A 236,121-nucleotide genomic window follows, 5' to 3' on the forward strand; every position below is an offset into this window, starting at 1 on the left:
ATTACCTTTCCCCCTATCTATTCGCTGGTATGTTAAGGGCCTATTGCAGTTACGCGTGTACTGGTAGGTGAGCTCACGGGCTCAACCTGAGAGAATTTGCTAACACAAGCCATAGCAAGAGCAGTGCTTTGCAGAGTCTACCAGCGGATCGGAATCACGACCCACTAAAAAGATCCGGCGAGAAACTCAGTGGGCTGTGTCTATAGCAAATTATATATTTATGCTCATTAAATATTAACACAAAAACAGTGCTCCTTCTAGTAACATTAAATCTCTGCCAGATCGTGCAAGTGATATGAAAATGCTTTCTTTGCCGCGAACATTAACTGAACGATTTCCCTATAGGGTAGGTACATGTGTGAAGGTATTTCTCTTTAAGCAACACTTTTAAATCTATCCGTTTATTTCTAACAACAATCAACAATATATTGATAAAACTAGTTTTGTCCGCGTGGAATAGTTACTTTGGCATAACGCTAAATTTTACCCCCCCTTCATTTACATAGAAAGTGAAAATATTTATGAATTATAGAATGCTAAGAAGGCATTTAAACCCCTATTTTGAAACATTCTTTATTGGTGCTCCACTTATATTGGTCTTACTGTGATATTATATAGCCTATAGCCTTCCTCGATAAATGGGCTATCTAACACTGAAACAATTTTTCAAATCGGACAAGTAGTTCCTGAGATTAGCGCGTTCAAACAAACAAACTCTTCAGCTTAATAATATTAGTATAGATTAATAAATAGAGATCATTATAATTCTGCTTAATTCAACATTATATTTAATTTTGTTATAATTCGTCGTGGCCTAACGGATAAGACGTCCGGTGCATTCGTATGTAGCGATGCACCGGTGTTCGAATCCCGTAGGCGGGTACCAATTTTTCTATTGAAATACGTACCTAACAATTGTTCACGATTGACTTCCACGGTGAAGGAATAACATCGCGTAATAAAAATCAAACCCGCAAAATTATAATTTGCATAATTACTGGTGGTAGGACCTCTTGTGAGTCCGCACGCGTAGGTACCACCACATTGCCTATTTCTGCCGTGAAGCAGTAATGCGTTTCGGTTTGAAGGGTGGGGAAGCCGTTGAAACTATATTGATACTTTAGAATTCAAATCTCAAGGTGGGTAGCGGCCTTTACGTTGCAGATGTCTATGGGTTCGAGTAACCACTTAACACCAGGTGAATTATGAGCTCGTCCAACGACCTAGCAATAAAAAATAAAAAAAAATGTCAAAAATGCAATTTTTGTGTTTTGATTGGTACAATTGAAGCATCGATGTAATGTAGGTATAATGTTAATTTTAATGTTAAGCTCCGTTTGTTTGTTGGTTTACCTATCACGTAAAAGCTCCTGCGCCGGCTCTGTAGAAGCATTGTAAGTTTAACAGATTTAGGTTGAAATAAAAAAAAAGAAATCGAGGGTTGAAGGACTTTTTGGTTTAAGCGATATTTCTACAACTTTACAGCAATTTAAAGTTTAAAATTTGGAATAAGCAATAAACAAGTAATAAACAGACAAACAAACTTCTTCAGCTATTTGTATGAAGTAAGTTTCATTGAAGTTCACTTAACTACTCGTACCTATACTTGAGACCTTAGAACTTATATCTCAAGGCGGGTGGCACATTTACGTTGTTGTACGGCTCCAGTGACCACTTGTGACCACAGTGACCACCAGGTGAGCTGTGAGCTCGTCCATCCACCTAAGCAATAAATAAAAAAAAGCTTAAAAACATCGAACTTTTTTTATGATTGAAAGTTTACTGGTGGCCCGAAGGCCTTTCCAGTTTCACCAGGACAGGTGGGCGAGCAAAGGCTCAGCCAAGAGGGGTGGGATTTGCTAACAACTGCCCGAGCGCCTCCGAAGGAGACCTAACAACTCAAGAGCAATTGTTTCGCGAATGAATCTACTACCGGATCGGAATCGCGACCCGCTGAGAAGATCCGGCGAGAAACTCAGCGGGCTGATGCATGGGTTAGGTTGCACGTCGACCTCTTTGTCGAGTTCGACGAGTACGGTTACCGGGGTCCCTAAGCCTGCCCCTAGTATTAGAGCTGAAGGCATCTAATGCAAAGGTTATTGGATCTGATGGATCCGTAAGGACGTGTCTAGGGCGTCGACGGTGACTGGCTCCTGCATGATCAGGATTCGGGGAGTAGTCAGCGGCGGCAACGATAAGGCGATTATCATGACGCATAGCCTTATCGAAGTACCGTTCCGACGCTGACTTCATGTATTTCTGGATAGATTCGAGGCCCAGGTCGTCGTGTAGGTCAACGTTCCTCACGAACCACGGAGCTCCGACGGCTAACCTGCAAAAGCGGGATTGTAGAGATTGGAGGGTGTCTATGTGTGTGCGGGCCGCGTGAGCGAACACCACACTCGCGTAAGTCATGACGGGCCTTATGCAAGTTTTGTAAAGTGTCACCTTGTTCCGAAGGGACATTTTACTCCGCTTACAGATCATGGGGTAGAGTCTACCGAGAATAAACGCGGCACGGTCGTGGACTGATTTTATATGCGGGCGGAATGTCATCGATGCATCCAGGGTAACGCCCAGGTACTTGACCTTCCTGGCCCAGGGTATGGGTTGTCTAAAGAGAGTAATCGGGGGTGAACATCGAACTGTTGCTTATACCAAATAAAACGTATCTTTAATTACAAAGATAAATATTTCTTATTAGGCGAAATGTTAATGATTGAAAAGATTTTGTCAATGGTTCATGAAAAGGCACTCTACTGACGTAAACATGTATCTGAAAAAAAAAATGTCGATTCGTTCAAATCAAATCAGAAAATTTTTTTTTTTATTCAACATAAATGAAAGTACATACTTGTTGAACGTCAAAAGAACTACCGCCAATTCACAAGAACTAGCCTCCGTCCTGAGAAGAATTGGCAAGAAACTCAGCGGGCATGTTTTTTTTTTTTTTTTTTTTTAATAAGAAATTATTATTTATTAATTTTTTAATATTACATTATTTTTTTTAATATGAGTTTTTTACAATGAGTATTATAACGTAACAATTACTACAATATTGAAATGCCCGGAGCGAGCAACTCATTCCCACTTTGTGCAATCTTCTAGATAATCATTGACTTTATAGTAAGCTTTATTGCACAGATGTTCTTTAACAGTTTTCTTAAACCTATGTATATGTAGGTTCTGAACATCTTGTGGGATTTTGTTGTACAGGCGCACAGACAAACACCCGAATGAATTTCGTATCTTATGTAACCTACTCATGGGCACAACAAGCTTGTGTTTGTTCCTAGTATTTCTATTATGTATGTCCGACTTTTTAGGAAACTCCTCAACATGTTTACGAACATACATCAAATTTTCAAAAATGTACTGGGATAGCATAGTGAGAACTTTAATTTCTTTAAATTTCTCCCTCAGGGATTCCCTTGAGTGCATGTTATAAATAGCGCGTATAGCTCTTTTCTGCAGAATAAATATCGTTTCTACCGTATCGTTGTATCGTTTCGTCTTGAAAGAAGGACAAACAAGTACATTTTACTTTTATAATATTAAGATACCTATAGAATAAAGCAATACCACACGACCTGTGTTTTTGTTTGTCAAATGATAAAATATAATCAGTTTTCTAACTTTAGGTTTTGTTACGATAATGGCCTTATCGTTGCCGCCGCTGACTACTCCCCAAATCCTGATCATGCAGGAGGACCGTCGACGCCCTAGAGACGACCTTACGGATCCATCAGGTCCACTAACTCTTGCATTAGATGCCTTCCGCTCTAACAGCAGGTTTAGGGACTCCGGTAACCGTACTCGTCGAACTCGACAAAGAGGTCGACGTGCAACCTAACCCATGCACCAGCCCACTGAGTTTCTCGCTGGATCTTCTCAGCGGGCCGCGATTCCGATCTGGTAGTAGATTCATTCGCGAAGCAGCTACTCTTGAGTTGTTAGGTTTCCCTTGGAGGCGCTCTAGCTGAGCCTTTGCTCGCCGCCCACCTGTCCTTGTGAAACTGGAAAGGCCTCCGGGCCACCAGTAAACCAGCAATCATTAAAAAAAAGTATCTCGCGGGAACTTCTCCGTGGATCGCGATTTCGATCCTGTGGTGTAGACCTATTAGCCATAGCGGAGCCGGAATAGCCCCTAAAGCTACCAGCGAGTAGCTAGAGAAAAGGAAACTATCGCAGCACTATACCTACTACTTGTATTTAAAAATATATATATCTATAGTAGACAGCCAATCGAAAACCGTCTTGTTTTCGCAAACAATTAAGGTGGGTATTCCATTTTCATACTGCTGTACATATGACCTTCTAATCTCTTTTGTAACCTAATCCATCATTGTCATAGTTATAGTACGTTGCTCGAGCGTTACGTTATAAAACTTAGCGTAGATAGCGTTATATTAAAAAGCGTTGCGTAAACTTTTTTTAAATATCGTGACGTCACAACCGAGTAGTGGTATCTATCTATCTATCTATGTATTTATATAAAAATGAATTGCTGTTCGTTAGTCTCGCTAAAACTCGAGAACGGCTGGACCGATTTGGCTAATTTCGGTCTTGAATTATTTGTGGAAGTCCAGAGAAGGTTTAAAATATGAAAATGTTCGGAATTAAATAATAATAACAATTTTGTTTTCCATTTGATGTGTCCCCCATCGGACGGATTCTTTTTGTTTGTTTTAAGTTTATTTTATACAAAAGTGTTGGTCTTTTATTTATCGATTGATGAACTACGAAGTCTGCCGGGTCAGCTAGTATGCAATAAAATCAAACTTGTTCTCAAAAGATGATTTCGTGATAAGATAATGGAGCTTGCACATAGAGAGATGTTTTATGACCCTTATAGGCAGACGTGCATATAGCCTACCTGATGGTGAGTGGCTACCCTCGCTCACATAGCTCCGAAAACGAAGGGATAGCTCAATTTGTACAATCAAACCGGCTTGATTGAGTGCTCGATAATTTTAATTTTGCTATATTAATAGAAGATACATATATGTACTTGCGAGATTTGAACTGAGTGACAAAGTCGCGTTGCTTTTTTTTCTACTTTGACACCTGTGATCAGTCGCCAAGACTATAATCAGGTGAGTTGCGAGAGGTTATGGTTTAGAGGGGCAGAGCCAATGCTCGATCTCTCCTTAGTTTTTTTTTTTTGTTGCTTATATGAGTGGACGAGCTCACAGCCCACCTGGTGCTAAGTGCTTACTGGAGCCCATAGACATTTACAACGTAAATGCGCCACCCACCTTAAGATATTATAAGTTGTAAGGTCTCAGAATAGTTACAACGGCTGCCCCACCCTTCAAGCCGAAACGCATTACTGCTTCACGGCAGAAATAGGCAGGGTGGTGGTGCCTACCCGTGCGGACTCACATGAGGTCCTACCACCAGTAAGTACGGTAGCACGTCGGTTCTCTTGAGTCTTCTAATCGGATTTGGCTGCAAGAGTAAACTGGGTTTGGGTGAGCTGTCAATTGGCTCTTATAGTTGGCTGAGTATCGCTTAACTTCATCCAATACGGTTGGGATTTCCAGGTACTAGTGGATTTCCGAATTTCGAGTATACCAAGGCGCCGACGAGAGCATCCTCAGGATACTGTTTTGAGCTCTCTGGAGGCACTCCATGTGAGGACTTTTTCCCTACCTAATCGTTGGTAGCCTAAGGGACTATTCCAACTTCGCGTGGACCAGTAGGTGAGCTCACGCGCTTAAGATGAGAGAATTGCTAATACTGGCTCTAGCAAGAGCAGTGCTTCCCTGAATCTACTAGCGGATCAGAATCGCGACCCACTGAGAAGATCCTGCGAGAAACTCAGTGGGGCGAGGATACTGGACGTCTTATTTTTTAGGTCACGGCGACATTAAAAAATTACACTGTTTCCATATCTATGTAACACGATGCGTGTACCACGAATATAATATGTAAATTCGTCTTCCTGATATCGTTTATTTTCATCCATCGAAATCAATATATCGCATGTCTTACTTTTTTTTTTTTTTTCGAAATACTTTTGCCAATTTTTTTTGGCCGCGGCATAGTCGCACAAAAATTTTAGAGCCTCTAACCCATAGACCAATACTGCATCGCCAGACTATAATTGTGACATTACAACCGAAAAGTATCCAATACGAAGCAAGAATTCCACAGAACGATCCATTAGTCAATCAACTGTCACGATGCGCTTATAACTCGTGTCCGTGCCATTTCTAATGCCATAATATGTAAATATTTTCATTGCGTGCGTATAAACTATTACGTAATTTTGTTTATTCGAGTATGCGGGAGCTCAGGACCGGCCATCAGCTATCGGCCTAATGTGCGCGGGCGCAGACCGACCCAGCCAGTTCCGACGGTCCCACGGCTGGCTCCCAGCATTGCCAAGTCGTCAGTAACGCGTCAACCTTTGCGGGGCGCGGACGTGACGTGTTCGGAGTTTGATTTAATAATAATAATAAGAAAAAAACAATCGCCGTGCGTTTGGAAACAGTGTTTTTGTTTGACCATTAGTGCCATACGATCTGGCGTCCGAAGCGAGTTCGCCTAAAACCATCGCTGTGTTGTTTTACACATGGATTAACGCGAAAGCGGAATGCTTTAAAGGTAAGGTTAAGCGGCCGAATCGAAAAGGGCTGTGTTTCTATGAGCTGGTTACAGAGTTGTCGTTCCTCGAGGGAGGGTCAGGGGAGCTTTTACAAGCGCTTGGCATTCTCCGGCGATCGTTTGTCAACAATTGTGCAAGTTCCGTAAAGTAATGTTGTCTATGGTTTCGCAATTTGTTTTGCCGATCTCATCGGCCTTGTCGGGCGACGTGTGCGCTGACTCGACGGAAATTTGTCATTCGAAGTGCATTAAATTATTTACTTGACTAGAACTATTCGCGGCTGCGTTGTACCAGCTACCAATTACGCACCTTCGAAAGGCTGCAACTAATCACATTGAGAAAGGTTGTTCTTGAACTTAAATAACTAGGCTGCAACCAGCTGAGTGCAAAAGTAGAGCAACGTAGAGCAAATAAGTTATTTTTAATTTATTACTCTCTACGTACGCATAAAGTTAAAAAAAATCGTAAAAAAAAATTGAATGGATATTTTATGAGAAACGCTTAACTTTCCCTAATCTCTAAGTTACTATTTCAAGGTTTCCTTGTTTTTATTGATTCGAATTTAAATTTTAATAAATTTTACTACCCTTTCTAAATACAATATTTAGATACATAATGAGACAATAGAATCTCGGTATAGACACTTAATAGAGTTCTGCTAATTGATTATTCGTGTAAGGGTTTTTACGATCGAAATTTTTATGTTAAACATGTTTTTAACTTAATGACTTTTTAATTTTGATTGATGTTATTGATTTCTCGTTAGTTTTTATTCACGGTTACCTAAAAGAGATTTTACTCGCAGTTTTAAACTACGACTAATTTTATTATGAGAAGCGCGTATGCAGGGGTTTGCCTATGCCCCTTTATCCACAGACACAGCCCACTGAGTTTCTCGCCGGATCTTCTCAGTGGGTCGCGTTTCCGATCCGGTGGTAGATTCTGCGAGGCATTGCTCTTGCTAGGGCCAGTGCTAGCAACAGTCCCATTTTGAGCCCCGTGAGCTCACCTACACGTCAAGGGGAAGCTGAAATAGCTTCTCAAGGCCATTAGCATAGGTAGGAAAAAAAAAGAAAACTATGCCCCTGGCTTTGTCGAAGCTTACACGCGACGATGACCACTTTGTAACTGTGGGGCCGTATAACCGTCAGCCTATACTGCAAATCTTTATATGTTTAAATTAGTCCGCGAAAGGAAATTCAATTTATTAAGCTCACTTCTGTTCATCATCATCATTCATTCTCCTGCCCTTCTACCATACACCTGGGTTCGGCGCAAAATGTTTTCTTCTTCCATACTCCTCTATCATATACCATTTCTTCGCTCACTTCCTTCTTACACATATCGTCTTTCACGCAATCCATCCATTTTTTTTTGTTTTTTTCTCTTCTGTCCATATTGCCTGTACTTCTGCCGCGAACAATAATGCGTTCTGGTTTGAAGCATGTCTCAAAGCGGGTAGTGGAATTCGAGCGGTGATATCTATCAACTCTAGGGACAGATCAGTCCTGGGCTCGTTCTCTTAAAGCTCGTGTAAAAAAAAAAACTTTGCACCAAAAAGCTTCGAAAGCACGGTCTTGAGAAGTTAAGACGCCGTTATTCGGAGCCAACGAAACGCTAATCCAGTTGCTATTGAACCAGCTTAATGACACAACCTCTGTTTTCGTTTCGTATGACAAAATCGTTTATATAATCGGTCCGCGGTCCGGGCTATCTGCGATCTCCGTCGTGCCAACTCTCCGTCTCTGAGGTTCGTTCGAGGCGGATGCGCGTTAGGAAAATTCAAGAGTCAGCGCGATTTGGACTGCGAATACTGGGCGTTTCGTATTTCTAGGAACCGATTTAGGCGCGTTTCTGATTGAGATTTTTTGGCGATGTCGTTTTTTCTAACTGAAATGAATCGTTTTGGGATTCAAAGTAAACTTTTGATGATGTTATTTTGTGCTTTAATAATCGTGTCGTAGCATTGTGTTTGAGTGAAGTCTGGTATGGTAATAAACTCTTCTGCACGGTGCTTCCTAGGTGCTTTTATAAGTTTCTTTGGTAAAACTTTGGTAAAAATCTTTGGTATGGTATGGTAAAAACTCTCGAAAAAAAAGGATTACTAACATTAACTAGTAATCAATTTAATACAACTAACCAGTACAGAATCGTTTGATCACTCTGTACCTATAAATCTACGGAGAAAATCATAGTCTGTACTTACTCGTATAGAATGTGAATGTCTTGATGACTATAACGAAGCCAATATGAATATTGCATTAACCACTGTGGTGTAGTATTGAAGTGTAGTTCTCGGGAAGTAGTTCGCGGATAAAAGTCGTCACGTAACAAAAAAACGTTATGTCCCTGGTTCTTGACTTTAAACAAATCTCTTCTTCTTCTGTTTCTCCACCTTATGCCACTAGGTGGGGCCGGCAAAGCTATTTTTTCTCTTCCATTCTCTTCTATTAGCGGTCATCTCAATACTCACTCCTCTCTCTCTCTCTCATATCGTCATTCACACACTCCATCCATGTCTTCTTCGGTCGACCTCTTCCTCTTTTACCTTGCACTACCATTTCCATACATCTCCTAGTCAAATGCATCTTCTCTCTACGCATCACATGTCCATACCACGCTATTAAACAAATCTGATATTTTAAATAAAACAATGTAACTTCGATGCCTTGTAAGTATTATAACATAGAAGAAATTTTGAACGTCCAATACAATTATTAATTTTTAAAACTCACAATGGAATTTTTCATAATAATTTCTTGTAGAAGTAGTCTAGTGTAAGAAGATAAGCAGAGTTAAAAGCAAATACCTTATAGGTACATTTATGAGCGAGCGATTTTTGCTCGACGCGATGTATTCGCCATGTAATACAAATAGCAAACATTGGCAGTCTTTTCTTTCATTGCTTAGATGTGCGGACGATCTCACAGCCCACCTGGTTTTAAGTGGTTAGTGGAGCCCATAGACATCTACAACGTAAATGCGCCACCCACCTTGAGATATAAGTTCGAAGGTCTCAGTATAGTTACGACTGCTCTACCCTTCAAACCGAAACGCATTAGTGCTTCACGGAAGAAATAGGCAGAGTGGTGGTACCTACCCGTGCGGACTCACAAGACGTCCTACCACCTTCCCCTGACCGCATTTTTTTGTTCACAGTCAGGTTTTGTCGAATCTATTTTTATTATTTACCGCATGTAACAACACGCGGTGAAGTGTAAAAATCGAATATTGATTTCAAAACAACATCCTTTCACATTTGACCCCAGGGCAAAACTAGTTCACCAGAAGATTCATTCCGATTAATAGCCAGTCAGGTTACAATCGTGTACCAGTATGATTATAATCAAGTTAAAAACGGAAGTTAAAGGCCACGAGAGGAAAAGGATGGCAGAATTTGGGATTAAATCTAGATTATGATAATTTTAATACAAGAACAGAAGGGCCAGGAATAAAAATTATATCAAGACTTGATGATGATGAAGATGATGACCTGAAGTTTTAAGGCCGATGGTCAAGGTCAATGTGATTGGGTGCGTTTGGTATTTGAAACCAGGCGGGCTGTGAAAGAGCTAAGAATAAATGAATTACTTCCAAGTAATTAAATCATCATCATCACCGCACGGACACGAATCTGTTTGTACGTCTATCGCGCAGCAATGGAACGAAATGTTATTTAGGATAAAGTTTATCGGTCACAGAGTAATAATCTCACTTTCAACTGAATGTGGTTACATTGAAATAATAGCGCCTGTTGAGCTGATTAAAGTTCCATTTCATCCTCATATCTCACAATTTTTACGTTCATTTTAGTTTGAAACGGAAGTGGAACTGGGCAAGACACTTATCCAGATATAAGGATGAGGGTTGGACTTACCGAACTACTAAATGGCTTGGCTTAAAAGGCAGAGTTGCGCCGGTAAGAGTAACGCCATTTATTGCCGAATATCAATGAATCGAATGAATATCAAAGGATCTGGTAGCACCTAGAACGCTTGAGAAGTACAACGCCATCTATTGTCAGATATCGGAAACACAATACTCGAAATGTGTGGAATATTCTCGATAATTATAGGGATGTGGTATCGGCTATAAAAGCGTTGCAGAGATGGCACGCAGTCAGTTAGTAATCGGAACTACTCGAAGCGAAACAGCGAATGGATCACTTGAAGCGCAGCGGAAGAAGCGGATTGAGAATTTTAAAGTGTTTGTGAAGTGAAGTGCTAATAAGGTTTTAATTTGTAATTTGGTAGATTTTTTATTTATCCCGAACCCCAGCGCGTAACAATATAATAAGGAACGCTGGAACAAGCTCGATGCATTTGGCCAAGGACAGGGAAAGGTGGAAAAGAATGGAGGAGGCTTTTACCCAAGAAGGGGGTCACATAACAAAGAAAAGCAAGAAATTCCTAATTTATAATCTGATTTATATTTCAATTGCTAAGCGGAAATAAAGTTATAATAATAATAATATACGCTGTGATATTTAGTAGCCTCTTTAACCACATAACCGTGTTCCGTGAGTTGGATTCAATAAAGCGCACAATATCTTTATGAAGGAGTTCCACTGCATTTTTCACGTTTACCGGACGTTTTATAATTACTTAATAAAACAAATCTGAGGCGAGGTTATCAATTAGCATTTTATAACGTTTCCGTTCGACTTAACTAATAAAATAACGATATTTATTCTTGTTTTTAAGTCACATCCTATGGATTTCTTGTAACTAGAGGTCCCGCAGTAGTCGAAATTCGACTATAATTAATTGGAATTGTAAGTTTCTATTTGATTGTATTGTATTGACACTATTATGATTGTATTTTATACTTCTATAATCACAAACACCAAGACCACAGTATAAAAAATATTAACAAACAATATTTAATCTATTCTCAATTTGACAACAGACGTCAAGAACAAAAGTTTGACAATAAATAGTATGCATGCATGTGTGCGTCAAATACATGGTATGTAGTGTAATGTTTTCTTTATTGATTTACTGTATCTTTTATACATTATTTAAAAAAAATATTAGCATTGTGCACTTCTTCTCTATTCTCTATAAGCGTGGAAAATTTCAAACTCCTCCGTCCGCGCAATTTTCGTAAAAAGGGATACAAAGTTTTTGCTTCACGTATTAATATATAGATTCTTGTAATAAGCGCCTTAAAGTGTTACGGTTAGGTTTTAATCTTGTGCGTAATTACGTTATATTGTTTAACAGTGATTGCTGTTTAAGTTGCACATAGAAGCCTGTAATTTCGAGGTGTTTGTTTGATTATAAATAAACTCGGGCATGGCCTAATTTTCCTACCTTTACTGATAGCCTTGAGAGGGTATTTCAGCTTCGCCCTAACGTGTAAGTGAGCTCAAGGGGCTCAAACAGGAGTGTTACTAACACTGGTCCTAGCAAGAGTAGTGCTTCGCAGAATCTACCACCGGATCGGAAACGCAACCCACTGAGAAGATCCGGCGAGAAACTCAGTGTATATGGGTTAATTCGCTCGTCGAGCCCTTCGTCACAAGCGACGGGTTCGACGAGGACGGTGACCGGTGCTTGTGGTACCTAAAAGCACCGTTAATGGATCGGGAGGATCCGTAGTGACGTGTTTTGGGCGACGTCGACTATTTACCATTCGGTCTACAGGATCGCATATGTAATTCCCAGCGGCCACGACAAGCTGGTTCTTATATTGCGACTATGCATGAAATAGGCTTATCTGAAACTTTAAGCGCACATTTTGTTGTTCGTTAATGATGTCTAGGTCAGAAATCGTCCTGAAGGATCAACAGTATCTGTATCACAAACAGTTCCCGAGGTTTCCGGAATCGTATTATTGTTGTTCTTGTCCTTGTCTCTTGTAAGTGGTTACTGTCGCCCATGGACGTCAGCAATGCTAAAAGCAGATTGAAGCCGCTGCCGCTGTCAAACTGCTGTTTAAAAAGTGGTTGCGTGACAGGTATTTGCAAGATGGTAACGTTGGGCGGACTTACAATCCTACTTTTGCAAAGCTAGTTAAACATAATCCGGTTAAGCGGTAGGCAGCGGCTTGGCTTTGCCCCTGGCATTGCTGACGTGCATGAGCAACGGTGCTCGTTCTGCCTGCTCGGGCAAAAATAAATAAAAAATGCAAGTCATTCTCGTCTCTCGGTCCTCAGCTAAAACATCCCCTTAACTAACCGTGTTTCTGCTCACAAAATACAAAATTATGATTCTGTTGATATTACATTTATTCCAGTTTCCGTCTCCGCACATCCGAGTCGCGATGACGTCATCGCTAATCGATTTATTCATCACGACTTATAAAACAAAAAACACGTTGCTGGAAACCGCTCGCGTGTTAAGGACGACGTTCCTAACCTAAATGTGTGCGAAGCGAGACTATATCCGATTAGTCGTGAAATCTAAACAGTTTTATCGTTTTTAATAACCGACGTATTCAGAATTTCGCGAAACGTACATTTTATTACTTAACTCTTCGACAAAACCGACACTATAAAGCGATTGGTGATTGAGAGAGAAAAAGAAAAAAATTTGGCGGAGTTTGTTTCGAAGGTTCTTTTTGGAATAATTTTGTTTTTTTTTTTTTTTTTATTGCTTAGGTAGTGGACGAGCTTTCGGCCCACCTGGTCTTAAGTGGTTACTGGAGCCCATAGACATCTACAATGTAAACGCGGCCACCCACCTTGAGATATAAGTTCTAAGGTCTCAAGTATAGTTACAACGGCTGCCCCACCCTTCAAATTGAAACGTATTAATGCTTCACGGCAGAAATAGGCGAGGTGGTGTTACCTACCCGTTGCTAAGTAAATCTTCGAAATCGGTTCATCCACATCCGAATCATACATTAGACAAAACGAGTGAGACAATGTATAATTTGACCCAGAATTGAACTTCTAATCGCTAATGATTGAGGTGTTTCTGTGTTTATCGCATCAGCCTCTTCGAGGTCGCCAACAAACTTTCATCATATGCATTTACGATCCGAATTGTATTGCGTATTTTCCTGTAAGTTGCAAATCATTATAACTGTATTACGTATTCATGTTAATGGCAATGGCGTACATCCTGAGTGTTACTAGGTCAAAAATTTTTTTATACATTCTTTAAATATAATTTTATATAGAGTTTCTGTAAATAAAAAGGGTTGTCTGGAAGAGATCGCTTTTAACGATAAGAAAGCGAATGGATAAATATATCTGCTTGCTGATTGTTTTTTTTTAATTCTGTTTTTGTGTGTTGTTAAGTATATTATCTTTCTCTGTCTCTCTCTCTCTCTCTTACTTTCTCTTATTTTTTTTAATGTTTAAATCAGTACGACTCTTGCAACTAATTGTATTTTAGCTGCTATTTAAATCTATTGACAGCTTAGAAATTAAAGTAGTTTAAAAAGAACTCTAAAGCAACTAGCGAAACTGACATTTTATTTATTTAATCCTGTTGCTTCTCATCAGAATATTAGGAAAAACTAATATGATGATTGTACGGTCATTGGTCCTGGATAAATGTGGAAATGTGGACATTTTCAAGTTAATCAGGCGTCTTGAAGATGGTGAAAATTACGATGCAAATTTCTGTTACATAAACATACATGTATTAACATTCTGATCTAAATATAGGCATATACATACATATAGGGATAATATGATATACATATTTACGGAGAAAATAGAAGTTTTTTTGTCCCCATTTTTTATTGAGAGTTTGAAATGCATTCTTTTTAATTGCACTATGCGAAGATAACCAAGATGAAACCTTAGCATTTCTTCTGATGACCCATCAAATATTTGTTACGATTGCTCCGCTAAAACTGATATTTTTTTTATCATTTTAATGTTTCTATGTTTTATTTTTGTTCTTATTTGGGAGGCAAAACGACGAAAGGAAGATCTTCCACCCAGCGGGTGATGTTGCTCGGTAGACCGACGGTCCGAATGTTGTTGTTCGGAACTTGTATATATGCGCTTTATCTTGAAAATGTCGTAAGCTAGATTCAGGCATCTGTCAATCATCTTGCGTTGTATGATGGCTACCCGCCACACTTATGGCTATATATATTCCTATCCTGGTGAAACTGGTAAGGCCTCCGGGCCACCAGTAATCCTTCAATCATAAAAAAAAAACTTATGGCAATTAAATTAGATTGTAAAATAATAAAAATTCACTATAAAGAATATGACACAAAATTAAACAAAGCCGAAGTAAGTATTAATGTTAACAGAATTACAGATTCTTTTATTTATTAGCCGAAATCATTATCGAACGAGTTATCCAACAGAGAATTTCGATTTTAGACAGAGACAATAAATATTAAACAATCTGTGAATTTATGATGCAATGAAAAATCGCGTTTATTTCGCTTACCATCCAATAACAGATTCAAAAAATCAGGGTTGACATATTTATCAAATATTTACAAGAAGGTCGCATATATCTGTGCATGGCGTGTTTTTATTTATTTATTTCTGTAGCTATATCATCTGTTTGAAGCGAAGGAACATAATCTGTTATGTTAGATTTTGTGTGGCTCTCGTACCAAGAGACTCAGATTGGATTCCCAACCGGGGTGAATGTTTAAAGGAAATCTGAGCTTAATATATATTTTTTTACGTTTTCTGTACCTCTTACTTTAATACTATTATATTAAAAATACGATTTTTTTTTCTGTGTAAGCGTTCATATCTTAACTACTCCATCCATTCAAATATGTTGAATTTTTGTACAAAATATTTCCTCCAATACAACTACTATTTACTATTTCGGAATATTAATTTTATTCTACATAAAAACGAGTGAAACCGTGGGTAAAAGCTAATAGTATCTAAATAGTACTTAAAAGCCCTAGAGTTCGGAAGCGTTGCGTAAAACATTCTAATTACAATTTAACTATGCTATTGTCACTTTGACGTCATACCTCATAGTTTTAAAACGAATTAGATTAATATATTATTATGGTAACACATAAACTAGTAGAATATCTACGACAGATGTATGGCAACCTTAAACAGATTCGAATAAATATTTATGTCATTACCGTAAAAAGACGTAAAAGTCCGGTTTTTTTTGTCACCGCTGACGCGGGGGCAACCACCTCTTCGACATATTTGTCGATGATTAAATAAACTAAGTGAGATATGAGTTTCTTCAACTGCTTTTGTTTCTAATGTTTATGAGAATATGTATAAATGATTCTATGGATCGGCAGGGGGCGAGGTTCTTTATGAACGTAAATGAAGTTTGTGGGAGGACATTACTGACATAGTCTTTAAGTATTAAGTTAAATAACATTGCGAATGAAGGTTTGTATGAAGTCAAGCACCGAAACGTGTGCATTAACGGCCGTCTGGTGTAGTGGTAAGTGACATGGTCACTACACAAGGGGGTCGCGGGTTCGAATCCCGCCAAGGGAAGATATTTGTATGATAAATATAAATGTCCTTTCCAGGGTTATGGATGTATATTAAATATATGTATGTGTATAATAAAAATCTTACATTTATTTCCGTAATCTGGTACCTGTAACACAAGTTCTTTACGAACTTAGCACGGGACCAGTTAACGTGGCGTGATTGTTATTAAAATATTTATTTATTTATTAGTATTGTTTGTTTTTGGGGCTTCGAAAGATGCGCGAAATAATCCATTGAGTTCCTCACTGGATATTCGCAATGGGTCGCGATTCCGATCCGGTGATAGATTAAGTGAAGCATTGCTCTTGCTAGGGCTATTGTTAGCAAATTCTCTCAGGTTGAGGCCGTATGCTCACCTACCCGTCCACGTGTTACTGGAATACCAGTAAATAGGTAGGAGAAAAAACACGAAACATGTAGATTTTTTTTAAGAAACTGTAGAAACTATTTTCGAGTATTAAAATAATTTCTAATTTTAAATCTAATGTCGAGACGTTGAAAAAAAATGGTGATATATTCACCTAAATTTGCATTAACACAGAACTATGTGAGGTTAAAATTATCTTTTATCTCGTAAATCGTTTATATTCGATTTTAAATTTATTTCCTTTTAGCCTTCCTAACAATAAAGCAGATGTAGTATTTAATGTAAATTGCAAATTTTTCGGAGCATGTGATTTGATTAGATTTAAAAAAACTCTTCAAGAAAGTAATGTTTTGAACGATTTAATTACGATTTTGGTCTAATTAACAGAAGTTACTCTTGCAATATTCTAATTTAAAATATCGTAAATAATGGTTCGGCTCGACGGTTTATTTAAGTGGATACCACAACAACGTGGATACCGCTGCTTACCGCTTGTTTACCTTTATAGACAGAAGAGTATATGGCCCATTTGGTGGTGGTCGTTACCATTCATCGGGAACGATAGCAATGCCAGGGGCATAGTCAAGTGTCTGCCTATCACTGAGTGCTCTTCGCAAACCTAATTTGAAGTAAGACATGGTATAGCTCACAGGAATCTCAATAGAAGGAAGTTCGTACCGCACCCACAGCCCACTGAGTTTCTCTCCAGACCTTTTCAGTGGATCGCGATTCCGATTCGTTGGAAGATTCTGCGAAGCACTGCTCTTGCTAGGGCTAGTGTGAGCAAACTCTTTTAGGACCGTGAGCTCACCAACTAGTCAAGGTGACGCCAGACTAACCTTGAGATTACTGGCAGATAGGTACTCGCAAAAAACCCAGAATTATTGCTTCGCGGTAGAAATAGGCAAGACGGTGGTGGTATCATCCACGCGAGATCATAAAATTTACACTCAGTCAATATAATCAAATAACATCACAGTGTTGTAGTCTTTACGAGTCAGACATTAAGAACCAATTTTAATATCAATTGGATAGTGTAAATAAAATTTTTTCGAGCAGTTGAAATAACTAATAAATTGTATGTGAGAAAATTAAAAATTCTGCACGCGATCATGCTACGGTTTTTATTCAAATCGCGGTATCGAAATATTTAAAGCGTCTGGTACATTTGCTCGATACATTATTTGAATAACGTATAGTTTTAAACATGTCTACTAGCATGGCGATAGGGGTGTTATAGTCAAAACATTTTCTTCCTACCTGTACTTTGTCAGATACAATTAAAAATTCGACTTCATGTTGTCGCAAAGTTGTATACGGGATTCGTGTTGTGATGTCTATATAGACTCCGGAATTATTTTACGTAATTGGTGAATTCGAATGGGTTTTCTTTTAATAATTTTTTTATTATAAAAAAGTGTTATTTCCGATTCAAATACTTCATATTCTTTGTGGTCACGGACTGAAAGAGTTATTTCGCGGGTGTTCCGGAACTAAGTACATATATTTCGTTCCTAAGAATCCTGTGCCAAAAAATATATTTTTTTGTTAAGAAACCGCTTTTGTTTTTAATTGTACTTTTCAAAGGTGTAGCTGGAGCTGGAGTGAGCACCACAGTACCGGTTAAATTAGCTCACACTCATTCTCATTACAATAGTACATTATCTCTATAAGATTATACTAAGGGCTATGAGACGGGGGTCGGGACCGGGGTCGTATCCGTGACCTGGCCCCCTAAGAGCTAGGGGTCCCACCCGTTTTGTGCGGGGAGAGACCCAGACGTGGGGTGGCGTGCTTTGCACGCTCACCCGCAGTAGGAAGCCGGGTGATGGTAGACCGCGTTCCCCCGACCGCTCTGGGGGAAGGTGTAACGCGGCGCCATCAAAGCGGGCTCTCGGCCCGCTGAACGAGGGAACCGGTGGTCGTGTCGCTGCCGGCCGCCGGTCCGGCGTCCTTGGGACGGTGGAATGGATGTAATGTGCTCTGCGTCAACCCTGTCCCGCCGTCTCAATAGCCCCGACTGGGCTCCGGCCCGGTCCGAGGTAGGGCGCCGGTTGTGAGCGGCAGGAGTTTTTAGTGAGGTTCAACTCCCACATACCCCACCTGCCGCGCGGGTGGGGATCTGGCGATTTTCTCCTGTGGAAAAAAAAGGGCTATGAGACAATGAATCAAATGAAATTCGTCGCCAGCTAATGACATGTCAATGCTACAGGCAGAACCACTACACTGCCACGTAATGTATTGACCTTGAAATGTTCTCGACGAAAGAAACATCCAGGCATTGGAAACGAGAAATTAACAAATTAGTCATTAAATACGAAATCAAGCTGCATAATGTGCTTTAGTCGGATTCATGATACATAAATGGAAACCAACATGAATATAGACTAAAGTAAATAAATAAAACAAGTTAAACACATCAAAACAATCCTCCATAGTGCAATAATTGATTTTAAATATATGGCAACCCTGCAAAACTATCAGTGTTGCCGCTACGAAAAATAAATAAATAAATAAAAGCTGTTTCTATTTGCGTGTGCAGAAATACTATGAGCCTGTCTTGTTAGTGCCTTCGTTTTTTTATTTCAGTTCAAACGAGCGAGCTTAAAGCTCTCATTTAATTGAATGCATTTTAATGGTATTTATGTGGGTATTTATTTGAATTCAAATACAATTTAGATACAGCGTGTTTATTTTAAACTGATTTTTTATGATTGAAGACTTAGTTTTTATACCTTATACAGATGAACTAGCTCACACGTTCACTTGATATGAAGTGATTACCGAAGTTATAGAGATAACAACGTGAGTGCTGCCACCTATCTTGAGTTTTAAAGTTAATTAATTTCATAATAATAACGAAAATTCTATTTTTTTACGGGTTTCATTTTTATTACACGATGTCTTACATTCTGGTTATCATTCGTAAACAAGATCTACATAAGTGTTTATTATTAGAATTCTTATAATTAATTAGTAGTTACTTAAGGGATTCAAACATCGGCATAGTCACATAGCTCGATGCAAGTGCCCCAGTCGTCTTTTAAGCCATGACTACCTTAAAATTGCTGGATTTTTCCAATATCTCTTTGACGTATTAGGAAGTGTAAAAGTAGCCCCGGTAATCAACAAATTAAAGAGCGGAGAGAAGATGCATGTGACTAGGAGATGTATGGAAATGGTAGTGCAAGGAAGAGGGAGGGAGGTAGTGCAAGGAGAGGGAAGAGGTCGACCAAAGAAGACATGGAGTGTGTGAATGACGATGTGAGAGAGGGACGAGTGAGTGTTGAGATGACGGCTGATAGAAGAGAATGGAAGAGAAAAATTAGCTGTGCCGATCCCACCTAGTGGGAAAAGGTGGAAAAAAAGAAGATCTATTTGACGTACTTACTCGTATTTGTCAGCAGAGAATCTGGTTAGCTCTTTAGACGAGAAAAATGTTTGGAGACAGCGCCAAAGGTTTTTTTTTTTGCTATAGCCTATATCGTTGCTACTGGAACTCCTAGATATTGTAACGTTATCACCGTCTACCCTAAGGCACGAGGTTGTAGCTTCAATTAGTTTTGAAGGCTCACCGTTCATTGTAACTGTTCTGATGACTGGCATGTTTGAACACTTGCAACGGTATCCACAAGGCATTCGATACGAAGCTCTTAAACATTGTAGTGTCACTTTGACGTACTGTCATTTTGACACATTATTTGTTTAATCTGCATTTTTAGTTTTTTTATGATTGGTAGGTAATAAAGAGGCCACGAATTTCGTTCCGTTTTTCGAATTCAGATTAAAGAATTGTTTATAATAATCATCACTTGTCATTTGCTTTTTGAACTCTCAGACACAGCCCACTGAGTTTCTCGCCGGATCTTCTCAGTGGGTCGCGTTTCCGATCCGGTGGTAGATTCTGCGAAGCACGGCTCTTGCTAGGGTTCGTGTTAGCAACGTCATCAGGTTTGAGCCCCGTGAGCTCACCTACAAAGTTAGGGTTACGCTGAAATAGCCTCTCAAGGCTCTCAGCTTAGATAGGAAAAAAAAAAATGCTTTTTGATACTTTTAATAAAAAATTGTATGTACCTACCTATAAATAGTAACCTTCAATGTGTTGTATGCTGTTTTAACACCACATAACTGAAGCACAGATTTCTTTAGTGAGTCACGCATTGTCAATCCAACAACGCCATAGTCAGAGACGAACTTAAAACTGCCATAAGCGCTTTTAAAATGTTCGTAAGTACAATGTAATAACGCACACTGTAATAGCGTAGGCCGGCCTCACACGAAATAAGTTATGTACAACGATGAAGCCACATTACGCACTTTCTCTGAGCGCGATGACACTCCAAATACAATCCAAAGTAAGGGCCTGTATATACGCACTAGCAAGTCAACTTGACCCCATTGATTATCGTGCGAGTGATTCTCTTTGATCACATTTTTTTTATTGTTTTCCATGATCTCACGACTCACCTGTAACTGGTTACTACTATGTGCATTACAACGTGAAGACACTTTGAGACTTTGAGACATGAGGTCTCATGACATGAGGTCAGGATTGAAGTCTCTTGTGTGTATTTATAACACGACCCATCGTTGGGGGTTACGCTAATCACGTTGTTTCGGGATTTCAATTCTTGTGACCTCATGTCATGCCTTCCTTCATCCTGTTATTTGTTCGCAAACACATTAATAAGACTGTTTGGATTTAATTTTTTTGCGTCATCATTATTGTTCAAATTCGAAAGCGTTTCCTTAGCAACGAGACGACGCCGAACAATATCCATCTTGAGTCTAGCCTTTTTTCTCTACCTATTTGATGGGTTGGTGACCTCGCGGGCTCAACCTAAGAGAATTTGCTAACACTGGCCCTAGCAGGAGCAGTGCTACGCAGAATCTACCACCGGATCGGAATCGCGACTCACTGAGAAGAGCCGGAAATTCAATGGACTGAGTCTAGCCAATTTGATTCGCAGTATTGAACATTTTAAATAAAGAAGAAGAGGGAGAACCGTAGAAAAAAGATAAAAGATAAAAAATAGTCAGGTCCAACGAAACATTAAGCGTAATTCAAACTGCTTTTACGATTTAATGTCTCATATTTATTGTAAAAAAAAATTTTATCTGATAGAGGATGCCGATTCTACATCCACTATACCACTACCCTCGCCCACGAAATCTATATATTTATACGTGAAACGAATACTTTGTACCCCTTTTTACGAAAATTGCGCGTACGGACGAGTATGATATTTCCCACACTTATGGAGAATGTAGAGAAGGAGGTCAGAATGTTATTTTTTTTTTTATTTATGCAAAAAAAAATACATTTAATCAATAAAAAAAACATTACACACCCTACCATGTATTTGACACAACATATATCGAGTAGGTATATGTATAATATACTCTTTGTTTATCGTCAAACTTTTGTTAGTCTGTTCCAATATTAAGTGTTCTATGTTATCTATGGTCAAATTGAGAATAAATTATGATTGTTTATCTTTAATATTATTTGTCTATAATCTTGTCTTGGCGAAATCTGTGATTACTCGTATAGAAATGTGATAATCTTTGACAATAGAACCATAATAATGTTCAAACATATAATTTCAATTAATTATAATCGAATTTCGACTACTGCGGGACCATTAGTAGAACTAAATCAGCACAAAGTGAAGCAAGTCCAATTTCTACACACCGTCTCATATGATGATGCGGAATTTCAGTATTCGCCTTTCAAAAAAACATTGCAGTATCACGAATACGCACACAAAAAAATAGGTTTCAATAACTTTATAAGTCTTTTTTTTTATTGCTTAGATGGGTGGACGAGCTCACAGTCCACCTGGTTGTTTTTTTTTTTTATTGCTTAGATGGATGGACGAGCTCACAGCCCACCTGGTGTTAAGTGGTTATTGGAGCCCATAGACATCTACAACGTAAATGCGCCACCCACCTCGAGATATAAGTTCTAAGGTCTCAGTATAGTTACAACGGCTACCCCACCCTTCGAACCGAAACGCATTACTGCTTCACGGCGGAAATAGGCAGGGTGGTGGGGTACCTACCCGCGCGGACTCACAAGAGGTCCTGCCACCAATAAAGTGGACTAAGGCTAACTAAGACTTAAAAAAGGCATTACTAACAGCAAATGTTGTTTTTCATGCGTCTCGAATCTTCTATCTGTAAGGTGAACACAACACAACGTCGCGCTTAAATAAAAAAAAAAACCCTTCGAAGCATCATGTCGTGTTATACCACGGATCGTTAGTGTGGTCCCTTGATGGGATCGCGTGTTGGACATTGTAAGCTTAAGCGAGCTTTTGCAATATAATATAAGGCTACCTTTCCACTTCCAACTGATAGAGTTTAAGCTTAACTGATTTGTTTAACAAAAATTTTTTTTTGCTCCGTTGGTTGAACGAGCTCACGACCCACCTGGTGTTAAGTGGTTACCGGAGCCTATAGACATATACATATAACGTAAATGCCACCACCCACCTTGAGACATGAATCGTAAGGTCTCACTTTTAACAGTACAACGGCTGCCCCGCCCTTCCAACCGAAACGCATTACTGCTTCACGGCAGAAATAGGCAGGGCGGACTCACAAGAGGTCCTACCACCAGTAATTACGCAAAGTATAATTTTGCGGGTTTAATTTTTATTACACGATGTTATTCCTTCATCGTGGAAGTCAATCGTGAACGTTTCATAAGTACGTATTTCATTGGAAAAATTGGTACCCGCCGGCGGGATTCGAACACCGGTGCATCGCTATGTGCGAATGCACCGGACGTCTTAAACCTTTAGGCCATGATATAACATGAGCAGCCTGAGAAAGTTTCCTAACACTAAGCCTAAAAAGAGCTAAACCTACCGCCGGATCGGAATCGCGATCCACTAAGAAGATGGGTGAGAAACTCAGTGCACTAATAGCGTAAAAGAGTAATATCAGAGAATTAGCCCTTAAACTCTCGATCTGCCCGAAATTTGAATAATTGAGTCGACTATTATCAAAGCCGGCAATCTGACTTTTGGACAATGATTGGTAAATCAGAAAAACGAATTTTTGACTTTGTATTCCATTGGCAGTCACAAAACTCTTCGGAACGACATCTTAGATAAATAACAGGTTAACTATTAACCTTTATTTAATGCAGGTTTTGAACCGTATTCTTTGAAGGAGACGATTATATTCAAATCAATCTGTATTGACATATCAATAAAAAAATTTTGTTCAAATGCACAGATTGCCATCTTTGATAATAGACGACTCAATTATTCATCCTCTTCTAACGCACTGGGCTAATATGCGCTAGGGCTTATAATAAAAATTAAGTTCAAATTTGTATAGCTTCTAGCTGATGTTATGTTACCAACTTTTTCACACCTAACATCTAATATTTATTTGCCTAACATTCGTTCATTGAACTCAGAGATTGGAGATATTTCCACGACCGAAAATAGACTTTATTTCGCAGTGTTTAAGATACAATGACAGCAAAGTAAAATTCGATAGTTGTGAAACTACAAAGTTCGCGTTGCATTGACTTTGAAGTGCTGCTATCGGAATATAAAGCGTAAATTGTATTCTATAGGACATATTATAAGTTGAATAGAAACCGTGTTAATATTTCTAAGTAATTTGACACATTTTACGAACGCACGTGACGATTTATTGAATGGTTTCTATCGATTGAAATTTCATTCACAAAAAATAAAACAATGTCTTGATCTGAAATTCATAAAAATGACGTTTTTTTTTATTACTTTGACACCGTTCGACATTCAATACTTACAGTCACTTACCGGCATTCTTAATTTATTATGAGAACAATTAGCTAGGGTACATCATTTTAATATTAAAATATTCTGTTAAATATTTATGTTAAAATTTATTGTGCACTTTCCGTCTGTGTGTTTTCACTTTATATCGCTTGAGCGGTCTTTAGAGGTGGGATAAAAAGTAACTTATATAATTTCTCGATATAATTTCTCTATATTACCGAATACCGAATTTCAAATCAAAATCAGTCGTGTGGTTTGGACGTGAAAACACGACAGAGCTACTTTCGTATTCATTATAGTAGTTACGATAAAGGTTTCCTTTAACCCCTGATGTTACCGGAACCCGGGAGAACCAGAAATTATTTGTCGATCTCTGTCGCGAGACATTTAAGCTTTACGGCTTATCTGGATCCCACTTTTCAAATTGAATTGAAGCCGAAACAAAGAGGAAATCTACCACTGCGGGTTTACGCACCCCATCATAAATAATTACGCTTTCTAAATGTTGGCTGCTATTATATTTCTTTCGTTGTACAGGGCAGGATTGATGGTACAAGACCACGCGGGAGGTCTTTAATGTGGTGGGTCGACCAAATTAAAACTGCAGTGGGAGGTCTTTTAAATGAGTGCAGTAGAATGGCTTCGGTCAGGGAGAGCCTACTGAGTTTCTCGTCGGATCTTCTCAGTGGGTCGTATTTCCGATCCGGTGGTAGATTCTGCGAAGCACTGCTCTTGCTAGGGCCACTGTTAGCAACACCTCCGGTTTGAGCCCCGTGAGCTCACTTACACGTTAAGGCGAAGCTGAAATAGCCTCTTAAGGCAAAAAAAAGCATGGAGAGAGGGCGGGACATCGTGAGAGGCATCAAGTCTGCCCTTCCAACACTACATGACGATCACGACGATTCTGTTAAGAGTGACAAGATTGAGAAGAGGAATTATATTTCTACACCGTGTTACGTTATCCCTAGGTTGTAACAATTTGTGGATATTTGTTTTGATTATTTTTCTATAAATATTGATACCTGCTTGCGGGATTTGAACATAGACACAGTCGCATCGCTCAATACAAATGCACCGGACGTCTTATCCTTTAGGCCATTATAAGATAGTTCTTCAATTAAGTAATTAAGCTATGAGACTGTTTATAATACTCTAAATATATTTTTAATATTACTCTTTCGTTACTCTTTCGGTCACCTCATTCCAGAGTAAAGTAAATTGAGACATTAATGGTTCCGACACTGATTCCAGTAGCTTTAAAATAACGGTTCCATAAATCAATATTGTGTGGTTACATCGTGCAAAAAACGAATATAGCTTAATGGCGAATGCGGAGTTGTATTTGAGGAAATTCGTGAAAAAAGAAGCATTGCATTTGGCTTTTGAACTTAAAATTTCCACCGTAGACACAACCCACTGAATTCCTCGCCGGATCTTCTCAGTGGGTCGCGATTCCGATCCAGTAGTAGATTCAGCGAAGCACTGCTCTTGTTAGGGTTAGTGTTAGCAATTCTCTCAAGTTGAGCCCGTGAGCTCACTTACCCGTCCGCGTGAAGTTCGAATATCCCCTTAGGCTACCAACGATTAGGTAGGGACGGGTGTTCATTATCTCTTATCATTTACTTTGAAACACATGGTCGTGGTCTCAACTGTATAAAAGCTGTTCAAACGGAATATGTTACGAATTCCATCAATCAGATTTCACGGTGAGAACCAGCTGTTTGGGACACATGCTCGTATCGGGCACGTGCTATTTGTGAATGTGCATTGTCTGTATCTGCGCGTGTTGTAACAGATGCTTACGCTTTTGTGTGGGGTCCACCCACGGTAGAGGGGTGTCGACCAGGTGTGTGACGCCATTAGATGCTTCTTCTAATGACTTTTAAGATTTGCGCAGATTACAAACCTTTCTAAGCTTATTTTTTAAATTGTTACATTAAGTTCGTTACAATCCTATAATGGCAGCTTTTTTTCAATGAGCTTCTGCGGACCTCTAAAAATTTCTAAATAAACTATATGCTTTTTTTTCGGAAATATTCGTGATGGGTACAACGAAGCAATCTTTCATGTCATTGAACTATTCAAGCACTGTTAGTTTAAATTCGTAGATAATAGTTAGTAATAGTTATGGATCAATGTTTTCAACGAAATTATCCAGACTTCAGTTAGTTTGATGTATAAAATCTAATCTATTCTTCTTCTTCTTCTTGCGTCGTTAATCCTCAGTGCTGAGAGTCGTGGCCTCCTCTAATAACTTTCTCCTGCATCATTTTGCGCCATTCCGGCTGTGTGTATACCAACGTGGGCTGAGGTATTGAGAGTGGAGCGTATTTAAAATAAAAAATTAAGCGTAAAATCTAATCTTTACTATATATAATCTATGAGACAAATGCATTAACCAACGGCATGTCCGCAGTGCTTGGTTAGACAAATAGTCATACCTTCTGCCTTCTAAAGTAGGATTTCGATCGGCGATTTGCGTTAGAGTAAGCAATTTTGACTTGTCCTGATAAAATACAGACGAATGGAGAAGGGTTAATTTATATAAAAAAAGAGGAAATAATGATCGTAGTTATCTTGAATTCTAAACAAGAAATTACTTTAGAATCGCAACATGATCCTTTGGAACGGGTCTTATCTACTGAAGAATGTGGAGTGCAATGCTTAATGCATCCTTGTAATTAATTATCGAAGGAAAATGTAAATTATTTATTCATGACATGGCTCAATAATTTTTTATATTTTATTATAATTTATTAAGATCATAATATGTGTCTGGTTATCATTAAAATTTGTATCTTGTGTTTTTAATTTATTCGTTTACATGTATTATAATACTTATTATGAATGCAGTCAATGTTTAATTTCACATGACTTGTAACTAGGAGATCTATAGACATTTATTTCAGTAGAATAGTGAAAAGAGCCTGAGTAGTAAAAATTTAGAAGAAATAACTACGGGAAATGCTCTTTCAATTTGACTTTAATATGTTATACAAATGCTTGCTAATAAATGATTGAGGAATATACGACAAAGGGAAGATTTTCCACCGAACGGGTGATATTGCTCGGTAGACCGACGGTCCGAATGTTGTTGTTCGGAACTTGTATATGAGTCGTCTATTATCAAAGGTGGCAATCTGTGCATTTGGACAAAAAAAAAATTATTGATATGTCAATACAGATTTATTTGAATATAATCGTCTCCTTCAAAGAATACGGTTCAAAACCTGCATTAAATAAAGGTTAATACTTACCCTGTTATTTATCTAAAATGTCGTTCCGAAGAGTTTTGTGACTGCCAATGGAATACAAAGTCAATAATTCGTTTTTCTGATTTACCAATAATTGTCCAAAAGTCACATTGCCGGCTTTGATAATAGTCGACTCATATATGCGAGCTTATCTTGAAAATGTCGTAAGCGTGATTCAGGCATCTGTCAAATATCTTGTGTTCTGTGATGGCTGCCCGCCACAATGATGAAAACTCTTGACACTGAAATATCTCCTGGAAGTTACAAACCATTTTCCAAACATCGTTATGCTTTGCCAACGCTTACAAAAACACAGCCATCATTAGGAATTCAAGTGTACATCTTGTATGACTTACGTAATTATTGAATGAAGCATTGTGATGCATTCTCGTTGCATAATAGCGTGGTAACTGTGACATCCATATGCGACATAGGAATTATATTTTTCGAACGTAAATTGGCAACACCAGAAGCGCTCTCGGCTGTATAGAATTTGGCGGGAAAATGAAGTAAATTTGTGTTTTTTTTTTAATTTTAATCTCAACAGATTTGTTTCAGGTTTTTGTATAATAATAAAATTGAAAGAATACTAATCGTTTTAATTTGAAAAAGTACACAAATCGAAAATTGGAGTAACTGATATATTTTTCAAAAATGTCTGTTAAAGTACTAGTTAAAATTTCAGTATTGTTGTTAAAGTTTCCTTCAGACTGGACGTGTATTAAGCGACAATTCAATTTGATGTTTGTAGTGTAGCTAATAAGAGCACTGTTTTTACAAATTTTGTCGTATTGGAACATTGGCCAGTTTAAAGAGATCTAAGCGTCCATATGATCATCAATAACTAAAATTATGTAGACGGTGGTCTCTAGGTGCGAAACAAAGAAACTTTATCGTCCCTTAGTATTTTACACAATCGCTCTAAATTTTCAATCTCCGAGCTTCGCATCCGAGTAAGATTCTCAACAATCTGCTGCCAGAGGATCCTCGGCTACTTAAAGTCGTCTTGGCCTAAAAGATAAGACGTCCGGTGCATTCGTATCCAGCGATGCAACGATGTTCGAATCCCATCTACCGCTTAGCTCGTACTCTCAAATCGGATACGGTAGTAACTATGCCCCCCCTCGTAGGCCCCTCAGGCCGACTCGCGGCGTTCAATGATGACGAAAAAGCAGAGCTACTGGCCGATACATTGCAAACCCAGTGCACGCCCAGCACTCAATCCGTGGACCCTGTTCATGTAGAATTAGTAGACAGTGAGGTAGAACGCAGAGCCTCCTTGCCACCCTCGGATGCGTTACCACCCGTCACCCCGATGGAAGTTAAAGACTTGATCAAAGACCTACGTCCTCGCAAGGCTCCCGGTTCCGACGGTATATCTAACCGCGTTATTAAACTTCTACCCGTCCAACTCATCGTGATGTTGGCATCTATTTTCAATGCCGCTATGGCGAACTGTATCTTTCCCGCGGTGTGGAAAGAAGCGGACGTTATCGGCATACATAAGCCCGGTAAACCAAAAAATCATCCGACGAGCTACCGCCCGATTAGCCTCCTCATGTCTCTAGGCAAACTGTATGAGCGTCTGATCTACAAACGCCTCAGAGACTTCGTCTCATCCAAGGGCATTCTCATCGATGAACAATTCGGCTTCCGTACAAATCACTCATGCGTTCAACAGGTGCACCGCCTCACGGAGCACATTCTTGTGGGGCTTAATCGACCAAAACCGTTATACACGGGAGCTCTCTTCTTCGACGTCGCAAAAGCGTTCGACAAAGTCTGGCACAATGGTTTGATTTTCAAACTATTCGACATGGGCGTGCCGGATAGTCTCGTGCTCATCATACGGGACTTCTTGTCGAACCGCTCTTTTCGATATCGAGTCGAGGGAACCCGCTCCTCCCCACGACCTCTTACAGCTGGAGTCCCACAAGGCTCTGTCCTCTCACCCCTCCTATTTAGCTTATTCGTCAACGATATTCCTCGGTCGCCGCCGACCCATTTAGCTTTATTCGCCGACGACACGACTGTTTACTATTCTAGTAGAAATAAGTCCCTAATCGCGAAGAAGCTTCAGAGCGCAGCCCTAGCCCTAGGACAGTGGTTCCGAAAATGGCGCATAGACATCAACCCAGCGAAAAGTACTGCGGTGCTATTTCAGAGGGGAAGCTCCTCACGGATTTCCTCCCGGATTAGGAGGAGGAATCTCACACCCCCGATTACTCTCTTTAGACAACCCATACCCTGGGCCAGGAAGGTCAAGTACCTGGGCGTTACCCTGGATGCATCGATGACATTCCGCCCGCATATAAAATCAGTCCGTGACCGTGCCGCGTTTATTCTCGGTAGACTCTACCCCATGATCTGTAAGCGGAGTAAAATGTCCCTTCGGAACAAGGTGACACTTTACAAAACTTGCATAAGGCCCGTCATGACTTACGCGAGTGTGGTGTTCGCTCACGCGGCCCGCACACACATAGACACCCTCCAATCCCTACAATCCCGCTTTTGCAGGTTAGCTGTCGGGGCTCCGTGGTTCGTGAGGAACGTTGACCTACACGACGACCTGGGCCTCGAATCAATTCGGAAATACATGAAGTCAGCGTCGGAACGATACTTCGATAAGGCTATGCGTCATGATAATCGCCTTATCGTTGCCGCCGCTGACTACTCCCCGAATCCTGATCATGCAGGAGCCAGTCACCGTCGACGCCCTAGACACGTCCTTACGGATCCATCAGATCCAATAACCTTTGCATTAGATGCCTTGAGCTCTAATACTAGGAGCAGGCTTAGGGACCCCGGTAACCGTACTCGTCGAACTCGACAAAGAGGTCGACGTGCAACCTAACCCATGCATCAGCCCGCTGAGTTTCTCGCCGGATCTTCTCAGTGGGTCGCGATTCCGATCCGGTAGTAGATTCATTCGCGAAGCAGCTACTCTTGAGTTGTTAGGTCTCCTTCGGAGGCGCTCGGGTAGCTGTTAGCAAATCCCACCCCTCCTGGCTGAGCCTTTGCTCGCCCACCTGTCCTGGTGAAACTGGAAAGGCCTCCGGGCCACCAGTAATCCTTCAATCATAAAAAAAAAAAAAAAAAAACAAAAAATGTTCGAATCCCGCAGGCGGGTATCAATTTTTCTAATGAAATACGTACTCAACAAATGTTCACGATTGACTTCAACGGCGAAGGAATAACTTCATGTAATAAAAATAAAACCCGCAAAATTATAATTTACGTAATTACTGGTGGTAGGACCTCTTGTGAGTCCGCCCGCGTAGGTACCACCTCCCTGCCTATTTCAGCCGTGAAGCAGTAATGCGTTTCGGTTTGAAGGGTGGGGCAGCCGTTGTAACTATACTGAGACCTTAGAACTTATATCTCAAGCTGGGTGGCGCATTTACGTTGTAGATGTCTATGGGCTCCAGTAACCACTTAACACCACGTGGGCTGTGAGCTCGTCCTCTCATCAAAGCAATAAAAAACTTTTTTTATAAAAATGACGTATTATAGTTATGTTTATTTTGTTCATGTCGTTCCTCGATTATCAGTAATAATTTCAACCCTAATGGGACGCGGGCTATAGATTAGGAATCACTACTCTAAGCACTCTAACCTACGCGGTGGTAGATTCTGCGAAGCACTGCTCTTGCTAGGGCTAGTGTTAGCAAATTCCTCAGGTTGAGCCCGTGAGCTCATCTACACGTCTTAGTGTAGCTGGTAGAGAAAAAAAAATTAAAGATACTCACACAAAATTAAACCGTAAATAAAAGAAGTTTTAATTTTGTCTTATATTTCTTTAAGTACTGATCGAGGATTCTCTCAATTAAATGATGTTACACATAGTTCATAGCGCCCATAATATTTCGTTTGAATCTCGCTGATCTAAATTGCATTTCAGGCCCCATGAACCACGTAGTTAGCTGCACCACGAGACACCATAAGTACAACACCAAGGTCTTTGAAGTGAGGTCGTTTCAAAGCGAAAACGCGTACGCAAGCATTGACTTAAAAAAGAACCTGTGAAAAGCAAAGAAATTTGATTCTTAAAACCTTTAAAATAAGAACAATAGAATAGCACCACTAGTTTTGTATTTTTGTATGACTAAAGGCGTAATAGATCGATATCTTTGCGGAGGATTTTAAGTCGTATTCTCTTAGCATTTTGGTCGTTTTGCGAACTGTGATTGCGCGCATTCTAATTCATTGGTTTTACGCTATTAAAATCGGTCTTGTAAACATTTCGTGCTGCTCTGCGTAATGGAAGTACTAGGCTCTCGTGAAACTCGTAATGTACTGTCCATGTTAAAACGCAGACATAGACATACAATATGTAATTTAAAATGAACCTTATAACTAACAACTTTGTAATGGAAATCGAGAAACCGATTGATTGGACTTGAGAGAAACGAGACATAGTTTTCGGAGTATATATTATGTAGTTTTCCGGGGACTGGAGTTTAGGTAGGATTAAAAAAAAAAAAAAAAAGGACTGGAGTCATAAATGAAAAGTCTTATTAAGGGGCACGGGACGCAAAAAAAGGTTTGGGAATCACTGGTCTAGAGCAATAAGAAGACGTTGCAATAGTTCCTTAATGGCAAAAGATTTCATTTGAGAATGACCCATACAAAACCTTAGAACTAATTATGTGTACAAGTTTAGATTAATATCGAAAATTGCTTGGTAAAAACCAAGGTTCTTTTTACAATACCACGCCCGTGAGAACACGTATGACGTTTTTGTTAATTGTTACAAAACAATCGAATTATGAAACAAGAAATACTCCGGGTCAGTTTTGTTTTGGGAAATCTATTATTATTGCTGTTTTTTTTTTGCGCAATTACTTAATTCGACAAGTGAGCTCTCAATGTGGTCAGTCAATAAAATGAGACTGGCTGGAAGTTACTTAACAGGAGGTATGTACTTTGTGGCTGTAGGGTCAATACTCCGTAGTTTCAACTCTAATTTAGTTCGATCTATGGAGGGTAGAGGTAAGGAGAACCGTATCATATGAGAGAAGCTTAAAAAATGTCCCACTTTCAACCCTAAATAACAGTTCAAAAATTCTCCAGAATGGCGCTAGCGTAGGCACAGGGTATGATATGAATTGAGCAGTTGATTGAAGTATGATGAGTTAGGAAATCTAATATATTTAAGACTAGAGTAATTAGTGACAGTGTAATATACAAGACCTCACATGTTTACGTAGTCCAACAAATTTCGTCAATATAACCTAAAATTATTGCTGTGGTAAAATGTGGGGACATCGATTGCATTTTCTTATCAGCTTTAAATAAAATATTTTTGTGACTTAGTAGTGCTTACAGTTCTTTTGTCCTTTTTTATTTCTCTATCTTATGCTAAGATATTCAGCGCCTTTTTTTAAATTTACCCTGTTGTTACTGTAGCGCCACCCTTATTTAGCAGATTTTAATGGACATTTTTTCACACATAGAGACGGTACTCCTTACCTCTACCCTCCATAGTTCGATGGGTATGTTGACGTTAATTTTTTTTCCTGTCTGATCGTTGGTAGTCTAAGGGGCTATTCCAATTACGGGCGGACCGCTAGGTGAGTTTACGGACTAAGCCTGACAGTATTTACCAGCACTGGCCCTAGCAAGAGCAGTGCTCCGCAGAATCTACTACCGGATCGGAGTCGCGATCCACTGAGAAGATCCGGCGAGAAACTCACTGGGTTAAATCTAATCTCACATTGTGGTTTCAATACAGCCCGACCTCATTTCGACGTGACTATATAGTTACATTTTGTTACGACATACGCGCCCGGTCCGTATTTTTATGGTACCTTGTCAAAAATCCAAGTCGTAAAAAACTAAATACCTATCACGGCTATTTTGGTTGGAAAAGGGAATTCCTTCAGGAAGGCTTTCATTAATGTTTGACCACCACGCCCTTTCTAATTTAGAAAATTTACTGCAACCATTGGATGACCCGTCTGATGATTCATAAAAAAAAATATCGCTTTTGTGGGGTTACTGGAGCCCATGGACATCTACAACGTAAATGCCGCCACCCACCTTGAGATATAAGTTCTAAGGTCTCAGTGTAGTTACAGCGGCTGCCCCACCCTTCAAACCGAAATGCATTACTGCTTCACGGCAGAAATAATAAGGGTGGTGGTATCTACCCGCGCGGTCTCTCCTACCACCAGTAAAAAAACCATACAAAAGTCTCTAAATCTTAAAATAAATTAATAATCGAGAAAATAAAACAAAAAAAAAACGTGATTCGTGAAATTCAAATAACAATTTACAATGATAATATTCATTATTAAATTTTAATGAAACAATTATGATTGAGTTTCTTATTAATTAGCATGAGAGAGATAAGGATTGCATTGTTGTAAAGGTTTCAAGGTTACATTTTATGATTATCAATTTATTTATTTTTAACCAAAAAAGGTTACTGTTTTTAACGTAAAATTCGATACGACTTCTGAGTTGATATTCTGATATCTCTTTGTAATTTCAAACTGGAACCTGTACTATGGCCGTAGAAACCGTTTCTAAATCTTCAATGTAAGTTCATTGTTTTGCTGAGATGAACATAACTAAAAAAATATGTTTTATTTATTTTTTATTTATTACTTAGATGGGTGGACGAGCTCACAACCCATCTGGTGTTAAGTGGTTACTGGAGCTCATAGACATCCACAACGTAAATTCGCCACCCACCCTGAGATATAAGTTCTAAGGTCTCAAGTATAGTTACAACGTCTGCCCCACCCTTCAAACCGAAACGCATTACTGCTTCACGGCAGAAACAGGCAGGGTGGTGGTACCTACCCGCGCGGACTCACATTAGGTCCTACCACCAGTAGACGTCTTGAGTTTTGTAGTAGAGGTAATCCTTACGGTAGATAAGTTCCTACAAAGTCCTGTGTTGTGTGAAACCGTGTTATATGGGACTAGAAGCCAATAAAAAAAACAGTAATGCGTTTCGGTTTGAAGGGTGGGGCAGCCTGATAACTTATATCTCAAGGTAGTTGGCGGCATTTACCTTGTAGATGTCTATGGGCTCCGGTAACCCCTCAACAGCAAGCGGGCCGTGAGCTCGTCCACCTAAGCATAAAAAAAAAGATAAAACCGATTAATAAATAATGATAATAAAAAACCATATCATCTCACAATATCACAAAAACTTATGATTTCAATATTATCCAGTATATCCAGTTTGTGAGTCATGTCGATCTTATTTAAAACGATTCGATCAGATTGTAGGATGACTGAAAAAATACATTACTTGACGTACTTATATGTAACTTAATATCTACAGTAGTACCTACTTAGTATTAACATATTAATAAACCCATAATGTGACGGTAAATTTATTTACTTATTCAACTTTAAGCGCGTATATATTATTATTAGAGTACAGTGCCTGACTTAGGGTCTAATGCGTTCTCTAACAGACAACCAAGGGTGGTGTAGAGAGTCTATTGATAGGTGCATTGCTTAAATGAAAAAAAAAAACATAAAAAAACACACATAACAGACAGAATATACTTACTAATATAAATGATTAATATCAATCATAAAATAATAATAACCACTTTATCATCATCATCAGTCTGCTGCCTGCCCTATGTCCACTGTTGGACATAGGGCTCCCCCAAAGCTCGCCACTGAACCCGATCTTCGGTTCCACGCATCCAGCTACTGCTAGCTGCCTTGCGCAGGTCGTCGCTCCATCTAGCAGGAAGGCGTCCTACACTACGTTTGCCGGTTCGCGGTCTCCACTCCAGAACACGTCTACCCCAACGGTTATCGGTTCCGCGACATATGTGACCAGCACACTGCCACGTCAGCTTACTAACTCTGCGAGCTATATCGATCACTTTGGTTTTTGCCCGAATGACCTCATTGCGTATTCGGTCTCGCAATGACAAACCGAGCATAGCTCGCTCCATAGCTCGCCGAGTAACTTTTAGTTGGTGGACTAGTCGCACAGTCAGTGTCCACGTTTCGGCTCCGTAGGTAAGCACGGGTAGGACGCACTGATTATAGACCTTTGTCTTCAGACATTGTGGTATGGGCGACGACAAGACCCGACGAAGCTACCCGAACGCTGTCCAGCCCAACTGAAACCTTCTGGAAACTTCCTACTAAAAAATAATTCTACCTAGTTGTAGGGTCTGTCCCAGGAAGACATACTCTTGAACAACTTCGAGAGGTGTACCATCAACATCGATTGGTCTCAGAATGACGTTTCCGCTAAACAATATCTTGGTTTTATCCAAGTACATTCCGAGGCCAACTCGTTGGGATGCAGTATTAAGGCTGTGCACCATTTCTTGTAACCACGGCCGTCTGGTGTAGTGGAAAGTGACATGGTCACTACACAAGGGGGTCGCGGGTTCGAATCCCGCCAAGGGAAGATATTTGTATGATAAATATAAATGTCTTTTCCAGGGTTATGTATGTACATATATTAAATATATGTATGTGTATAATAAAAGTCTTACATTTATTTCCGTTATCTGGTACCTGTAACACAAGTTCTTTACGAACTTATCACGGGACCAGTTAACGTGGCGTGATTGTTAGTAAATATTTATAATTTTTTATAAAAAAAAAACGTTGTAATAACTACTTAAACATACCTATACCTATACTCATACATTTATATTCATATATTCATCGAACATATTAAATAACAAATATCCGCCATGTTATCCATACTGATATTAAAAATGCGGAAATGTGTTTGTTTGTCTTGCTTTCACGTCGAAACAAATCAACGGATTGGCATGATGTTTTTAAAGTGATATTTTAAGGTCAGGTGAGTGACAAAAGACTACCTTTATCCCGAATAACTTAACTTTCCTGCACTGACACCTTTCCTAAAACACGCGGGCGAAGCCACGGCAAACAGCTAGTTGACAAGGTATTGATATGCAACATCGGGAATGCATTGAATAACTTTGATACGGAAAATGAAAAAATTTGTTGTACGCCCAATCTCGAACATAAATGCTATTGTTGCAGGAGGAAAACCCACAAAACTGCTGAGTGAATAGTTCAACGTAATAAACTTGTTTTTTACGATGTAATAATTAAAAATAAACCGCTTACGATTATCAAAAATAATCCATTTTATCATCGCAATTGACAGTGTGCTTCAAAATTCTTGAGACCTTAGAACTTGTATCTCAAGGTGGGTGGCGCATTTACGTTGTGGATGTCTATGGACTCCAGTAACCACTTAACACCAGGTGGGCTGTGAGCTCGTCCACCCATCTAAGCAATAAAAAAAAATCCTTCGTTTCGGGCGGCATCCTACTTATCAAGTTTTTTACCTTGTCAATTTGACGCAAATGGACCAACATTGTTTGGATGCTAACGTTGAAAGCTGTTGCTAACTCAGCGGTAGATTTAGCATCGTCAGCTTCCACTATCGCCTTTAATTCGTCCTTAAATTCCTTGTCCGAAACATTCATAACGTGTCGTGCCTTCGTTTGCAGTGCTCATTTGGTAAACGTCATTAATTTAATGTATTTTAAGCTGTTTCTGTGGCATCGTTAACGCGAACACTCCTATTTCTTAATTACTCGTATTTTTCTCGTGTCCATAGGTATTGATAAAAAAAAAACACTAATCAATGAACAAATGACTGAATTGGAAAATGGATTTCCATATTTTTGAAATAAAATTCATTTGTATTTAAATTCTAAATTGCCAGCCATGATACATAAATTAGGTTTCAAATGGCCATTTTTGGAAAAAGACAACTACATAGGTAAATAAATACCTATTATTAAGGTTATAAAATATAAAGTATGGAAGAAAAAGATCTGGGTAATGAAGTTAGAAATAAAATGAACCGCAGTATAAACATTTCTTTATTTACTTTAGGTGATAATTATCTATACGGTTGATGCTATAGGGAATGGCTATTCAATTAATTTTAACTATCCCTATAAGGCCCTTTTAAAACTAAGGCCTGGTAGTAAACTGCATTAATAAACTTAATTATATATGCAGCAATATTTGTATTTCAATGTCGTTATAACTGGCAACACTATAAAGAGTTTAATAACATTTTCGTAACGGGCAACATCGTGGAGGCGGTCCGTCTGCTTAAACATCGAAAATGAGGTCGGTACCATTAATTGTACTCAAAGGATAACCATTACGTATATTCATTTAATACAGTGGCAACGTTTTAATGGAATTTACCTTTTAATTTTTCTTGTTAATAAAAATAATTTACAAAAACAACATTAACATAAATTATAATTTTTTTTGGTTTACAACTGCCGGTTTTCTTTTTTTTTGTATTGTTTAGATGGATGGACGAGCTCACACCTCACCTGGTGTTAAGTGGTTACTGGAGCCCAAAGACATCTAATGATCTACAACGTAAATGCGCTACCCACCTTGATATATAAGTTCTAAGCTCTCAGTATAGTCTTAACGGCTGCCCCACCATTCAAACGCATTACTGTTTCACGGCAGAAATAGGCAGAGCCGTGGTACCTACCGTGCGGACTCACAACAGGTCCTACTACCCGTAATTACGCAAATTATAATTTTGCGGGTTTGGTTTTTTATTACACGATGTTATTCCTTCACCGTGGAAGGCAATCGTGAAAATTTGTTGAGTACGTATTTCATTAGATAAATTGGTACCCGCCTGCGGGATTCGAACACCGGTGCATCGCTAGATACGAATGCACAGGACGTCTTATCCTTTAGGCCAAGACGACTTCAACTTATTGATTGCGTACTGGCTCTTGCTAGGGCTATTGTTAGCAAATTCTCTCAGGTCGAGCCCGTGAGCTCACCTACCCGTCTGTGTGTGAACGGAATAAATAGCTCCATAGGCTGCCAACGAATAGGTAGGGAAACAAAAATATTTATTGCGTTCAAGTGTCTGTCTAAATGTTTCTTGGTACAATTTCTAGTCAACTCTGTGAGATTTTAGATCTACATTCTCGTCCTCTGTAATCTAGTTTCGCCAGTAAAATTGTCGATACTGAAAATCATTTTACATATTTATTTATTGCATCGACTAACCATTATGAAACAATCTTTATATTGTGTGTATAACATTTCGATCTATTACGCCATGTTTGGATCCGTACCTGTGATAATATTAATTCTTTTCTAAATTTAATAACTTATTGCTCTAGATCAGTAATTCCAAAACTGCGGCACGCGTACCCACGGTCTATATTGGTAATGGCGGATATGCATAGATAAACATTATCTAATATATAAAATTCTCGTGTCACAATGTTCGTTCCCATTCTCCTCCGAAACCGCTTGACCGATTCTCATGAAATTTTTTATGCATATTCAGTAAGCCTGAGAATCGGCTACTATCTATTTTTCATACCCTTAAGTGATAAGGGTTGTCCACCCCTAAGATTTATTTTTTATTTTTTGGACTTTTTTTTTGTTGTTATAATGAGACATTATGTGGTTCATTGAGGTATTGTTATTTTTATATTCCTTCATCGTTCACAGCGCTACATGCCTCTTTCACTCATCTACCACATCCTTACACACTTACAATAAGTTAGTTTCTTTTTTCTACACTAGAAATTCCCTAGAAATCTTATATATGGCAAAAAAACGTTTGCCGGGTCAGCTAGTTATTATATAATATGTCCAAAAAAGGAAGCTTAACATGAACGTTCCAAGTAATAATTTGTTTATTAGAAACCGACAACCTTACAGACCTTAAGGGCAACGAGACTCGTTTTTAGGAGTATGTATGTAGTTATTAGGGAAGTATGTACTCCACTCATAAATGAAAAGATTTATTAACGGGTGATGGAACGAAAAAAGTTTGAGAAGCGCTGCGCTTCATGACGAGAGAAACGATAGATGTGAATTGTTCTCAAACTCCCAGTTCACCTGATCCTTAAAAATCATATCAAGTCTCACGTAGTTAAAATCCATTCTTAGATTAATTTCTTTGTGCGTCGTTTCACCGGTTTCCTATTAACGAACACGTGCAAGATTCCAATGAATAGAATTTCTTGTTTTATTGTACGGAATCTTTTGATTGTTGTATAGTTTTATCTTGGACTCGAATTTAGGGGGCATTATGTACTCATCTTTATGTAATAAATACGTAGAAAGAACTCCACGGTGTTAAAGTACTAACTGATAGATGAGTCGACTATTATCAAAGCCGGCAATGTGACTTTTGGGCAATTATTGGTAAATCAGAAAAACGAATTATTGACTTTGTATTCCATTGGCAGTCACAAAACTCTTCTGAACGACATCTTAGATAAATAACAGGTTAAGTATTAACCTTTATTTAATGCAGGTTTTGAACCGTATTCTTTGAAGGAGACGATTATATTCAAATCAATCTGTATTGACATATCAATAATATTTTTTTGTTCAAATGCCACCTTTGATAATAGACGACTCAGATATAGCTCATTGAGTTTCTGAGTCTGAGTCGCGATTCCGATCCGGTGGTAGATTCTGAAGTACTGCTCTTTTTAGGCCTAGTGTTAGCTAATTCTCTCAGGTTGCTCATGTACCCGTCTGCGCCTAGTGGACATATTCCCTTAGGCTGCCGGCAAATTGGCAGGGAAACAAGAAAAGAGGCTAAAGTTACACGAGTGATTTGTTATAGTTAGCTCGAAGTTTAGTTATAGTTAGAAATAGTCGAATTTCTTAACCGTATGATACCACCCCTAGTGATTTTTTGATTTAGCGACTTTGAAAATAATATTATATATCACAATATGATTGAGAGCTGTATGTACTAAAATTGTATATTAGTTAGTGTATTTGTAAAGAGATCTTGATTTGATTAAAGTTGTTATTACGCTTTGCAATTATATTTTTGTTTATAGATAATAATAAATATATGTAATCAATATATTTTTTACTTTAAAAACTAAACAACATGCTTTTCCAGAAAGTCGAACTGAAATTTAAATAATTGGTTGTTTTTGCTCGGGGCACGAGTCAAAGTTGTGGGTTTAAATAATAAAATCATTGTATTGTCATCACACCTTGTAGTGTGTCCAGTTCTCCGACGTCTTGAGGCTCGCAGAGATGAGGTTTTTTTTTTATGATTAAGAGTTTACTGGTGATTTGAGGCCTATCCAGTTCCACAAGGACAGGTGGGGGAAATGACGTTGAAAGATTCCGTTGTCATACATAGGTCAAGCTAATAACAGCGTGTTAAAAAATAACATGTCCGCAGTTCACACGCATTAGAAGCGAAGTCTTTAGAAGTATTCTGTCTCATTCTCTCGCAAGTGAACTCCTGTTGATGTATACATTTGTCTCTTTTTAAAGCTTTTTTTTTTTAATTTATTGATGCACAAAACATATTACAAACATTACAGTACATATTAGCTAAATCGTACAAGTAGTACCTAGATCTAATCTTAAAATTATAATTTGCGTAATCACTGGTGGTAGGACCTCTTGTGAGTCCGCACGGGTAGGTACCACCACCCCGCCTATTTCTGCCGTGAAGCAGTAATGCGTTTCGGATTGAAGGGTGGGGTAGCTGTTGTAACTATACTGAGACCTTAAAACTTATATCTCAAGGTGGGTGGCGCATTTACATTGTAGATGTCCATGGGCTCCAGTAACCACTTAACACCAGGTGGGCTGTGAGCTCGTCCACCCATCTAAGCAATAAAAAAAAGTCTGGATTGCAATCTAAATAGTCTGTGCACTCAGCAAAACCATATTAATGTGAATAACTTTGGCTGTTGAAAACACAATTGAAATTACAAATATTGATAAATAGCCACTAATTTCGTTTCGTTTAATCGTGTTTCTAAATCGCAGTGGCGCTAAAGAAGTAGACTTCAAAAACAAGTTTTCCACGTTCATGAGACCAGAGAACTATACGAGACAAGAATACCAAAGATCAATAGTAACGAATACTTTGACAAGGACTCGAATCCGGATCATGTGAGACAGTAATCCGAGCTACAACCACAACGCCAATTCGACCATCAATTCATTGATTTAATGTTGACGAATTACTTATTGTTATTTAGCCGATGTTCACTCGCTAATCTTTCATTTTACGCATTATATTTTATGTTTGATGCTTTATTGGAATTAGTGAATAACAACTCATTGCAAAACAAATTTATTGGTAACACTAAAGCTTAAAAAAAACCTTCAACAAACATACGTGAAAATGGAACATCACTGCTTTGTCTTTGACAATTTATAGAAATTAAATCTACAACTCTTAGAAAACACTAGATAACTCTCCGTAACTCTAGAACATCCTTTGCATTAGAAGTATTTAAAATCATAACTAAATGAATTGGCTATTTATCTATAGACAAATTTCTAATCTAAATAACATCTACTGATCCTAGTTTTTATTCGAAGTGTCGTTGCCCTAATAAATCTTAAAGCGAGCCACAACCAATGACCACCTGTTTGTAAGCAAAAAAAATCGATCACGCTTCAAGAAAAAAATTACTCTACACCAATAGCTCTAAGTTTGAAATTACCGCTGCAACGTCACGGTTACTAAGCACCTTACGAAACCAGGTTATTAATGCGACCGTCAAAATCATATCTAAAGAGATAATAGAAGTTAATCGGATGAAATAATGAGGTGTACACTTGATATACGGCTTTAGTAGATGCAAAAACCTGACCGGACCAGTCCCTTAAGACGATCAGCCAGTTGCGGGAGATGTGTCGCTATTTTTAGTATATAACTTGAGTCGATTAAATAATGAGAGGCGCGTTATGTGGCCACAATGTTGCGTCAGGAGGCCCTTGATGGTATTGTATTGAGAAAAGAAAAATATGCAAAAATTACCACGGATTACCAGCGTTGGGTCATAGATATTGTTTGAAATCGAGATTTTTGGAGCTGATTATAGTCAGACATGGGAATTTTGGCCTTCAAATCTGAACACACAATAACTTTGCCTTCGTTTACCAGTGCGGGCTTAGAATACGTCTTATCACTAGTGAGACAATATCTAAATGCTTTTATTCGAATAGTCATAAATAGGTAGACTTATAGGACATGATAAATACCTCGAGATAGATAAATATACAGCATAGGTATACATATATGAAGGCACTTTCAAATCGTTATAGCTTTACCATTGATTCGGATGCAATTTCAAAAGAATTAACAAGTAACTCAGGGTCAACCCCAGTGACTGTCTGCCAGTGTCTCTTCTAGCGATATGCCTTATTCTCTGTCACTTCAATGGTCGCAATTCTTTGAGCTAAGTTGGTTACTATGGTTTTTCTGAGAATCTCCTCATTCCGGATTTGGTCTCGCAGGGAAACTCCGAGCATAGCCCTCTATATTGATCTTTGGGTGACCTTGAGCCTTCTGATAAGGCCCGTAGTGTAAGGTAGACGGTATGCCTAATATAATTATAATATCGAGGGTTGAAAACCTATTTGGTTCGAGCGACATTTTTGCAACTTTACAGGCGAGCCATTGAAAGTTTAAAATTTGAAAATAATATACAAAAAAACTTCCTCAGCTATTTGAATGGAATAAACTTAATTGAAGTTTAATTTAAAAAAAAACGTGTGGCATTTGGGAACTGCCGCGGTAAAGCTATTGCATAGCATTTTTATCAACTTATGCAATTATAATTAGACAATGATAGTTTAATATTAAAACAATAATAAAACAAGACCACGCTATATTAAACATTAAAAAGTTGTAAATGTATCTGGGCTCCAGTAACCACTTAACAGCAGGTGGGCCATGAGCTCGTTCACCCATCTATGCAAATAAAAAAGTATAAATTAGTTCAAGAAGTCGGCTTATGCAAAGAATCCAATCACTGGTACAAAATTTAAAAAAATCAAATATCTAAAACAAAAAAAAGAACTCAATAATTTCATGATGCGCATGCAGTGTGACGTCACGCCACGCGCTTATTCACAAACACTACACAAGCGCAACGTGTGAATGTGTTGAACGCGAGCTACATGGTAGGCGGAGTGAGGGGTGTAAGGTTTTTTTCGTTACGGAATTTCATGATTCGGTCGCCGCGGCCAAGGCCCGCGATCAAATCTATGCAATAGCTTAAAAACATCGAACTATTGAAGTTAATGCCAAACAAAATTCACCTTTATTTACAAAGATAAATGTCGCGTATTAGGGGAAACGTCTCTTAAACTAAACAGCCTTTTTACCCCTCGATATACGTATATGTATTATCCGGCTATTTTCTCCGTATCTATACTAATATTATAAAGAGGAAAGATTTGTTTGTTTGTATTGAATAGGCTTCGAAACTACTGAACCGATTTAAAAAATTCTTTCACTGTTGGAATGCTACGCTATCCCCGGGTGACATAGGCTATATTTATTATATTTAAAAAAAAATTAGGGATCCTTACTGAAACTCCAATAATGCAACCCAATGTGTAAAAATATTACCTAAAATTCTATACATCGCGTGCGCTACTTCCCAAGTGAAGCCGGGGCGGGCCGCTAGTATTCGATAAATACGTTTAGAATAGGGTTCGCATAAAATAAAACTTGCACTGTTTCAAAATCTTCTGTTGTAATAATAATAATTAAAAATTAATTAACACTTTTATTACGCCTTGCTAATTTTTTACCGTCTTCGCCAGCTTCCATGGACCTATTACTTCAGTGCCATCTTCCTTTTCTCTGTCATTCTAACTGTCATTCTCTTCTCCCTTTCTTTCCGTTTTCTCTCGCACTCACATCTTAACGATCCGTTTCACTCTTTTCATACGTTCTGTTCATACCAATCCTACATATCTACATATATCGCACATAATCAAAACTAAGACCTATGTTCCATCTACGCAGACTAAATCAAACCGCATCACGTTTTTTACCTTCAAATTATTAGTAGCGTACGTTTTTTTATCGAATACAAAAACTAATTAGTAATTTACAAATCACGATCGAGATTGTCTAAAAAGCGGTGATCGCATAAAGTAATTTTAGTTATTAGTATGGTTATGTAATTTTAATGAACTCATTATAACTATTGTACGAATTGTGTTGATTTAGATCGAGTAGAAAGTTATGGTACTGTATTAATGGAAATCTCTTAATATTATGTGCGTGTTAATAGATTTAGAGAAAATAATGAGTTGTTTTGTTACGGATTGGAGAGAACTGGTACCGGTTATCAGAGTAGGTTTGTACGACGGCTTTTACTGGCAATACAGTGTAGTGATATCTAGAAATGGTGGTAGGACCTCTTGTGAGTCCGCACGGGTAGGTACGACCGCTCCGCCTGTTTCTGCCGTGAAGCAGTAATGCGTTTCGGTTTGAAGGTTGGGGCAGCCGTTGTAACTATACTTGAGACTTTAGAACTTATATCTCAAGGTGGGTGGCGCATTTACGTCGTAGATGTTTATGGGCTTCAGTAACCACTTAACACCAGGTGGGCTGTGAGCTCGTCCACCCATCAAAAGCAATAAAAAAAAAGAGTTTTTAAGGCATCGTCCTCCTTCCGTTATAAACCCTCAAAGCTGAGGGTCGTGACCTCTGTAGGGTTTGAGAAGCTTCCGCTGGACTATATCACGCCACTTCAACATGTCCTCTGTAGAATGATAAAGATGTATTATAGAAGATGTATTATAGATAGATTCTATTATAGATAGATTCTATCTATAATACTGTTGGGACTTCCTTTTCCTTATTCCTTCCTCAAATCCCTATCCACGCCATCTGTTGACAATACAAGAAAAACTACGCGCGTATGAAAATGGCGCGAAGAAGTGTGTAAGAAAAACTAAAACATGGTGCCGGTGCAAAAACAATAAAATTGTGATTTGTTGATCAATCAGCACATATAACTCTCGCCAGTGAGAAAATTGAATAGTGCATCAACGAACTACTGAGTGAGTCCTAAAACTTATCCTTTTTCCAGTCCCAAACATCTAAATTCAAAACACATACAATATAGCATTTTAAGGTATAATGGAAGTAAAAAATAAATAAAAATACAATAGGTATATTACGTGAACGTGTAAAAACAAAAGTTAGTCAAAGGTACACCTTTTGTCTACATAAATACAGTGTGAACCTTGGGTAGGAATTAGATTTGTAGTAAGCGTTAAGAGAAATTCAGTATGCTCAAACGAAATACTGGTTGGGCAGGACAAATAGAAAAACAAAAAGATGTGTGGTGTCGTGGGACACCGGATAGGAACGAAGTTCCTTGTTATAGAAATATTAATTTTAAGTTCTATTCGTGGTATAAAGAAAATAATTATTCGGGTATACATTTTTTATTATGATTTTTTTATTGATAAAAATTAATAAAAAACTACTTTACAAAGTTATCAACTTTATTTTATTCACAATGATTTTTATAAAAAATATATAATAATAATATTTAAAAAAAAACAGCTATTTATATGAATAATAATAATAACCGTCATCACATAGACTATACATTAGACACTGTATAGCCATCATACTAAGACTATACATAAATAATAAAAATCTTATGCTACGGACGTTTTTTCCCGGTTAGGGTACCCCTCCGCATCGTCCCATAAGGAACTTCGTTCTAAAGAGCGCTTAAAAGTTATACTCGCTTGTAATATAGACATTTTTCTTATTTTTAAGCAACACGACCTTAATGCTGTGGCAACACTGATTTACATCACAGCAAATGTATTCATACAGTATTAGAACACATGGCCACGTTAGCCACAGGAATTTGCTATTGTGTGCTGGTATATGAAATCTGATATTTCTTATGCTAAAATTTGACCCATAAACTTCACAAAATACGCTTCACATCGTGTAAAATGGTTACTGGAGAGAACGCAATTACTGGTAGTAGGACCTCTTATGAGTCCGCACGGGTAGGCACCACCACCCCGCCTATTTTTGCCTTGAAGCAGTAATGCCGTGAAGCAGTAATTGTAACTATACTGAGACCTTAGAGCTTATATCTCAAGGTGGGTGGCGCATTTACGTTGTGGATGTCTATGGGCTCCGGTAACCACTTAACACCAGATGGGCTGTGAGCTCGTCTACCTATGTAAGCAATAAAAAAATTTACAATCATCATATTTCATCTATTTTACAACGACGAGCCACAAACCACGTGCTCAGCTTGGTATTAACTATTGATAAAAATGCTAACATTACTTTCTATTAGTTATTTTGAAATATAAATGAATTAAATAATTCACTGGTGGTAGGACCTCTTGGGAGTCCGCACGGGTAGGTACCACCACCTCGCCTATTTCCGCCGTGAAGCAGTAATGCGTTTCGGTTCGAAGGGTGGGTTAGCCGTTGTCCACTATACTGAGACCTTAGAACTTATATCTCAAGGTGGGTGGCGCATTTACGTTGTGGATGTCTATGGGCTCCAGTAACCACTTAACACCAGGTGGGCTGTGAGCTCGCCCACTCATCTAAGCAATAAAAAAAAAAAAAAAAAAAACACAAAAATAGTTAATAAATGCTCGTTCGTATAGTTTTTCGGAATTTTGCATTATCTTTAACTGTCCCCGGACTTTGCACAGTCCCTAACGCTAGCATTACAGAATAACGTGGCTGACAAGATTTTTGTAAAGACAGCGTATTTGTGACTGATATAAAGTTCGATTACAATTTAACTAGAACAGATCCTCGCGAATTAAATCTTATACCTTTAAACGAGCAATTCTTGTATATTAATATATAGGTATGTATATAATCTGAATCTCGGAAACGGCTCCAACGATTTTCATAAAATTTAGTATACAGGGGATTTCGGGGGCGATAAATCGATCTAGCTACGATTTATTTTCAGAAAATGTTATTTTATTCGTCTTTTCAATAATCAACTCTTCCCGACATCTATTGGCGAATAATAATACTATTTTTCTTAATTGAGAGCAACTAACCGCTGTAAAGGCACAACAAGATGGCGTTATAAAAAAAAACCGGTCATCATCTATATAGTTATAGTTAGTAATAAGGAACAAGAATCGCGTGCGTCTCTTCGTTTGCCGCTAGTGGCGTGGTTCCAACTCCATACACATTTGAGTTAACTTTAACGCGATCGAAAAGTTAAAAACTCGCACTAAGCACATCGATCCATAAACTATGTGTCAACCGCAGGACTTATGAGATAGAGAGAGAGAGTATTCTTTATTGTACACCAAAAAATAAATAAACAGTGCGATACATTAAATACAAAAAAAAGTACAATTGGCGGTCTTATCGCTAACAGCGATCTCTTCCAGACAACCATCAGGTGGACAAGAATCATTTGGAAACGAATTGTGCGCGGTGTACCAATCCAGTGAAATATATATATATATATATATACATACACACAAACATAGGTACATACATATATTCGTAAATATACATACAATTAATATACAATGTAATATAATAATAATTACCAAAAATTATTGCTTCTTTACACATAAATAAGAATAAGTAGGTAATTTACAAATAAAAGATACTTAAAATACATTTTGAAACATATATAATTGAAATAGATACCAATTTCAGAAATCTACCTTATCACATATTAAACTGGTGGACTAAAATATTTAAAAAATGCTCCATAATGAGGCGTTTGAACGAATTTAATGTTTCAGGACTTATGGACTTATGGCCGGACAAGTAATATTTAATGCTGTGATGTTTCGTAAGAGACACGAGAAATGTTGTGTTATTGCTTTTTATGCGGTTACCGGAACAGTTGAAAGCAACGACGATGACATTAATCAGGGCCTACTAACCGGAAAGCTAGACTGATTCCCGTTAGAAATATATAGCTTAGTTTTGGCTTTAACAGCCGAAAGAAATATAGTCAGGTTTTGGGGCGTGTTAGCATTGCTGAATCCACGGTATTTGTATTCTAATAAAATATAGGCTTATTGGAATATTGTTTTTGAACAAAGCTTTACTGGTGGTAGGACCTCTTTACTGGTGGTAGGACCTCTTGTGAGTCCGCACGGGTGGATACCACCACCCTGCCTATTTCTGCCGTGAAGCAGTAATGCGTTTCGGTTTGAAGGGTGGGGCAGCCGTTGTAACTATACTTGAGACCTTAGAGCTTATATCTCAAGGTGGGTGGCGCATTTACGTTGTGGATGTCTATGGGCTCCAGTAACCACTTAGCACCAGGTGGGCTGTGAGCTCGAATGAAATGTTGTAAGAATAAACGAATATAAAAATGACTCCTGCGATTAAGAAAAACCACAAAATTTATAGAATATCAATTTGATTATACATATAAAAAAGAAAGTATATTTCAATACCGTGTGTTCAATGCCGTATGTGTATTAAGACTATGCTGGTCTCTTTGGCTAGATTGGCTAGCAAAATTCTAGATGTTCTCTTTTTTTCCTACTTATTTGCCAGTACTTCTCGAGGAGGTAAGGTACAAAGAGTTTGCTAATACTAGCTCTAGCAAGAGCAGGGCTCTGTGAATCTACCACCGGACCGCAATCGTGATCCACTAAGACGAAGATACTCGTAATAAAATTTGCTCCAAACACATAATTTCCGGCTCTCTTTATCCTAGATCAGTGATTCTCAACCTTTTTTTGTTGCGGCACATATTTAACGATTTCAAAATTTATAAAAAAATAAGATAAAAATTATTTACTTACTACAACACTCTGCATAAATAGTTTATCAAAAAATTTTAATATACGAAATGAACTAAAATATACTATACATTTTTTTTTGTGGATTTCAATATATATTCATGTTTAAAATATTTTTCTTTTAAAATGATATAATTTAATAATATTAACATTATTATATATTCGCAAAATTTGGCGGCACACTTTTGAAATTTGGCGGCACACAAAAGTGCCGCGGTACAGTGGTTGAGAATCACTGTCCTAGATTCAGTGTCTCAATACAAATGTATATTATTTCTCACCAAACAACATGTACTGGTAAAGGACAAATGTCTATTTAGAGATTTTCTCACGACGATATACATATATATCTATTGTTTTGTAACGAAATTACGTATTGGGGATGAAACTTAGGCTTAATTTCTGTGATTATAAAGATCAGATTGTGATCTGTTTTGAATAATAAACTAACGGGTGCGTCGATATATTATATTTTATAGGTTATATCATTGTAATGGTTTCCGCTGGAATATTGTAACATCTTCAATGTTGTCTTAACCATTCCCAGATATATATTTTTTTTATTTTAATTTTTTTATTGCTTAGATGTGTGGACGAGCCCACCTGGTGTTAAGTGGTTACTGGAGCCCATATACATCTACAGCGTAAATGCGCCACACACCTTGAGATATGAGTTCTAAGATCTCAGTATAGTTACAACGGCTGCCCCACCCTTCAAACCGAAACGCATTATTGCTTCACGGCAGAAATAGGCGGGGCGGTGGTACCTACCCGTGCGGACTCACAAGAGGACCTACCACCAGTGAAATACTTAGTATGACTTCATTAATTGCTCAACACTAGACATACTGTAACGTTAATCCCCAAAATTTCTATATCAGGACAAAAAGCTTAACTCAATAAAAAAATAATACAATATCAAGATAGTCATCTTGATCTAAACGTTAGGATTATGGATGCCCACTCATATTGTACCCTTGTTGAAATCCCGCAGGTATATATACACATACATACATATTATATCGGCGATACGCTAGGGCAGTGATTCTCAACCTTTTTTTTGTTGCGGCACATATTTAACGATTTCAAAATTTGGCGGCACACAAAAAAAAAAAAGATAAAAATTATTTACTTACTACAACACACCACATAAATAGTTTATCAAAAAATTTTAATATACGAAATAAACTACAATATACTATAAAAAAATTTTTGTGGATTTAAATATATTATATTCATGTTTAAAATATTTTTCTTTTAAAATGATATAATTTAATAATATTAACATTATTATATATTCGCAAAATTTGGCGGCACACTGTTGAAATTTGACGGCACACAAAAGTGCCGCGGAACAGTGGTTGAGAATCACTGCGCTAGGGTTTTAAACACGTGAGATCGATTACAACGAAAATACAATTCGATTCTATATAACGTTGGAATTGCGTGAATAGCACTGTCTTCATATTTGCACAATTAGCCATTTTGTGTTGGTTATAGCAACTACAACTTCTTTTATACAAACCAATGGAGTAATTGCAAAACATTTCATGAAATGTAGAATTCAGAAAAAATACTTTAATGTTTTTTACATGGCTCTGACTGGACACTATTACATAATATTGCTTATGACTAATATAAACCAACATAATTAATGTTAATTATAACATAATTTATTATTAATATTTATGCTTATTAATATTGGAGTATTTTAATAGTGATTTGTGTTTTAAAAAAATAAATTTAACATAAAATATCTCCTGAGCATTTTCACATCAAAGCAGTGTCTAATAAATATTAAATATGATAGAATAACAGCTTCATACATAACTAATAACAAATAAATAATAACATAGAACAAACTTAACTATAAATCATGTTAATTATTGGCAATAATGGCGGTTTGCGCCCATATTTAAATACGTATTTATTTTTCTAAGTTAATACAATACTTAAACGATGAAGGAATAAATAGTAACTATGTAGAAAAAATCAAACCCGCGAAATTTTGGGTAATTGCGTAATCATGGTTTATATAATTCTGTATTGTAAGAAATAATGTATCTGTTATGCATTATTTTAAAAAAATATTAGCATTCTGCGCTCTCTATATTCTCTATAAGTGTGGGAAATTTCATACTTCTCCGTCCGCGCAATTTTCGTAAAAAGGATACAAAGTTTTTGCTTCACGTATTAATATATAGATTACAATTTGACAATAGAACCATAATAATGTTTAAAACATAAAATTTCAATTAATTATAATCGAATTTCGACTACTGCGCCGCTAAAAGTATCAATAAATGTCTTGTAATTCAATAAAGTTAAAGGAAAAGTGTTCTTTTTTTTTTTCAAATGAACGAACTAATAGTTTCCTGTATATGATTTACAGCATTAGCGTACGTGCATAAAACTAATCAGTCATTAAGGGCCAGTAAAACTGCGTTGTAAACAGATAACGAGTGGAGCTTATTTTATCGTAAAGTACTCGTTAGAGAGGTCGGGAGTTCGTATAGGGGAACGGGGCCATAAAACCGGCGAACGTTCAGAATATGATAAAATATTATTATGATAGTTCATTTCGTGCTTAACATGCTTTTGTACTCCAAGACAATGTAGGAAACGTTTCGCGCTGGTTAATTGTTCGAGATGTTACAAGTTTTTAGTTACATGTTTGGAACTCGCGTGTAAATTATAGAACTTTGTCTGATTAATTGTTTTGGCATTGAGTTTTTATAGGTATACATATAAAATGTTTCGCACGTTTTCACACAACACGGGACTTTGTAGGAACTTATCTACCGTGCTATAGAAGGATTACCTCTACTACAAAACTCAAGACGTCTACTGGTGGTAGGACCTATTGTGAGTCCGCGCGGGTAGGTACCACCACCCTGCCTATTTCTGCCGTGAAGCAGTAATGCATTTCGGTTTGAAGGGGGAGCAGCCGTTGTAATTATACTGAGACCTTAGAATTGATATCTCAAGGTGGGTGGCGCATTTACGTTGCAGATATCTATGGGCTCCAGTAACCACTTAACACCAGGTGGGCTGTGAGATCTTCCACGCATTTAAGCAAAAAAAATATTTAAAAAAATCGTGATACCGCAGTATGGTTCCATCTTAGAGAACTGAAGTATAGTTTAAGTTCGAACACTGGTACAACCGCATTCCAATGTAATTTAAAACTCTGATCTATGTTTGGATTTCGACTGTGACATTCACGTTTTAATAGCCATAGGTTCACATTACCCATTGAGCGGGTTCTTCTTGAGTTAATCTATCTATACCTAGTCAGGTCATAAATTCTGTCACATGTTTAATGTAAAATAATTGAAACAAGCTTATTCATTATGTAACCATTCATATACCAAAATGAACTTAACAAAACATAGATTCTTATGACACTAAAGTTTATTCAAGATGACCTCCTTGATTTTGAATACAGGCCTTCAATCTGTGCGGCCAGTCGTCTATCGCAGCACGAACGAGGTCCATGTCAATATCGGCGGCTGCCTTAATCAAGGATGTCTTGAATGACTCCAAATTGGGATGAGGCTTTGAGCACGCCTTTTCCTCCAAGTGTTGCCATATCTTGTAATCTAACGGATTCAAATCTGGACTGGAGGAGGGCCAGTCTTCGTGCCGGATGAAGTCGATTTCACGCGCCGCCAGCCAGACTTGTGTGCTCTTCGCTCTATGAGCTGGCGCCGAATCTTGTTGGAATACCCAGTGCCTGTTATTGAACATGGTATGAGAAACAGGTTCCACAAGGTTCGTCAGGACTGTATTTTGATACACAACTGCATTCGTTTTTACACCTTTCTCACAAAAATGTACCTCTGTTAAGCCCCAATAAGAAACTCCCAACCATACCATGAGCGAGGATGGAAAATGACCTCGTTGGACACGCGGAATACGGTTGCTCGCTTCTTCACTACTGTGTGCGTACACCTTATAATTTTGTTTGTTGTAGCTCTCTTCTACGGTAAACATTTTTTCATCCGAAAAAAGAATTTCCCGATATTTTTTTCCCGCGTACCGCTTCAACAAAGCGCGGCATCTCTTCAGTCTCAGGTCCATTAGACGAGCATTCAAACGATGTCCTGTTTTTCTTCGATATGCCCGAAGTCGTAAGTCTTCATTTAACACCCTTTTCACTGTGGTTCTGCTTAACCCTATCTGAAGGGCCAACAGTTTCTGCTTACGTTTGGGATTTCTTTGAATTCGCGCCTTCACAGCTTTTATCACTGCTGGAGTCCTAACAGACCGAGGGCGACCACTTCTTGACCTGTCATCTACACTAGAGTCTTCATTGTATCGTTTGATGGTACGATAAACGAATCTTTTGGTTATATTCAAAATTTTCAGTATGTAAAAAATTTGAATTGGCGCGTAACCGCAACGATGCAACGCAATAACTGCAACACGGTCTTCTTTAAGCGTCCACTCTGTAGTGAAACACACGCCAGTTGGTTTCATACTGATTTATTTTTGAAAGACACCCTCACTACGTCATTAAATATACTACATCTTCCTTTAACGAGAAAAAAAAAAATTAAAAGTTACAGTACAAAAAAAAAAAATTTTTAAGCTTATTTACTTTACTTATTTATATTATTATCTATTGTTTATACTAATCATATAATACAGCACATAATATAACTAATCACACTCGAAAAAGAATTCTTTTAGCATTCGTGCAGTTCTTTCCTTAGACCTTGTAATAGGAACAGCGGGTGGCGACGCTGGCGACCGCGCACACAACTGATCACTAAAGCTAGCTGGACTATCGTAATCGTCACTGACATCAAGTTGAGTAGACTGAATATCGGTGGTTGTGCTCTGTGTCGGACTGACCTGTCCACTTGCTTGTGGGTCACTCTCATTGTCAATACTGGTTCCCAGTTGCCTACTACTTATTGACTTTTGTCGACGCCTACGAACAGTTGTCGTAATCACAGTTGGTGTCCTGCTATTTTCAATTTTTACAATCGGTTGTTTCAGTGACTTTCCTTCACGTTTTTTATGGTCTGTTGTACGCACAACCAACTGACTTCGAGTACGCCGAAAACGACTGCCGCAGTCATCTTCGATAATATAGGAGCGAGGTTGCGATGTACTTTCCACTATTGTCACCGGTTTCCTAACGCCGTTACCAATTAGAGTCGCCTTATCACCCGATAACAAGGGTTTTAACAATTTAGCCGATCTATCATAATGTTTTTTGATTTTCTCTCTGTTCATCATTATAGCTTTGTAATTCCTTTCATTATCTACTTTTTCCCTTAATAGCTCTGCAGTAGTTGGTAATTTTGTATTTAAACGTTTGCCCATGAGAATTTGTGCAGGCGAATCCAATCCATTACGTGGTGTTGTTCTAAAATTCAACAAAGACAAATAAAAATCCTGACCTGAATCTATACATTTTTTAAGCAGATTTTTCACACTCTGTACTGTCCTTTCACTTTTACCATTCGACTGTGGGTAATGAGGCGATGACGTCTCATGATGTACTTCCCAATCATGCATAAACATTCTAAATTCTCGTGAGCTGTACGCTGGACCATTATCAGTCACTAATTGTGCTGGAATACCGTGACGCGCGAACTGTTCCCTCAAAAAATTAATAACATGCTTAGAGCTAATATTCGCCAACTGTCCGACTTCTACGTAGTTAGAAAAGTAATCGACTAGGATAATATAGCTTTTCTTTCTATATTCAAAAATGTCGGAGGCTAGTTTATGCCAGGGTAGCGCGGGCACAGGGTGCTGTAGAAGCGGTTGCCGGCGCGGTCGAGGCGCGTGTAACGCACACGCTGCGCACCGCCGCACCTCTCGCTCCACATCCTCAGACAGTCCGGGCCAAAACATTACTTCACGCGCGCGTGAAGAACTTATACCGTCTTACTATGATATTCGGTTTTGCTCCAAAGTACTTGTCGAACTTATTCAGAACACAGTCGATATCGTCCTCACTTTCACCTTCGTTAAAAGTGAAGGTCGTATAAACCTCGTAACCGGCCGATCCTATGAGATTCACCAACAAACTAGCCTGAACTTCTTTAGGCTCTTTGCTCACTCCAGACGCTTTAAGAAATACTTCGAACAGCTTCCGCCATTGCCGCCACGCTTCGGAGCGTGCAGCCGGACCGCCATCGAGTGATAATTCTGCTGGAGGACGCGCGTGTTCCATATTTATGTTGGTTACTTCGATTTAACGTGTATTAAGGTTAAAAACGACGCACCGCTGCCACCATGTAGTGAAACACACGCCAGTTGGTTTCATACTGATTTATTTTTGAAAGACACCCTCACTACGTCATTATAAATATACTACACACTCCATATTTAAAAATGAGTAAAATTCTAAAAGTACACATTTTTATTTTCATGAACAATTCGAAATTCGAATTCAATAAACTTTTTTGTGGCCAGCATTCTAAAAGAAAAGTTTTTACTGTGTGACAATACTTATGACCTGACTAGTTATATTAATACGTGAAACAAAAACTTTGTACCCCTTTTTACGAAAATTGCGCGGACGGAGGAGTATGAAATTTCCCACACTTATAAAGGATATAGAGAAAGAGTGCAGAATGTTAATATTTTCTTAAAATTATACATTTTTAAAACATTAAATCAATAAAAGAAACATTACACACATTACAATGTATTTGACACAACACACTTATATTACTACACTCCTTTATTTATTGTTTAAAGCCTGTGGTCAAATTGAGAATAGTTTAATATTGTCTGTCTTTAATATTATTTGTCTATAGTGCAGTCTTGACGAAATCTGTGATTATAGAAGTCTTTGAAATTAGACCCATAATAATGTTCAAATTAAAAAATTCAATTAATTATTGTCGAATTTTGACCACTGGGGGAGCACTAGTTCGCCTAAAAACATGATTTGCTTTTCCGTTGAATTATTATTTCAAATTTACAATATTTTGGGCTGTTACGAACAAGCATACTTTTGTTTAGAATACAAGATACGTCGCTCATAGTACTGTGTTATTCACAAGTAAAATCTCTGCTGGTTCAACTGCAAAATCTATAAATTTATTCACAGTTGCATTCAAACATTACATAATTAGCTTTTCGAGGTCATCGACTGTGCGTCTAAGGAAAATCGCTGTTTTAATGTCCACACATACGTATGTATACACTCCGTACGGTCCCGTAAATCCTGATCGACTATTGTATGGAGGTTAATTGAAAAGATAATTTATCCCTTTTGTGGGCGAATGAGGTCTTTGACGAGGGATCCATTGACGCATTCCTCGTTAAAGACTCTGAAACGTGATGCGGTAGTACAAGTAGTAAGTAGCCTGTCACGAAGTTATAATCATCTATACATATAAATAAAATTGGAGTGTCTGTTTGTAATATTGAAATAACAGCTTTTTACTACATGCATATGAATATAATAGGTTGGGGAAAAAGTCTTTTCGCATTATAGTATGTGGCATATACGACTATTATATACGGTACATAAACCAAAATAACATTTTTGACAATTTTTGTCTGGTTGTCTACCTGTCTGTTTGTTCCGGCTAATCTCTGGAACGGCTGGGCCGATTTTGACAAGACTTTCACTGATAGGTAGCTGATGATATAAGGAGTAACTTAGGCTACTTTTTTTAGAGTAACTTCGCCCCGCGGCGTCACCCGCGGTAGGACAATAACCGCGGGTAACATCGCGGGACTCAGCTATTAATAATAAAATTTAATGTTTCCGAAGCGAAGCGAGGGCGGGTCGCTAGTCATAAATAAACGTTAGCAAATATAGTGTCATTTTGAGTTAAGCTATTTGGTATTTTATATTAGGTCTTTAACAGGGTATTTGCTTATCATAATGAATGTTTTATAATGGTGAATCGGTAATCGATATGTAAAAAGTGAAATCGTCGTAGCTTAAGGGATAAAACGTCCGGTGCATTCGTGTTGAGCGATGCACCGGTGTTCGAATCCCGCAGGCTGGTACCAATTTTTCTAATGAAATACGTACTCAACAAATGTTCACGATTGACTTCCACGATGAAGCAATAACATCGTGTAATAAAAACCAAACCCGCAAAATTATAATTTGCGTAATCACTGGTGGTAGGACCTGTTGTGAGTCCGCACGGGTAGGTACCACCACCCTGCCTATTTCTGCCGTGAAGCAGTAATGCGTTTCGGGTTGAAGGGTGGGGCAGCAAGGTGGATGGCGGCATTTACGTTGTAGATGTCTATGGGCTCCGGTAACCACTTAACACCAGGTGGGCCGTGAGCTCGTCCATCCATATCGGCAATATACAAATAGAAAAATAATCGATTTCTTGAAACTACTCATGGACTAGCCGTTGCGTTATGGTACAGCGAGAGAAACATTCTCTGGAGTACCAACAGTAATGGTACCAAGTTTCATGAGAATCGGCTAAATTTAATAAAATTATATAAAAATCGATTTTTAACTATCGATAAAATAAATGAGTGCGGAGAATGAAAGTATCAAATTTTTATTTAGTTTTTTTTTTGTTTCAGAAGGCGGGAGTGCCATCAATGGCTTGACATGATGTTCAGAACGGCGTCAGTCGAGGGCTCCGGGCCGAGGACGCCGCCCGCCTACGTCCCGCACCCCCCGTACGTGCCCCCCCGTTTCTTCCCGCCCAGGATCAGACCCCCGCCCCCGCAGTACTGCTTCGACGCAGCCCGATTCGCCTGCGACGCTTCCAAGCCGCGATACTTGGACGTTGAAAGAGAACGGCTGGTCACGAGATGGTTGGCTGAAGCTAACGAGGCTCTGGTTCGCCGCGATCGACCTCCAAGGTATAAACCGAGGAGCAGCGAGCGGAGACCCGACTTCCTCGACAGGCGACCGGTCCCGGAGTGGTCTGATAACTTTCTGCTCGGCAGACGCAATGGTTCCGTGGAGCCGGAGGACGATACTAGTGAAGTGATGACGTTAAAAGACTTTGTGGATAAGTTCTCTCTGCCTCGTGTTGTAAAGTTCGAGGGCGAGGATAGGCCAGTGCTGTTGTATAGAGTGTTGGAGGCGCACAGGAGAGTGGAGGCGGTACCGTTGTCCGGGAAGAAAGGGAAGCTGGTCGGGAAACCGTTGTATATACCGGATTCTTATGATGGTGAGTTCGATTTTATTATTTCACTTCACAATTCGCCCCTCCCTAGCTTTAGGTTAACTGCTTCCAATGTTCCAATATCTAATATTAGTATTCTTTAAAAAATATAATCTAATTTGTCCACGGCCATCGGCTACTCATCCTTTTAGTCTATCTTCTGTGTTCTTAAAATGGTTAGTGATAGCCTTTAGTAAAATGCCGGTAAGTTACTAAGACTTTAATGGAACTTGGACTTATTGGAGGAACGTAGCCAATGATCTGCTATTTTGAACAATTTCCCCACACTTGCGCTATTCTCTGATCATATATTTTTAATGGATAAGTAATTTGAATGATGAAGCAAAAGCGATTGACTAAATAGTACAAGACTAACGCATCATCACTATTCTGGTTCGCGCTAAAAAATCTAGTATATAAGATTAGTTATACCGTGCAAACAAAATTCGGACAAACTATATTCTCTAACACGTATTAGCTCACATTTTTTTACCTACCTAAGCGGATACCCTTGAGAGGTTATGTCAGCGTAACCCAAACAAGTAGGCGAGCTCACGGGGATCAAACCTGACGACGTTGCTAACACTAACCCTAGCAAGAGCAGTGCTTCGGTGACTCTACCACCGGATCTAAAACGTGACCCACTGAGAAGATCCGGGGAGAAACTCAGTGCTCGAATCTTTATTTATATCACAAACTCAAACCATTCCTAAAATTAGGTCACGAGCACTGACTATAACAAACAGCTAACTTCAATGCGCCATTAATGTTTAAAACGGCAATTATAGTGTCTGTAGCTACCCATGTATCATTGGCCAAACAATAAATAATAGACAATGAGAATATGGTACTGAATTGTTTGTTTCAATTATCGGAATTTTTTTTTTTTTTTTTTTATTGCCTTTGTAGGCAGACGAGCATACGGTCCACCTGATGGTGAGTGGTTACCGTCGCCCATGGACTTCAGCAATGCCAGGGGCAGAGCCAAGCCGCTGCCTACCACGCAAGCCGCTGCCTACCACTGCCTACCTAAATGATTAACGTCCTTTGATTATGATGTAATATGTCTCTTGGCTTTCTATGTTTGGCTGTGTTTGGGGGATTTTATCAACACAGTTCACTAGTTGAGCATACGTTAAAAAGTTGTGCCTGTGTCTTCATTTAAATTTACCATCGCATTGCCGGCTACCGGAGCTGATTTCAACCGTTCCACCGAGAACCATTGCGTCCATAGTTTCCAGATATCTTTTCTGTCGCGCACCAACTGGCTTTGGAATGAACTTCACTCCTCGGTGTTCTGGACTGGTGACGATGATGTCTAAAGCCGAAAATTGTTTTCTTAAATGTATAAGACACGATAAACACTTACTGTTCTATCTCGATCTTATTTGATCTGTGGTTATACTTATGGACGACCTGGCGAACTTTTTACAAACAATTGAATGTATTAGGAAAACTATAATAATATGCAATTTCGAAAAGGGCACATGTTGCATATTTTGTCAAATACGTTTTTTCTTAAGCATGTAGTTTTGAGGCTCACCAATACCCATTTTATAATAATTCGAGTAATTTTCAATTGCTAATTAACACTAAATATTTTAAATTTTACACTGCTTTAGAAAATAATCAGTTTTTTTTTTCATTTTCTGAATATTTTACATTTTCAGAGATGTGCCCTTTTCGAAATTGCATATTCAATTAAATACATTACAATTCTCTCCTGGTCGCTTCGCATTCTACACTTCTTTTAATCGAAGCGAACTGATTCGATATGATCTGTGAGACGTAGCTTCGTTTGATCATCGTTCCAAGCGGGTGAATTTTACACACGATTTCCCAAAACGATTTCATTAGGTAATATTAATTGATTTATTATTGATTTGATTTTTGATATGATTTGATTTGATTTTTATTGATTTTTATTTTCTCTTTGAACTCTTCGTCGTAATGGACGCGTTCAACGAGGACGTTGTCTGCTGTTTGAGGATAATTACTTATGGTAATGTGTAGGTTCTATGGTAAAATAAAATAGGTATCTTGTCGATAGGTATATCTATATGTGGTATAGGTATATGAATTTGAATCAATATAATAATGGTATAATTAATTAAAATTACTTTTACGGATTAATCTGCGGTTTTTTTTTATTGTCTATATTATTAGTGTTTGAGGGTACAAGATCGCGCGGCAGATTACTGTTACAACGGACCTAATAAAGGCGAGCTAGTCTGAGCTAGGAGACAATATTCCTTGAGTATTGTCTCGTATCTCGAGATGAGCTTTGAGAAAAGCTTCGGCCATAGACAGTGATTGGGGTACACTGCCTTTAATATCCTTAAGTCCACTCATGAGGTGAGCGCATCCAATGCACGTCTTGTGACCAAAACGAGAGCTAAACAAAATCTGGAAGCTTCGATAGGAACAGACGGACGTTAACAAAGATCCGAATCTCCGTCCCGTCGTACACAAAACGAATTCTAAATCGCCGAGCGGTACTTCAGATCGTCACATACGTTGGGGCCTCATGTGATATTCATTCGTACGAGTGCAACGTCCTATTACACTCACGACTGAGGTCGCGACCTTATCGCTACCGGGGATACCTTGTTGGTCAGTAGGGCTGTGAGCCACCACTGAATAATAGTTTAAAAAAAAAAAAAAAACCGGGTACTATTCAGACTTGGTGATCTGATCCAGAATTAGGATTCGCTGTACTATGGAAACCAGAACAACCAGGTAAAGAGCAAGCCAACCTGTACATCACGCGAACGTTTGTCCGATGTGGGAATTAACCCCACGACTCTCGCCCAGCAATCAGGGGCCCTAGCTATTGCACCACCGAGTTACATGGGTACGGAACTCCTGAGGGATTAAGCGTATTGTGGGCCGCAAGCGTGTATTTGGTAGTTTGCCATCACCTGGTATAAAGTGGCTATCGGAATTTATGCACCTCACATCGTGAATATCGCCATCCACTTTGAGGCAAGTGGTTGAGGTCACAATTGTATTGCACAACGGCTGCCTTCTCGAAATAGGCCAGATGATGATGCCTAGCCATGCAGTAATCACCCAGCCTATTTCCGGATTGAAAGGAGAGACTTCATGTAACAAGATGAGCAGTGGCATGCATGTTAGTATAGGATCCCTGGTACACTTTTCATCATTTATTACTAACAAGCTGATTTTTCGTGAATAGCTTCCTTTTGACTAGACGCCCAACTTTTTTCCTTACAGTAACGTTATTAAATGGTAGCTTACTGGGGGTAGCAAGAATAAAATATGTTAATTTCACGAATTTTAAAAATTTATTACTAACCGAATTTTTCTTTGTTAACCTATCGAGATAATTATCTAAATAACGTGAAAAAATATTTGTAATAAATGATGAAAAATGTACCAGGGATCCTGTACTGTGTTGTATACTTAACGCATTAAACTCATTTTTATAGGTCTATAACTTGTGAGATCAGTCATTTTTAAATTACCTAACTCGTGTCCGTAAATAATGATTGCACTTTATCCATAAATACCTGGTTTATCACTTTAGGGCTTTAGCACACTTTTATAAGCCTCACCTGTAAACTTATAATTTATATTTACAATGGTTCATAAAATAAGCAAAGAACGCGAATAAGCTGATGGCCTATTTCAAACAGAAATATACTTTTTTTTCCTACCTACGCTGATAGCCTTGAGAGGCTATTTCAGCTTCTCCTTGACGTGTAGGTGAGCTCACGGGGCTCAAACCGAGAGTGTTGCTAACACTGCCCCTAGCAAGAGCAGCGTTTCGCAGAATCTACCACCAGATCGGAAACACGATCCACTGAGAAGATCCGGCGAGAAACTCAGTGGGCTGTGTCTATGGGTTAATCTACCCGTCGGGCCCTTCGTCGCAAGCGACGGGTTCGGCGGGGATGGTGACCGGAGGAATATACTGTTTACTAAGCATAAGTACTGGACGATTTCTTAATCGGCTCTCATAAATCGGCAATGTAACACAAAGGTAGCCGTTGCACCCCGTGCTCCCATAACCTGACATGACAGAGGGCGCGTCACTTGATTTTTACTTGTAATGCACGTGCCATGCAAGAGCATCAATAAAAAAATTCGATGTTTTTAGTGCTACCCACTTAACATCGAAAATTTCTACCTGGCTTTGCTTTTGGGAATGACCTGACCATTGAGCTGGTTTGATCATGAGTTTGGGAGAGGCGTAACAGAGCCTCCGAACGGCTTGTAGTAAACTAATCAATTTTTTAGCTAATTTGTCCAACGACAAATTGTGTTTTTGTCTTCTGTATTGCCTATGGATTGCGTGAAAGACGATATGTGTAAGAAGGGAGTGAGTGAATGGTGTATGGAAGGAGAAAACATGTTGCACCGACCCCAGGTGACTGGGAGAAGGGCAGGATAATGATGATATTTTAATGATATTTTATCGCATGATGCCTCCTGATGGGGATGAGTTATTGTCATTCATGGACGCCGTCAACGCCAGGGGCAAAACCAAGCCGCTGCCCACCGCTAAATTTGATATGAGTAAAATTTGATTATGAAAACATTTTTGTTATAAAAATCTTACTAGAGTCGTCCATCTTTCGATGTGTATGTAGTCTGATACCTGTTTTATTTAAGCCTTACTTAGCCGTTCGTATATTCGGGTTAAGGTGTTTTTTACCAAAGGCATGCTATTTCTACTTATCGAGGAGCACGCTGGTTACAAAAACCTACATTGTACTTCAGACATAGCCATTGACAATGGCCACTTCTTGCCTGCCGACAATAAATTGATTAGTTAATCAGGCGACAACGTGAGAAAACATGTTTAATAGGTCTGTATTATCGGTCTTACAAAGCGTACAATAAATTATTTAATTACAATAATTGAATATACGAATTTAGTTTTTATTGGGTGTAATTAAGATAAAACGTCTTGAGGGACCGTTCAAAAAATTAATAGAATGAATCTTGATAGACACGTAGACGACGAAAATGGGTTTCGTTGGGATACAACGTCCTTGGGGACCGTTCAAAAAATTAAAAAAAAACGAAACTTGATAAAGACGTAGATGAGGAAACTGTCTTGATCACTTGTCATCTTTAAGACAGCAGCTCCACGTAATAGCCTCTCTAAAAATAAAGTGATATCTTCTATACATTAATACGTGAAGCAAAAACTTTGTGTCCCTTTTTACGAAAATTGCGCGGACGGAGGAGTATGAAAATTTCCACACTTATAGAGAATATAGAGAAGAAGTGAACAATGGCTAATATTTTTTTAAAATAATGCATAAAAGATACATTAAATCAATAAAGAAAACATTACACACACTACATACCATGTATTTGACGCACACACGCATGCATACTATTTATTGTCAAACTTTTGTTCTTGACGTCTGTTGTCAAATTGAGAATAGATTAAATATTTTTTGTCTTTGTTAATATTTTTTATAGTGTAGTTTTGGCGAAATTTCTGATTATAGAATTATAAAATACAATCATAATAGTGTACAAACTTACAATTCCAATTAATTATAGTCGAACTTCGACTACTGCGGGACCTCTAGTTAGTTAAGACCCAAATAGCCGTGGGCGCTTATGAGCTCTACGGCTAAGGTCTCGTTTTCCGGTACTATGTGGCTTTAGTTGAATAGGCCGGGTCTCCCACGCGGGGAGGTCGCGTCAAGGCATTGTTAGAAGGAAGCCAATTCAATTACGTTACGTTTACCCTTAGTTGTTTTGCATGTGTCTTTTGTTACAAGAATAATGATGTTACTAGTTTTATACGAGGTCGCCGTGGAGAGGCCTTTTAGGGATCCGTAGTTTTCTTTTTTTTATTGTCTTTGTAGGCATACGGGCATACGGCCCACCTGATGGTGAGTGGTTACCGTCACCCATGGACTTCAGCAATGCCAGGGGCAGAGCCAAGCCGCTGCCTACCGCTTAATACTCTCCACAAGCCTCGTTTGAAAAAGGACATGTCATAGCGCTCGGGAAACACCGTGGAGGGGAGCTCATTCCATAGCCGGAATAGCCGGAATAGCAGTTATTGTCTAAAATTAAAATTTTCTCTTTTCATCGCTTAGATCGGTGGACGAGCTCACACTCTACTTGGTGTTAAGTGGTTACTAGAGCCATAGACATCTACAGCGTAAATGCGCCCCCCACTTTGAGATATAAGTTGTAAGGTCTCAGTATAGTTACAACGGCTGCCCCGCCCTTCATACCGAAACGCATTACTGCTTCACGGCAGAAATAAGCGGGGTGGTGGTACCTACAAGTGCGGACTCACAAGAGGTCCTACCACCAGTACCATCGTAATGTTGGTTCGTATTTTGTTAAACTAGTAATTTTATAATGTTACTTTTACGGTTTCATCTTGCGTTTATTATTATTATTTTTAGTTGAGATGGGAGGACGAGTTTCCGGCCCACCTGATGCTAAGTGGTTACCGGAGTTCTAGTCTGAGATTGAGCACTTTATACAAAGGCTGCCTTGCTTTTGAAATTGAAACGCATTACTGCTTCACCGCAGATATGTTAGAAACCTACCCATGCGGGCTCACAGAAAACTTACCACCAGTAAACGTCATTATATTATTTCCGACGTTTCCGAGACTTTGAAATATTTATGTTTACCAAAATTCACAGTCAAGGACTACTAATTTACATTTAAGCGCTATGGACATACGTGGCTTACAGCCTAGAAGTCTAGCGAAAAACTTAATTCTGCTGTACATAAAATACATGTACATACAAGGAATCTTGATTTACACAAGTCCCAAGCAATATTAGAGCCGACAGTGCAGAAGAAATAAAACTCGTTCATTGAATATTTTTCCTTTTTGGTCGTCCAGATATTCAAACGAGCTCACGGCTTCCATTGTATTAAGTCAAGTACAGCGCCTGGTGGATACTCTCGGGACATATAGCTACAGATATCATAGATATTGTTACGCCGGTAAGAGTAACGCCATCTATCGCCGAATAGTCGAACGAATATTGAAGGATCTAGTAGCACCTAGAACGCTCGAGAAGTACAATGCCATCTATTGTCAGATAGCGGAAACATAATACTAGAAATGTGTTTAATATTCTCGATAATTCTAGGGATGTGGTATTAGCTATAAAAGCGTTGCAGAGATGACACGCAGTCATTTAGTAATCGGAACTACTCGAAGCGAAACAGCGAACGGATCACCTGAAGCGAAGCGGAAGAAGCGAAGTGCTTGTGAAGTGTTTTAAGTGTTCTAAGTGTTGAAATACATTGTTAACTTGTAATTCGGTAGAATTTTATTTATCCCGAACCCCAGCGCGTAACAATATCAAAGATATCATGCTGTATAAGAAGTTACGTTTGGAAGGTCGTCGGAAGGTCGTCGGAAGGTCTCATGTTAGTACTCTTTTATTTCCAAGTCGGCCAACGAATAGTAAACACAGAATTACGAATAAATTAAGTTATAATATCGTTTGTACACACGCAATAATCGTTAAAATAATTATTCACGTACACGATTAAACAAAGGATACAAAAATGTTTACTGGTTTTTTAGGCGGTCTTGACCTAGCCGAGTTTGAATTAGCGAACAGTCGATAGAGTTCGAATCCGGAAAACGTTTTGGATTTTAAAAGATAACATTTTTAACATTTTTTTTTATTTATTGCTTAGATGGACTGACGAGCTCACAGCCCACCTGGTGTTAAGTGGTTACTGGAGCCCATAGACATCTAGAACGTAAATGTGCCACCCACCTCGAGATATAAGTTCTAAGATCTCAGTATAGTTACAACGGCTACCCCACCCTTCGGACCGAAACGCATTACTGCTTCACGGCGGAAACAGGCGGGGTGGTGGTACCTACCCGTGCGGACTCCCAAGAGGTCCTACCACCAGTGATAACCTACTACTAACCTACTAACTACCTATTTGCTGCCTAAGGAGCTATTTCAGCTTCGCGCGGACGCTTAGATAAGCTCACAAGTTCGACCTGAGAGAATTTGCTAACATTAGCCGTAGCAAGGGCAGTGCTTCGCAGAATCTACCATTGGATCAAAATCGCGACCCCCTGAGAAGATCCGGCGAGAAACTTATTGGGCTTTTTAGAAGTATAGTTAACTCATCTCAAACTTGTGTGATGCTATGTTTGATGTTTATTTGTTTTTATTGCTTAGGTGGGTGGACGAGCTCACGGCACACCTGGTGTTAAGTGGTTACTTAAGCCCATAGACATCTACAACGTAAATGCACCATCCACCTTGAGATATGACTTCTAAGGTCTCAGTATAGTTACAACGGCTGTCCCACCCTTCAAACCGAAACGCATGACTGCTTCACGGCTGAAATGGGCACCTATCCGTGCGGACTCACAAGAGGTCCTGCCACCAGCAATTCAGCGGGTTATGTCTACGGGCAGTGAAACCAAATCTCATACTTTATTTTATTTGTTGTCGCTCTTTGAGACCGAAGTATCGAGTATTTCCTTAGCGGTAGGTAAGGTATGATGTATGATATATAATTTCGAAAAGGGCACATGTCGCATATTTTGTCAACTAAGTTTTTTCTTAAACATGTAGTTTTGAGGCTTACCAACACCCATTTTATAATAATTCCAGTAATTTTCAATTGCTAATTAACACTGAAATATATCTCAGAAGTTAATATTTTAAATTTTGCACTGCTTTAGAAAATAATCAGTTTTTTTTTTCATTTCCCGAACATTTTACATTTTCAGAGATGTGCCCTTTTCGGAATTGCGTATTCAATTATAAACGACTTTATATTCCTGACCTGATCCGAGTTGGCTTCGCTCGCATTTATAATCATTTCGTGCATACATTCGTTGAGTTAAAACGCAATATTTCACGCAAACACAACGAATATAATATTATTTGTTGTATGCAAATGCATTTGTTGTGTTGTTTGCGATTTTGAACAGGACATTTCGATTGTCAGACACTGAATAGAACTGAACTTCTGAGGACGTTTTTTATATGTGTTCGAAGGTGATTGGGAATGTTGTCGCTGTCCATGGGCTGTGGCAACCACTCAATACTAGTTGGGCAGGTTTAACCGTCATTATTTTAGATTTAAAAAAAAAATTAAAAACAAACCTTTCTTAAATCATTTTTTTCTTTTTATCCAGAAACTCAACTTAAATTTTTATATAAGACCACGTTTCTCAAACTCTATGGAGGGAAATTCTCTTTAGAACCAACAATATGATATTTCTTACTGATGGTAGGACCTGTTGTGAGTGCGCCCGGGTAAGTACCACCATCCTGCCTATTTCTGCCGTGAAGCAGTAATGCGTTTCGGTTTGAAGGGTGGGGCAGCCGTTCTAACTATACTGAGACCTTAGAACTTATATCTCAAGGTGGTTGGCGCATTTACGTTGTAGATGTCTATGGGCTCCAGTAACCACTGAACACCAGGTGGGATGTGAGCTCGTCCACACACCTAAGCAATAAAATAAAATAAAAAATTAACTCATTGTCGGAAATGATTCGCTTGCTAACTATTGTAGCTATATGGCTTTGAAGAAACCTTCCATATTACACGCATAAACGCTATAGTGTTGTAACTTAATGTAGAGAAAAGGCTGTTAAAAATAGCATACCGCTTAATGTTAAGGTTTCTTGTAATGCACAGGTAAGCACAACCATCATGCCCATCTTTGCCACGAAGCAGTGAAGGATTCCCGTTTGATCGGTGGGGTACCTAGCCGTTAAACTAACCCTAAATAAGCTTCTGAATTCTCTACCGCTAGTATTTTTATTAGCATTCGCGAAGCAATTGCTCTTGAGTTGTGAGGTCTCCTTCGGAGGCGCTCGAGCTGTTGTTAGCAATCCCACCCCTCCTGGCTGAGCCTTTGCTCGTCCACCTGTCCTGGTGAAACTGGAAAGGACTCCGTATCACCAGTAATCTTTCAATCATAAAAAAAAATAGATTCACTAATAATTGGTGGGTGGCGCATTTACGTTGTGGATGTCTATGGGCTCCAGTAACCACTTAACACCAGGTAGGCTGTGAGCTCGTCCACCCATCTAAGCAATAAAAATAATAATAATAATAATAACACAAATCGTGTTTGTGAAATAGAAAAAATCGATAATACGTAATCGATACATCAATACCGCGATGATTACGCCTATCGATTCAATATTGTTACTGGCACAACGTTGAAAGTACCTAAATCTGTGCGTATGTATTACTAAATAATTCACATACCTTATGCACAGGCACGCGACGTGTAGATGAATCATTCGTATAATCAAAGAATACGTATGACCGACAGCGAACGTCATTTTCGAATTATAAAATCGATATTTTTTTTGTATTTCACAGCTTGGTCATAATTGTCATCTATATATTATTAATACGTGAAACAAAAACTTTGTACCCCTTTTCACGAAAATACGCGGACAGAGGAGTATGAAATTCCCACACTTATATAAAATATAGAGAAGGAGTGCAGAAAGTTCATGTGTTTTTTTAATTATGCTTTATTAATACATTAAATCAATAAAAATAAAAACATTACACACACTACCGTGTATTTGACACGCACACATATAGATACTCTTTGTTTATTGTCAAACTTTTGTTATTGCTTAAAGTCTATGGTCAAATTGAGAATAGGTTCATATTGTTTATCTGTATTATTATTTGTCTGTAGTGTAGTCTTGGCGAAATCTGTGACTATAGAAGTTTAATAGACTTTGACAATAGAACTATAATAATGTTTAAACTTATAATTTCAATTAATTATAGTCGAATTTCGACTACTGCGGGACCACTAGTTTAAAAAAAATCGGTGCTTACTTATTTACTTTTTGTGCATTCGTAGGCAAAGGGGTATATGGACAAACTGACGTTGTTAACCGCGCAACATACAGCCAAGCCACAGGATTTCGTATTCCTAGCAACATAAATAAAAGATAGCAGTAACGTTTCCCATTAAGTAATTAATATTCACTGTACGTTTGTGACTCGGAATCGACACTGATGATACAATTAGTGCGAAGTACAGGGTAACGTCAAGGGAATATATCATTCCGTTTCACTGAAATTAATTTGCGTAATGTTTTGAATAATGAAGATGTAGCGTGGATAGGTAGCGGTAGGCAGCGGCTTGGCTCGGTAGGCAGCAGCTTGGCTCGGTAGGCAGCGGCTTGGCTCGGTAGGCAGCGGCTTGACTCGGTAGGCAGCGGCTTGGCTCTGCCCCTGGCATTGCTGAAGTCCATGGGCGACGGTAACCACTCACCATCAGGTGGGCCGTTTGCTCGTCTGCCTACAAGGGCAATAAAGACCCTTCGGACCGAATGGAAAGCAGTCGACGTCGCCCAAAACTTGTAATTTCGGATCCTCCCGATCCAGTAACGGTGCTTTTAGGTACCTCAAGCACCGGTCATCGTTCTCGTCGAACCGGTCGCTTGCGACGAAGGCCTCGGTGGTAGATTCTGCGGAGCAAGGCTCTTGCTAGGGTTCGCGTTAGCAACGTCGTCAAGTTTTAGTCCCGTGAGCTCACCTACATGTTAGAGCGAAGCTAAAATAGCCTATCAAGGCTATCAACATAGGTAGAAAAAAAAATCGGTTGTCTGTAAAGTCGGTTTACTGACGATTGTTGAACGTGACAACGTCATAAGAAAATACTGATGGCATGGTTTCATTTTTCAAAAGAAAATTTTAATTTTATTTGTTTGATAGATATTTTGTATGGATATAGAGAAGGAGGTAAATGGAAATAATTAATAAATAAATATTGGACCTATAAATATTGGACGAAAACATGTAAATGTATTATTGTATAGCAGCTGTCCATGCGGATGCATCGCTCACTCAAGTAGGAGAGAGACAGATGTCAAACGCTGCCGAACGTGGAGGCCGATTGTGCCTCTTTATCGCTGGTTGCGCGGTCTCGCTTGCACTTCAAGCCTTAAATGGAACGCTTCAGAGCGAGGTAACGCCGCATGAGTCATGTTTTTTCGTGCGTTCAGCCGGCTCCATCGAATTATAAAACGTTGTCTCGTCAAAAGGTAGGTCTCCAAAAACCACTTCAATTCTAAAGATGCGATATATGTATATTCGTGTTTGTATGACTATACCTAGTTACAAGCATCTGTTAGTTCTGAACGAACCGTCCTTACATTAACACGGGCCGTGAGAGAAATGCTAAACGGCCATCACTCGGTTCCCGCCATTCCCTTTCGTAGGCAGAACAATGGCGTTCCTTCGCTTGTATCTTTGGAGGATCGCAATCACGCATGCGCACGCCGCCCTATCGTACAAACTTAGAATATCGCGTGTAACACAACATATTCAACTCAATTTGCATTGAATTAAGAGTTATGTTGTAATTATCGAATGTAACGATTGTTTTGTCGAGCCTAGACGTTCGGACTATAAGCACGTTCGTGTACACTGTCTGGTGGAGCTGTAAAAATTAAAAAAAAACAAAAACCTCGTATAATAAAATTCAAATTTAGAAATATTCCAAAAATACACTTTTGGAGGAAGCGGAAGCGCGGTTGTTACTGCAAGGCTGCTTACGTAAGACGGAATCAAAGCCATGTCTCCTACGGAACTGTGGCCTTCTTTGCGAAAGTCAGTCAAGGATTAGGGCTGTTTTTTTTTTTTTGGAACGAAGTTCCTTATCGCGCGTTGTGAAAGGGGGCTAGACGGAAAAAATTCTTACGAAAAGTTGTCAGGACACTTTTTAGATCCGTCATTCTGACCAATCAACGTGTAGGCGCTTATCGCGTGACATTGCTCGTATCCGATTGGTCCGCGTAATGAGTACAGTTTCTCGAGATAGCGTTTCAACAATAGTAATTTAGTTCATAGTATTGTTTTTTATTCTTCATAATGCCGTAATTTATAATTATAACTTAAAAAAAAAATTACAATTCCTTCACTAATTAATCGAAAGGAACTTCGTTCCATCCGGGTGTCCCTTGACACCTCTGAAGTTTTTTTTTAATTGCTTAGATGGGTGGATGAGCTTACAGCCCACCTGGTGTTAAGTGCTTACTGGAGCCCGATAGCATCTACAACGTAAATGCGCCACCCACCTTGAGATATACGTTCTAAGGTCTCAAGTATAGTTACAACGGCAATTATAGTTACAATTTATTACTAAAACTCCATAGACACGTGTCGATTCTCGTTGGAGGAATCGGAGTAGGAAGAGAACCTCGGACTTCTCCTTCTCCCTTCTTCTTCTCTGGAGGCGCCGATATAACACGGTCTGTTACCACCCTCGATCAGATATCCGTAAACCCCAGCAAGTAATGAGTAACTTAAACGTATTTTTTTCTAATTACAGTGCAACCTCGATATAACAATTCGGAAGGGAACCCGTAAATAATAATTATATCAAGTAATTCGGTAAACTGAACTTTGTTATATTAAGGTTAGGTTAATTTTATTCACCTCAACATTACATACGTACCTACTCATCTGCACTGTTCTCCTATCATACAACAATCCTGTGTCAAACAAATAAACTTATACTCATATTATCTTTTATATAATAGTAATATAATGTGATATAGTATCTGATCTACAACCTATAGTGCAACCTCAATATAATGAATCAGAAGGGAACCAGTAAATAATAATTATATCAAGTAATTCGGTAAACTAAGCTTTGTTATATTAAGGTTAGGTTGGTCTACCGTTTGTTATAACGTTGTAAAAAAAAAAGTTTTATTCACTTCAACATTACGTACTCATCTTGTTATAGCGAACAACTTCTGTTATTCTCTATATATATATAAAAATGAATTGCTGTTCGTTAGTCTCGCTAAAACTCCAGAACGGCTGGACCGATTTGGCTAATTTTGGTCTTGCATTATTTGTGGAAGTCCAGAGAAGGCTTAAAAGGTAAATGAATATGAAAATGCTCGGAATTAAATAAAAAAACCCATTTTGTTTTTCCTTTGTTGTGTCCCCGTCGGACAGATTCATTTTGTTTGTTTTAAGTTTATTTTATACAAATGTTTAGGTCTTTTATTTATCGATTGAGGCACTTCAAAGTCTGCCGGGTCAGCTTAGTTAACGATAGTAAACTATCATCAAATTACAGAATGTATTTTCTATTTAAAAACAATTAGGTAAGTAACAATTTTATTCTCAAACCTGTCGAGACTGATTCACATACTATGGGATTTAGGGTAATATTGGTGGGAAGGTTATATAAAGGTTTTAGGTTGATAAAATTAGTTAATTAGAAGTATTGACACTTTTTTGATAGTTGAAAATTCGTTATAAAGAGGTTGTTCGCTAAAAGTCTTCGCGATGCTAAGGTAAATTTTACATTACTCTTATGGACGATTCAAGGGGATAACAAAAATTTTGTTAAATCGAGGACGTCGTTATATTGAGGTTCGTTATATTAGGGTTGCACTGTATAACATTAATTCAATTAGTGCGTTTATTTACAACGCGTTTATAGGGGAATTGGGGGAGGAGGGATCTTGCCGCTCCCATTGTCATGTACCATCAGGATTTGGAATTAACTTCAGCCCGTGGTGTCTAGCGAGTATTACGGCATGTCCTTCCTTGGATGAAGTTTGAGAACAGTTTTTAGCAGTAGATAGCAGCTTGGTTTCGCCCCGATGACCAAGAACAGCGCTGATCATTTACCGTCATGTTGGTCATGAGCACGTCAAGCTAAAAGGCAGTAAAATTATAAAATACTAGCTTTTGCCCGCGACTCCATTTACGTAGAAAGTGAAAATATTTTTGAATTATAGAATGTTAAGGAGCTATTTAAAAGGGAAATTTTTTAAACAATATTTATTGGTGCTCCGCTTGTATTGGTCTTAGCGTGATGTTATATAGCCTCTCAATAAATAGGCTATATAACACTGAAAGAATTTTTCAAATCGGACCAGTAGTTCCTGAGATTAGCGCGTTAAATGAAACAAACTCTTCAGTTTTATAATATTAGTATAGAGTATAGATAATTACATTAACATGCATTTATGTTCAAGGCATAAGAAATTATAAAAAAAAAGTCTACATTAGCATATTTTTCTTAAACCATTTCAAAATACTACACAATTATTATGTACGCGAAATTTAAAGTTTATTATTATGACGCAACGTCCCTAAAACGTGTCTATTATTCTAACAGTCCAACTAATCACACACACAAAAGTAAACCTTACGAATACGAGATATTAAGTTAACGGTGCGAAGTCTATGATTTAGTCGCCTAATGTCGTATGTGTAGGTAGCCTTATGTCAAAACATAACCAGCATAACGACCAATTATAGAGCTCATTAGAAAAAAAAAAAGTTACAGCTTAGATAATTTTACTTTTTACAAGTAATTTGTTGGCTATGTTTGTGTCCATAATGGCCACGCTTGGCATGCGAGTTGGCGATCGCCGCCCTAAGCACGTCATTTCGGATCCTCCCGATCCACTAACGGTGCTCTTAGGTACCTCAAGCGACGACGATGGTTCGACGAGTAAACTAACCCATAGACTCAGCCCACTGAGGTTCTCGCCGGATCTTCTCAGCGGGTCGCGTTTCCGATCCGGTGGTAGATTCTGCGAAGCACTGCTCTTGCTAGGGCCAGCTGTAGCAACGCTCCCAGGTTTTAGCCCCGAGAGCTCATCTACACATTAAGGTTGCAGATTGCGCAAGACTGATAATTGTGGCGAACTTTTAGAAGTTTTTAGAAAAGTTACCTATTTATTTATTTATTTTTCGGGCCGGGGGCGAACTTCCTACAAGGTCCCCGCGCCTAAGGAGCGCACGGGGTATGTGGGACTCAACGATCTACAAGGTGTTGGGAGCAGACCGCGGGCCCAAGGAATTTTAGGGCCCACCCACTAAACGACTCCCCTGCACTCTTACACCCGACGTCCGATCTCCGTCCGGGGTCAAAACCCGGTCAGAGTAGGGGGGTTCCCGCGGTCAACACTACAACCGGACACGCGAAAAGTCACAGAAAAGCTACCTAGCGTAACTTAAATACATATTTTGTTGAATCAAAATAATAATAGTTTTTCTCTAACTAACTCGTGATTGAGTATCCATTTGAAGTACAGTGCCCGACAATAAATACCACACATCGACTATTTGGCACAGGAACTGTACACTGTCGTTCATAAACACAACGACTGACAAGCGTCACGTAGGCAGGGCACTGTATTGTGTTTGTATTAATTTGATGTGCATTTGTTTATTATTAGTCATATATGTGGTTACGGAGTGCAGTTGTACAACAGAAATAACACTTCAGCCTCTAAGATGAAATATTATGGTAAATATTAAATATGGTATTATTACTGGTGGTAGGACCTCTTGTGAGTCCGCGCGGGTGGGTGCCTATTTCTGCCGTGAAGCAGTAATGCGTTTCGGTTTGAAGGGTGGGACAGCCGTTGTAAGTATACTTGAGACCTTAGAAGTTATATCTCAAGGTGGGTGGCGCATTTACATTGTGGATGTCTATGGGCTCCAGTAACCACTTAACACCAGGTGGGCTGTGAGCTCGTCGATCCATCTAAGCAACAAAATAAAAAATAAAAAGTTTAGCTAAATTTAATTTTGTAGAAAATAATATTACGGTATTTATTCTCTATGGTTTTCGCGCGACTCGGACATAGTTAAAAATACTTTTACTGTTTTATCTCCAGTCGTCCGCGACCATGAAAACGGTAAGGTATTCGAAACATATAATAATAATAATCGAATATATAAAATTCTTGTGTCACGGTGTGCGTGATTGAACTCCTCCGAAACGGCTCGACCGATTTTCGTGAATCTTAGCGTGCATATCGGCTAGAGTGTAGAATCGGACAACTTCTATTTTTCATCCCCCTAAAGGCAAAGGTGGTTCACCCCTAAATTTTTAATATTATAACAAAAAAATTTGTTTCTATTTTTTTGTGATACAGCATACAAAAATACATAGAATCCTAAATTTTCACCCCTCTACGATCAACCTTTATTTTTTATTTGTTAATTAAAAACTTTAATACAAAAGTTTAGGTCTTTTATTTATCGATTGAGGCACTACGAAGTCTGCCGGGTCAGCTAGTAATAATATAATATAAAAATTGCGAGATTAAATCGTTTAAGTAGGTTTAATTACGAGAAAATATAATGTAAGCACATTATCTAGGTATATTACAATCTATATAATTATATATACTTAACAATTCTTTAATATAATTCTATTTATAATATAATATAATTCTAATATAATATAATTCTCTATAATTCAATCTCTATAGCTCTATATTCTGTCAAATAAATGAGAGAATCGAAAACATCGAATCACAAAAAAATAATCGTTAATGACTCAAGATAATTTCTCGTACGCATTACGTAAACATCACAATGGTTTTTCTATGGGACATTATGAAATCGTCCTACAATAGCGATGAATTGTGGTTACATTATTTCGTTATGTAACGCTTTTAGCGTTCGCATATTAGTGGCAAAACAAAATCACTAGACATAATGTCGCCGACACCCGTGATATGTGTTCTCCATAAAAACACTCAGCAGTACAGAGCGTGAGTGGTTTGCCTTTAATTAGAACTATATTTACGGTTTAATCTCTCTTACTTTACGTTCTGTTATTGCTGAAATCAATTAGCGAGGATTGTACGTTATTACGGATCCATGTTATCCTCCTCCTCGCGTCGTTTCCTCACTGCTGAGGGTCGTGACTATTATATGTCGACAGGATTTTGCTTCTTGTAATGTCCCGCCAGCGCCTCCGATCATTGGCCGCATGAAGGGGGTCGTGGAATGGGATCTCTAATGTGGTGCGGATTTGGTCGAACCGCCTTGTCGGACTGCGCCCGCGCGGTCTCTTTCCCTCGATCTTCCCTGTTACGAATAGGCTCTCAAAATCGTGTTATCAAAACTCCATGTTATCCATTAACACAAATATTACATGCCTTTGTAGGCAGACTTCAGCAATGCCAGGGGCAGAGCCAAGCCGCTGCCTACCGCTTAATACTCTCCACAAGCCTCGTTTGAAGAAGGACATGTCATAGCGCTCGGGAAACACCGTGGAGGGGAGCTCATTCCATAGCCGGATGGTACGTGGCAAAAAAGACCTCTGGAAACGCACTGTGGATGACCGCAGTGGCTCCAGGTAGTATGGATGAACTCTACTCCGATGGCGGGCGGTGCGATGGTAAAAACGAGATGCTGGTATCATCTCGAACAATTCCTCGAACACTTCCACTAGGAGCAGGCATAGTAACCGTACTATTTGTACTCGTTAAAGAGTTGGACGTGAAACCTAACCCATAGACACAGCCCACTGAGTTTCTCGCCGGACCTTCTCAGTGGATCGCGATTTCGATCCGGTAGTAGATTCTGCGAGGCACTGCTCTTGCTAGGGCTAGTGTGAGGAAACTTTTTTAGTCCAGTGATCTCACCCACTAGTCAAGGTGAAGACAGACTAGCCTTAAGATTACTGGCAGATAGATAGGCGAAAAAAAATAAGAATTATTGCTTCGCGGTAGAAATAGGCAAGACGGTGGTATCATCCGCGCGAGATCATAAAATTTACTCTCAGTCAATAATCAAATAACGTCACAGTGTGTAGTTCCGGTAGTAGATGCATTCGTAACTCAGCTGCCCTTGATTTGTTAAGTCTCTTTCGGAGGCGCTCGAACCGAAACGCATTACTGCTTCACGGCAGAAATAGACAGGGTGGTGGTACCTGCCCGTGCGGACTCACAAAAGGTCCTACCACCAGCAATTACGCAAATTATAATTTTGCGGGTTTGATTTTTATTATCCCTTCACCGTGGAAGTCAATCGTGAACATTTGTTAAGTACGTATTTCATTAGAAAAATTGGTACCCGCCTGCGGGATTCGAACACCGGTGCATCGCTACACACGAATGCACCGGACGTCTTATCCTTTAGGCCACGACAACTTAATGTTTAAACATGCTATTCTGAACTGTACTATACGTATACGTATGTCGTATCACTCTTGTCAGAGCGGTCGTGGTCGTCATCCAGTATCATTGCTGTGGGCAGATGTTATGCGCCCCACTAGCAATCGCCACTCCTCGCAGTTTGTGGTGAGCCTGGTACACTCATGCAAACAGCCGCCAACTGCCGACTTGATCTGGTCGGTCCATCGCATGGGCAACCTTCCACGCGGTCTGGTGCCTTCTACTTTGCCCTAACGACAAGGCGCTCTATGGAGTCATTTCCTCGCCGGGAGACATGTTCAAAAATGATAGTATGTGTCCATGCACGAGCGCCGAAAGACGCTGCTCAATGCCGAGTTCTCGAAGAATGGAGATATTGGTGCTACTATTATATTACTTTATTATTAAACTACTATATTACTACTCCACATAAATAGACAAGCTTGCAGTCTACCTAGTATTAACTATCTATCGAATTCCATGGGCATCACGAAAAAAATACTTCATAGATTGCGTTCGACAAAGAATCACATAAAATAAACAAATAAATTGTAATTAGGCATTGAACGTTAATTGCACGATAATTATCAGCGGGAGTGAAACCGTTTCTTGAGGTCGTCACGGCCCCTGAGCATTACTATTTACATAATATGAGGTTGTTCTTGGATTTTCGAAGTAAATGAACGTAATCACTACGGAGATATGAGAGTTTTTTAATCTTTTGTCCGTTATATGTATGAGAACCCCTCCCCTGAGGACAATCAATGAAATCACTACCTTCTACACTCGATATACATACATACACCAACTATTTTTTCTATTAATACTATACGGTCTTTTAAATTATCAACAAAGGAAATGACATCTACATCTTAGCTGATTTTTTTGGATTTTTTTATTGCTCAGATGCGTGGACGAGCTCACAGCCCACCTGGTGTCAAGTGGTTACTGGAGCCCATAGACATCTACAACGTAAATACGCCACACCTTGAGATATAAGTTCTAAGGTCTCAGTATAGTTACAACGGCTGCTCCACTGATTCACGACAGAAATAGGCAGGGCGGTGGTACCTACTCGTGCGGACTCACAAGATGTCCTACCACCAGTATTTATGCAAATTATAATTTTGCGGGTTTGATTTTTATTACACAATGTTATTTATTCCTTCACCGTCGAAATTTTGCTAGGTCTAGTGTTAGCAAAACCTCTCAGGTTGAGCGTGTGAACTCATCTAACCGTCCAGGCGTAGCTGGAATAGCTCCAGTATCAACGGAATCTATACTAATATTATCTATACTTATAATATTATAAAGAGGAAAGATTTGTTTGTTTGTTTGTTTCGAATAGGCTCCGAAACTACTGGACCGATTTGAAAAATTCTTTTTCCATTAGAAGCCGACATTGTCCCTGATGAACATAGGCTACTTTTTAAAAAAAAAAAATTATTTAATTTTTTTGGTTTCATGTGTGTTTTAATGTTTCCGAAGCGAAGCGAGGGCGGGTCGCTAGTAAAAGAATAAAGACGAATTAAATTAGCAAATACCAAGTCGCATTTCGGTTTGCTATATATTTGCTACTAAGCAAACCGAAGTATGTATTTGCTTATTGAGGGTTTTTTCTAATTTTTAAACTATACAATAAATTAAACATCAATCGCCGTTGTAAATCTCGTGATATTCTAATATCTCGTTTTAAACTATGCAAGTACATATGAGAAGGGCTTACATGCGGTTTTTGGAACGAAGTTCCTTACGGCAGGCTTGGAGGGGATAGGGATTTTGCTGCGCGACCGAACTGAAAAAAATGTGATAGTAAAACCGTAAGAAAAAATCCGTGGAAAAAAGTGCGTGGAAAAAATCCGTGGAAAAAAGTGCGTGGAATAAAACCGTTAAATGAGACGTGCGCAGGCGCGACAGTCGCATACACAAGCGAGTAGTGTATAATACCTTTCTCTTTCTCCCTCTTTCTTTTCGTTCTCTCATCCCTTCTCTCTCTATTTTGTAATTATTTCTATTTCTATGTAATTTTATGTTGTCAAACAAAAATAAAGAGACATATTTTGTTATTTTAGTTGATAATTTGAATTACGATGTTTTTTTATTTTAAGTAATTTATTGTTTCCTAAAATACTGAATTTCCTAAATACTTTCTTGTACTTAAATAAAAACTAATCAGCAAAATTTAAGAGAAAAATCAAGAAAACCTACATAAAATTGAGCACGATTTTTTTTGCAATTTGTGTCGATTCTACATTAGCCGAAGGAACTTCGTTCCTACCTGGTGTCCCACGACACCAAATAATTTTTTTTTTTTATACAAATGCATATAGTTAGATTTGTAGAGAATTCGAATGTCATTTACCGCGTTGTTTTGAATATAATATTCTGTTTTACGAGAACTAAAACAGGATTAAGCTGCGTAACGATTAATTACTACAAGTTAATTACAAAACGCTTTCTATTTTAACGTACTCTCTGCGTAACCTTTGTGTTAGTTAATGCATCAGTATTAAAACGACAGACCTTTGCACTCGGGTATTTTACTGTAGTTCTTAAAGACATGACAATAAGAGCTCAATTTAAATGAAGTTTATTTAGTTACTTGGGTTAATTTAGAGTAAATCTAGATTGTGTTTTTTTTATAGCTTAGATGGGTAGACGAGCTCACAGCCGACCTGGTGTTCAGTGGTTAGTGGAGCCCATAGACATCTACACCGTAAATGCGCCACCCACCTTGAGATAAGTTCTAAAGTCTCAAGTATAGCTACAACGGCTGCCTCACCCTTCAAACCGAAACGCATCACTGCTTCACGGCAGAAACAGGCAGGGCGGTGGCACCCACCCGTGCGGACTCACAAGAGATCCTACCACCAGTCTCTAGAAACAGTTCGAATATTCCATACATATTATATAAATACAATCATAAATACTTCCCAGTAAAAAAAAACCTGATAGATAAATTCACGTTTTTCTTACGAATTTTTTATCGAATGAAAATCGAATGATCGAGCATCGAAATCGCTTCGGATAAACCAGACCTAGGATCCCGCGACGATCTCAGAATCAGAACGGCAACGCAGGAATAAACGGATGTGGCAATGACGCTCACTGCATAAACATTAATGCTTTTATGAAGATATCGGACTGCGATTATGTATTTAATATTTTAATTGGCGCTCGGTAAAGCAAACTAACTGTAAACTGGAACACTAAAGGTAAAACAGTAAACAAATGCAATTATCAACAACATGATTGCGCGTTGCATTAGCAAGATACGTACTGTGTGTTACGCTGTAGTTCGTCTAACTTCACTTGATCCGTGGCTTAAATATTTTTTTTACAACATCCGAAAGTCCTTTAATGTCTAAGTTTTTTCTTTTTTTTTCTTAGATGTGTGGACGAGCTCACAGACCACCTGATGTTAAGTGGTTACTGGAGCACATAGACATCCACAGTGTAAATGCGCCACCCATCTTGAGATATAAGTTCTAAGGTCTCAGTATAGTTACAACGGCCGCCCCACCCTTCAAACCGAAACGCATTACTGCTTTACGGCAGAAATAGGCAGGGTGGTGGTACCAATCCGCGCGGACTCACAAGAGGTCCTACCACCAGTAAATGTCTAAGTGACATAAAAACACCATTTTGGCAAATGTTGGGCGTGTCAAGCCACATTTAATAAACTTTAAGGTCGACCACAATATCCCTTTAATAACGTAAATGCCACCACCCAGATTGAGACATGAGTTCTAAGGTCTGAGTTATTACAGTACAATGATTGCCCCAGCCTTCAAACCGAAACGCATTACTGCTTCATGGCAGATATAGGCAGGGTGCTGGTACTTACCTATGTGAGCTCACAAGACGCCTTACCATCAGTAATTACGCAAATTATAGTTTATGTCACTTTGTTTTTATATTATACAGTATTATTCCTTCACCGTGGAAGTCAATCGTGAACATTTGTTGAGTACGTATTTCATTAGAAAAATTGGTACCCGCCTGCGGGATTCGAACGCCGGTGCATCGCTACATACGAATGCACCGGACGTCTTATCCTTTAGGCCACGACGACTTCAAAATTAAATTAATCTAAATTTACTTAAACGGATGAACCTTCCCAACTAGTGTTAAGTGGTTACCACAGCCCATAGACAACGACAACCTATCACCGCCAATCAATTTGAAACCCGAGTTTTAAGTAAATAAAAGATGACGCTACTGAATTTCCTCAGAAATTCAATTCTATTCAGTTTCTCGTGAACGTTTATTAAGGACATTTTTCATTACAAAAATTGCTACCTGCCTGCGTGATTTCAATATCAAGACACTCGCATCGCCCGATATGAATGTAGGGACTCCTATCCAGTAGGCCACGACGGCTTTAATCATACATTTCATTCCTACATAGTTTTTAAATTCACAAATAATAATAATAATAATAAATATTTACTAACAATCACGCCACGTTAACTGGTCCCGTGATAATTTCGCAAAGAACCTGTGTTACAGGTACCAGATAAAGGAAATAAATGCAATATTTTTATTAAACACATACATATATTTAATATACATCCATAACTCTGGAAAAGGCATTTTATATTTATCATACAAATATCCTCCCTTGGCGGGATTCGAACCCGCGACCCTCTTGTGTAGTGACCATGTCACTTACCACTACACCAGACAGTCTGTAATATAGAAAACCACTTAACTATATTAATTAATCAATGATCACGCAAGCATTCGAAATTAAAACACCAACACTTTTCAAGATAATCTAATGAACAACCCAAATTGCCACATCCGTTGTTTAGCTATTTCCCGGCGACCCAGTTGTGCCATCGACAGCGACTAACGGTAAGCTACGAACTTGGGCCGATAACGCCTTCCGTCGCAGGGTCTTCGGTAACGCGACCTGATTTTTGGGCCAAGCATTATCATATCTAGCCGAGCAGAGCAGAGCTCTCGCTTGGAGTGGATTTTGTTGTACTGCGTGCAAGGATTAGTTCGACCGCTTCAAACGTAGGCGCTATACAGACACATCCGCGTATAAATTATAGCAAATAGATTAGATTTGTTGATTTGTACTTGGGCTATGTGGAACGCGCTTACTGCCTATGCGGTTTCAAGCGATTACAGTGTGTTTTTTAACGTTTTCGATAGCGTAAAAGTTAACTCAAATTTGTATACAATTGGAACGTTTGCCTACGTTTGCCGCTAGGGGCGCTGTTATGCTGACATATCCACAATGTGCTCCTTAACTCTAATCTGAGGAATTGTTTGAGATTATCCCCTCATCTCCTTCTTATCATCGCACCTCCCGCCATCGGAGCAGAGTTCATCCATATTATCTGGAACCGCTGCGTTCATCGACAGTGCGTTTCCAGAGGTCTTTCTTGCCACGTACCATCAGGATATGGAATGAGCTCCCTTCCACAGTGTTTTTCGAGCGCTATGACATATCCTTCTTCAAACTAGGCTTGTGGAGAGTATTAAGCGGTAGGCAGCGGCTTGGCTCTGCCCCTGGCATTGCTGAAGTCCATGGGCGACGGTAACCACTCACCATCAGGTGAGCCGTATGCTCGTCTGCCTACAAAGGCAATAAAAATAAAAATAAATGTCTATCAGTCTGCCCTATGTATGCCCTCGAAGAAGTGTGTCATATACACTGATAGATATCGTCGGGTTTGCATCATCATCACTTGACAGACGTCCTCTGCTGTACACAGCTCCTCCATTTTTTTATGTCGGTTAAAACGCATCATTACGATTTTCGAATGGTCACCACACTTTTTTTTCGGTCATGGGGCCGAGCCATCCACGGTAAAGGAATAACATCGTGTAATAAAAATCATACCCGCAAAATTATAATTTGCGTAATTACTGGTGGTAGGACCTCTTGTGAGTCCGCACGGGTAGGTACCACCGCCGCGCCTATTTCTGCCGTGAAGCAGTAATGTGTTTCGGTTTGAAGGGTGGGGCAGCCGTTGTGACTACTGAGACCTTAGAACTTATATCTCAAGGTGTGTGGCGTATTTACGTTGTAGATGTTTATGGGCTCCAGTAACCACTTAACACCAGGTGGGCTGTGAGCTGGTCCTCACACCTAAGCAATAAAAAAAACAAAAAAAAGGCCTCCTTCAAGGTATTCGCGCCTAGGGGACACGCGGAGTATATGGGACTAGACGTTCTGCAGATGTTGTGAGCAGACTGAATGACTCCAACTTGCACTTACAAACCCGACGTCCGATCTCCTCCTGGGGTCAGAGCCCGGTCAGTGTAGAAAATGCTCACCACAATAGGACGGCCTATGAGCAGCAACCTAGAATTATAATATTTTGGGTCGGAGATATTAAAAATGTCAAAATAGAACTCAATAAGTAAAAAATCAACATTAAAGACTACTTGATTTTTGTTTGTGTGTGTGCGTGTGGGTAGTTTATTACGATTTATCCTTTTGGGTCCTTTCGTTTTTTTCCAAGCGCTCGTCATGACTTTTGTCTCAAACCATCATCTTATTTGTTTCTTTACGAACTTTGCCTCCAAGCAGAGATTACCTTTCTGCCTTGCCTATAACCCATTTAAAAACTAGAGAACCTCTTAGCTTTTGATAGTCCAACAACTAATTAGCAAGAACGAACTGATAGAAAACAATTACCTAACGATTAGCATACAATAGCGTCAGCTTTCGCAACTCTAATGCGACACTATATTTGATGGAGGTATTTAGATGTATTTGGGTTGAACGGAATATTATCAACAAAATAGTTTTAGCTAAACAATAATAATTATTATGTGACTTTTTGGTGGGAACACGAGGAGCGAAGTAGCGATGTTGAAGAAGTCTATTTTGTATATTTAGTTCTTCTTCAGGCTCAAAAGCCAATGGAGGTCCTTCCCGACTCTTTTTTTGCTTGGATGGCTGGACGAGCTCATAGCCCACCTGGTGTTAAGTGGTAATTGGAGCCTATAGACATCTACAACGTAAATGCGCCACCCACCTTGAGATATAAGTTCTAAGGAATCAGTATAGTTGCAACGGCTACCTCATCCTTCAAACCGAAACGTATTACTGCTTCACTGCAGAACTAGGCAGGGTGGTGGTACCTACCCGTGCGGACTCACACGAGATCCTACCACCAGTAATTACGCAAATCATAATTTTGCGGGTTTGATTTTTGTTACACGATGTTATTTATTACTGCACCGTGATAGTCAATCATGAACATTTGTTAAGTACGTGTTTCATTAGAAAAATTTGTACCCGCCTGCGGGATTCGAACACCGTTTTATCGCTAGATACGAATGCACCGGACTACAAGGGCAATTAAAAAAAAAAACGTTTTATCCTTTAGGCCATCAATCAAAATATACATCTAAAATGTTCTAAAAAGTATACTGAAATCAGAGCGTTTCTCAGTTGTTTCTATGGGATCATAAAACAAATTCCTATATTTTTTCCCTATTTCTTATCCCTAGATTTTACATAATCGAAATACATTTAAAGAAGGGTGCATGATTATTGAAATTTAAAATTAGACTCTATATTAACCGAGGTAAGACATCTAAATTCGACGATGGAGCCATATTCAGCGCGATCTTATTGCCGGCCGATCCCCGGCTAAAGCCCGCTACGCTTATCCAAATTAGTCAAAATTAGACCTTGTGTCTCTTATGCTACGATATAAGTGACGCGTGTCGTTAGGCAGCTGAGGAGAGGTCAATCTCTTGACTTTTCGAGCTGAGGTAGTGTGGGTTCATAATTTAAAAACGTAACTTATATAATTTATATTACCTAAGTTTTTTTTCCTACCTATTCGTTGGTAGCTTAAGAGGCTGTTTCACCTACGTCCGGACGGGTAGGTAAGCTCACGTGCTCAACCTGAGAGAATTTGCTAACGCAAGCCCTAGCAAGAGGAGTGCTTCGCAGAATCTACCATCTGATCGGAATCACGACTCACTGAGAAGATCCGGCGAGAAACTCAGTGTGCAGTGTGCTGTGTGCAAGAATACGACTTGAATAAGTACACTCAGTTTTATTAATTTGATTTGATTTGATTAAATCCTTCCATTACTTGAAGGTTTTATTTTAATAAAAACGAAGACAGCTGGTTGAGGTCGTGGGTACTGGCCAGATAGCACCATCACGTTTTTTGCCCAGCGCGCAATGTATAGCAATAAATTGATTTTGGGATCGCGTCCTTTTATCATCACCCACTATTCTTTACAAAGTTCCCGAAATATTTCATTAAGCTTATTGCATTACAAGCAAGATGAACAAAAGAAAAAAATAACACGAATTTGCGCCGATAATTAGAAACGCATTTGTTTCCTTAAAGTTTTTCTTTGCGCGTTACGTATAACATCGTGCATAATGTTTGACATAACGATCTATAACTTATAATTCGTACGATAAAGCTTATATTCCTGTACATAAGCCACAGCATTTAGTAAGACGTTATGTTTTAGCTACGATGTAATCATAATGTAGTTCACCCACGCACGAATTATGTCAAAGATTGTTGTTACACGAAAATGATATTTAAGTTCTGACAATAAAGTTTAAAGGCACAACAAGAAAACGATAGAACGAACCGTGTATGGTTTGCAACAATAACTTATGATTAATTCACCTCCAAGTTAGTTTGTTATGTGAGTTTTGTACGAATCTGTTTGTTTTTTGGTTTCGCGGAGTTTTATCGTGAAAATCGCGACAAATGAAATCATCGAATTCATATAAATATATTTAACTAACTGACCCGGCATACTTCGTAGTGCCTCAATCGATAAATAAAAGACTTATCAAGGGGACACATCAAAGAAAAAAACGAAATTGTTTGTTTTTATATAGTTCCGAGCTTTTTTTTATATTTTCTCACCTTTTAAACCTTCCCTGGACTTCCACGAATAATTCAAGACCAAAATTAGCCAAATCGGTCCAGCCGTTCTCGAGTTTTAGCGAGACTAACGAACAGGAATTCATTTTTATATATATAGAGATAACATAATATGAAAATATCCGAAACTATATGTCTGATTAACTTTAAATTTGACATTTATATTCATTTTTCGATATAAGCGTTCACTAAGAACGACTAATAGGTAAACCTTACTATAAAGATTTTATTTACTATCGCATGTTATGTATGATTATAACGCATAGCAACAGTTGCCGGTGTAACTTTTGCTATAGGTGTAAATTTCTCGTCGGTTCTTCTCAGTGGGTCGCGTTTCCGATCCGGTGGTAGATTCTGCGAAGCACTGCTCTTGCTAGGGCCAGTGTTAGCAACACTCCCGGTTTGAGCCCCGTGAGATGACCTACATGCTAGGGCTGAAATAGCCTCTCAAGGCTATCAGCATAGGTAGAAAAAAAAAGACGAATGAAAAACATAGTCATCCGTAACCACACAAAATTGGAAAACATTTGGAGCGTCGGAAATAATATGATGATATTAAAAAAAACGGGAGATTAAATCGTAATAGGCGTTTTAATTATAAACATACTCATATACGTTGAAGGATATTTTTTTTTATTTATTAAGCACTAGCTGACCCGTCAGATTTCGTAGTGCTTCAATCGATAAATAAAAGACCTAAACTTTTGTATAAAATAGACTTAAAACAAACAAAAGGAATCCGTCCGATGGGGGACACATCAAAGGAAAAACAAAATTGTTATTTTTATTTAATTCCGAGCATTTTCATATTTATCTACCTTTTAAACCTTCTCTGAACTTCCACAAATAATTCAAGACCAAAATTAGCTAAATCAGTAAAGCCGTTCTCGAGTTTTAGCAAGACTAACGAACAGCAATTTATTTTTATATATATATATAGGTAGATTATGACAAAAAACAAGCAACAAATGAATTTTTGTCCGATATGGGAATCCACGACCCTCGCTCTACAGTAAGCTAACTACTGCACCGTGAGTCGGCCAAGTCTTTTAGTCGATTTTAGTATTAGGACTATATTTATAGCCTTAGTAGCTTAACACTAGCGAATGTACGGTTTCGTAAGTTTGCATGCAGAATTAACATAAATGTGTTATGCTAATTTATTTATAAGGAATTCATTTAAATATTATATCGATTTAAATATTTTTTATCGTGAAAAAGGAAATTGGGTTATTTCGTTTCAAATTAGCGTATTTTAAGAAATAATTTGCTAAGGCAAAGCGTTCTTGCGGCTGTTATATAATTGCAACTTATTTAGATTTCAGAGTTCAGAAATGACTAAAATGTCCATGGCCTAAAATGGCTCTGTTTCTATCGTCCATGAGTTTAGATCTAATTATGAACTGAGCTTCCTTTCACCGAATCTTATTGTAAATTCTTGATGTGACTCTTTGCGTGCCGCCTTTTTATTGACGTAAATCAGCTGTCAATCTGACATAAATGTCACACCACAGATCTACATAAACACAGAGTACACAGATTACAGAGTATTTTTTTTCGGTCTATTATTTTAATTTTAGACCAGTTCTTATTCAAATGTATAGTTAGTTGGCTTTGTATCACGTTTAACATCACTCGGGAGATTAATAAGAAGGTTATTTGAGTACTAAGATAAAACAGCGCATTGTAAAGACGGATATTACATAAATGTTAAATACGATAATTATGTTAATGTTCGCACTGAACTAAAATTAAATAAATATTTTTAATAATTGCATTTGGGAGAATGTTGAAATTTTTTTGCCGTATTACGTATTACTTTAAAACCGAGAAAGCTATGATTTTTAAGGTTTTTTAAGGCAGTCTTTTAATACAGGACTTCCATTACATTTCAGTGACATATTTATAACACATTTATCTATATATCAATGATACATATGTGTCTAATAAAGTTCAGTGCCGCAGCAAAAATGCCAACTATGTCCAAGCTTACAAAGCTAAACCACAATAATAAAGCTACTAACGAAAAAAAAACAGAATTCAAAGAAAAGCACAAATTCCTGTTCGCGATTTGAGATTGTGCTCGGTCCGGACATCGAACCCGCGTCCGCTACATCTCCATCGAGATAACAACGACAATTGAATCAAATGACTACACAAAGATTTTTATCTTGAAGATTTACAGAAACTGGATATGGCCTGTTCGAGCGAAAACTTACGTTTTCGTGTTTTGACAAAAATTAAACTTATTTTGAATTGTATAATATCGCGAATAAAATATTTGACCGCTGCAAAAATTACGTGTCTTAACAAGTTCGTTTATACTTATAATGTTGTTTTGGACGAACTTTCTCTCAACAACATAATTTGTTAATGTAGTGTTTTGTTTTTTATTCACTACTTCATGATTATTGTGCCGTATTTTGCTTGTCTAAAAGTAACCTTATCTCTGGTGGACGAGGACCCTTCGCGCTACTGTAGCTGCTCTGAAAAAATCACGGAACGAGCTGGTACAACCGTCTTGCATACTTCTTTTATTATCCAATGTAGCAATCCTTACGTATCTTCCAATCTTTACATGCAAAAGATAAAACTGCCGAGTTTTATTCACTGGTATAATTTACATTAACATTCAGGAAATTTCACCTTCTTATTGTTTAAATACCACAAATTCCTGAGAGAGTCTACACGTATTCCGAGGCAAGCCCTGGAGTGGACACCCGATGGTAAACTTAGAGTAGAGTAGAGTATAACATAGAGCCGTTCCAAGCAGACCTGGTGACGCTCTGTGGACGTGGAAATGAAGACAATCTGGCTGACTTGGCCCGAAATAAAACCGCGCAGCCCAAGACAGATCGCGACATCCAAATACTGTTGAAGCCCTTTGACCCGCCTTGAGATCTTAAATAAACTAATATATTATAATAATTTTTTCTCCATTAACCAAGCGATTGAAATTCATTGGCTTTGATAATTATCGATCCAAAAACCGATCATAACCTAACCGGCCAGTATCTTCAAAAACGATAGATATTCGACGCGATAATTGCCACATCCAGTACCAGTCTACGTGGCTAATGATCATTTCATTCGAACAACATCGACCGATCATAGTAGAATTTCTATTGTACGCAATCATGTATTAAAACTGTTTGTTTAACGGTATTCTCTTTAAGCAACTTAAATTACATAACCGGTATTATCAAAGGACCAGTCCTTGGGATTTACTTGTTTTGTTTTTATACGTAACATACGTTATTGCAGTTTTTAAACTGACGCGTACACTATTATTATTATTGGTAACGAAAACCGAAAGTCCTAGATCTGTTGTTAGCATCCCAAGGTTACAAATATCTCCATTATGCTCCAAAGCCAGAATAAGCAGAATATATCCTACTTGTGGTAGTAACAGTAATCTTCAATCTAGGGGGGAGGTACTTATATTCTCTCTCCTTCCATCTGCGGAATTTAGTTTTTTCCGATTGCGTAGTTAACAATGTGCCTTGTGATAAATTTTAGGAATCGTTTCGCCCAAAAGTGTAGCTGCAGAGTTTCTCGAACTTAGCACTATGCGAATCCTTTCACTAAATCTTTGTATTTATCTTGGTTTGCATTTAGTTTCTTGGTGTCATTCCTTGAAACAATATCTTGAAAATTCCTGATATCCCTTTAAATGGTTTTGAGGAAATTTCTGCAATTATTATTAGCATTTATGTGTAACTCTACTCGTTATTTATCGCCATATCTTCTGATTTGTAGGGGTCCCCGAAAAGATCTATTTATTTTGGTCCTTCGCAGTGATTTCTACGATTATATTTATGAGATTGACCTCATGGTTTTGCACTACACGGATTTTGTTTTACAACGAGATTTTGATAAATGGTAATGAAAGTCAAGGATTGAAAGGTCATTTGAGGAATACGATAGTGGGAAGTTCTTCCATCGAGTGGGTGGAAATGCTGCTTTTTTATTACTTATGGATGGATGGACTTCACGGCCGATCTGGTGTTGTATGGTTACCGAAATTCATAGACATCTACAACGTAAATGCCGCCACTCACCTTGAGAGGAGAGTTCTAAAGTTTCAGTTTTAACAATACAAAGGCTTGCTTCACCCTTTAAGCCCAAAACTCATTACTGCTCGGCGGCAGAAATAGGCAGGATGGTGGTACCTACCCGTGCGGACTCACAAGACGTCCTTAGACCACTCATTTCGCAAACTGTGTACTCTTATGGAACGTTGCGACTGTTCTCGTGTTCAAATCCAGGCAGGCGGGTACCAATTTTTTAAGGAAATACGTACTTAATTTATGACCACGACGAAGGTATAATATCGCGAATAAAAATTAAATTCTCTTTTTTTTAATTACGTAATCTCAATCTCTGTGTGGTTCCCATTCAAGGTCAGTGGAATTCAGGTTGTGATTGTCTTTGGACTCCGAAAACCACTCAGCATCAGGTGGATCGTGAACTCCACTATCCGCATAAAAAAAAAATTACATAAAAAAGTCGTATCAGTCAAATTTTTAAATACCCAATTAAGGTTTATCCAATATGTAAATTATAACTCCACTGAATTTAAAAGTGAATAAATTAATTTTACTCAGTTAGAGTTTTTTTTTTTTTTATACATTTAAAAATATGAAAAATGCTAATACCAATGCTGATAATAATAAATGCTAATCTATACTTAATATTATAAAGAGGAAAGATTTGTTTGTTTGTTTGTATTGAATAGGCTACGAAACCACTGAACCGATTCAAAAAAATTCTTTCACTGTTGGAAAGCTACGCTGTCCCCTTGTGACATAGGCTATATTTATTATATTTTCCAAAAAATTAGGAATCCTCACTGCAACTCCAATAATGTAGCCCACTGTGTAAAAAATTACCTAAAATTCTTTACATCGCGTGCGCTACTTCCCAAGCGAAGCCGGGGCGGGTCGCTAGTATCAAATAAAACAGACCTTTAATTACAAAGATAAATGTCGCGTATTAAGCGAAATTACGCTTCAATTCCCTTACATCCCTCGAATTTATTCTAATTAGTGGTCTCCCGGTGGTCGAAATTCGACTATAGTTAATTGAAATTATAAGTTGGTACACTATTAAGATTCTATTTTCAAAGACTATCAAAATGTTACTTCTATAATCACAGATTTCGCCAAGACTACACTTTAGACAAATATTAATAAAGATAAACAATATTAATCTATTGTCAATTTGACCACATACTTTAAACAATAAGAAAAGTTTGACAATAAATAAATAGTATGAATGCGTGTGTGCTTCAAATACATGGTAGTGTATGTAATGTTTTTTTTTAATTTATTTAATGTATTTTTTATGCCTAATTTAAAAGCATATAACATTCTGCACTCCTTCTTTATATTCTCTATAGGCGTGAGAAATTTCATGCTCCTCCGTCCGCATAATTTACGTAAAAACGGATACAAAGTTTTTGCTTCACGTATTAATATATAGATAACGCATTTCGTACATAAAAATCGTGGGCTCGAATCTATCAATTCCGTTTCCATCTAAGAATTCTTTGACGGACCGAATCCATTAATTTATAACGTTATCAGTGGTACAAGCCTGTCCTGCCCTTTAATTTGAGTATGAACTAGTTATTTTTGAATGTTGACAAACCGGTTGCGAGACGAGGCATGATAGTCACTTCTCGCCGAATCGTGTCGTAAACTTGTAACTAAACTACGTATAATTTTATAATCTAGTAAATCAAATGTTTTTTTTTTAATGTTATTTTTGAGGTGCACTGTTCTCCTGTTACGACAATCTAGTGTCAAACAAATAAACTTAAACACATATTATCTATACATATAAATAAAATTAGAGTGTCTGTTTGTAGTATTGAAATAACCGCTTTTTACTATATGCATATGAATATATGTACGGTACATACACCAAAATAACATTTTTTACAATTTTTGTCTGTCTGTTGTTCCGGCTAATCTCTGGAACGGCTGGACCGATTTTGATGAGACTTTCACTAATAGGTAGCTGATGATATAAGGAGTAACTTAGGCTACTTTTTTAAACTAGCTTCGCCCCGCGGTTATTGTCGTACCGCGCGCAACATGCTTACCTACGGAGCCGAAACGTGGACACTGACTGTGCGACTAGTCCACCAATTAAAAGTTACTCAGCGAGCTATAGAGCGAGCTATGCTCGGTTTGTCATTGCGAGACCGAATACGCAATGAGGTCATTCGGGCAAAAACCAAAGTGATCGATATAGCTCGCAGAGTTAGTAAGCTGAAGTGGCAGTGGGCTGGTCACATATGTCGCAGAACCGATAACCGTTGGGGTAGACGTGTTCTGGAGTGGAGACCGCGAACCGGCAAACGTAGTGTGGGACGTCCTCCTGCTAGATGGAGCGACGACTTGCGCAAGGCAGCTGGCAGTAACTGGATGCGTAGAACCGAAGATCGGGTTCAGTGGCGAGCTTTGGGGGAGGCCTATGTCCAGCAGTGGACTGCCGCAGGCTGATGATGATGATGCGCGCAACATGCCGGGCTTCGCCTATCAATAATAAAATTTAATGTTTCCGAAGCGAAGCGAGGTCGGGTCGCTAGTCATCGATAAAATAGTAATATAATGTTATTTAAAATAGTGTTACGTGTGTACAAGAGCAGTATTTTTTTTGTGGTAATTAAAAAATAATTATGTATGCGAGTTTGTTATTTATGCTCTGATCTTTTTTTCATCATGACATCACACACTAATTTCGTGAACGTATTGCCTATTAGATAATTATACTTGGCTAGAGGGCTTGAACATCGACATTGTCTCATCACTTAAGAGCATCTTATATTATTATATACTTTATAATTTACCTTATAATTTAGCAACTTATAATTTAGTCCACATCGACTACACTATCGATAAGAAGTTGTTTTCAAGAATTCAAGGGATGCATTTACGATTGGCGCATTACAAAGTTGCATGCTGCAAAGGCGCATTGCATCAAAGTTGAATGCTGTTTTTTTTCCTACCTAAGCTGGTATCCTTGAGAGGCTATGCCAGCGTAACTAAGCGAGTAGGTGAGCTTACGGGGCTCAAACCTGACGATTCAATGCTGACGCTCACATTGAGATTCAAAGCTGAAGATTTCAATTACAGAGTAGGTGTCGAAAGTCTGTCAATTGCATTGGAATAATAATGGCTTGGCTATCATTGAAACTGGAATCCGAGATTAGATTGTTGTGTAGTGACGAAATTCGATACTTAGGATTGTGGTCAGATATCCTTGTGTTTTATGTCCCACTGGATGAGACATTCTTTCCATACCAGTCGCATTTCTGGTTCGAGGGCCTTCTGAATTTTGTATTTTTAATAGTGCCTATATAAACTGCTGGTACTTTGACTATTCACGAATGCTTAATTCCATTCGGGGGCTGGTGTTAGAGAGACGGTGAACTCCTTTGATGAAGCCGTCATATAATTTGGCGCGTTTGCTTGCCGCAACTATCCGTCTATAAGCCTCTGCATGAATGACTCTTGCTAGTTTTGAGGAAAACCTTTTCATCTCTGAGACCCCTTTTAATTCTGGTAATTTTCTTTTGAAATGTGACCGGCGAAGTTGTATGAGCTGTTTTATTTTACTAATTTAATGTAATTCTTAAAGACTCAAATCGTATTAATAATGTTGGCTTATTAACCGTTAAGCATTTAGGAAAGAATGATAATGAAACAAAGTCACTAGACATTGCTTCTAGAGTTCTTTCGAAAACCCAACTGAAGTCTTCATAAATTGCCACCATTTTAATAGAAAATTATAATATGTCATCTCATGTTAACTACCGTATAGAGCACCATCGTCCCAGAGCACACAGTCTCACAAAATGGTCGGACCAAATTTGTTCTTGTCTGGGCATCAAACTCCACGATTCCCTCTACCAAGCCAAGGATCGCAGCAGATGGAGAACAGTTGTACATGAGAGAATGGAAGTCACGACCTTCAATAATGAGGGAACAACGCAAGGACCTTTATAATATTTTATTGAATAAAAAAATATATTCGATAATGCCCAAGCAATTCCAAAAAGCATATAAAAAAATCTCAAGTCGCGTTTATCAACTAGACTGATAAAAAAAAACTACCAGGCTAACATAAAAACGAGTAGATAAAAGCGAGACATCCGTGGTTTCACCGTCGTTAGGAACCAAGCCACAATTAGACATCAACGTGTGAACGCTCCGCCGTGTTATGTTTTCCTGGTACACGCGTACGAACACTTTCCATTATGTGAACTTTCCATGCGTTCGGTTGGTTCATTTAACTGATTTAATTTGCTGCCCTAATTTAATACGACACTTATAAACGTTACATAATTTTCTGGTAAATAAAAATAGAATCCTATTTTCTTATTTATTTACATCTGCTTTGTGTTTCTAAAGTGACATACAACTAGTTACTAAAGCAATTCAATACATCTAAATCGAACTTGACGACTTTATAGTCGACCATCTCGGAATCTATTTTATAAATGCTTTTAAAAGTTATTTTTAATAATTTTAGATCCTTCATTAAAATATGTCTAAATTCGAGTTATGTGATTACTATTCGTTAATGGTAAATTTAGACACTAAAGTGGAGATTTTTTTGTTTTATAATTTTAATTATCATTGTCACACTGAAATTACAATTAAGGAAATAAATGTCGGAAACAGACATCAACTTCAGAATATACCCACTATTTACACGATTTTCGTGAATCAGGAAATTTATTTGAAATACAAAAACAAATTTGGAATACGTCAAAAATTCTTTTGAAAACATAATTTAATAATATATAAATATCCATTTCCGTTGGAGTACAAACAAAACGAGGCGGTAAAAGTGACATTACGAAACGTTTTAAAAAAAAAGCAAAGGAAATGCACGCATACAAGCCTACATGTGGATTTAACTGTGCCGACGAACCAAACACGGCACCGCTGTGAACGACTTAAATAGATACCATAGATAATTTGCTGTGTTACTCCTAATGCTTTCGTACGATGGGGCCTTATAAATGTAATGTTAAAAAGACATTCTATTAGGAAACGCTAGAATTTCACCCTTCAATAGAAATCTATGCTTGGGTAATTTAAAATAGACACCAAAATACATTTTTACGTCTATATTTTCAATAATGACTAACTTACGACTGCATTGTCAGATAAATGGGCAGTAGGTATGGTTGTGGTTAAACTGGTGCGAACTCAAAACCTGTCTTAATCGATATCTTTGTCGATCAATTTATGTGTTTGTAGGTTCAATTTTATAAAAAAAATTGTGAATGTGCCATAATTATGAAATAATGGAACCCTAAATCGAGCCATTGGAAAATTTAACGACTTTATGAGCTTAAGGTGTCCTAAGACCCGGACGATTATTTTCCTGTTAGTACCTATAATTGTTAACATACTACCTAAACGTTTTTGGGATCAAAATAAAAAGTTGCGTAGACAAAATTAGCGGATCCTAATTTTTAAACAATTCTCAAACAATAGCACCTACTAACCTCTGTCGCCTCAGTAATTAGCGAGGTTAGCGTTTCACTACGTATCTAGAGATGCACTCACAGTTAATTGCTTAATGGTGTTGCGTGCTCCTCCTGTACACTTATGGGCGCCTGGTACTTTACTTTTCAAAACCGATGTCTATTTTCGTTTACTTTTTACATTCCACATTTATTATCTTTAAACACATTTAAAGTATGGTTTTAAATAACTACGTACATATGAAAATTGCAGTTATTTTTGCGTTAGTAATACGAGACCTACAGTTTTGCTGTCTAGAACCTGTCAAAATGGAATGTGTGAACATTTTCAACATTAGAAAATCACATGTTAACTTATAATTGTACTTATACTGAATGCCGCGCCACTTTGTAATTATTATTTAATTTTACCCTACGGAGTCCACTACAATAATCATATTTTGATTACGTAGATGATACCCAGGTCATGTTTGGAAGGACTTTTTTATAATTATTTAAACTTTATACAACGCTGGTTCTCATGCACAGATAGAATAATAATTATTGATTTTAGGTAACAAGTGTTATCACAGCCTTCTTCAAGCGAGCTATTCAGTTAATCTGTCCATTTGCATAAGATAATCTATGACCTGGTATTTATTGTGATCTCGATAAAATGAAAAACAAAAGTTAATATTAATTTTTACATTATTAACTCTCTAGTCCTCGTTGAAGCCTGTTTTATAGAAAATAATAATATTAAATTTCATTTTCGTTTCGATCCGATATCCATAAACAATGGCGGACGACGTGGGCGAGGCTTGCAACATTCTGTTGTGTTGCTATATCCAATGCTCATATTTCGTAACACGGATGAACGGAGAAAAAAATAAGCAAATGTTTGTTTCTTTAATTAACGTGGGTTTAAATACTAACGTGCTCCTTAAAATTTCTGCCTACATTAAAATTGAGTTATCCAATACTCAAGTTAAATGTCAAAGTTTAAGGTTATATCTACCGATAGCAGTAGCACTTAATAGTTTTCAAGTAATTCAGATTGGCTAGTTTGTTACGTACCAATAACTATTAATTTTATATTAACTATAATTTTGTAAGGAATATAAATTAGACTTTTTGGCGAGAACGCGAGGAGTGAAGTTGTGTGATTTATTTTATTTGTTCTATTTAGTGTTTCTTTAGATTTAAATGTTTAATACCGGTGCCTTATTAACTGTTTATTTGTGAAAGTGCACAAATGTGGGGAAATGAAACAAAGCCGCTGGACGTAACTCCCCGGGATTCTCCAAAATGTCCACTGAAAAAATCTCAGTAAATGACCACCATTTTACTGAGATTATATTTCATCCCATATCATCTCATCTCATTTCATTTAATTTCATCCCAGTTGATTATCGTGTCAAATTAATCATCTTCATTTCATTTCATTTTACGCCATATTATCATTTTTCATAAAAATAAGAATATAAATTAGACTTAGAAAAATAAGACTTGACCTAAAGGTCTTAGTTACCAGGTCATAAAATCCCTTTAAAAGAAGAATATAAATTAAAAAAAAGTTTTGGCGGGAATGCGAAGAGCGAAGCTGTGCAATCGTTTTATTTTGTTAGTTTAGTGTTTTTTCTTGTTTAGATGTGTATACAGTAAGGGTGGTTTACCATCTGTTTAGGAACTCTGGAAGTATACAGTGTGCGAAAATGAAATATAGCCATTGGGCGTGATTTCTTGGATTTTCCAAAACGTCCACTGAAATCTAGTTAAATAATCACCATTTTACTGGGACGTTATTGTAGCCTATCCCATCTCATTTAATTTAATTTAATCTCAATTTTTTAATTAAATTCATTGTTTCTTTAAATCAAATTTATCTCATTTCGCTACAAATTTAGCAAGCAGAATATGTATGTGTATCTTGACACGGATACTAATGACACGACAAGAAATAAATTGCCATAGTCAAAAAAACCATTTCACACGAAAAAGAGATAGAGTGAGAATTAAAAAAAAAACAGAGTTGACATCCGTCTTACCGACCAGAAAAATATCTGTATTACCAACTATTGGGTAACTAGTATTTACAATAGCGTTATCAATAAATATGAAGATCAGGGGAAGCAGAATTTTTCAATATTTACATTTTTAAACAAACATTTGATAAAGTCTTGGTATCAAAGCAAATATTACCGCTCTGTTTATTTTTTCGATTGATAGAGCATATTAAATTTGTATAGATGCTCAAATATATTCCATATTACCTGAGATATTTAACAGAGTATATATTTGCACGATCCTGATAAATGTATATACGTATTTTATATGTTTGAATGCATACAATATACACATAACCGTTAATATTAATAAAATTACAGCAATGAAATATATTATAAGCAAAATAACTTAACTGATTCTTATCAAGATTTTTTCATTTCGTGGGTTCCTAGTATTTCGACGCTGCACGTTGCAAGTATTGTTGAAGATTGCGGGTAGGTTGTTAGAAGCAGACCAATCTGTCTACCCTTTTTCTAAGCTGTGTTTTTCGTGTTACCACTGGAACTCGAAGGCATGGTACTGGTGGTAGACCCTCTTGTGAGTCCGCGCGGGTACCACCGCCCTGCCTATTTCAGCCGTGAAGCAGTAGTGCGTTTCGGTTTGAAGGGTGGGGCAGCCGTGGTAACTATTTTTGAGACCTTAGAACTTATATCTCAAGGTGGGTGGCGCATTTACGTCGTAGATGTCTATGGGCTCCAGTAACCATTTAACACCAGGTGGGCTGTGAGCTCGTCCACCCATGTAAGCAATAAAAAAAAAATAGATATAGATTATTATTTACTATCATAAATCTCAGTGAGCTACCGAACAATATAACAGTGGCGCGTTCTGCGTTTATATATTCTACGTGATTACATTACGAGAATTCGTGCGTACACTACTGTTTATATAATAACATAACTCGTAATTAATTGCATGCATCTCGGTGTAAGTATTTGCTAATTGGAGTTGAACGTTCGTGTTACTTGGTGCAAGTGTACGTCGGAGTACATAATGTGGCGTAATGGATATGAAATTAAAAAAAAAATAATGTAGTTGTCAAGAATATGATGTCGCGGAAGTTTAATATTAGATTAAAAAAAAAATTTTTTTTTAAATTTTGGTTCGAGAATATTCGAGAAAACTTCAAATATTTTGGTCGCTTTGTTAGCCTAGTGGCTACTAGTACTGGAGCTAAAGAGCTTACCCGGTCGGTCTGAGTGGTACCCGTCCTGGTATCTTATGCGTCTTTCCGGTACGGTAGTAGGGAGTCAGCTTTGTACTATTGAATGTAGAGTGATTATGTACCATTTTTTAATGTAATGTTTTAGTGTATGATGGCTTGTGTGATTGAAGATATGCGAGAGAAGAATGTGAGAGCAGAGATGAAAAGAGAGTATTACAAGCCAGAATGGAGAAAGAGGACATGCTACATCGACCTCATATAATGTAGAATAAGGGCAACAAGGGATATGCGTTCTAAGGTCTCAGTAGAGTTACAACGACTGCCCCACCTTTCAAACCGAAACGCATTACAGCTTCACGGCAGAAATAGGCAGGATGGTGGGACTCGTGCCGACTCACAAGATGTCCTACCACCAGTAATTACGCAAATTATAATTTTGCGGGTTTGATTTTTATAACACCATGTTGTTCCTTCACCGTAGTGGAAGTCAATTGCGAATAATTGTTTAGTATGTATTTCATTAGAGAAATTGGTACCCGCCTGCGGGATTCGAACACCGGTGCATCGCTACATACGAATGCACCGGACGTCTTATCCTTTATGAGTTGTTATTTGGAGAGCCTGTATACTATATAACTAACCTATTTAAGTATAGATTTATCTTCAAAGAACGTACGCATTTAAACTACAGTTTCATCTGGGCTAATGAAACATAAAATGAGTCTCACACACACAATCCTATATACCGCTACTGAATACTAAAAGGCGAGGAAAAGTTTATCTGCAAGTTTAACTGTCAAGTTAAAGTGAAAGTGAGATAAGGAATAAAAACAAATGAAAACACACACAATAAAACAGTAGAATCCGGTCTGTCTGTACTTCGATGAAGTGTAATAAAGTTTGCAACGTAGAGTAATCTGTTTTTTTTATTGCTTTAGATGGGTGGATGAACTCACAGCCCACCTGGTTTTAAGTGGTTACTGGATCCCGTAGACATCTACAGCGTAAATGCACCACCCATCTTGAGATATAAGCTCTAAGGTCTCAAGTATATTTGACTGCCCCACCCTTCAAACCGAAACGCATTACTGCTTCACGGCAAAAATAGGCAGGGCGGTGGTACCTACCCGCGCGGACTCACAAGAGGTCCTACCACCACTGAACGTGGTGACCTACACGTCAAGGAGAAGCTGAAATAGCCTCTCAAGGCTATCAGCATAGGTAGGAAAAAAAAGTTTTCCTGCGGATAATATACGCGAATAATATAGGTAAACTTATCTAAGAGTATATAGAAAATACAAATAATATACAAAAGTATTCGAAAACGTACGAGAACACAGATAAATGCGGTCTTTTCTGTTCGAGATTACGACAGTGTGTGAGCTTGCTTATCTTTCAAATGTATTGGAGTTGCGAAGCTGCTAGTGTTTGTTATCCATTTCGAGATATGCTGAGCTATAAATAAAACAAGTTTCTAAAGTACAATAGTTTGATTGAGAATTTCCTTATCTCTTATTCTCGCCGGATCTTCTCAGTAGATTCTGCGAAGCCATTGCTAAGACTAGTGTTAGCAAATTAATATTTAAGGTTAAGCCCGTCCGCGCGTAGCTGTAATAGACTTTTAAGCTACCAGAGAATAGGTAGGGAAAATAAAAGAGAATTTCCAAGTGCTCGACAAATGAGAATTTTAAATTGTTATAGACGCAGAGGAAGAATTTTAAATTTATGGATTCACTGTGTTTGATGGACAAATTATCGTTTGAACACAAATATACACGGGTGAAGATACTAGTGGCGACATCGTGTTTTTATTTTCTTTATTAAACCGCTAAATCATTCCGAACACCCGAGTCCTTGTATTGGTTAAAATAATATATAACCTTGTTATAATCTAAATGGATACATTTCGTCTTTCCCCTAGCTATTCGCTGTTGGCCTTAGTAGCTATTCGAGCTACGCCTGGATGGTTACACTATGTACAATTGTAATCAAAATCCTTTTTACGATTTAATCTCGCTTTTATTATATTCATTTTTTATCTCCAACCTTCCGAATGATTATAGGTCTCATGGACACGAACGACTAAAGATTAAGGCATAAAAGCAGCTTCAATTATTTATACGGCTCGTGAAAACAATTATACTATACGCTAAAGTGTTTTAGAAACACCAAACAGCTCTTAATGAAATTAAAAGGTAATTTAACATTCTGTTACTTGAAATACCAGTTATTTTAACTGTAAGTCGAAGCTGAATTAGTGATTAGTGCCTTAGTTATTACAAACATATAAAATTTGCTGTTGTGCCGTTTTTTTCTCAGTAGTGTTTCAAAGATTGTGAATTTTGAAGTCGTCGTGGCCTAAAGGATAAGACGTCCGGTGCATTCGTGTTGAAGCGATGCACCGGTGTTCGAATCCCGCAGGCGGGTACCAATTTTTCTAATGAAATACGTACTAAACAAAATGTTCACGACTGACTTCCACGGTGAAGGAATAACATCGTGTAATAAAAATCAAACCCGCAAAATTATAATTTGCGTAATCACTGGTGGTAGGACTTCTTGGGAGAGTCCGCACGGGTAGGTACCACCACCCCGCCTATTTCCGCCGTGAAGCAGTAATGCGTTTCGGTTCGAAGGGTGGGGCAGCCGTTGTAACTATATTGAGAACTTAGAACTTATATCTCGAGGTGGGTGGCGCATTTACGTTGTAGATGTCTATGGGCTCCAGTAACCACTTAACACCAGGTGGGCTGTGAGCTCGTCCATCCATCTAAGCAATAAAAAAAAAAGAATAGTCGTCTTATGATCTGATTATCTTAACAAATGAATCAGTGCGGTTTGTTGTATTTGTTAAAAATTATGAGTTATAAATTGAAATGATGAAGATCGTATATTCTGTATTTGGTTTTAATGAAAATAGTAAGTGTATGATTGACGAAAATCGGGATCATAGTTAATCTCATTCGACTTGTAACTAAAGAATTAATAGATACACTAGATCTTTTTATCGATACTTTCTCCTTAATATTACATAGACAGATAAAATCACACGCAAATGACTTAGTTACATAGTATAGCGTAGCATCAACTGAACTACGTCCTAACGTTATCAAGAGAACGCTCACAAATAACCCACACAATGCAATGGAATATCTCCTTTGTTTCTATGGGCATAATGCTTAAAGTTGCCTACATGCAGGTCTAGATGCAGAGAAAGCTCTGATGTACTGTTCTGAAGCTTTGATAAGTTCACTTCCCGGTTGGCAATCGGTATACCTACGGTGACCACATTTTGGAATTTGACCTACAATGTTAGGCATTCAGAATAATATTGATTAGTAAAGTTTAGTAAGTAGTAAAGTAGTAGTAAGTAGTAGTTAAAGGTAGTAAATTTCAAATGAGTTTTGAATGGTTATGTCTCAGCTCGTTGATCGGTAACCACCGGTAACACCAGTTGGATCCAGTGATAGTGAAGATGTACCTTCGAGCTGTTACGATAATAATCGAAGCAAACTTGTAATTTAGTCAATAATATCTTATACCTTTAAACGAGCAATTCTTGTATATTAATATATATGTATATAATCTGAATCTCGGAAACGGCTCCAACGATTTTCATAAAATTTAGTAGGTATACAGGGGATTTCGGGGGAGATAAATCGATCTAGTTACGAATTATTTTCAGAAAATTTGTTTTCATCGTGTTTTCAATTTTCAGTTTATCGATTGACTCTTCCCGACATCTATTGGTGAATAATAATACTATTAAGCTATTTCAGCTGATGGTGTTGTTGAGGTTAGACCAAGAAAATGAATTGTTTATTTATATTATTTGTGTCTTTTTCATATAAAATATTAAAAAAAAACCGAGTAAATCTCGGTCATCGTCTAGTAATTGTAATGTATGTAACCTCTATATGATTTACGACATAAAACTTAAAAGAGGTTAATATGTTATACAGGTGACATAAGTGATAATTTTTGAATATTGAAATATAAATAAACATAATAAAAACTGGTGAAGCAATAGCTTTAAATGTTGTTTCTCTTTATAGAGCAACTCTGTTTGTGCTATAGTTTTACTAGACTAAACTATACATTGACGTGAATAAAATAATACATTATACATATTTATTTCAGAGGTTCGTTAACCATTAAAGCCAATAAATAGAAATAACAAAACAAAACTAATATCAATAGAATATCTAAATACAATTTATTATAGCTTCAAAAGACATAAATCCGTATAAGCGCAGCGTGGTCACCCCGCAAAGGAGTCCATGCAAATTATTATCACAATTTTGACCCGCCGCTGGGCGACTCTTGTTGTATAATCTTTATTTATAGTCTAACTTGTTCGTGTACTGTCCGACATTACTGCAACACAATACGACTGTCTAATATTATGGCAAGTTATATATATATATATATCTATACTAATATATAAATGTACAGTGGTATTTACTTTTTTTTTTTTTTATTAAATAAAAAAAAGCGTGGGTTGCTGGTGTTATTAGTTATAAATATTTTTCTGACAGATATGAGTGAATTGTTATCTCAATAATATCTTAAAAAGCACCCCACGCTTTTTTTACAATAAAATATATATTTTTTTACACTACATATTTTCAATTTAACTTTTTTTCAGCATATTTTCTTCGGTTCTAATGAGTCGTATACTTAATAGACATAATTAAAACTATTTTCACTGTTGACATTGAAATGTAACAATGAATGAAAAGTTACATGTAACAATAAAAAATGCCAAATTAAAACGTAAAAGCGATTTTAATCGTATACATTTAGAGATCAGATTTGCGATCTACTTTTTTCAGTCAGTGCGAAATTGCCGGATCGTATCTGCCCGGATTTCTTCTATGTCATGACGGCAGAACCATTAAACAGAGTCAAGAACAATTACACCCACACTAAAATACGTTTAACAAATCTACGGACTTGTGCCGAAACTATAGTCCAGCTATTCTCAACCATACTACTGTATCAGACATGTTAAGTGTGTCGCAAGATTATTATTTAAGACTAGAGGTCCCGCAGTAGTCGAAATTCGACTATAATTAATTGCAATTGTAAGTTTGTACACTATTATGATTGTATTTTATACTTCTATAATCGGCACAAATTTCGCCAAGACTACACTATAAAAAATATTAACAAAGACAAACAATATTTAATCTATTCTCAATTTGACAACAGACGTCAAGAACAAAAGTTTGACAATAAATAGTATGCATGCGTGTGTGCGTCACATACATGGTATGTAGTGTGTGTAATATTTTCTTTATTGATTTAATGTATCTTTTATGCATTATTTAAAAAAAATATTAGCATAGTGCACTTCTTCTCTATATTCTCTATAAGTGTGGAAAATTTCATACTCCCCCGTCCGCGCAATTTTCGTAAAAAGGGATACAAAGTTTTTGCTTCACGTATTAATATATAGATAACCCGGGGGATTACATCTCTGGTGTACATGCGCGGTGAATATCTATCTATCTATATGCTAACTGTAGAACTAATTTTAATATATAAACGGTATATAACATAATAAATAGGCCCACATTCAAGGATCAAACAGTTTTTGTGTCGCGAATCCGTCGCGTCTCTGATTAAAAAAAATACAAAATGTTTGCAATTCACACGTGGTAGAAGTGAAACCTTCCAAAATTAAAATACAATTACCCTAAACGTCTTAAGTATATGTAAAATTTTGTCATTAGTAAATAATTGTAAGGTAGCGCTCTCTGTGAATTGATATTTTAATTTCACGTATAATCCTAAATTAAAATTCACTACAAGAGCTTTCATACACCCGTTAGTATTAAAAAATCTCACAGTTGGCGCTATATTAAATAGTATGTATATTTCTGCCTCATTCTTTGCTGGCTTCATCCTACACATTTTTGTATTTGTGTCTCTTACCTGTCGTTTTTTCCGTTGCATCCGGTTTGAAATCACAACGATTCTAAAGAAGTTTTCACTTCAAAAAGATTGAGGACCGCTGTTATAGTCAAAGCGGCCGGCCACTAGGCCAACGGAGACCAGAAATAATTTATTAACTAACGAAATATTATGTCTAATTAATAATTGAACGGTGCAAGCCGCAACAGAACGATTAACAAATCGTTGAGCATAATCGGTGATCACATGTTGTGATTGTAGTTCTCCGAGAGTAGGGCTGGCGGGCGTGTTGAAATAAAAATCCGTCATTGATTAGAAGAGATCTTGGTGAATGTGGGTAGCGTGCAACATTCGGTCGCACTCGGGCGTCATCGGATGTGATTGGAGTTCCCGAACGCGCAGGTGTCCCGTGACGTCATGCGACGATATTCTGTAAGTCGTCGTGGCCTAAAGGATAAGACGTCCGGTGCATTCGTATCGAGCGATGCACCGGTGTTCGAATCTCGCTGGCGGGTACCAATTTTTCTAATGAAATACGTACTCAATAAATGTTCACGATTGACTTCCACGGTGAAGGAATAACATCGTGCAATAAAAATCAAACCCGCAAAATTATAATTTGCGTAATTACTGGTGGTAGGACCTCTTGTGAGTCCGCACGGATAGGTACCACCGCCCCGCCTAAAAAAAAAAAAAATAAGTTCGACAGGATTTTGCTTCTTGTATTGTCCCACCAGCGCCTCCGATCATTGGCCGCGTGAAGGGGGTCGCGGAATGGGATCTCTAATGTGGTGCGGATTTGGTCGAACCGCCTTGTCGGACTGCGCCCGCGCGGTCTCTTTCCCTCGATCTGTCACGAATAGTATCTCAAAATCGTGTTATCAAAACTCCATGTTATCCATTAACACAAATATTACATACCTGCACCTCTTCCACTAGGAGCAGGCATAGTTATAATTATAGCGCAAAATTATAATTTGCGTAATTACTGGTGGTAGGACCTCTTGTGAGTCCGCACGGGTAGGTACCGCCGCCCCGCCTATTTCTGCCGTGAAGCAGTAATTCGTTTCGGTTTGAAAGGTGGGGCAGCCACTATACGTGACTATACTGAGACCTTGGAACTATATCTCAAGGTGTGTGGCGCATTTACGTTGTAGATGTCTATGGGCTCCAGTAACCACTTAACACCAGATGGGCTGTGAGTTCGTCCACACATCTAAGAAATAAAAAAATTAAAAAATTCGCGCGCGTCGATTTAAGTTTATTGTAAAAAAGTAATTTTAGTTTCAATTGGTATCTGGTAGTGTCTAGTCTTATTTACTCTTTTTATTTTATACTATAACATTGTACACATTATATACCTATAGTGTGGAATTGGTGTGTTTGACTTTTATGTGTTCGGAGCATAATATCCCGAGAATACAAATAACAAACCACATGTGTGTGACGTCACCGATTGAGTTCTGAGGTTGACTTTTAGTTGGTATCGAAATGCAGGGCTACCTGTTGTAGGCAGCGGCTTGGCTCTGCTCCTGGCATCGCTGAAGTCTATGGGCGACGGTAACCACTTACCATCAGGTGGGCCGTATGCTCGTCTGCCTACAAAGGCAATGAAAAAAAACCTCGCGACTTAAATACGCAAACTGGAGGTGTGTCTACTAATCTACATATATGCAATATTTTTGTGGAATCATACTAATCCCTCATTATAGATACCACTTATATCTATAATTCCATGTGATAATTTTACTGATGGTAGAACATATTGTGAGTCTGCACGGGTAGGTACCACCAACCTGCCTATTTTTGCCGTGATGCAGTAATGCGTTTCGGATTGAAGAGCGGGGCAGCCGTTGTACTGTAACTAAGACCTTAGAACTCTTATCTCAAGGTGGGTGGCGGCATTTACGTTGTAGATGTCTATGGGCTCCGGTAACCAGTTAACGTCAGGTGAACCATGGGCTTGTTCGCAAATCTAAGCAATAAAAAATAAAATAAATAAATAAAAACTCTCAAATTTTATTAGTTTTCTTCTGTATTTAATTTAGTAAAATGTGTAACTAGCATAGGTCATACATTATTCACGCTGACCTAAAAAATTAAAAGAGAACTTTTAATTAATATTCAGTATTGACTTGACAACCCTACAATACAAGTATCTGTACTGAGCTATAATTTATGAGAACACTCGACGTATTGCGATACAGATGAATGTGTGTAAATGTTTCGGTAATCATTTAGAAGTGTTACGCTGCGAGAGTTTTATTTGGAGCCTTTGAATTTACGGACAGATTTTCGCAGAAAAGGTACCCCAGGACAGGATGAAGGGTGCACAGACATGTCCTTTTTCCCCTACCTATGCTGATAGCCTTGAGAGGCTATTTCAGCTTCTCCTTGACGTGTAGCTGAGCTCACGGGGCTCGGACCTGACGACATTGCTAACACTAACCCTAGCAAGAGCCGCGCTTCGCAGGATCTACCACCGGCTCGGAAACGCGACTCACTGAGAAGGTCCGGTGAGAAATTCAGTGCGCGGCATGTCCTTAAAGAGGCACAAAGTCAATCAAATATAATTAATCGTCCTTTGTACCAGTGGTGAGGCAACTCAGTGACGGATTTAGGCTTGATGCCGCCCTAAGAATGTTTATCGCGCCGCCCTTAATGTTAGAATAAACTTTATTAATCGTGCTCCAATATTTTTATTTTAAATATTAATCTGAACCCATTTCCAAAGGAGACTGTTTTTACTTTTTATTGTCATCGAAATTTTGGCATATCAAAAATTTTGTCGCCCTATCAACTCATGATTATTGAAATAAAACTCATACCTTCGATCGATCGTCTTAATACTAAGTACGATAGGAAGGAATGAAGCGGTATCTGAATATTACTACTGTACGCCTTGCGACAACTAAAGACTCTCCATGAAACCATTAGCGGCTACTAATACTATTTTTTTTATTACACTTGTACGGTCCACCCGATGGAGTGGGCTAGCAGCGCCCATGGTCGTCAGCAATGCCAGGAGCAGAGCTAAGTAAGCCGCTGCCTGCCATTAAGTACTACACTCTACAAGCCTCAAGCTTATCTATCTATCAAAAACATACTCTTAAAGGAAAATTTTGAAGACATATTTTTTATATATATTGTTGGGTTTGAAGTCGAAAGCTGATAAATTCAGAAGCGAGTGTGAGTGAATACAGGGCATAGGCTATAATGTACGCACAGACAAGCCACAGATAAATTTTGTAGATAGTATAACTGGGTTCAATGTCTGAAAACAGTCTAGATCTGTACAAGGGTTGATGTTAGCGCGTGCTCAGTATCGCATGATCGCTTTGGCAATACACAGGGTTGCTAGATATTCAATAGCATTTTTTCTGCATAATGTGTGTTTTATTGATCATTACTGCTGGTAGCTTCTCATTGAAAAAATTTAGAATTATTCATACTCTTTTCGCATTAAGAACACCAATATTTTTTAAATATAATAATATTAACGCTTATATTTGTCTCGTGGTCTATTGTCTATAATAATGTAGATACACCAATAAAAAAACTAAATCGTGAGTTTTTCTTAAATGTACAAAATAAATACGGCACCCAAAAAATAGTAAAGGTACTTTGAATGCATGTTAAAAAATTATTTTAATGTTGTTATCTTGCGTTGTACGTAAAGTATTCAAAACATCGGAAATTATATAACGACTTTTTTTTTTATTGCTTAGATGAGTGGACGAGCTCACAGCCCACCTGGTGATAAGTGGTTACTGGAGCCCATAGACATCCACAACGTAAATGCGCCACCCACCTTGAGATATAAGTTCTAAGGTCTCAAGTAAGTTACAACGGCTGCCCCACCCTTCAAACCGAAACGCATTACTGCTTCACGGCAGAAATAGGCAGGGTGGTGGTACCCATCCGCGCGGACTCACAAGAGGTCCTACCACCAGTAATTACGCAAATTATAATTTTGCGAGTTTCATTTTTATTACACGATGTTATTCCTTCACCGTGGAAATCAATCGCAAACATTTGTTGAGTACGTATTTCATTAGAAAAATTGGTACCCGCCTGAGATTCGAACACCCGGTGCATCGCTCGATACGAATGCACGGGACGTCTTATCCGTTAGGCCACGACGACTTATTAAACGACTGTAAAAAAAAAACGAGATAAAACCGTAAACTGTAAAAATAATTTTAATTATTAATATATTAAAAGCTTGAAAAATACCCTTCGCCTTTCCCATATTTTTATTGATAGCAAAAAAATACCAAATCATTGGTTTATTTCTTGCAACCCTGTCAGCTGATTCGGTTGGAAAGCAGGTCAACGTCCGCCCCAGCCGGAATCGGCCGGATGTTTCGCGTGCCGTACTGCGCACCGGCGACAATTTGCTATTCAACTCACAGCACTCTACGTTCTGCTGTGGCTTCGTTGTCAAGGTTGTTTAGATAGCTCGCGCTGACTGCTAATACATCGCTACTATACACAACTTACCCGATTAAAATCTAAATGTATTTTACTTAATTAAAAACATATTTTGTCTAGTGGTATCATCGCCTCATTGATCTGTCAGTCGTTAGAGAGCATCATACCCGATCCTGTGGACCGAATGGTAAACAGTCGACGTCACCCAAAACACGTCATTACGGATCCTCCCAATCCATTAACGGTGCTTTTAGGTACCACAAGCACCGGTTACCGTCCTCGTCGAACCCGTCGCTTGCGACGAAGGGCTCGACGAGCAAATTAACCCATAGACACAGCCCACTGAGTTTCTCGCGTGGGTTGCGTTTTCGATCCGGTGGTAGATTCTGCGAAGCACTGCTCTTACTAGGGTCAGTGTTAGCATCACTCCGGTTTGAGCCCCGTGAGCTCACCTACTAGTTACGGTTACTCTGAAATAGCCTCTCAAGGCTATCAGCTTAGGTAGGAAAAAAAAAGAGCTTGACCATTTTGATGGCCTTGGTAACTAGAAGAACATGCTGTTTAAAGGTATAAAGCGGCCACCACCCGTGAGTTCAGTTGGCCTTATCTATATATACATATATATATTTTATATATATAAAAAAGAATTGCTGTTCGTTAGTCTCGCTAAAACTCGAGAACGGCTGGACCGATTTGGCTAATTTTGGTCTTGAATTATTTGTGAAAGCCCAGAGAAGGCTTAAAAGGTCGATAACTATGAAAATGCTTGAAATTAATAAAAATAACAAGTTTGTTTTTCCTTTGATGTGTCCTCCGTCGGAGGGATTCCTTTTGATTGTTGTAAGTTTATTTTATACAAAACTTTAGGTCAATTATTTATCGATTGAGGCACTATGAACAATACCTCTTTACCATAAGGGCACACGGGGCCCGTGCCCAGGGCCCCCATTCTCAGGGGGCCCCGAAAGACCGACAATTTCTCTCACACGTTTATTCTCAAAACATTTTTGTCGGGCACAGTACACTTTACACACAAGGCATATATTATGCCTATAATAGAAGATTTTGCTCAACAGAAATCCCGAAAGAAACCGTTATTGAAATCGTAACCAAAAAACTAGCAGCATTCTAATATCATTAATGATATATTTTATCATACTGTATTTGATTACCTATAATAAATGGTCTCAAACTCAGTAATTTTTTTTTATTATAATTCGCTTTTTTTACTTTCCAAAAGGGCCTCAAATTCTTGTGTGCCCGAGGGCCCCATCCTAGTTTAAGACGTCCCTGACTATGAAGGCTGCCGGGTCAGCTAGTAATTATACTAAAATTTATGATACTTAGACAGTTTCAATTAAGCTACAATATTATTAATCTAGCGTTGGCTATTTTAACGGACTTAAATTACTTAAAATGTTGTATTTATGAACGTGAATACAATGTTGCCAATACAAATTACGCACAAGTATCAAAATTATAATTTGATACAGAGGATAAACGAAGGTTACAGATATTGAATTTTCTTTTATTACCCTGTCGCGCACGTACTTGATGCAAATTTAAGACTTATATGGTTTTCTCATGGATACCATTATCAGAACTGGACTAATTTAAATTGAAATGGGACCACACGGGAAGCGTCACCTTTCTAATAAAAAAGAATAAAGAAGAATCATCAAAATCGATTCATCCAGTCAAAAGTTATGAGGTTACAAACGTAAAAAAAAACATACAGTCGAATTGAGAACTTCCTCCTTTTTTGAAGTCGGTTAAAAAAAGACTATCACACACACACAATAAGCTTCGGAGTTAAGCAGACACGTCGCGTCTCCGGCCTTGTAGTCCGAAGGCCGCGGCCTGTATTTTTTGTGCACAAACCCATCGACGTTCGGACGAAACCTGTCACAGTTCATTCTTAATTTTTTTTTATTTTATTAAATATCATAGCGTAAAAAATATCCAGACGGTTCATATTAGTTCATAGTGAGAACCAACCGTAAAATTTGTTTTAATTACGTTTTTTTTATTTTTTTATTTGCTTAGATAGATGGACGAGCTCACATCCCACCTGGTGTTAAGTGATTACTGGAGCCCATAGACATCTACAACGTAAATGCGCCACCCACCTCGAGATATAAGTTCTAAAGTCTCAGTATAGTTACAACGGCTGCCCCACACTTCGAACCGAAACGCATTACTGCTTCACCGCGGAAATAGGCGGGGTGGTGGTACGTACCCGTGCGGACTCCCAAGAGGTCCTACCACCAGTTAAAGTTACGTAAATGGTATATCATTATTATTAAATATCTTTGTATTTTTAGTACATCCACGTGATATTAAATTAAAGTTGATTTATTTTTTAATTGGATGACGAAAGATATCGTTAGCATTTTTGGCGTAGAGAGTACTCGCTCCCTTATAGAACGAAATCATCACGACACAACGACTTAATTAAAAGCATAAAAAAATCTGTTTCTTTATCGTTGTCGCATCACTCTTGTCAGAGCGGTCGTGGTCGTCTGTCAGTGTGGGCAGATGCTATGAAATAAGTCTTAGATACATATTAATAATAAAACACAGATAGCTCTATCAAATTATCATTATTAACAATTAAAAAAAATTTAGTTGATTTAAAATTAAACGAATTGAGGAAACTGACAGTATTTTAATGTTTATCCAGAACAGCACGACCCTATATCTCTTTCTTCGAATATCCTCAAAGGTGACCAGATCCACACGGCAGAACGAACCATAGTAACTAGGTAGTATACCTCGTACATCTTATACCTTTAAACGAGCAATTCTTGTATATTAATATATATAATCTGAATCCCGGAAACGGCTCCAACGATTTTCATAAAATTTAGTATACAGGGGATTTCGGGGGCGATGAATCGATCTAGCTGCGATTTATTTGCAGAAAATGTTGTTTTATTCGTGTTTTCAATAATCAAATCTTCCCGACATCTATTGGCGAATAATAATACTAATTTTCTTAATTGAGGGCAACTAATCAAGATGGCGTTATCAAAAAAAAAAAAACTTACGTTCGCTGAAATGAGGCCTTAATCCGACCGTAAAGAATAGTTTCCACTGGTCGATTTTTACCACGTAGCAGTCACGCATTCTCCTGTGCTACACAATATAATTGAGACTTCGATATCCGATCTAAACATAGACGATGGCATTCACGTTGTCCATGGTCTCGTTCTAGCTAAGGCAATAAGTAAATAAAGTAGTCGCATATGTTTAATTACCGTATACATCTGAACTTAACCTAGTTAGAAACTATTGAAATCAATAAAAATAAATTATCATGAATTTACTGATCATCATTTATCATTTTTTGGTGGTAGGTAGTAGGACCTCATGTGAGTCCGCCCGGGTAGGTACCTTCACCTCGCTTTTTTCTGCCGTGAAGCAGTAATGCGTTTCGGCTTGAAGGGTGGGGCAGCCAAATATACTTGAGATCTTAGAGCTTATATCTCAATATGGGTGGCGCTTTTACGTTGTAGATGTCTATGGGCCGCAGTAACCACTTAGCACCAGGTGGGCTGGGAGCTAGTCCACCCATCTAAGCAATAAAAAAAAACGGGTTTTTCAGTAGCAAAAAGTGAGAATAGATTTATTCATGAAACGCTACCCGTCTTCAAGTTATCCGCATTTTTTTTATTCTATTACGAAATTGAATTATTCGCTCTCCGTTTTATTATGAAAGGCAGGCCATCGGATGATTTAAAAAAAGAAAACTTAAAAACCCGCCTTTAAAGGTTACATAGCGAGCATAAGTTAACCCTTAAGTTGCTTCGCACGTGCGCTTAGCGACGCGCCTTTAAGAAGCTGAATAATAGTTTCAAAGCTTGCTTTTGGTAGGGCGTCTTGAAGCTAGGAAAGGTAATAGGTAATTCTGCCTATTTTGGCCACGAAGTAGACATTGGTTTCGGTTTGAATGATGAGACAACTGTTATACGATGTAATTGGGACATTGACGTCACATCTAGAAGTGGATGTTGGCTGGCGTTTCATTGCAAATAAACGTATATAAATACCAAAGGCATACAATTTGACAAATCGACTTAGGTTAGATTACGTTTAAAGGAGAATTATACAAAAAATATTTATTATTCATATTAATTGTCATTAGTTCAAATTACCGATATTACCCGTAATTTTGAAGACTGTTTACTTTAACCTTGTATAAATAATTGAATGCGAACTGCAGCGTTTTAGAACTCCAGTGCGTAACACATAGTCTCATTTTAACGTCTATAAAAATAACAAAGGCAATTGTCCTGTTACCTCATGATTTGTTGGTGGCCATTGCGTGAATTAAAACGATTTAACTAAAGTGCTTCGGCCATTACTGATGGGATTAAACGCGCGAATGTACCTTGATGGTGATGGGTTTTATTTAAAAAAAAAAAAGCCTCGCATTCATTACCTTCTTTTTTGTAGTCTGTACAAGGTTTATGTACTTTTGCCACTCACTAAATGTCTAAAACATAGTAAAAATATAGTATGAAAGATTTTATAGTTTTGGTGTTTTTACTATAAAATATAGTATGATAGATTTTATAGTTTAATAAATTATCGTAATAATGGTATTATGGAGGTCAAAAGATACTTTCACGATATTCCAGTCCGGTCCAAAACAAATCACCGCTCCCTGAGATGGTCTATTCTTTATTTCATCATAATATTTAATAAGTTGTTTGGTATTTTAATAGTTAAAGTATCAGCATTAGATAATCTGATATTATTTACTCTTTATCAGTATACTAGATTAATAATACCAAACTTTATAAAATGGCTTTCATTATGTGATAAATATGAACAACGAAAAGTATGACTGAGTTTAAATATATCTACTTTATTTTATCTCCAAAGTATCCTATTTACGAGGGGGAATATTTATGAATTCCTAGATAAGTCCAGTCATGTTCTTAGTAGGTGAGCTCACGGGGCTCAAACCGGAGTGATGCTAACACCGACCCTAGCAAGAGTAGTGCCAGAGAGCCATTCGCCATCAAACTGGACCGTATTTTCATCTGGCTACAGCTAAACAAAAACCTATTTTTTTCATTGCAGGTTGGTTTTCAGCGTGTGGATGTCGCGGCGGTGCCCTGGCGTCGCCCCGGGGCTCCATAGCTGCATTACTGCGAGCGCGAGCCTTCGCCATGGTCTCGCCGCGGGCCATCTCTGCCTACAGAGCGCGGCCAACCTCAGGTCAGTGCAAATAACGACCAACGTGAGAGCCATAAAATCGCATTTATCCAACAAATCCATTTATTTGAGTACAGCTAAGTGGAGCTTAGATTAAATACTTGCAGTTTTAGTAAGTTCAAATATTGCTGTGAGCTCGTCCCAGCCAGCCAGCCAAATCGTGGCCCAGCGATTTTCACCATATCGTCGGTCCATCTGGTAATACATGATGGCTCTCTATATTCATTTCGTATTGACGACAGATAATGGCCGGATCGGAGCCCAGTACGAGCGCTCGGCCGCACGACCTGGTACTCCTCTGAGGCTTGCGGGAGTGTTCGCTGATGGAAGCAAGGCTAAAGCTCCGAAGTACGCGCAGCTCATCGACCCACAAGGGAATGTGAGTGTTAAATACCTTTATTTATCTTTACATATAAATATAAACCGCTTTTTACTACATGCATATGAATATAAATAAATACGGTACATACACCAAAATAACATTTTTTACAATTTTTGTCTGGCTGTCTGTCTGCCTGTCTGTCTGTTTGTTCCGGCTAATCTCTGGAACGGCGGGCCGATTTTGATGAGACTTTCACTAATAGGTAGCTAATGATATAAGGAGTAACTTAAGCTACTTTTTTTAGATAAGCTTCACCCTGCGGCGTCACCCGCGGTACGACAATAATCGCGGGTAACATCGCGGGACTCAGCTATCAATAATAAAATTTAATGTTTCCGAAGGGAAGCGAGGGCGGGTCGCTAGTTTATCATATTATTCGATTTTTAATACGCTTTTATTAGCTTGGTATAGCTATAGGTCGCCGCTTTAAAGACGTCCCATTAACTTGAAAATCCGCACACGCATCAAGGACCGATGATGGGACACCAATTTTATTACATCACTTTAATATCCTGACTAATTTCGCCAGGATAAAAACAAAGGTGAATTTCATGTTACTTCGGTTTTGGTGTTTAAGTAGTTTGATTTTTCCAACTGGAAAGACAAAGGCATCATGCCATATAGCCTAAACTTTTATATATTTTTTTATATATGAAAAATGATATGAAATGAAATGAAAACAAAATGGAATGAAATGAAATGAAATGAGATGATATGGGATGAAATATAATCTCAGTCAAATGGTGGTCATTTACTGAGACTTTTTCAGTGGACTTTTTGGAGGATCCCGAGAAGTTACGCTCAACGACTTTGTTTCATTTTCTCACATTTTTGGTGTTTAAGCGTGTGTGTGTGTTTTTTTTAAGTTTTTAAACTACCCACATTTTAATAATGAACAAGCGAAGTGTCAAATCGTTATCGCAGCCCATAGACTGTGTGGTTTGCATTGGTACAGAGACTGGTCTACCCTCAAAGCGGAAGCATTGCGTCGTGATTATAACTCGCTGGGTTGCGGTGCCAATGGTATCAGACCTGCAATATACGTATATATGTAGGATTGGTAAGAACGGAACATATGAAAAGGGCGTGGAATGGAGCGTTAAGATGTGAGCGAGTGAAAACGGAAAGAAAGGGAAAAGATAATGACAGACAAAATGACAGAGAAAAAGCAAGATGGCGAAGACGCTTAAAAGATGAGCAAAGCGTAATAAAAGTGTTACTTAATTTTTAAATTATTATTATAACAGAAGATTTTGGAACAGTGAAAGTTTTATTTTATGCCCTGCGATCCCTATTCTACTTATATATATAAACATCACCTTTAGAATTGAGGTGACTTAATTTAAAATTTTAAGAAAATGAAAGTAATACTTCGAGCGATTAATAAACATGTAATTTTATAAAATTAGTTTAGTCTCTTTTAGTCTAGAAAAGGACAAAGTACACTCTCCGTCTCTTTTAAATTAGGCGCGCTAATTAATTAGTAATTAACTAGCTTTTGCCCGCGACTCCGTCCGCGTGGAATAGTTACTTTGGCATAACGTTAAATTTTACCCCCCCACTTCATTTACGTAGAAAGTGAAAATATTTTTGAATTATAGAATGTTAAGGAGCTATTTAAACCCCTATTTTGAAACATTATTATTGGTGCTCCGTTTCTATGGGTCTTAGCGTGATGTTATATAGCCTATAGCCAGCCTTCCTCAATAAATGGGCTATCTAACACTGAAAGAATTTTTCAAATCGGACCAGTAGTTCCTGAGATTAGCGCGTTCAAACAAACTCTTCAGCTTTATAATATTAGTATAGATTAATTAAACAAGATTAATCATTAATCGAAACTGAAAGATTACAATTCTTAAATTGCATTATTGTCGTTTACCAAAAAACAAGAGCTTTAGATTCACTTCAAAAACAAAATGGATCGTGTGCGCGCGCATTCGTTGGTCTATCTACATATAAACAATAAATAAAAAAGCAAAGCTTGTCAGAACAATACTTTTCCTTGTGAATCAAATTAAAAGTTCAACACCCGACTCTCACAACACAATTAACAAGACTCATTTATATTTCGTAATCAACAAAACGAATCGCCACCTCCTATATTCGAGACCACGCCCTAGAACTAGGGATGAGCCGTATTCTGCGGTCGCGTAGTGCTTTATTGCCGGTCTAATATCGATTTATCATCACCGGAATCGCCTACGTGCACTGCTTGTATCGTACAAAATGCTGCAAAACAAAAAGTCCGAGTCTGCAGTAATAAAAGTTTACAGTCTTATTAATCATAGATGAGCGATTATGCTTGCACACACACACACACAAACGCGTGCACAGTTTGATTTATATACTCTATGTCGTCATAGGGAAACAGGGTTGCACAAAAATGAGTGCTTATTTATTATTATTATTATTTTTTATTGCTTAGATGGGTGGACGAGCTCACAGCCCACCTGGTGTTAAGTGGTTACTGGAGCCCATAGACATCCACAGCGTAAATGCGCCACCCACCTTGAGAAAGTTCTAAGGTCTCAAGTAAGTTACAACGGCTGCCCCACCCTTCAAACCGAAACGCTTTAGTGCTCCACGGCAGAAATAGGCAGGGTTGTGGTACCCACCCGCGCGGACTCACAAGAGGTCCTACCAACAGTAATTACGCAAATTGTAATTTTGTGGCTTTGATTTTTATTACACGATGTTATTCCTTCACCGTGGAAGTCAATCGTGAACATTTGTTGAGTACGTATTTCATTAGAAAAATTGGTACCCGCCTGAGATTCGAACACCGGTGCATCGCTCAACACGAATGCACCGGACGTCTTATCTGTTACGCCACGACGACTTCAATTGTCATTTTGTTCAATTTCTGTTTTCTATGTCGATAAAATATTCCTTGGGTCTCTAATGGTGAGAATTACGTGCTAAGTTACAACCATTGCCTTGTTAAATGACACTTTTATGTATTGCCTTTCGATTGAAGCTATACTTTGGATCGAATGTTAATATTTCGAAGTATACGGTTTTCTCTGTTACATGTTTATATCATCAAACATTAGAGTATGTCATTATTTCAATTTAATTTGTTTTCCACTGATCTTTTCACTTTATATTTTGAAAATACCTTAATCGATTTGAATCCAAGTCATTCTCGAGATAAGAACAAGTTTTAACGGAGCCACGTGACGGTTTGCCGATGTCCATTGTACGCGCCGACCAGACGGTACGTTTAAAAATAAAATACACCCCTAAAACATTTAAAGCTATTTTTAAAACTTCCAGAATGAAGTTGTCGTTTCGGTATCAGCCAATTTCACACGTCTCTGAAGCGTAATTACATTAATTACATCGCAAATTTTACTGTATTACCGTAATAAGCGAGTAATTTGCAGCGATGCGCAAAAGTAATCAGCCACTAGCAAATTACAGTGACCGCAAGGTTTTTTTTATTTATTTTTTATTTTAAATTAGCAGTTAACAAAACGCAAAATCACTCCAATGCCTATGTAAGCTGTGAGGGCGAAATAGGAAAGGTCAGAGCGGATAGCGAATTAAAAAAAAAAATCGCGCGCTTTTTTAACCTACGTTATGCTTGGACGAATTTTGTGCTGTAATTGCGAGTTTAGTAGAAAAACTGCTATGTATAAGAACTATGTTTCGTTTTTAACCCCATAAATCGCAGAAGCTGTTAATTTGCTTCCAACGTTTGTTGATTGTCATGCACTGGAAGTAAATCTATATATTAATACGCGAAGCAAAAACTTTGTATCCCTTTTTACGAAAATTGCGCGGACGGAGGAGTATGAAATTTTCCACACTTATAGAGAATATAGAGAAGAAGTGCACAATGCTAATATTTTTTTAAAATAATGCATAAAAGATACATTAAATCAATAACGAAAACATTACACACACTACATACCATGTATTTGACGCACACACGCATGCATACTATTTATTGTCAAACTTTTGTTCTTGACGTCTGTGGTCAAATTGAGAATAGATTAAATATTGTTTGTCTTTATTAATATTTTTTATAGTGTAGCCCGAAATTTGTGATATTATACAATTCCAATTCATTATAGTCGAATTTCGACTACTGCGGGACCTCTAGTTTTGTTAATTTTGTAATGTTAATTTTTTTTTTGTTTCGGGAATATTCTTTTCCTGTTCCCTACTCCCTGTAAGTTAAAAGAATGTTAACGAAAAACGTAAAAAAACTTTAACACTCGAAAGAACATTACGCGTTTTTTCTCTTTGTCTATTTTTGTTCGCCGTCCCATAGTTTTAAAAGTTTCACCAAGATAAATGCTAACATTTAAAACGCGCTAAAATCGACCTTACACCTTTATTTTACAGGTGAAATTCGATGAAATGTATCAGAATGGAATGCAAAAGTTAGACAAGCTTACATTTGCAGTTACATGCGCCAAGAACTAAAACATTTTCAAATTGTTGTTGAAAAATCTGAAGGTAATTTTAAAGTTGCCAAGTCCTGTAGTGAAGAATAGCAAAACCTTAAACTTTATTATCCGATTACAGTCTTTAAGACTGTGCGTTAGAGCTGATATTATTTCGCTATAAAAATAATGAGATTCACGTTTATGTTGTAGTTGATACAAGCGAAAATGGAACTAAATATCAGTGAAATTAAGATGCTTTTCACATGTAATATAAAGAAGAATATTCTGCATTGCAAGGGCCGTCCGTTGAACCTTGTTGCTATGAGTCCAGTATAGGGATGTCACGATTTTGAAACGTTGACATTTTTTTTTCAATTTTGATTCCAACACTATCGTTTGAAGAAATGAAAGTTTTTGAATAATTTTCGGAGAATAATATAGATTAATGTAGCTCGTATTCATTTCTACATTAAAATAATTTACTCAGAAACGCGCAAAGGTAATGAAGACTGGTCGTAAAAGGAGTCTAAAATGAATTACCTAGGTACTTAGTTTCATTTACATTCTGAAGTTAGAACACATAAAATTTTCAAAGTCGATGATCTAGGAACAAAATTACCTGCTAAAAACTCGAAACATCTCTTTATTGTCGTACGGAATGCAACTTAAGCTTTATTTTTGATATTGTTTTTACCATCGCACCGCCCGCCGACGGAGTAGAGTTCATCCATACTACCTGGAGCCACTGCGTTGATCCACAGTGCGTTTCCAGAGGTCTTTTTTGCCACGTACCATCCGGCTTTGGAATGAGCTCCCCTCCACGGTGTTTCCCGAGCGCTATGACTCGTCCTTCTTCAAACGAGGCTTGTGGAGAGTACTCAACGGTAGGCAGCGGATTGTCTCTACCCCTGGCGTTGCTGAAGTTCATGGGCGACGGCAACCACTCACCATCAGGTGGGCCGTATGCTCGTCTGCCTACAAGGGCAATAAAAAAAGTTGCCAGAATTGTTTAATAATCAATATTGGTTTCAAATGACCCACCATGAGACATGAGGTTGAGTCTCAAATATACTATATAACGACTGTCCCTAAATACAAGGTACCTAAATAGGCGGTTTCTTCAAACGGGCACACGTGACTCCTTCCCGGCTGAAATAAGCAGGTTGCCATTTATTTAGGCTCACGCCTTACTTATCAGTGGCGAAATTAACTACGAAATACTTCGATCAATAATACTACTAGATTCGCGATTAGCGCTTCAAAAGCGGCCCGAAAAATAAGACCACAAATAAATTTGTGGTCTTATTTCAAATTAGTATGGTCCAATCATAGCCAACACTAAGACGTCAAAACGCTGCAATGCGCGTTCAAAAACTGAGTAAAAAACCACCGTAACACCAAGGTTTTGGAAGGAATATCTTTTTTTGGTAAATTTATATTATTAAGTGTTTTTCATAAAATAATAAACACAATTATATTGTAAATAAAACACAATTTACGAATATTGTAATTGTTTGGCCAATGTTTGCAACAAGGCACCAACTATTGTAACAAACATCACCTATTCTTGGACAGGGAATGCATAGAGTAGTTTTGTTATTTTATAATGTTATTTTTGTTTGTAGATTTCCTAGTAGCCCCTTGTCGCTGTGCACAATGGATATGTATTGTCGCGAAAGAAAGAGGAGAAGAAATATAGAACTCTTTTAAAAATTCTAGAATTGTTCAATGGTGGTGGCAAATCAATGCAAAAAAGTATTAAAAAACTTTATATGTATGTGTAAATATTTTAAGCGTATATGCTGAAAAGGATTTGTTTTCTGGGGGAAACGAACACAGCCATAAAATAAGCCTAAATTAAACTGATTATAGAAAAATTCATTGATATAAGATTACATTATATTTGTAAAAAAGAAACCGCTCATATAAAAATGACTTCTAAAAGACAGCTTTATAACAAACTGAATCTGTTTAAAGGTAATTAAACCTACATTATTGTTTTAATTACTTCTGTATAAAGAATACGTGGAAAACATGTTTCGTGTTTCCTTTCATATTTTTTTTACTTTATTCAATTTTATTTTTTATCACCTATTTGTTGTAATAGCGGCAATGTAAAATATTATCTACTACTTTTTTGAATCGGTCAAAAATAGTTGCGACCATACAAAACAAACCTAAAACAAATATGTATATTCTGCAACTCTATGTCTTTCAATACTTACTGTGTTCTGAGCATTGAAATGTAATACCAAGAACTACATCTTGTTCCACAATACAATAAGCACGAAATTTTAAACAAATATTTTTAACCTTATAAATTAGGCTTTAAGTATCATTTTAGAATAAATATTTTTGTACTGATGACTTTTTATGTTCAAGTGACATTTTAAATTTATTCCATAATATTCTTTTTCTGACGAAAGGACCTAAATACATATATTTTGCAATGGTAATTAAACTTTATGTTTAAGTTTTAAGGTTTATAATAAACTGAAGTCGTTAACATTATTAAACTTTTTTCTAAGAAATGAAGATGTTTTCGTGTCTGCAAACGTGGCCACTGGAGCGTCTTATTTTTGTTCCTGATCCGTAATCTAGTACTATTATTGATCGAAGACGAAATACCAAGTAGCTCCCCAAAAAAAAAAAGCGCGAATTACAAAACTGATATGACTGTAGTATCTGATATCTGTAATATCATATAATGTCATTGATATAACACAATTACCAAGTATATGTCAAAAAAAAATACATCCGTGAATTATAAAATTGATGTGATTGAGAAAAATTCACGCTCTCAGACATAAATTCACAATATTAACTATTATTATTATATCTGTTTACCTGAAACGCTTCCGGTTGTCATTGAGGTTATAAATTTAATAATATGAGGCTAATGTTGGCTTGTCGGGTTGTCGCAAGAAAGTACCGTCATAGTTGCAATGTTTAAATTCCTCTAGCTGTCGATATTTCTATGGAAACACGCATCCAAACGAACACGTAAATCAGTGATTCTCAAAGTGGTCTATATCGACCCATAGAGGTCTATGACAACCTTCAAGGGGCGTACGTCAGCGAAAAAAAATTGTGGGGGTCCACGATAGTGGATCTCAACACATACACTGATAGTACCTATTTACTTACATCATACTATCTTATAATATCAAGACATCATTAGCCGAGGAGATTTAAGATTAACCCTTACAAAATTGACGCCAAATGTTGATAATTTATTATTAAAGCATCAGGTTCATCCTTCTCACTAAATATATTGACTTATTGCATATGTTAAATTTATTTATAGTTTATTTTATGTTTATTTTATGTTACGTATATTTTACATAACAGATAAAAAAAATTATTTTGAGTAGTTTTAACTTAAATTCAATTAATAAATGTATAAATTAACATGTGTTTTTACTTTAAGTTTTTAACACTAAACTTTACTACAGTTAGAAATTTACAGGAAATCAATACCAGGTAAGTAGGGGGTCTACCCAACACGGAAAAACATGGCAAGGGATCTACGACACAAAAAAGTTTGGGGAACTCTGACGTAAATCAACGTAATGCACAATTATCAATTGAAAATTTGCTTTGCGAATCTACTTGTTGACTGTTAGCTCGCACATGTGATTACCAGCACTCTTGAGTGTAGTCTAGTCTAGTTTTAGATCTTAGCTTAGGCTGAAGTAACCATTTACTATGAGGCGAATTATATTCTCAGCTACCTAGGCATCTATATAGACAAAAAAAAACTAACCAATTTCTATTGCTAAGCAGAGGACTTTGAACATACAGCCTCTATACAGTACAGTTGAGATCTTATGTCTGAACGTGGCATTACAGTTGTGACATCTATGCGCGTGTGTAACAATATAACTAGATAAAAAAATGTACAGACAATATTCAAGTGACGATGAACAACAACATCGTGTGGCCTAATGGATAAGACGTCCGGTGCATTCGTGTTGAGTTGTTGAGCGATGCACCGGTGTTCGAATCTCAGGCGGGTACCAATTTTTCTAATGAAATACATACTCAAGAAATGTTCACGATTAACTTCCACGGTGAAGGAATAGCATCGTGTAATAAAAATGAAACCTGCAAAATTATAATTTGCGTAATTATTGGTGGTAGGACCTCTTGTGAGTCCGCGCGGGTGGGTACCACTACCCTGCCTATTTCTGCGTGAAGCAGTAATGTGTTTCGGTTTGAAGGGTGGGGCAGCCGTTGTAACTTGAGATCTTAGAACTTGTATCTCAAGGTGGGTGGCGCATTTACGTTGTGGATGTCTATGGGCTCCAGTAACCACTTAACACCAGGTGGGCTGTGAGCTCGTCCACCCATCTAAGCAATAAAAAAAAAAGTTATTATTCGACTTTAAAAAATTGTGCATCTACCGCCATATTTTTTTTCAAAACCATTATTGGCAGCGGCTGTCATTTGCGTTACATTGTACACAGCATTGGCTGTTAATTACCTGAGATCTGGCTGTATGTTTGACTTCGAATTGTTTAATCACGATAAATTTATGACATAAGGTTTTATGTTCTCATTATTCTCGTCTAAAAGTCGTTTCATTGTCGTTTTAAATGTAGGACATTGTAGATTAAGCAGTTCCATCACGTCTATCAATAAACAGTGCAGACGTGACGATATCCAACCAAATATAACACAGAGACGCATTGTTTTCATAATTTGTATTCCAAATGTTCAAACAATGTCAAGCACTGTACAGCCTAAACTCATTTTATATTCGAGACGCAATAAAACAAACCATTATTGTCTTTGAAATGAGAAAAAAAAATATAAAAAAAATTCCGTAATGAATGTGTGGGATTAACTGTCTTAGGAAGTTCTTTGATCTGGTTTTATTTAGTCATCGATATTTATTTGTGTAACTCAACATTCGGGCCCAATTAAGTTAAATGGTTATTGAAATATGTGGGCATATAGACATGTATTAGCCTCCTTCAATGGGATATGAAATTGACTTTCAGGGCACAATCAGGATATCCGTGTTTCCGACTTTACCAATTGAAATCGGTTCTAATGTACTCATTTATTTCTTAATAATTTTGAAATACATGCTATTTTTATATATATATTTTTTTTTTCGTTATCCGAGCATAATATATTATCTGTGCGCTGTATCGGTCAACAATTTTGATCCTAATTATAGTGTGCTGTGGTAAGACCTTAGGACAAATACAAAAAGTTAAACGCGATTTCGTATGGCTTCGGTTGTAGCAAAACGTGAGTCTGGCATTTTGTCTTTGTCAAAAATAATAAACTCACGTATAGACAAATAGTAGGTAGTAATCAATCCATAAATTCAAGTCCATAAATTCGCTCGCTCGCTAATCAAAAGTCGACCGTACCTAATCACAGACACAATGACACTGGCCAAATGCACGAATGGTGCCGAGCCAATATTAAGAAGAAGAAGAATCACAGACACTTCAAATTTCAAACTCACCTTTCGTAGTATATTTTTTTGACCGAAAGACTGTTTGCAGAAATTGTTATTAATAAAATAGTGAAAAGCAGCTAAACAAAGAACAAACTGTATGAATTTATAAAAGAATATGCGCTGAATTCTTTTTGAGGTTTGGAGTCTAAATGATAAGCCATCAATAATCATAAGCAGTAGAAAAGCACGCACTAATTTTGATCTTATTTACATGGTAGCTTTTGAAAGATCGTAGATCTTTTTACTGGTGGTAGGACCTCTTGTGCTTTGAAGAGTGGGGTAGCCGTTGTAACTATACTGAGACCCTAGAACTTATATCTCAAGGTGGGTGGCGCATTTATGTTGTAGGTGTCTATGGGCTCCAGTAACCACTTAACACCAGGTGGGCTGTGAGCTCGTCCAACAATCTAAGCAATAAAAAAAAATCATAATAATAATAATTGTTGGCGCCATTTATTAAATTAAGCCACTTGCTTCAGCGTCACCCACCCAGATTAATAGCGAATCGTTGTGACACTTTTTCTTAAAAAGATAGCGTGCTGTTTACTTTTACCAACGATGTGTAGGTATTATCTATGATCCATAGTACATATTTTACGAAATATTTCAGTATATGACCACTATTTTACTGAGATTATATTTCATCCCATATCATCTCATCTCACTCACTCTCATAATCTCATTTCATTTAATTTCATGCCAGTTGATTAATGTCTCAAATTATTCATCTTTATTTCATTTCACTCCATATCATTTTTCATAAAAATAAGAATATAAATTAAAATAAAACATGACCTAAAGGTCTTAGTAACCAGGTCATAAAATCCTATAATTTTTTTTTACGAAAATAAGGCTATTTAACTGTTCCTTCGTTTTAGGAGACAGGCAAAGATGTAGATGGTCGTAAAGCCATTTCTTCAATTAGCTGCAGCAGCAGAATTTTAACATTACCGTTAATTGACTTAAAATTTAAAACTACTTATCAATAACTTCTAATTTTAAGATATATTGTGTAAATTGTATCAGATTTACAAAAATTATGGATTCGAATAATTTTTTTAAACAATTCCATACATACAATTTTGAAGTTCGTTTAATGTCAAATACAAAACCAAAATGTCCGAATCTCATCTAATTTGTCCTCCGTATAATTACTTGAGAGATGCAAAAATTTACAACAAAAAAGACGAAATCGTACCCTGGCACTGGATCGAGGAGAACGCCGATATTCTCGTCCTCCTATTCACCGCTAAGGGGATAGATAAAGATGGAATTATAGAAAATTTCTATAAGATTTACGAGAACGTGAAACACCGTAATTTCCCTTTAGAAGTGATTTATGTGCCCACGGACGAAACCGAAGACGATATGAAGGCGTGCTATGAGGAGCAGGCGAACTGGTTTACTCTTAAGCTTTCTGACAGCCTGGTACCGGCACTCGTGTACATATATGAAATAACATGCATTCCACACGTTTTGGTAATCAATGTGAACGGTAGCGTTATTTCAAAACACGGTTTAATTGATTTGGTCGAATATGGTAAAAACGCTGTCGTCTCGTGGCTTTCCACATCCGGGCCGACCAAAAATCATAGAAGGGTAAGCAAAGATGCAGCGATGTACGGGACGGAGTGGCGCTTCCACAATGCGTTCAAGCCACACGCGCAGTACAAGAAAAAATTCAGCGACTTAGCTGAAGCAACCTCCAAACAAACATGACGTCCTAGTACTTTTGTAGAAGAAATTGACTATTAAAATTATTAACACGACTCTTACTTCATTTGCCATTTCAAATTTTTTTATTGCCTTTGTAGGCAGACGAGCGTACGGCCCACCTGGTGGTAAGTGGTTACCGTCGCCCATGGACTACAGCAATGCCAGGATCAGAGCCAAGCCGCTGCCTACTGCTTAATACTCTCCACGAGCCTCGTTTGAAAACGGACATGTCACAGCGCTCGGGAAACACCGTGGAGGGGAGCTCATTCCATAGCCGGATGGTACGTGGCAAAAAAGACAAAAAAGATAAAAACAGACAAAAGCAGACTTCTCTCCGTTTTCCTAAATAGTAATTTATCTTCAGAATATGTATTGATTGGATCACTTTTGCCACTAGTTGAACAAACACTTGTCTAGCTGAACCCTAATTTGAAAAGTTTATCATCAATCAGAAAGTTCTTTATCATTGATATTGACGTGTCGTATCGATAGCCGATAATTGGATTTGACCAAAGGAATTAGGAAAATACCGAGTTGAGTTTGCACAAAGGCGAATTGTTGTATCAGAATCTGTTGGTCAAGGTCAAGACACTTCTGTGTGCTTAGTCCGATTTTTTTAACGTTTTCGATAACGTAAAAGTTAACTGAAATATGTATGCAGTTGGAACAGCGCCCTTAGCGGCACACGTAGGCAAACGTCCCAACTCGATTCAAATTTGAGTTAACTTTTACGCTATCGAAAACGTTACAAAACTCGTAGGTACTAAGCACACTAGTCCTAAGAGCTAGAGTGGTATGATGACTAATTTCATGTACTTAGTGTTGTACCTAAATTTTATAAGTTGAATATAGAATATTTTATCTCCATCTTATCTTATTAGTTTATTACTGGTGGTAGGACCTCTTGTGAGTCCGCGCGGGTAGGTACCACCGCCTTGCTTATTTCAGCCGTGAAGCAGTAATGCGTTTCAGTTTGAAGGGTGGGGCAGCCGTTGTAACTATACTTGAGAGAAATTATATCTCAAGATGGGTGGCGCATTTACGTTGTAGATGTCTATGGGCTCCAGTAACCACTTAACACCAGGTGGGCTGCGAGCTCGTCCACACATTTAGGCAATAAAAAAAAAATAAAAAAAAGAAAAATCTTTTTCACTTGTCGACCTTCCCGGTCAGTCACATTCTTCCTTTTGTTGCCTATATTACTGCTACCTAATTAGTTTTGAGAGGCCATTTGGTCATATTTCTAGAACGTCTTTGGAATCCCCAGCCATTCCTCCCGTTCTACCACTAATCAGCAAGGACTATTTTTGAGTAGAGTTCTCTGAGAAATTATTACAAAAGAAACATGAAAAAAAAAATGTTTGGTTAATAGTGCCTTAACCAAATTGTGTGTTCCATCCTTGTCAAGGGGAGTGCTAACCGTCTCTCCTTTCAATAGACACGAGAAATTTATTGAGCTAAAGACTTATATACGGAATTTTTATAAAAAATTACTTGCGCGATTTATGCAATTTCTATTTATTTTTAATATTAAATACATTATCTAAATATTTAATATTGTTTTGTTAGTACTGCAGTTACTAAAAGATATTTTGATCTAAAAAATTGTTTTTATTAAAATGGTTGGGAAATAGAATAATAATTCTTTGTAAAATCAAACTAAGATTTTGAGCGCCATCTGTTGACGCGAGAGCAAACTAGAAAAAATTTAAAGCTGCAAATCAATCGCGATGAGTTAGTCTTGTAAATGCTTTTATTTTTTGAGTAGTCTTTTTCACTTTTATACTTGAAATATTTATGACGTATTAATCTTTTAGTTTTCGTGAAACTGCACAAATGTGGGAGAATATGCAACAAATATGTCGGAAGAGGCTTTTTTTTTCTTTAAAAAAATTTATAAGTCTCAGTAAATTTCCACCAGTTTATTGGGATACTTAATTTAATTTCATCCAAATTGATTACAAATTCAATGATCAAATGATTAACTTAATTTCGTTACCGATCCGTTTCATTTCTCATATTTATTCAATAAACTTAAGTTTATCATGTAAATAAAAATAATTTCATAGTAAATAGGCTTGACGCTGGCAACAATTACATCGCAAGAGGCCGATTGCACTATGCTGGAAAAAGGAGAGGAGTATTTAATCATTACTGCACTTTTGCGATTCTAATAAAAAAATAAGGCGTTTTTAAATTTTGAAATGCGTATCAAACATTTCAAAATCAACGTACCTAATTGTTTGTTGATACCAATTTTCAAAATACTGTTAATCCTATTTGGTAAAAGTAAGTAGCAACATTTGCTTAACAGTTCTTATTTATATCTTTATCGTAGGGTGATTTGTGAAGCCAACACTTTAAGTAGGATCAGCCTTGCCAGCCTCAGCAATATAGAAGCTCCTTTTTGAAGGTTGAGGGTGTTTTAAACCATAGAAACTTCGAGCTTTCACGGAGGTGACATTCACTCTGTGACGTCAATGAACGCCAGCAACCACTTAATTCTAAGCGGACTTCAAGTACCAATCAAATAAATCCCAATTTCCTCTAAGCGTGTACTTTACAAAAGCAATGATTAACATATCGAATTGTCATCGTAAAATATGCAAATCGCCAATTTAAAAAACTGGTTTTAAGACTTTAACGTCCACAGATTAAAAATCTATAAATTTGACAGTCAATAAATCTTGACAGATTTATAGAGGGTCGTTTGACATTGTGATTGATCAAGTGCCTACATAATTTCGATTCACACTGCTACAATTTACGTGTGTTCGATTAATGTTGCCAAACGTGGGTTTATTATTTATTAGTTATTAAAATAATTCGTTAAATTACGTAACAATAAATATCATTGTGTAGTACCACATTTTAATACATCTGTTTTGAAATAAGAAGCGATGGAACAGATCTTAGTAACTCCGAAAAAGCATAAAATTTTGTTCATTATTCAATAATTAAAATTCGAAAATAGCCTTATTCATAAATTACTAAACTGGTTTTAGTACATTGATACGAATATTAGTTATTTCGTTATATTAGTTATATTCGATAGTTAATACGAAAATAGCTTTCAATCTTTAAGTTTTTATGACCACTAAATCGATTAAGACAAAATTTGGTATGTAAATAATTTGAACAGTTTGGAAAATAATATAGAGGCTACCTTGCGTCTTACTTATTGGGCCCATACGCGAAATTGTAGTCTAAGCGGGCGACACTCCGGGTGGAAAGCTAGTTAATTAATATAACTTTTAATTGCCTTTTTGGTCGAATTATTGGTGGTCGAACTCAATGTCTATGTGAATGATTTTTGTGTTTTTAGTCCGGTGAAACGGCGGCAGATGCTGCTGAGCAAGTATACCTTTGCTTAAAAAATCCTAGATAAAAAAGTGGGCCCCGATTCGGTAGTATCGAAAAGATATATTCATATTGGCATTTATCCGCTATAGATATCTGTGCCTCAAGACAATGTTACATTCTACCAGCGTCAATGCTATCGTTGTGGACCATGGCTAAAACCCACTGAGTTTCTCACCAGACCTTCGTAGTAGATTCAGAGAAGCATTGTTCTTGCTAAGGCTAGTGTTAGCAATTCTCAAGTTGAGGCCGTGGTACGAAAAAAGAACTTTTAGGCGGGAAATGTGATGTACGAGGCTGTGTCAATTGTTTTATTTTGATAACATACTGTTTCTTCTGGTTCAAATGTTAACGCTTGTCTTATTAACTGTTAAGTATCTGTGAAGTTGCACGAATGTCTATAAATTTAAACAAATATTGTTATATATTAAATACTGATTAAGGACTACCTGAACTCGATACTGGCAAAGAAATCGTAAGGAGTCGATGTAGTACTGAAAAAAAAATTGCATTGATCAACGATTGTAGTTTCACAACAAAAAATCTGATTCTACTTGTTTCGACGACAATTAACATAGATAATACCACAATACAATAAGCAACACTACACAGATTATAAATATTCATTTGTGTTTTTTTTTCTATTGATCGAGACAATGGACTCACCTTACAGAATCGATTAGGTAATAAAACCTGTGTTCGAATCTAGATACGCTTGAATTGCGTCACGGTTGCCTTATACCCTGTTTTTATGTAGGTTGATGTTCTTAACTAGTTAGGTTACGTATTGTAATTATTGTCTTTACCTTTTTATTTTTATCATCTAATCAAATATTAGGCGGAATGCTTACGCGGCCAGCCACAGAATTGCTTGGAAACTTTGAGCTCTGTAATACTGCGCACAATCAAATCAGAGTCGATGAAAATAAACCATAAGGCATTGGTGGTTTTATTCACTACATTAATGGCCCGGTTTAAATCTAGTAGTGATAATCTTAAAAATAGTATCTGCGATTATTTATGCCCCATGAATAACAGATGGCGTTAATAACCTAACAGGATAGCTTTTAAAAAATACTGCCAATAATTAATAATACCCGATTAATAGCAGATGGAGTTAATTATAGGTTCATACAATTTATTGGACTATTAATTATCCAATATCACCTAAATACTGTGTTAATTGTTTTAACCCACCTGGTGTTAAGTGGTTACTGGCACTTAACACCAGGTGGGCTGTGAGCTCGTCCACCCATCTAAGCAATAACAAAAAAATTAAATAAAAAAATCATTATGGAGCCGGTCGGGACGTCATATAAATGTCAGGAAACGCACTGCGGATGAACACAATTGTCCCACGTAGCCATCAGATCTTATATTGGGGTATAAAGCTTGGGTGCCTAATGCAACGTCTAGCTTACATTAAGTTTATCACGCGAATAATTCTATACCAGAGACATGAACAGCGAATACGGAACTCGACCGTAAACGCGGCGTTTATGAACGTGTGTCATCGTTAATTCGAGAGATTAACTGTAATGGCGTAATAAAATCAGCTACAGAATTAAAATGTCACATAAAGAGTGTCGGACAGAATTATTTTGGATTTAATGGCCATTACCTTTGGATGCGAGATTGAGTGACTGCGTCGTTTGCTGGTGTGATCGTCACATGGTTTGAGGAGTTGATCGGTCTGGCTACTGTACGAAAGGGTCCAGATTTGATTTCCAGTGGGAATTAATATATTGTTACGCGCTGGGGTTCGGGATAAATAGAACTTCCACCGAAGTACAAATTAAAACTCTATTTAACAATTAGAACACATACAGAACACTTTACAGGTCGTAATGCACTTCTTCCGCTTCGCTTCAGGTGATCCGTTCGCTGTTTCACTTCGAGTAGATCCGATTACTAACTGCCTTCGTGACATCCCTGTAACACTTTAAGAGTCGATACGACATCCCTAGAATTATCGAGAGCATTCCTGACAAGTCGAGTATTTCCGATATGCGTTTCCGCCATTTGACGACAGATGACGTTGTTCTTACCGGCGTAACAGTATCAATGAAAAAAAATCTGATATCCAGGGACTTGTTGTTCTTGTCTCATGTTTACCGGAGCCATAGTTACTTCTTCATTTTCTTGCCCTTATCTCACATTATGTATGGTCGGTACTTCAGGTTCTCTAATCATGCTGTCTCACTATGCAGGAATGCAGTAAACCTACCACATCCATATTTGGTACGAGTTTTACGACCGGCCGCCGGCCTGACGTCAATCCTCCTTGGGTGCTATCTTCACAAGTATATCCATTGAGACGTGCCATAGAGGAAGGACCATTCTGTTCCTCTGTTTGCATCTTACATTATTTTTTTTATAATAACGTCAAAATTAATAGTAGTTATAAGACTGAGGGAAATCCTAGATTTGAGTATTTGAATTTGGAAACTTCACGCACGCCATTTAACTTACGTTGATCGTACTATAACAGAACCTCCTAAGGTTCCCCAGAGGTTTTACGGTGAAGGAATAACATCGTGTAATAAAAATGAAACCCGCAAAATTATAATTTGCGTAATTACTGGTGGTAGGACCTCTTGTGAGTCCGCGCGGGTGGGTACCACCACCCTGCCTATTTCTGCCGTGAAGCAGTAATGCGTTTCGGTTTGAAGGGCGGGGCAGCCGTCGTTACTATACTTGAGACCTTAGAACTTGTATCTCAAGGTGGGTGGCGCATTTACGTTGTGGATGTCTATGGGCTCCAGTAACCACTTAACATCAGGTAGGCTGTGAGCTCGTCCACCCATGTAAGCAATAAAAAAAAAAAAAGGTCCTACCACCAGTAATTACGCAAATTAAAATTTTGCGGGTTTCATTTTTATTACACGATGTTATTCCTTCACCGTGGAAGTCAATCGTGAACATTTGTGGAGTACGTATTTCATTTGAAAAATTGGTACCCGCCTGCGGGATTCGAACACCGGTGCATCGCTTCAACACGAATGCACCGGACGTCTTATCCGTTAGGCCACGACGACTACTGATGTATTTGTAATTCATATGTAATATTTCATTGAATGTAAAAACTCAAAAATCTTAAAAATGGTACTTAACCCCCTCATCTGCTCGTGTCTTTAATTATATACCTAAGTGCCACCAGACCAGTCGACTCACCAGTAGTTCATGTATTTCAGGAGCTCTTCGTGCCGATCAATACTAAAGGGGAACTGTATGAGGTCTGTCCCGAGGAGCTCACTCCGGCAGAGTGGGAGAACGGCGAAGTACCAGTGTCTCCTCCACCTCCCGAGGCTGGCACAAAGGCGCATCGTTTGCCGCACCTGTTGAGCCTGTGGCGGCTGCCGACCAGGGTACGACTGCTGGCGGGAACGGTGCCCATCGAGATGGCACACGATGTCGGAGGTACTTATCTATTTTGGCTTTTAATTAGCGATATTGATGAGAAAAAACATCAAAATCAATTACGTACCCTATTTTTGTGAATCAAAATTAATAGTTTTTTATTTACATTACAGAAGACCTCCTGCTGCGGGCGGCAGTGACTGAACCAGTCCTTGTTATGTGCAGTCTTCCCGAATACGGTTCGATACTGTCGAGCCCCAGTAAACAAGTCGACCCACGTTACCACGCCAAAGAGGCATTGCGACTACTACCTCTCAATGGCGACATCAGAGTCCGCCGCACGCAGCTCGGCTTCGAAAACGAGAAGCGAATGTTCCTCTCCGCTCGCCTACAAAAAGCTCTAACCTTCTGTCAACACAACGTTGACAACTGGATCAGGCAGATCTCCTACGCGAACTCGTCCGTCATCGGCAAAGCGAAGACAGCTGAAGACATCATGAAAGAAGACCAGGAGCCGGTCAAATTTGAAAAGGAACGAAAATTCACACTGCAAGGCCTGAAGATCGATCCTTCCAGACTGTTCGGTAAAAGTGAAAAGGTTCTAAAAGACATACCCGACGAAACCGAAGGATCAATTATATTTTTAAGTAAAAACGAACTCGAGCACATGAACTACGAGATGTATAGCGATGACGAGGTAAAAGATAACAAGAGCGACGATAAAACAGAACAAGAGGGTTTCTCCAACGAAAAAATGCACGTCTTTCGAGAAGATCCCGGACAGAAGAAAAACAAGTGGTTTAAAAATTTAAAACTCCTGAAAAGCGCCGAGAAACTTGCAGATGATAAGGTATCGGCGAATCAAAAACCATCCGAAATACGGGATCCCTTCGATCGACTGGGAGAGAAACATAGTTCTATTGAGCGGTACCAGGACATGGCAAAGTTGATAGAGGATAGGTTCGGTGCGTCCAGAAAAAGCGACAGTACAGCCGAGAATAGCCATTCATATAAAAGCTTAACAACGTCGTCCTCCGAAATGGGAACTAGTCAATGTAGCTCAAATCACAAGAAACCGGTGCTCACAAAATCAGTTTCGGTTCAAACCGGAATGCCTAATAGCTCCGAAGACGACAACAATGAAATGAACATGAAACACGGAAGAAAGAACTTGAGTGTGGACCAAATAAATTATTGCGGGTCCATGGAAAGCGACACTAGTTCGGGCAGAAAGCTGAAGTCTCTCGACGAAAACATGCTAAAGAAATCATCGGCTACGAAGTCATCCTCGAATTTGGAAAGGCGCCAGAGGATCCAGCCAGATTTGATACCGGAAAAGGCTATCGTGAAATCGGAATCATACAATCAAATTCACAGCTGCGAAGACATCAATATGTACGGAGCCGGCTCTTTGTTTAACGATAGCGAATTCGAAATAAACTACAAGCAGCACTCGTTCATAACCGACAAACTCTGCTCCGAGTTCCACGTCAAGACAAAGAAGGTTCTGAGCAAGTCCACGTCTAATTTACTGCATCCTAAGAAAACGAACGATAAGAAGGAAGGCAGTAACAGCAACAGCATGCCGACGAAAACTGAACGCGGCAGTGACGCTGAGAGATTTAACTTTAGAAAGAAAATAGACAAGCCGCGGGCTCCGACCCCGAAATCGGAGGAGGAAGACGCGCTAGTCGATATTTCAGAAACGCAAACAAAAGTTAGAAGATCCATATCGTCCATACAGAAACGGAAGTTACCTGTGATAGAGGATCTGCCGTACGGTCAAGTAGCCGACGCGGTCGACGTCGATGAAGAGCCAATCGAAGCCGACGGTATATCAGATAATATATACGCTGAAATATGTCCACCGAATCATAACAAAACGGACAATGACTACGATATGAACATAGACGTGCTGGCCAACGATCCCGTTATACGTAACGTTAAAAAGGAAGTGATCACAAGAAACGATGAAAGAGCGAGACAGATGATGATCGAAAACCAGGAAAATCCCTTCAGGCACATCGAAGTGGTCGTTATAGAGAAAACTGACTTCGAACTTGACGATTCTAGTGTTACGTCCAGTGATATAGAAGATAGGCCGGCTGTATCCATAGTAGATTCGTGGGAGAGGGAGAACGATGCTAGCAAGGTCCACGCTATTCGCTTAGAAATAACATCTCACGAATATACAAACGAAAGTCAGAGTATTGACGATTCCGAAGTAGTTCTAAGTAAAGATTCGTTGAGTTTTAGTAATAGTATACATTTGAATGGCAATTATCCCAACGAAGCCATTTATGATACGTTAAAATAGAAAAAGGAAACATGATAAAGAAAAAAGCGATTGAAAAATTTAGTTTTAGCATTGAAAATTATCGAAGTATGAATACAGCTGTGTGAAATGTGATATTACGTGTATTTGTTTTGTGTTCGTTTCATTAGATCAGTTATAGATGAGTGGGTCGTATCAATTCAGTATCACGTGAAAAGTCATAGAGTAGAGTTTTGTGTTTAATTTTTTTTGACAGTGTTATTTTACTGAAGTTCAACTCCACGGTTTTGTGAAAGTCGTGTGTGAAGGTCTTGGGCTTTTCGTGTCGTCAGAACGCTTTGTAGACTCTGTATAAGCAGTATAAGTGTTCCGTGTATAGTGAGGATTTTGTTATTCAATTTTGCGTCCATCAAAATTATCATCTGAGACGGATCTGTTGTAACTAGTTCTCGTCTTTGAAAATATTTCAAATTTAATTTAAAACAGTGCTGTGTTCAACTGTGGTCTTAATTCGATACGTTAATCTAATAATGAAACTTATAGAACTGACCAACAAGGGTAATTTCGATGTGTTTGTATACACAACACATTAAGCATCATTAAATATGAATATGTAAGAAATTTGTAAAAATTCAGCACTGAAGGCTTATAGGGCAAAATGAATTCACTTTCTACCTTTTAGTAATTTCAATTTTTATTAATCAATAACCTCATAACTTAAAAGGTGCTCAATTATATCGGTAGTAAATTCACTGAGTTGTTTGATCAATTCATATTTTCAAGCGCCTTAATTTAGCAATGTATTCACTATCACCGCTAGATGGCGCTGTCCTCAATAATTACTATTAATTTTAAGTACCTACATTAGAATTGTAATTTTTAATACTGTAAAAACACAGCACACGAACTCGGTGCTAAGCAAGGTGCTCCTATTTTGTATACATATGCCTATTTTAATAATAAATGTACACCTACCGGTTTCATTATTTTTTTGTAAGGAAAGGGTTCAATGTTTATAGTCTTTCTTGTAACTTGCGTACATTGCGTTCAAGATTTGATATTCTGTGAAAGTCCGTGGACCTCAAGCTGTCCAAGGAACAGTTATTTTGCCATGTCACAGAAATTATTATTATTTTAATTATTTTCGAAAGAAGACAAGGCTATGGCTCAACTAAGGTTCAATGGTTTCTGTTGTTCATACACGTCAGTAGTTAAAAGTATAGGTACATTAGTAGCAGAATCCTCACCTATTTACTAGATAACCCCACCGCTCCTATCCCAGCATAGGTCCGTATCATCATCTTCATACCATCATGCAGCGAGCATAGGCTTAGGTTTGCATGTCTGCACTTAGCTTTTAAGATCAGGTAAACCTTAAAAAACTCCTTTGCTGATGTCAAAAAAAATTGTATTAAATAGATTTTAAAATCCGAATATAGAAACACTGTCTGGCGATAAATATACATCCGTGTGCTTCGCTTGCTATCTGCGTTTACCGTCCATAGATTATATTTATATTCAAAAGAAATCTGGATTAGACTTGCGCAAAACATCACTTCCCAATGTAATGTGATATGACATCACTTTTACAGACAGGTGATATTACTCGAAAACATTACACATCACTCTTAACATTACCCGGTGCGTTCAATAGATACTGTGACGAATACATTGTATCTATACACCCGAATCATTACCTAAGTGATGTGTTCGTACTTTGTATTGTAATACACTGTCATATTACTTGACAGAGATTGACTTACTTACTAATATAATAATTTTATTTTTTACTTAATATAATTTATTGTGGGATGAACGGATTTCATATGGCGACTTAGACTGCAAATTGAGCTCGACGATAATGTTAATATACGAGAGCAGTAGACGCCATTCTTTCTTTCATTTATTAAACACGCATTAAAACAAATAATACAACTATCTTCAAACAAGTGCTTAAGTAATTCAAACACAAAAATTAATATGAAATATTACTAAACAATTACGAGCGACTAGCGATTTTACAAAAGTTACGAAAAAAAAATTAAGTAACTACTTGCGGTGAACTACCGGCTGGCCGCATGAAAAATATAAACACAAATACTTATTAAATATTAAAATTCAGACGTACCATAGGTATAAAAATGTACCTAGCGGCCAGGGCATACGGTTCAAAATCACTAGGAATAATTTCGTGTCGCTTGCTCATTTATTTTGCGTAGATCGGTCTGTCTCGCTCGCTCGGTTCCGTTCGTGTAATAAGCAACATTACACGACAAAGAAAGAAACATGTTGGGTGATAGTGTCATGTTTGTTTCCTTCGCGTAATGTGTGATGTTGCATTACATCTTAGCTTCGATCAATAATACTATTATTGATCGAAGCATCTTAGAGTAATATTACCGGAGTAATATCACTCGCATTACTTACACATGTCTAATCTGGATTCTTCCGGTTAGTTTAAAATCGTAGAACGATGGCACTAAATTATAATATTTTACTGAAAAATGGACCGTCTAAGTAACTGGTATGCGCTCATTTAATTTGGTGTTGAAATAAATGTGTACGTAAAAATTCGGTTTTCTTTTACGGGTGGCACACACACGCCTAACCTAAATATTATTTTTTGAGCAGCACAATTGCCTATTGTAACGGCCAGTTTTTAACTCTAATGGATTGATAATATTTTTTAGGATTGTAGTGAAGCATCATGGCGAATTGAAAGGGTACCTTTTCTAGTTACGAAAAAAGTACATAATACTGACCTAATATTGATTACACACAAAATGAAATAAAATACTTAATAAAAAAGATGGCGCCCGACACAATGCATAGCTAATACTAATATCACTAAAATGGCGTTCAAAAATTCATAAAGAATTACATAATTCTACTTAAGCAACAAAAAATAACAATTAATTAGTTTTCCTTAAACGATTCACCACTGGTAAATTTATATAGTCAATTGTTTTTTAAACATGCCTAACAAAACCCAACAAAAACTATTATCTAAGTATCTACACATTAAAAAAATGTATTACTTATGTATGAATCAACAAATAAATGCACATTATTTTCAATTTTAAATGTTCCGAACCACCTAATGAATAAAATCTGTTTGTACTATTGCTAAGCATATATTGAGGTATTAATGAGGTTTTTAAAAAACAACAAAGATTGTAGGTTTATTTGTGTGAAATATGCGAGCTTGATCGGTTTGTTGTTAAAAATAATTGCAGTATATATAAATTAGTTTGTAAGTACCACATATCACATATCTATTATGACATTAAACATGACAATTTTTTTTAAGTCATTTGTAAATTAAAATGTAATACTTACGTGAATATACTTATATTTTAATACATTGTATGTGAAGGAACGAATTCGCTCTAAGTCTGAAGAAGCTCTGGAAAAAATGTATTGAATTAAATAAATGAAAAAAATATTTTGTTTTTATTTTACTAAGACCGTAAATTAATGTGTTGGACTTCAATATTTAATTGCGGTCACGTCCTTACGGATCCATCAGATCCGATAACCCTTGCATTAGACACCTTTAGCTTTAACACTAGGAGTAGGTTACTGGTGGTAGGACCTCTTGTGAGTCCTATAGTATATATGTAAAGAAAAACCTTCATAGTCTAAAACTCTTTAGTTTTATAAAAAGGATTTTTCTTAAATGTCATTCAGTGAAGTTTGACATTAAGTAAAAAGAAAGTTCAGTTTGTTAATATAATAATTTTATTAAATTAAGGGCTTTAAATGTTGTTTTCTCATTATACACATAACAGAAAACGCAATTAAGTCTTTTATTGTTTATTTATTCTGGAGTACCCAATATCATTATAAAACATTATATAGAGTGTATGTATTAAAGTAATGATTCTTTATATTGCCGACCCTGATTAGGATATCAGAAATAACTAATGAAGTTATTGTATTTTCATCGGTTCTATTATACACACGTGTTACTTTGCGCAAAACGGACGTTTTGATGTTACCGAAAAATCATTGAAAGATTTCGTTACGCAGAAAATAAAAAGAAATGAATTCCTCTCCGTTCTAAACGTGACTATTGTTAACAATCTATTGACGACAATGGTTGATAAACGAATTATTAAATATTGAGTGCGTATATTCTGTCCTTTTTCACGGCCTGGGTAACTATATGAAATGACTTGAAATTCGCCTTTAACATCATCGACATTATATTAGAAAAATAAAGAACACAACATGATAATTTGACAAATATACTGTATTTCATTCAAATAAATTACATTATTAAAATTAAACAAAACAAAATATGATCTACTATTTCGTTAGTGACGTGAAAATGAATAATTTCATTTTAATCATTTAAAATACACCAGTGACCATAGATTATGGACATTGTGCGTTTTTTTTTTCAAATCTACAATCGATTAAGGGAATGAATTTTTTTTGACATTTATTAAATGCTCTTAAATATTAATTATTTTACATTATACAAGAATATATGGAAACATTGACATTTTGGGATTATGAACTGGATTTCCCTGGTCATCTATGAAATTCACTCAGTCGCACACATAATTATGAGAAAATAGAAAAAATATTCAAATAAAAAAAAACGATTACTTTATTCATTACATTTTAATGGAATTTGTGGCTTGAGTTGTCTTTAAAAATTATATTGAAAAAGAGACAAAAATTCATCGAAAATTCTACAACCGATACCTCAACGTCCCTAATAACCTTATGTATCGGCGTCCCGTTTTAACCCTGTAAGTGTGAAAGAGACATCAAGCCACGATTGCACAGTTAAAGGTACTAATGGCCGCCTCCGAAAACACTCTCTCTCATGTCGATGAAGAGATGCTGGTGTAAATTGTGCCTTAACTTTAGATGGATAGTGTTGTTATTTTATTGTGTTTTCGATAGCAGTTCTCCAGTTGTCTTCGTGATTTAAGCTAGTCTTATTGATTGGATTATCTGGAACACAGCAGAGCCACACACTACGAAGATGAAGAGAGCAAGGAGCCAGGGTGCCACAGGATATTGGTCTTCTTTTTCCTGTAAAAAAAAATCAGTCTTTAGTCATGATCGTAATTTATATAATTCTTGTCTCTGTGTATGTTAGTGAAATCCTAAACGGCTGGATTATGTTTTGTGTTCTTATGGGGATTCGACAATGGTTTAGAGTCACAATTCAGTCCACAACACAAAAAAAAAGATATTATAACAAAAGTCTGAAATTTTGGGTTTAAGATTTGTGTTTACTGGACAATGTCTGTCAAATTAATCTTAATATAAAAATAGCTTTTGTAGGATTGCTACAGCATAGTTAACTATAGATTTGAATTATTCAAATTGAATGGTACATATCTAATACAAGGCAGCTGATTACTGTCGGATATGGTAGATAGCTAGCTAGATATCTCCATGCATTGATTCTATATGAAAAATTAAAAACAGGACTGGCTTAATAATATTACCTAAGACCTCTAGTGCAACCAATACCTCCTAGATGACTACTTACTATACTTAACATAATTATTATAGTGTTAATATTTCATATAAACGGCCATGACTTGAAGACGAAGATGTAGACCTAAGAAGAAATTGGTGGATTGTGTGAAAGACGATATGTGTAAGAAAGGAGTGAGCGAAGAAATGGTATATGATAGAGGAGTATGAAAAGAGAAAACATGTTGCACCGACCCCAAGTGACTGGGAGAACGGCAGGAGAATAATAATTCTCTAATGATGAATGATGATAAACAGCCATAACTCGGGAATCGTTCACAGAACACAGTCACAGTCTACAACCAGATCAGAATCACGACCCACTGAGAATACCTGGTGAGAAATTCTGTGGGTTATTGAAGTTGAGAATTCTTTTACGGTTTCAATAAAGTTATATTTTTGAGACAAGTTAGTGGAATGTTTTATTTAAAAGCAACAATGTTTTTTCATTATTCAAAAATATATTATATACCTTAGTAGTTTTGGGTACATTCCCCCTCATTGTGATGTTTTTACTGGCGATCTCGTTGGCGATACGCATTCTCTGCTTAGGGGCCATTTTGTTTTGTTATAAAGTATATTTGTCCTGTAATGAGAAAATAAATACAACATGTATGTTTGTAAGAAACAAAGTAAGTATAATACGTGAGGGTATAAAAGTACATATGGTATGAATTATCCATTACTTTGATATCTTTGTATTCTTTTTATTTTGCATTATGTATCTTAACTCAATAAATATGCTGACAGTAAAATCTTGACAATATACCTACAATACATATGATAGTAGAATTTCATAATTAACTCTATTATCTGTGTTTTGTGATTCGAGGTGTATTTGCTTTTATGCTCTCTCTGGAATGATCTGTATGTCCTATACTACCATGATATATTATATTTGAAGATTTGCCTGTTTATCTATGCTTTCATATTAGATAGAAACATTACACTATTCTTTCATAGTTTATTAAACATAATTTCTGAAAGTAAAAACTTACAGATGTTCGATAGTTTTTTTTTGTATTCTGAGCCTCAACATAGTAGTAGCAATGTTTTATTTGAATGTAACTGCTCCAATTTTAGTTCTTGACTGTTTTTTTAAGAATTTGTTACATACGATTATGTTGTTTTTAAGTTAAGATTCTTTATGGAATTTCAAGTATGTCAATATCATATTTCATATAAATAGAAATAAATAAAATCAAGTTAAATTCATGTGCTCTATAATTGGGGAAGTTCAGTAAGCTCATGGTGAATATGATAGCAATTGCTGCAGTCTGTGAGCACAATGTGAGTGCCGCTGTCCTCCTTGAGACATGAAGTCTCTATGGTATTGGAATATTAATTCTAACTACCTGGACTACATGATTCTCAGTCTCAATGGTATTGGATCTACATACCTGGACTACATCATTCTCACTAAGTGCCTTAAAGCAGTGGCTACTGACTATTTATGTTTTGCATCTAAACTGTCTTATTTTTTTTTTAAATTAAAATTTTATTTTTTGGAGTAAATCATTATGAAGAAATATGAACTGTTTTAATCACAAGCTAGGTTTTAAACAATTTATAATACCATGATTGATAACAAGACAAAACAATTTTTTGTTTTCGCAGTAACTTTAGAAATATCTAAATAGTTGATACCTAAGCTCAAAATGCAGAATGTAATTTAGTACCTAATCAATAGTTGTAGTTAAGAAAGTTAATAGTGTGTTTTTGTAAACAAAACTGTACTTAAAACATTATTCTGTGTTTCTTTTGTAAAGGCAAAACTTTCAATTACTGTTTTAATAAATAAACTATATAGTCAGAAATTTTATAGGTTTATCGCGTTTCTTAATTTTACAACTGTAACAATCAAAACATTGTACACGTCATATCAATTAATGCGTTTCACTAAATAGGGTATCACAATCGATTATATTTAGAGTGATAAGTCGCTTAATGATTTAAATATATCTAGATTTAATAACGACGCAATATTTATTAACGTTTGGATAAAAATGAGGATTTTTTTTTAGGTAAATACAAATTGACACAGCTGTTTCTCGTTTTGTAGAAAGTTCTACACGAGATTCGTTGAAAATGTGCAAGTTATCCTACTTTTTTGTAACCAGTATAGACTTTACTGGCTGCTAGTAAAATTGGAAAGCGAATGAAGAGTATTCCTAAGAAATTAAGCGTTTTTAAACATATTTTCAAACAAAACAGAGTCGACGACCTATTCCAAGTACCTTTTCGCGGATTGTTTGATTCAAAATTTTGCCGTTAATCTTTAATGCTATGATTTTTTCTGCTTAGATACATAATATAAATAACATGAAAACAATTATACTTACAGTTTAATAATAAATTAAAAGGACTCGAAGAGCCACAACGCGCAATTTCGCTTGACACGTAGATAAAAGTAAATGACAGTTGTGTCAAACGCGTCATTTGTATTCGTTCATTGCGCAGAATAGCGACACGCGTCAATAAAGGGTTGCTATGGTAAAATTAACGAGCAAAATTTTTTTTTATAATAGAGTTAAGTTTTTTTGTTTTTATTTATTTTATCTACTAAATTTAATATTACCATAAATTTCTCTATACAGTCCCCAATTTTTTGCTGTCTAAAAAAAAACGCGCCATCTAGCAAATATACAAGGAACTAATTCAAGAGTTTATTTAGGTATTACAGTGTTGATTTGATACAAAATTTTCGTGCTTCTTTTTATGTCTCCTAACGGGCGACAGATGGCACTTGACCCAAAACCACATTAGCTGGAATGCCCCATTCTAGTGTGTTTATTAAATTTAAAACTTTTTTAAGCTTACAATGCTGTAATTGAAATTAACTAGCTTAAAATTTAATTAAAATTTCCTTATTTTAGAGGTAATGCTTTTAGCTGTTACTTCAACAAGAAGTCAAATACTTGGATCGATATAATAGAAGGAGAAATAGTTGTCAAACTAAGTCAATAAGATAAAGATACTATCAGAATTATAGTAATATTAATTCGTGATTGATTGATGATGAACAAAGATGTGCTTTTACTGTTAGCACTACTCCATCACTGTTGCCAGCCGTTAAAATTTTATTTTATTGACATTTGAATGTGTGGTGCCTGGCTCAAAATAGCTGTTTATTTAAATGCAATGGTAAATTAAAAGCTCATGGGTCATTGGTAATAAGCGAGGCTCCAAGAGATTTCCTGGCCACATTCTTCATCTTTTTTTAGTATGGCAATCTACCATTAGCTTTTGCAACACGCTTGTACAATGCTTAGTTAATGAATCCCGACGACTAAGCATATCTGACAAGCAAGCGGTCAGGTTTTTCGGGACAGACCTTCTAGCTCACACGAGGGGACTGCGGTCTCGGTAGAGACCTTAGCTCTCTATACTTTAAATAACGCAATGTCCCCTAAATATGAATTCACTAGAACGATCTTTTTATTGTATTGCATATGTAAGAGAACGAAATTACTGTTAATAGGGGTTGTTGTGCGCACTTGTAATTAATTAGGTATCAGTAATTCGCTTATTTTTGCCGCGAAGCACTGTGATAGGGTCCGGTAGAATTTGAAACCACGGCTTCGTATCTGACAGGGGCAGCCTTAACATTGCAATGTCTGTTGGCCGCAATAAAAAAAAAACGTGTCTACGATTTCTAAGCTTGTTCTATTGCTGCATTGAAGTTCTTTTTCAAAATAATACCTACTTTTAAATAAGTATAAATTTGTTTTTAAATAGGTATGTATGTAGCTGAGCTCCTGCAAAACGGCTTTTTACCGATTTTGATTAATTTTTCGTGTGCATTCAAATGGATTCCAGAATAATTTATATTCACAATTGCGGTTCTGTAATAACTTTACTTTTTTTTAAAAATCTTCATCATACGGTCGAGATTGTTTAAACTTATTCAAATAGCTTGAATTGTTCAGATTTAAGACGTTAAGTAGGTACAAGGAAGATTATCGTGTCTCATATTTATTTATAATAAGTAGGTATGTCAATTACCTACATAGTTTCGTTGTTAATATTGCGTCCATGTATTTGAAATATTTTAATCTATAATATTGTTCTATGGTGTCCGGATCTGGTTCATTGAACTTTTTATCTTTTTTTCTTCTTCTTCAATTTACGCGTAGTACAGATATAAATTAAAATTACTTTTACGGTTTAATCTCGTGTTTGTTATGTTGTCATTTTAATATTTGGAACATTTATAAGACTTTAGGGTTTTCTTGGCCACGGACGATTAAGGTGTTGATCATGGACAATTGAATGTCTGGCTGACTAGGTACCTTGTACAGAGCGAAATGAATTAAATGTAAATCTAGAAATATTTTTTTATCTAAAACCGGATAGACGGCATTTATAAATAACGCGGTAGTGTAGTTTTTAATTTTGATTATGAAATCTTTTTACCTATATTAAGTTTCAGTGTTAAGAGAACGCGAAAAAAGAAAGTGCTTAGTTAAAAAAATAATGTGCCTAAATTGAGGTAGCGCGTGGCATGTTCAATTGTGTTATTTGGTATGTTGACACATACCTACTTATGTATGCATATCAAAAATACTACAATCATTAGTATATCATTTAGTCTCTAAGCATTTAATAAAAGCATTTCAATATCTTTGTAGAACAACAACAACAAAGAAGCAAAATTTGCTTCTCAACATACCCGTTTATACTTAAACCCATCCGATAAGTGAAGGATGGCGATAGAAGGATTCACAGGACATCCATATCCTATCAATAAATCGACCAATCACGGCACCCCGTCGTCCTGCGAGGGTGACGTCTCGGTCGTGATTGGCCGAAATAGATACCGCCTTTACGAAGTCAACGCCCGAGAACTCGAACGGTTCGCTTTTTTTTTAATTTATTTATTACAAAGACAAGGACGTCCGTAATCGGGATGCTTTCTTTAAATTTCATTTATTATAAAAGCGGAATTTTTTGTGCTCTACCTATTCGTTGGTAGTCTGAGGGGCTATCTCGAAGTAAGGGCGGATTGGTAGGTGAGCTCACGAGCTGAAACTGAGAAAGTAAAATTAGCCCTAGCAAGAGCAGTGCTTCGTAGAATCTACCACCGGACCATAGACACTCACTGGGTTGTGTCTGTGGGTAGGAAAGCCAACAATGAAGAAACACACACACACACACTGTTTTCCTTAAAATTGTTTACGCCGTTTAGATCGAGGGGTGACATTTCACTTAATACATGACATTTATCTTTGCAATTTAAAGTTCCGTTTTATTTGATATTAGCATCAACAATTAGATGTTTTTAATTGAACTTCAATTAAGTTGAAGAATTTTTTTGTTATTATATCTTTTTCAAATTTTAAACTTCAAATGGGTCTCCTGTAAAGTTGCAAAAAGTTCGCTTATGTCAAATAGCATTTCACCTTTCGCCTTTCGATATAGTATATCTAAAGATTGTCTTTGATTTGATTTAGATTCGATCGTCAAGAAACTTCATACGATCAATCACGCAAAATCAATTTGAAGATTCCCTGAAAATTTGATGGAAATCGCTTCAGCCGTTTAGAAGTCTAAAGGGAACATCCATCCACATCGAGTTTTATTCATATAGTTAAGTATGACTTACCATCTATGTGACTAAGACCGAGCCAAGAAACATCTTGAGTAAATCGAATAACTTACCAACTAAAGCATTTATTTATTTCTTAATTAACTATTTGGTAATTGTTTTGCGGTTCAGATATCTACCTAAGTAATTTTATTTCACAAATTCTACCCTTCAATTGCCAATAGTCTAGACGAGAATCAAATTCGTGGTATTTCTCAACACTTCTTACTGGTCATGTTATTTTAGGATGGCATTATGTAGTATTTGTCGAGTTCGCGCGGACGGTTTTTTTTGTGGTGATTTTAATGTTTGCATGGATGAAAAATGAACTAGCGAACTATTGTATCCGCAATACAGCTTCCTCTGATATAATTAATTAAACTAGAGGTACCGCAGCAGTCGGAATTCGACTATAATTAATTGGAATTGTAAGTTTGTACACTATTATGATTGTATTTTATACTTCTATAATCACAAATTTCGCCAAGGCTACACTATAAAAAATATTAATAAAGACAAACAATATTTTATCTATTCTCAATTTGATCACAGACGTCAAGAACAAAAGTTTGACAATAAATAGGATGCATGCGTGTTTGCGTCAAATATATGGTATGTAGGGTGTGCAATGTTTTCTTTATTGATTTAATGTATCTTTTATGCATTACTTTAAAAAAAATATTAGCATTGTGCACTTCTTCTCTATATTCTCTATAAGTATGGAAAATATCATACTCCTCCGTCCCCGCAATTTTCGTAAAAAGGGATACAAAGTTTTTGCTTCACGTATTAATACCTATATAGATACTTAATTGAATTATTTGTTGCATTACTTTTAAAATAGACAGAATCAGTTTGTAGTGCGCTGGTTTTTTATCTTTGAGAAATTACTGGTGGCCAGAAGGCCTATCCAGTTTTACCAGGACAGGTGGGCGAGCAAGGGCTCAGTCTGGATGGGTGGGATTTGCTAACAGCCACCCAAGCGCTTCTAAAAGAGACTTAACAGCTCAAGAGAGGCTGTTTCGCGAATCAATCTATAATATAATATATAGGTACATCAAAGTCGCTTTCTCTGTCCCTATATCCCTATGTATGCTTAAATCTTTAAAACTACGCAACGGATTTTGATGCGGTTTTTTTAATAGATAGAGTGATTGAAGAGGAAGGTTTATACGTATAATAACATCCATTAAATAGTGCAGAAATCAATAATAAATTACAGTTTTCGAAGCGAAGCCAGGGCGGGTCGCTAATATAATATATACCAGCTAATATATATAAGAGACTCTTATAGTCCAATGTTGGATATAAAAGACGTGGCGTGGATAAGCCTCCCACAAGGAGGACTGGCAACCTGTTGAGGGTCGCGGGAATCTGTCAGGGCAGTACCGGTCGCTATGGCGAGGCTATGTGCAGCATGCTTCTGTGGACTGAAAGCGTTAGTAGATGGACGTCTGCAGCGTGCTTAGTGCGAGTTTTTTAACGTTCTCGATAGCGTGAAAGTTAAGTAAAATTTGAACGTTTGTTGAGTTGGAACATTTGTCTATGTTTGCCGCTAGGGCCACTGTTCCGGCTGCATACAAGTTTCGGGTAACTTTTACGCTATCGAGAACGTTAAAAAGCTCGCACTAAGCGCACACAGGTCACCCGACTACAACCCTGGGCCTCTTATCTCCATTCGCAGCCTACCCTGCGTATAATATCAGCGCTCTACTTTGTTACTTTTTCTCCACTACGTTTATCGGTCCGCGGTCTCCACTCTGGAAGTTCTCTACTCCAACAGTAATCGGTTCTGTAAAACCCTCAGACACAGCCCACTGAGTTTCTCGCCGGATCTTCTCAGTGGGTCGCGTTTCCGATCCGGTGGTAGATTCGGCAAAGCACGGCTCTTGCTAGGGTTCGTGTTAGCAACGTCGTCAGGTTTGAGCCCCGTGAGCTCATCTACTAGTTAAGGTTACGCTGATATAGCCTCTCAAGGCTCTCAGCTAGGTAGGAAAAAAAAAGGTTCTGTAACAGATATACAGATATGACCGACTCATCGCCACTTCAGCCAAGAAGCTGTTATACCTGCCTATCTGTAGAACAGTTAATATCCCAAAATGTAAACCTGTACAATTATTCAAGTACTCACTTTACTTTACACTTTGCGCTTTGCTGGTCGACCTTTGATTGGACTTAGATCCAAGCGCTATCAAACTTCACCCAATCATCCAAAAGACCTATCTAAAGATTCCTTAAAAGTTTCATCGTAAACGCTCCAGTCTATCGTATGTCGATATCGTCGAGACATCTTTATATTTAATTAGATAGAAAACCAAAAGCTGCTATTCTTCAATACTTCCCCGGGTCAAAATTATATTTAATTAAATAGAAATCTAAAGGCTGTATGTAATTCTTGAATATTTCTGCACGTCAAAATATTTGCACCATTCAACTTCATAGGAACATATTTATGTAGTATTGTAATAGCGAAACAAAATGGATGTAGTCTCCGGCGTTTGTCGCAGGGATTAAGGGATAAGTAGAGATGCGTAAAATCTAACTAAAGTGTACCGATTCATTAGTTTATGGATCTATTTTATCGGTACATCTCCGATTTTATGTTTTTGTCCGTGTTCCATCGTATTCATCTTTTGTTAGTTTAGGAAAATAAAAGCTTTTTAACGCGGCGCTTTGTATGTTATGTTGTTGTTATTTTGAAGAACGTTGGATAAATAATTTCTTTTTCACTAACCTTATGAAATCTTTCTTTTAAATCGATTCATCTATTTATATATATAAAAGAAAGTCGTGTTAATTACACCATTTATAACTCAAGAACGGCTGAACTGATTAGGATGAAAATTGGTGGTGAGGTAGCTTAGAACCAGGAGAAGGACATAGGATACTTTTTATCACGTTCCCGTAGGACGTGACGTAAAACGTGGTATAACAAAATGCAACTGATATGGAATAACAAAACGCAACTGTCTATGGTTAATTATAATAGAATTTTGAAGTTGACCGGTTGAAGTGTTTGTTTCGAGTTTCTATTAGCTAATTAACAAAAATCATGTACAATGTCCATGTTGCACCCACCATAGTTACTGTTGGGAGCTCTACTCTTGAAGTTGTTGACGAATATATATACCTAGGACAGGCAGTCCGATTAGGTAGGTCCAACTTTGAGAGAGAGGTCAGTAGACGGATCCAACTCGGCTGGGCAGCGTTCGGTAAACTGCACAACGTCTTCTCGTCCAAAATACCTCAGTGCCTTAAGACAAAGGCGTACAACCAATGTGTGTTACCAGTGATGACTTACGGCTCGGAGACGTGGTGCTTCACTAGGGATCTTTTTAGAAGGCTCAAAGTCGCGCAGCGAGCTATGGAGAGGGCTATGCTCGGCATTTCTCTACGTGATCGAATCCGAAATGAGGAGATCCGTAGAAGAACGAAGGTTGCTGACATAGCCCGTAGAATTAGTGAACTGAAGTGGCAATGGGCCGGCCACATAGCACGAAGAGAGGACGGTCGATGGGGCAGAAAGATCCTGGAGTGGCGACCACGTACTGACAAGCGCAGTGTGGGACGGCCACCTACTAGATGGACCGACGACCTAGTAAAAAGCGCTGGGTCTCGTTGGATGCAGGTGGCAATGAACCGGTCGCACTGGAAATCTATTGGAGAGGCCTATGTTCAGCAGTGGACGGCGATAGGCTGAAATGATGATGATGATGATTAGCTAATTGTGCCTAGATGATTAGGTAATCATTAAGAAATTCATGCCCCGACCAATACGATCAAATCTTTCCCGACGAAGCCGTAATGCAACTAGGATTCGAGACATTGCGAGTGAAGGTCCCTTCACTGGGACTGAAGATAATAATAATAATAATAACAACAAAAATACATGGCCAATAAAGAATCATTAAAATGCTTGCTTTTTTAATTTACATTAATTAACAAAATAAAAAATTGACCTTGATAAAATCAAAAGTCTGCTGATTTATTGCCTCTAAGGCGGTACAAAGTTCGCCGGGGCAACTAGTTTTCTTTATATTTTATCTCGGTATGTCTTCGTTGTGTAGAACGGAGTGTTTTAACGTAATTTTCACTGTCTTCAAGACGCTTGATTGACTTTTAAAATTGCTCTCGCATCGACCGATGACAATGCAATATTTTGTTCTAATATCTTAACCAGTAATCAAGAGGCTAAAAAAATATTAGGTCAATTTGCTATCTGAGCGTGATGGTTTTAAAATAAATGTACTTACTACTTAGTTTCCTTATAGCAAAATCAAATAATCACAAATAAGTCAGTTTAACAAGAATATACCGTCGAAGCAAATAACAATATGGCGCCCGACGGCAAATGATGAAACCTACAACAAATATTGTTTATCTCGTACGCGTCTCTGTAAATTACACGAAATCCTTTCAAAAACCGTGTATCGTAAACAAAAGCAACAATGCCAATGTTTTTACACAAACATTTGGTTTAGTAAATGTAATTTCGGATTACGCTCTGCGATCAATGAAGCGAAATGGTTTGGCGCCAAAAGAAAAAAAAACATGGCGTTTTTTTGTTTTGTTTTACATGCGATGCCTAAATATTATTGTGTCAAATACTCTACAAACTTTACTTGAATATTGGAGGTAGTAGTTATGTAGGAATTTAAATAATTCGAGACGCTAAAGTATGTAATTTTTAGAATATGTCGCATTACAGATGTGTACTTAAGCAAACACTCAAGCCAGTTATAAGGCTGCTATTCCAATACAGTGGGAGTTGCACTAACGAAATAGATGTCCTTGAGCATTTAGGCCTTCTTGGGTACAGCTGTGAGCAAACTTTCCCCTCCTAGCTCAGACCTTGAGTTCACCTATCTGTCTTGGCGAAGAAACATTAAAAAAATCGCATTGTCTGCTCGCTACTAATAAATACAACGTCATTACGGATACTCCTTATCCATTAACGGTGCTTTTGGGTACCACAAATATCGGTCACCGTGCCGTGAATTAACCCACAGACACAGCCCACTGAGTTTCTCGCCGAATTTCTCAGTGGATCGTGTTTCCGATCCGGTGGTAGATTCTGTGAAGCACGGCTCTAGCTAGGGTCAGTGTTAGCATCATTTCCGGTTTGAGCCCTGTGAGATCACCTACACGTCAAGGAGAAGCTGAAATAGCCTCTCAAGGCTATCACCATAGGTAGGAAAAAAAACATTTCAACTAATTAGTATTATAGTTTCTTGAACCCAATCGACTGAATTTCGGTTAATTTTTTGTTATTTCCACGAGTGATTGAAATAAAATATCGGATCTAATGTCGGTACAGGCGTCTGTGACAGGGTAAAAATCAAGTATTAAGTAATTGTAAAATTAATGTGATTATGGAAATTGTAAAACAGCCTGCGGCCTGGATTTGTTTTTACCGGCAGGTAATAGGGATACAGCCTTTACCGAGTTTATTTTAAAATCAAACTTTTTATTCAAGAGCATCTGCTTTGTAAACGATAAAAATTAAAATCGAACGCCATTTTTTTTTGTTTTTTTTTTTTCGAGACCTCGGCTTTTTCATTCCGCCTGATCTGAGTTCTGAAGAGGTTTGACGTAATGCAAGAAGCTCGACCACACACCGGCCCGACTCACGGTATATTTATCGGAATCCAATTTTATGGTGGCTTATTGTGAATTATCGATGTGTGAGATCATCTGTGGTTTGATAGGGGATACTTTTTTGAAAGAAAAAAAAAAAAATGTAACTAAATTTCGAGTAAAATCATTTGAAATTTGCTAGTGCAGAGTTTATTTTTCACATTTTTTATATTTTTTCATATTTGTACGTTAGGTGGGAAAATAAGCAGTAACGCTGAACTTGAATTCTCGGGTTCACAAGAAAATTCCATGAGCCTTTAGTGAATTTCAAATCACTTTTCACACAACAAGTTTGAGAATAGGTATTAAATGAAGATTGGTGGCTAAAAGACCAAATTACGGGCCACAAAAAAATTCAACACTAATTTACCAAAATGGACACTTGCAATTGAGAGTAGCAAAATACGATGGATGTTATCATAAAGTCTCATACAGTTGAACCGGCTCCCGCTGCGATGAATTTATAAGCCACATCATCAAAATTCATTACACACCCCTAAAGCAAAATGGCTTACGGCGATGGCAGGGCGCAACCCGCCCCATGCGGACTCAATCCACTGGCGCTTCCAAAACGCTTGACCGATCTTCGATCTTTTTTCTTCTATCGACTAGAGTCGCCTGAAATGGAACTAGGCCGAGGTGTTCTAAATTAAAAATTAATTATCTTTATAATATTTTTTTTTTATAAAATTTTAATTTAATTAGATTACAAATTTTAATTTTATGCAATTAAAATTAAAAAAAATGATGAATTTAGAGAGAGAGAATGAGAGAGAATACATTTTATTGCACACCAAAACACAATTTACATTTTAAAAAAAACAGTCAAAAAGCAGATACATTTGTACAATAGGCCATCTTATCGCTAAAAGCGTTATCTTCCAGACAACCGTTTAATTTACAGTAATTCTGTAAAATATAAAAATATAGCAGGTATGTTGCGGTGTACTAAAGACAATATATTATTATAGAAAATATATACATACAATAAACAGATATATGAATTTAATATTTAGAAAACGATCAAGATTAGATAGACATAGAAGTCTCCGGGAAACTGTTAACTTTTGTGTTGCTGTTGTCAACAGCGCGGATCCTATAGACACAATCCATTGAGTTTCTCGTCGGATCTTCTCAGTGGGTCGCGATTTGGATCCGATGGTAGATTGTGCGAAGATTCTGTTAGGACTAGTGTTAGCAAATTCTTTCAGGTTGAGTCCGTGAGCTCACCTATTCGTCAAGGAGAAGCTGAAATAGCCTCTCAAGGCTATCAGCATAGGTAGGAAAAAAGAAAGAAAAAAAGCAACCTTGTTGTAAGTCGCATTAGAAGTTACACTTCAAAAATATAAAATTAAAATGTTTGAGCTCCAGTGCGAAACAGTTATGCAAGTACCCTATTATGCAGCCCCCATACGCCGAGGCGATGGCAGCATATTGGCATTCTAACGCAGGATGCTCATTTAATTGTGCCGTAATACGATATTTTATTACTGAAGCATTGTTTAAACAATTGCGTAAGTGATTGTACGGGGCCGACGGGATCTGCACCTTGTTTGGACGGCTCCATTCCGTAATGCACCATGCAATAATAACGCAATAATAAAATCATAAATATTTTTTTTTTAGTTTTGGAAAAATCGATCTGGTTTGTTTCCTCTTTTGTATTAAGTCATCTTATCCGCGATGAACGCAACGCTTTACGTAAGAAATTTGACAGTACATATTGTAATAAGTAATAATTTTTGTTATCAACGTTGGTAAGTCATCGGGTCTTGTTACATGTTAAAATATGTGTATTACTTGGTGTGTAAGTCATTCGAGAAAACATGAAAACATACCCGATTCGCATTTATACTGATGGGTGTATCCTAATTCTAACTATTAGGCCAAAAAGAAGTTGGACAAAAACAGGGACTCTTCCTAGATCTGTAAAGATCCAAAAAAACAAGTTAATCTAAGTTTTAGGTACGATACTAGTGAATATTAAATATATTATTACCAAATATAGACATGATAATTGTCATCAACACTGAATTTTATTAATTTTGCTATTTGCTTAAGGTCAGGGTTGAATATACTTTATTTACTTTTAAAAGATAGTAGATCTTTGAAATAAATACAACATTTACGTGATGAATTCAATTGTAATTACTTTTGTTTCAAGCATGTTTTTAAGTGCAAGTAATTACATGTAAATTATTTCATTATTATATAAACAACTTCTCTCTTCTTTTTCTTTACCTTATCTCACTAGGTGGGGTCAACACAAATAATTTTTCTCCTCCATTCCCTTCTTTCAGGCGTCAGCTCAACACTCACACCTCTTTCTGTCATATCGTCATTCACGCATTCCATCCATGTCTTCTTCGGTCGACCTCTTTTCTCTCATCATTCTATTATATAAACAACATTATATGTAAATTAAATTTAGTCTATATGCAATGTAGATTGAAGCTATAGGGCTACGTAGATAGAGCTTTTATAGCTTTAGTAGTCCAGTGTATTTGCGATTTCCAGATGTTTGATATCAATGTTGATAATTACGTAGGTATGCCCTAAGTTTATTATCATAAACTTTATAACCTAAAAATATTTAAAGATAGTGTTAATTGCTTATCACTTTGTTTTGTTTCTTACATCGTTTTTATTCTCCGTTGAAGAACAAAATGCTTATCTATACTAATTTAAAAATCTACAGTGGTTTTTACGGATGTTCCGTTATAACTATTGAACCATGCATCCGATTGACTTGAAACTTAGTATCCATGTAGAAAATACATGTACTTAATGGATAGGCTAATATTTATATGAGTGTTGGATTCCCTACATCAGTTGCGGGGGCGTTAATGAGGAGAATCTTTGTGGGGGTGAGAAACAATAATGTTAATTTTAAGTGGCCAGCGAAGCGGACGGGTATAGCTATTAGTTTATATAGATTGGAAAATTTATGATATCAAAATTAGCTTTGTTTACAGGTTTTACATTTCAAATAATAATTACGAACATAAACGACTTAATAGCTTTTAATTTTCAAAAAGCAAACGTAATATAACGTCTTCGTGAGAAGCAAAATGAATGCATTTGTAAATATTGCTTAATATGTTACGAAGCGCGAAAGCAGACGAATTTTTTTTTTATTAAATAAGGATTTGGCTCCTGGTCTTTGGCATTGATTTTTCCAATGTCCAAGTATGTACAAAAATGACAGGTGCTTAGAGAGAAAAAATATACTAAGCACCAAATAAATTTGATCAGTTTTTGCATACGCGAATCTGTGATTTTAAGAGCAGCACAAACAAATATAATATATAATATTATGTTAGACTAACTACTGTAAAGATAAATATTATTAGCAGATAAAAATTTACACAGAATATTTACATGTCTAGAATAGACTAAAGTTAATAAAGAATTAATACTAATAGGCCGGGGAATGTCTTTTGGAAGGATATCATAAAGAGGGGATATGATATTGGGGCAGTCGAAGAAAATGTGATCCAGGGTAACCCTCAACTAATCCACACTTACAAAGAGAGACGAAAATTTCATTTAAGCAAACAAATTTCGTGTAATAAATCAATATATAATGCGAATAACACATTTCTCCATTCGTAATACGTGAAAAATTAGCTGGGTGCTTGTGGTATAATGCGAGCCTTCGTCGTGTATTGAGCGGGCGCGGGCGGCGCGCGGGGTGAGGGGACAGGAGGCACAGTGTTAGGTTACAGGACGGCTCCTGCTCGCTATGCTCTCCTGGTTGTCTGCTCTACTTTGTACGATGAATTTAAACAATTGTTTTTACAGAGAAAAGAAAAAAACAATTGCTCATTTTATTGTGTTGTTTTAGAAGAAATTGTTTCCTGAGCTGTGGAGGACGTACCTATGTATCAGAATTGATATTGTGAAATTCAATGTTGTTATTATTTAAATTTAAGATTGCCATTAAAGTATTTTTTATAGAAATGAAAGTAATCTGTATTCTCATTTTGAAAACGAATATTAAGAAAACCATTGTAACTATCTAAGGAGTTTACCAGTTAAATTACTGATGGTAGGGCGTCTCGTGAGCTCGCACGCATAGATACCACCACTCTACTTATTCCTACCGAGAAGCAGTAATGCGTTTCGGTTTGAAGAATGGGGTAGCTGTTGTACTGTATAAACTGAAACTTAAAAGTCATGTCTCTTAAGGGAATAACGGTTTTTACCTTGTTGATGTCTACGGGCTCTGGTAACCCTGGTATTCAAGTTATCCTTAACACCATCATAATGCCATCCGAGCAAACAAAAAATCGCATTTTGGTCGCAATTAATCATAGTTTAATTATGTTATTAACTTCAATAATTCTATCCAATTAACTTATAAGAACTAACAAGTCTAATCTATATTTAGAACCAAAAAACGACTCACTTGTTACACCAATGCACGTATTCAGTACCTGTAATTGTGTTAGCATTTAATGTACGTGCTAATTGCAATGCTTTGTGCTGATCTATAAAAATTTTATACTCAATAAATAAAGCTAGAGGTCCCGCAGTAGTCAAAATTCGACTATAATTAATTGGAATTGTAAGTTTGTATACTATTATGATTGTATTTTATACTTCTATAATCACAAATTTCACCAATACTATACTATAAAAATATTAACAAAGACAAACAATATTTAATCTATTCTCAATTTGACAACAGACGTCAAGAACAAAAGTTTGACAATAAATAGTAGGTATGCATGCGTGTGTGCGTCAAATACATTAAATGTAGTGTGTGTAATGTTTTCTTTATTGATTTAATGTATCTGTTATGCATTATTTTGAAAAAATATTAGCATTGTGCACTTCTTCTCTATATTCTCTATAAGTGTGCAAAATTTCATACTCCTCCGTCCGCGCAATTTTCGTAAAAAGGGATACAAAGTTTTTGCTTCACGTATTAATATATAAAATAATAATTAATAGTCCGACAGAGATTATTGACCGAATCACTCTCTACACACATACTTCAGCTGAAATCGGGCGTAATAATGACACGTGAAAGTGTAACTTAAGTACGCTATAATTGCCCCACAGTAGGTACTTACCCTTCAAAGATTCAAGTTAAGATGTGCACTCAACTACACTATTCGATAATTGCAGTAACGTAACGCAAAAAAAAATGGCCGCCGGTCATTGTTGGCGCCAAAGCGACTTAATATATGTATAATATATTGTCGTCACACATTTATCCTTTTTTTGGGGACTTTCAAATGTAATACTTTCGGTTTTCATGTTTTGTAACGTTATTATGAAAGAACTGTCACCGTCCTCGTCGAACCCGTCGCTTGCGACGAAGGGCTCGACGAATAAATTAACCCATAGACACAGCCCACTGAGTTTCTCGCCGGATCTTCTCAGCGGGTCGCGTTTCCGATCCGCTTGTAGATTCTTTTTTTTTTTTTTTTTTTTTTATGATTGAAAGTTTACTGGTGGCCCGAAGGCCTTTCCAGTTTCACCAGGACAGGTGGGCGAGCAAAGGCTCAGCCAAGAAGGGTGGGATTTGCTAACAACTGCCCGAGCGCCTCCGAAGGAGACCTAACAACTCAAGAGCAATTGTTTCGCGAATGAATCTACTACCGGATCGGAATCGCGACCCGCTGAGAAGATCCGGCGAGAAACTCAGCGGGCTGATGCATGGGTTAGGTTGCACGTCGACCTCTTTGTCGAGTTCGACGAGTACGGTTACCGGGGTCCCTAAGCCTGCCCCTAGTATTAGAGCTGAAGGCATCTAATGCAAAGGTTATTGGATCTGATGGATCCGTAAGGACGTGTCTAGGGCGTCGACGGTGACTGGCTCCTGCATGATCAGGATTCGGGGAGTAGTCAGCGGCGGCAACGATAAGGCGATTATCATGACGCATAGCCTTATCGAAGTATCGTTCCGACGCTGACTTCATGTATTTCCGAATTGATTCGAGGCCCAGGTCGTCGTGTAGGTCAACGTTCCTCACGAACCACGGAGCCCCGACAGCTAACCTGCAAAAGCGGGATTGTAGGGATTGGAGGGTGTCTATGTGTGTGCGGGCCGCGTGAGCGAACACCACACTCGCGTAAGTCATGACGGGATTGTAGATTCTGCGAAGCACTACTCTTGCTAGGGCCAGTGTTAGCAACACTTCCAATTTGAGCCCCATGAGCTCACCTACACGTCAATGAGAAGCCGAAATAGTCTCTCAAGGCTGGCAATCAGCATAGGTAGGGAAAAAAATGAAAGAAATTTTAATGATCTATCAAAGATATGTGATATTATTGAACATACCTGAAAGTATTGTTAGACGAATCGCTATACTATTATTTTTAATTATAGTAATAGTTTTTAATGAGGTAGGCATTTTGTAAGCTTGATCATTTTTGTAGTAAGCAATGACTGCAAGTTGTCAACCACATGAGTCAAAAGGTCATTAATACATTATCTTTGAAGCATACATAGATTCTATTTATAAAATACTTCAAGCAAGTAACAACTAAAATACTAATGAAAAAATACATTGTCAAATTTGTTAATAAAAAAAAAGCGTTCAAACGTTTGAATAGTTTAGATGTGACAACGGACAATGCATTAACAAAACGCAAACTACAATACGGACATCTTTGTTAGGGCGCCAAATAATTGCGTATCTGAAGAGAGTGTATTATTCTCTTTAACAATATCGGATAACCTTGATGCTTATCGGATCCTTACGAGACATTGGCTAGTGATAGGCACTGCGTCCTTCGAGCTATATAAATACGAGTATGTACATATGTATATAGTGTGATTTTTGTGTTGTGATCGATTTTCTTAACCTTAAAGACATTAATAAAATTATGCAAAACGGACATTTCGTATTTTGGCGGAATATTAGTTTGCCTATCCGTGAGTGGTTAATTACAACCATCCGGATGATTCCGGTATGTTCCAAATGTTGGAAACCCAACAAATTGGTATGAAACCTTTTTATTGTTGTGGTTGTGGTGGCTTTTGACATTACATTTGAATTTGAATTATGGAATGTCTTAGTTTTCTCATTCTCTTTCCATCCGTGCTATTGTACGCGATTTATAAAATTTCTAAAATATACAAATTTTATACGTGCAATCCTCGCGAGTTTATTTATCAAGTTCCTTGCCCATCCTAATCATACAGTCCACTACACCAAATATGTTAACCCCTTTTTAAACGTCTTCGTTTCTGGCATGGAGACAAATATCTTAAATCGACTTAAGCAAACACTAGTTTTTTTTACAATAAACAACAACATTACACAGTCACATGGAAACTTTGCCAGTGATTATTCTAGATTATTCTCTGGCAATCTTTTCATGGAATACAAGTTCTACATAATATTTAGTCCGTAAGCAGTCTATTGTCTAACCATACAGGTGCCTTATTAAGCTGAACTATCAATATTTAATCTATTTACCAGTACTATTATTTATCTTTGATTATTTATAGGACCGATTTGATCACACCCTGTACATTTGTAGTTTGCGTGAACCTTTGCCTTCTTTGGTTAGAGACAACTTGACCTCTACTAGATAAGATTTTGATGGGAGTATATAAGCGCCAGTATGATCTAATCTAATTACAGTCTTGAATGGAAGTCAAGAATTCCAGCTAATACAGAAGGTAAATAATACTTTTTAAAACTATTTTGTCATATTAGAAATGCGGTTGGCAAGGCAAATTTAAACCATTTGAATGTCGCACTCTTGGTTATGGTTTCGATATCAAAGTCTCAGCTGTGTAAGATGATAGAAATTATTTTTGGAACAACATAATTGAGTCGTCTATTATCAAAGGTGGCAATCTGTGCATTTGGACAAAAAAAATTTGTTGATATCGCACCATTGGTAGAAGAAAGTCGCAAGTACAATTACTTCAAATTTTTTTTATTGCAGTATTCGTTAAAGGAGACCATGACACATGAGCTCAACAAGTTTGAAAAAAATATTCCAAAAAATGACGGAGATATCGCAAAATTTGCGAAATGCTAAGATTTTTATTTTTTAAATAATTCGCCTTATTATTTACGTAATTTTTGTTATATTTGGTCATTTTTGAAATTTTCCCTATCAATAAAAGCTTATTGTTACTTATACACAATTTTATTAAAATATACGTGCATAAATGAACATGCACACTTTTGCCACGATATTTGATGAAGATGTGAAGTGCGCAAGTTCAGTTACTTGTTTTCTGTACGTGACTTTTTGCGAATCATTCATACGTAATATTATAAGCTCGCTTCTTCTATGATTAATTTCGATGGATTTTAATTTTTAAATGAAAATACTTAATTTTATACTGTATATTTCGAAAATATTTCGTAACGTAATTATAATTAAAAACAAAAACATTAGCATATCAGTTGGATAAACCACACTACATACTTAATATTTAGTTATTTCTTGCGAAATTTGATTATACAAAAATTTGTATCACGAAATTTCTTGTTTGTTTTTAAATCTATCACGCACGAGAGTGGTGCATGGGCACTAGCTGAATAGTTCTCACGTGCATGCCGCTACCTAGTTAACTATCATTGATCTAAACGTATGTGTACCATTTTGAAAACGTATATAGGTACCATTTTTTTACGCGAAGTTAAATATGATACTCCTGCAAACTGTACTGCAGAAGTAAAGTTATGGATATCATTGAAAGAAAATGTAAATGACTTGATGCGCATGCACATGCATGACATGTCAATGAGTTTTACTGAAGATGGTATTAAATCTAAATAAAGTCTCAAAGGGATGTTCTTCTTCTTATGACGATGGATCATAAACTAGTTTAAGTAATACAGTACAGAACAGTGGAACTAGACAATGTGATTCCGAATTAGCAGCTTTGTCGGAAACTATAAACTTTTATACAGAATCAACCAAAGACTCTCGATCAAAAGAAACACAATCGCATAATGCAAATGTTTTAGAATTAGCGGAGGAGAAAGTCAGTGGAAAAGAAAACTCTATTTAAACTGCCAATGATATAAATTTCATCGCATTGTAGTTGACCCATAACAATAATCAAATAGCAATGAAAAGAATTAAAAAAGAATGCGAGATGAAAGTTCCTGGCAGGTGAAGAAGTAAAATATTCAAAAATGTTGGTAAATCATACCGTTAATGGATACAGGAAAAGGGAAGAGAAAAAGTTATGGGAGATCCATGTAGATAAAAGAAAAAAGTGTAACGAATAAATAGGTAAATTTTAAAGGATTGTTATTTTCAACTATTATTGATGTTTGGGAAATTCTGAGCGTCAATAGAATTGTATTTTATTATAAGATTTGTAAAATCGAAGCCTAAACGCATGACAACCAGTGTCATGTCTATGCTATTAGTCTTTTCGAATCTACCAAGATTCGAAAAGACTAATAGCATAGACTTTGGAATATAATTTCCCAAAAAGTATAAAAACTGAAAATGTAGTAACTATTTGCGAAAATATGTTTATACAGAATTTGGATATAAATGAAAAAAAATGTCTACACAGCTTGATGAATAAGAGATGGAGTCAGTGAAAGATTTACGAGGATGTCATTCTGACCGGCCTAAAAAAGTAGATGATTTAAATAAAAAGCTTTATTGATCATATAAACCAATTTCCAAGAAACTCAAAGAGAAAAATTGGACCAAAAGCTTACTTATGCTAAAAGTGTTTATATCTAAATTGGACAAAAGATCAACAACTCTGTCGAAATGTTAAGCCAGTAACACTACCCTAATTTTGAGCGCACCTCAATCGGAGATCGGAGTTTTTCGCAAATCCAGTATAACATTTCACTGTCGATCATATTTTAACTAAAGGTGATTATTGCTATATGCGGCTTGCTGAAATTGTGAAAGGGGAAGCGAATGAAATAGATGTCTATGGATTTTTTTACAAAATGAAGCATCAAGGGGTATCAGAAAAATATCGTTCTATTCGGAGAATTGTTCAGGACAAAACCGAAACTATTTAGTTTTGCACTATATATGTATATATGGATGTTGCAAGTAAAAACTATCCACGGCTTTTAAAAAAAATCTCATTTTCAGAATAAAGGAGACTCGATGCAGCATGTAGAAACAAAAAAAAAAAACAAGTTTATTACGTACCAGACGAAAAGCACTCAATCGTTCGCAATGCGAAATTAAATACGAAGAATTATGTATTGTGAAACACATGATACAAGAGAATTTCTTTAACTATAAACGATTAGTTGAACTTGCTAAAAACTGGTATGAGGATACCGTTGGCAACAAAGTTTTGTGGTCTAAAATAAAACGATTATTTGCTGATCTCCAAAATCCTATAATTACTAATATGAAATATGATATTTATGAAGAAGAACCTAAATGGGTTAATACCAATGCAAATTACAGAAAGGGAAGACAGAACAGAAAGGCTCAGAGTTAAAGTAACCAAGTATTATCGGCACTAACGCAGATATACAATGATCTATTTCCAATTTTTAGAAATTTCAACAGAGACTTGATAAGTCCTTATTACGACAATAATATACAATCGCATTATCATGGTTTTTATAAAAGATTACGTCTTGAGCATTTTATTGACTAATTTACTTATAAACATTATAATCAAGTCCTTTTGTTTAATAAAGCTGGTTGATTTCATTCAATATGTTCATATTAACAATTTAAATTTAATTACTACCTTAAGCATTCAATTTTCACATAAATAATAACAAACAAATGTTGTTGTAGTAAAAAAATACGATTTATTAAATATATTTTAACGTTTTCTATCAGAGTAGAATAAGTAAGTTGTTAGTGATACAGACATATTTATTTTATTATTAAACTTGTAATAAAAACATAAATTTATTTACTATGATTATTTCTATTTTAATTCTTCCGCAACAAAGGCGTATTTTTTTATACACATACATAGGCTAGGTCAATTTTGTCGGCAAGAAATACGTAAGTAAAATTACGAAGCTATGATCCGTGTGAACACCGTAGCAACAAAGCGGTTACTTTACTTATTCCTAAAAGTCATAATATCATAACGGGGATTAAAGACGTAACCGATTAATTTCAAATTAATTTGAAAACTACTCAATATTGTTTTAAATCATTAACAGATATATATGCAGCTTAATTTTGTCCATGAAGTCTCTTAAGAACATTTTCATCTATGATTTACCATTTCTTAACAAAACAGTTTTTTTACGTTCCTGAAAAGTTCGAGTTTTTCACTTGCGACCTTTTTCCACGAATGGTGCGATATGTCAATACAGATTGATTTGAATATAATCGTCTCCTTCAAAGAATACGGTTCAAAACCTGCATTAAATAAAGATTAATACTTAACCTGTTATTTATCTAAGATGTCGTTCAGAAGAATTTTGTGACTGCCAATGGAATACAAAGTCAATAATACGTTTTTCTGATTTACCAATAATTGTCCAAAAGTCACATTGCCGGCTTTGATAATAGTCGACTTAATTATTCCCGAGAAAAAAGATTAATTTAGCCACGGCAGCTTTGTATGCGATTGTAAAATATAGACGATATTATCATTTGGAATAAGTCACTATGCGAGATTTCTGGCCAGTAAATTTGCGGTATGACGTTGACACCACGTTTGATGAGTAACTTCCTTACGTAGTCCAAAATACTATGCGAGTTCTAGTCTTACCGTTAATATAAAAATATTTACAATACGTACTACATATTTACATCAAATAATAATGTTTCACCCCTAGGTTTTCACTTATCAAGATGCATTTCGGGGCTGCGTTCGCATTCTTAGGCCTCGCCTCCATGGTTTGTGCCTACAGCGATCACCGCGTCGCCAGCCTAATTGGTGATGTCACCGCCGGTAACTATGGTGGGGCTGTCCAGACCGCATTTGAACTGGAGAGCGAGTACAGGGACGACCTCATCAAAGAAGCTATCGATGGACTCTTCGAAAACAACGTGAGGAACTTATTCGATTTCGCCTATAGGCTCAATCGTGATGGGGGATTTATGATTGTCAGGGAATCCTTCCCCGTGGAAGTTGAAAGGATCCTCGACGAAAGATTTATGAAATTGATGAATAGACAAGACAATCTCGCTTTAAAGCTGGCCAGCACAGTTGACGAAGGCGGTGACAGGATGGCTTACGGGGACGGCGCAGGATACATTACGAGAAATATTGCTTGGAAATTTACGCCTCTTTGGGAAAACAACGGCCTATACTTCTATATCTTCGGCGTCGAACGCAACCAATACCTGAAGTTAGCTTACAGTCCTGACAGCGCGGGAGATCATACAGCATATGGGGGTGACAGCCCCACAGATAACAGATACCGGTGGTATTTGGTACCCGCGAGAATTCAAGGTAGGAACTTATACTACATCGTCAACAAAGAATTCAACCAGCCTCTGAAGTTAGGCCGTGCGCTTGACTGGGCACACGATCGTGTAGCGTATGGACACAATGGCGATTTCCACGGGAACCCTGAGCAGTTCGGCTGGTACATCACTGAATACTAAGCCCGATAATTTTGTTTAGTACCAAACCTGTCGCGAAATGTTTTAATAAATTTAAACGAATCGCAAACAGTCTAAATTGAGATTTTCTTTTTGTTTTTATCCCAGAATGAAGTTAAAAATACAATTTTGTATGTAGTTTTTATGTGATGGCTACCGCAGAGGGATGTTTTTCAGCGTCGGTTTAAAATAAGAGTGCTTTTCAAATATCAAGAAGGGTAGCTCATATCGGACTTGCACGGTTGATGCACGTTTTTGACTAAACTAGTGTGAGACAACGCAGTACCAGGCGCTAGGCACCAGGAGTCCATGGGCCACGTGCTTTTGAGTTATTACTGCAGTTCAAGGACATCAGAACGTGGATGCTGCCACGCATCTTGAAGCATGTGGTCGAAGTCTCTGTTATATTGTATCAGGGTTGACCCATGGTTTACAGCGAAACGCATATATATAAATTGGAGTTATTACACCAGCACAGATTTTGATAAACAACTAATAATCGCTTGAGGTGACCCTGAAGCAATATTGTAATCACGAACAGCTCTAAATATTGCTCTAAACTTGCTCTACAAATCGATAAATATAATTAACGAATAACAGTTCACTGTCACCTTATCCGTGACTCCGGGCGATAATATATTATGTAGACTCATGACATTTGGCTTGATGATAATAAGACAAGTGATAGGGAAGTAAATAGAGAAATAAACGTGTAAGCCAGGCACGGGAGAATTTGACGAATACTGTATGTTTTTTTTGGTTTATTTTTTTTAAATAGGCCATAGAGCTTAAGTCCAAAGATTAGCCAGTTGCAGAGCTAATCATTGTTTAAACGTCGTTACGGATCCTCCCGATCTATTAACGGTGCTTTTAGGTACACAAACACCGGTCACCGTCCTCGTCGAATCCATCGCTTGCGACAAAGGGCTCGATGAATAAATTAACCCATAGAATTATTGCTGGAACTTCTTAGTGGATCGCGTTTCCGATCCGGTAGTAGATTCTGCGAAGCACTGTTCTTGCTAGGGCCAGTGTTAGCAGCACTCCCTGCTTGAGCCCCGTGAGCTCACCTAAACGTCAAGGAGAATCTGAAATAGTCTCTCAAGGCTATCAGCGTAGGCAAGGAAAAAAAAAACATGATCACGAAAGATAACTTGAAACTTTAGGAAGTTATTAGTCAGTTTGGAGTATATGGAACTATGAAATATTCCAACGGTTTTATTTATATATGACACACACACGCATGCATACTATTTGGTTATTGTCAACCTATTCTTATTGCTTATAGTCTGTAGTCAAATTGAGAATAAATTAATATTATTTGTCTATAGTGTAATCTTGGCGAAATCTGTGATTATATAAGTATAATAAATACTTGACAATACAACCATAATAATGTTCAAATTTATAATTTCAATTAATTACAGTCGAATTTCGACTACTGCGGGACCACTAGTATAATATCAATATGTAATTCGTATTGAAATATAAATTCTAAAAAACACAATTTATAAAAAGAAAAGAAAAACGAGCAAAGCTCGGTCATCCTCTAGTAGTACTTTCATGGCGAATAATACCTGGAAACGCACTGCGGATAAACTCAATAGTTTTATATTAATTAATGGGCAGTAGAACTGGTCTCTGCTCATTAATTAATTATGCAATCTGGTAGGCAGTGGCTTGGCTCTGCCCCTGGCATTGCTGAAGTCCATGGGCGACGGTTTTTTAAAAAAAATGCTGAAAGAGGTATTGCGTTAAAATGCAGTGATAACATCAACTCGAACATTCCACCACGCTTTCCTTATAGAACATACCAGAACAAATTGAACTCGAATATGCCCTATGGAAGACTGTGGAACAGCTTTTCATTTCAGCTAAGACATGACGATCTACCGAATATAAAACTTTCAGGTTGCGTCGGTGAAGATGTACGAGGTTTAATTACAAGAGTTGAAATTCGCTTAGCAATTAACACATTCACTGCAGAGGCACAAATCGGCCCGCCGCGATACTTACTTTCAGCTGTGGGGGTGGGGGGGGGGGGTTAAAGAAAACCACGTCCCTGTCATTAGTGAGAGTTCGACACCGACAACTTTTATACTATAAATCGCATAAAGTATGTTTTCGCAAACTTATAGCATTTTAATCTACCCTAGTGCTGGTGGGTCAAGAAAGACCTGCCACGCACTAATAGAAATATCGTCGGAGCGAAGGTGTTAACGGTAAAATCTATGAATTTGTGGGAAAAAAAACAACCACATCCAAATAGACAGAGTTTGTTTACAAAATAAAGTATTCTAAGGCTTATTTGATGCGGCTTCTCGCACTTCGGTGGGGAGAAAAGTTAAAAAAAAAAACCTTAAACGTAAGCCGACACGGAAACCATTTAGGAAGCACCTCCCCCTGCTTTAGGGAATTATTTTGTCTTATCATTCCCGGGGTTTTATAAACTTTTATAAACTAGACGATAAAACAAAACAAAAATTACATTGAAACACTAAAATTTTTTATTTGCCCTTGTAGACAGACGAGCATACGGCCCACCTAATGGTGAGTGGTTACCGTCGCCCATGGACTTCAGCAATGCCAGGGGCAGAGCCAAGCCGTTGCCAATCATTAAGTACACTTCACAAGCCTCCTTTGAAGAAGGTCATGTCATAGCGCTCGGGAAACATGGTAGAGGGGAGCTCATTCCAAAGTTGGTTAGTACGTGGCAAAAAATACCTCTGGAAACGCACTGTGGATTAACGCATTGGCTCCAGGTAGTATGGATGAACTCTACTCCGCTGGCGGGCGGTGCGATGGATATTCATTGAAATTGTAGTTCAAAGCTTGCAGGTAACGGCATCTTGAGCTTTGACAATTTGTTTGAATTATTTAACCAGTTAAACCATAGTTATCCGTGACCATGAAACTTGTTAAATGCTTGGAACGTCAGAGATTAGAAAATGCAAATATTAAACTTGAATAAGCAATTTGAATTACTGCTTAAAGTAGTCTTAACACTTGATCGATCGGTCGTGGCTGCCACTCAGGAAGGATTGGCTTCTCGCGCGCTTTTAATCACGATGCAATAATATGGAGGAGTACACACACGGCTACTAGTATAATAAGAAATTTTAATAAAAAAGAAAATCGTATTAAAGAAATGAACTTAAGAATACCGTCAATATGGTCGAAGCCATATTAAAAATTCATTGTCAGTCAAATTCAAGTTAAAAACAAATACAAAGAACTTGATGATCATTGATAATGAGACAACACGAGAGGCATCTTTCAAATAATGAAAATCATCAAAATTGGTTAAATGTAGAAAAAAATTGAAAGAGGAACAACTTAACTTTACCCGGTGGTAGGACCTCTTGTGAGTCCGCACGGGTAGGTACCACCACCCTGCCTATTTCTGCCGTGGTAATGCGTTTCGGTTTAAAGGGTGGGGCAGCCGTTCTAACTAGGTATACTGAGACCTTATAACTTGTATCTCAAGGTGGGTGGCGCATTTACGTTGTAGATGTCTATGGACCCCAGTAACCACTTAACACCAGGTGGGCTGTGAGTTCGTCCACCCATCTAAGCAATAAAAAAAAATGTATTCGGTTAAAGCAGTCAATCTCACAGGACGAAAACCGTCCATAGCTAAAAGTCAATACGGCTATCGGTCGATAGAGTGGTAATTATATCTACGACTCGAGTAACAGATGAAACTATAGAACGCATTATCAATAGTTACTTTACAATATTAATCAAAAGGAAAGTGATAAAAGCGAAAAAAAACCGAAGGAACTACCTTCGTCTTCATAACGACGACGCTGGTTGATCCAAAGACCTCATTCGTGAACAAAACTTCGTAAAACAATAAGCCAAACGGACTACCACTTAAAATAATACATTTCGTTCTGTCCCTATTTCAAACACCATCGGTTTTCGTTGCAACGTTCACTTGAGTATTTGAAGATCAGGCATCCACTAAAATGTTGTTCACTTTTTTTTCCCTTATTAGCTTATTAGACTGTTCCAAGTACAAACGGCTTAGTGGGCGAGCTGCTCAGCGAGTGGGGCTCTAACTAAGAGAGCTGGCTTACACTAGCTCCACCAAGAGCAGTGCTTCGCTGAATCTACCATCGGATCGTAATCGCGACCCACTGAGAAGATCCGGCGAGAAACATAGTGGGTTGTGTTTAAGGGATAGTTCGCTCGTCGATAGCTTACTGCGATAGGCACTATAAATTTTTTTTTGTACTCCTAGAACTTCATAAGGTTTATAGCTTTAAAATAATTGTTGGATTTCGCGAGCTGTCGATAGTACTCCATATCACCAAAGACAAAAGCAATTTTTGCCTCACATAAAATACATCAGCCATGACAATAAATACTGTCAACTATGAGCAATTGTGAACAATCTTTCGTAGTCTACACGAATATCAAGGAATACCTTTAAACGTACAATTCCGATTTAGTTGAAAGCAGCATTTTAGTCGCTCCCAGATGCCATCCGAAAACAAAGACACAAAAAATCGATTCAAAATATTTACTGAGCGGGGACTCGAACCGGGGACCGCAAACACGAGAGCAAACAGATTAACGCATTAAACAATGGGACACTATGGAGTTTGTGTCTGCACTGATGGGCACACGTAGCTGACTATTGTTTTTATGTCCCATTAATGAAACGAAAGGCGATTGCATGCAGCAGAGACGCGAATGTTGCGGTGGATGTGTGGAGTAACGAAAATGGATAGAATACGGAATGAATATGTTAGAGGAAGTCTGAAAGTGGCACCTGTAACAGAGAAGCTGAGAAGTGCGCGTTTGGGATGGTATGGACATGTGATGAGACGAAATGAAAATGAGGTTGGTAAGAGAATGTTAACTATGAATGTGGAAGGATATAGAGGAAGGGGTAGACCTAACAAGAAATGGATGGATTGCGCGAAAGACGATACGGGTAAGAGGGGAGTGAGCGAAGAAATGGTATATGATAGAAGAGTATGGAAGGAGAAAACATGTTGCGCCGACCCCAGGTGACTGGGAGAAGGGCAAGGTAATGATGATAATGAAACGGTTTTGAAGGCTTAACGTGTCGTATTTAGAGTTAGAGCAGTTCATTGTGGTCGCCAATGGAATCACGGTTTCACATCGACTGTAAGGTCTGTTCTTAGGAATCCTATAAAACTTGGTCGTCGCGGCCTAAAGGATAAGACGTCCCGTGCATTCGTATCTATCGATGCACCGGTGTTTGAATCCCGCTGGCAAGTACCAATTTTTCTAATGAAATACGTACTTAGCAAATGTTCACGATCAACTTCCACGGTGAAGGAATAGCATCGTGTAGTAAAAATCAAAGCCGAAAAATTATAATTTGCGTATTTACTGGTGGTAGGACCTCTTGTGAGTCCGCACGGGTAGGTACCACCACCCTGCCTATTTCTGTCGTGAAGCAGTAATGCGTTTCGACTTGAAGGGAGAGGCAGCCGTTGTAACCATACTGAGACCTTAGAACTTATATCTCAAGGTGGGTGGCGGCATTTACGTTGTAAATGTCTATGGGCTTCGGCAACCACATAACACCACAGGCTGGACCGATTTCGACGAGACTTTAATTAATAGGTAGCTGATGATATAAGCAGTAACTTCAATAATAAAATTTAATGTTTCCGAAGCGAAGCGAGGGCGGGTCGCTAGTATATATACCTATATAATCTGAATCTCGGAAATGGCTCCAACGATTTTCATAAAATTTAGTGTACAGGTTTAGGTACTACGATTTATTTTCAGAAAATGTTGTTCTATTTGTGTTTCCAATAATCAACTTTATCGATAATCAACTTAAACATAAATATATATATATATATATATATATTTATCCCCCAAACAATTAGACGTCCTCTGAAGAAAAAAATGCATTTAAACTGGCGTCCACCTGCTTTTGGCGTCCGCATACTGGACGCCACTTTGATGGCCAGTGGGGTTTACGTCCCATTGGTCCTGGCTAGCCGTAGGACAAATATCGATAGAAGCCAAATTATCTCTTAAATGGCTGCAATAATATATTAAGCAGTTCGCGACGAAATCGTAACGCAGGTGTGGCACTGCTGTCGCGTGTATATTGTCAGCCGCATATCTCGGGGAGTTCCTGACTATGGATCCGCGTATTTGGCGTCCACAACTGCGACGTTGCCAGTTCGTTTGCAACATTGGATCACAATTATCACACGATATTTAATAAAAACAATATATTCGCCGTAGGTGGTATACGCGTTGCGTATCATTAGGAGCCCGAGTTTATTTAAACTTTTAAAAAGTCAGAACAAAGAAAAACGCTCAAAGGAGTCTCAAGGCCGATTTTGATGAAAAATGCAACTGCATAATTGGATTTGAAAAATATCTATATTTCTAGCCAGGAACCGAAATCGGTGATTCTGAAAAAAAAGACAAGTCCTGTATTTTTCTTCCTTGTTACCGACACTATCGAATGGTGTAATAATACAAGTGTATCTTTTATTTCAAAATAACGAAGTTCGATTCCTGACTAGGAATATTGATATTTCGAAAATCCAATGATGTTATAGTAGTTTTCTTCAAAATCGGGCTCGAGACTCGTTTTGCGCTCATAATTTCGGATTTGGCCATCCACTTCCACTTGAAAAATACACCTGTATAAAGTTATTTTATTTTAAACATATAGGCACTACTTGGCTCCCGAGTCGTGCCTATGTGTAGCCAGCTCAGCACCCGCTTACCGAGTGTAAATTAAAACACGATGATAAAGCTGCTAAATATGTTCAGTAAATTATTTAAATAAATGAGAAATCGAACACCCAATAGCTTTATACGGACGACCAATAGCTATATACGGACGCTCAATTGGTATATACGGATGTCCAATTCAAATCTAGTGGGATAGCCAAGAGAAGTCGATTAAAAATAATTCTTCCAACTGCCAATAATTCCCATTTGTCCCGGGAAAATCTGTGGGGACAAATGGGAATAATCCAATATGGTGCAACACGATTGGCAACAGTATTTCCACCATACAGTAAATTGTAGCCAAACAGTACTGCCTCACATACTGCCGTATTTTTATAATTAAAGTAGCCAGGTTATTGGGCGTCCGTATATAGCTATTAGGCGTCCGTATACAGCTATTAGGCGTCCGTATATAGCTATTAGGCGTCCGTATATACTTAGTCTGGCCGTAAATACTGTTACAATTAAAAATAACAAAAATATTAGATTTGAATTTGGAATCTGTCATTTTTATATGATTGCTCATTGAGTTTTCTCATTTTGGCGCCAATACATTGTACAATATTTTGCGATATTAAAATGGAGTGGGATGATAAAGAGAACCGAATCGCGGTGATTGCATTACACAAAGTACGTATGGAGCCAAATGCAATTTTTAAAACTCTATACGCTTGGTATTAGTAAAATGATTGTGTACCGGGCTATTAATAGGTGCAATGAGACCTCCTCTGCTTGTGACAGAAAAAGATTTGACCGTCCACGTAGTGTTCGTACGAAAAAGGTGGTCAAAGCAGTAAGGGAAAGAATTCGAAAAAATCCTGTCCGAAAGCAAAATATTTTATCTCGAGAGATGAAGACAGCACCTAGAATCATGTCGCGTATTTTAAAAGATGACTTAGGACTTGCAGCCTATAAGAGACGTACTAGTCATTTCTTAACTGATAGTTTAAAAGAGAATAGGGTAGTAAAATCGAAACAACTACTGAAGCGGTACGCAAAGGGAGGTCATAGAAAAATTTTGTTTACGGATGAGAAAACTTTTTACAATTGAGCAACATTTTAACAAACAAAATGACCGTATTTATGCTCAAAGCTCTAAGGAAGCTTCTCAATTAGTCGAGTGCAACGTAGGCACTATCCGACTTCAGTGATGGTTTGGTGGGATATTAGCTATGAAGGAGTGACTGAGCCATACTTTTGTGAAAAAGGTATCAAAACATTGGCACAAGTGTATCAAGATACCATTCTTGAGAAGGTAGTGAAGCCCCTTAACAACACCATGTTCAATAATCAAGAATGGTCCTTCCAGCAAGACTCGGAGCCAGGTCATAAAGCTCAGTCTACGCAGTCTTGGTTGGAAACGAACGTTTTGGACTTCATCAGAGCTGAAGACTGGCCGTCGTCTAGACCCGATCTTAATCCGCTGGATTATGATTTATGGTCAGTTCTAGAGAGTACGGCTTGCTCTAAACGCCATGATAATTTGGAGTCCCTAAAACAATCCGTAGGATTGGCTGTGCAAAATGTTCCCATGGAAAGAGTGCGTGCTACTATTGATAACTGGCGTCAACGTTTAAAGGACTGTATTGCAGCCAATGGAGACTACTTCGAATAAGCTTTTTATACTTTAAATTGTTTTATATTTATGTATTAAACTAACACACTGTAAAAGTAATAAATGTTATTTGCCATAGATTTTTTTTGTTTTCCTTTGTAACAGTATTTATGGCCAGACTAAGTATACCTAATATTGGTTCAGGCCATGGTAGGATACAATCCCGATTTTATCATACCTATATTTATAGTAAACCCACAAATGAAGTTATTACGTACCTACTTGTCTTAAATTTATGAAAAAAGTAGACTAGACAAACATGTACATATTATTATTATATGCTTGTTATTCTAGCTACTACATGCGATTTTTTATGTAAAAATCTCAGAGACAGGAGCTTAATTTTCTTTATCTTATTATAAACTATTTGTGTACTTAGCTTCATCAAAATCCATTGTTACTAATACGTGTAGATAGATAAATTATATAAAATTATCGGGCATCCGTATATGTATAGATTTGACGAAATTGGTATAAATGTACAGACAAGCAATTGTCAAAGAAAGAGAAAGTAAACATAAAACTGGCAACGCCGCACTTACAAATGTAACGACGTTCATCCTATGAGGATGCTAAATAGTCGATGCCATAGGTAAATCACGATGAATATATCCAGGACGCCTATAATGTATGACCATGGTTCGGGGTTCAAAAATGTTGCGGCACGAACGCAAGAAGAATATCGCGAAAAATAAAATTATCGGAAAATGACGTATCTCACGAAGCTGGAAATCGAAAAACTAAGCAATATTCATTAAGACATGTTAAAAAAAGCAATGGGAACTGGAGGACGTCGTAATGATGCACGACGTGCAGACGCCAAAAAGATTGTAGGATGTAAATATATATATATATATATATATATATTGAAAGAAATTAACAAATATTATAATATAATATAAATAAGTAATTCGTATTAAAATATAATTTCTAAAAACACAATTTATCAAAAAAAATACCGAGCAAAGGTCGGTCATCCTCTAGTAATATATAATTACAGTAAAAAACGCAATATCAAACCGTGAAAGTAATTTTAATTATTTCATTACTTATTCATGAAAGGCATCTGCGATGAAGCTATAATATCGTTTGAGAATTATCTAAATAGCTTCCATCCAGTATGTCTTCACGTAATTACATTCAGTATGTTGTATTAAGACTCATAATTCCTTATGGCTACTCGGGGCCTTCCGTGACAAGAATGGGCTCTTCAATTCACGTCTTCAGAATATAAAACGTATGTTAGAAAACGTGTTTAAAGTACATACATACCTGTGTAGACTCATACGTAGTTACGATGCGAAACATTCAGGTATCATTTTACTAGTCATACGATATTCGCTGCCTCGCGTGACGCAGTACAATAGATATATTGCTTATATTACTGTATTTTTGTTTTTCCTAAAGAGTTGGGGCTTTAAGCCACGCAGGAAACTAATACGGATGATACTGGTTCTTTTTTTCCCCTTACTAATCGTTGGTAGGACGAGGGGCTATTACAAGTATGCCAGGTCTGGTAAGTGAATTCACAGGGTTCAATACGGAAGGCGTTTCTAACACTAGGATCGAAATCGCGACCTGCTCAGAAGATCCTGCGAGAATCTCTCTAAGGGGTAGTTTGCACGTCTCGTAATCGACGAGTTTGACGAAAACGGTACTTGGAGAGCTTAAAAGCATCGAAAGTATATCCGGAAGACCAGACAAAACATGTTTTAGGCAACGATAGTTCTGCATTGCCCCGTAGGACGGGTTGGATATGTAGTTAGCATAGACCAAGATAAGAGGGTTACCGGCGCGCGCCACTTTATCAAAGTAGCGTTCTGACGCTTTCTTTAGATACTTACGATCGATTCTAATTCAAAGACTTCGTGAATATCTACATTCCTCACATACCATGGTGCTCCGATGGATATCCTACAAGATTAGATGACCTGTAGTGAGTAGACGTGTGCACCATGGCTCTATCGAGCAATGTCACGAAAAGGAAGGATCCTTTCTTTGATTCCCATAGCAAACACGCAATGAATCACAAGCACTCTCCTTTATTGAGCGTGGTTAAAATTACGTCGACGTCATGTTCGGTGTATAACAAAATATATTTGACTTCTTGGTTAATTAGCAGTGTGCAAGCTTATTAAGTTTTGTCGGGGCTTTAATGAAGTTTGCACAGCGACCGGGAGGCTTCAAATATTTGCGCACCGAATAAGGTTTCTTTTTTGTGTCGCGTTCGTGAGCCGGTGGTTTGGTTCAGTAAATAATATATTTTACTGAATTTTTTGCGGCTTTCATATTGTCTTTATATCCTTTACGCCTTTTCGAAGAATACCTCACAGTTTTCGTGGTCAAGCCCCGGATCGATCAAGGTTTGGTTCGTCGAAATTTAAGTACTGCCCTAATCTAGCATCTATTTAGTTTTTTTTTTCTCCCATTTCTTGGCCTGCACGGTTTGTGCGTCGGCCATGCAAAAAGGTTAGGAAGTGTGTTAATGGATTTATTTATTGATTTATTTATTTAGTTGCACCAACAAAGTGATCATCGATATAGAACATTGACAAATTAATAAGAAGTACATGAGTCATCTCAATTATAGGTGCGATCGACAGTGCAATAGTTGACTACACCTTGAAATTAGACAAGTATAAAAATACAATGAATAATTTTAAAAAATATGTAATCCAGAATAATACTTTTTCACTTTCTGCCCTGAAGCAGTAATGCGTTTCGGTTTGAAGGGTAGGGCAGCCGTTGTAACTATACTGAGACCTTAGAATTTGTATCTCAAGGTGTGTGGCGCATTTACATTATAGATGTCTATGGGTTCCAGTAACCACTTAACACCAGGTGGGCTGTGAGCTCGTCCACACATCTAGGCAATAAAAAAAAGTAACAAAAGTTTTAATATCTACACTTATTAGAATAAAAATATATAAATAAGACTTGATTACATTTGAGTAATAAAAAAAAGAGTAGGTTAATTATGTCAGATTAATCAGGCTATATTTCTGTGTATAACAATTTCTAGACTTTTGCGTTTCGTTTATCACAGAACGAACTATGAGAAGGTAACTAGATGTGGCAGTTATATTCACGATACTGTGTTATTTAAACTTGATTTTTAATCGACATGAAATGAAGGTTCTCTCACAAGTGGACGGTTTTTTTTAACAAACATTAACGCATGACTTCTTATTTCTCCGCTGTAACTAAAATTATGATAAAAAGTTATTCACAAAATAAAATACAACGTTAGTCAATTTATAATTAGTTTTCAAAGAACAAATTAAGCCTTTTGTGGCGATAGTTATAGCTATAAAACCCAAAAATGTTTGACGGTAGGCTGAATCTCGCTAATGACATTTTCAAGAAAAACTTGCATGCCCCTAGGATCAAGTTCCGGGGAAGGGTTTTTTTTTATTGCTTAGATGGGTGGACGAGCTCACAGCCCACCTGGTGTTAAGTGGTTACTGGAGCCCATAGACATCTACAATGTAAATGCGCCACCCACCTTGAGATATAAGTTCTAAGGTCTCAGTATAGTTACAACGGCTACCCCACCCTTCAAACCGAAACGCATTACTGCTTCACGGCAGAAATAGGCGGGGTGGTGGTACCTACCCGTGCGGACTCACAAGAGGTCCTACCACCAGTAATTACGCAAATTATAATTTTGCGGGTTTGATTTTTATTACACGATGTTATTCCTTCACCGTGGAAGTCAATCATGAACATTTGTTAAGTACGTATTTCATTAGAAAAATTGGTACCCGCCTGCGGGATTCGAACACCGGTGCATCGCTACATACGAATGCACCGGACGTCTTATCCTTTAGGCCACGACGACGTGATGGGAGAGATGTGCTCCACACTAAACGCTTCACCCTCCCCCCTTTGCCTTTTCATGAGTTCTGTCTCATGAGAGGCTCGAACGTTGAGCGACAGGAGCTTTTAGTCGGTTCGACTCCGACATGCCCCGCCCGCCATCCCCAGTGGAGGGTGGGAGTCCGGCGATTTCCTCCAGACCAAAAAAAAAAATTCATGTTCCGAACAACAACAGTTGGACCGTCGGTAAATCTTTTTATTGTGAAGAAATAATAACGATTAATTCCGCATTCACCGGTAGGATGTATTGTTTGTCGCAGACATTTTTAAAACTAGTTCAATATGAATAATAATGATAAAGTTACAAAAATCAAGAAGAGTACTTCGTAATTTTTATTTTTAATTTACAGTTTTAACGCACAGAGCGCTTAGGCTGTAATAATTACAATTGAATAAGATGAATTGAATAAGATGATAGTTAGTGTATTTTATTGTGAAATAGAATAGTTCACACTGACTTTCACATAATATTTCTACAGTATTGATTCTTAGCCACAGCACTAACCTCTGCTGTATGGTTTAATTTGTACAGAATTATGAGACAAACTAACGCTAGTAAAAGTTAAAATAAGTTATTTTAACGGAAAATAACTTATATTTTGTCATATTATCATTATTAAATTTTATAGAGATTTATCGTTTTTTAATTCATTTTTTGTTGGAGAGGAAAAATCACCTCGACTCTTAATAGCAATTTTTCTGCTTACCTACATATCTGCCTCGAGTGGCTATTCTGGCTTCACTTTGAATAGAGAGTGAGTTCAAAAAAAAAGGGAGGAGAGAAGCGGCCGCCCAGACGACGAAGACAGAAGAAGGAAGAAAGAAGAAGAGGAAAAGGTCTTAATTTTCACCTTCACCACGTCATACCAATTTAGGCTCAAACTTGCACATATAGAAACATACCGGCAAGCTCATCACCCATCAGGCTGGGAGTTTTTAAAAGCCCGGGCAGAGGGTTTGCCCCGAGACCCGTCCCGACGATAGCAAGAGCAGTGCTTTGCTGAATCTACCACCGGATCGAAATCGCGACCTAATGAGATGCTCTAGTGAAAAACTCAGTGGCTAGATTAATTTTACTAGAGTTCATAAAAATGCTCTCCTTCCCTCAAGAAACTCCGAAAAATTAATTACCTGGTAATCGATTTACTAGTTCACACCAGTAAGTCCCATAGAAAGCGTATGGTAACCCTAAAATAATGATACCCCATCAACATAATCGCTTTCAAGCTGTCATCATCATCATAAACTGTAGTCGGTAACAAAAACGTTATTATAAACATTTTCGCATTAATCTAAAAGATTTTCCTCAGATAATGACTTGGGCACGTGGCGCTCTTCAACATACGTTCACAAACTACCACAAATACATCTATTGTACAAGAACATATCAAAATATACCTTAGTATACGCGAAATAAGAGCCACAGTCATCGAGGAGCTGGATGTGATAGTGCCAAGTTACGAACGCGTTCGACTGTAACAAAAACTCACAATAATATACTTTATTCTTTAGCCATGAGAGTCGCATGGCTTTAGGACAGTTGCACGAAAAGTTTGTTGTTTTTGAGACATCAGGGAGTGCAATTATGAAGTATGCTCGAATTCTGTTAAAACTATAACGATGAGAGGATTTTTCTCGCCGGATCTTCTTATTATTATTTTTTATTTTTTATTTATGTACCCACAGAAAACAAGACACAGTACAGAGTAATAGAAAAATTATGTACAAAGGCACTGCTTATTTCTTTGAGAAATCTCTTCCAGCAGACCTGCGAGAGGATAATGAGAATAATAATAAAAAGTGATAAGTGTGTGTAGAACAAATAACACATAACTAAAATAACAAATACAACATGAGAATTATAGCACATACACATAGCAAATATTATAAGTAGCACAGCACATATCAAACCGTGAAAGTAATTTTAATTATTTCATTACTTATTCATGAAAGGCATCTGCGATGAAGCTATAATATCGTTTGAGAATTATCTAAATAGCTTCCATCCAGTATGTCTTCACGTAATTACATTCAGTATGTTGTATTAAGACTCATAATTCCTTATGGCTACTCGGGGCCTTCCGTGACAAGAATGGGCTCTTCAATTCACGTCTTCAGAATATAAAACGTATGTTAGAAAACGTGTTTAAAGTACATACATACCTGTGTAGACTCATACGTAGTTACGATGCGAAACATTCAGGTATCATTTTACTAGTCATACGATATTCGCTGCCTCGCGTGACGCAGTACAATAGATATATTGCTTATATTACTGTATTTTTGTTTTTCCTAAAGAGTTGGGGCTTTAAGCCACGCAGGAAACTAATACGGATGATACTGGTTCTTTTTTTCCCCTTACTAATCGTTGGTAGGACGAGGGGCTATTACAAGTATGCCAGGTCTGGTAAGTGAATTCACAGGGTTCAATACGGAAGGCGTTTCTAACACTAGGATCGAAATCGCGACCTGCTCAGAAGATCCTGCGAGAATCTCTCTAAGGGGTAGTTTGCACGTCTCGTAATCGACGAGTTTGACGAAAACGGTACTTGGAGAGCTTAAAAGCATCGAAAGTATATCCGGAAGACCAGACAAAACATGTTTTAGGCAACGATAGTTCTGCATTGCCCCGTAGGACGGGTTGGATATGTAGTTAGCATAGACCAAGATAAGAGGGTTACCGGCGCGCGCCACTTTATCAAAGTAGCGTTCTGACGCTTTCTTTAGATACTTACGATCGATTCTAATTCAAAGACTTCGTGAATATCTACATTCCTCACATACCATGGTGCTCCGATGGATATCCTACAAGATTAGATGACCTGTAGTGAGTAGACGTGTGCACCATGGCTCTATCGAGCAATGTCACGAAAAGGAAGGATCCTTTCTTTGATTCCCATAGCAAACACGCAATGAATCACAAGCACTCTCCTTTATTGAGCGTGGTTAAAATTACGTCGACGTCATGTTCGGTGTATAACAAAATATATTTGACTTCTTGGTTAATTAGCAGTGTGCAAGCTTATTAAGTTTTGTCGGGGCTTTAATGAAGTTTGCACAGCGACCGGGAGGCTTCAAATATTTGCGCACCGAATAAGGTTTCTTTTTTGTGTCGCGTTCGTGAGCCGGTGGTTTGGTTCAGTAAATAATATATTTTACTGAATTTTTTGCGGCTTTCATATTGTCTTTATATCCTTTACGCCTTTTCGAAGAATACCTCACAGTTTTCGTGGTCAAGCCCCGGATCGATCAAGGTTTGGTTCGTCGAAATTTAAGTACTGCCCTAATCTAGCATCTATTTAGTTTTTTTTTTCTCCCATTTCTTGGCCTGCACGGTTTGTGCGTCGGCCATGCAAAAAGGTTAGGAAGTGTGTTAATGGATTTATTTATTGATTTATTTATTTAGTTGCACCAACAAAGTGATCATCGATATAGAACATTGACAAATTAATAAGAAGTACATGAGTCATCTCAATTATAGGTGCGATCGACAGTGCAATAGTTGACTACACCTTGAAATTAGACAAGTATAAAAATACAATGAATAATTTTAAAAAATATGTAATCCAGAATAATACTTTTTCACTTTCTGCCCTGAAGCAGTAATGCGTTTCGGTTTGAAGGGTAGGGCAGCCGTTGTAACTATACTGAGACCTTAGAATTTGTATCTCAAGGTGTGTGGCGCATTTACATTATAGATGTCTATGGGTTCCAGTAACCACTTAACACCAGGTGGGCTGTGAGCTCGTCCACACATCTAGGCAATAAAAAAAAGTAACAAAAGTTTTAATATCTACACTTATTAGAATAAAAATATATAAATAAGACTTGATTACATTTGAGTAATAAAAAAAAGAGTAGGTTAATTATGTCAGATTAATCAGGCTATATTTCTGTGTATAACAATTTCTAGACTTTTGCGTTTCGTTTATCACAGAACGAACTATGAGAAGGTAACTAGATGTGGCAGTTATATTCACGATACTGTGTTATTTAAACTTGATTTTTAATCGACATGAAATGAAGGTTCTCTCACAAGTGGACGGTTTTTTTTAACAAACATTAACGCATGACTTCTTATTTCTCCGCTGTAACTAAAATTATGATAAAAAGTTATTCACAAAATAAAATACAACGTTAGTCAATTTATAATTAGTTTTCAAAGAACAAATTAAGCCTTTTGTGGCGATAGTTATAGCTATAAAACCCAAAAATGTTTGACGGTAGGCTGAATCTCGCTAATGACATTTTCAAGAAAAACTTGCATGCCCCTAGGATCAAGTTCCGGGGAAGGGTTTTTTTTTATTGCTTAGATGGGTGGACGAGCTCACAGCCCACCTGGTGTTAAGTGGTTACTGGAGCCCATAGACATCTACAATGTAAATGCGCCACCCACCTTGAGATATAAGTTCTAAGGTCTCAGTATAGTTACAACGGCTACCCCACCCTTCAAACCGAAACGCATTACTGCTTCACGGCAGAAATAGGCGGGGTGGTGGTACCTACCCGTGCGGACTCACAAGAGGTCCTACCACCAGTAATTACGCAAATTATAATTTTGCGGGTTTGATTTTTATTACACGATGTTATTCCTTCACCGTGGAAGTCAATCATGAACATTTGTTAAGTACGTATTTCATTAGAAAAATTGGTACCCGCCTGCGGGATTCGAACACCGGTGCATCGCTACATACGAATGCACCGGACGTCTTATCCTTTAGGCCACGACGACGTGATGGGAGAGATGTGCTCCACACTAAACGCTTCACCCTCCCCCCTTTGCCTTTTCATGAGTTCTGTCTCATGAGAGGCTCGAACGTTGAGCGACAGGAGCTTTTAGTCGGTTCGACTCCGACATGCCCCGCCCGCCATCCCCAGTGGAGGGTGGGAGTCCGGCGATTTCCTCCAGACCAAAAAAAAAAATTCATGTTCCGAACAACAACAGTTGGACCGTCGGTAAATCTTTTTATTGTGAAGAAATAATAACGATTAATTCCGCATTCACCGGTAGGATGTATTGTTTGTCGCAGACATTTTTAAAACTAGTTCAATATGAATAATAATGATAAAGTTACAAAAATCAAGAAGAGTACTTCGTAATTTTTATTTTTAATTTACAGTTTTAACGCACAGAGCGCTTAGGCTGTAATAATTACAATTGAATAAGATGAATTGAATAAGATGATAGTTAGTGTATTTTATTGTGAAATAGAATAGTTCACACTGACTTTCACATAATATTTCTACAGTATTGATTCTTAGCCACAGCACTAACCTCTGCTGTATGGTTTAATTTGTACAGAATTATGAGACAAACTAACGCTAGTAAAAGTTAAAATAAGTTATTTTAACGGAAAATAACTTATATTTTGTCATATTATCATTATTAAATTTTATAGAGATTTATCGTTTTTTAATTCATTTTTTGTTGGAGAGGAAAAATCACCTCGACTCTTAATAGCAATTTTTCTGCTTACCTACATATCTGCCTCGAGTGGCTATTCTGGCTTCACTTTGAATAGAGAGTGAGTTCAAAAAAAAAGGGAGGAGAGAAGCGGCCGCCCAGACGACGAAGACAGAAGAAGGAAGAAAGAAGAAGAGGAAAAGGTCTTAATTTTCACCTTCACCACGTCATACCAATTTAGGCTCAAACTTGCACATATAGAAACATACCGGCAAGCTCATCACCCATCAGGCTGGGAGTTTTTAAAAGCCCGGGCAGAGGGTTTGCCCCGAGACCCGTCCCGACGATAGCAAGAGCAGTGCTTTGCTGAATCTACCACCGGATCGAAATCGCGACCTAATGAGATGCTCTAGTGAAAAACTCAGTGGCTAGATTAATTTTACTAGAGTTCATAAAAATGCTCTCCTTCCCTCAAGAAACTCCGAAAAATTAATTACCTGGTAATCGATTTACTAGTTCACACCAGTAAGTCCCATAGAAAGCGTATGGTAACCCTAAAATAATGATACCCCATCAACATAATCGCTTTCAAGCTGTCATCATCATCATAAACTGTAGTCGGTAACAAAAACGTTATTATAAACATTTTCGCATTAATCTAAAAGATTTTCCTCAGATAATGACTTGGGCACGTGGCGCTCTTCAACATACGTTCACAAACTACCACAAATACATCTATTGTACAAGAACATATCAAAATATACCTTAGTATACGCGAAATAAGAGCCACAGTCATCGAGGAGCTGGATGTGATAGTGCCAAGTTACGAACGCGTTCGACTGTAACAAAAACTCACAATAATATACTTTATTCTTTAGCCATGAGAGTCGCATGGCTTTAGGACAGTTGCACGAAAAGTTTGTTGTTTTTGAGACATCAGGGAGTGCAATTATGAAGTATGCTCGAATTCTGTTAAAACTATAACGATGAGAGGATTTTTCTCGCCGGATCTTCTTATTATTATTTTTTATTTTTTATTTATGTACCCACAGAAAACAAGACACAGTACAGAGTAATAGAAAAATTATGTACAAAGGCACTGCTTATTTCTTTGAGAAATCTCTTCCAGCAGACCTGCGAGAGGATAATGAGAATAATAATAAAAAGTGATAAGTGTGTGTAGAACAAATAACACATAACTAAAATAACAAATACAACATGAGAATTATAGCACATACACATAGCAAATATTATAAGTAGCACAGTAACACTCGTATATGCGAAGAGTATAGAACCATGATCATTCGGTTGATGAGAGATAAAATAGTTTGACCTTGTATTTAAAAACAGAAACAGACTTGCAAACTCGGATGTCAGCCGGCAACGAATTCCACAGTCTGACCGCGTGCACAGTAAAGGAGTGAGAATAGAAATTGGTTTTGTGGGAAGGGAATAACAAAACAGAACGTTGGTTGGACCTGCAGGGAGCATCAGGAGAACGAATGAAAGAGAATCGCTCACGTAAATATAAGGGAGAAGTGGGCTTATGTAGGATATTGAATAGGAGACATAATATTCGAGTATTCCTACGAAGGCGTATAGGGAGCCATTTAAGTTCTTTGCGAAAATGAGAAACATGATCGAATTTTCTGAGATTGTATATAAAACGGATACATAGATTTTGCATCCTCTCAAGCTTGTTTGAGAGCTCCTCAGTGGCATCCAAGTAGCAGGCATCGGCGTAATCAATTACGGGTAGAATGAGAGCTTGGACGAGAGATCTTTTTGTATGCTGAGGTAAGAAGCCCTGCAGACATCTCAACGAGTGCAAGGCAAAGTGCACCTTCCTACTAATCTCAGCAACGTGAGAACTCCACGAAAGATGTCGATCTACAATAACACCCAGGTTTTTAACTTCTTAGTGGGTCGGGATTCCGATCCGGTGGTAGATTCTACGAAGCACTGCTCTTGCTAGGGTCAGTGTTAGCTACACTCCCGGTTTGAGCCCCATGAGCTCACCTACACGTCAAGCAGAAGCTGAAATAGCCTCTCAAGGCTATCAGCATAGGTAGGGAAAAAACAATAAAAGTAAAAAAATAATAGGTACCTAAATATTTATAAGTTTTTACGGCAGGCAGCTGCTTGGCTGTGCTGCTCGGATTGCTGACGTCTATGAACGACGGTAACCACTCGCCATCAGGTTCTCGTCTGTCCACATAAATAAAAATAAAATAAAAACTTTAGATTTAGATCAAAGGTTTTGCTTGTATTATCGTTTTTTATTTATTTATCAACAAATCCTCTTATAGAGACTTGGATAATGTTAGAATTTTCCAGGCTCATTCTCATTACAGGAATAATAAACATCACATGGTAATCCATACGTTAATTTAACGGAGTGTGCCGATAATGTGACCCGTAATTACGCGGCGGCCATTTTGCAGCACGCGCCTCCAAATGGAATTAATTATTCGTAATTCGAATTTCACCCTTGTTGCCATTATTAAATAATTTGAGTTCCTCTTGGATCGTGTTTCCTTGTTTTGATTTAATTTAAAAAAAAATCACGTGCAAGCTTATTTGGTGACGATAATGAGTATGTTAATGTGAACCGTCTCCAGCCGCCGCTGCAAAGAAATCTATCTGATGATTTGCAAGCGAAGTAAATTGTCCCTTAGAAATAAGGTGACACTCTACAAAACTTGCATACGCCCCGTCATGATCTATGCAAGTGTAGTGTTCGTTCATGCGGCCCGCACTAACTTAAAACCACTCCAAGTTCCCGTTTTTGCAAGATATCCGTCGGAGCCCCATGGTTCGTCAGGAACATCGACCTGCATGATGACCTGGACCTAGAGTCCATCAGTAAGTATCTAAAGTCGGCATCAATTCGATAAAGCGGTAAGACACGAGAACTATCTCATCGTGGCCGCCGGTAACTACATTCCCGATCCTGCGGACAGAACGGAAAGCAGTCGACTTCACCCAAAACACGTCATTTCGGATCCTTCCAACCCACTAACGGTGCTTTTAGATTCCTCAAGCACCGGTCATCGTTCTCGTCGAACCCGTCTCGTTTAGCCGTCGAAGGGCTCGACGAGTAAATTAACTCACAGATACAGCCCACTGAGTTTCTCGCCGGATCTTCTCAATGGGTCGCGTTTCCGATCCGGTGGTAGATGCTGCGAAGCACTGCTCTTGCTAGGGTCAGTGTTAGCAACACCTCCGGTTAAGCTCCAAGAGCTTACCTACACGCTGATATAGCCTCTTAAGGCTATCAGCATAGGTAGGGAATAAAAACGTCACTACCGTATAAGACCGTAAAATGTAAAACCTCGTTTGCGGGTACTCATTTAAATGGAAATCTATTCGTTTGTTTTTGTTTCCATTGCGCCCTTTTAACAGAACAAACAGTTTAATGGCTTTTATTTTTCGGTCGGCCGTTTCTATTTTGTTGTTCGATCGATTGTCAATTTCAAATTACATATTTCGGAGTAATGGCGCATGTACTATGTAACTAGCAACACTAATGGAGACAGACACTATACTTTTTATATTTAAAATTAGCTTACGAATTAATTTTTATCTCAAACTTAATTTTTTAGAAATTATCTATCTATATATATAAAAATGAATTGCTGTTCGTTAGTCTCGCTAAAACTCGAGAACGGCTGGACCGATTTGGCTATTTTCGCCTTGAATTATTTGTAGAAGTCCAGCGAAGGTTTAAAAGGTAGATAAATATGAAAGTGCTCGGAATTAAATAAAAATAACAATTTTATTTATCCTTTGACGTGTCCCCCGTCCATTTGTTTGTTTTAAGTTTATTATATACAAAAGCTTAGTTTAGATTGAGGCACTACGAAGTCTGTCGGGTTAGCTAGTTTATTTATAAAAATTACATCTCAATTCTTCATTTAAAACCAACGAGTAAAACAAAGTAAGGTTTATCAGCAAGAAGTCGTTTGAAGTAAGTAACTACCTACTTTAAGTACGTGCATACATGCTCGCTGCCAAAATACGATTCTCGGTAAATAAAATCCCATCCGCAAATGGCGCAGGTGCTACCTACGTCTGGCGACGCGACGGCGCCTCGTGTTTATCCACCACTCCGACCGCCTCCGCATTATGCCGCCCTGGTACTCACGGGGGACTTCTGCAAACATTTCGGGGGAATGCAAAAAGCTTAGGAAAAAAGCTTTATCGACACCGAATTTAGGACTCCCTAATAATTTCTGCCCTCTTAATACATAAACGATTCCATTTATTTTATTGTTATTAAAGTGTTAATTCAATAATCAATGAGATGATATTCAAATAAATTCCTTTGCCTATAGTTTTATTATTGATTTAAATGATTAAACAAATACATAACCGACCTAATATACTGTTATGGATGCAGCAGCGTTAGTACTGCCATTTTCTTGATAAACGAAGTCTGAGTTTCAGAAAACATTAACATTAAAATAACCGATGAGCTAGTATTTAAGTTTGATTTTTTTAAAGGGATTTTATGACTTGGTAACTAAGTCCTTTAAGTCATGTCTTATTCTAATTTATATTCTTATTTTTATGAAAAATGATAATATGGATTGAAATGAAATGAAGATGATTGATTTGAGACAATAATCATCTGGGATAAAATTCAATGAAATAAGGTGATATGGGATGAAATATAATCTCAGTAAAATGGTGGTAATTTACTGAGGTTTTTTTAGTGGACTTTTTGAAGGATCCCAAGAAGTTACGTCCAGCGGCTTTGTTTCATTTTCCCACATTTATGTACTTTCACAGATATTAAACAGTTAATAAACCACCGTTATTACACATTTAAACCTGAAGAGACACTAAATAGACAAAATAAAACAAATCACACAACTTCACTCCTCGCTTTCCCCATCTAAGTTTGACTGTAAATTCAACTATAGACACCTACTGATATGAAATGTTCTAAAAGTGAAATTCTTTGTTATTGCCTAGATATTTGTGACAATAAAGAATGCAGAGGGGTTGTAGATTAAAACTTTAGTTCCCACGTAAGCGTTAAAATCTGGCCGCAGGTACATTTGGGACAAAAAATAGGGAACTTGAAATTCATATTATCAATTACCTACATTAAAAGGCATTGTAAATTGCAATATTTCTTGACATTTACCCTTTCCCGGAAAGTGTAAAGAAGAAAAAAAAACAGTTTATCAAAACCCACGAGAAAAAAAACTGTTGTATTTTTTTCCCCTCAATACTATAATATAATTTGATGAACTATTTTCAATTGACCTTAAGAATACATTTTATTTTCTTAACCTTTAACCTTTTTTTTTTAAGTTTTTATTGACTTTCAATAAATTTAGTTTTTTTTTTTTTGTTTTGTTTAAGCCCCGAGGTACATGTGATTTTTACCCGAGAACTTGTCAACCATTGAGAAAAAAAGGACCCCATTTATATTTTTTTCTTGCCATTCTTAAGTCAACGAGTTCAGAGACCATCTGATGTTAGCTGGATACCGAAGTCCATGGACATCGGAAACTCAAAACCTCCTTGAGACATGAGGCGAAAATCTCATTTACATTATAAACGATGTCTCAACCTTTAAGCCGAAATGCTCCTTCGTTGCCGAAATATACCAGACGGTCTACCCATGCCTGCGGATCTCAACACACCCAGCTAAATAATACATTCATACTAACGCTATGTACAATTATTATTTTTATTATAAAGTCTGTAGTTTAGTCCCTTGATGTTATCCCGGGTTATTGTCGTACAGGGGGTGACGCCGCGGGGCGAAACCAGACTAAAAAAAATTGCCTAAATTACTCCTTATATCATTAGCTATCTATCAGTGAAAGTCTCGTCAAAATCGGTCCAGCCATTCCAGAGATTAGCCGGAACAAACAGACAGACAGACAGATAGACAGACAAAGATTGTAAAAAATGTTATTTTGGTGTATGTACCACCAGGTGTTCAATTTTATTTATATGTATATATACATGCAAAACGGAGCGTGGTTTGACTAATCTATCAGCTATTCTCAGCTTTTTCAGTCAAGGAATCATCGATCTATTACCTAGATCGATGCAAGGAATACACAAAATTGTACCGACCATGTAATTCGTATACTGCATGAAACTCAGATAAATAAATAATAGTACAGTGCTTTATTTGATTCGCGTATTAATACAATGATCGATTTTAAACAGACATTAAGATAAATGGCGACAGATAAAGGAATAATTCCTTACTAACACAATTAATTAATTATTACCACAATACGATTTTAAAACTGACATTATTTGTCATCATCATTGAAGTCTTTGTCAAATTCTTATTTTTTTAAATCCATTTTTTAATAAATTTTAGGCGCGTAAAACCACATGTAAAAGCTAACTATCTATGAAACAATATTCGTGAGAGAGCACGTGTGAGGTAAACCGCAACGGGTACCAACACATATTTATAGGCTGATATAATACGTATCTATAGTATTCTAGGCTACATGCGGTTTCTATAGTCTTCGTTGGAGATTGATTTAATATTGTGTTTTAATAAATCGTATTAATGTTTGATAGTTTTATGATAAAGAATGGAACTTCTCGGAGGATATATTATAATTGAGGTCGTCAACACAAAAGTGACCTAGCCCACAATTTTTCATATTCGTGTTTAAATAATGCAATTTTTTTTATCTATTGCTTAGGTTGGTGGACGAGCTCACAGCCCACCTGGTGCTAAGTGGTTACTGGAGCCCATAGACATCTACAACGTAAATGCGCCACCCACCTTGAGATATAAGTTCTAAGGTCTCAAGTATAGTTACAACGGCTGCCCCACCCTTCGAACCGAAACGCATTACTGCTTCACGGCAGAAATAGGCAGGGTGGTGGTACCTACCCGTGCGGACTCACAAGAGGTTCTATCACCAGTAATTATGCAAATTATAATTTTGCGGGTTTCATTTTTATTACACGATGTTATTCCTTCACCGTGGAAATCAATCGTGAACATTTGTTGAGTACGTATTTCATTAGAAAAATTGTATCCCCCCTGTGGGATTCGAACACCGGTGCAACGCTCAACACGAATGCACCGGACGTCTTATCCGTTAGGCCACGACGACTTCAATTTATTTAAAACATAATCAATTTTGACGCAAAGCCGGCTTATCCCTTGTTTCACCCTTAGATAACACATGCTTTGTAAAATCTTATTTTCGTGCGTATTGTTTTTGACAACGAAGCAGTGTAAAAGTAAATTAATTTTAAGTAAAAAGTATTTAAGTTTTTTCAGTAAAATCATTATCTCCATATTAACTAAGTTTACTATAACTTAGGCCACTTTTGCGTTGACGGCCTCAATTCTGTTTTATCGTGGATGAATTCGTCAGTATTGCAACTTGTAAGTTAACTGTATCAAATGCGATAACAATTATATAATCAACAATTGGTAATCGAACGAAATGGCAACGCCACGCCATTTTAAAACATCGCCGAATCCGTGGACATGTCAATATGTATTACAAAGAAAATTAGTTGATAATTAATATGCGAGTACTGATTTGCAAACAATTTTCATACATTTATGTAGCTTGCTATAATGCAATGCATGCATGCTAACATTCTAATGACAGTTATAGATACAAAATGATATTTTATCAAAACACAAACTAAATTCTTTTCTAACGCGTTTTAAATGAAGATGTCAAACTCACAGACAGACAGGAAAACACATCTATCTATTCTACACGTTGAAAAAACATGTACAAATCCTAGTGCATTATGTTTGGCAGTACCAGGAGCGCATGCTATGCGAGGACGTAGTTGACACATGATTGACGTCTCACTCGCTTGGCAGCCGCCATGTTTATTTCTAATTTGAATAACAGAACTTAAAAAGCAAAACTCTTCAGCATCCAGCATAGGGTTCAAATTCGGTTAACGCAAATGCAAGTGTACATTTGTTTGTAATCACTAATTTAATGAATGACTAATGTGACCAATTTATGGTGTTTGTTCTTGGATTTCATTAGTGATTTTGTTAACCTTTAAAAGCCATTTATCGTTTTCAAATCTATCTATCAATAGTCTATGAAGTCTTGGGATCAGAATTGAAAGAAAATTATGACAAAAACATTTAAAAAAAGGAAAAAAATCAAGGTTATAAGATTGTGTATTTATGTACAATATGTAATGTTATTTAATATAGATATATCGTATTTTATTAAGATTGGTTCTCCTATCGATTTAATAAGATAGCATTGGTGCTCTATGATCTTCCCTCTACCGAATTATTGCACACAAGAATGTAAATAAAATACGGACAGGATCGTTTAAAAAGGAGCAAATAGTAAATGCCTGCTAAACATCCTAGGGTGTCTACTGTCGGACATCCGTTTGCCAATCTCGGAATATTAAAAAAAATGCTAGCTACCATAAACTTTATGATTATCATTTTTCGCTATGGCCATCTAATATTTTGAATTTTCCGTAAGTCAGTTTTTGGCAAAGGCATTTTCTATGATACAGTCAAATGTAATCCCATTTAACATAATATGATGGTAGCCCTTCATAGCCTTATACAAGATACAGCATCCTGCGAAAATTATCAATCAGAATAACTTTGAATATTCTGTCTTTAAGATGTACACCCTAACATTTAGAAAGGCAAAACGTAAAGTAAAACAGCGCTGCGTTGGAGACGAGTCAGCTGTGTCCGGCTCGTTCATTGTAAATGGCCACTAATTGAAAACTGTCCACGCTGCTCTGACGCGTTATAAATAAGCATTAAAATGTAACGTTTACAAAACGGAATTCTATAGTTTTACAGTGTTATAAAGTTTTGACACTTCTATTGGGCGCGTTCCCGAGAAAAGAGTTCATATTTTTCGGTACGTCTTGCAAAGGATGCGCGCGCATACGGCGCAAGGGAATTAGATTTTTTATTTATTTAGGACATATTAGTTCATTGTCTGAATAACGATAAGTGGTTACCGGAGTACATGGAAATCACGACGTTATACTGCATTCGTCGGAATATAACTTTTTAAGAACTAGGCCGCATGGGACTAGTTAGCAAGTAGCATTCAGATTGTTTATATCTGGGAGTTTTGGCAAACGTCTGGCCAGTTCAGTTTGGCCGTAAGCTTGTCTGCATATTGTAAAAAAAAACATTTTCATTTGATTACTAGATATTTTTTTAAAATAAATAACTTGCAAAAAGTATGTAAGAAATTAGATTAAAATAATTGTGTTTGAATGAAAACTATTTTTATCAGAGCCCTAAATACATTTTTTAAACAATGCAATGTTCAATAGGCGTACTTTTCTGTACTTAATTTATGAAAATAGGAAAGCGTTTTTATTTATTAATAAAAGCGTTAAAGTATTCCCATCGCTAAAATCAAGTGACGCAAAAAACTTACCATTGACAAAAGTTTGGGTCAAATGTAACAATCGTCAATGATTGAATTAATCCCACACTCGAATATTACAATGAAATCAAACCGCTATAGGGTCACCAAGAGCAAAGGGTTAACAAAACCTTAAAATTTTGACGTTTCCCACTAAAAATAACAAAAGCTGACCCTTTCTACGATTGACTGTCCATATTTCAAACAAAAAAAAAAAAAAAAACCTTGACAGGTAATAAAAAACATTTATTCGAAATACGAAATCCAAAACCGCGCGTTGCAGATTGCGAGCGCGACCGCCATTTTTGTGCGTTTAATGTTTTTCTACACAATATTCGTTGATTTCATTGCAAAAGTATTGAATTACATACATAATATGCACATAGAAATTCTCTGTAGTTTTCGGTCGCTGATTCCTATTTTCTACATGTGTCTCTGATGAAGGCTGGTCCGTCTTATGGTGGTTAAAGGAAACGTCAATCTCGATATTTTCGTTGCGGCAAACGAAACAGATATTTATTTGAAAGGCGGTTTTTTTTTTTTTTGTTAAAAGCGGAAAGAGCCCTTATGAGGATGGTATTATTTACGCGGTTGCAATGTTTCGCTTTGAATTGTTTGGTTAATTATTACCGTATTGTTATTTAGTGAAGATGGCCGAGAAAAGTTTAATTAGTTTTGCATTTATACTGTGTTGCTTTCTAATTCTTTCTAATCGTTGGTAGCTAAAGGGCTATTCCAACTTCGCGCAGACCGGTAGGTGAGCTCATGGGCTCAATCTCAGAGAATTGCTAAAACTAGCCCCAGGAAGAGCAATGCTTCGCTGAATTTACTACTGGATCGCAATCGTAATCCACTGGGAAGAAACTCAATGGGTTGTGTCTATGGGCTAGATCTTACGCCGAATCCTTCGTCGGAGTCGATGAGTTCGCCGAGGACAGTGACTGGTGCTTGAAGAGATTAAAAGCACCAAGAGTGAATCTGGGGGAGTACGTGACTTCAACTGCCTCAAATTAGTCACAAAGCTGGAAGTTAAATAGATGAACTTAACGGAACACGAATCAAAGTTGGTCTGATTCAAACTGAAGTCTGAGATACAACACACACAGTTTTGAGTTTTTCGTACAAAATGGCGAATTTTTAATAACTAAGTGATCGCCCGGTACTCGAAATACGACTAAAGGTAATTAATTTAAATTATAAGTTTGAACCTTATTAAGGGTCTACTCAAAGGCTATCATTGACCTCTATAATAAAAAATATCGCCAAGGCTTACACTATAGATAAGTAATAAGTAATATTGAAGACAAATAATATTAAGCCGTTGTAACTATACTTGAGGCCTTAGAACTTATATCTCAAGGTGGGTGGCGCATTTACGTTGTGGATGTCTATGGGCTCCAGTAACCACTTAACACCAGGTGGGTTGTGAGCTCGTCCATCCATCTAAGCAACAAAAAAAAACTATTCTCAATTTGACCACAGATTTTAAATAATAAACAAAAGAGTATATATGCGTTTGTGTGTGAAATATATGGTAGTGTGTGACATATTTTTATTATACGTATTTAATGTATTTTTTATATGCATAATTTAAAAAAATAAGTATACTGCACTGCTTCCCTATATAAACTATAAGTGTGGAAAATTTCATACGCCTCCGTCCGCGCAATTTTCGTAAAAAGGGGTACAAAGTATTTTCGTCAAATTAATACATATAATATAGATGGTACTATATCTAGATATAGATACTGGTGGTAGGACTTGTAAGTCCGCACGGGTAGATACCACCACCCTGCCTATTTCTGCCGTGAAGCAGTAATGCGTTTTGGTTTTTAGGGCGGGGCAGCCGTTGTAAACTATACTGAGACCCTAGAACTCATATCTCAAGGTGGGTGGCGGCATTTGCGTTGTATATGTCTATGGGCTCCAGTAACCACTTAACATTAGATGGGCCGTGAGCTCGTCCACCCATCAACGCAATAAATAAATAAAAAATTGTTCACTTTGTCTACAAATCCTCAGTGTCAATATGTTACAAAAAACTAACCATTTAACTATTTTAGATTTCTTATTTTAAGCTGCGTCCATTTTAGTTTCGACACTTGACAAAAACCAACCCTTTGGTGACATGAAAAATATTTTGCCATCCGACACCCGATGTCGTTTCGTTACACGTAATGGCACGAACACGTTCCGTTTTACACTAATAAGGACTGCGCTTAGTCTAATGAGCGAACGAAAATAGACGCTCTTTTTAAGTTAATTTTCTGAAATATATTCCCTGTTTCTTGGTGCGTAATTTATTTCTTCCTACTGCTTCACAAAATATTTTTTTATAGTTAAAAATTTATTTGTTCTTTCCTAATTGTAAAACAGTAATGTATATTAAATAGGTAATGAATAGTGTTATAAAATAATGAAAGCAAACCCGAGGGCCCTCAGCCGTTCATAGTCATCAGATTAACACAATAAACAGACCATATAAATGTACATGCTTCGCTTCTTATTGATCAACATACAAAACGTACAGGATCACACACGTTCAAAAAAAAAACACAAAGATAGACACGCTTAAGATAAAAGTCCTTTGGTTTTTTCTACCATCGCCAAAAAAAAAATAAAAAATAAAAAAAAATTAAACTCCGCGCCATACTGTCTGCTATCCGGTTTCCGAGATATTAAGTTACTCGCGTTGTCAATGGCTCTTGCTTCGAAAGATATAATAAAAATATTATAATTTTCTTTATTGAAACAGCCTGCGGGGAGGTCGTTTGAGGAAATTTTTATGTTTTAACGCCTAAAAGTATATATTACCTACTTTGTTTTATTAAAAAATGTAACGACTTCTCATGATGACGTACGTATTGTAAGTCAAAATTCGTATTGAAAAATTCAGAGAACCGAATGTGTGAATTTATTTTCCAATATAACCTTGCATAATTAAAAAAAGCGTAGCCTTAAAAAGATCACAGACAACTTTTTTTCTGTGCTGAAAATTATTATTTGTATAGCTAGCTGAAAAGTCTTAAAAGTTTGGAGATGAAAGAGTATTTTTAAATAAAATGAATATAATTAATAAAAATGGTGAATCGAAGGTGAAAGAGGTTATCGGTACCAGGCGAGCACAAATTATCAGGCGGTGAGTGTTTCTTTGAATCTGAGTCAGCGGTCTGCGCTGAATTTGTCGACGCGAGCGGCGCCTGCTCGACGCGACGCGACGTTTTACATCCACTTGTTTATAGTTGCCTGGTACTCAATTGTTAAATAATATTAATTAATTTTCAATTATGCTGTTGTTTTTTTAATATTTTTTGAAATAATTATTTAGTTTTTTTATTTATTGAATGGAAAATGAAATTAATGGTAGGTAGGTTTAAATTCTAAATTTTTATGTTTTGTTTGGAATAATTTACTAATTACGTTTTATTTTATGACGCGTGATATATTTGGTGATAAGTCGGTTATACGTACATAATAAATAACAAAAAGTAAGGTTTACACTGATGCTGGATAGGTATATGCGGCTTGGCTCTGCCCCTGGCATTGCTGAAGTCCATGGGCGACGGTAACCACTCACCATCAGGTGGGCCGTATGCTCGTCTGCCTGCAAGGGCAATAAAAAAAGTATAGATATGGTTATTAAGTAGTTGGGTCACGGATTGGAAGGGTCCAATAAAACAAATTTAAAGTTAGATCTAGTACTAGATAGAGTACTATTGACTTTTTAAATTTTACTGGCCTAAAGAGTAGAGTAGCCCTTAGTATTAATGTCGAGTGACTATTCTGTGGTTCGAATCCACTGTCAAGCACCGGATTTATTTATTGTGCATGAATCAAATAACTTCAGCTATTAATTACGTAGTTTAAGACAAAGAAAATTTTGCTTCCTCTCAAAAGAGTGTTTTTTTAAGCGAAAATTTCTGTTTGTTTCCACCAGAGTGGCTGTGTCCCGAGCATTGCTGTTGTCCACGAGCGCCCTAAACAACTTATTAACAGATTATCGATCACTTTTACATTTTCTTACAAACGTCAAATAAGTTGTTTTCTACTTATTAAATAAAAAGGTTTGCATATTTATTCTAGATTTGCTTCGCACTAAATAGAGGCTTGGTAAATATGTAATAATGTTATGATTAGCGCTTTCCTTTGTAATAAACACCTGTGCGGTTCTCGGAAATTCGCGTCGACAGTAACTTTGTCGGCGTTACCGTATTTTGCAATAGTTTTGTTACATTTATGCTGTTAAGTCGCTTATTTTAAAAGCGCACGTAACCTTGACAGTGATGGAACAGCGAAATAAACAGGACAAAGAATAGACAAGACGAGATAAGCCGTCGGGTTAAGTTTTTAATTACCTAAGATTTTACGGTAGCTAGGCGACTTGGCTCGACTGCCTACAAAAGCAATAAATAAAAAATCACATTAGATTTTCGTTTCCCCTGTTTCTAAAACTATTGATTTGCGAATTTTGTAATTAAATAAAGTATTTAGATTTGTTTGATATTTATTAGAAATAATTGTTTTTTAACTAGTTACGAAAATCCCAAACTAAATATGTTCTAAATAAATAAATATGTATATGTTATATAAAATAAAAAATAAAAAAGCCTTTTATTTCACCCATAAAAAAGTAACTATTACATTATACATTTTTTTTCTATTATTATTACCATTTTAATTTTTTATTTAACTAACTTTGATTTGTTTTTGGTTAAGATTAGCGTGAACCCCTCTGTTTGAGGGTAAAGGCCTCCTCCAAAGATGCCCAATATTCTCTATCTGTGGCCTTTTCCATCGACAGTTTACCAGCCGTCCCTTCGATATCGTCAGCCCATCTGCTTCTAGGTCTTCCTCTTTTTCTGTTTCCCCTAGGGCCTGGCCATGACGTCAGCCGATATGTTATATGTTATGTTCTAAATAAGTAGCTAAAATGGTAACTTATAATGAAACATAGTTTAAGTTACTAACTATCCTATAAACATCCAAACATAGATAGATACCGCTTTCTTGGTACGTAGGGTTAAAGCTTTAGTATTACTAATACAAGTACTAAATAAAAACGGGTGTTGTATCCTTTAAATCGGTACACAATTTTTTTAATTTATTCCACCAAAAACGGTTTTTTTAACTTGCTGTGTATTCATTTACGTAATATGTATACCCCATCACAACTGTCGCAAAACACAATTAAGGGACTCGTCTAAGAATCAACAAAAGTATTTTTAAGTTTTACAATGACTTACTAGTGGTAGGACATATTGTAAGCCCACTTCGGTAGATGTCATCATCCTCACAATTTTATATCACGTGTTCCGCCTAAAAGCCAGAGGATCGTAGGTAGCTCAGTCGACCAAAATTTGAGCAAATTGACACTCTATACAAGCTGAATATTCTTTGAGAAAAAAAAACGGTATAGTAATGATTATACAATATTACAAGATGCTCTGTCAGCGCAACCGTGGGAATGAATCCGTTATCAATCGTGCTGCTTTCCAAGTATTTGATGAAAGCTGAAAGCTTGTGCCTTTTAGCTGGTGTCTTAAAAGTTATTGTGGAATGAAAACGCTTAAGATTCATGTTCTAAAAACAAATATTATTCGTATTTTGTTTTTTCTTAGATAAACAGTTATTTGGAAGAGAAGGCTGGTAATGATTTTTTTTCTATCTATTCTAGTGAACTCGAAGGGTCATAGGGTTCTAACCTGCTGACGTTGCTAACACTGGCCCTAGCAAGAGCAGTGCTTCGCAGAATCTACCACCGGATTGGAAACACGAACCAATGAGAAGTTCAGGCGAGAAACTCATTGAGCTGTGTCTGAGGGTTAAATGGTAATGATAAGACCACATTTGCTTTGACTTTCTCCATGGGCGCTGAAGACAGAAATCAAAATTCATTGATCTTTTTTCGAAGTAGGCGACTGGACATCGTCATAGCTTACTTAATGTCGGTTACTAATTTAAGCCTTGTTGCATGCGAATATTTTTTTTTTTATAAAATCCATGCTATATATCCATGCATAGATTAGCGGCAGAAATAAGGCAGAATATACCTAGTACCTACCCGTGCGGTCTGACATGACACGCCACCATCCAGTAATTAGGCAAATTGTATTTTTGCGGCATCCATTTTATATTACACGATTAATTATTCCTTCATCTTGAAATTCGTAAACATGAGTTAAGTACGCGTTTCCTTAGAAAAGATCGTACCTGTCTGCGGGATTTGAACACCGGTGCATTTGCATTGCTCAATACGAATGCACCGTGCGTCTTATCTTTTAGGCCACGACGACTTCATAATATCTCCTTATTAATATAATACGCAGTTATTGCTAAAGATGTCCTATGAATGTCAATACGCTTTAAAGGTCGATAATCTAATATTTATTTATTTATTTAGACACACCAACAGCAATACACACAAAATATTCAAGCTTAACATTAACATATATAAAATTAAGTACTGGTACGTAAATCAGTTACAGGAATGTACAGCATTCTCTTATAACACACTATGACATGTTACAGCAATTTTACAAACAGCGCAAAAATAATAAGTTGGGGAAAAAGTCCCTTCGCATTATAGTATGTATGAACTTGTAATAAAATAAAATCTCTTTGGCTAAACTATTTGTATTCGGCTGGTTTTAGTATCATTAAAAGTTTAAGAAGATAATTCCAAATTCAAATAAGGAAAATGTGTGATTTTTATTTATTTTTCGTACTGTCAACATGAGTGATTCTAATATTGGAAGATATTGAGGTAGTGCTTTGGAAAGCGGTCACCCCTCGCCACATCCTGCATGTTTGTTTGCCCAGTCGAGTGGCCCTTGTAAGGGTTCTGCTTCCACCCGCCTGCCTTGACGCATTGCGGTCTGATGTACTCCGACAGTGGGGTAACTCATCCGTCATATACACCGACGTCCGCCATATTCTCGTATATTGGACGGAAGGTTCTTTGACCTTTTACGAGACATATGGGACAGAGAGTATATATACTTTATAGCATTAAAACACAATTGTTGTTAACATTGATAATAATCAGCAAATTGGTAGGTATACAAATCAAACCCGTAATTTTTTTTTTTTATGATTGAACGATTACTGGTGGCCCGGAGGCCTTTCCAGTTTCACCAGGACAGGAGTGCCCGTAATATAATTTGCGTAATTACTGGTGATAGGACGTCTTGTGAGTCCGCACGGGTTTATATCAACACCCTGCCTATTTAAAGTCTATGGTCAAATTGAGAATAGATTAATATTGTTTGTCTTCAATATTATTTATCTATAGTGTAACCTTGGCGCAATTAGATAGTATAAAGGTCTATGATAGTGATTGACGATAGACTCTTAATAATATTTAAGCTTATATTTTTTTTGTCTTTTCTTAATTTTTTTTATTGCCTAGATGGGTGGACGAGCTCACAGCCCACCTGGTGTTAAGTGGTTACTCGAGCCCATAGACATCTACCACGTAAATGTGCCACCCTCCTTGAGATATAATTTCTAAGGTCTCAGTATAGTTATAACGGCTGCCCTACCCTTCAAACAGAAACGCATTACTGCTTCACGGCAGAACTAGGCAGGGTGGTGGTGGAAATTTAAATAAATTATTGTTGAACTTTGATTATCTGGTGTCCACAAGTTTAAATAATAATGCTTTCTCGAAGCAATCTGAGAGCACTGTCAAAATTGTAAGTGCATTGAGTTCCAATGGTAGCCGTCGAATCTGAACTAAAAAGTGGTTATCTACACCTAACATTGTAACCGTGATCATTATGTTATTATTTGAATCAAGTAAAGCTCGGCTTTCTCCTTGACAAAAACCGAACAGATATTAGTTCTAAAGATTTCTAGTGAATAAATTCTATACATTACATAGATGAAAGAGTCACTCCCACTAATGATACTTTTACGTATAAGGCGCCGTCATGAAACATCACGTTTTGATGACACAAAATAATATTATCAAACGCTCTGCGCAGTGTCTGATTACAGACATATTCAGACGCCGGTGAACAATTTGTCTTCTCGCATTAAAACTGTATAATCTCAAAACTTACTAATTTTACAGGAGAATGTTTAAACGGTTTAACATGTGATATTTTTAATATTAATCATCTTTGCAACATTTTTTTGTTATTTTTCACCAGTTACATTATCTGTCTTTTAAAGTAAAATAAAATTATGTATTAATTTTGTTAATAGTAGTCAAAACACAGGTAAATTAAAAAAAAAAAAATACTGGTGGTACCAAATGATTAATATGCGGAATATTAACTCAATTTCGAATATTTTTGTAAATTGTACACATTTAATGCGAAGAGACGAACTGTTCTATTTATTTGATAATTGAACTAAATGAGTTTGCTTGAATATATATTTTCATGTATTAACATCAGTATTATCATCGAACTTAAACATTGATAGTTATTTTTAAGCGGCTACAGAAAAGTAAAGCAGTTTTCAATTCGACTGTATTTTTTCATTTTACAGCTTTTTTTCTGGGTGACGCGATTTTGATTCTTTTATTTTTCGAAAGCCAATGGTTCTTGTGTATGATTTTTGAATGTATCTTCATAATCATCATCATCATCATCTCAGCTTGTCCACTGTCCACTGCTGAACATAGACCTCTCCAACTGATCTCCAGTGCGGTCGGTCCGCTGTCACCTGCATCCAATGTGACCAAGCGATTCTCATTAAATCACTTAGTAATGTACTTTCAATACATTGGTGAAATTCGCATTTGAGATTGTAAAAATTTGTATTATTGCAATATAGATACTGCGCATTCCAGATCAAGAGTCTGGGCAATTTGACGTCTATTATAGAATACTCAAAAATATATATTTTATACGTAGTTACTGATGGTAGGGTATAGTAAGATTGCGTGGGTAGGTACGACCCTACCTGTTCCTGCCGCGAAGCCACCATGCGCTCCAGGTATAGGTAAAGACGGCTGTTAAAACCAGCTGTTGGGTACGCAGGACGTCACACGTGTCGATAAGGCGAGTGACGTCAACCCGGGTTGGACGGGTTTATTAATCTTACAAGATTTCTTGAAAATCTTATAAGACGCCGGATGCCCGTCTCGTGGCGACTTAAAAAGCACATCTGCGACTTCTCACGTCTCAAAATTGTATTCTCGTAATGATGACAACGGGCTCCTGCAACCACTAAAAAAAACTACTTTCAGTTCAAATGACAGCAATCAAATCGATTTTCTTTTAAGATTTAAATCAACATAAATTTTATTATGGTTATTAAAATTAACGAACCCGTTAAATTATATGGGTTTTGGTAATTTTATATCGATGGCCCCTCGTGGGCGCGTTGAGAATCAGCGGTGTAATGAGCTGGGCTCCCGAGGGGACGCGAGGCGTTGTTAGGGGCGAACCGAACGTTGTTTGCCTAATCAAATTATTCGGAATCATTGACAGTTGCGCTTGTTTATCGATAATGTGTTGTTTTTTCAAAACAATAGGGGTGTTTTTGAGGTTACGATGCGCAGATTAGCGGATTGTCCACCGATTTAAGCGGGAATCGAAAGATATTGTCGATGATACCAATGCTGGCACCTATCGGCACCTGACAAGGAGTTTCTTTAACTATTCTATCAGTGCGATTGAAAACTTTGAAGTCGTCGTGGCCTAAAGCCGTCGGCACGTCCGGTGCATTCGTGTTGAAGCGATGCAACGGTGTTCGAATCCCGCAGGCGGGTACTAATTTTTATAATGAAATACGTACTCGACAAATGTTCACGATTCACTTCCACGGTGAAGGAACAACATCGTGTAATAAAAATCAAACCCGCAAAATTATAATTTGCGTAATTAGTGGTGGTAGGACCACTTGTGAGTCCGCGCGGATAGGTACCACCGCCCCGCCTATTTCTGCCGTGAAGCAGTGATGCGTTTCGGTTTGAAGGGTGGGGCAGCCGTTGTAGCTATGCTGAGACTTTAGAACTTGTATCTCAAGGTGGGTGGCGCGTCTACGTTGTAGATGTCTATGGGCTCCAGTAACCACTTAACACCAGGTGGGCTGTGAGCTCGTCCACCTATCTAAGAAATAAAAAAATATAAAAAAACTGGCTAATACTAATAATGATAAAAGTCCTGTGAGTACAACCAACTTGCAGATTTATGTCGCCGATCAACCAAATGTTCGAGTTTGAATGGTATAAATACGATAATACCATAACTTCGGAGAAACGTTGTGTTTAGATTTTCCTTCTACAACTCCCAAATACTTTTTTCTCTATCTAACTGGTAGCCTAAGGGGCTAACTCAACAACGCACGAAACTAGTAACATTAGCTGTAGTAAGAGCAGTGCTTCGCTGAGGTTTACCACTCGATCAGCATTGCGACTTACTGTGAAGGTCCGCCGACAAACTCAGTGGGCTTTGTCCATATGTTAGGTTGTACGCCAAACTGTCGTCGCATTGGACGAGAACGGTGACCGATACTTGCAAATACTGCTATCAAAGTTATTACTCAACTGGTTCTTACTACAATTTTGTCTACCCGTGATTCTTGAATTTAGGATACTCAGATAAATATAAATATAATAATATAAATAAATATAAATATTTACTAACAATCACGCCACGTTAACTGGTCCCGTGCTAAGTTCGTAAAGAACTTGTGTTACAAGTACCAGATAACGGAAATAAATATAATATTTTTATTATACACACATATATTTAATATACACCCATAACCCTGGAAAGACATTAATATTTATCATACAAATATCTTCCCTTGGCGGGATTCGAACCCGCGACCCCCTTGTGTAGTGACCATGTCACTTACCACTACACCAGACGGCCGTTTAAAAGATGTATGTAAAATATATATCTAGAATGCCGTAAACTTGAAAATCGTGGTAGAAACCCGTTAGAAGTATTTGTAATATAAAGTTCTTTATGCTGTTATCGTAGCCTGACACCATAGTTTATAACAAATAACGATCTCTTCGGCATTATCGTTGCAACATTGTAGTTTCGATTTTAACGCATTTATTCCACTCAATTAGCCGAACACATGTCATCGTAATGATTCGTATAGTGAATTAGCGATAACGCGCACCGCCCCCGGCGCGATAAAATCTAAAGTTCGCGCCTGTATCCGTCGAGCGCGGTAATATAGAACTAGAACATTGTATGTAGCATGGACTCTAGAAAATACTAGAACGTTAGTTTTTTTTTGTATTTAATTCGTACGCTGAGTGTTCGAGTCGACGGCCCCTGTCCCGTTTGAGAGCCAGCGTCACGCAAAATCGGCATGTGATTTAGATTGTTTTACTGTGTAAAATAAATAAAATCACATCTATGTCTGATTGCTACGATGGCTTTTTGGGAGCCAGCATTGCTAAGTACCCTCTCATATAGCCTCAAGAAGGATAGGAGAACCGATATCATGTTTCAAGGTGGCTGGCGATATTCACAGCGCTCGTCACCCATGGGGCTCAAGTAGCTACTTAACAATAACCAAGCCGTATCTAGTACAATAGTGTTGTTTTTTTATGATCGAAGGATTACTGATGGCTCGGAGGCCTTTCTAGTTTCACCAGGACAGGTGGGCGAGCAAAGGCTCAGCCAGGAGGGTTGAAATTAGCTAACAGCTGCCCGAGTGCCTCTAAAGTAGACCTAACTCAAGAGCAGGTTACTGGTGGTAGGACCTCTTGTGAGTCCGCACGGGTATGTACCACAACCCTGCATATTTCTACCGTGAAGCAGTAATGCGTTTCGGTTTAAAGGGTGGGGCAGCCGTTGTAACTATACTGAGACCTTAGAACTTATATCACAAGGTGGGTGGCGCATTTACATTGTAGATGTCTGTGGACTCCACTTAACGCTAGTTGGGCCGTGAGCTCGTCCACCCATCTAAGCAATAAAAAAAAAGAACACCAACTTCGCGAATGAACCTACTACCAGATCGGAATCGCGACCTTCCGAGAAGATCCGACGAGAAGCTCAGCGGGCTGATGCGTAAGTTAAGTGTTGTCAGACATCAACATTCCACATATTTTTCAGTTCAAACATAAAGTGTCTATTAATTTGTAAATCGTTTGAAATAGTTGTCGCATACAATGTTCGGATAGCGCGAACAAATCCCGCGAGGCATCCACCGATATGTCAGCGGTAATTTCAATTTTATCCCGGTAACCCCACACCTCCCGTTCCGGGAATAAATTAGAGCCCCGCTTTAGACCACGCTGGTGGCGATACGAGGGGCCACACGAAGATCTTATCGTTCGTAATAAAATTGTAACTCGCATTAATTGTGCTAACGTCGTCTTCAGACACGGGCTAGGATCAGAAGCGTTGGATTCATACATGTCCTTAAGTGTGAACGCTTTGAATGGTAAAATGTGGCTTTTTTTTGCTTTTCCTACCTATTTGCTGGTAGCCTAAGGGGCTATTCCAGGTACGTGCAGACGGGTAAGTGAGCTGATGGGCTCAACCTGCGTGAATTTGCTAACACTAGCCCAAGCTAGAGCAGTGCTTCACAGAATCTACCACCGGACGGGAGTCGTGACCTTCTGAGAAGATCCGGCGAGAAACTCAGTGGGCTGTGTCTATAGGTTAATTTACTCGTCGAGCCCTTCGTCGCAACCGACGGGTTCGGCGAAAGCGGCGAAACGGTGACCGGTGCTTGAGGTACCTAAAAGCATCGTTAATGGATCGGGAGGATCCGTAATGACGTGAACATCTGTCAAATATCTACTAGCGTCGATGATGACTACTGCCACATTTACCTCAATTACTTATATTTTAAATTCATTCTTGGTTGTTCATACATTATTAAATCTATACCATGATTAGTAAGAGGATAACTTTTTTATAATATAATCACAAGATATAAAAACAAGATAATTTTTTCATAAATATACACCCTAGCTATGCAACTGCTTTGCTTGGCGACAAGTGAAATTATTGACGGCGACTAGTGGTGAGGATTCTTAAGATGATACATTCTTGATGACCACAGTAATAATTAGCCCAACTTTCGCGTACTTATCATCACTCATTTAACGCAGACAGCATACAGACGCTATTAACGGCAGGCAGCGGCTCTGGTTGGTTCTGCCCCTGGCATTGCTGACCTCCACGAGTGACGGTAACCAACTAACCATTAGGTGAGCCGTATGCCCGTCTTCCTACTAGGGCAATTAAAAGAAGAAAAAAAAACCCAATTTCTAAATATTTTAAGTGCCATTACACTTTCAATATTGAAAATCCCGCTCTGAATAGTGTTAAATTAAAATAGACAGGTTCTTGGTTTAAGCCAAATTAGTTCGAAGGAAGTGGAAATTGAATTAGGAATTAGTATTAAATGCGTTCGAATCGCTAAGATTATTCACGATAGAGAATGTTCTAGACAGATTAGAAATATTAATGTAAATCCAATATTATTGAAGTTCATAGCGGGATCAAAACCGGATCTTTCCGAAGCTATTGAAGTATATTTTGAGTGCTCACGAATGCTCACCTTTTAGTCTTACTTTAATGTTATCGCTAGGAATCTGTTACAATAATTGGTAAATTGAAAACTGTGTCTATTAAAAATCTATTTGCAATGTTCACAATAGTCCAAACAAAAATTCAACAAAAAAATTTAGTAGCGAGGCGAGGCTAGATTATATTCTTTAAAATAAATTATTACTGCACGAATATTTTTACGACCAATAAGGTTGGATGTCATAGCAGTAGTCGATTGCAAATAAACTACATACATATATACACACATTACAGATAAAATATCATATTATCAACGATAATTACAAAATCAAAATACTTTTATTCGAACACTATTCAAATATTCTAAATTCGAATGTCCGTTCCGTTTGACAGCTGTCAAAACGCTGTCACGCGTCGCAAGATGGCGTCCGGTTACAGAGCCCGCTCCGGAACGTTGCGCACGGCAAAATAACTATTTGAATATTTCCGACGCTAAAATAGCTATTATAGAATATATCGTGGAGTTGTTACTAATTTCGATAGAGACAAACGAGTGATATTCGTCATAAGTTTGTTAGGGATTCTTCGAATGGTCTGTCATCCGAAATCTAAAATAGTGTCACAATAATAATATATTGCGAGCTATGGTAGGCCTATTTCTGCGACAATCCAATTTAAAAGGCGGGGTTCTCGTTACGCAATATCACTGATATTTCGACTTCATATTTCAATCTTTATATCATTTTTTTCCTACCTAATCTTTGGTAGCTAAAGAGGCTATTCCAACTTCGCACAGATCCGTAAATGAGCTCACGCCTCTACCTAAGGGAATTGTTAACACTGACCCTAACAGAAGCCAGTGCTTCACTAAATCTACTACTGGATCGGAATCGCGATTCCCTGAGAAGATCCGGCGAAATATTCAGTGGGTTAACTCTGTATCTTTTAAACTGCAATTTCTATGCACTCACCACTTTATAACTAACTAGCGGCCCGCTCCGGCTCCGCTCGGGTCTTTAACAAAAATTTCAGCGATATTTGACGTTGTTTTATTTTTTTAAATAAAAGAACACTTATTGCGGCATAACTACAATAGGTAGACATATGCTGTCGCGACACTTTTTGGAAATAATAATGTGCTCTACAAAGCCGTAGTACATTATTTTATTCTATCATCGATAGTTTTCGCAGGGCACGCGATGTAAAGTATTTTAGGCAATTTTTTTACACCTTGGGTTACATTATTGGAGCTTTAGTAAATATCCCTATTTTTTTCAAAAAAGTTTACGCCCTATGTCACTCGGGAATAGTGTAGCTTCCAAACAGTGAAAAAATTTTTCAAATCGGTTCAGTACTTTCAGAGCCTATTCAATACAAACAAACAAACAAATATTTTCTCTTTATAATATTAGTATTGATAAAAATATACAAACATTGAGATAATTTGAAAACAATACGAGTATATCTCCTATAACCTAACAAGACAGATATAACAGCACTTGTCTTAAATCACCTTGACTTGTTTAACCTAATTGCGATAAGTTCTCAGTGCTGTAAGTGCAACCCTAAGTTATTAAGCGTAATGATTTCCTAAAACATTAATTTATATGTGTGATTCTCTGAAACAAACCTTGGGCCTATGCAGCCGCGCGGTAGATTCCAAGTGCCGATTAAGTCACGTCGCTAAGCAATCGACTAAAAATTAAATGGTGTTTACAAACATCGCTTGTTATAGCAATCGTGTCCCTTAAGGGCTACAATGGTTGATTAAATAAATTATATATTTTAAACTAGCTGACCCGGCAGACTTCGTATTGCCTCAATCGATAAATAAAAGACACATCAAGGGGACACATCAAAGGAAAAACAAAATTGTTTGTTTTTATATAATTCCGAGCCTTTTTATATTTTATCACCTTTTAAACCTTCCCTGGAATTCCACGAATAATTCAAGACCTAAATTAGCCAAATCGGACCAGCCGTTCTCGAGTTTTAGCGAGACTAAAGAACGGTAATTAAATTTTATATATAGAGATATGTATATGTATAAAAAAGCAAAGTAAAGTACTTTAGAGTTTGCGTTATTTTAATAACTATTATAATGGATTGGGAACAAATCATGCACGGTCACCCGGCCCCAAATTAGGATTCTCTGTTTTATGGGTACAAGAGTCTGACAAACACGTACTTTTAAATGTATACATATATAGATAATAAGCACCCGAACAAATCAAACATACCTGTTCATCACACGAATGTTTGCCCAAAGTGGGAATAGAACCCACGACCATCGGCGCAATAGTCAAGCATGCTAACTACTGCACCATCGAGTCAATCAAAACGTTATTTTTTATTTAAATGTTAATTAAATATCTTGCAATCCCATAACGGATAAAAACACTTTTATACTAGCAACATCTTTAACCAACAATCAATATATTTTATTATCGAAAAGGAACGAACCGATCCTTAACAGAGCCCCGGTAAAATCCGAACAAAAAGACAAACGTTTAACTGTTGTTAGTCTGTAAGCTTATTTGTTGATTTAACGAGTAATTTACCGACATTGTACTTTAGGGCTGTCACTTGCACTGTTCTATTTAATTATATTATTAAAAAGCTGATGGCCTCTATTTTTTGTTGTTGTCGCTTAGATAGGTGGAAAAGCTCACAGCTCGCCTGGTGTTAAGTAAATTTCGCCACCCACCTTGAGACATGAGTTCTAATTATCAGTTTTTTGATACAACGGCTGCGCTGTCTTTCAAACTGTAACGCATTACTGCTTCTCTGCAGAAATAGGCAAGGTGTACCTACCCGTGCATACTCACAAGACGTCTTACCACCAGTAATTATGGAAACTACAATATTTTCGGTTTTCATTTGTATTATACGATGTTATTCCTTCGTCGTGGAAGTAATTCGTGAAGATGTGCTAATTACGTATTTTACCTGTCTGTAGGATTCGAACATCAGCGCAGTCGCATTTCTCGATACGAATGCGCCGGTCGTCTTATCTCTTCATTCCCGATCTTGCGGACAGAAAGGAAAGCAATGGACGTCGCCCAAAACACGCATTTCGGATCCTCCCGAACCACTAACGGTGCTTTTAGGTACCTCAAGCACCGGTCATCGTTCTCGTCGAACCCGTCGCTTGCGACGAAGGGCTCGACGAGTAAATTAACCCTCAGACACAGCCCACTGAGTTTCTCGCCGGATCTTCTCAGTGGGTCGCGTTTCCGATCCGGTGGTAGATTCTGCGAAGCACGGCTCTTGCTAGGGCTCGTATTAGTAACGTCGTCAGGTTTGAGCCCCGTGAGCTTACCTACTAGTTAAGGTTATGCTGAAATAGCCTCTCAAGGCTATCCACTTAGGTAGGAAAAAAACTTATCTCTTAGGCCACGAAATCACCGTCGTGATGATTTAAAAGCGACTTAAAAAATCGGCTTAAATTAATTTAAAAAAAACATTTGTTTGAAAGCCCTGTTTCATACAGGCTCCTTGCTTCAGCGTTATTTTTAGTGTTTAGACACAATAACGGTAATTAGTACTTTATTGTTTACCGAGTTGTTCGTTTAACAATCGGAGAATATTATTTATCGCCCCGTTACGTAATAATGCAATTTCGAATGTTTAAAAGCCAGTATTTGAAAATTATGTATAATGTTCAGGTGTGGCTTTGTATTTCTACATAATATGGTGTATTTCTACGTACTATACAGACACAGGTATCTCAGGAATCGAAGTAAAAAGACGATGCTTAGATTATTATTATAGTATTGTACAATTAGAGTATGTATATTTAAACTGGGTGACTGGTTGAACGAGCTCATGGCCCACCTGGTTCTAAGTGGTAACTGGAGCCCATAGACATCTACAACGCAAATTCTGCCACCCACCTCGAGACATGAGTTGTAACATCTCAGTTTTACCAGGACAACGGCTGCCTCGCTCTTCAAACCGAAACGCATTACTGCTTCACGGCAAAAACAGGTGGGGTGGTGGTACCTACCCGTGCGGACTCACAAGACGTCCTACCACCAGTAAAGTTCTTTCCACAAGCTTCGTTTGAAGGATATGTCATAGCGCTCGGGAAACACCGTGGAAACATCATTCCAAAGCCGGATGGTACGTGGTAAAAAATATCTCTGGAAACGCACTGTGGATGAACGCAGTGGCTCCAAATAGTATGAATGAACTCTACTCCAGTTGTGTTGTCAAATTAAGATTAAATATTGTTTGTCTTTGTTAATATTTTTTATAGTGTAGTCTTGGCGAAATTTGTGATTATAGAAGTATAAAATACAATCATAATAGTGTACAAACTTACAATTCCAATTAATTATAGTCGAATTTCGACTACTGCGGGACCTCTAGTGTGCATAAATTTATTTTAAGTTTTAATTGCATTCCAGCTGAAAAGTACACTTAAAGTATACGAAGCGCAAAAAAAAAACAAATTAAATGAATAAAGGCGATACCTAAGTATTTTTTGCGGTCTTCGCAAGTTTTAAATAACATTTAATCTACATCAACGGCCGTCTGGTGTAGTGGTAAGTGACATGGTCACTACACAAGGGGGTCGCGGGTTCGAATCCCGCCAAGGGAGGATATTTGTATGATAAATATAAATGTCTTTTCCAGGGTTATGGATGTATATTAAATATATGTATGTGTATAATAAAAATCTTACATTTATTTCCGTTATCTGGTACTTGTAACACAAGTTCTTTACGAACTTATTACGGGACCAGTTAACGTGGCGTGATTGTTAGTAAATATTTATTTATTATTTATTATTATTATTAATTCACTCATGAACGATTTTCCACGGACCACGAAAACTGTAAATTATTCCAAACTAGCTGACCTGGCAGACTTCGTAGTGCTTCAATCGAGAAATAAAAGACCCAAACAATTGTATAAAATAAACTTAAAACAAACAAAAGGAATCCGTCCGACGGGGAACACATCAAAGGGAAAACAAAATTGTTAGTTTTTATATAATTCCGAGCATTTTCATATTTATCTACCTTTTAAAACTTCTCTGGACTTCCACAAATAATTCAAAATCAAAATAAGCCAAATCAGTCCAGCCGTTCTCGAGTTTTAGCGTGACTAACGAACAGCAATTCATTTTTATACTTAGTCTGGCCATAAATACTGTTACAATTAAAAATAAACAAAATATTACATTTGAATTTGGAATCTGTCATTTTTATATGATTGCTCATTGAGTTTTCTCATTTTGGCGCCAATACATTGTACAATATTTTGCGATATTAAAATGGAGTGGGGTAATAAAGAGAACCGAATCGCTGTGCATTACACAAAGTAGGTATGGAGCCAAATGCAATTTTTAAAACTCTCCATACGCTTGGTATTAGTAAAATGTTTGTGTACCGAGCTATTAATAGGTGTAATGAGACCTCCTCTGTTTGTGACAGAAAAAGATCTGGCCGTTCACATAGTGTTCGTACGAAAAAGGTAGTCAAAGCAGTAAGGGAAAGAATTCGAAGAAATCCTGTCCGAAAGCAAAAGATTTTATCTCGGGAGATGAAGATAGCACCTAGAACCATGTCGCGTATTTTAAAAGATGACTTGGGACTTGCAGCCTATAAGAGACGTACTTGTCATTTCTTAACTGGTAATTTAAAAGAGAATAGGGTGGTAAAATAGAAACAACTACTGAAGCGGTACGCAAAGGGAGGTCATAGAATTTTTTTAGACTAAGTATATAGATGTCCAAAATAGTATAAGGACAATAACAAAAATGCGAATATAGTACCCTAAATATAGTTTTAATTATGTCTAATCGCTTAGGCCGATGAAAATATGAAACTATGAACAATAATTTAACGAAATACGTAATGAACAATGCGAGGTCGTATTTTTTTAATGAAATGTCGCAATATAAAGATTCATTATGGCTCGTTAAATGCCTGACATCATACGCTAGAATGCAGCTAATTGCATATAATTGAAACATTCGAGTTGCACACGCAAAAATTAATTTATAGCTCTCGAACCGTAGACGATGGAGCTAATTTGCATATAAATTTATTTTGACACGTTTTAAGTTTAATGCGTATGCTACATATTATATTATCTGTGCCCAGAGGTGCTATTTGTTTGTTTTTAGGTGGGTCGTGAAGCTAAGCGGTTACAGGTTTATCATAAATACAATGTTTTTATACACCGATAAAGTAAGGTGATCTAGCTTTGTTTGAAAAATTTATAAAAAATTATGTAATATAGGATTCGAAGGATATATAAAATATATATCCTTCAAATTTTATAATACAGACTAGCGACCCGCCCTCGCTTCGCTTAGGAAACTTTAAATTTTATTATTGATAGATGAGTCCCGCGATGTTATCCGCGGTTATTGTCGTATCGCGGGTGAAGCCGTGTGGCGAAGTTAGTCTAAGCAAAGTAACCTAAGTTACTCCTTATATCATCCGCTACCTATCAGTGAAAGTCTCGTCAAAATCGGTCCGGCCGTTCCAGAGATTAGCCGGAACAAACAGACAGACAAAAATTGTAAAAAATGTTATTATTAAAAAATTTTAATTATTTGGTGTATGTGTATGTTAATTATTTGGTATATATTCATATGCATGTAGCAAAAGCGGTTATTTATTTATTACAAACAGACACTCCAATTTTATTTATATGTATATTTTATAATACAGACTAAAACGTGTACTAGGAATTTATACATAGGCAGGAAGTTGAATTCGCTCATATAATTTCTAAGTCTTCAAATATTCAAAGAGGAGCAAGCAGCACAATAGATTTGTGGTGATGGCGTTGTCCGTGTACCAGGAGCGCAGACGCGAATAGGAGGAAGCGTCAATAGGTGTGAGACTGAGAGCATCCGGTCCGACGGTCTAATGGATGACGTTTGGCCTAAAACAAACACTACCGTATTATTAAACTGCTCACGATATTATTTCTAATCAAACTAGTATATTTTATATTTTCATTTAACTAACGTATATATTAGCAGGTAAGCTACACCACCTTAGCGGCAACAGAAGCAGAAATGATCACCCTCTGGGATAGGATAGAACCTGTCAGCACTGAACTGGAACTCTCGATAAACAGGTCCAAAACCAAGATCATGGCCATAGAGCGCACGGGCAAACTTGAGCTAAGAGAAAGACTTGACTTAGAGGTAGTTGACAACTTTGTATACCTGGGCGCAAACATTAGTTGTGACGGCTCGTGAAAAAAATGAGATACGGAGAAGGATCGGAATGGTAAAGGGGGCCATGGCGCAACTTAATAAGATATGGAAGGATAAAAACATCTCCTTGAAAACCAAGAGCAATCTTGTACGCACTTTAGTGTCCTCCATATTCTTATATGGCGCAGAGGTCTGGACCATGAAGTAAGCCAATCGCGACCGAATTGATGCATTTGAGATGTGGTGCTGGCGAAAGATGCTAGGAATTCCCTGGACAGCACATCGCAATCCAGATAAAGACGAGACTTTCTACCATATGCCTACGTAGAGTTCTGGAATACTTTGACCACATTGCAAGAAAGAATCACGGCAGCTTGGAGAAGCTAATGGTGACTGGCAAGGTGAACGGAAGAAGACCACGAGGTAGAGGCCCGACACGTTGGACTGACCAGATCTGCACTACCCTCGACCCCACAGTTCACGATGCTCTACACTCGGCGGCAGATAGAGGCAAATGGCGTGGAATGTGCCGTAATAAACTCTTGTTGCGAGGAGGTGGTCCGAACCTCAGTATTGAGGAAACCGAAGCAAGAAGAAGAAGAAGAAGAAGCTGAAAGTGCAATTGATACTAGAATAGCGGGTTGAACCTATAACCTAGATACCGACTGCAGCGTCATCTGCCGTACTGATTTGTGAATCTAAACCATCCAGAGTGCCAGCCAAAAGCATACAAATAAATTCATTCAAATAAGTCCAGCCGTTTAGGAGGACATACACACGTACAGTAGAATTATATACCTACTCGTATATAATGATTATATTTAATGCCTTTTCAAAGAGATTTATTTATTTATTTATTAAGTTGCACCAACAAAGTGATCATCAATACAAAACATTGAACAATTAACAAAAGTTCATGGCAGATGTCACCTCAATTATAGGTGCAATCGACAGTGCATTAACATAAAAAAAAAATATACAGCTAACATTTGATTACATTTCATTCATTGCTTAAGATTAATTTATATTTAATTGGGAGATGATCCGCGACAGATTTTTCCTGTAAGTTGTGGAGACAATTAGAAAAAGCATCTATTTCAATTAAAATTAGTTCAGCGCAATCGGACAACTCCGAAGGAACATTGACGGAGACCGCGCAACCGTGATATAATAAAGTATTTAAAATAAAGGCGTATTGATACCGTCGTAGGCATCATTTCCAATACGCTTGCACTTTGTAAATTACCATTTACTGCGTCTTTCGAATTGGCCGGCTTACGAAATCTCCTCCTCCCGTGTCTTCCACCACAGCATTAGACGAATTAATCAGTCTCGCATTTGATGAGCAGGCTAGACGACGGGACAGACTATCACGTGCGTTGCAAATGGAAACGTCCTCAAAACGCTTTTAAATTCCAACTAATGTACTAAATTAAACGCATCAGCTCACGCTTGTGCATTTAACTGCCTTTTAAATAGGTTAAAAGAAACGGATTCTGTCTGTAGTGCGAATTATATACGGGTCGCCTCAGTTTATTGTTCTTCGGTAACGATACGCGTCTGAGTTTTTTTACCTATTCGTTTATTTAATAATAACTTTAATAAAACTGAGTAAATAATTTATGTATTTAATAAAACTTTATACTTGATTTACAGTAATGCAAATGGAAGGCATTGGGGAAGGCCTATGTCCAGCAGTGGGCAGATAAAGGCTGATGATGCGATATACCTAGACAAATATGCTTAAATAAATAAATAATGAATGCATTAATGTAGATGACAATGATTTGTAATCTATATATTAATACGTGAAGCAAAAACTTTGAACCCCTTTTTACGAAAATTGCGCGGACGGAGGAGTATGAAATTTCCCACACTTATAGAGAATATAGATAAGGAGTGCAGAGTGCTAATTTTTTTTTAAATTATGCATAAAAATCAATAAAGAAAACATTACACACACTACCATGTATTTGACACAAGACACACATACATACTATTTGTTTACTGTCAAACTTTTCTTATTGCTTAAAGTCTGTGGTCAAATTGAGAATAAGTCTTTAATATTATTTGTCTATAGCGTAGTCTTAGCGAAATTTGCGATTATATAAGTCCTTAACAAATAGAGCCATACTAATGTTCAAACTTAAATTTCAATTAATTATAATCAGTCGAATTTCGACTACTGCGGGACCACTAGTATATATAGTATAGTATAGAATATCTCGCGTTTCTATTAATATAATTAGTTCGTTTTGTGTTGCTGTTTTTACAGTAAATTATTAAAATTCTAACTGATTTTAAGGTTTAATGCCACTTTTTTTTTTTTCGTTATTAAATTATTTCCAACCTTTTTAATACTTTACAGCTCTCCGATGTCAAAGACGAGTCACTCAGTCAGTAAAAGTAGTGTGAATTACTGCTATGAACTACTGCTGATTGGCGAAAACCCAAGAAAAATATTTTTGTATTTAGGTGACTAGCTTGCAAATTGATTTTTCGTTAATAGCTTCTATAGGCACTATTTAATATTTGTACAGCACAATGCTCGGCTTTTTGTTTTATTGCTTAGATGGATGTAGAAGCTCACGGCCCACCTGGTGTAAATTGGTTACTGAAGCCCATAGACATCTACAACGTCAATTCCGTCGCCTACGTCTCGATTGATACAGTACAACGCCTGTCATATTGAAACTTAAACGCAATACTCCTTCACGGTAGGAATCGGAATAAGACACCCTACCACCAGTAACCAGCAGCTTCTAGTGTTTCCAAACTGTTGATATGAGTCGAGTTGCACATTCAAAGTTTCCGCAGACTGATTATAGCTTCATTCTGTGTAAGCATTATATGTGTTTTTATTGTTTTTGGTTGAAGTAAGTATGTAAAAGTTAACTTAAATTCAAACATCACGCTAAATAATGCTCAAATTCTCATGTCACCCACCAAAAAGCTCATTAAATCTACGCCGTCGCCAGATCCCCGGTCCCGCGGGATGTAATTATGAAATCGAACAGAATATTCCGCATCCAAACATGTAGTACGCTAATGGTTGGCAAGTGGCAAGTGTTAATTGAATGCGGTTGTGTTCGTAACAATTAATTGTACAGTTTTGATGTATGAGACATGTGACAGTTGTTCAGTGGATCATTTTGAAATGTTCGCAATTAAAACGGAACTTAAGGATGTGGTACACATTTTTTTTATTGGTATTTTTTTATTGGTTTTAGATGGGTGGACGAGCTCACAGCCCACCTGGTGTTAAGTGGTTACCATGGATCCAGGTGCCATCTGCAACGTAAATGCGCCATCCACCTTGAGATATAAATTCTAAGAGCTAAATTCTAATAATTTAAATAGTATTTAAGCTGTAACTCATTATTGATCTTATTTAATTTTCTAGATTGCTCTTTATAGAGTCAGTATTAGGACATTCTCTCAGGTGAGCCGTGTTAGCTAGTCTACCAGTCAGAGCGTAGCTGTAACAGCTGTTTTGGCTACCGGCAACTGGTAACAAAAAAAACACTAACTTAAGACACTTGAATGTGTTTTAAACTATTATTCAACCTACAATTTTTGCAATACGGAATTCTGTTAAATCGCTTTTTTTTCCTACCTAAGTTGAGAGCCTTGAGAGGCTATTTCAGCGTAACCTTAACTAGTAGATGAGCTCACGGGGCTCAAACCTGACGACGTTGCTAACACGAACCCTAGCAAGAGTCGTGCTTCGCAGAATCTACCGCCGGATCGGAAACGCGACCCACTGAGAAGATCCGGCGAGAAACTCAGTGGGCTGTGTCTGAGGGTAAATTTACTCGTCGAGTCCTTCGTCGCAAGCGACGGGTTCGACGAGAACGATGACCGGCTAAATCGCATTGGCATTTAAAACGTTCACAAAAAAGACTAATTTAAATGAATTCCACTAAATTCTATTCTATTCTATTCTATCAGCCCACAAACGTCCACTACTAGACATAGCCTCGCCACAAAGAGGAAACCTACGAATTCCACTACATTAAAAGGTTTCAGATCGATAAATCATCTTTGATAGCGATGATTAAGTATAAATCCGAAACGAGGTTTATATATATTTTTTTAAATTATGAACAATTATAAAGAAAAGTCTCCCTCTCTGCATTTCGTGTAATTTGTACGGGAATAGTGAGCACGCGCGCCAACCGGCAGACATTATCGGTTCGTCTCGGATTTCAAATTACGCGCCGGTGTCGGGTGGCGCCCTCCCGATGGTCGCCACGGCAACGCACAGGTGTCGTATCGATCTCCTATCTGGCTATGTCTGCCTGGTACTTTTAGTTAAAACAGTGACGACATTTTAGGCAATGAACCGTTTTTAATTATTTCTTAATCATCTTATTTATCATTAAAGCAATTGGCTTCTGGCATTGTCATTGCCGTCAGTGGCAGGGTCATAAATATTAAGGACTTTAACCTCATCAGACACGTTGACACATGTCCATTTACTTATTTCTTTTTTAATTATTTAAATATTTTAATAAGTCTACGCTAAATAGCTACGTATGTGGATATATACTTTTTAAAATAAATGTCACTACTACATTGGTTAAATTGTTTTACTTATTGAACAGTTTTCTTTTTTTTTTCTACCTATGCTGAAGGTGAGCTCACGGGGCTCAAACCTGACGACGTTGCTAACACGAACCCTAGCAAGAGCCGCGCTTCGCAGTATCTACCACCGGATCGGAAACGCGACCCACTGAGAAGATCCGGCTAGAAACTCAGTGGGTTGTTTTCAATATAAAGTGAGCAAATCGCAATGAGGAATAAATTAGATACTTGTTTTGTGGACTTTAAAATCTTTAAATCGTCCTTGAAGAGGTTAAATTTAATGGAAAATGAAACTAAAAGAAAAATTTGTGTGGACAAATTTATATTACAAACATTTTTGGGCACGACTAAGCCATTTTCAATCAAGTTCGCCTCGGATTACACAGTGAAGAGTTTCTGATGATCGGAACTTGGAACACATTCATCAGATATCCGGATAAGACAAAATAAAATATTTAATACCACGTATTCATCACTTATTTGATTAAGACAAATTAAATATTTTGCTTCAATAAATTTTGGATAAAAAATTTAATTAATTATGTCGCTTGGCATTAAATATTTTAATACTGAATTAAGCTGTTTTGGTAAATCAAACACGGATTTAATTTTTTAATGTCACATTCTAATTGTTTTCATTTTATAGGTAACTAGCGGCCCGCTCCGGCTCCGCTCGGATTTTTAATAAAAATTTCAACGATATTTGACGTTTTATTTTTTAAACTAAAAGAACACTTATTGCGACATAACTATAATAGTAGACATATGCTTTCGCGACACTTTTGTAAATAATAATATTTTCTACAAAGTCGTATTACATTATTTTATTCTATCATGAATAGCTTTCGCGGGGCACGCGATGTAAAGAATATTTTAGGTAATTTTTTTACACCTTAGGTTACAATTTGGTTTTAGTAAGGATCTCTAATTTTTTTCAAAAAATATTAAGCCTATGTTATTCGGGAATAGTGTAGCTTCCAAACAGTGAAAGAATTTTTCAAATCGGTTCAGTAGTTTCGGAGCCTATTCAAGACACACAAACAAACAAACCTTTCCTCTTTATAATATTAGTATAGATTTTTCGAGATAATTTATTTTAACATTGACACTCCACAATTGAAGTGGAAGTCAGTTAATGTTAACCTTGAATTTTTTTTAATGAGTAATAGCATTATCGGGAACGTATATTTAGCAAATTGAAAATATTATAATATATGTACATGCTTTAAAAACTAGAAAAAACATGTTTAAATAGCAAACTGAACTAAAAAAATAGGCCAGAATATTAGAGCGAAATTATAAACTTATTGTATTGTCATTGGCTCTTGATGCGTTTTTATTTTTTTTATTTAATCGGATGCCTTAAAATTGATTTCGTTATATAAAAACAAACATATTATTATGTATTTGTATTTGGAGAGGAATTAATGGATATCAAGAAATCGAGTAGGGAATTAGTAAATTTAAATACACTTTCTGATCTATTAACCGTTACCTCAATGTAATAACAAAAAAAAAACGAATAAAAGAACACAGTTCGGAGCTGATGGGATAACAAACACAAATCCTCGGTTCTAAGCGATTACGGGAAGGTAACATGGCGTACTTATTGTAAATTCCTATAGATAGCTTCCGACCATGAACCATACGTGAGTTTACGAGTATCTATAGATAACTTCCGATCGTGAATCATAAGTGAGTTTTGATGGGAGGGATAATATCAAGATCAATTAATTACACGAAACTTATGGCAGCATGAGTGTGTAATCCGCTGCTGCAAATACTGTTAATATATGATATTTTTCTGTGTTTTAATTACAGCCCTCACATGGCAGACAAAAGGCCAAATGCTTAACAAAGTACTTACTGTTTTTTTGGTATTGCGTCGATTTATGAACGATCAACTATTAATTGCCTATCGAGTCCATGGACATCACAACGTGGATGCTTTCACCCACTATGAGTCTTGGGGTTAATGTCCCGAATATATAGTATGCCTATTTCGGCCTATTTCTGCCATGAAGCAGTAATGCATTTCGGTTTGATGGTTCGACTTGACTTGAGAACTGATGTGTCAAGATGGGAAGCGGCATTAACGTGGTTAATGTCTATGGGCTCCAGTGACCACTTAACACCAGATCGGCTGTGAGTTTGTTCATCTATCTAAACAATAAAATTTACAAAAAAAAAACCTCCATGTACCCGTCTGCAGTGGTTAGTGAATATTTAATAACTCATTTATTTTTATAAATTTAATTTCGTGAATAATTAAAAGTAATAAGTATGAACCTGTTTCTGACAAAGAATAAATCATAAACACTCTTTATGTAGAAGGAGCATTTACGTTAAACGTCTCTTACCTACAACTCTGCATGGGAACGAAGGTAATTGAAAATTAATTCAAAACTTTTTGTTCATAGAGAATACACTTAAATTGGTTATAGATTAGCAACTCAAGCACTCAACAAACACACACATGAATCTCCTCTCTACGCATCACATGTCTATACCACGTTAACAGCGCTTTATATTTATTTATTTATTTAAATAAGTACTGCCACATCACAAGCATCTAACATTGAAAATAAATTTGAACTATTTAATTTATGGCCTGATGCAGGTGACAACAATGGCGTACATAACATTGGCAATTCATCGGCTCGAAAATGGAATACAATAATAATACAAAAACCAGTACTATTTGTTGAAATGTTAATAAAAACTAGAGGTCCCGCAGTAGTCGAAATTCGACTATAATTAATTGGAATTGCAAATTTGTACACTATTATGATTATATTTTACAATTCTATAATCACAAATTTCGCCAAGACTACACTATAAAAGATATTAACAAAGACAAACAATATTTAATCACAATTTGACAACAGACGTCAAGAACAAAAGTTTGACAATAAATAGTAGGTATGCATGCGTGTGTGCGTCAAATACATGGTATGTAGTGTGTGTAATGTTTTCTTTATTAATTTAATGTATCTTTTATGCACTATTTAAAAAAAAATTAGCATTGTGCACTTCTTCTCTATATCCTCTATAAGTGTGAAAAATTTCTTACTCCTCCGTTCGCGCAATTTTCGTAAAAAGGGATACAAAGTTTTTGCTTCACGTATTAATATATAGATATATTTTTATATTGAAACGTTCTAGCTTTTTTTATTCTTTGTTATTAATCGATGATAAAAACGTATCATCATTAATTCATGAGTAACCTTGCTTAATCTTATCAGTTGTTGCGGCTACTCTTTATGAGAGCGCGTGTTCTGTAAATAAAATTATCATTACGATACAAAATAGTAATGTTTAAATTCGGAAAAATGTTAAATTAGCGTAAAGTGAAGTGTTCAAATCGAATGTGACGAACGAAAATAATAATTTGTTTTTATTTCGAAATATTACCAGCATCTTTTGACCTTGGAGTCTTGTCAGGTAATTTTTTTTTTTTCTTTTTGCTACCTATGCTGATAGCCTTGAGAGACTATTTCAGCTTCTCCTTGACCAGTGAGCTCACGGGGCTCAAACCGGGAGAGTTGCTAGCACTGGCCCCAGCAAGAGCAGTGCTTCGCAGAATCTACCACTGGATCGGAAACGCGACCCACTGAGAAGATCCGGCGAGAAACTCGTGGGCTGTGTCTATGGGCTAATTTACTCGTCGAGCCCTTCGTCGCAAGCGACGGGTTCGGCGAGGACGGTGACCGAACTTAATCTATACTAATATTATAAAGAGGAAAGATTTGTTTGTTTGTTTGTTTCGAATAGGCTCCGAAACTACTGGACCGATTTGAAAAATTCTTTTTTCATTAGAAGCCGACATTGTCCCTGATGAACATAGGCTACTTTTTTTTATTTATTTTTTTTATTTTATTTTTTTGTTTCATGTGTGTTTTAATGTTTCCGAAGCGAAGCGAGGGCGGGTCGCTAGTAATGAATAATTCTAGACGACTTTACGACGCATTTGCAGGTATTAAAAGTCGTAGTGGCCTAAGAGATAAGACGTCCAGTGCATTCGTGTTGAGCGATGCATCTGTGTTCGAATCCTAGGCGGGTACCAATTTTTCTAATGAATTACGTACTCAACAAATGTTCACGATTGATTTCCACGGTGAAGGAATAAGATCGTGTATAAAAATCAAACCCGCAAAATTATAATTTGCGTAATTACTGGTGGTAGGACCACTTATGAGTCCGCGCCGATAGGTACCACCGCCCTGCCTATTTCTGCCGTGAAGCAGTAATGCGTTTCGGTTTGAAGGGTGGGGCAGCCGTTGTAACTATACTGAGATCTTAGAACTTATATCTCAAGGTGGCGCATTTACGTTGTAGATGTCCATGGGCTCCAGTAACCACTTAACACCAGGTGGGCTGTGAGCTCGTCTACCCGTCTAAGCAATAAATAAAAAAAAAGGTATGCAAAGCAATAACGTGGCTGACACAGAATGATCTGTAGTATCTTATTTAAAGATTGTTATTAAAAAAATTATTGTGAGAGTTCACAATAACACCGATAAATGATAAGAGTGCATGAAATACAAACATCAGCACATACATTTTTAAATTTGAATGACTTTTACGACGATTTTCATAAAATTTAGTATACCTACAGGGGATTTCGGGGGCGATAAATCGATCTAGCTACGATTTTATTACTGGTGGTAGGACCTCTTGTGAGTCCGCGCGGGTGGGTACCACCACCCTGCCTGTTTCTGCCGTGAAGCAGTAATGCGTTTCGGTTTGAAGGGTGCGGCAGCCGTTGTAACTATACTGAGATCCTAGAACTTATATCTCGAGGTGGGTGGCGCATTTACGTTGTAGATGTCTATGGGCTCCAGTAACCACTTAACACACACCAGGTGGGCTGTGAGCTCGTCCATCCATCTAAGCAATAAAAAAAAAAAAAAAAATTAAAAAAAAATATTTTCAGTAAATGTTGTTTTATTCGTGTTTTCAATAATCAACTCTTCCCGACATCTATTGGCGAATAATAATACTATTTTTCTTAATTGAGGGCAACTAACAGCTTTAAAGACACAACAAGATGGCAATATAAAAAAAAAAAAAACTTCAGAGGTGTCAAGGGACACTCGGATGGAACGAAGTTCCTTTCGATTAATTAGTGAAGGAATTGTAATTTTTTTTTTAAGTTATAGTCATAAATTACGGCATTATGAAGAAGAAAAAACAATACTATGAACTAAATTACTATTGTTGAAACGCTATCTCGAGAAACTGTACTCATTACGCGGACCAATCGAATACGAGCAATGTCACGCGATAAGCGCCTACACGTTGATTGGTCAGAATGACGGATCTAAAAAGTGTCGTGACAACTTTTCGTAAGAATTTTTCCGTCTAGCCCCCTTTCACAACGTGCGATAAGGAACTTCGTTCCAAAAACGAGCAAGGCTCGGTCGTCATCTAGTATTAGTTTAAGGGGCTATTCCAGCTATACCGTTATTAATCTTAGTGCAATGCTGTCACAAACGAAACTAATTCGGACATTCGAAGTTTTAATGAAAATATGCATCGCAAGACCACACCCTTAAATGCCAATTTAGTTCATTTACAAACACGATAAGTGTTATAATCATTTGATAAATTCGATATCATTGATACGTAAAATTTAACTATTGTTCCAATTTTGTAATTTTTTTTAATTCTAGTGCTTTTTAGTGCAAAAGACACAGTTTTGTTTAACAAAAAGCATATTGTCGCTACTTTGAAACATAGTCACAGACGGTCCATCTGATGGCGAGTCGCTGACATCAACAATGTCAGTGTCAAAGCCAGGTCGCTGCCTATCATGAAGCACATGCGTTAAACCGTACCTTAAGCAGGATCTGTTTTATTATCAAAAGGAATGTTTGGCTTTCGTATAAAAATTAAAAGTTTTTAGAACAAAATTCCTTATGGGACGATGCGGAGGGGTACCCTAACCGGGAAAAAACGTCCATAACGTAAGATTTTTATTAGTAATGCACACAGTGTACGACTTAACTTTGTAATAACGTACAAAAAATAACATATTTTTTTATCATTCATTGACCACGATCTCAGAGTGTTCGTTTGCGCAATACACTAACTCTTATGCAAACAACCGTGAATGAAGTGTACCACAATAAGTTCGCACGTTACCGAATGACCGTGGGTTGTTGCGAAACCTCCAGTTTTATTTTCTTTATACCTCGAATAGAATTTAAAATTAATATTTTTTTATCCGGTGTCCCACGACACCACACTTATTTTTTTTTACCAAAGGTATGGCTTTGCCCGTGTCTCTCATTTAGACATAATAAAAATTTAACAATTGATTCGTGATACCGTCTCGTCATTTAGTTGAATTGGCAAGAAACTCACGACTTCTAGACTTAGAACACTGAATAAATATAACATAGCAAGACTTAATATCAAAATAAAGACGAACAGAAGAAGATCTACCAAATTACAAATTACATTAGTCGGTGGATTCAACAATAACGTTATTATTAACATTTTCACGTTAATCTAAAAGATTTTCCCCAGATAATGACTTAGGCACGTGGCGCTCTTCAACCAATGTTCACAAACATCCACAAATACAGCTATTTTGCGAAAATATATCAAATATATACCTTAAAGCACGCGAAATAAGAGCCACAGTCATTAAGGGACTGGCTGAGGCAGTGCCAAGTAATGAACACGCTCGACTGTGACGGAAATTAACAAAAATGCTCTTTATGTTTCAGAGTTAAGAGATTCATAATTTTCAATCAGCTGCACAAGAAAGTTTGTTACAAATTTAAAACGTACTCGAATTCTATTGAAGGTATAACGATGAGAGATTACTTTTTTATTGCTTAGATTGGTTGACTAGCTCACAGCCCATCTGGTGTTAAGCGGTTACAGGAACGTAAATACCGCCACCCACCTTGAGACATTAGTACTAATTCATTTTTATAGTACAACACATTAAAGGAATCAAAGGGACATCGGAATTTTGTGTTGGAGGGAAATTTCTGATTATAAATAACTTCCTGAAGCACTGGAGACTTGAAATTTTTAAAACAGCCCAATCTTTAATGATAATGCAAGAGAAGAAGAAAGAAAGAAGACAATTATTGCCTTATCATCATTATCCTGCCCTTCTCCCAGTCACCTGGGGTCGGCGCAACATGTTTTCCTTCCATACTCTTCTATCATATACCATTTCTTCGCTCACTCCCCTCTTACCCATATCGTCTTTCACACAATCCATCCATTTCTTCTTAGGTCTACCTCTTCCTCTATATCCTTCCACATTCATAGTTAACACTCTCTTAACAACCTCATTTTCATTTCTTCTCATCACATGTCCATACCATCCCAAACGCGCACTCCTCAGCTTCTCTGTCACAGGTGCCACTTTCAGACTTCCTCTAACATATTCATTCCGTATTCTATCCATTCTCGTTACTCCACACATCCATCGCAACATTCGCATCTCTGCTGCATGCAATCGCCTTTCATCCGCCACTTTAGTTGTCCAACATGCTGATCCATACAAGATGGCAGGCCTTATTAAGGTCTTATAACAATTATTGCCTTATATCGTGTTATAATAAAAAAGTGTGTGTGTCCGCTCCGACGCACGACTGGAGTTTACTGGATATAAAAAATTAAACGAAACAATACGAGAAATAGTTCTATATTACGACAACACGATACACTACAGATTATTAACAAATTAACGAGACACAAAACAAACGACTAACAAATATATGAAAATACAATAATGAGAGAAACGCGCGATCAGTACGAGGCTTTGTGGCGGACTGCCGGCGCAGCAGCCCGGCGTCACCTGCAATAACGCGGCCGCGCGTTGGCTCCTGATTGGCGCGCGCACGCATCACGCAATCAGGAGCCAATCAGGCGCATAACGCATTTCGTGTGACATGCTAGTACGATTTTGATTGGCGCGCGCACGCATCACGCAATCAGGAGCCAATCAGGCGCATAACGCATTTCGTGTGACATGCTAGTACGATTTTGGTCCCCATAATTTTCATACCCCGGGCCTATATATGTAAATCGATTCTAAAGGAGTAAACTCCAAAAAATTCGTATTTTAAAATTACAAGCAATGTTCTTCCTACTTGTGGTAGGACGTCTTGTGAGTCCGCACGGGTAGGTACCACCGCCCTGCCTATTTCTGCCGTGAAGCAGTAATGCGTTTCGTTTTGAATGACGGGGCAGCTTAACACTCATTACGTTGTAGATACCTATGGGCTCCGGTGACCACTTACCACCAGAAGGGCCGTGAGCTCGTCCACCCATCCTAGCGATAAAAAAAAAGACATAAAATAACTTAGCAATAATTGTATAATATGATAGGTTAACTGATGAAAAACTTGTATCTTAATTAAAATTTGTTAAAAAATTGTGAATATACTAGTGAAATCATTTGTATTGTTCGCAGGATCTGAAGGAAACGTATAACGACCATGGAAAAACTCTTCGAGTATAAATATTTGTCTCAAAACCATTTTGACGGGCTTAAGAAATATAAGGTGACTTTATCGAATGAGATCAATGGAAGTTAGCAAGGCCTATTGGACTAACTATTATTAGTACATTTTTTTATTTTTTTATTGCATTGTTGAATGGACGAGCTCAGGGCCCACCTGGTGTTAAGTGGTTACCGGAGCCCATAGACATCTACAAAGTAAATGCGCCACCCACCTTGAGATATAAGTTCTAAAGGTCTCAAGTATAGTTACAACGGCTGCCTCGCCCTTCAAACCGAAATGCATTACTGCTTCACGGCAGAAATAGGCAGGGTGGTGGTACCTACCCGTGCGGACTCACAAGACGTCCTACGACCAGTAACTATTTACAGTATAATAACTATTAAGTAGTCGTTTGTAACCACGAAAAATGTTATCAAAAACAATAATTTTGAAATGCATAAAATGATCTAAGTCCTTTATAGCCTTTTTTTTAATAATACAATCAACGGATTGATTTTAAGAAGCCTCGCTTTTTTAACCCTTTGCTTTGTGATTCGCGACCCATATCGTGTTAAATGGTTACCGGAGATTATCTTGAGAGGTAGAATACATTAAAAAGATGTATCGCCCTTAAAGCCGAAGCATCGGACTGCTTCACGACAGGTACCTCTAGTAATAACGAAAATTAAGGAATTTAGTAAGTTTAATATAGACAACACGGTTGGCGTGGTATGGACATGTGATGCATAGACCGGGGATGCATGTGACTAGGAGATGTATGGGAATGTTAGTGCAAGGTAGAGGGGGAAGAGGTCGACCGAAGAAGACATGGATGGAGTGTGTGATTGACGATATGAGAGAGAGAGAGAGGAGTGAGTGTTGAGATGACGGCTGATAGAAGAGAATGGAATAGAAAAATTAGCTGGACCGACCTCAGTGAGATAAGGTGGAGAGAAAAAAGAAGACAACACGCCATTATATATACCTACTGTGTATACATGGGTCGCTGTGGTGTCATCTCCCATGGGATGTTACGACAGTAATTCATTGTGATGTAAATATAACTACTAACATAGGTCTAAGTCTTATTAACAATTTATATGAGTCATGGTTACTTGCAATAAAAACATTATTATTATTATTATTTTTCTAGATTTCCCCTTTCTCAGCCCAGTCTATCGACAGAGCCGGCAGAACTGTATATACGGGCTTTTGGCCAAGTAACATACAGTAGCTATGAGTTATTAGGCTAGTTTTTATTACGTGTAGTATTCTTCAAGCTGCAGGAACTTTATTATTATTATTATTATTTTTTTTAGCTTATAGAAGTCAGTCAAAAGTATATGCTAAGTGCATATTCCATTTGAAAAATTGGTGGCTGTCTGCGTTATTTAAATATTGGCTCGGTCTTAGCGAATCGATTTAAGACATGATTTCATTTTGTTTACTCGCGGAGCAATAAATACATAGAGTATTAGCGTATTTATTTTTACCACATTAATCAACGTTTATCTGACTTTTTATTTACTTTTCAGTACAGCGCCATCGACACAAGCCCGCTTAGCAACTATGTTATGCATCCGAGTTGGAACTTTATCACTAGAGTACGTAGAGTATGTAATATATCCATATATTAATACGTGAAGCAAAAAATTGTGCCCCTCTTTACAAAAATTGCGCGCACGGAGGAGTATGACATTTCTCACACTTAGGTATGGAGAATATAGAGAAGGAGTGCAGAATGCTATTATTTTTTTTAAATTATGCATGAATAATATATTAAATCAATTAAAAAAAACATTACACACACTACCATTTATTTGACACACACACGCTTAGTGCGAGTTTTTTAACGTTCACGATAGCGTAAAAGTTAACTCTGATTTGTATGGAGTTGGAACAGCGTCTCTAGCGGCAAACGTTGGCAAAGGTTCCAACTCCATACAAATTTGAGTTAACTTTTACGCTATCGAGAACGTTAAAAAGCTCTCACTAAGCACACTGATTGCTGGGACGTGGGATCCGATTATTATTACATAACATTATATTAACTATTTTATTTTAGTTTATCCCAAAATGGATAGCACCGAACTTAATAACGTTCGCCGGCTTCGTCTGTATGGTGATAGTGATTTTGCTGTTGACTATATTTGACTACGATTTCCATGGCGCGGAAAGACTTAGGCAAGGCGTAGACGAATACAGGATACCGAACTGGGCGTTAATGGCATGCGGCGTTTTGCTGTTTTTGGCTTACAATCTAGGTGAGTTTCGTTGTTGGAGGGAAAACTCATGGGCCATATTGTCTTTTCGCATTAAAAGTGTACAATTTCCAAAAATATTCGAAATTGAGTTAATATGCGGAATCATTGGGTATCATCAGTATTTTTCTCTTAAATACTGTCAAAAGAGAGTTATTTAGTGTTAGTTTTTTTTTTTAGTTTACATATAGTCTGACTACTATTAACAAAATTAATATATAACTTAAAAGACAGATAAAGTAACTGGTAAAAAATAAAAAATATATGTTGCAAAGATGATTAATATTTTAAATATTACATGTTAAACCTTTAAAACACTCTCCTGTAAAATTAGTAAGTTTTGAGATTATACAGTTTTAATGCGAGAAGACGATATGTAAGTGGTTACAGGAGCTTGTAGACAATCAATTTACTGGTGGTAGAACGTATTACTGGTAGTAGGACGTGTTGCGAGTCCGCACGGGTAGGTATCACCGACCTGCCTATTTCTGCCGTGAAACAGTAATACGTTTCGATTTGAAGAGTAGGGTAGCCGTTGTAACTATACTGAGACCCTAGAACGCATGTCTCAAGGTGGGTGGCGGCGTTAACGTTATAGATGTCTATGGGCAACGGTAACCGCTAAGCATCAGGTGGGCTGTGAGCTCGTCCACCCATCTGTGTAATAAAAAAAAATGACAACTCTGTCACCCGCTTGAGCCTTGAAGTCTATGCCTCAATTAGGCTATTTATTACCAGAGCATTGTTTTTTTTTTATTGCTTAGATGGGTGGACGAGCTCACAGCCCACCTGGTGTTCAGTGTTTACTGGAGCCCATAGACATCTACAATGTAAACGCGTCACCCACCTCGAGATATAAGTTCTAAGGTCTCAGTATAGTTACAACGGCTACCCCACCCTTCGAACCGAAACGCATTACTGCTTCACGGCGGAAATAGGCGGGGTGGTGGTACCTACCCGTGCGGACTCCCAAGAGGTCCTACCACCAGTGAATATTGTTGATCTTTAATATTATGTGTCTGTAGTGTAGTCTTGGCGATATCTTGGATAAAAAACAAAAAAAGAGCATTGTTTACTTTCGTATTGTTTTTAGATGGTATCGACGGAAAGCAAGCTCGGAAGCTTGGCGTGTCAGGCCCGCTGGGAGAACTCTTCGATCACGGCTTAGATTCCTACATCGTGTTCCTCATACCGTTCTCAATAATATCAATTTTCGGTAGAGACCCGGTTTACTCTCTCCCGATTTTCAGGTAAACAATTTAAATAAAGAACTTGTGTTACAGGTACCAGATAACGGTAATAAATGTAAGATTTTCATTATACACATACATATATGCAATATACATCCATAACCCTGGAAAAGACATTTTATATTTATCATACAAATATCTCGGAAAAGACCTCGGGGGCGCAGCCCAATACGTTGGTCCGACCAGATCCGCACCGCTCTTGATTCCACGTTTCACAACGCCCTCCACACCGCCAGAGACAAGAATGGATGGAGAAAGATCGTGCGTGCGAAGGCGATACAAAAGGGTGGTCACGACCCTCAGCAATGAGGAATACGACGCAAGGAGGAGGATACAAATATCTTCCCTTGGCGAGATTCGACCCGCGACCCCCTTGTGTAGTGATCATGTCACTTACCACCAGACCAGACGGCCGTTAATGGCATTTAAACATAAAGAGCGTGTTAGTAATGTATTATAGATAAATAAATGATAGATAATGTTTTTTAACTGACACGCGGCTTTGGATCATGGAAATGCCGCCGCTAGCACCTATCTTCACGCTGTACCGCCCACATAAAATCATCTAGCTAAATATGATGAACTATTGACATATGCTTGTGCCTAGCAAAGTTCACCCTTTAAAGCAGAATTTTTTTTATGATTGAACAATTACTAGTGGCTCGGAGGCCTTTTTAGTTTCACCAGGTTAGGAGGTAGGTGAGCGAGCAAGGGCCCAGCCAGGAGGGGTGGAATTTGCTAATAGCTATCCGAGCGCCTCCAATGAAGACCTAACATCTGAATCAGAACCTATGACCCGTGCAAGCTCACAGTTCACTCTGCCATCAGTATGAGAATAAATTTTGTAGATTCGATGTCATTCTTGAACCACTGTACTTAAAAAAGGAACAACAAAAGCAGGAACAGAAAAGTCCCTACCTATGTTTTTTTTTATTTATTGCTTAGATGGGTGGACGGCACCTGGTGTGAAGTGGTTACTGGAGCCCATAGACATCTACAACGTAAATGAGACACTCCCCTTGAGATATAAGTTTTAAGGTCTCAAGTATAGTCACAACGGCTGCCCCACCCTTCAAACCGAAACGCATTACTGCTACACGGCAGAAATAGGCAAGGTGGTGGTACCTACCCGTGCGGTCTCACAAGAGGTCCTACCACCAGTAATGTTACGTTGATATGGAGAAAATACTCAACGAAGGTTGATGTCAGGCAGACGGTCTGTCACAAAACTCACGCCAAATCCCTATGCAGCATGATCGAGCGACGACCCCCCCGTAATGTCGGATGAGGACAAGAAGCAAAAAAAAACGTGCTATTCCTGCATCACATATTAACGTCCCTTTCAATTCCAGGGGCTTCCTTGTCGTGATTAGCGTAGTTTTGAACTTCTACGTGAGCCACTGCGAGAAATACAACACAGGTACATTGTATTTACCCTGGGGCTATGACGTCAGCATGTGGGTAAGTCTTTCCTGTATTGAAACGCGTTTAGTTATATCCCTGCTTCGAATGGTTGTGGTGGACTTTAGTGGTTCCTAGTCTTATTATAAATCTTGCGTTTTGGCTTGTAGAGTAAAATAGTTGTAATCTCAGAGAAATTCATGGTACCATGAATGTATTTATTTACCGGTTCATGACGTCACAGCCAGCCAACGTACTCTTTCTTATGTTTCAAGTGACTATTTGTTTTTACGGGAGATTTGGTAGACGGACCAACCAGAGTTAAATCATTATCAGCGTCTACACGTCATGATAAGTAGTTTCTGATGATAAAATATTTATAACTACTGATACCATGCACCCCACGCTTTTTTACAATAAAATCATTTTTTCTTACACTATTTTTAAATCAAATTTATTTTCTATTTTTTAGTTGAATTTTCTATAAAAGCGTATTTTGTTAGTTTTTTTAAACTATTATTATTATTTATTTTTCATTTTTTAGTATTATTATTTTTCATTTTTTTTTTCATTTTTTTTTTCATTTTGATATGTCATCGGTCCTTCATAATTATACCAAATTTCAAGTTAATCCGACATATGAAGGGGGTCAAAATCATGTTCAAAGATTCCGTTACATACATACATACGTCTGAAGCTAATAAAAGCGTATTAATAGACTCACTACACACTAAAATACGCTGCAATTTCAGACTTCTTCGATGATCTTCATCGTGGCAGGGCTGTACACTCCCGGACTAGTTAAGTTCCACGTGTATGGAGACGTATCGTTCGCTTTGTTTTTCGAAGTGTTAATTCATCTCGTCGGCTTATTGGGAACGGCTCCTGTTGCTGTATACAATGTTTACTTGTAAGTGTTTTTTTTTCCTACCTATGCTGAGCCTTGAGAGGCTATTTCAGCTTCTCCTTGACGTGTAGGTGAGCTCACGGGGCTCAAACCGGAGTGTTGCTAACACTGGCCCTAGCAAGAGCAGTGCTTCGTAGAATCTACCACCGGATCGGAAACGCGACCCACTGAGATGATCCGGCGAGTTGTAAGCGTGATGTACCCACAGATTTTAGGAAAAAGTGGCTCTTTGATTGCTTTTGGAGGCAGATGAGCATACGGCTTGTTGGTGTGCAGCTACCGTCGCCCATGGACGTCAGCAATACCACGAGCACAGCCAATCTGCTAACTTCAGATTTGTCGACGTAAATACCTATCATATATTTAACTATTTTCGTTCTGAATATTGACACTACCGATAATAATATGTATAGTTGAATGAAAAATGTCGATTTTATGAAACTTCCGCGCCACCTGCCTTAATATGCTGGTATTATGATAAAAGGCTGTCTGGAATGCCAACAAGTGCCAAGTTTCATCACAAGCGAATGGTTCAGGAACGAATATGGGACAAATAAAAACATGTTGTATACTAATCAATGTATATATTCTTATATCTTTAAACGAGCCATTCTTGTATATAAATCTATATCATATATAATCTGAATCTCGGAATCGGCTACAACGATTTTCATAAAATTTTGTATTTACAGGGGATTTCGGGGGCGATAAATCGATCTAGCTACGATTTATTTTCAAAAAATGTTGTTTTATTAGCGTTTTCAATACTAAACTTTATCTAAAATTTAAATTTTTTCGATAACCAGTTCATATTTTTTATTATTATTCTGTCGGTAAGATCGAAAAATATTAGTCATATTTCATCATTTTTTTACGAACTTTCAATCACGAAAAAAAGGTCACAAGCGCTCGCACCACGATACTCAACAATGAGCCATCGACTGAAGGAGAAAAGGAGGATTATGTTCTCATCGGAGAATGACGTAAATAATAACAACATTTTATTTAAGAGCCAGAAAGAATCGCCGAGCGAAAGTCGAGACATTAACGGAAGCCCTACGCCCGGTGTGGTCAATGACCCTCATCTTAGCCGCCCTTATATTCTGGGCTGACAAATCCAAGAACGACATCATTGAAAGCGACCCCAGAGCCTTCATTTTTCTCTTCGGGACACTCTTCAGTAATACTGCAGTGAGTTTCTTCTTAGAATATGTTCCTGGAATATCAGGGAGAAGAGAGACTACCAAATCTTATTGTACACGAAAACTAAATAACATTGAAATTCATAGCAACTGGTGGTAGGACTTCTTGTGAGTCCGCGCGGCTGGGTACCACCGCCCTGCCTATTTCTGCCGTGAAGCAGTAATGCGTTTCGGTTTGAAGGGTGGGGTAACCGTTGTAACTATACTTGAGACCTTAGAACTTATATCTCAAGGTGGGTAGCGCATTTACGATGTGGATGTCTATGGGCTCCAGTAACAGCTTAACACCAGGTGGACTGCTCGTCCACCCATCTAAGCAATAAAAAAAAAAGAATACGTGTATAAATAAGATTTATTTATGATACTTATATATTCTTTTTTCAATCGATAAGTGCGCCGTAGTTAAATTTATTTTCCTAGATAATTCTTGTCCATTTGATCCTTGTCTGGTAGAGATCGCGTTGTATTCCTCTATTTTATGTTTTGCAATTATTATTATTATTTCTTCCCTTTTTCGTTACTTTCTAAAATCTCTTAAAACCATTTGAAAAGACGTTCATTAATATCTATAATATTTAACTGTATAATAAAAACTTTTTTTTTATTGTAGAGTCGTCTAATGATTGCGGGAATGGCGAGTCAACGCTGCGAGCTTGTCAATTGGATGTTCTGGCCTTTGCTTACCGGAGTTGTGACGTCATTGTACAAACCAGAGTACGAACTGTCGATCCTGTACGCACTTGTCGTATTTAGCGTGTTGGCACATGTGCATTACGGGATATGTGTGGTAAGTATATTTCAAACTGTTTATTGTTTAGATAGGTTGACGAGTTCACGGCCCACCTGATGTTAAGTGATTACAGATAGCCAGCGTAACGTAACGTAACTACAGTCACCGTCCTTGAGACATTACTTTTATTATTAGCCTCATTTTTCTCAGAACGGCTGCCCCACTCTTCAAATCAAAATGCATTACTGCTTCACGGCAAAAGTAGAGAGAGCGGTGGTCAATATTTTTACGTTTTTTTATTTATTTATTAATACTTTATTTCAGTAGAAACCATAACCTTAACATAACTGACCATAACTTTACTTATAATCTATGTAGTAACTTAAAAACTTAACACAACTATTATACTATTTATCACATTATTTTTGTTTCCCAAGTGCCTGCTACCAAAAGCTATTAATTAGCAGTCCCTCTTTTTTTAGTAACATGCCCAAATTCCAGGTTTCAATTCCCGGTTCTTTTACTACCGTAGGTCCTTCTTTGGTGAGGGTAACATTAGGCGACTCTACCACACTCTACGTAGAGCCGTTTTGTATCCGTCAGAATTTATTTCATCACAATATAACTTCGAAGCTTGCTTCGTGCTTACCACGAATGTTTTGATCAATGCTATTTTTCATTGATTAATATTTTTTTTGTCATTACAGGTGAAACAAATATGCGGATATTATAAAATTGATTGTTTTTTAGTGCCTAAAGAGAAACAGAAATAACGGAAATTTCTTTACAATGATTTTATTTGATATGTTATTAAAATATGTATAATACTTTTCTAAGTGAAGAAGTTTTTCAATTTAGTGTTAAAAAAAGAGGAGAATTGAAATATAATAATTACAATTATTTTAACGGTTTTTTTTTACAGTTTGACAATTTCCGATTATTTTTTTCCCGCCTATGCTGATAGCCTTGAGAGGCTATGTCAGCTTCGCCCTAACGTGTAGGTAAGCTCGCGGGGGCTCAAACCGGAGTGTTGCTAACACTGGCCCTAGCAAGAGCAGTACCTCGCAGAATGCAGCGGCTTGGCTCTGCCCCTGGCATTGCTGACGTCCATGAACGACGGTGACCACTTACCATCAGGTGGGCCGTATACACGTCTGCCTACAAAGGCAATAAAAAAAAAGAAAAATTCCACCGGATCGGAAACGCGACCCACTGAGAAGATCCGGCGAGAAACTCAGTGGACTGTGTCTATGGGTTAGTTCGCTCGACGAGCCCTTCGTCGCAAGCGACGGGTTCGGCGAGGACGCTGACCGGTGCTTGTGGTACCTAAAAGCACCGTTAATGGATCGGGAGGATCCGTAATGACGTGTTTAGGGCGACGATAAATCGTTTACCATTCGGTCTACAGGATCGGGTATGTAATTTCCAGCAGCCACGACAAGAGGGTTCTCATGTCGTGCTGCCTTCTTAAAGTGAATTGCTCGTCAATATCCAGATATTGTACGAACATTTTAATTGAGTCTTCGACTCAAGAAATACCGTTAAAGGGAAGAGAATACAACTCTAGTTACGATCAGTAAAAGATAATCTTGCCACGGTCACAGCGGGCATTCCGATTTATAGGACATCTTGGATTTATACTCATCTCACTCTAACACTAAATCTAATCAAAGTTACGGCTTCTGCGCGATAGAAGGCTCAGCCCACCCCAAAAGAGTCCGCACTTAAGTTGTTAGACCGGCATTTCACCTTGAACTAACGTATCTGACGATATTTTTTTTGCTTAGATGGGTGGATGAGCTCACAGCCCACCTGATGTTAATTGGCTACTGGCCCATAGACATCTACAACGTAAATGCGCCACCCACTTTGAGATGTAAGCTCTAAGGTCTCAAGTATAGCTGACTCACAAGAGGTCCTATCGCCAGTAATTACGCAAATAATAATTTTGCGGGTTTTTGATTTTTATTACACGATGTTATTCCTTCATTGTGGAAGCCACTCGTGAACATTTGTTGAGTACGTATTTCATTAGAAAAATTGGTACCCGCCTAAGATTCGAACACCGTTGCATCGCTCAACACGAATGCACCGGACGTCTTATCCTTTAGGCCACGACGGCTTTCAAACAAGCTTAGATTAGCTTAGCTTGCATGTTTTACAAGGCTTCTTGATTTTAGGTTAGTTTCCGCAACTTTACGAACGAAGGCTAATGTTGCGTGCTTTGGATTCATCACTAAATCCATCACTGCTTCTCTAGGAAGTTTATGAAAAAATAATACACGAAGAACTTCCACTGGTCGCACGATAATGTCTTTAAGTAGATGGTCTTGTAGACATACCTACTTGAGAACAGAATATATTTGACATATTATGGTTGCAGCGCACTAAACATATTTTGAGGTATCCGTCAAAAATCTTGTTCTATGATCGCTATTGGGTTCTACATCACTCCTCATCGGAACTCCTCCCAGAAGGTTGTGTTCTCATATCCTTGTTCATCTTTATCAGTATAGGCGTATCTTGAAAATCTTGCTAGAGCGATTTAGGCCTTTATCCTTTTTTCCTTGTCTATTCGCTGGGAGCCTAGAGGGCTATGCCGGCTACGCGCGTACTGGTAGGTTGGCTTACGGACTCAACCTGAAAGAGTATGCTAACACTAGCCCTAACAAGATCAGTGCTTCTCAGAACCTACCTCCGGATCGGGATCCACTGAGAAGATCCGGGGAGAAACTCAGTGGGCTGGCCTTTATCGTATATTTTCTATTTTATAACAGCTTCAGCGGAAACTTAGGGAGACTATTTCGTCTCTCCAGTCAAAGGCGATTTCTAATTCACTTGAGTAAATTTCTACTTACTAAATATAAACTTGCAACATTTATTAACTGCTTACTATCACGAATAACAAAACTTACGATGCACCCGCGAATTATCAACGTTACATTCAAAAACCTCGCGAATCGCATCCCTAACGCCACCTCAGATAAAATTATGAGATAAAACTCGCAAAAACCAACTTGCTCCATAATCCGTCACGTTAAAAGAACATCGCAAGGATATAATATGACACCGGGCACAATCTAATTCACGAAATAATACGTAATATTAT

General features: G+C 37.5%; 5 protein-coding genes, 2 long non-coding RNA genes and 1 other non-coding gene across 14 annotated transcripts; 5 read left to right on the top strand and 3 right to left on the bottom strand.

Annotated features, from left to right (window-relative positions):
• Positions 1 to 6,182: 6,182 nt before the first annotated feature.
• LOC105842420 (uncharacterized) lies at positions 6,183 to 137,828 on the top strand. 2 transcript variants are annotated; one of them, XM_012695320.4, is made up of 6 exons: positions 6,183 to 6,612; positions 57,560 to 58,158; positions 114,151 to 114,288; positions 114,528 to 114,664; positions 132,817 to 133,042; positions 133,156 to 137,828. In XM_012695320.4, exons 2-6 carry the CDS (start codon positions 57,588 to 57,590, stop codon positions 135,297 to 135,299), a joined length of 3,216 nt encoding a protein of 1,071 aa, XP_012550774.2. In that variant the 5' UTR covers positions 6,183 to 6,612; positions 57,560 to 57,587; the 3' UTR covers positions 135,300 to 137,828. The 2 variants fall into 2 exon arrangements, with proteins under 2 accessions (XP_012550774.2, XP_012550782.2); XM_012695328.4 differs by having other exon boundaries at positions 6,324 to 6,612; positions 57,563 to 58,158.
• Positions 124,568 to 126,315, top strand: LOC101745553 (nucleoredoxin-like protein 2). The gene is made up of 2 exons (XM_004922477.4): positions 124,568 to 124,682; positions 125,425 to 126,315. The coding sequence occupies exon 2, from the start codon at positions 125,663 to 125,665 to the stop codon at positions 126,263 to 126,265; it is 603 nt and encodes a 200-aa protein (XP_004922534.1). The 5' UTR covers positions 124,568 to 124,682; positions 125,425 to 125,662; the 3' UTR covers positions 126,266 to 126,315.
• LOC119630083 (U6atac minor spliceosomal RNA) lies at positions 127,615 to 127,704 on the bottom strand. Its single transcript, XR_005245887.1, has one exon. It is a non-coding gene; the product is annotated as a U6atac minor spliceosomal RNA (small nuclear RNA).
• LOC134200734 (uncharacterized) lies at positions 128,170 to 130,954 on the bottom strand. The gene is made up of 2 exons (XR_009975777.1): positions 130,072 to 130,954; positions 128,170 to 128,385 (listed from the first exon to the last, which is right to left on the bottom strand). It is a non-coding gene; the product is annotated as an uncharacterized LOC134200734 (long non-coding RNA).
• Positions 137,829 to 139,494: 1,666 nt separating the features above from the next.
• On the bottom strand, positions 139,495 to 143,174 carry LOC692773 (ribosome-associated membrane protein 4). 2 transcript variants are annotated; one of them, NM_001043895.1, is given in 3 exon segments: positions 139,495 to 140,309; positions 141,235 to 141,348; positions 143,105 to 143,174. In NM_001043895.1, coding segments are annotated over 2 exon segments (195 nt in total). In that variant the 5' UTR covers positions 141,322 to 141,348; positions 143,105 to 143,174; the 3' UTR covers positions 139,495 to 140,201.
• A 2,230-nt stretch (positions 143,175 to 145,404) lies between these two features.
• On the top strand, positions 145,405 to 146,431 carry LOC134200807 (uncharacterized). Its single transcript, XR_009975873.1, has 2 exons — positions 145,405 to 145,617; positions 146,216 to 146,431. It is a non-coding gene; the product is annotated as an uncharacterized LOC134200807 (long non-coding RNA).
• A 12,192-nt stretch (positions 146,432 to 158,623) lies between these two features.
• LOC101745701 (microvitellogenin) lies at positions 158,624 to 164,572 on the top strand. Its single transcript, XM_012695110.4, has 3 exons — positions 158,624 to 158,755; positions 159,458 to 159,631; positions 163,722 to 164,572. Exon 3 carries the CDS (start codon positions 163,738 to 163,740, stop codon positions 164,494 to 164,496), a length of 759 nt encoding a protein of 252 aa, XP_012550564.1. The 5' UTR covers positions 158,624 to 158,755; positions 159,458 to 159,631; positions 163,722 to 163,737; the 3' UTR covers positions 164,497 to 164,572.
• Positions 164,573 to 220,002: 55,430 nt separating this feature from the next.
• On the top strand, positions 220,003 to 233,912 carry LOC101745849 (ethanolaminephosphotransferase 1). 5 transcript variants are annotated; one of them, XM_021351470.3, is made up of 11 exons: positions 220,016 to 220,228; positions 220,700 to 220,760; positions 225,231 to 225,321; positions 226,797 to 226,865; positions 227,327 to 227,525; positions 228,616 to 228,772; positions 230,125 to 230,233; positions 230,926 to 231,083; positions 232,091 to 232,271; positions 232,893 to 233,069; positions 233,720 to 233,912. In XM_021351470.3, exons 3-11 carry the CDS (start codon positions 225,256 to 225,258, stop codon positions 233,783 to 233,785), a joined length of 1,182 nt encoding a protein of 393 aa, XP_021207145.2. In that variant the 5' UTR covers positions 220,016 to 220,228; positions 220,700 to 220,760; positions 225,231 to 225,255; the 3' UTR covers positions 233,786 to 233,912. The 5 variants fall into 5 exon arrangements, with proteins under 5 accessions (XP_004922536.2, XP_021207145.2, XP_062530287.1 ...); XM_062674303.1 differs by having other exon boundaries at positions 220,705 to 220,760; XM_038018013.2 differs by lacking the exon at positions 220,700 to 220,760 and adding an exon at positions 221,123 to 221,204.
• Positions 233,913 to 236,121: the final 2,209 nt, after the last annotated feature.

The sequence above is a fragment of the Bombyx mori genome, chromosome 20, assembly GCF_030269925.1.
Source record: "Bombyx mori chromosome 20, ASM3026992v2".
Lineage (NCBI taxonomy): Eukaryota > Metazoa > Arthropoda > Insecta > Lepidoptera > Bombycidae > Bombyx > Bombyx mori.

Bases quoted from the DNA above. Each gene is read 5' to 3' on its own strand.
- LOC101745701 (XM_012695110.4), top strand. From the start codon at position 163,738: ATGCATTTCGGGGCTGCGTTCGCATTCTTAGGCCTCGCCTCCATGGTT.
- LOC105842420 (XM_012695320.4), top strand. From the start codon at position 57,588: ATGATGTTCAGAACGGCGTCAGTCGAGGGCTCCGGGCCGAGGACGCCG. The intron at 114,665-132,816 runs GTGAGTGTTAAA...CATGTATTTCAG, and splicing joins TCATCGACCCACAAGGGAAT to GAGCTCTTCGTGCCGATCAA. The intron at 133,043-133,155 runs GTACTTATCTAT...TTTACATTACAG, and splicing joins GATGGCACACGATGTCGGAG to AAGACCTCCTGCTGCGGGCG.
- LOC101745849 (XM_004922479.4), top strand. From the start codon at position 225,256: ATGGAAAAACTCTTCGAGTATAAATATTTGTCTCAAAACCATTTTGAC. The intron at 226,866-227,326 runs GTACGTAGAGTA...ATTTTATTTTAG, and splicing joins GTTGGAACTTTATCACTAGA to TTTATCCCAAAATGGATAGC. The intron at 230,234-230,925 runs GTAAGTCTTTCC...CTGCAATTTCAG, and splicing joins GCTATGACGTCAGCATGTGG to ACTTCTTCGATGATCTTCAT.
- LOC692773 (XM_012695005.4), bottom strand. From the start codon at position 141,321: ATGGCCCCTAAGCAGAGAATGCGTATCGCCAACGAGATCGCCAGTAAA. The intron at 140,310-141,234 runs GTATATAATATA...TTTTTTTTACAG, and splicing joins ATGTACCCAAAACTACTAAG to GAAAAAGAAGACCAATATCC.
- LOC101745553 (XM_004922477.4), top strand. From the start codon at position 125,663: ATGTCCGAATCTCATCTAATTTGTCCTCCGTATAATTACTTGAGAGAT.